The following is a 284,456-nucleotide window of genomic DNA, read 5'->3' as shown; positions in this document are numbered from 1 at the left end:
ACTCTCTTAAAGGTGTCTATAACTAGTGATTTCACCTTAAGCTAGTTTCTTGCTACAGCACAGAAACTAGCTTCAAGGAAATCACGGCCACGGAAATCACGGTCACGGAAATCACGGCCACGGAAATCAAAGTCATGGAAAATTTTCTGTCCGAAAATTCCATGACTCTGATTTCCTTGGGAAAAAGTCAAGGAACATTTTTACTTGGGTAAGGATCCTTTTTGGAGGGTTATATACAGTTGGGTGTCAGCGAGTTCCAAATCGAATGTTGCTCTACTGTTTTTATTTTGCACGCTACCGATTATTATTTACTGAATCGAACAGTTTTGAGAAATAAATGATTGGCTTTCATTTCAGAAGCAACAACAATTTTGACACGTATCCAGCGAAACATATCATGAAAGGACCATTTTTAAGGAATGTTTCAGAAAATGTGTTATCCTTGATTTCAAGACCTCCGAAATCTAGTTTACATTACCTCACTGGAATGCGCCCTGTGCTCTTTTCCAACTTTTAATAACAAAATTCAATTTTTCCACCATTTTTCGTTAGGTGCCGATGTTTGGTTTCAAATAAAGTACCAACACAATGTACATGTATATTTTTTAATAACGCTTTATTTATTCCAAAAAGCGCTCAAGTGTCCGAAATTTTCTTTTGTGGTAACGCTTTGCTCTAGCTTTCTACTGGGCTGATTTTCATGATTTTTGCGGATATCAACAGGTAATTTTTTTAAATGAGCCCGCTTACACAGCCTGATTTATGGGGGGGGGGGGGGCATGGTGTTATGCCATCGGGCGACAAATTTCGGGGAATTTTTTGGGGGTTTTTTATGGAAGGGGAGTTTATGTTTCATTTTCGCCTTTTACGTGTCACAAATCCTCGTTCCTTAAGATAAATCATTTCCCCTTTCCTAAATAATTGTTTGCAACACTTTCCTGCACAAATGCGCATCCTTCTCACTATCGCAGAATACGATTGCGCTTTTGATGTTTTTGAAACTTATATTTCGTGCGCATCGGCATCGCGTGAATCTATAAGATATATAATTGATCAAGAGTAAGATATTATAATATTGACCCGAAAAAAATCCCTAGCCGGGAAGAAAAAAAATCCCTAGATTTCGCTAAAAATCCCTGAATCGCCAGATTTGCTCAAATATCCCCCCAAAAGCCCTAGAATTTACACAAATTGCCATTTTCAACGTAGAAATATGACATCGTTTGATGTATCAGTTTGGAATATTTTAATCTGATTGGCTTGTTTGAATTTTGCCGTCCTATGAAAGCATTGAACAGACCAATAAAATGAAGGAATTGGTATTAGTTGTGTTTAGTTGTGTTTTAACTGTCAAGCACATCGAGTGACGCTATCGTTTTATGTTCCGGCTTATTACAACACTGTGATTGTGCAGGTTCCTGTTTGCTAAATGCGATCCTATTGATCTTGCTATGCCGCAGAATCACGTATTTTCTTTGTTTTGACCACCGATTTGCTCGAAATTTTACCGCGAATTTGAAAATATTGACTAAAAAAACTTATTTTGAAAAAATAAAAAAGTTGCACTCGCGAGCTGTCCAATCCTCGGTTGAAATTTCGAGGGTCAGATTCAGGTAAGCGCGAGACAATGGGGCAGCGATGTCGAGCGTGCCGAGTAGCGGTCTAGAGGATTGCTGTGTTGCCAATTACGAGATTATGGTATTTACTCATTCGATTTTCCAAACATCGTAGCAAGCCCCCGGTACTTAAATTGAGCAACAAAGGCCTGCGAAGCGGGCCCTTTAGGGGTTGGACTGCAAAGCGGCCAGTAATTAAAAATGGCCCATCATGAAGAACAAAAGCAATAGCATTTCTGGTTCCGTGATCGACCAGCAGGGGTATATAGGGTGATGCAAGACGATGCAAAAATTTTCAGGTTGCTAGGGTCGCTCCGAAATAGAACAGAATAAAATTTCTTTTGCGAATTTTTTTGGTCTTACTCCCTGAAATCAATTCATTTGAACAAAAAGACTCTGCCAAGTTTCAGACAAATTGAATAATATTAACCCATGCCGACTGAGCCGTCTTTTTTATATGGGATTTTACATTGAAGAACACTTTTTTTTTAGAAAATGCAATTTTCCGGAAAATCGGTAATTTCTAGAAAAAATCTGAGACCGTATTCGGAATGAGCCGAAAAAATTGAGAGGGAAGAGTCCCATCAGACACTTCAAAAACAATAAATTCACCTCTCGTTTTAGCGGTGAAACATGGGAAAGTGCTTTTATGAAGGGTAAATGACTGTATAAAAAACGGACGGTCTGCGTCCGAAAACAAAGCTTAACATACGATGGTTGTTATTGATGTGTTTTTTACGCTGTGTCCGATAATACTATCCCTATTTCTTCATCTCATCAGCATTTCCTGGATAATATACATATTTTCTCGTAAGAAGGGGGGTTTACCATTGATCGACGTTAAAGATATAGTTATTCATACCTTGTCTAGAGGCCCAATGTGCAGTAGTTTTCCTCAGAACCATGAATACCACACCAAGATTTAGAGAGTATTTGTGTGGGCACTTTATTTGAAACCAAACATCGGCACCTAACGAAAAATGGTGGAAAAATTGAATTTTGTTATTAAAAGTTGGAAAAGAGCACAGGGCGCATTCCAGTGAGGTAATGTAAACTAGATTTCGGAGGTCTTGAAATCAAGGATAACACATTTTCTGAAACATTCCTTAAAAATGGTCCTTTCATGATATGTTTCGCTGGATACGTGTCAAAATTGTTGTTGCTTCTGAAATGAAAGCCAATCATTTATTTCTCAAAACTGTTCGATTCAGTAAATAATAATCGGTAGCGTGCAAAATAAAAACAGTAGAGCAACATTCGATTTGGAACTCGCTGACACCCAACTGTATATAACCCTCCAAAAAGGATCCTTAATGATTATAGGATAAATCTCTCTGGTTAAATATCCCGTGCAAAGAGCGCCGCGCCGGATCTCCCGCCCGGATCTTTCTTAAGTTGCCACGGTGCTTGGCCCTTTCCGTCCGTTTCCATGGGCAGAAGTCAAAGCGGAGAGAGATGTGACCACGCTGCGCTGGCAAAGGTTCCGGCTACCTGCGAGCCTGCGACTCCGGAGCGGAAGATTCGGGTTCCGCCGGAGCGCTAACTTGTTTTACAGTCCCCGCCCCTCCCATTTCAAGTGGTATTTAATCCCCCTAATTTTGGAGCACAAAATTTTCTTTTTGCGGCACAAAATAGCACAAAATTAGCACAAAATTATGACGTACTTTTTTTCTCGAAATTCGAAAGTGGGGGGCTATCGTTTCTACAGCCCCCCCAATTTGAAATGGTATTTAACCCCCTTAATTTTGGAGCACAAAATTTTCTTTTTGCGGCACAAAATAGCACAAAATTAGCACAAAATTATGACGTGCTTTTTTTCTCGAAATTCGAAAGTGGGGGGCTGCCGCACCTGCGACCTCCCCCTTAAATTTGGGGTGGTATTTAAGACCCCTAATTTTGGAGCACAAAATTTTCTTTTTGCGGCACAAAATAGCACAAAATTATGAGAGTATTACGGCATACTTTTTTTTCCAGAAATCAAAAAGGGGAGCAAACATTTCCACAGCCCCCCCAAAATTTGATGTGCCCGTTTACCCCCCTAAATTTACAAAAATGAATAATATCTCTACGGCACAAAATAGCACAAAATTAAAGCAGAAGCATGGCATACTCCACTTTTAAGAAATCGAAGAGGGGGGCAAACATTTCCACAGCCCCCCCAATTTTGAAATACCAATTTTTCCCCCTTAAATTTGAAAAAATTGAAAGTCTTGCTACGGCACAAAATAGCACAAAATTAGTACAAAATTATGGCATACTCCTTTTCCGATAAATCGAAACAGGGGGCAAACATTTCTACAGCCCCCCCAATTTGGAATGCTGCTACCCCCCTTAATTTTGCGGCACAAAATTTTTTTCTTGCGGCACAAAATAGCACAAAATTAGCACAAAATTATGGCATTCTTTTTTTTCGAAAATTCGAAAGTGGGGGGGCTACCGTTTCTACAGCCCCCCCAATTTTGAGGAGCGTTTCCCCCCTTAATTTTGCAGCACAAAATTTTTCATTTGCGGCACAAAATAGCACAAAATTAGCACAAAATTATGATATAATTTTTGGTTTAAGATTCGAATGTGGGGGGGCTGTGGAAATGGACCCGTTCCAACAGGTAAAATGAATGAAAAAAGACATCCCAAGGCAACAGTATTCATCAAGCTATTCGCGTCTGCAAGTAATTAGCACCACATTTTCCTTATTGATGTTTCTATTCGCAACGACGCACTGACTATTCGCAATTCAAGATCAATGAAACAGCCATTGGTATGTTATCGAATGAGCTTTGACGATCAGCATCGCGGTGGATAGACAAGCTTTTTCGAGATAAGATCGGTAACGATTCGATGATCAGGACGTCGTCGCTACGTCAACGATCGGTAGCAAAATGTTTTCCTATTTCCCGTGTGAAAAATGCCTATTTTCTAGATGGACTGCTTTTCCGGGTGCTGAACCATCATTGACACGTCTATGAAAGCACCCATCTGTAAAAGGAAATTAGTGGAGGACATGTTGTTTCTTAGATGAACCAACAAATTGGGTTCCTTCCTGCTAAAATTTGTCCATCTTATACGGATCCGAAACTGATTGTGAGCCGATACTAGACCAAAGCGCAAGCTGCCGATATAAAACCTCAGATTTCTGGTATTTCAGAAATCACAGAGCTTCTCATATTTCACTTTTACGGTGCAGTGTCACGAATCACTAATTTGTGGTACACCTATCGTGCTTTCAGGTATGTTTTTTTTTTCTCGCCTCTTGGCGAAATAATAATCTGCGTTTGGATGCACTAGAAAATCTGCGCGGCGCAAGCGCCGTCATGTGGGACGAATACTTTCACTACTATTGTAAGAAAAATACTGTCAAGTTTACAAAATCATAAAATTTGATCGGAATTTTGATTGACCGAAAACAGTTATGAAATTTTGGATGCACTAAAAGTTCAATATCTTAATCAATCCAGAGAAGGGAGAGCTTTAATGAGTATCGGTGCAAGACTGAGAGATGATGTTCAGCTCAGCTAGATGCATTGGAATACCTAGGTGGGGTTACGCCGAGAGATCTGTAATGTTTTGGTCTTTTAAGTAAAAACTTGGTGGTTCCTAGAGAACCCATAAATATCCTCCCAGAGCCCATGAAAAAAGGAATAATAGTTGCTTTAAATCCACTAAAAAATCTCTCCATGAAGTTGGTTTCTCGACCCTATTTACTATTAAAGCTCTCATTCATTTTTCCTCAGAATTGCCGGCGGTCTAGAAAACAGGCAAAATCAGGAACATTCAGGGAATTTGCCACTACCGGGAGAGTTAGGGAATTCGTGGAAAAAGTTAGGGAATTTTTGACACATCTACGAATCACTAAAACATAGGTATCACTGACTCTCCAACTGCCTATCCTTTCTGGTCATTTTTAGGGCTTGTCATCTTTTAATCAGTTACTAAATACCTGTTTTCGTATTTTAGTCTCAAAACAAGGAAATGTTGCCCAAAGTTTAGCGAATTACAGCGTAGTAAAAAAAAAAAATAAATTTAAAAAAAAAAAAACATGAAAAAAAATAAGCAGCAATTTTCTTGTTTAAAGGTCGGGAAAAGTCAGGGAATTAGAAGATAAAGAAACACGGAAAAAAAATGACTGTGCGCGGATAACCATCTTGGTTTTGTTAATTAAAAGTTGGTGCCGTATACATGAAAAAATTGATAGAATAACCAACGACATTGTATTGTCCACGTCTTTAGGGAAATCAATCATTTTCAATTAGTTGCTATTAGCTTTTACAAATCTGTTCACCGAGACAAAATTGATGGTAAACTGCTCCATCAAGTTGACTCATTGCACCAAAGAGTGCGCTTGCGCCTCACCTATCTTGTTTCTGGTTGATGCTACTCGGTTAAGTGGGCTCATTGAACTACAGAATGCGTTTGTGCAAATTGTAAACTTATTGATTATAAAGGTCACCATCTCAGATAACTCAATTAAAGTATTTTGTTAGTAGTCTGCCCCGTCAATTTTTTACGCTTTACCAACATTGAGTCACCGAAGAAAGCAATCAGATATGGGCTGATTAGGGAAAGTATGTTGATAAATTTTCAAGAATTCATATTCAACCCACCTTGTGTGACTGATAAGCGTGTAATAATATGTTCGTGGAGCGTACTCCTTTTCCCGTCCCTGGCTCGGGCGACGGTAAAGTCGCCGCAAAACTATATGACTTCGCGCAATTAATTATTCTTGACTCTGCTCGGTTTTAATGATAATTAAAGGGCATTTATTACAACAATTCAGAAACTCGGACGATGTTAAATTTTTCACTGATTTAAAAAAAAAAACGGATTAAAACGAACTAAAATATTCATCAAAACCAAAAATTATTTCATTATAAAAGTAGAGTATGCCTCATATCGTAATTTTTGAGGGGAAAAATAAAACTTACACTGATAGGAGGTAAAAATAGGGCCGCGAAGCGGCCCATTGATGGCGCGGAGCGCCTTCAGGGGGTTGGACCGCGTAGCGGTCAGGGGGCATAGCCCCCTAGTATTTGACTATTTGCCTAGGCATTTGACAAAATGTCTAATTTTACTATTTGCCTGCGACATATCGATTGCAGTGTTTGAAAATTTCTTTCCTCCCCCCCTCCCCTTGGCACCAAGTTTTACAAAAATCCGACGAGCAGGAACCGAGATAGCGTTTTAGGACACGCCCGCCACCTTGGTTTTTCGAATTTTCGAAATTAGACTAAACATTCGAATTTAATCGATGGAATGGGAGCCGATGTATCAATTTAGGCTACGTCCGCCGTCTTAAATTTTCAAATTCAGAAAATTCAACTTGAAACGCATCATACCCAAAATCTAAGCTCAGATTCGGCTTCCTCGTGAAAAATCGATGCTATTTCATGTATCATATTTTACCATAGCATAAAGAAAAGAGGGTAATCGTAGGCGTAAAGATTCTATCAAAGCCGGCCGGTATGCGGAAGTAGGCACAGAATCCAAACGTTTGAGCTACGCCGCCAGGCGCCGGCGTCAAGCATTTGGTTCGTCCGTTTCCGAGAAAACAAACTTCTTCTTACTCATCAGCTGACCCACTCCGAATCACCCATGTTGCCTCGTCGGACTAATATGTTAGAATCTACACGCCTACGTTAATCTCCTTCCTTCATGATATGGTGACATATGATACATGCAATTGCATCGATTTTTCACGAGGAAGCCGAATCTGAGCTTAGATTTTGGATATTATGCGTTTTAAGTCAAATTTTCTTTTATCTATTTTAAATCACTCAGGAAAATTTGCGGAAACTCATTAGAATAACAGTGTGTATTCTTTTAAAAACATTGATCAAAAATAAAACATTGACGGTGTTTGAATACGACGTTGTTCTACGACTTTTTACGTATGTTGTTTTCTTCCGCATTGGTTGTCGGCAGCGTAGCGGCCAAAGGCCCCTGGTAATAATAATAGTTTTCAAAATCAATTTTTTTCTACATTCAAAATTCCAAGGAAATGACAGAAATTTATCAATTGTTACTAATGTTTTAACAATGTTTCTTGTCAATTGTATGCTGTCGTGAAGCTAAACATCCCAGGTTTACCAGTAGGCTAGGCATGCACTATATTTAACACCATGTCAAGGCTTTAGTACTTTAGAGGGGTAATTTTTTTATTTTCTATTCTACATAATCTCACTTGTTCAAGTAAGTAGCCTGGGCTTATTTGTCCAATGCTAGAAGCACTTTAGCCAATCATAAAAATAATCCTAGTTTGAAAATTTTGAATTGATTCTCGACATGAAATAAGAAAAAAAGAAAAAATAGATAAATAAAATGCAGTTATATATAACAACGAAGAGATATTTAATGAAGTATAAAAATTAAAATGAAGTGACTGAATTAAAGTAAAAAAATAAAAAATTGCAAGAAATAAAATAAAGTTAGTAACGGTGAAATACAGGGAAAAAATAAAGAATAAATAATCAAAGAAAAATTATATTACGTAAAGGAAAAAAATAAAGTAAAAAATTTAAAATGAAGTGACGAAATAAAATAAAGTAAAAACTGAAATAACGTTAAAAAATAAAATGAAATACAAAAATAAGAAAAATGAATGAACCAATCTAAGTATGTAGATTGAATATCCTGGTTTTCCGTTCAAATCGAAGCTATGTGCAGGTTTTTCGGTCAAGATTGTCATCATACTGGTATAGCTCAATCGTTTGGGTCTTTGGCTGGGGTTAGATAGGTCCCGCAGGTTCAATCCCCGCGGCAGGCAAAAAAATTTGATAGGTTGGATACAACTACAGCACCTCACAATAAGTACTGAAGTCTCATTTTACTCGATTTCGAAATTTATTTACGCGATTAACCCTTTTCCACCATCCCCTAGCTGCGAACCCCGACATTGCACACCTTTGTATTCAATTTTTTTAGCTGTACGTTTCACAAGAAAATACTCCTCTTTATGGCTAAAAACACAAAATATTAGGTTCTCCTTGCTTTCATGATTGATACACTAAACATCCGGATGGGTCAGTTTACCATCTTTGAAGGTCTATCTCAGAAACGTTGTGCGGGACGTCTACGGAGGACGGCGCGCCCGCCCAGCAGTGTTGGTGCGAATTACCATCTTTGTTGTCAACGCCTACCTGATCGCGGTTTGAGGTTTCTAACCATCATACATTTGTGCTCGTAGCAAAATTGTTCTCCGGGGTCGAATCTGGGAATCCAAGATGGTAAATGTCACCTACTATCTGGCTATAAGCACCGAAGATTTTTTTCCGTGAATCATGGCAACGCTGTCTTTGAAATAAAGCAAAGCATATCACACCCATACAGTCGAAATTCACTACTTAAAATTAATTATTTTCAGATATTTTCATCAACATCGGAACTATGAACCTATATATCCCTACAGCACTGGTGTTAGCAGTGTTAGCGTCAGCAGAAGCAGGATTTCCTAACTACGGGACAAGACAGCAGTTCACAGATGGTAACAATCCCGATGAATTCCTGTCAACTGGGAACTTCTATACTCACGCTGACCATATTGATCCTGAAACCGGAGAGAAGACCCCCGTGGAAATTTACTTCTCGGCCATCGACGGCGTAATCAACCGTAAAGTCACCGTAAGGAACTTAAAGGACTCACGCCCGCTCTCCGGAACGTTTTACAACGACGTCTTTCTCGTCGACCCCAAAACAGAGGCTCTGTTGACCCGGAAAGATGAAATGGGAGTTTATTTCGAAATCGATAGTGAGGGATTTCTGATGGATAGACAAACCATAGATTGGGGTGCCATTGGGGCATCTTCGTGGCGATGGCAGGACGGAGCATGGCGATGGTCCCATGGAGGTCCCCGAAAACGCTCACAGACTGCGAGGGTTGCCTTCTGGGCACAGCGCCTCGACGATGTAATCGGGAACATTCGTGTGAACATTCATTACAACATCGTGAACGGCATGGTGGACCCCAAACAGAGGGCAAAAATATACCGTAGGAACCTCCGTTTGCTCGAGCTGGACCCTTGAAAATTTTCCCGCATATTATAATGGTTTAGGAATCATTGTCCATTGAGGTTATATTGGCACCTACCGGCCAGAGTATCACAAGCGCCATGCGAAGTTTCAAAATTTCCGCCGCGTTTTTATTTTTTTACAGAGAAATCGTTGGTGAATCTGTTTGAAAATTTCACTGAATTTTATCGGTAGCACAAAGAAAATTCAGTTAAATTTTCGGACAGCTTTTGAAAAAATGACCCATCAAATCTTGAAACTCTCCTCGTTCCTTATTCCTCTGCAAATGCTCCTCATAATTTAAATGTTAAAATTTTAAAAATTCTGTGTTTTATAATATGCGGTTCGGCATAAACGTTCGTTTAAGAACTAAGATCCTATTCCATGATGCAAGTCTTCACAGAGGTTTCAAGAGCAATGAATTATCTTGTCTAAAATTAGTAAAATATAATAAGGTAACTAAAGAAACAATCTAAGTAAGCATGTTTGATTGTTCACCTAGACTTTTAATAAAATGTCTATTTTCTTGCGACGTATGTATGGAGAGCTCGAAGAAAACATGTACTTTCAGAGAGAATTATTTCTCTCATTGAAATCTAATAATACTCGTACCTCCTTCAACTGTTTTAAACCCTCTTATCTGTTGCTTTAAACTAGGATTTTCTTTTCAAAAATGTGTTTTATCCTGGAAGGACATCATATTTTTTTCTTAATTATGTATGATTGAACATTTTTTTCTGCAGTTTACTCTCAGTTTGTCTATTTTTTAAACATGTTTAAACATGGCTGTATTCCATTTTTATACTTGTGACCTTGTGAAAAGTGACGTTATTTTCCGGAGAATTTTTTTTTTTTTTTTTTTTTTTTTTTTTTTTTTTTTTACTATTTGCAAATGCATGGAGGAACATCTAGAATCGGTACAAGTTTGACCGTAAAATCTGAAAAATTGAAGGTAATGTTAGCCCTTAAGTTACAAGACAAAAATTCCTAGGTTGTAGAAAAAACATGCTCCAGCACTCTCTCTCTATAATGAGAACTCAAGGGACTGACTGATTTCCTTATTATAGAGATTCTTGTTTTGACGATTGTATGTATTTACCTTAAAGGTAGCTCACAGGAACGACAGATTTCCTCGTTATGGAGAGAGAGTACTGTATAAGTTAGTGTTTGCAAGGAGTTAAGGAAGATTCTTTCCCAGAACGCAAGGTTCTTTTCCACAGAGTCGGTCTTAATCGTTGTAATTTATATGGACATTATCAAACGTGAAAGTCGAAGAAAGACGCGCAAAGAGTGAAAAAGTAGACGAATTATACCAAAATATTCAGGAAACTGGTTTTTTCATTCGACACAACGTGTTTCCTTCTATTAAGCGAGCAGCTATTGGTTTGAAAGAAGGCAACAGCGTTTGACTTGTTGTATCAGTCAGCCTCTGAAGGCGCTCACTCCGGGTACAGATTTACAGGAAATAGGTTGCTTCTTTTAACGCGTTTGGCTTATTGCATCCGTTACCCCTAGAAGGCGCTCGCTCCGTTAACTTATATTCGTCCTTTTCCGGACGGAGGGACTTAACTCCATTCCAAGGTTGCAACATTGACTCAATTCATTTATTTATTTTCACGAATGTATGGGTGCAATTTTCGTTCAACATTTTTCTTATTATTTCATGAGATCAGAGAAAAAATCGGTAAAACTTTCAGTTCAAAGACGCCCAAGATTCTTTTGGTAAAAATTCAATTTTAGTAGAGAAATTTGGCAAAATTGCAATTTAATTACATTCTTGCGTTAGAGAAACGACGTATTGAGGAAACTGGTTTCTTCACTCAAGCACGCGTTGGCTCCTTTGAGAAAAAAGTTTACAGTCTTTTTCAAAATCATGATTTTTTTTTTTTTTGTTTCAAGGGAGTTCTCTTGTCTTTTCTCGAGAAACCCGATGGTTTGTTCTAGACTGACCCCGTCTTGAGTTTAGTCTAAAATTCAAGTTGTCTCATTTACTAAAATTGAGAGAACACTTTTTTCAATGTAATGATCCTGAAGAATATACTTTTAGAATTATTTTTTTTTTTTTAGGAAATGAGTAGAATTGCAATTACGTATCGTCCGGTTCTCAACCGGTTATCCTGATTTGAGGACTTGAATTTTACCCCATAAAGACAGGTTACATTTCATGCTTCGAACTACGCTCATTCTCGAACATTCGAAAAATCCAAACAATATCCGCTCGCCTCCGACGGGGCAAAAATCGAAAAACATAACCGGAGTGAGTAGTTTGAGCTAGCGAGGCTGCTTTTGTTCGCTCCAAAAGCGGAGGTCGTGGTAGTTCGTAATTGAATTTCATTGATATTGACCATACAAATAAATACTCGGCCGATTGAAAAAAAAATCACGGAGGAGAATACAGAATAATTCAATTTATCGAATCTAATTATTTATTTTCTGAACGAAAAATGAGTTACAAAAGAACTTTCAGATGAATCAGCGGAGCTGCTGACCGAGTATGGGAGGGGGTGGGAGCGAGAGGGGGGGACCAATTGCAGAGCCAAAATATAGGCAACCAGCGCTGCAGGGTTACAAAGAGTGAGATATGGGCATAGATTCATAGGCAGAGGCGGGCTCAAGCTAAATACCGCACGTTTCGGATTCATGGCTAAATGGGTGTATTGAAAGATAAATGGTCCATGATTCCAATTAGAAGAATGAAACGAACGAAAACAATAGTTTACAGAATCAATTTTTTAAGCCTGATACATTTGTTTTTAATATTCTATTCATTTCGGATGCGTATTATCTTTTTTTTTCTCATTATTAATCGCGCCTCGGAGCAGATGGGTATTTTTTGTTCTCCGCGCGGGTGTGGTGGTGCCCGCTCCGGTGTGTGCGTGTGGCTTTCGTGCGTGAACGGGGGTGGGGGGGTGAAATGCGAGACCGGGGCGCTTTTCCAGGAGGACGTGCGATCGTCGGGGGTGAATTTTACAGGGGAGGGGCGCGCTCAGAACCGGGATATCAATATAAATGTCTGTCAAAATCGAACAACCTTGCAACCCCACAGCCGCGTTCTCACGAATTCCGAATAATAAATTCATCAAACATGCTCCGGCTAAATAAATAAAAAAAATGGGGGCGAAACGAAAAAATAAAAGCCCGAGTCCCATTTTTAGCGCTCTCATCCCTGGTAGAGGGGGGGGGGTGGAAAAAATGGGAGCGGGGGAAAGTAGGAGAAAACATTGAAAAATTATTATGATGATGATTATAAAGCACACACACACACGGACGCTGGCGGGGCGAGTTGTATGTTTGTGTGAATAAATATGAGGAACGGGTTGTTCTCATCGTTCATAACTCTCCAATGACGCGTACATTTATCCAGTTGGTCGGAAAACCACCGCCGCCGCCGCGCCGCGCTAAAACGCCCGTGCGGTGACGCGGTGGATGACCATCGGAGGCTCGGAACCTCCTCACACATCCATATTCCGCCATGGTATACAGAGTGTGCCATAATTGCCCTATCCGATATACTCGATTACCTGCATAAGCTACTTGTCAAATTCACACAGTAAGAAAAGGTAACCGATATTTTATGTTAGAGTAGAGCACGAAGGGTCCAAAACGTGCGGTTAACATTTTTTGGTTGGATTTTTTTTTTGGGGGGGGAGGGGGGAGGGAATCACGGAGAAAAATAAAATCAACTATGCTGTACCTTACGCCGGATGTGGTGGAGTGCAGAAAAAACATGTCGCCTGGTACAAAAGAATGTAGTGAGGCCAGTACCCGGCTATGTCCTGGTGCGGACCGGAATAGAGGAAAACCACCATTCGCCGCATGTGCTGGGGTGCAAATGCTGGTGCTCAGCGCTATCTTATTTTATAATCTCAGTGATGATATATTAATCAAATCTTTAGGTTCCATTGTTCTGATCTTTTGGTTACCCTGCCTGATCTTTGGGTTACATTGAACAAATCTTCGAGATGGAAATTCATAACCTTGTTAAAAATTCGGCGCAAACCGCCAGCGATCGAACCTGGATCACATAGGCGAGAGTCCAATGCCAGCCGCTCGCAAGACGCAACCTCGAAATGACAGCGACACGTACTTACTTAAGGTTAGCGGACGCTTTCTTCATCCCCAAGTGTCTCAGAGTGACCTACAGTTTAGGTCGATTAAACCAAAACTTTGATCGATCCACCAAGTTTTGTTGGTTGATGTGGCCGAAAAAAAGTATCCACAAGAAGCCATTAACACTCGGAAAGTTTTAACTGTGATGTAGCAAAGTGTTTCTAATGCTCAATACACCTGCCAGAGCTGAAAACTCTTAGCCCTCAGTTTTGCACTGACATATCACAAGGTTTCAGCATGACATTCTAGGTTGACCTCTGTTCTTATTTGGACTACATTTTGTAATGGAGAATTTGAAAAAAAATAAAAATCCATCATTTCATCTGAGAGTGCTCAATGAGCTGAGTTCGCAATATTTTTCATAATTTTTTTCTGAAATGGGAAATTTTGGTAGAAAAAGAGGTTTAAAATTGGACGTATTTATGCTAAAAGGAACTATGTGCGTTAGGTTTGCATGTAGCATAGTTCCTTTTAGCATAAATACGTCCAATTGAGAAAATGTACCGCCTTCTGACATCGTGTGGCAGCATTTCCCCTTTAAACACATGTATTTCAGTAGATTAGATTATTTTGTCACATTTATTCCAATACTTGTTCCATATAGAAACCAAGGATACCCTTCTACTCAGTTCTCTTGGTAGTTTCATTTTAAACATAGCATTCGCCAGATATCGGACACCTGCAAATTCTTCATTAGGAACTACAATTTCTAGGTCGTTTTAGAAACAGCATATGTGCCATTGTATTCCCTATGCAGGTAGGTGTTTTTATGTATGAGCCAAGTACTTTAGTTCCTCGTTAAATTTTTCAATGTAGGGGAGCTGAGTCCGCTCCGACGCGTTGGGACACATTGTACAGCGCAGATGAACCCACACAATAATAAATACGAACAAGTATTTCTTCCTGTTTTGTTTTTTCGCCACCGCCACGGGCCGCATTAAATATTGTATTTTTGCGAAACCGCAAAAACACGGCCATCGTCAACCTCAACGCCATGAGCCATTGCCCATTCTTGCGCGGGGCCGCGGATGCAGCGAGCGTTTAACGGCCCCCGAATGTCCGCCGCCCGCCACACATCCGCCCCAGTTTTGACGCAATAACCAATTTGTTAACTTTTCCCCTCGAGCTCAATCCATCCCCCGCCCCGACGCGACGCGACACCACCGCGAGACCGCCGTTTCGACCCATCGAATTTGTTTTTACGAGAAAGGACCTTCCACGGGACAAGAGACTTTAGCAGTGTTCGAAACTCACCTTTGAGTTTTAGGAGCCATGTGGCGCATCAAGCCCGATTCTTAGGTGCCATTGAAGATTTTTTAGGGGCCAAAATGACGGTTTGCCTTTATATTACGGCGCATTTAGTGAAAAGTTAGGAGGCAGTAAGGCAGTAAGGCAGAAAAGTAAGGAGGCTTATGTTTGGTAACCATTCATAACGAAATTGACTCGACTGGATATTACTTGCTTTTATCTTTCAAACATTTTTGAGGGGAAGCCTTTCCTGGGCTCCCCTTCCACTCACCTCCCCGTTTGAAGTGTCTTTCAGGGGAATAATGATAGACTGACCATTGTCCTTGAAAAGGCCCTGGAAAAACGAAATTTTTCACGAGAAATTTCACGTGAAATTTACGGAGCACTTTTTTAAGGCATAAAATGAACATCTTAGCTAATGTAAGATAGGTAGAGCGATTGATATTGATCAAGTTGTGATCACTTTTGAGGTTTTGAATGTTTTTCCGAAAAAATAAACATTTGGTTAACAAAAAAGCATGCCAGAAGTCTGGAACTTGGTAGCAACACCCCTGAACGTTAGTGGATGCTAAAAATGCTTTATTCCTAAAAATGACGGAAGTTCGAAATCCGCTGTTTTTACAGATACAGCTTCGACTACTTTGCTTGGATTATCAGTGTTAGGTCTCGTATCTTCATAATGTATCGTCTATGGTCTTAAAAAGATTTGCCTTCGTGCGCTCTCAAGCCGGTTTTATGTGACACATTTCTCAGATGAATCTTTTGCTCACCGCACATGGCGATTATTAACGAATTATTAAACGAGGAAGTATAAACTGCTTGGCAGAGATCCGGTATGAAAACAGAATTCGAGGATGCAACTATTCGACCTTATATGTGATGTTGGGAGGCATATTTCGTATTTGAAGGCGTTTCATGCGCCTACACTTTTTTTCAAACAAGACCCATTGATGATCTATTCAATCCATTCTTAATCGGATCTCGACTATACTTAAGGTATGCACTCATATCCTGAATTTCTCTGTGTTGTTCATATAAGTCAACCATATTGTTTGAGTATCCTGATTTGTGGCGGCGAAGAAGGAAATTAAAATCAAGTTGGAAGGATTTATTTGATAAGAAACAGGCCGTTTGAAATAAATCGTGTCTGAAGTTTGCAAATGTTCCAGCCACACGTTTGATCGAATCGAATAACTTTCAAAAAAAATAAAAGAAAATTGAAATGTTTTTCCTCAAAATTTTACGTAGAAAACGATTTACACAACGAAAATTTTAAAAATTAACTCTTAAATGACATAATGACGGAAGTCAGATTATCCAAATGACGTCATTTGTGTGCTTGTCATTTCACCAATGTCAATTGTAAACACCTATATTTCGTTTAGGAGTTGATTTTCAAACTTTGCATTCCGTGCTATTCATTTTTCATGTAAAATTTTTACGAGGAAAGCTGTTGCGCAGCGCTTTACCTCATACCTTGTCTAGTGATCCATAATCTTAGCTAACTTAAAGGTATTTAAAATTTCCCTACTGAATTTTTTTTTTTTTTTACAAATTTCAAACAGCTGTCGACGTATCCTTTGAACACTGGAAGAAATGTTTGTTCATCTCACTTTACAAGAAATTCACTTTTTTGCTTTCCCTATAAAATTTGATCTCTTGGATTTACACCCGTCTACCAGAAACCGATTGATTTGCGATTTTTCTCATCGTTTCTGCAATTTGCCGCATCGTACTGTCCAGGGATGGAGGGATAATGCAAATGATAATTAAAGCGGCAGAGACTTAAACAAAATTAACTGCTGAGGGAGGAATTCCAGTGGGTCCAAAAGGGGATGCGGGAACCGTGCACCCTGTGGCAGAGGTGTTGTCGAGAGGTCGAGTTCGAGACAAGGGTGTTGAACGCGCCGAGGAAAGAGAGGGGACCTCGGGAAAAACGCCGTACGAACCCTCAGACGCTGCCAAATTTCCTGTGACAAATCACGAATTCCCGGAAAATTGAAAATATTTATTTTCCATTTTTCAGAGAAAAAGCTCACGGATCGATGGAAGGTTTCTCGACATTCCAAGGGAAAGTATTCATAACTTTCCTCAAAAATAAAAATTTTCTGAATGGGAATTTGGCAACATTCGAACCATTCTGCCATGCTAAGGCAAGACGTCGTATGAACCTTCAGACGGTGCCAAATTTCCTTTAAAAATCATAAATGCCCGGAAAAATTTAAATTATTCATCTTTCACTTTGTCAGAGAATTCCGTTCGTAAATCGATCCACTCGATCAAAAACTCTCTTGGAAATAAAAATTCTAGTGTGCGCCAAAGAGCAGGCCGAAAAATGAACACAATTTATATTCATAGTAGGAACGCTGGAGAGTTTTAAAGTTTTTCTAAAAATTCCTGGGGAAGTGGAAATAAACTTTTGTTTCTCATCAGGGAATCAGCTCCTGAAAATCAGGAAACGAGGAGCATAGTCAAGAATTCAAGACACCACACCAACGGCCAAAGTGCAAAACCACGTAACTCCATTAATGAGTTTCAACATCTTCGCTACTATTTTACTTTTTGAGGAGAAACAAGCCAAGATTGAAACTTTTACAGAATATTCTGTCAACAGAGGAGAAAAATCGATGAAGTTTTCAAGAAATTACGTTGCCTGGTTTTCCAAAGAAAAGCATGGGCAGCACTAGGAATTTTTTTGTGGGGGGGGGGGAACACAGAAGGATATATGACTTGGGCTAAGGGGGCCTGGGGGGACTCCCCCAGCTGCAGAGGGGGGTTCGGGGAAGAAACGTCTTGGAAGAAATTTAAAGCCATTCTCAATGACAAATGAAATGGAATTAAATATTACAGATGACAGAAATTTTGCTGACTTATTTTTAAAAATATCATATCTTACTGTGGGTTTTAATTGAATTTATCTGAATTTAACTCTCATGAAAACAATTATTGCGCTAAAATGCGCGAAAAACCACAACCGGATACAGTCAAACTGCATTCCATGTTCCTTACTCGGAGGAAGCTACTCTCTCCGCGAGTAATTTTCATTTTTCTGACATCTTTGATCGGTTACATTAGGATTTAAGCCCATATTTATTTCATTCCATATGCCTTTTACCTCAAAGTTAATTAGTAGCTTGGGTCCTTGACATTTTTGGAAGAGACCGAGCAGCATTGTGGGGGAACCGGGCCCCCCCGCCCTCCCCCCGTATTTCCGGTCATGAAGAAAAGATAAAGAATGAGAAAAAGTTTGCAACGTCGCAAACAGAGATACATAGTTTTGCACTTTGGCAATTGATATGTATTTCTTTCAACGGAGTTTCTCGGTTACATCCAGCCCGAGGGACCATTTACTTACATGAGAATTTCGCATTTTGGTCGCGGATACTTCGTTTTGCGGTCCGATTATCGGAGAAAATTTGGCAACCCCCACGAGCTCGTAGGGGGTTTTTGAAAGGAAAGGCGAGCCGGTGCGACGGCGACGACAAAAGCGGACAAGAGCCGGCAACATTTGTTTGTCGTCTGTCAAGAGGTCACATCCTAATGACATACAAATATACATGCGCGAGGGGTTCCGGCCCGAAGTGCGACTCGAGAGGCCTTTTCAGCGCGGCTCAAATCTTGAGTTGCGAGCAAGACAATGGCTCACCTTTGCCGCAAGCTGTGTAATTCTTATTAAGGTTTCCTCTCAATTATTATGACAATTCTTTGTTCCGTCTGCCTAATCCTTCAACCTCCTATTGTCCCGCGCGCGCCCCCCTTGCACCCCCTTGCACCCCCTTGCACCCCCTCGTGCCCCCCTCGCGGCGCCCTCGAATTAAGCATTTTTCCCGGTCGCGTTTTGGCGGCGCACCGGCGCGGCGTGAGAACCCCGAGCCCTTGAGCCTTACAGTCGCGCTAACGAAGAACCGCGTATGTGCATCAAATTGTTGCCGAATTTTTCAGTGAAATCCTTACGTTTTACAAATTTTATAATTCATACAATTGTACATTCGTACAATTTTTGGTCATTATTATCGTAATCGGGAACATCCAATAATGACGTCATCGGTGACGTCTATCCGTGTGATATCATCAGAAACGGCAATCGATGACGTCGTCGAAAACGTCCATTGATGAGTGATGCATCGCTGATGCATCGACATTGATAGACAAAGCGATAGACAAAGAAAACAAAGAAAAAATGGAAGGACCCCATATTGGTGGCAGCGGGTGGTTACAATGGACTGATGAACGGCAACCCACAGTTAACGAAACCCTACAGTTAGTCCATCAGTATCCCTCTCAGTGTACAACAATCACCCGTTTCAATCAATAGGATCGCTTCATTTCTCCTTTCTCTTTTTTTCCTGTTGCTTTGTCTATCAATTTATGCTGGCATCAAATCTGCCTGGACAATCCGTTAGGAAATAGACATACATTCAATAATCCTCGCAGCATTCTCTAACGAAGAAATTGACGAGTTTTCCAGAGAATTCAAATATATTCTAGGAGATCAAATTTGGCAACAGCCGCGTGTTTATAGGGCGTTTTTTCTTAGTACACAGCCGCGGCCTCCCTTTCAGTCGTGATTTCAGCTTCCTCCCCCCACTCCTCCTCCCTTCAGGGCGCTCATTTACTCACTACTTACTTACCTACTTTTTTGTTTTAATTACTCCTAAGGGATTCAACGTATACGAGTGACGAATCATTTATTCTCATGAGGCCGGCTCAATGCCTGTAGCCGCTGTTGAGACAATACGTCACTTCTCCGACCTAAGGGCGTATCCCAATTTCCTCATGAGCCACGGAATGCGTAGCGTTATACTGAGGACAGGGCTCATGTGGAAATTGAGATACCTCGTCACGTCTGAGGAGCGAAGAAGAGTCCGCAACAAGCTGGCTCTTGGAACCGAGTTTCACTGCAGTTTCGTATGACTTTCGCCCTCCCTTATTTGTGATTACGCGGATAAAAAGAATGTTGGTGGTTACTAGGTATTCCTGATTTGGCTAGATTTCTGCCACTGATAAGGGCAGGGGCGTGGCAAACTTTGCGATATATCGATTGATCTGCCATTTAAACCCATAGAAAAGGATTGATGAACAGGATGTTCGCAACCAAAAAAAAAAAAAAAAAAAAAAAAAAAAAAAAAAAAAAAAAAAAAAAAAAAAAAAAAAAAAAAAAAAAAAAAAAAAAAAAAAAAAAAAAAAAAAAAAAAAAAAAAAAAAAAAAAAAAAAAAAAAAAAAAAAAAAAAAAAAAAAAAAAAAAAAAAAAAAAAAAAAAAAAAAAAAAAAAAAAAAAAAAAAAAAAAAAAAAAAAAAAAAAAAAAAAAAAAAAAAAAAAAAAAAAAAAAAAAAAAAAAAAAAAATAAAAAAAAAAAAAAAAAAAAAAAAAAAAAAAAAAAAAAAAAAAAAAAAAAAAAAAAAAAAAAAAAAAAAAAAAAAAAAAAAAAAAAAAAAAAAAAAAAAAAAAAAAAAAAAAAAAAAAAAAAAAAAAAAAAAAAAAAAAAAAAAAAAAAAAAAAAAAAAAAAAAAAAAAAAAAAAAAAAAAAAAAAAAAAAAAAAAAAAAAAAAAAAAAAAAAAAAAAAAAAAAAAAAAAAAAAAAAAAAAAAAAAAAAAAAAAAAAAAAAAAAAAAAAAAAAAAAAAAAAAAAAAAAAAAAAAAAAAAAAAAAAAAAAAAAAAAAAAAAAAAAAAAAAAAAAAAAAAAAAAAAAAAAAAAAAAAAAAAAAAAAAAAAAAAAAAAAAAAAAAAAAAAAAAAAAAAAAAAAAAAAAAAAAAAAAAAAAAAAAAAAAAAAAAAAAAAAAAAAAAAAAAAAAAAAAAAAAAAAAAAAAAAAAAAAAAAAAAAAAAAAAAAAAAATAAAAAAAAAAAAAAAAAAAAAAAAAAAAAAAAAAAAAAAAAAAAAAAAAAAAAAAAAAAAAAAAAAAAAAAAAAAAAAAAAAAAAAAAAAAAAAAAAAAAAAAAAAAAAAAAAAAAAAAAAAAAAAAAAAAAAAAAAAAAAAAAAAAAAAAAAAAAAAAAAAAAAAAAAAAAAAAAAAAAAAAAAAAAAAAAAAAAAAAAAAAAAAAAAAAAAAAAAAAAAAAAAAAAAAAAAAAAAAAAAAAAAAAAAAAAAAAAAAAAAAAAAAAAAAAAAAAAAAAAAAAAAAAAAAAAAAAAAAAAAAAAAAAAAAAAAAAAAAAAAAAAAAAAAAAAAAAAAAAAAAAAAAAAAAAAAAAAAAAAAAAAAAAAAAAAAAAAAAAAAAAAAAAAAAAAAAAAAAAAAAAAAAAAAAAAAAAAAAAAAAAAAAAAAAAAAAAAAAAAAAAAAAAAAAAAAAAAAAAAAAAAAAAAAAAAAAAAAAAAAAAAAAAAAAAAAAAAAAAAAAAAAAAAAAAAAAAAAAAAAAAAAAAAAAAAATAAAAAAAAAAAAAAAAAAAAAAAAAAAAAAAAAAAAAAAAAAAAAAAAAAAAAAAAAAAAAAAAAAAAAAAAAAAAAAAAAAAAAAAAAAAAAAAAAAAAAAAAAAAAAAAAAAAAAAAAAAAAAAAAAAAAAAAAAAAGACCTCACTAATCGATTATTTTCCGCAGCTTCAAATGGGGATACATCGATAAGCGATCATTCACGCCTTGCCATTGATAGATAATTGTGCATGCGGTCACATTTCCCAGCCGCGTGATAAGCACTGTTAGAAATATGGTACTGGCTGCAAGGTTTCCGGGGGATTATATCGATGGCCAAAGTGGGAAACCACCTATCTCCGTTTGAGACGTTGCAGACTCCCTGTCATACTTCAAATTTTCTTCGGCAAACTGGTCAACGTAAATTCATGAAAACTTCCTGTTTTTCCTCCTGGTTAGCAGAATATTCAGTGTAAATTTCAAGGTAGGTATCGAGTTTGCCTGTTTCTCTTCAAAAAAATAGAAAGTGGAAATAGTAGTGGAACTTTTGAAACACCGCAACGGAGATAAAAAGTTTCGCACTTTTGCCACCGATATAAATGGATTTAACCGGAGTCAACCTGACAACATCATTCCCATCGAAATTTTGCGGTAATCCAGGATCACGCGAAAGGTCTGAGAAAATATATGAGGATTGCGTAAAAAAGGCACAAGGATTGCTCGAATATGGAAACCTTAACATCTGCGAATGCGCGAATTTAAAATGAAGTTAATTTAAGGTAGAAGTTTGGCAAAACAGGAAACAGTTGGAAAACGCACATTTATGTTATCGCTAGTTTAGGTTAGTTTGTTGACAAATCATCGATGTCTTACCTTCTGATAATAAATGACGTGACATGATTGAGTAATGGTCGTGGGTATAAAGAACTTTCCTAACTTTTCTCGGAAATAATATTTTAAAAAAAATCGGAAGAAACGAGGCAACGTTGGAATGCTCATACGGCATCGGAACACAACATAGGGCTCTTAAGCTATATTATTCGATGCCGCGATTATTCCAACGCAAGTTCGAATAATCGCGCCAAATACAGCGCGGCCGGTGTTGAACGTATTGTAGCGCCTGCAAGACTTTCGGAATACTTCACGCATTGCGCCAAGCAGTGCGGGCGGCGCACAGCCTATATCAGCGCCTACAAGACTGCATGAATACTTCTCGCATTGCACCAAACGCAGCGCAGTCGGTCGGTTGGCGTGGAACGCATATTAGCGCCTACAAGACTGTAGGAATACCGAAGGACCGCGTCTCATCATTCTTGGCTTTCTGCTCCAGTTTTTACCACAATTGAAGGGAAAACGTCTATCTTCATTGTAACGATTCAGAAGCGCGAATGATATTTACTTTTTTTTATTTCATCAAAAGAAAATAAAACGAACGAAAATATCGCGTCGAAATTTTCGATTCTTTTAATTAAAATCATTTAAGTAGATTCTTTTTTTCAGTTTTTTTTTTTTTTTTTTTTTTTTTTTTTTTTTTTTTTTTAAAAAAAAATAAATCCTTGCTAGGTTAGTTCTAATTTTTTTGCCAGCATTTATTCTACGTCCCCCCCAGCTCATTTTTATAGCTCCATCACCCTCTCCCATCTACTCATTTTTCTATCGATTTTATCATTTTTTTTTTTCTTTATGGCATGTCTTGCTCCCCTACCACAATTTTTTCGGGGTTATAGATGACCACAGATGGGGTTATAGATGTCGCGTAGTGACCACAGGCCCCTAGTTTACTTTTTAAATGTTTATGAAAGCTCTCTGAGCCATTCGTACTGCGAGGGCTATCCATCGAAGAGAGATATGCCTGTAAGTTAGGTAAAGGTCCTGAAACAGTTTTTCCTTAAGAAGCCCCAGTTGTTTACATTGTAATTAAGGAAGGTTTACGGAAGCGTTCAAAATAGCATGTCACAGAAAGGATTATTTTTGCCATTATCAAGTAAAATTCAGCAATGCAACTGTGAAATTTGATCTTTGCATGGAATCGCAAGGAGTAACGGCTATAAAAAATACAGAATATGCAAGAAAGAATTATATGATTTTGACGAACTCTATATGTGCCTACCTTAAATTCTGCACAAGTCATGGTATGTTTTTTTTTCATCGCAAAGGTCAATTTCCAAAGTTACCGCCGAAGTTTACCCGAGGTTTGCAAAACTGCTCCGTTTTATAATCCTACTTTCATAGGGCTTCCTTAACCTGCCTTAATCACAGTGTAAACGAAGAGGGGCCTTCGTAGGAAAGGAGCTGTTGCTGTATAAGGAACAACGAATACGACCCTGGTCGATCGAAAAACAAAAACCTCAATCGATCGCCTTGACAAATGATTAAAAAACCGGTGTCAATTTAATCGACATAAATCGATCGAAAAATAAAAACGTGAACCAATCGACTTGATTCGATTGATAGCGATTCGATTGACAACTGTGATTCGACCGACAAACCCGCGAATCGATCGACAAACCCGTGAATCGATCGACAAACCCGTGAATCGATCGACAAACCCGTGAATCGATCGAGAAACCCGTGAATCATAATCAAACTTTATCGATATAATCGGTGTCAGTCAAATCACGTCAATCGGATCACGTGTTTACTTTTCGATCGATTCATGTCGATCGAATCGTCACCGTGTTTTTAATCATTTGCCGTTTCGATCGGTTCACGTCGATCGATTCACGTTCACATTTTCCGACCGGTTCGTGTCGATTGAATCCAAACCCTCCCTCGTGCTTCCTTTTTGATACGATTTTTCGAGGGCCGGGTGCCCACGATATATCCCTTCCCATTCTGCCCATTCTGCCCATTTCTGCGTGTCGATAAAATTTGGCCGACGGAAGTTCTTTCTCGGCTTGGAATGTTCCCTCGGGATGGTGGACGAAGACGCAATGCTGCGGGCGAAGTATGGTAAGGGATGGGGGGGGTTTCAAGTCGGTTGCACCCAGATTGAGGGATGAAGACGAAGGGACGTGGAGGCAGGCCGGCGCGCCGCACAGTGGATCGAGTCAATTGGAGCGGTCGGACAAAATTAGGAAATTTTAAACGCGTATAACTCAGTTTATAGAAGCTTTGAGGTTCTGAAGTTGGTTTCATTGGTTTCCTCGTGAAATTTTCTTCCATATGAGCCCCTTGAAATTTAAAATGTGACGGAACAAACATTAAAATTTGCAATTTTAGTCGAAAATTTCACGTCCGACCTTCCAAATTGACTTGATCCACTGTGCGTCGCGGCGCTGCGCTCGCTCGGATCAGGACAGAGCGAGATCCGAAACGCTTCTAGGATGTTTATTCTGCTTCCCTAAGCTACAACCGCGCAAGTCCCTTCAGCGGTGACTCTCACAAGTTGGCAACATCGAATTCCGTCCGTTGAAAAGCAGGTGATGATCGATTGCTATCGAAGCCTCTGAATCGACCGTTCTTCATAGATTGAGAAGGAGGAAAACCAGTTTGAGCCAGGGGGCGTCCATTTGACTGCATGTGAAACAATCGATATCTATCGAAGTAGGCTGCACTCGGAGCCGATTGCTTAGGATTGATTTCTATGGAGTAAAAACGCCTAAGTAACACAGATTTCAACTCAATGGTCAAATTATTGCTCATGTGCCAATGTGTTGTTCATGTTGTCTATCCACTGATCGAGGGGACTCCTCATATTGAAAATTGCCATGGAACTGAAATGAGATGGAGTTTTCTTTGCATTGTAAATTGCCTACTTTCCCCACCTATGGAACGCATTTTATTAATTTCTTAAAATCGGCACTTATCGACCAAATTATGTAAAAATACCGCAATTTCACGGTAAAAAAATTGCATTTGCACCACAGTAAATTGCAAATTTATTTCAATACTTTAGCTGTAAGTACGGTACTTCTTGGGCAGTTATAACAACTTACCAAGATGTAAGGATCACCATAAGCTGTGAAAACATCGTCAAATTATTGCAATTTTGTGGGAAGATGTACGGATTGCCTATCCTCCTATTCGAAAGAACGAAATTATGGAGATTTACTGCAAAATTATCACAATTATGAATACACGGGCATTAATTTTCAATTTTTCGTTGTGACGAAGGTTGCTTACCTCCTCAATGCAAGGAACCCTCAATTACTTGGTATAAACTTGCCGAAAGTCGTGGAAATCTGTCCGTTAGTCGTCCGAAAGTTGCAATTTTATCGCATCATCATGTCGATGTGTTGAAATGTTATTGCGATTCTAGCTGTATAAAATGCAATAGAGAATTTGCACGATAAAGTCGTATTGCCTCATCTGAAAGTGTTTCTTAAGCTTGACTCTGCAGTACTTTTCATACATGTTTTCTGATGTGCGAAATAAAGCAAAGATTGATTTAAAAGTGAAAAAAATGCTCCGCCTTGTGCCATCTTTTGGCAGCATTTCCAATTTAAACACGTGTATTTTAGCAGATTGAGTTATTTTTTCATATTCCCTCGAATAATTGTTCAATCTTGAAACCAAGTATATTCTCGAGCTCAGTTTTCTAAGAATTTTCATCATAACCACGGAACGAAAAATGTGCACCAAGAAAATGTATTGCTTGTATTGCTGTAAGCGAGGTTGCCAATTCGAGAGAATCGCGGTCGATACGCGGTCCTTGGTAAGGGCGGCGGTTTGGTATTCTGCCGTGCTGAGGAAGAACGCCGTATGAGCCTTCAGACGTTGCCAAGTTTCCTCCGAAAAAACCAAAATTACTGGAAAAATTGCGTACCTTATTTTCCAAAGTTTTCAGACAATTTTGTACGCAATTTAATCTAAAATATCTGAAAATCTCGAGGAAAAATATGCATAAATGTTGTCAAAAATGCATGTTTTATCAAGGGAAATTTGGCGACTCTCGAATGTTCATACGGCGTTCTTCCTTAGCACGGCAGTACTGCCGTGCTCAGGAAAAACGCCGTATGAACATTCGAGAGTTGCCAAATTGCCTCCGATAAAATGTATATTTTTGAGAAAAGTTATCAATATTTTTCCTTGAAATTTTTAGACTATTTAGATCAAATTACGAACGAAATTCCTTGAAAAATCGAGAGAAAAATGTTTTTAATTATTCCCGAAAATTTGTGATTTATCAAAGGAAATTTGGCAACGCCTAAAGGCTCATACGGCGTTTTTCCTTAGCATGGCAGAGTATTGTGCTCGGAGGCGGGGATCGGGGGCCGGGAGCCAGACCCGGGCCGGGCCGGGAGCGTCTCCCCAAAAACCTGGCCAAGAAAGCTCATGCATATGAATGAGCCTTTTCATTAGCGCGAAAGCCTCAGCTCGACACTCGGAGGCCGTGCGTAATTCAACTGCTTCGCGTCTTGCTCTAGCTCCCGAGTCCGGATCGATGCTGCATACATTATTTCGCTAATTAATTTGACACAGTTGTAAAATTATAATTTCACCGAGGCAACCTCGAGATGTCGCGAATCAGCGTGCATTCTAATAATATTAGCGGGCCGGACAAGGGGTGCGCAGGGGGTTGAGGAGCGAAGTTGTCGGGTGGTGGCGCCGCGTGTGTAGGCAACCGCTGCGACTCCGCAGTGCCGCATGCTGGCTACCAGGCGCCGTTTTGCGGCCCTTGCTCAATACTGCCAAGCTAAGGAAAAACGCCGTACGGGCCCTCAGACGTTGCTAACTTTCCTTTGATAAAATAAGAATTTTCCGGGAAACTTATGAACGGTTTCATTCAAATTTTTTACAGAATATTGTTCGCAATTTCACCAACTGTTGACATTATGCAAATTGAATTTTTTTCCAAAACCGATTATAATTGACTGACTTTTATTTTTTACATGATGACCATTCGGGCGAACCGCCGACGCGGCCACCCTCACGTCGAACTTCTAATTCCCGTACCCGTTCCAGTCACCTGAAGATGGGCCCGAAATGGCCATCGTGTAAAAAATAAAAGTAAGATGTTTATGATCGGTTTTGGAAAAAAACTTCATTTTGAATCAAGTCATGTGTTCATAGTGCCGATAAAGTTTTAAAAAATAGTGCGTTATGTTACACCATAGTTCATAAACTGTGTCTGAAAATGAGTCATCAAACCTTGCGTTTCATATTTGATATTCTGAAAGTACTATAAGGTGAGTTATCCAAACATGTCTGCTATGAGCAAGGTAAATTATAAATAAAATAAAATAACTGATTTGAAGAGCCATAACTTTGCAAATTATATAAATATTAGTATATTATCAGTAGATTATTAATAGATTATAAGGTGATATACTGCATATTTTGGGAGCCGAAATTCCGGGCAAAGCCCGCTTTCAAAAAGTTTAAAGACCCACAAGGTTTTCAAACGCACCGGAATGGCAGAAAAACGATGGAAAAGATGTACCACATTTCCTGTCATTTTCCACTGATGTTTGTTTTAAGAAAAAAAGTATTTCAAAATGGAATTGCTGCTTGTTTACCACAGATAACGTAAATGAGATCTGATTATTTGATTCTGAAGATATAGTTTCGAATTTCTTATAGATTTCATTTACGAGGAGTATAAAGATATTTGACGAAAGTAGGAGGAACTCGTGCTCGCTTCTGGTTGGTTCCGAATGACGTCAGTCAGCTCGGCGCGAAAGCGAATAATAAAATATTTTAGTATTGTTCGATATCAACTGTGTTCGATATCGGTATTTACTGTGTCACAATACCATCCGGGTGGTGGCGAGGGAGGGGGGGAGGGCACTGGTTGGGTTCCCCTCATCACGTATTCTCCGAACGAAATACGATTGATTTGGAGCCGGTAGGGATACCAGGGAAGAGCACTCAGATAAGTATAAATTAATAAATAACGCCAATACGAAAAAAAGGGAGGGGACAGGGAGATTCATGCTCGGATGGATAAAACATGAAAAAAATTATGATGCCAAAGTATCAAGATAAACTCTAAAATGATGAGAGAGGGTAGGACAAGCTTCCCCGATATGTTTGCAGATCAGAGTGTGACCAGGATACGTAATGACCGAGGGAGGGTGAGTTTAAACAAAAGAGGGGGGGGGGGGTTGAGTGAGCACACGTTTAAATAACTGCAAAGTCGCATTAGTAGTGAAGTATTTTAACTTTTTTTATTTTACCATCGGATTTATTCTTATATTATTTCGAAGTGACTTAAAACTTTATTTATAGGCCACAATAAGAAGCTTCTTATGACCTTCCTTGACTTGAAACCTGCGGACTGATTATTGAAATTGATAGACAAAGCGATAGACAAAGAAGACATAGAGAGTAAGAAGCGACCCTATTGGTGGAAACGGGTGGCTCTTATAGACTAAGGGAGAAAATGATGGACCAATATCGGGTCTCTCGTGGGTTGCCGTTAGTTAGTCTATCACCTACGTCCTTTGATCATTGGAACCACCCGTTTCCACCAATAGGATCCCTCCATAGGTATCCCTTTTGTCTTCTTTGTCTTTAGCTTCGTCTACAAATTTCAACAATCAGCCTGCTGAGGAGGTTTCAAGTCGAGGAAGCGCTTTAATAGATTTCAATGAATACAAGGAGCATCCAACCAGATTTCAGAGAGAGTATTAACATTTTGGCCATTGGGTCCTGAAATGGCTTATATCCTTTGGAATATAAGGCTCAGGCTATATGACCCCTGACCCCATCACTAATACTGCTCATCAAGATCCTCGATACAATCTAACATTACGAAAAAAATTTGACGGGTCCATTTTTTAGCATTCGAAAGTTGCTGCTCATTTTGTCAGAATAAAACTTGACTCAACATCCTTCCGATTCCGTGAGGCGATGCAATCACAAACAAAATATTCATTCTCGGCTCCTTGGAAAGTTTAGCTCGACTTGTGAGGGCCGCAAAAAAGCCATTTACACTCTATTAGCAGTTAACCACAGCTGGAGGCTTGCATTTGATAGACATTTCATTATTCTAACCTGCCGTAATTCAGATTAGAAAGTGTCACCGAACAAAGCTCACATACATGTAAGGTAGTTCAATGAATAGAGAATTGCTTCAAAAATAACTGTTTTGCACTTCAATCTGCGAGGAATGAAAGTGAGACTACGCATTGAAGTGAAGGAAATTGAATACCAATTATGATTCTCGAGTTGGCACCTTTGAGTCTTTCCATTTGAATATATTTAACACAATCGATATCTATTGAGGAGGCTGCTGTCCGTAGGATCGATTGTTTACAATAGATTTGAATGGGAGAAAAACAGTGTCGCCAACTGGTGAAAATCGCCGAAGTGTATTTATTTCTTTCTTTGTCCACGAGTATTTTGCCTCCTCCTTTAATCAGTGATTTCTGAATAGATTTTTATTTTTTTTAAATTTTTAAAAATGTTCCAAAGAGTCAAATAACTATCTTCCTAATCACGAATTTTCAATTTTTAATCACAGTTACGCTAAGAAAGCTATGTGCGGTCAATTATCATAAGTGTAAGGGTATCAGCAAGTAATGATTTATAGGAGAAGCCCTTTTCTCTAAATTTTCGAAATAGTACCCTCGCAAAAACGGCTTGTAACGATCTCCAGGGCAAACCTTCGCTCTCTTAAATATTTGTATGATTATGCCTAAAATTTTATCCACAGGTAAAGCTCAACAGGGAAAAATCAGGGAAAGTAAAGTGCAGATTTTACTAATCAAACAATATTAATTAAAAAGGTAAAACATTTGCAAGGCCTCGCACAAAATACATCGGTTATTTGATATTTTACCATCTAGAATTTTTCACTCGTCATAATAATAATAATACTGTAAAAGGAACAGCTGCATTCTGCATTTGAAATCCTTGAAAACTGACCAATCGTATAATATAACTTAAATGCAATATGATCCCGATCCCAAGTTGAGCTTGTTGCATCGCGCTTTTTTGAAGGAAATTAAGGCCGTATATTCATAGCCGCTCATTTGCCTCGACAACCCACTTGAAAATACATCGATTCCTCACCCCGAAAACCAAGTCTATTGGTTGTGGCATCGCGATCTTTCTCTTATACCTTACCATTTAACGAATTATTCGAAAAATTTTCTGAGTATGAATTACAATAAAGTTTTTGCGTTTCCGTCCTGATGAAAAGGTAGAAATTTGAGATTTTGATAACCGCATTCGAGCTACGTCCTTCATAAACTTACATGCCGACGGTGAAACTACCAAACCACGTATCTCGGTTTGCGACGTCGCAGATTTCCTGTCATACTTTATTTTTTAAATGAAAAACTACTTAACATCCAGTCTTGAAAATTTCTGTGATTTTTCCTCTTTGTGCGGAGAAAATTCCGTGAAAATTTCAAGGTGAATGATATTGATTTGGTCTACTTCAAAAAAATAAAATGTGAGCGTAGATTTTTAAACACCGCAAACGAGATACGTGGTTTGGTAGTTTCACCGTCGATACGCTGTTTAGTAACTATTTTAGAAGAATGAAATATATTTCAAAGACGATTCATTATTTACCAGGATCATATGAGGGCAACTAGTTTTGAGAATAATGAGGGGAGACGGGAGGACCCTCGAAAGTTCATCCTACTCGTTGTACCTCCACGAAAGAACGTAACTTTATTTCAATGTTGCCAAATTTCCCCTCGCTTATTGTATTTTTACCAGGAAAATCATGGACTTTTCTAACAAAAAATGCGATTGCTTTCTCACCGTGTCCTGTATATCGTCGCAAGAGGTCAATGAATTCATGTTCTTAATTTTGTTCTGCGGCTCAGGGGTCTTATTTGACATGGACGACCAATATGAGCATACAGTAGGTTCTGGGCACAGAGTAAATCCACAAGTAGCACCATGTAACTCAAATCTCGTTGGCAACCAGTTTATCAATTTAGCCGAACTGCCATTAATAAACGGCTCGAGGAGAACAAACTCGAATTATTATTAGTTGTTATAAGCCGGATAAAATTTCACTCCGACATCCTTCGTTCAACAGAGCCTCCCCATGGCCAATTGATAGGATACAGATTACTTTTTCCCCTTAATTAAAATCCTGGCTCTTCGTATGCATTCAACTAACGTCAAATAAATAATAAAATTCCTAATGATAATAACACTAAAAGAAATAAACACTCGCGATGTACTTACGGCGTTACGTACTTAATGAGTAAGTTGGTTAATTGCTCGATAAATATGATAAGGAAATCACTCGTCTCCAAGAGTTATGAACCTAAAAGAGCCAAGTAGGATAATTATATTCATCAGCTTTCTGATGGTGGCCTCAGTTCTCGCAGAATCCGCTGGTTTGATTAACTGGTGAATATTATTTGTAGCCGCTGCATATTCTCGTTTTGCATGAAAATAGCTGATGGCAATAAGTTGGTGCTCGGTGAGCGAATGTTGCAGGACACTCGACATTTGTTTCATTTTTACACGCCTCGTTGTATCATTCAATACGCAAGGAGCGAGCGTGTTTTAATTAATATCGTCTTTAATTATTACAGGGTTTGATCGAAAATTCAACATTCATCGGTGATTCCATTGGTTAAAAGTCTTCGATTTTGTGTTATTTCCCTCAAAGAAAATTAATCTACAACTTTTTTTTGTGATTTTGCGTGATCCTCTAGAGTGAATAAAGAAAATTCAAAGTAAGAAATTCTGTAGAAAATCCTGGTTGATTTTCCTTTAGAATAAAACATGAGCAGACTCTTGCGATGCGTTTTTTGAGGTACGCATTTTTCGACTTTGGCTGTCGCTATGTTGCCGTTCTAAGCAAAATGGGCCCTACTCCATGACGGTTATTCTTCAGGAGAATGATTTCTGCTAATTGTTTTTAATGGAGTCAAAATTGAAATGAGTTATTCTTTGAAAATTATGGGACAAAGGAACGTAACCTTCACAATTCCCCTCGGTAAAGTACGAATTTTCCCGGTAATTTGCAAATCCCGCCCCCCCCCCCCAATTTTTTAGACAATTTTGTTCGCAGTCCGATCTAACGAATCTGAAAATTTTAGAGAGAGATATCCATGATTTTCCTAGGAAAAAGTCAATATTTTATGAATGGAACTTTAGCAACATTCAATGTTTATACATCGGCGCGGCGTTTTTCGCAACACGGAAGGCCTGCTGTCACCCTCATTCCACATTTGAGGCGCCTGCACACAGTGGGGAAAACGACCAATCTAGCCGCTCAAAAGTCGTAATTTCAAGTGTTTGGTAGAAAGCTACCAGAGGCTGCATTTCATTCTCAGGTATCCACCAACACCAAATCAGTGATTAAATTCACCAGAATCTTGTTTGTTATCAAAAAATTGATGATGAACCGTGAGCGTAAATAGGTAAGACTGGAAGCCCAGATGGAAGACGCAACAAATGCGTTCCGTACTGATGGTGTTCCCGCGTTAGGTTATGCAATTGATGGTTTTCCAGCATGGCAGAGCCCCTAAGAAGTAAGTCAAATCATTTATTTTATTTCCTCATCATTTTTTCTTATAGTTTCTATTTCTTTAACACCTGCTCTGAAAAATCTGTGTTTTTAAACTTCAGAGGATTGGAATGTATCAAATACCGGTGAATACCAATATCAGACTTGTACTAGGTGACGCAGAATTTCATGTAGTTTCATAATCTGGAGAGATATCTTGCGGTTTTTTGCGGTTCAGAGAGATAAACGAAGATTAATGGCCCGGCGTCGAGGCGTTCTTGATGCACTAGGTGCGGCGTACATTGATTCCAGAGCCAGATCTAGGCGGCATTAATTAGAGTATCACCTTTATTGGCATGCAATACATGTTTTTATATGTTTTTTGGGTCGCTGATCACGATTCTGAAATCAGTTTTACTCCATCGTTAACTAAAACATGGTAAATTTGCGAAAAATAGCAAATTCACGCTCAAATACCGGAATAATTATTTGACAATTTGAGCTATAATACATTTGACTAATTTAATGATTAATCATCCAAAACGACCAACGATTTTACTATTCTTCATTTTTGGATGGTTATTTGAGAAGGGAGGGAGGGGGTTGCCACGTTGAATAACTGAACGAGGTATACCTGCATGCAATTAACACGATCAGTTTTCGGAATCTACTTCCATAATTTTGAGGTATAAGAAATGGCAGGATGAAAATAAAGTAAAAAGCGTCCTAATAATACTATTGGACACGGAGAAAAGGCATTGAACGTGTCGGACACTGGTCCGTTGTTTTTTTAAATTAAAGAGGTTGTAATGTATTTTGTATTTTTTTTTTTTTTTTTTTTTTTTTTTTTTTTTTTTTTTTTTTTTTTTTTTTTTTTTTTTTTTAAGTACCTACGAATAATCAAGAAGAGCAAGAGTCAGTTTTCGTCCGAAATTCAAGAAATATATTCAAATTCAAAATTCATGTATATTAAAATGTACAACAACTAAATCTCGTATAAATTTGATGAATAATTAACATCATGAACACATTTAGCAAGCAAAATAATTCACAAAAAATTACATTGAAAGAAAAATTTCACTGGCTACGAGAGGAGGTGAATATTCTTGCGGGTAATTATCACATTTTATAGATTCAGACAATGATATATGCCCAAAAAAGTAGGTAAAAGTCGCAGCTTTTGTGATTTAGTCGCAGCTTTGTTGCATTTATATTTTTTCTTTTTTTCCTTTTCATTGTTATAATTATTGTTTAAGTTATTCTTAAATTATTCTTATTTGTCGTTTATTGTTATTTGTTGTTTACAAAATTATTTAGTTATAATGCTATAATTTCTATCTTTTCTTTCTTTTCTCTCCATTAATTTTTCGATTCTTCTTTCTTTCTTTTTCCCTCTTCTTTTCTCATGCTGTTTCAGTGTTTGATTTCATTGTCTTTTCACAATTCAATAAGTATCTTAGTATTAAAAAAACGCCTGTATCGATGAAAATAAATGTTATTGTCTTGTAAACTGAATAGATCTACTAATTTTTAATTTCACATTTTTACTGTACGTAACATTCAATTTTTTAGTGTGCAATGCCATTAAGTGATGTTATAATTGATGAGATTGTTTTGAAAGAAGTGTAACGCAACGCAGCTAATCAGATAATTAAGAAAAATTCACGTAAAGTGAACCAAAAGTAGGTGTAAAAAGATTGTCCACCAAGCTCTTTGGATTGAGCCATTGTGCGGCGAAAATATAGCCCGAGGGGGGTTGACAAAATATTTTCTTGCCTCAATTTGGGTCCCCCTATCCTTTGGCTACATTTTTAACCCACGAAACACGAATAAAAATCAAGAGCGTTGACACAGGGACTTTTGAGCGGCTAGATTGGCGTTTTTCCCCACTGTGCTGCATGGTTCCAAAAGCGGCGATCTTCATTGCCCTGTCAAAAAATTGTGCGATCATTATAATTTTAAAAGTGAAAGAACTGGAAAACCTACATGTTTATGTTTCCTCGTGAAGTTTCGGTTATTAAGCGAGAAAATTTGGAAAATTGTAAAAACAGCTGGGCGTTTTGATTGTTCCTGACAGAAAATCAATATGATTGCACAATTTTTAGACAGGGTAATAATGGAGGTAGCCGGGTTTAGAACTAGGGGCTTCATTTCACAGAGCGAAATAAACTTGCTATCAAAGCAAAACAAAGAAAAAACAGATCCTTGAAAAAAAAATCCCTGGCCGAGAAAATCCCTAAATATTTCCTCCAAATAAAAAACCTCATCTTCCTATAAATGCAGTCAGGTTCGAGTGAGTTCGTGTCATTTCAAAATGCTACTGCTGAGCATAGGTTCCGGGTGGAAACTTTTGGCTCGGATGAAATTAGGGTGGAGTCGTTGTCAGATGTTGTAGGGCGGAATTATGAGGTCCGGGATAATGAGAAAAGCGCTGCACAGGCTAAGTTATAGTGGGCAAGTCACGCCTATGGTTGATTGGAAGTATGAATTAGCTACTCTGGACATATTCGCAGCTCTCCCCCTTCCCCGCGCCAGCCGCCTTTCTGCTTGGACCTCAGACACGAGACGCGTCAGGCGAAACAGACGCAAGCGAAATATGTAGCTAATTGTGAGGCGCATCGTCCAGTCTTCAACTTTTCAAGGTTTAAATCAAAATCTGCCGCTTATTACGAACTAATAAACTCCTGTGTTGCCATACTTTGTTGAAAAATCGATCAAAGAAATCACTATTTGTCGCTCAAAAATTGTCATCGTACCAAACTCAGGGTTGTCACGGTCAAGGAATGCCGGGAAATGTCAGGGAATTTTAAAAAGTTAGGGAATTTTAAAAAGACAAGGAAAACCTGGAAATGTCAGGGAAAATGACGAAAATGTCAGGGAAAAATTGTCAAGTCGCCTTAATTCGGTGGGCTTGACATTTCAAACAACTTTTGCCTGAAAACTATCTCTAACTTAACAATCCGGCATTTGTTTAATTGTCAAGGAATTTCATCGAAATGTGTCAGGGAAATCAGGGAACTGTCAGAGACTTTAATTTTCCAAATTCTCTGGAAAGTCTGCAAACTACACGTAGAATGATATAATGCTGAATAGCTGCAACGCCAATTCGAATCACACAAAAATAGCTTTTTACCGGACAAGAAGACGTTATCTTAACGCCATGTCAGTTTGCCTTCAATTTTTAGTGTAGGCAACACGGGCTCTCACGTGGTCGAATAGTGGTATCAACGTAAATGTCACGCTCATTCTGCAGAATTCACTCAAGAACTATACTATCACCGAACGTGGAGAGGTGATTCTTACGCATTGGCAGTTCACCTGCAATTTTTGGTGTAGGCAACTCGAGCTCTCACGTGGTCGAAAAGTGATATCATATCGTGAGACTCCACGCTCATTGAAACACACACCAAAATTCGCTATTTACCGAACGAAAAGAGGTTACTCTAACGCCATGTTACGTGCTCTTCACGTTCGTTTATCGATTGTGACTTGCGAATAGCTACCTCATTGGAACGTCTACTGCGAAATCCAAATATTTTCGTAGCCGACTGTGCTTAGTTTTTACGGATTTGGAGTTATTCAACCAAAATATTTAGTTACCTTACCGCGTGAAAACGGTCTCATGGGGGCCCATTAGGTTCTAATGAGTCCTCATGGGGAATTCATGGGAAAGTCCCTAGGGGGAAAGAAGTTACCAATAAGAGGAAGGCATGGAGCAACCAAAATGACCGAAAGGAACTTTCAGGGCTTCAAAGTGGTTCCCTTAGGGTTCCCATGGGAAGCTGGGCCACTTTCCAATGAATTCATATCGAAATCCGTGCAATATTCCCATGGATCCGTTTTAACAGGGTGACTAAACGATTTCATCATTTAACAGAAAGGAAATCGAACCGAGAGAAATTAGCCGGAGATGTGTGTTCTGTGTTACTTAGTGTACTACTCCCGGTGTGAACACAACACGTTGGTTTCTTGTTCTTACTTAGCGGAACAAAATTGCGTTTTTTAGTAACTTTGCGGATGATTTAAAAATTTTAATGAATGGACCATTAGACAATATAAGAATTCAAGCATCAAGATGCATGTTTTTCTCATCAAAATTTTACCTGCAGGCCTCTCTTTCTGAGTCAAATCAATTTAAAATATTCCTCGAATTATAATATAAGCATGACCTAAAATTAGTCTTAATTTTTTTAATTAGAATATTAAATTATTTATCAGATACTTCATGATTATTTCATTGATTTCTTCTTCAGGGAATTCAAAGATTACGTGGAGTCGCTATCTTGCTTATTATCTTACGGCCGTAAGCGCACCGTATCTGTCTATTTTTTCGACCAATGAAAAACCGGCATATAAATTGCAATACTCTGTCCATATAGGCATACTCTAGCGCAAATGGTGTAAGAATAGCTGTTATATAGTAACGCTAAAACTGATGTAATAACAGGGTGTGTACTAGTCCGGAATTTCCGAAAAGTCCGCATATGTAGCATACTGATTTTTTAAGAGCGGTCCGGTAATACTGAAAAAGTGCGGAAAGTCCGGATTTCTCTCCTTCATACCCCGCGTTTTTAAAAAAAAAACCTGGAAAGTATGCAATCCCCTGCGCATTGATTCTTAGAGTAGTACTTTCCTGCAAGATCGCGATTGTGCAGTCAGCTAATCTTCAATCCACGAATGAAATTTTGCGGCTGCGTGATTTTTGTTGCAATTCTAGCAAGAATTTCAAATTTTCGAATTTTGTCAAATTTCGTCGAATTAAAGGTGCTAAAAAAGTACTGAATTTCTTGCAGGAATGTAGTGAAAAAGTACTGTACAAGTGCTTATTTTTGCCCAGCCTGTTTTAGTAGACACCCTGTACTATTTTGTGTGTTTATTAACTGCGATTAGCGCACCGCCTATCAGCCTATTTTTCGCGACCAATGAAAAACCGGCACGCAAATGGTCATACTTTGTCCATCTGCAAGTACTCTCGCGCAGCACTGAAAAAAAATCTCGGTGTATTTACTAAGAAAAGGGCAAAATTAATAAGAATTCAGGGTTCTATTTGATCCCAGTTTTTTCTTGGTAAAATTACCAATTATGGAATGTGATTTTACCGAGAAATCTCGGTAATATTATTAACTTTCTCGGTAATTTTACTGGACCCCGGTAAAAACGCCAATATTTTTTATCGACTGTGGTAAAATTACCGAGATAAAATGGCAAAGTTACCGGGAATTGATTACCAATAAAAGTGGTATTCTTACCTAAAAAAACCAGTAAAAATACTGGTTTTTAGGTAAGCTTACCGGTCCGTCTTGGTAAAATTACCAATAATTGGTAAAAAAGTGAAATGGTAAAGGTACCAACGGACCTTGGTAAAAACGCCGAGAATTTTTTTTCAGTGAGATGGTGTAGAAATCGTTGTTAAATCGTAAAACTAAAACTGACGCAATAAGGAACTTTTTCCTCGCTTCGTGCAAGCTTGAAATGCATGCAACTCATCCCTCGTGGATTGATTTAGAAGTTGGGTCTGGGAGACGTAGGCCACGCAAGGAGTTACGATGATTCGCTGCCCGGGCCGGAGGGGGCGCATCCCCGAAGGCGTGGTTTCCGCGCGGTCGGCCAGAGCGAGGCCCTCTTTACACTGTGTAACACGTGAGACCCGGGAGCCCGGCGCACATTGAAACGAGCCTCCCACGGAGATAGGATCCGAAATTTTTGTCTACAATTACAAAGTTTAATGTTTATTCTGTCACATTATACAGGGTCCTCCAAAAGTCCCACCCTCGCGGAAAAAGGGAGAGGGATTGTTGGATGATACGGGCATTTTGAATTATCTTGGTACTACCCCTAATAAATTAGACTACTCGCCCAAAATTTTGTGGTACCCCAACTACCAAAATTGATTGGAAATGGCCATATCACCTGAAAAATTGGGGTAGTACCTTAATTTTGGGGGATGACCCCTAACACTTTTTTTCCGTGCCCTTATTAACTTTGGATCCGCTCGAGATAAAAAAAAAATTGGGGTTCTTTCCATCTCAAGGGGACCATCTTTTAGGATCAATAGGATCCCTCCATATCCTTTTTGTCTTCTTTGCTTAATGCTTTGTCTGTCAATTTCAATAATCAGCCCGCTGCGGCCATAATCTCCCTATAAAGGTACTCTACATACTCCCTACGTCCGCTTTATCTATAGCTTTGTCTATAAATTTTAAGACTGAGGCCACTGTGCGGCGTGGTGGCGGCTACCGCTGGAAGCGAGGAAACGCAATGAGATGGGGCTCGGGCGTTGCGTTCGGTGACGGTGGTTGGCGGATGGCGGCGAATTGGAGTCGGGAGCGAACAATGTAATGCGACTCGCGGTACAGCCGAGTCATAAAGCCGTCAGCCGGACACATAGCCGATCTGAGCAAGGAGCAAGAGCAACACGGCGTTATTTGCATATTTTAATGAGCTCCATCCTCCGTCCTGCTCCTGCTCCATTCAACTTCGCGCTCTCGCGTGCCACCACTCACGGCTCTTCGTCTTCCCCGGGCTGTTGCCGCCAGAGATGGAAAATGTCATGCAATTCATCTCCGCGAACGGAGAGGTATCCGCAAGGACCTCGTTTTTGGGCCCACCTTGAATTCCGATAACGTTGCGTGGTGTCAACAAACCCGAAATCTGATCGTGGATCAAATGGTAACGTTGCATGGTGTGAACGACCATGGTGTCAATGATCATAGTGTCAACGATCATTATGTCAACGATCATGGTGTCAACAAACCCAAAATCTGATCGTGGATCAAATGGTAACGTTACATGGTGTGAACGATCATGGTGTCAACGATCATAGTGACAACGATCATTGTGTCAACGATCATTGTGTCAACGATCATTATGTCAACGATCATGGTGTCAACGATCATGGTGTCAACAAACCTAAAATTTGATCCTGGATCAAACGGTATCGTTGCATGGTGTCAACAAACCCAAAATCTGATCCTGGATCAAACGGTATCGTTGCATGGTGTCAACGATCATGGTGTCAAGAAACCCAAAATCTGATCGTGGAGTCAACAATCGTTGACGTAGTGGTCCGGCAGTAAAAAGTCAAAATAGGTCCTGAGCATGGTGTCATCGTCAACCATCACAGAGATTTATTTAAGGCTTTTGAAATTTCACTTTCCATCTTTGGTTGCTGCCAATACCGCGCGCAGAAAATTTCCCCCTCGGGTCAATACGTAAATATAATCCGGACTGAAATTGAGGCACTTTTTGGTGAGAACTGATATCATTAAAACGCATGGATGCGACTATTCAGAAGGCACGAATGTTGCATACCCGCGGAGGTGAAGGTGTTTTAACTCTCCATCCAGCGGCGGCGGCAGACGCAGACCGCACTGTGAAGATCCGAAATGACAGAACGCCTTCAATATTTCGTTTATACTACTAGGGCATATCTGAGTAACGAATGGTCGCAGACAGGCGTAGGATGTGAGTATATTTTGTGCTTCAGTTTGGATATCGCCATGTGCTGAGCATGATTTGTACAGCAACTTTTCTTACCTAAGTGATCTCTTTGTATTTGAAACGAAGAATTGAAGGAGCTCTGTCCTTTTGGATCTTCGCAATACTGCCCACCGCGCGTGAAGCAGTGAGTCCTTGGAGATCCAAAACGCCTTCGATTCCGTACGTATGCAATGCGGCCATCGGAGCCCGAATAGTTGTATCCTTGGGTTTACAATGAAATTCGTCTGGTGCTCGATATATTTGCGATACTAGATGAGGCACCTCAACTTAATGACAGATTTGCCCTCTATTCTGGTGAAGTGAACTATTACTGTGTTTTATCGTGACATTGCTCATCTCCCGAAAAATGAATCGATTGCTTAGATGTATTACAATGTTGCAAGTCCTGGAAATTACAAAATAATTTAGGTAACTGACGATGATTTGTAGAGTTTCCTTCAACCTACTTGGACGAGTTGTCCTCTGCTTTGATTTTTCTCTCCTCTCGGAAAATAAAATTACTTTTGATGTTCAAAAATGAACTTTTGAGAGAACAATCTTGATAAATCGCTCGGAATTTAGAACAAAAACGACGACTGCATATCCTTCGAAATAATGAAAATCTGTAACATTACAAGATCACAATTCTTGTTTATGGTTTACTTGTTGCACATGTGAAACTGTAGCACAATAATTCTATGGATAAAAATCGTATTTCAGTTTCTTTTCAAGTTTTTCTTTTTGGTTTAGGAATTTGCGAGTTTAAGTATCTTTGTTTTGAGCCTCGACACTCTACCCTTGCACTTTTGAGCTATAAATTTTTCATTTTTGGGGTTTGCGCTTTTATAAAATTGCGCCTCAGGGTACCATCCAATGAAAGTTTCCGTGCAAATTATGGCTGAAAAACTACATGATTTATTGTAAATAGGGAAAAGTTAACCATATTTTAATTAATTTATTGTATTTCTCGCAGGTGGTCAAGCTGAAGTGAGTGGTTCCGACAAGTAGTTTTCGTTGCCATCGTAATACAATAAACCTCTTGTAAAGGTAAGAAATTACCCGTCCATGTATGTTTTGGTTTAAAATTTTCCGTTAAATTCGGCAGTGACATCAAAATTCTCCAAATGCAAGCCACTAATGAAAAATTAGCGTCAAAGCGTTGCCGTTTTTCGTCAATTCTAACCAGGCCCGCCACAAGGGGGGGGGGGGATACTGGGTCCCTGGTGCCGGGGCCCGTGTTACCCGTGGAAAACCACTACGAATTCACATGCAACTCTTGTTTCGTAAGGAAAAGTGAAACATTTACCCTAAAAATTTCGGAAAAGGTGAGTAGATTTTCAGAAACACGCTGGGGCTCTGTAGAATTCTTCTTAAATTTTCAAAGAAGTATGCTTCGTGGAAAATTTCTATCTATTTTCAAGATTTTCAGTACAGAGGGATATTTTTAGTAACTGCGTTTCATTTTCTTCCGTCGTCAGATGCTAAGAGTCTCCAGTCTGGGCATCCTCGACTTCAACGGCTCATGGCTCAACTCCCTTGCCATAGACAAACGAAGGGGGAGTCCAGGGGGGCCTGGCCCTCTTAGAACTGAAAATGGTATCATATGCCCCCCCCCCAAAAAAAAAAAAAAATAAAAATTTTCCAGATGTTTTGAATGCAACAATTCGCAAGTATTTTGTGCTGAAAGTATATAAAAAAAGAAAGAAAAAACAATATTATTCCGTAGAAATTGATGGAAAAATTCCTTATGGAAGCTTCAAAATGCGTCCGATTAGTAGTATAAATTCTAAAAATTTTCGGGGGATGCCCCTCGGACCCCCCCCCCCCTCCGTGCTTGGGGCCCGGACCTTGAAACTGGTACCAGGGCCCGAGATGGGATGTGGCGAGCCTGCATGAAGGCTATTTCCATTTAATTCTTCCGTCACATTCACACGGCGCAATGAAACAACTATTTAAACTCTCCGGAATGCGTGAGGTATCACACCGCATTTGAAGGCGTTTTCAAAACATCTTAGTTCCGATACCCGGATTATCGTTTTGCATAGTTCATATTCTTTTGTTATATTCCGTACCACTCGATTATTTTTAATCCTCGTAGAAAAACCACCCATTTGTAAATACAATTCTAGCTGAAGTGCACTTAAGCGCATTCATGACTGCAAAAATGTCAACGGATATCGAAATGGCCAGCGTGCATGAAGGCTATTTCAATTGTGATCTTCCGTCGCATTTCTAAGGCGCAATGATACAACTATTTGAACTCTCCGGAATGTGTGAGATATCACGCCGCATTTGAAGGCGTTTTCAAACGCATCATCTCAGTGCTTTTTACATTGCAATAATATCTCGGAGTGCTGTATTCATTTTATTTTTATGTCATTATTTTTTTTTCACAAATACAAAATTTTAAATTATGAAGAAAATTTTTGTGAAATTCAACATCAATTCTTTGTCGAATGATACATTTGCTTTCGAGCACTAATTTGGTATAAGTTAATTCCGGTACTATCCTGAGCGGAAAGTATGATTCACTGATGTTACTGTAGACTGTAAACACTAATTTCCCACTCCAACCTTAATGCACTCTGCGTAAAATTTTGATGAGAAGACATTTTGAACAGTGTTGAGGGGTGAATGATCGATTATTATCGATATTTCCTCAGTTGAAACGATGGTGAAGAATCGAGTATTAAGACGTTCGTTGTTCGTTTGAACACCCTTTGAACACTTTATCGAGCCTATTCCACAGGTGCAAATGATACGAGGGGCCGTAAAGTAAGTTAATATTTGTCATATCTTCTAATTAAATATTAATAAATTAGATAATTTAAATCTGTAAAGAGTTTGTGAATTTTCATACTCTCAGCTTTCTAAAAAGCTTCAGTTTTTTAAATTTGGTCTTTTGAGTGCCGAGTGACATCAGTTTTCCCACACCCGTCTCTCACCACCGCGTGTCCAAAATTGACGCGCGCTGGGGAGGTCACAGGACGGTAGCATGCGACTTCATCCTGCAAATTGTCAAAATGGAATTTTTTGTTTAAAATTTAAAATTTCCATGTTTGTGAAGATCTGGCTTTACTTTTCCACGTAATCCCCATCTCGTTGGACACATTTTACATACCATGACAAGAGCTTTTTTATTCCATCAGCGTAAAACTGGCGATTCCGTTTTTGCAACCACTTTTGTACAGCTTCTTTCACCTCATCGTCGTCCACGGAACTTTTTTCGCCAAAACTCCTCTCTAGTTCAGGTAATAAGTGATAAATCACGTGGGGTGAGATCCTGAGAATAAGAAGGACGTGGGAAAGGTCTCATTTTAAGGAGGTCAACAACTGATTGGACACATGAGCTGTATGGGGCTTAGCGTTGCCATGAAGCAGCATCACTTGACGAGACAAAAGGACAAAGTATTTTCTTTTGAATGCTGATTTTTGAGCCTTTAATGACATCACATTTTCTTTTTGCATCAATATATGTGCTGCTTTCTAAGAAATAAATGAGTAACACTCATCGAGCACCCCCAAAGACGCGCGTCAATTTTGGACACGCGGTGGTGAGAGACGGGTGTGGGAAAACTGACGTCACTCGGCACTCAAAAAACCAAATTTGAAAAACTGAAACTTTTTAGAAAACTGAGAGTATGAAAATTCACAAACTCTTTACAGATTTAAATTATCTTTATTAGTTTAGAAGATATGACAAATATTAACTTACTTTGCGGATACCCCTCGTAGATCAATCGAAAAATCGCAAAACACGCGACGCCACTGATCTTGAAGTGCTTTAGTGCTCACCCTTGTGAAATTACTCAAGCTTACCGTGCATGCCAGTGCCCTGTGCTCTGATGAGCATATAGATGTGTAATATTGTGATATTCTTAAAAAATTGAGTTGTCCTTGTCAGTTGGCTCCGCACTGAAAACCATTAACGAACGCGTAAAAATCCCCTTCAGAATGACGAGGACGCAACCAGCGGTGATTCTTTGAAGCTGGTAGCACTGGTAGCATTGTTTTTTAAAAGTGGGCTTACCTATCTGGGATTTTGACTAAAAAAAAATAGGCAATAAATTACAACGTGATCTCCGCAGCTGGTGCAGGGTACTTTCAGAATATTAAAAAAGAAACACAACGTTAAGTGACCCATTCTCAAGGTCAGGAGCTGTAGCAGAAAGAGCGAGCTTCCAATCGTTCAACCCCGCCCCTTCCCCATTTCAACTCCCCTCTCTGAAACCGCTTTTCACGCAAGCTGATTTTTTTTTCGGGACTTGTGACACCATAGGCCTCAATTTGGTGCATAGGTCCCGTTGGCCGAATCGGTGGCCTAAAGCGGAAGCTCTTTCAAGAAAATAGTTCGGTTCGTTCTCTTTTTATAACGGAATCCAAGATTTTCAAACTTTGCAAAAGAATCACACGTTTTCTGGCTGCAGCCATCAATGTATCAATTGGACTACATTTTGCAATTCAGGAACTACGATACTAGCCCATTCGTATGAACGCACTCATGTACATAGGGAAACTAATGGTACATACGTCGTTTCTAAACTGAGCCAGATATTACAGTCATTCCAAATTGCAAAATGCGGTCCAGTTGAGGGGCTTTCGGAAGCTCACACTCACACGCACAATGAGGTTCGCAAAATAATAAATAAAATGAAACAATAGGCAACGTCGGACAGGCCCTGGAATGGCTCCAAATTACCGGCAACTCTCCTAGTTTCACCACCCATCAATCGGCAACATTAATTCGTGCCGCGGAAGACGGACATCCCATTCTTCGACTCCGTAATTAACAATTTTTTTTTATAAATCTGTGTTAATGTTAATTATATTGATTAAATGTGCCGCACACTCCTACTCGCTACACTGTCGATTCCCGACCGGTCTTAATCTTCATTGAAACGCAGTTGCCATTGTTGTCACGCAGTCAATGCAAGGATGATCCGACTCTGTACTGCCACGCCGCACGGTGGATCGAGTCAATGGGAGAGGTCGGACAAACTTTCAAAACTTTTAAAGCGCTCATAACTCTGTGTATACAAAACTTCGAGGTTCTAAAAGTGGTTCCATTGGTTTTCTCGAGAAATTTTCTTCAAAGGCCACCCCTTAAAGTTTAAAATGTGACGAAATGAACGTAAAAATTTGCAATTTTAGTCAAAAATGCCATTTCGGACCTCTCTAATCGACTCGATCCACTGTGCGCCGTGTTCATAAAAAAAACGCCATGCGAGCCTCCAGACTTTGCAAAATTTACTCTGGTAAACTATAGATTATCTTTGAAACTCAAGGATATTTCCCCTCAGATTTTTTTATTTGCAATTTTATTTAAACATCCCAAGGTAATATAATTAGTAATAACTATCCTCTAAAATTCTCATTTTATCGAGGGGTATTTGGCGACATTCGACCGTTCATGCGGTGTTTCTCCTGAGCACAGAAGCGTAAGCATGTTCATTAACGTGATTTTGGTACCGCTCCACGAGGTGGTCTTAAAAAGTTTCGATCTATCGAAAACCAACGGGTCTGATTGGTCCAATTTATTGGCAACGGTTTCCATATGTGTTGATGATTGATGAGACAAAACCGGGCAGAACTTCCCAAAGAGGTTCGTAACTTTAAGTAAAATTCGCTTGGTTTGAGGGTTGTTTGAAATCTCAAGTACCTAAATAAAGAGAAACTGTAGAAGATACATTTGCTTGATTTTTGTGAACGCCTTGCCTAGGACTTTATGCGAGAACTTTAGTCAGGTTCCCTCTAAATACTTCATCATTGATTCGTTTTTTTATGAACTCACGATTAGCACTAGCACTTCGATTCGATGAACTGAAGCAGTCAGAATGTATCTTTATGCCCTGCTTCACTTGGCTCTGAATTAACCGTGCGTTGATTTTAATTTCTCACTGGATTTTTTTTCTAACTCTTCAGCGAAAAATTCAAAAATGTTAAGATTCGCGGTCGAATTTTTCCTGACGTAACCATGAAACGCCTTTGTCGTTCTTTGGTTGGAGAGGGTAGGGCCGCAGTCCACTTTTAAGTTCGGCACCATTGTTCAATATTTAAACAATCGAAGCATCAATCGAAAAATTCATCGGCACGAAAGGCAACGCTGGAATTAAGTTACGGTGCGATAGAAACATGCAAATCGACTTTAGTGTTGAATGCAACGGATACAACGAATTTCATTTCAACTCCTGCATGCAACTATTCGGGCTCTATGGATGTCCGTGTTGCATACGCACGGGATTGAAGGCGTTTTGACCGTCCAGGCACTCACACTTCACCCGTGGCGCGGTGTCAACGACGGGATTTACTGAGAGGATCCAAAACGGTGGAACGTTTTCAATTCTTCGTTTATAGTACAAAGATTTCTCCTAGGCATAGGATGGGAGTATCTTTTATGCTTCAGTTTTGATATCGCGATGTGAAGAGCATGATTTGCGGAACAACTATTAAAGTCGAAGTTTAGATGATGAGTTGAAGGCACTCAGTCACTTTAGATCCTAGCAGTAAAGCCCGCCGTACAATGAAACGATTCTTCCAGAGAGGTTAGATATGAAATTTTTGACTGTAACAACAAATGTTAATGTTAATTTCCTCACATTATAAATTTTATTGAGTGCTTTTTGAAGGAAAGACAAGAAAATCAATGAAACCACCTCTACACTCTAAAACCTCTACGTTCCGTAATATTATCGATATGAGCCTTTAATACTTCCACAACTCTTTTCATTGACTCCTCTCATTGACTCGCTCCACTGATGAGGCGACTTGTGTCTGAAGTCAAAACGCCTTCAAATTCGCGCGTATGCAACGCAGACATCCATGAAGCCCGAATAGTTGCATCCAGGCGTTATAATGAGATTCGCTTAGTATCCGTCGCAAGCGACAATAACTGGAGGTTTGGTTGTCTCTGTTGCATCTTAACTTTATTCCAGCGTTGCCTATTGTGCCAGTCAAGTTAAACCATTACTGATTTGTATCGCCTGACTATCATTTATTCTGTCCGAAAAATGCTAGCTTTGCTGGCCCTTGAAAAAGAAAATAGGCATTTGAACATGATATGTAGAGTTTTCTGTCACCTCCTTTAATGGGTCGTCCTATTTTTAAATTTTATCGGTTTTTCTCCTTTGGGAGAATAATTCTGACTTTCAAGAACGAATTTTCCAAAGAAAAATCCTGATGAATTGGCCGTAATTGGGAACAAAAACAACGACCATTCGTCTTTCGACAAAATGAAATGCGACAGGAAATCTGCAACATCACAAACCCAAATAGTGTATGATTTCCGAGGCACAATGGCAGAACTAGCCCAATATCCTGATAAATATATATTGATTAGTGAAAATCATAACTCCGTTATTTTCCTCCTGTATAATGTGGGCTGTGTCTAGTAATGCTCTAATTTTGATATTTACTTGGCTCACATGCGGAGAATAATCTCTTATTATTTCCTTCCTTCAGAACGAAATAAATGTATCGGAGCAATAAAAGAGATTGAGCAATTCATCGATCGATATGCACTTTGGGATATTAAACGTACCAAGCCACCTTTTCTAATCTCCTCACTTGCTTTGCATAAGTTCTTTTGATTTTAGTTTGTTGTTTGGCGTCATTATTAGGTGTGAACTTTTGACGTCGTTAATCGATTTTTTCTGATTCATGCCGGCGAATGGTGACACCTATTCCCAGTAGCTAGAAGAAACATCACAATTTGAAATGTCTCGAATACTTACCCGAGCCATGTTGGGTTTCGCAGCTGAGTGTGCGGTTCATTTACTGTGTTGATCTTCTTTAATGTGTCTCTCTGTCATACTTTTTTAGTGCGGGTTGAGTAGTATGGCGGCTCTACCACGCGTTATAGTGATAGACGCTTTAATTTTCTTGGTTCCCACAAGAAAATTGTAAAATATAAAATAACTTTGAGTCACACAATAGAGAAATACCTAGTAGGAGACAGTCATGATAGTGAAGAAAAGTTCGTCTCAAAATTTTCTAGGATTCGTTTATTACTTCGGCAAAATGTTTAGTTTACTACCAGTCAGAATGAAAATTGTGAAAATGCCACGGAGAAAAACTTGTTTTCATGTCATTGGAAGTCACCCAACAGTAGAACCAAGTACCTATAATCCTATTTTTATAAGAATTAGTTAAACTTTTGCGGAAAATAAAAATTTCTCCAGAAAAAACCCCCTTCTGGGACTTTTAAAGACAGGATATGGCCTCTGGAATATCAATTGGACTACATTTTGCAATTAGGATAGATAAATGATCCGAGTTGACGTCAACCCAGTGGCGTATGGCGTGCTTTGCGATATCGATTGATCTGCATTAACCTATGGAAGATCATTAACAGGTGTCGCAGCGACACTAAATCGACTACACGAATTCAATGGGAAATATCGATAATCGATCATTCACGCACGCCAATTCTACCGTCGATGAAAACGTGTATTATGTGAGGAAAGGCTGATGCGTATCTTTTCCTAACTTTTCAGAATCTTCAGGTGAAATTGCGAACAGAATTATCTAAAAAATTGGGAGGAAAATATTCATAACTTCACCTCAAAATTCTTGTTTTATGAAAGGGAAATGATGGCAACGCTTGAAGGTTCATACGTGCGTTTTAGTCCTTAGCACGTGCAGAACACCGTGCCAGCAAGGGTTGGATGGAACGACTTCTCTATCTATGCGAAATGTCATATCACCACTGTGCCGTACTATCGTTTTTGAAGCGGGAAGCCTAAAAAACGCATATTCCTTACGCAGATTGATACAGGCAGTAGTGTGTATCAGACTATCCTGTTGCGCTCATCGTGATTCTTGGACGATTTTCCGTGATAAACAACTCCTCATTTTGTTCTAGAGTACCTGTATGGCGAGAGTTTGGACAGCTCTCTTCATGGAGAGCTGAGGACCCAATAAGGCAGTCAGCCCTCTAGCATGAAAGAATCTCCCTGCCAATCTCCAGATTTCAATTCAAACTAAGATGGCCAAGAATGTTTGTAAATTAGCGTTCTTCCGCAAAAAAGAATAAAATAAAAAACTAAGTCAAATATTTGCTTTAAAAAAGGTGTCCTAACAATTACAATAATAAATCACTCTGGATATTTTAAATTCATAGGTAGGCTGCCCTTTTGGGCTCTAGTTTCATTCGCAGGGGCATCGGTGAAGGCTTGACGGATTTTCGGAGTTTCACAGCTGAGCATACTTTCGCCGTACAGCTACTCTATTTATTGCTTTATAGCTGAAGTTCGCAGCAGGCCCATTACTATTAAAAGATTTACCAATAGGTGGAGAAGTGGTACTTGGTCCACACTGGAAATAAAAACACGTTGGATCTAGAGTCCAGACTCCTAAAAACATCGACAAGGAAAAATACTCTTCATTCAATCAGATTTAAGCTTAAATCAAGAACCAAGCCTCTTAATTTGAGCGGATTTCCTTTTGATTTTAGCTTAAATCTGCTTGAATCAAGAGTCCTTTTTCTTGTCAATGTTTTCAAGAGTCTGGATTCTAGATCCAATGTGCTTTTTTCCAGTGCACATTATCTCGCGGGGAAATCCGAAAAATTCAAAAAATTACAATTAGAGTAAAAAAAAAATTGAACTCTAATGAGTACCAGTACAAAACTGAGGGGGGAGAGTGTTCAGCTCAGGCAGCTTGCATTGGAATATTAAGTAAAGGTCACACCGAGAGATCTATAACGTTTTGGGTCTTTTTAGACCTTATCAATAGATCAATCACACTCGTCGGTGAACCCAACTTAGCATCCCGCAAATTCCAAGACGGCATTGAAACACCGTCATGAATCGGCCCCCCCCCCCCCCCCCCCCCCCGTGTTTTCTCTCGTTATTACGATATTGCAGTGTTCGTTGATTTGAGGTGTGGTCATCTTATCTAATGGACGACTAGACAAGGTACGAATTTCAGCATTCTGGTACAGGTTTCTTAACCGAAATTTCACGTAGAACACGATGCGCACAACAAAAACTACCGAAATCAACTCCTTAAGAAGAAATTAAATGATTCTTGATGCGTGAATTCAAACCACCCGCTCATGAAAACTCAATGCTATACGTGATTCACATCGCGCGCTGAACGTCATCATGACAGTCTCTGCAATATAAAAAGCTGGCAACCTCAATTTTGACGCTTTGACTCAGTTATACCAAATTGCTTATAGTTTGAACAACACATGGTGGGAAATGAACGTTTGCTCGATTGAGAGGCTCGCTGAAACCGTTATAGTGCGCGAATTGACTTACGTAGAGCTTTGAGTTTCTTGTGAGCGGGCAGTTCAAATTCCTCGTAACCAATGTAAAATAAAAACGGTAATATCTTCGTTAGGAGTGCATTTCAGTAATTTTCGTTGTGTGAATCATGTTCTACGTAAAATTCTGATTAAGAAACATGTATCAGATTGCTCAAATTCGTACCTTGTCTAGTGGTCCATTAGTTGTTTAATGGTGTTTGATTTACACGTAGACACCAGGTTCGAACCTTCGAACATCCTGATGCCTATCTACAGCCTGGCGGTGCTGGTCGTGCTGGCGCTGGCCGTCACGGTGAGCTTCCACCGGTTCAACTACCCGTGCTCCAAGTTGAGCGAGTGCATCTTGTGGGTCCTCTCCTGGTACCACGTCATCCACTCCATGTTCCTCGTCGTCATCGCGACGTACCATCGGCGACGTCTCACCGCGCTCGCCCTCACCAAGGGCGCCGCCCTCGCCACCGGCCCCGGCGCCCCTTTCGTGAGACCCTTCGTCTACTTCGCGGTCGTCTTCCTGGCCAGGAGCGCTGTCGTCCACGCGTCCCGGGTTCGCGGCCCAGAGAGCGCTGCTGTCGTCGCCCTCTACTGCCTCGCTGTGTCCGTACCTGTCGTCCTTGAGGCTCTTGTCGTTATGTTCTTCTCCGTCGCCGAAAATGCCTTTCAGGTGAGTTGAGCACACTTAAAATTGAATCTGTCATTCTCAAAGAGACTTAAGCGCCAAAAAAACGACTTGTGACGCGTCTTTAACTTCCAGTCATTACACGGAGAGGCAGAGTCCCTTCTGGTCCCTGTCAAGGATGTATTCTTATGAATCTCAGGGCTCATGTCGGATTGATATGGTTCCTTTTGATTTGAGCACTTCCCTTGTCATCAATTACAGCTAAAGATATGTGAAATTGTATTAGACAAAAAACTGGAAACACATTCCCTTGACCAAAAATGACTCGTGGCACGTGTTTAACTTGCAGTCATTACACGAAGAGGCGGATTCCCTTCTGGTCCCTGTCAAGTATGTATTCTTATGAATCTCAGGGCTCATGTCAGGATTGATATGGTTCCTTTTGATTTAAGCACTTCCGCTTGTCATCAATTACAACTAAATATATTTTGTTGAGCAAAAAACAGGACACATATTTCCTCGACGAAAAATGACTCGTGGCACGTGTTTAACTTGCAGTCATTACACGAGGAGGCTGAGTCCCTTCTGGTCTCGCGAGTGCAGGAGAAGGCGATCGAGAAGCGGGACTTGGAGCGTCTGGCGGAGGCGCATTGGTCGGCGTGCGACTACGTGGACACGGTGAACGCGACGTTCGGCCTGGACATGATCGTCTGCATGACGTTCAACATGGCCCGCTTCGTCGTCTTCGTCTACTTGGCCTTCGTCAATCTCTACGCGCTCAAACTCGCCTTCCTCCACACCCTCGAGAGCGGCGTCGCCCTCGTCCTCGAGCTCCTCGACGTCACCTTCCGCGTCTTCTACACCTGCTACAAAGCCACCAAAATCCAAACCCCGGTAAGGACCAGACTCGCAAAGGTCTCCTGCAGGCCGATTATTAAAATGCATAGACATAGCTATAGACAAAGAAGACAAAAGGGATGTGGAGGGATCCTATTGGTGGAAGCGGGTGGTTGCAACGGACAAAGGAGGTAGGTAATGGACTAGCTAAAGGCAACTCACGAGAGACTTTATGGTTGATCTCTCTTTTCTCCTCCTATCAAAGCTGACGAATGATCATCATAGAAAATATGAGAGCAATGTTTATATCCCCTTGACACTTATCTATTTTCAAACTTCATTCCAGGCCAAGAAGACTCTCAAAACTTTGAGGGAATTCTGCAACGTGGGCTGTCGGAGCAAACATTATTCTGATATGGTACGTTTGGTTGCGGTAATTTTCTTTGTAATTTTTGCACTTCAAACTTTCCCAATGCGTTTTTCAACCGAAAGAGAAAATCAACAAGTTGAATGTCTTCTTTGGAATTTTTCCCCCGCATTTTCTTCTCGGTATAGTGTATCGATGTCAGATTCAATTTTTTTTTAACTAGAATAAATGGGAGTATCATGAGATTCACTTTTCAAGTAATTTAATTTCCAAGGGAAATTTTTGATTTCCATTGAGTTTTACGTTGTTTGTTGTTGTTTGTTTGTTTGTTAACAGTTTTGTCAAGATCTCCTCTTCCTTTAGGCAGGTCGTGAGAACAATTATGTTTAGTGATGGAGCTGGAATTTGAACTCGGCTAAAACGACATTTTCATAATTTGTACTAACTTAATGACCCTACTTACGTGAACCTGAATACTCATTTACAAAAATGTATTTTGCTCACTGCAGGTAGTTCAGCTTCTGGATCAATTAAAAGAAAGGAAAATTAAAATTGTTGCTTGCAATTTTCTGGAAATAAACCTTTCGTTTATTGAAGGCGTAAGTATTGATATTGAAAAATAATTTTAAAACTGGCTAGTAAAACAATGGAAACCATAATCTGATAACACAATTATTCTTGAAAGATGTTCTTAAAATATCTTTAAAAACAATAAAATGTTTCGCAAATATTTCTGTCAGACGTGGAAAAACTGAAATATTTCAAAAAAATTTGCGACGTTTAAGGAGATATACTATGGTGTCAGATATTTGCATTTAATGAAAGCAACACGCTGCTGCGTGCATTGCTTTATGGACTAGCGTGACCGGAGGCGCCTTCTATTTTTTCGTATGCAACACGCGTGTCACACAGAGTACGAATAGTTGTATCAATGCAAGGCGTACAACATCATCGAGTGCGGTGTTTGTATTGACCTGATGTTAGTATAAGGTGCCCCGCCCCGTATCATTCTACGTGGGTGTTGTTTAACAAATTGAAAAAGCTTATACTACTTTGAAGTTCTTCAATTACAAAAACAACTGTATTTGAATTTTACTTTATTACATGGGGTTCAATTTCTTCAGTTGATGTTTCTCAGGGACTTAGACTGTTGTTGACACTACGAACGGTCAATCAGTCGCGATACAACGTTGCAATCTTTTTGAAAGGTGTCCCAGACCACCTGTGCCAGGTTTTTTCTATAAGTACGTTATTTTAGGTCGGATGATGCTCGGGATGGGTTGAATAGAGAATGGACCTTAGAATTCGAATTGTCATGGATTAAAAGTCTCTCAGCGCCCCTCAGAGCCACTTTCTAATTGGACCGAGTTTAACAGAAAGGAACCAAGCCACATCAGCTATTGCTAAGTCTTAGTGGGAAATTAAATTTTTTACGAGAGAACGTTTGTTCGGATTTCTTTGGAAATTTTAAGGAATTTGCTTCGTACCATGGAGAATTTTCACTGAAATTTGCACGAAAATCCGCACAACCGTTTTCATGTAGAAAATTAAATTGCCCAATTAAATTTGGCAATGGCTGATGTGGCTTGGTTCCTTTCTGTTTAACGCGGTCCAATTAATCCCTCGATCTCAGACATCAGCTGACCTAAAATAACCGAGAAAAAAAGGCTAGCTCAAACGGTCTGGGATTAGTGGCACATTTTACTAACAATAAGCGTTGGCCCGCCCGCAGACTATATTTCTTGGCCTCTCATTAACCCTCCTGCCCCCCCTCTCCGGCTCAATGAATGAATTACATTTCAAAAAAACGTTAAAAATTCCAGCTGGTAACTGGGCCCCTCAGAACCGTGGGCCCGCCCGCATTGCGGATCCTATATTCACGCCACTGTCCGGGACAGGGGACCCAGCAACGTTCTATCACAACTGGTCGCTAGATCGTAGGGTCGACAACAGTTTCAATCCCTGAGTAACATCATTTGATGACATTGTGCCCCAGAAAAAAAGAAAAGAATCTTTCATAATTGCGTTTTTTCTTAAAACTTCAAATAGTGAGAAATGTAAACTTTGCAATGCTCTGCTGCCAAACTGAGCCATGAACTCAAGCTATAACTTTCACTGCGGACCGATCATTGAAATTGTTAAACAAAGGTATAGACAAAGAATATAAAAGGGGTATGGAGGGATCGCGTATTGGTAGAAACGGGTCGGTGCAATGGACAAAGGAGATAGGTAATTAACTGACTAATGGCAACCCAACGAGAGATCCTATAGTTAGTTCATCATTTTCTCCCTTAGTCTAAAGGAACCAATCACTTCAACCAATAGGAGCGCTCCATACTCTGTCTTTTTTGGCGATCGCTATATCTATTAATTTCAATAATAAGCCCGCCGAGGGGCTGTCTTATAGTAAGATTTCGTTTGGAACAGATTTAAACAAAATCACTGCTTATCAAAAGAAAAAAAAAGGGGGGGGGGGGAGCTCAGAAAACCCCCATTTTGACAGGCTCTTTCAACGTCGAATGTTGTCGGAAAACACGGCGTATGAAATCATCCATGGCGATAATGCACACCGTGATTTCTTCCACCTTGATTTCATCTGTGTTTTAGCAACCGGTGTCAATGTGTGTACCGCGATTGATGAGACCAAGGTGAAAGAGACCATGGGTGGTACGCATTATGGAGCTGGATGACGTCATGCAATTCAATGAGCGGTATACCGTTATTATTGGACATAGAACGAGTGGCGAAGCGTGAATGATGTTTTTTAATGAGCGGTATCCCCGTTAATATTGGACATAGAAACCGATTGAATCAGTCGCTCTGGATGTTTGAGAAATTGAAATATTGTCCACTCATCAAAACGAAAGAATATACTTCAAAAAGAAAAAGATGAACTCTGTCTATTTCTTTTCTCTCTCTTTTGTTACAGCTTGTCGCAACGGCTTTCACCTATTTACTCATTTTTGTCCAGTACAACTCAAAAATTAAAGCTCGAATCATATCTGATTCAAGAAATGCCTCCGTTGAAAGTGCGGGGAATAGAACATCAACCTAAAAAAGGACGTTGGCGCAAACTACGGTTTGGATCACGTATTAAAGCTCCACACATATTTTCTCCATGACACAAACGTTTGTTCCAATGTGCCGAACCTATACAATTTTTCCTTGTTGCTCGCAAAATGGAGAATTGCGTATACCGATTTTCCTCATTTTTCATTTGAACAATGTTAGTCCAGTCAATCTGGCATTTTATTTTGCGAAAATCTGAGGAGAAAAAAGTAAGACGGATTCCTATGTAATTTGGGTCGCTGAATCCGAATCTGATGTTTGCCAACAAAAATTTTGACCGGAAATGGCCGCCATCTTGAAAAAATGGCGGAAAATCACGTTTTTTCCCCAAAATCCCCCAAAATCTCACTTATTTTGGGGTTTTCGACAAAATAAGTTATCTTCACTTTTAAAGTACGTAAAATTTCCTATCAAACGGCTTTTAGATTTTTGAAATCGAACAATTAGGGTAAAAGTTATGGGCGATCGCGTTAGGGGTGGTTTTAGGGGTTGATGAATTTTTCACCAAAATTGCTGCGTAAAAACGCTGTAACGCCGTTGGAAGTGAAACAAAAATTCCGAAAATGGTTTGCATATGTCCCCCTGGGTACCAGTGACTCTCCGCCATGAAGAAATCCCCCACCCCCGCCCCTCCCCCCGCGCCCCTCATTCAATGTGCACTTTTTTCAATTAAATCACACCAATTACAGATGCCGAAAATGTATGCAAAACCCTCATGGATCACTTGGTTTTCCAACTCCCATCACCCCCCTTAATCCCGTTATGACCCCCCTCACCTACCCCTCCCCCGTCAACCCCCTCCCCGCCCCTCCATCCCTCCACCCCAAACCCTTATTAGCCATGTAAGAGCCACCGAACCGATTCTGAAAGCAAGATTTTTTTTTTTTTTATTTTTTTTTTTTTCACAGGCGGCGAAAATCTTTTAAAGACTTCATCTTAGGCAGCTAGGAACTCAAGATGGATGTGTGGGATTTCCACCCACTAAAAACCCCTCCGCTTTGAGTGAGCGAATTGAAAAAAAGAGCACCGAATGAATGTTGTCTTGAATCCCTGGTAAAAATTGGCAGTAGGATCTGTGTTCCAAAATACTATAGACCTACAGACGGCTGTCGGTTTTCCTATAGCTTCTGTGGCTGACTATGCAATTTCTTATAGCCTTTTATAGACCGTGGCAAAAAAGCTACAGCAAGGCTATATACTGTATAGCCTGGCGATAGGAACCATAGCCCGGCTTTATATTTTTTTATCGCTTCGTGTAGCCCGGCTGTATAATTTTTTATCGCTTCGTGTAGCCCGGCTGTGTGAAATTCTTCGCTCTCTACAGCCAGTTAAATAATTTTCTATCGTCTTCTATATCCAGCTATAAGAATTCCTAAGGTATTTTGAATAACGCAGCTCCTATTGATAATTTTTACCAGGGATAGCTTTTTCTCTATGACATTTTCCATAAATCCGCTCAGACTCGGTAAATTCGGTATTTTAATCAAATGTCCATAAATCCACAAAAAATCCAGCGTTAAGATCTCATAACGATCAGGCAATTTATTAACAGTCTGCAAATCAAGAATTTTGACGTCTTTCATTCCATCGTAGCGTTTCTTTTCAAAAATTTCAACGGGTGTTACTCCAGAGGCCCGAGCTATTTTACCGGCGGATTTTGAGATAAATTACGAGGTATTACTTAATCAGGGTAAACTGATGATTGTGGTGTGATACACCTTACGCCGCCCATAGCATGGAAGGTGTTCATTCCATCAAGCGTCTTGACAATTTAAATCCGCATTATCGAATATGAACTGAAAGAAAGCGTCGAAATTGATTTTTACAGGTCCATGCAGAATAGCAGCGGTTTCAAATTTCAAAATTTCATGGTACGGTGCAACGTAGGCGAGAGATTCAATACACCAATCAGTTTTTTCGATCTGAATTTTTAGCACACATACAATGAAACTCCGATTTGGATGGGCGAATTATATGACCGAGGTCTGACTGCTGAAATTGCAGAGTGAGAAATCGCGTTGACTTTTTTTTGGAACTTCGGTTTACTCTTAACTTTTTTGTTATTTAGAATAATAGTATCAAGTAGGAGCTTCAGAGACTCAGGAATGTCTGATTCCCCGTTCTTAAAAAAATAACCAAATCAAACCAATGAGTGATATCTTTTCCCGTTTTTGGTGATAAGATTCTCAACGAAGCTTGGTAAAATCAGGTTTTAAGCAATAAAAACGCTGAAAGGCTACGTATCGTGGAAACTGCTGCAAAAATGATTCTCGAGGATATCAGAACGAAGGGTTACGACACAGACAACTATCCTGCATCTCATGATTTTTTTAAGAACGCAGAATCAGACATTCCAAATTCTCTGAAGCTCCTACTTCATACTATCATTCTAAATAACAAAAAAGTTGAGAGCAAACCGAAGTGCCAAAAAAAAGGCAACGCGATTTCTCACTCTGTAATTTCAGCAGTCAGTATAATACCGAATTTACCGGGTTGGAGCGGATTTATGGAAAATGTTACAGAGAAACAGCTATTCAAGACAACATTCATTCGGTGCTCTTTTTTTTCAATTTGCTCACTCAAAGCGGAGGGGTTTTTAGTGGGTGGAAATCCCACACATCCATCTTGAGTTCCTAGCTGCCTAAGATGAAGTCTTTAAAAGATTTTCGCCGCCTGTAAAAAAAAAAAAAATAAAAAAAAAAAAATCTTGCTTTCAGAATCGGTTCGGTGGCTCTTACATGGCTAATAAGGGTTTGGGGTGGAGGGATGGAGGGGCGGGGAGGGGGTTGACGGGGGAGGGGTAGGTGAGGGGGGTCATAACGGGATTAAGGGGGGTGATGGGAGTTGGAAAACCAAGTGATCCATGAGGGTTTTGCATACATTTTCGGCATCTGTAATTGGTGTGATTTAATTGAAAAAAGTGCACATTGAATGAGGGGCGCGGGGGGAGGGGCGGGGGTGGGGGATTTCTTCATGGCGGAGAGTCACTGGTACCCAGGGGGACATATGCAAACCATTTTCGGAATTTTTGTTTCACTTCCAACGGCGTTACAGCGTTTTTACGCAGCAATTTTGGTGAAAAATTCATCAACCCCTAAAACCACCCCTAACGCGATCGCCCATAACTTTTACCCTAATTGTTCGATTTCAAAAATCTAAAAGCCGTTTGATAGGAAATTTTACGTACTTTAAAAGTGAAGATAACTTATTTTGTCGAAAACCCCAAAATAAGTGAGATTTTGGGGGATTTTGGGGAAAAAACGTGATTTTCCGCCATTTTTTCAAGATGGCGGCCATTTCCGGTCAAAATTTTTGTTGGCAAACATCAGATTCGGATTCAGCGACCCAAATTACATAGGAATCCGTCTTACTTTTTTCTCCTCAGATTTTCGCAAAGTAGACCCCTTTTTTGGGCCAGATTGACTGGACTATGTTCGATCGCTTTTAAAAAACAACGATGTTCATTTTTTTTTATTGTTTCTTTCCTATTACTTGCTTTCTCTTTCAATAATAGTCACGAAAAAAGTGGATTTGCAATCGATGATGCTTTTGACGCAGGGATGTACGATTTAGACTTTTTCTTCGAATGGGACAATCATCATGAAATGATTTTATCGATGGCTAGATTTCATTAGGTAACAGTATTCAGCATCTTCTGAATAGAATTACTCTTTGAACTCCTCATGATTTTTCTTTACTGTGTCAAGGATCAAACGTTATATATATACACCTCAAACATTAACAGTCATCATAATTTTGCTAATTTTAAGAAAATTAAAGAGTAGCGAAGACTTTGAAACCTCATAATCGACGAACATATTTTTGCGCTTTCATATGTGAGAAGTGGCCACGGTCCGTTTTTGGCTGAAGTAGGTATTTCGAATCGAGGTATGCGAGTTTGAGGTTGCCAAGTTGCACGAGTCCAAACAGCAGAGAGAGGGTCAACTGGCATGTTTGGGCTCAAAAAGAATGCGTAGAATATACAGGGTCTTAGCAAATTCTTCCCTCCCCTCTACCTAATTGATGTAAAATTTTTGAACTTGAAGGCGTTTCTAGGAAAAATAGCCAATCGATGACCTTCTAATACTTTTTGAGGGCAACGTACCAAACTTTTTTCCAAATTATTGACCCCCCAATTTGTTGAAAGAACTTAAAAAAAATTCAATTTTTCGCGTAAACCTGAGGTTAATATCTCCTGCCGTTTTAAAATAGCGGCCGGTTAAAATGAAATTTTAACCGGCCGGTTGGAATTGGTCGAAAATTGGCACCTCGGTTTTTTGCCGATGGGTTTGCCTGGAACTCAGTAACTGGAGTTATTTTGGCACGAGAGAAATGAGCTTGACGTTGGAATTTAAAAATAAGCAAAATACATTTTTGGCCATTTTGGACTTAAACCACTGTCCGTTTGGAAAACGTTGATTTTTCTTTTTAAAAATCATCGTCAAATTCGTTCTTCTCGCTAGATTACCCATAAATACCGAGTTTCAGGTAAATCCGTCGACAAGTAACCGCCGTGTCAATTTTCAGCCATTTTTATTTAAGCCGGCCGCCAATTTGAAAACTATTAAAATTACCTAATGGATTCAGGTGCCCGGGAAATTGTCTCCCATGTATGTTCTTCCGAACGAAGAACAACGAAGGGGGAGGGGTTTCTAATTTAAAAAAGCAAATTTGGAGTCCGTCGCCCCTCCCCTTCAAGGAGCCCCTTGAAAATTTCAGGGAGACTAAAATTCAGCTCCCTCCCTCATATGAATGTCCTTTAAATTTCAAATCTTCACTTCAATTAGATAAAAAGTCAGGTTCTCAATATGTTATTAGTTGCATTTAAAGAATAAATGATAAAAATTAATTATAGAATAACAAAGTATTAAATAAAAGCGCAGGTTAAGACGTACTTCACGTCTTTAAAGAGATTTTTTCCCATATAACGTTCACTCGTCAAGATTTAGCTTCAAAATAAACAGTTAAAACGCTGGTCTAATTTGTCGCTCAAATATTTCAAGTCCGCAAATTCGAAAACTCGCGCCATAAATTGAATCTTCTTCTACTGTTTGGCGCGCCCGCCAAGAGCATGAACCAATAACATCTCAGTACCTTCCCGCCAGTTTATACTCTCGCTAACCTCAAAGTTGTCCGACATGAACGTAAAATTTAAAGTCAATTGTTATGTTCGTTCTCTTCGTTATCTTGTGTGCGGCTGAATCCAAATCGGTTCCTCACCTGCAACGTTCAAGAAACTCTCAATTTTCATTAGTATAGATTGAATCTGTATGCATTTTAAATTCTAATCACATTTTATTTACGCTACTTACTGATTGTCACTGGAGCTGTAGTGCAGCCTCTACGGGGAATCAGGTGCAAGTAAGTGCCTAAGTTGAAAGTTATTTCTTTCTAACAGTACCTCTTTATACTGAAGCGCAATGATTCAAACGATACCACCAATTCAACGGTATTATGGATAGGTTGCATCCAAGAAACACAAGGCAAGATTCATACTCCCAGGAAAATACCTGATTTACCTATGCTACAGTTTAGCATGGTTGCAAAATACGGTTGGAACCAAGTGCTTTGAGTTATGCAGTAAGTCTTTTTTTTCACTGATTCTTTTGTGTGGCCCTAATTTAAAGCAATAGTTGTGATACAAGGCTGTTTTATCCAAATGTCAAGCTTTACTTGACTAGGATGAACGCATTGTAGCATGCTGCATTGGTCAGCATTGTCTTTGAGTTTTCTGGTTGCGATTAGCGGTTTCTAGGCCTAATCGACAAAGAAAAGACTATACCATCAATTGTTTCTGATGAATTAGTCACTCCTCACATCTCTTAAGTCCGATGGTGCTCTATTTGAGCTCTACTAACGTATCTACCTTGTGTCACTTTCATTACCCATTCCTGTTTGATTCTCCAATCATTCATTGTCTTGTATCCTATCACTAAATATCATCAAGATGAACAAATTAGCATTTGTGGACCCACACTTTGGTACATATCAAAACTTGCGAAAGATGTCGGAACTCTCAGTAGGTAAGTGGTAGTTGTCACATTTAGCTGTCATGCGCAGTAGATAGACTGCAGACTGCTTTAGTGCAAATATCTGTCCACAATAGCGGTGTTGGCCCTCAGTTAATTCTTCATCACCCATGGATAACTGCAGATTATCTGCTTGCAAACAGAAAGTATACAACTGCCAACCTATCTATGTGCAAGTTCTAGTATGTATCAATAGATACCTACTTGTGCCCGGAACCGGAATGCCCGTTTGCCCGTGGTTTTGCTCGTTTGATAACCGGAATGGTTTTGTTGCCTTGACAGACAATACATTTTTCAATCATATTCTTAGTAGTAATGATGATCACTCGAATTTTTTCGCATTAATCTGGACAGGGTTACGTTTTATAAGGCGTTTCAAAGATTTATCGCTCTACTTTTCACTTCTAATATATATAAGTAAATGACCGAAAGTGTGCTGTCTGTTACGCTGACTTTTTATCGCGTAACAGACAGCACATTTTCGGAATTTACATAATATTAATTGAGAAGTAGAGCAATAAATCATTAGAAAGTGTCATGTTACGTAACCTTTTGATGATTAATGCGAAAAAATTCGAGTGATTATCATTTCTACTAAAAATAAGACCGAAAAATGTGTTGTCCGTTACGGCAATAAAACTATTCCAGTTATTGTGAAACCAACATTAGGTACAGGTAACTAGTCTAGTACAAGACAGAAAGCCATGCATAGTTTCCTGCCGTTTTGCATCCCTGATAAAAGTGAACGACCTGATGTGCGTACATTGAAATAGAAATAACCTTCTGATGAGGTCAGTGTGTTGTCACTTATGAGTAGTTTAATCTCTATCATTATCTTGAGGACTGATCCCTCAGATCAGAGTTGCCGCATGTTCTGTTATTTACTGCCTAACTTGGGAAGGAAGCTTAACATATCACTTTTGACAAATTAGCATCTGTCTGACGGATCGCAGAACTGTGATAAACCTCAGTCTGATGTGAACTGAAATGTTCTGACATCAATCTTGAAATTTGCTGTGATTGATGATGGTGCTTTCAACCACTTCTTTGAGATTAAATATCATTGTGTACTTTGCACTGATACAGATGCAACAGCTACACCAAGGTGATTCCCCCCCCCCCCCCCCCCCAAAAAAAAAAGTAAGTAAGTACCAACAATAAGCCAAAAACTAGAATTATCTTGTTTTATTTTAGTCAATAAAACACTACAACTTTGAGGCTGCAAACTAGAAGAAAAGACTGAGAAAACTTGATCCAGCACTAATTCATTAGTTCACATCACCACTATAAGTATAACTCATTAGTCGAATACTGTCACCATCAATGATTATTCTTGTTGTAACAAATCAATGAAAATATTCGTCCTAATAATTGCTCACACCCATTATGTAAAGGTCTATATTGTTTTAACATTAATACACAAAATAGAAATTGGAAATTAGAAGTTGAGACTTGAACTTTTATTTTTGACAAGCTCATGACACCGCTTACGGCTTAACATGGTTTCTGTCCTGCGAAATAAACTAATTTTTTTCGATTCCTAGGTGCCAAAGAATTCCGAGAATGCTCATTTTAACCTCAGGAAAATTGTCTGGTACTCTGGGCGCCGCCATTTTGAATTTTTCAAAATTGAGAAAACCCACAATTACATTTTTGCCAATATTTCCTGAACGTTTAATCCAACGAAAAAAAAAAAAAAAAAAAAAAAAAAAAAAAACAGCTAAAAGAACATAACATTTCCTACCAAAATCATCCTCCCTTGTTTTTTCTAGCTTAATATTTTGGTCGTAAAATTAACGTTTTCTTCAAAAATTAGCTAAAAAGGCTTTAGGAAAAACTTTGCTTCATATCTCCAGCCACAATTATCTGGAAAAAAAAAAAAAAAAAAAAAAAAAAAAAAACCTACTGTTATGCTCATTGAAAAGAGCGCAAAATTTACTGCTGGAAAACATTGGTCAGTAGTTCCCAAACTCGATTTAATCCTGTGAAACAGCAGTTTATTAGCTCCGCCCTTAAATTGTGATTTTGTCGACCATCTTCCTTAGGTACAATCAAGAGAAAGAGAGGAAAAAACCTAAGAACGTGGCTGAAACTGTGCGTAACAAGGTTCAAAGCCAAAAAGTTCAAAAATTTTCAGAGTAAAAAATTGTGAGCTCTAATGAGAATCAGTACAAAACTGAGGGGGTTCAGTGTTCAGCGCAGGCAGTTTGCATTGGAATATTCAGCTGAGTTCACGTCGAGAGATCTATAATTTGGGGTCTTTTTATACCTCATCAGTAGATCACACTCGTCAGTGAGATCAAAAAGCAAAAAAGTTCAACAATTTTCAATCAAAGATTGTGTCAAAAATTTTGAGCTCTAATGAGTATTAGCACGAAACTTGCCGTCTTGCAGTACAAAACTTGTAAGTACGTTGAACTTGTGCTTTGATGCCGTCTTGGATTTTGCGAAATTTTCAGTTGGATTCACTGACGGGTGTGATCTACTAATGAGGTATAAAAAGACCCAAAATTATAGGTCTCTCGACGTGAACTCAACTTAATATTCCAATGCAAACTGCCTGAGCTGAACACTCCCCCCTCAGTTTTTTACTGATACTCATTAGAGAGCAACATTTTTGACACAATCTCTGATTGAAAATTGTTGAACTTTTTTGCTTTTTGATCTCACTGACGAGTGTGATCTAAGTACTGATGAGATATATGTAAAAAGACCCCAAATTATAGATCTCTCGATGTGAACTCAACATTATATTCCAATGCAAACTGCCTGCGCTGAACACTCCACTCCCTCCGTTTTCAGTGAGCATAACAGTTTTTTTTCTCAGATAATCGTGGCTGGAGATATGAAGCAATTTTTTTCCTAAAATCAGCAAAAATGTGCCTTTTTAGCTAATTTTTAAAGAAAACGACCAATATATTAAGCTAGAAAAAACAAGGGAGGGTTATTTCGGTAGGAAATTTTATGTACTTTTTGCTGACTTTTTTCCCCCCGTGGGATAAACCGTCGAGGAGATACTCGCAAAAATGTAATCGTGGGTTTTCTCAATTTTGGAAAATTCAAAATATGGCGGCGCCCTGAGCACCATACAATTTTCCTGACAGTGTTGCATACGCAAAAAATGAAGGCGCGATGGACTTGATGAATTTAGTATGCATCGTAGGAATGAATGAACGGCAGAATAAATCGAGAACCATTTAAGAATAACGGCGAGATAATCTTTTCGATTAGATTTGTAGAATTTAGAAGAAAAAAGCAAAAAAAAAAAAAAATTGTTTTTAAACGAAAAAATTCACTAATTTTGCGGCTATGCTTAGTACATAATTATATGTATTTTCAAAAGTTTTGTACCGTCCGTTTCTGCGTTGTTCCGAGTGTCATCGATATGGGCCCAATAAAAGAGGTCTCAATTTCCGCGCGAGTCCTGTGCTGCGTATAACTCTGTGCTTTCCGCGACTCATAGAAATAAAGATGGGTACGCTTTACGTCAGTAGAGAGACGATTTGGTCCATAGGAGACAGGTCATCGCTCTCCAGAAGAAGATCGAACGAATGGAGGGAATTGAGACAGGCGCAAAAGTTGGAAGTCCCGGTTTCGGTCGTCGTCATGCGCAGCTAATGGAGTTTTGGCAATTAAAATTAGCTGAATAATTTTTCATGTGAAAAAGACGGAAGTTCAATAACCAATGAGACATGCGATGGCCGTATCAACAACGGACGCCAGGGCTCATAAGTCATTAAAAATAAGTTTTTTCGCCGTACAATATGAGACACAAATGAAATGCCGTTCGTTGAGTGTATATCGTCATAGGTACCAGCCAAAACTCATAAACCTTTTTCTTTAACCTTGACGGATTTTATGCGCAACCGGGGGCCCCTTGAGAGAGGGACAACCTCTCCCCCCCCCCCCCCCCACCGCTAAGCCTCGTTAAGTACATGAGGGCTCACTTTTTATGACCATCCCATTTTCATGGGTATTTTTCGCCCTACCATCACGAACGTCGTGTTGAGCAATTCATCTCAGTGCGACCAAACATCCAGACGCGATGCTTCCTTACGCGCAGTCAGCCTTCAGGTCTCGTTCAGCTCGGAAATCAATAGTGCGACAATCATCAAATGCCATTGCATTCAACGATCAGCATCATAATTGAGGGTAGCTATTGAACTAGTTTTTGTTCATTGTAAGTGCGTCATTATTTGTAACTGGCATCGTATTATTAGTTTTTGTACGTATTGCCATTTGGGGTGAGTGCATTGTATCTTGCGATTGTGTCTAGTTCTTGGCAAAGGCTCCATTGTTCTAGTATTTCATTAAATACGAGAAAGCTCGGAATTGAATTTACGTCAAGTGGGGATGTTGAATTTCAAACTCCTCTCTCTAAAGTCAACTTCCAAGCTCACATAGTTAGAGGTTTAAGTAATGGAGAATGGAGACAGCAGCCTTACGCCTCAAAGAGACTCCATTTCTACATTCAGTCAAACTCCTCGTGCATGAGATATAGCCAAAGAGGTATATATTAGCAGGGCTGCAATCTACTCATGTGTGGTGACTTTCAGGCTTCAAGAAATTTTGTAAGGTTATAAAAAATTTGTCAAATAACAGGATTTATCTTTTTTTTTTTTTTTTTTTTTTTTTTTTTTTTTTAAATCAAATTAAAGTAGGGGTAGACACTGTAAATTCGAAGACCGTTGCCGTTTGCCAATCCGGCCCTTTCTCCTCATGGCCGTTCCCAGTTTTTTCATACTTATTTAGTTATTTAAGTACTTTTTCCTCTTAATTTTTTTTAAAAAGAAAGTTTGAAAAACATTCCAAGAAAGGTGGCAAAATCTTTAATCTTTGAGGAAACTGGTAAAGTCAATCAGAAGTTCACTCGAGTTTCCGTGATGCGTGCATACGAGGCGGTATGGTAGCCACTGTCGATTTCGTCAAGATGGAAATGGTCTTAAAAACAGTGACGGAGAAACTTACGTTGTGGACCATTCTTTCTTAATAAGTCTTCGAAATGTAAAAAACGCTACCTCTAAAAAATGTTCTCCCAGAAGTAAAAATACACAATGTTTTTTTGAAAAATTTGACAGTTTACTCTCGTAAAGGGTGTAAAAGGTACCAACGCAAATAATGCCAACATTTCAAGGTTCTATTCCCGAGGTTGAAAAATGATTTTCAGGGCGTAGGGAAGCCTATAACTGTCGCGAGGCGTGAATGATCGATTACACCGCGCTCAACATGCGTTCTGTCCCTCGAACCAAACCAATTTTTTTCGATTCCTAGGTGCTAAAGAAGTCCGAAAATGTCCACAACCTTTTATTGTACGCTGATTCCATATGGCAAAATTCGGTGTTTTCTTTTTTCTAAAATCAGGTGTAGGTAGATGATTTTCTGATGTGTTTGGTGATGCCGATCGGCATCGGTACAGCGGTCATGCATAGTTTTTCCCCCACTCCCAATTCAGGGCTGCAAACTTGAAAAGAAACGCTTATTTGTCGGGTTGGTCGGTTTGGGGGTCACCGGTGTCGTCACCACTTTCGCTGGTCGGTGGTTGGCTGCCCTGTGGTGCTGATGGGCTGGAAAAATTCATGCTGTTAGGTTTATTCCTGTAGTTTTTCGATAGCCAATCATAATGATTACTTCATTATTACGCAGTTTTATGGAGATCAAAAAGTAAATGTTGCCAGTGTGATTTACTAATGAGGTATAAAAAGACCCAAAATTATAGAACTCTCGATGTGACCTCAACTTAATATTCCAATGCAAACTGCCTAAGCTGAACACTCTGCCTCATCAGTTTTGTACTGATTCTCATTAGAACTCAACATTTTTGGCTCTGATTGAAAATTTTTGAACTTTCTATCTTTGCCCCCCCCCCCTCCCAAACAGCGTGGGCCCAGCACTATTTTACCACGTTGTCACTTAGTTTGGGCCACGTTTTTAGGTTTTTTTCTTATTTTCCTTAACGTTAAAGGAGATGGTCGACAAAATCACAATTAAAGGGCGGATCTAATAAACTGGTGTTTCACAGGATTACCTAAATCAAGTTTAGGAACATATTGACATGTGTTTTCTAGAAGTAAATTTTACGTTCTTTTCAATGAGCATAACAGTTTTTCCTCAGATAATCGTGGCTGAAAATATGAAGCAAAGTTTCTCCTAAAATCAGCAAGAATGCGCCTCCTTTTAGCTAATTTTTGAAGAAAACGTTAATTTTGCGACCAAAAAATTAAGCTAGAAAAAGCAAATGAGGGTGATTTTGGTAGGAAATTGTATGCTCTTTCTGCTGGATTCTTTTGTTTTTTTCGTGAAATGAACCGTTGATGAGATATTTGCAAAAATCTAATCGTGGGTTTTCTCAATTTTGAAAAATTCAAAATGGCGGCGCCCTGAGCACCAGCCAATTTCCCTGAAGTTAATATGGGCATTTTCGGACTTCTTTAGCACCTAGGAATCGAAAAAAATTAGTTTATTTCGAAGGACAAACTAAAACCGGAAATTTGTTTTGCTGTGTTATCGACATTTCCCCATTTGAAGCTATGGTAAAGAATGATTATTAAGGTGTTCGTTGCAAACACCCTGTCAATGACATCCTGTCAGGCGATACGTCGCAAAGCACGCCATACCACTATTCGCTACGAGTATGTGCTTTAAGAACACGCGTATCAAATCACTATGTGACATCGAATACACTGCAGTGCTAAGGAAAGACGCCATATGATCGTTCAGACGTTGCCATATTTTCCGTAATTGACTAATAAATTAATTCTCTGGGGAAATTCTGAATACTTTTGTGTACTCCAATTTTTCCAAAAATTTGGCTCACAATTTTATCCAAAACATCCGAAAATTTCACAGGAAATTTTGCATAACTGCCTGCAAAATTAAGCACTTTATCGAAGAAAATTTGGCAACTCCCGAATGCTCATACAGCGTTTTTTCCTAGCACGTCAGTACACTGCCGTGCTAAAGAAGAACGCCGTATGAACCTTCGAGAGTTGCCAAATTGCCCTCGATAAAACATGTATTTCCACATTCATGCAAATTTTTCCTTGAAATTTTTAGATATTTAAGATTAAATGTGTACAAAATTGTCTGAAAATTTTGGAAAATAATATTCGCAATTTTCCCAGTAAATTCGGTTTTTATCGGAGGAAACTTGGCAACGTCTGAAGGCTCACACGGCATTTTTCCTCAGCACGTCAGCACAGGGCTCAGAAGTATCGCATTTGGACGTCGCGTCGGTTTGAAAAATTTTGTACACTTCCTTTTTTTCCTATTTTTTTCTCTCTCACTGTCCGTTTCCTTTTCCAGGGCCTTTGCATTATTTCTGACCATGGTTGTGGTTCCTGTTTCAGAGTTACTTACATGTACGTTGTGATTCTTTGGATGGAAACTGTTTCCACAGTGCCGCTTGCTTTTGAATTCAACTAAATAAGGATCCCTTGATGTACCTATCAACTTTCAATTCAAGCCCCATTGCAGGCAAGTAAGTACAAACTCCATCGATTCCATCTCCTTGCCTTCGCTTTTTATTAATCTCATTCTCTCTTAAAACTGCTCATTAATTAAAGTTCTGATCTAACTCAGTTTTAAGATTTTATGAGAATCAGGATGCTAGAAATGAAATCTGTATTTTTTGACTTGGGGGAATTTGAAAAGCTTAAAGGAACACTATTGCTGCTGATGGCATGTAACTTGATTTCAGTGTTTTGAATATTACATCATGCAGCATTTTTATTTTTTTTCCTGGATAATTTTTGGAATATTTCACCTGAAAAATAGCCAAAGAAGATTTAAAAAAGGTGAGTTAATGGTTTTTAAGGGTATTTGAAAATAATTTGAGCCCTTTCCTGTTCTTAAAAATAGTTAAATTCTGAAAAGTAAAAGACATTTACTTGAATTTACTCGAAATTTTTGTTCAAGAACATGCCTTTCAGGGTATTTAGAAGAATTATGTAAGTCTCAAAGTTAGCAGCATTTTCGCAATTACCTCAAGCCCAAGGCCAAATCTACCGAGACACCAAGAAGTGTTGTAGGGTGTCCCTTAAGTTTTGAAATTTTCAGATTTCAAGTAGGTGGCCGTGTTAAGAGTTTCCACGCAGCATACAGAAACACATGTTTTTTGATCAGTGGAGCAGCATAGCACAATCTCCCTATAGTTACTCTATTTTAAATTAACCAGTAGTAATTAGTTAAATTCGCATTATCGAGATGTATTTTTCATTACCATACTCGGAAAAAGAATAATATTTTATTTTGAAAATCTTATGCCTTTGGGAAAAATTTGATTTTCTGGAAAATCGGTGCATGAGTGTGTTTAAGATAATAACATATATGAGTATGACAATACTGAGATTTTTCCCTGCTATTTCTGAGGTTTCCTCGTCCAAGGGGACCTGCTCATGTACCACCATGTAAAACTGATTAGTTTATAAGAATTTTAAAGAACAGGGAAAATTTTTTCCCGGGTGTCTATGAAGTTACTCCCTCCTACATTCTCACTGCTGAAGCTATCAATGATCATAGTTTTATACCTGCTTTTAACAAGCTTTTTCTCTAGAGGCAGTGCTTTTCCAGCTGGAAAAAACCTCTTTTCTTTTAAATTGCAATTTTTCAAAAACAGAAATATAAAACGGCAGGTTTTTGTGAAATAAAACAAAGACCCTCTTCTACTTTGGCTTTAGCGTCCAAAAATAGGTGGTGTCAGTCACATGAGACCATTGGAAAAATTCTTTTCCCGTCTTTTCAGGCACATAAAAATTGACTGCTCACAGTCAGATTAGTACCCAAATAAGCCAAGTACGTGTAGATGTGGTGTCGGTGCCACGGCCGGGCTGTGCTGTGTTGCCAATTGTTGGAGGATAGGTGTCTTGCCCGGATGTGGCTACCCCCACTCATGATGTGAGTGAATCATTTCATGGGGAAGGCCTGTCATCAGAAACTGGAGGGAAGATGCCCAAGCATACCGCACACCCAATGCCTATGTATGTTTTCCGTAATATTTTTGACTGATAAATTCAAATATGACCTTCCTATTTTCCCCCGATTTTTTGGCAGGTGACTGAAGGAAAACAGAAGTCACCAACGGAATCAGTGCTAAAAATTCACCAAGAAACAAGGATTCTTTTATGGCAAATCCGCAAAAATTTTTACTGACGTTGTTTTTGGGGTGCCAATGAATACCTGACAAGAAAGAAATGGAGGGAATGTTAGCATAGGTTGACTTAAAAAGACTCGAATATGAAAAAAAAGATTCATCAGTAGACGAATTTTCTTTGCTCTCTTTTCCTTTTGTAGAAGATGGAGACTCTCTGTAAAGACTGGAACTGCAAAATCTCTTTCTCAATTTAAATGACAAGTATGGAGAATTTCGACAGCTTTCTACCTGCGATCTGGCTCGTTTTTGGCGGGTCTTTTTTGTACCACTATAATGCTCCTAAGAATACGCCGGATCGCCGAGAAAAGGTATTGCTTCATTTACTATCTTCTTATCTGCACCATGAATTGACAAACTCTTCTATGGGACAGCAGTACGATACACCGACACACAATCATTTATGTAATATTCTCGAATTGTTATCACTATGGTCTGAAGATTTAAACTGCATCTACAAAATAAGAGAAGGTCAGGGGAATGATTTACAAGTTAGACGATTGGCGCAGCGGCTCTTGAAACGGGTTGAAACTTTTAAAAACGTCACAGTAATCCCCAATGGTCTAGTCTCAGCTCTGCACACAGGGCCTAGCCATCCTGAAAATGTCTGTCTTGGCGTTTTGAACAAACAGGGGGGTCGAATCAACTGGACTCAAGTAAATCCAGGCAGTACTTACCATCAACACTGTAGTTATGAAGCAGGTGAAAAGTGCAATTCCTATTTGGAAATTACAGAAATTGATCCTGCCAATATAACTGAAGATTGGTTGTACTTGCTTGTAGGTTTGAAAGCTGTTCGTGAGAAATCTTATTATTACAAGGAAGTATCCTTGTATGAATGTTTACTGTCTCATCTTAATGGTAAAACCACTTTTCAGTCATCACAGCCTGATGAAGGATTTGTCTGGCTTTCTAACGAATCGCCTGTTCACACCTGGCAAGTGATCGACAAGTCATTTCGCTGTATGTTACGGAACCTCTTAGGTGACTCAGCATTTCAGGTGGTCTATGGTCAGTTAATTACAAATTTCAAATTATTTTTAATGGAAAAAACGTTGACTGCTTATGATAGTCGGTGTAGTAAGCAACCAGAACAATGCCAGTTTCTTCTCCAAGAAATGTGCCGTGACTTAGCCCAACAGGCGTTCGATCACGGAAATGAGGAACAGAAAGCACATTCCTTTCAGCTCATAAAAAAGGTGAAAGCAGCCATCAAAAATCGTTGCAGCTTACAGGATCAGACTAATCACCACCAATCTCTAATCAGCATACCTCATGTATTATCACTCCGTTTTCCTCCGCCCAACTTGATCGATCACAGTCCCTCTGCTAGTGATGTTGCACGGCCTAATTTGCAAGTTTATCCAATCTATGTAAAACCAAGCGTCGACGATGATGTTTTCGATTACCTTAAAAAATTCTACCACAACTTCATTCTTAAATTAAGATATACCACTGACCTCAACGGAATATCATTACTCAGCTACGGTATTGAGAATTACTTCATCGAGTCTCTGGCACAAACGGATATTCTAGACCGATCAGCTGATTTACCACTTTCAAAGAATGATACGGAACTGGCAGAAACGCTTAAAAATATGGCGGAAATTTACTATGGTTGTCAAAGTAGGCTGGTAAATCATTTTTTATCTGACACAACCTATCAGCCCCAGTTTTATGCAAAAAACGTGACTATTCAGTTTTTTATTTACGCTGCTATCGCTGCCTTAAACTTGCGTGATTCAATTATTGGACCATTGCTGAAAAATTATAATCTCAGTATCAATACACTAGATAAGATTATCCCTCACCTTGTGATGGATGATTCTCGTTGGATGGATCTCCTATCAAGCGTCAAATCTTTTTTCAAGCCAACTAAGGCGAGACAAACACTCTTTACTTCCACTCAATTTTCGTTTCAGGTTAGTCCTGACGGTCACAAAACTAGTACTGACATTGGGTTTGCTCGTCTTTTGGTACAAAATTACCCCAGTAAAAACGAACAATTCACGGATGAGGTTCATCATTGTGAAACTGAATTACTCAATCAAAAGTGGTCAACTCTCACTTACACTAGCGCATACCTACCATCACTATACTGTACATTATCTAAGATGGCATATTTGGCCAAAGTGTCCCTCAATGGTTTTCCATTCTGCCAGCTCTCATATATCCTTAGAGCTGATTGGTCAGTTTCTCATAAAAAGAACGTCACAGAAGTACATTTTCAAATTAACAAGAGTACTGCTGACAGTAAGCCCTCTCAAAATGTATTAACTAGCTTTTTGTTAAAGTCTGACCCTCTCTATCAAAGATTTATTGCCCGCACAGAAAGAGAGACCGCTGACATTCACTTCCTCGAAAACGAAATCATCGCGAGCCAAGATCAAAAACCAGAAACTATGGGTAGCAACCGTTACATGGAGCTGGGATTTTTGCAAAGTGAACCTTGGCTAAAACTTGAACGTTTGTATATTGCACTGAAAGAAAAACAGCTTGACTGTAGTCAGGAGAAAGAAAGTGTTTTAATTATGCAAACACTTTTTGAAGTCAGCCTAGTCATGGAAAATGAGGACAAAATTTGCAGTATATTGGGCTGGACTGCCCATCATAACGCGGAATTAATTCATGCATTTGGTTTATTGTGCATTGAGAAAGTTTGTGCAATGCAACATTGCTTGACCCAACATAGTGCTATTGGTGACTTACTACTAGTAACTCTTGGGCTGTCAACCTTTTACCCAGCAGTTTATAAAGATTCCTTCATTGAGGGCATGATGAGTATCTACCACATGCTGAAAGAGATTTTAGCCAAGCCTCCAGACTATGTTAGTAATGATATATTGCTCCACCTGAATGCATATTTGCTCATCGCAGCTCAAGTGTTAGGGCAGCAATTGCTAGAAACTGACTTGCTAACAATATTAAAAGCCCTTGTGGCTATCGAGAATTTTAAAGTAAAGGAGGCAAAATTAAATAATTGTTGGTTATTGAGAGTACGTGTTGCTAGTTATAACTGGTGTACCACAGTTGAATGTCAATTGCAGAAGAACCCAGCCATACTCAACGGTCTAATGTTGAGCGTTGTTCCAGAGTGGGATCAAACACGTACCTGGGTGAGAAACCCGTCTGGTTTACTATTTACTTGCAACAATTACACTGTGAAACCCATGCTGGGATGCATTTACTTTGAAAACCAGCCAATAGTGGGATTGCCGAAAACAATCACCGGACATGAAATCTTTACAGACTGTTTAGGTGACGTTAATTTCCCTGTAATACCCTCATCTAGAGACATAAATACTCAGCAAGTTCCATGTTTCATATCAATCGACCGGGAACTTCAATTGAGATTTACTTTGATTGGCAGTGCTTTGTTAATGGAGGAACGAGTTGGCTCTGACTTTGAGCTTTACCTTCCTATACAAGAACTCTTAGGTCAGTGTAGTGATTATCCCCATTTTATAAAGTTCCACAACCAAGAAAAATTGCAGCACTGGCTGTTACATAATAAAGAGAGAGTTCTCATTAAGGATGCACAGAGACAGATTGTGTTCGAGTGGGATTTGAATAAAGATTGCTTGTGGTCCTCACAACACAAAGGCTTTGTTGCACCCTGGAAAGAGATTGAAGATTCATCTTTCAAGACATGGCTGGAAAAAATAGAGTTACCTACCTGGATAGAGCTTATTGGTGCACCAAAATCTAATAACTCTGGAATTCTTATAAAATCCTTGAATTTTCCTCGTCTAGGTTTAAATTTTGTTCTCAAGAAAGGCCAATTTTTCTCCCAGCAAGTGCATGGCTATGTTCTCTCTGAACATCAGCACATTCATACCCTAGACGGTTTTTCAAGTTACATAGTCTTAGAAAAGAAAGATACGGTGGAAAAGCGAGTGAAAGTTGTAATTCCCAATCGAAAAGTAGCATCAGTTGGAGCCTTTTATCTAAAAACAATGAGTGTCAATTGCCAAGAAATTCAATCTCCTACTTACTACGTTTACGATTATGATCTGAAGATTGGGTTATTGAGAGGCCATAATATCCAGGATTACTTTTACTTAGCTTTGCTCTATTTTCGTTCAGCATCATTTGATGAAGATATGTTTTCCCACTGTAATGCATACCATTTAGCCCGAGAAAACTTGGAACTGTGCTGGAAGGATGAACCTTATAATGAGATAGAGTTAAATGTCATTGAGGAACTGCTCAAAGTCTCAGGAATGCGATGTCATCACAGCCACTTAGCAGCAATCTACTTAAAAGTTGTATCATTATTGAGTGAAAGCCTACAACGTGCGTTCCTATTCATGGATGAGATTACTCAGCAAAATAAGATAAGGAGTGAAGCACTCCTGAAATACTGTGCAGGTCAAGCCCCACACATTCTTCAGAGTTATTTAAAGAATGAATCAAACATTTTTACACGCATAAAACTTACGCACGAAGAAAAGGAAGCTGCTATGAAGCATTGTTCCGCATCAGAGTCCTCCAAGGCCTGTAAATTTTCGTACAATAATCACTACAAGAAATTCTTCGCAAAAGAAGAGTTACTTAATACTGCTTTCATGCGTATTTTTGAACAGTACCGTTCATCTCATTTTGAGAAATACGGATATAATATGAATCAAATAAATTTTACTGCTGGTTTCAATTTGATCCTAACTGAACGATTTAGATTTGTACAGTTCATTGTTTTGTATAAAATTGCCAGATCATCATATTCTGTTACCCCATCAAAGTTTCAATATCTCCTGCATCATCTGATGATCAGGGCTGAAATCAAGTCGCAATATTTTCCTGCACAGTTGGCAAACATGTTAGCCCGCGCACTTCTTCTGGTGGCTGAACATCGAGCGTCTTTTCCCGAAGCCCCAAGTTGGTTTAAAGACGGGGTACCTCTTGACTTAACCAATAGAACATTAGATAGACGGTCATTTGATCGGGCTTTTCCCACATACTCCTGGCAAAGCGATGCAGAGGTAAAAGAAACTCAAAAAATTTGGGCTCTCTTAAGTGTGCATCATCTGGACGAGACTGGAGTGCCTAATTCTCTACCAGACAACCCAGAGAATTGCACTCTTAAATATGAAAATTACATGTCTTTTATTAACTCTGGAAAGCGAGACTTCATCAGAAGGGAATATTTAAAAGCTGCATATAATGACGCATCATTTCAATTTTTTGTTTCTGTTTTTCAACAATGCGATAGACTCAAATATCGATCTTCAATGGGTAAGACGGTTGCCCCTTTTATATACAACACAATTGAGGTAGCTTCACCATGGGTGAAAGTACGTACACCCTTTCCAGAATCAGTAGTGAGCTCGATACAAGTGGTAACTCCTGAAGAATTTTCCATTAACTGGATGACTTTTTTCAGGAAGAGTTCACAACCAGCGGGAAACAATACCTTTCCACTTGAGTCACAATTGGGAGATTCAGAAAAAGGATACGAGGAGCAGTTTTTCAAGGAGCTGAAGAACAGTTGGTCTGCCTACTTGAATGAAAAGACGTTTACCTATTCTTGGCAAAATTCTCGGTCAGCAATAAAATTGGAAACCTTGCTAAGAAAAAATTTTGATGATATTCGCAATCGAGCTGAGCAGGTTTGGAATAAAATTGAAGGTCAGTTAACTCACCTATCAAGTAATGAACAGAATAACTATTTCGCTCTGCGTTGGTACAGTGGTCAATTGCGCCATTTTAACAAGTGCGATGTTTTAAGATTATTAATTGAGCCACATAAGTTACCAAGCTTTAACCCGGACTGCTGCATCTCTGATATCACCCAAGAAATAGTGCTGTACACATATCTTGAAATTAATTCATCCAAGATAGTTAGAGTGCTTGCTTTAATTGAAGAATACAAACAAATTACAGAGAAATCTGAAAAGTTTTCCATATTACAGAGTTTGGTGAGTTTTTTGCAAGAAAACATAGATCCAGAATCATACAGTCATCCTAATTGGCTGTTATTCCAGTTTGAAAATGAGATCATTGTAAGAGATAAACAGCGCGAGCTTATCATCGCTATGTTAAATCAATCTGAAAAAGCAATGTATCAACTCAATATGGGAGAAGGAAAGTCCTCAGTTATAGTACCACTTTTGAGTTACAGTCTTGCTGATGGTAAACAACTATTGCGTATAAATGTTCTGTCTGCACTATCGACAACTATGAAAGAGTTTTTGCGCCGAAGTTTCTCAGGATTAATTCACAAACATGTTTCTACACTACCTTTCACACGTGATACGGATATTTCAATCAAGCATCTTGAAGCCATACTAACATCTCTCGAAACATGTAGAAATTTCAGACACATTCTCCTCGTCACCCCCGAACATCGTTTGAGTATGCAATTGAAAATTAGAGAGTTGGTGCTTGAAAATCAGCAGCAAATACATGCAACAAATATTTTCAACTGGAAAACCTATCGACAAAGAGTGCATGGCAAGATGGAAGTATATAATGGATTATCTGATTCCGAAACGGAAGAGCTTCTAAGAGCGCAAGATCAGCGGCTGAGATCATGTCTACAAAATGCAGGGTACATCAATGCAAATGATAGCATTCTTAAAGTACCTCCTCGTGGACAAGGGCGTAAACATTTCGCTCAATTCAAAGACATAATCAATGATTCTAAATTCAGAGAGTGGAGCTGTTTGAAAGCGGCACATCGTGAACTGTTATACAATTCTACCATTGCGTTTGAAGACTGCCGTGAAAAGCTCTCATTGCTCTATAAGATTAATGAATTAGCAGTCATCGATTTACTAGATGAATCAGATGAAATTTTAAAGCACGGCACCGAATTAAATTACACCATGGGTGACAAGCACATGTTTGCAGGTGGCGAATTCCGTTGGAAAATACCACAATTTTTTATCAAAAGTATTTTCTGTGATTCAGACATAAGAGATGTAATTGATGCTGGAAAAGCAGATGGTTTCACAGAAATAAATTTGCAATTCAGTTTGCGCGGCGGCGTTCCCTTCATACAACTCCTTGATAAAACTTACTACAATGATCAAATTAAACCATTGCTCATTGATAAATTCTTGCAAGAAAACCTATCAACCTTCAGAAAATATTATTGCTGCCCTGATAAGCCTTTAGTCGAAGGCGAAAATAGCTCATTAAAAGAGTATATCAATGGCCAGCTCCAGATGAACATAGAGAAAAAGGTGATTGATTTCTTAGCGGACAAAGACTCATTGAAAGAAAAGCTGTTAATTGCCAAAGGGTGGCTTTCTCACGGCATTCTATTCCATGTTTTCAATGCTAAATACCGAGTCCGATATGGACTAAATCTACCCAAGATAATTGCAATCCCTTTCCTCGGTAAAGATACTCCATCACTGCGATCGGAATTCAGTCATCCAGATGTAATGCTTGGGTTCACTATTATTAGCTATTTATATGAAGGTCTCAATCCAGCCCAGATGCAGGAAACACTGAACAAATTACGCAGTAAATTCAGCCTCCCGGTGGCAGATGCACATCTTCAGTCTTGGTCAGACGCTGGTCGCGCTTGGATTGAAACCCAAACAGATGAGTTTCCACCCTTGTTACTCACTTCACTTCAGTATGTTTATCTGGAAAATAAACAGTGCCTGGAGCAAGTTCATAAATTTTTATCAGGAAATTCTATGGCAATATTTTTCTATCTTGATGAATTTGTTTTCCTTGAAGAAGCTATGCAATACCTCAAAAAAATCAGCGCAAATGCCCATTCATTGGTAGGATACAATGCAGCACTGGGTTTTTCAGGAACAGATGATCGAAAAATAACCATGCCTTTTGAAATAAAATCTTTGTGCTCAAGTACCCAGAAAGGCACTAATGGCAAATTATTGTCTGTTCTTACACAAGAACGGAACAAAAATTATCACTCAATAGAGGCAAAAGACACTGAAAATTTATTAGGACAGCTATGCGAGTATGCATCCAACCACCAACAATGTCATGCGTTGATCGACTCTGGAGCGCTAGTTACCGGATTAAGTAATTACAATGTTGCTAAGTTCTTACTAAAAAACTTACCATCCCATTTGCAAGGAATCCTATACTTTAGTGATAAAAGCAATAGATTAACCGTCTTGCAGAGGGATGAGAAGACAGTTGCCTTCCAGGATTGTTACCTTGATAAGAAACATTTATTTGCTTATCTGGACGATATCCATACCCGTGGGACCGATATTAAGCTTCCTCTGAACTCTCATGCCATTTTAACAATTGGCATAGGAATGTCGAAAGATAGTTTAATGCAGGCAGCTATGCGGTTAAGACAGTTAGCACAGAAGCAATCCGTATCGCTTTGGGGCACGCTCGCTGTAACGATTGCCATTACTCGAGATAATAATTTATCCAGTGCAGACGAAATCGATAGTCTTGAGGTTATAAAGTGGGTAACTCAAAACACTCTTGATCACATACACTCAGATTTGTTCTCTGTAGCAGTCAGAAAAATTAATTTTCAATTTCTAAAAAATGCGGAGAATTGGTGGAAAGTTTTGTCCCAACACGTGGATTCCTTGAAACAACATTTTCAGGAGATAGAACTGTTTGAGCTTGAAGATTTTTACGGATTATCTTCACAGTATGAAGATTTGAATGAGCGGCTGAGCAAAGTTGTTAGTGCCCGTTTAAAGACATTTTGGAAAGATTTTGAAAGGATACAATGGCCAGCAGAAAGTATATCTTATGAGAAATTTTTGGAACACAAAGATAATTTCGAATGTCTTCTGAATAATGTAATGAAAGAGCTACAGCCTTACCTTCGGTCAGGCTATGTACATCATTCACTTGATACCAATGATGAGAATGAAATAGAAGCTGAAGAAGAAATTATTCAAGAACAAGAAGTCGTAATTAAAATAGGAAAGCAAAAAGTACGTTCTGAGATCCCGTGGGATGCTCGGTTAATTTTACAAGACGATTTCATAACAATTGCGGAACAAAAAGACATAATCATGCCCCTTCAAGAGATTACAGATTTCATTGAGGTGCCTGAGCTTCTGGAGAACATCACTTGGCATGAGAATATTTTCATGACAACAAATTATATTTTAAGTGTTGAATGCTCACAGAATCAAGCTCTGGACAATTACTTGCGTCTAGTTGACGTCATACTAATTCATAATTTCAATGGTAAAAGCATTGTTGTTTTACTATCTGGTCGAGAAGCCTCACGGATTAAATCAAGCTGTTATAATGAGCTTGATCATAATCTTTTGATACATATAAAAGATATAAATGGCCCTACACAGTTACCGCTGGGTAAATCTGCGTCTAAAGAAGTGTGTAAATTATTGACAGTCGTTAAATTATTTTCAGGTGAATGTCAGTACATTTCAACAAAAGAAGTACACCGCATAGCAAAGCGCCTCGGGCGCATTTATCCATTGTATTTTACTTGCTCATATATTTCCGAGGACTGCTCTGAAAAACTGTTTGGAATCTTAGTTGAGGAAAGTTATTTAGACTATTCTGGTGTTATGACTAAAAAATTGTTGGACATATTATGTCAAGCTAACCTAGATAAATTTTTATCGCAAAAATGCCAATCATTGCTCTTAACCAAGTGGGATAAATTGTGTCGAATTTTTTCAAACCTTATCATATCCCCCAGAAAATCCCTAAAGGAAAGTCATAAGATTTTGAAACAGTGGATTGAAACACGAGGTAGACTAAAAGAGTACTCGGGCTCAGCGCTGGAATCAGTCCTCAATCCGGAATATGAACCGAAGCGTTCTCAGTTAAGTTAGCCTGTTGGAGTTCGTGAAATCTCAAGTTGGGTCGAGCTATTGACACAAACTGGAACTTGGATTCAAAACGAGAATCAGCTCAAAGCAACGCCTAGGGCTCAATACAATAGTTCAACAGGTTCTCAACCCTATAATCTTCCCTGTTTTCGATTCACTGATACAATATACACAGAATATACATTGTACATCGCAAAAGATTTGATGCCTGCATTTCCATACCATGACATAACAGATCCGTACCCGACCAAAAATTAAATTCTGCTATCATTTGTTGACCTTTCACTCATGGACCTATGAGCAAAAATTTTCTTGAGTAAATCATGATCAGAGACAAAAGTTTTGTCTCTTTAGTGATCTTATCTTAATTTTTCTGACAATTTTTCTTACTTTTGCCTTCAAATTTTTATCTCTTTTTAAGTATTTTATATTTGAATCAAGTATTGTGCTAGTTAAGTCTTTTATATTTTAATCAAGCATTGTGTTAGTTCTAAGTCAATGTCTGTTTCATCAGACGATAATTTGTAAAGTTTTGAATTTGACTTTTTCTATGTGGTGTTTTTGTATTTAAAATATTAGCTTCACATAACTTAACTGCTGCTAATACGTCGTGCTCTTCCAATTGAATCAACCCTTGTGGAAATTAAATCAACCTAACACCTGGGCTCAATAGAATTGAGGCTTGCAACCTGTTGATTAGTTCATTGATCTAATAAGAACAAAGAACATTATAGAATGATTGAAAAGGACAATACCAGTGTACATAACAAAACAGACACGTAAAGCATCAAAAATCAAATATAATTATCCGTCTACCTTTCACTCATGAACCTTTGAATACCTATCTCCCTTGAGCAAATGATACTCAATTACAATTTTCTCAAAATATGTCCATAAAATCCTGATTTTTTTAAATACAATTCTCTTACCTTTGCCTTTAACTTTTCCTTCTTTTCTTTCTTTTTTTAACATTTTTATCTCTTTTTAAGTCATATATATTTTTTTAAGTACCCAGTATCAGTTAATGTCTTGTTTCATCAGACAAAAATTTGTAAAGTTTTGAAGTTGACTTTTTTTATGTGGTGTTATTGTTACTTAAAATATTAGCTGCTGTCAAATGATTTCAACTACAACTAGTATACTGTGCTCTTTAAGTTGAGTCAACTCTTAAAACCAGGCACCTTGTGGAATAAGAGTATAACATTTATTGTAATTCTTTGAAATTCCAGTTGAGATTTCATTCTCCTTCTCCACACCTATCGTAAGACCATTCACGTTTCTCTGATTTTCCCTTGAGGAAAATTCATTAAATATTCCGGCATATTTTTAACCATGTTTAGTCTGAAAAAAAAAAAATCTCTGAAATTTGAAATCACATTTACGAGTGATGTCAATTTTTTTTGCTTTGGACTCTGACTATTCATGCTTTGCACAGCAATTGGGACAACCCATAAATGAATCAGTGAGAACGAAAACACACCAACTCGATAACTCAAAAATACTCAATTTCCATTAAAGACAGTTAATGTACATAAAGGTCATTGAAGTTAGCGCGTCCGTTCCAACTTGGACCTTTAAAGCGGCCATAACTACTTGTCTTTTGGCAGCAAAAATCTTTTTCTGAAACTAACTTCTTCACCTACTGTGCAGTTTTGTGTGTGTCATAATTATTTTCATTTTTCTGAGTTGGTGTGTTTTCGTTCTCACAGATTCAAATAACTCCAAGAGTAGAAATGATACTTGAGAAAGCATCTTTTAATTTTTAATTTTTAATTTCCTAAGAAGTCCTATGCAATTTTCATTGGTTTAGGAAGGGCTCCTTAAAATCAAAATCAGAGAATGTAAGTTAAGTGATTGGTGCATTATAATGTGTCGCTCTGTGTCATCATATATTTTGTTTTGACTTTTAATCATCTTTATTTTTTTATGAATTGTTCTCATTAATGTTATAGGATGTTTTTCCTCCCTATCTTTTTGACTCATTATTCGTTTTTTATGTTCGTTCGTTTGTTTTTCTAAAAAACCATTCATTTATTTTCATAGTTCTCGATCTTTTATATCAAATTTGTTATCATCACATCATAAGAAGAATGGTCAGTTGCATTTTCCCCCAAGTTACTCTTTAAGTATTTTAATTTTATTCCACGGTAAAATATAAGTAAAAAGTCAAGTAATTGGCTAATATATATTTGTAATATATTTAATTTAAGAGAGGAAATCAAATAAATATGTATCTAGATTGAAGTCTCAGGAAAGTAATCTCACCACCAGCTAAGAGCTAGGTATTTTAAGTACTGCAACTTTAGTTTTTTTTCTCTTTTTATTCTTTCTTTTTTCCCTCTCTCAATTATGAGTAATTAAGTCACCTTAAAATTTTATCAATGGCATTTCATTTTTTTCTATTTTGCGCAACCCACTTTGATTTTTCAAATTTTGTTTTTTCGTGGAAAGTACTGCTTCTCTGAAAAATGAAAAAACATAACTACTTTCGTTTCTCAGGGGTTGAGTCAGTATATTAACTAGTGCTCTAATAAATTGTTTGTTTTAAAATTACCGTACAGTTTAAAAAAATTCACCTTCCATTATTAATTTGATCTATACAGCAAGTACTAGTTAGCAAGTTCACTTTTGAGGAGTGTTGGAGTTACACCTGTGTATCATCTCAAGTCAAAAGAAATGTAAAAATAGCTTTGGTTGTAAAATGTTACATTTCTTTCAAATTTTTCACATGCAAGAAGTCTTTAAATTTTTTGACTTTCTCCTTTTGATATATAATTGATCACAATTTTTTTTTTTTACCTAATTTTGAAAGTGCGTTCGATTTTTTTTTTTTTTTTCTTTTCAATGGAAACCAACAACATAAACTCATCAAAATGTTTTCCTTAACTCCTGAGTTGCATGTTAGTGCCTCAGATAGCCTTAATTCATCGCTCCTCTGGTGTAAGAACGTATCTCTACTTTCACATGAGCCCCAGAATACACATTGAGTTTTACGGAGAACAGGGTACACATGGGAAATAAGGTATGCCCTTACGGCAGAGGAGCGACGAATTGTGATCAGTTGTATACTGATCTATTGTGCTATTGTTGTATGTTCTTACTTTCTATGAGAATTTTTGTAATTTTCTATTCTGAGCGCCTTGATTACAATAAACTTTTCCTTTATTTCTAATTTATGGAGTTTTTTTCTTCTTTCTTTATTTTGCCTCTTCTCCATGGGAATTGCTGGTTGAAATGTTTTATCTTAATTTGTCATGCACTCACCATTTCTTCCATAACTAAGCCGAATTCACACTATCAAACTTTTCGTCCAACATAATTGAACGAAAAGTTGAATGGAAAGTTGAACGCAAAAAAATTCGATTCACCTACTTTCCATTCAACTTTCCGATTGGCGGCGCCAATTTGATGGGAAGTTGAAATCATTTGGATTAGCTCGTGACCACCTAATTGACGTATTAATTTTTAAATTTCAGCTGATTCGACTGGTCTAGATCTCATCACTTTAAATAATGGATAGACTCTTGGCAACCTCCAGCATTTGCCAGCATTCCGAAGAAATTAGAGCCAGCAGTTATCAGTACAAAGTTTCATGGCATGAGAACCAAGATTTGAGGAGAGTTAATTACTATCTTTGTACCTCTGAGACAGATTTGAGTTGGATGCTTCTTTGATGCAAAGAACATATACGTAGGTATCTGCATTGGGAGTGAAAAAAAAGGACAAGTACAGCAGGTGTTCATAGGTCAGGACTGGTTATATACGTAATTTATGTGTACAAAAATTGTGACCAAAGTGCAAGGGAGAGGCTGAAAAAAAGGAATTGATCAAAACATCCCGGAGCAACTCTATCAGCATTGATCATTAAAACTTAAGATAAAACCTGCTAACTGCTGCAGAAAAAGTCACATCTTTTTATCATTTAGTCATCTTCTTAGGTACGGCTAAGCTTGAGCACCAAATTTAACCCAGATCATTTTATTTCTGATTCTGCGGTCCCATCCATCCCTGTGACAGATATTTTCTTCTAAGAATTTCTCCTGAAAGATAAACTCGTTTTGTGTAAATGCATCCACTTGGATGATGTTTCTGGCTTCCCTCTCGAATGTGATATGGGAAGAGAAAAAAAATTGAATGATCTGAACCAAAACAAAATGTATTTCATGGAGGAAACGGGTACAAAAATAAGAATTTAAAGCATAAACAATCGCTTGCAGGTAACGAAAGCTCTATGAGTTTTTAAAACTGTGTCTGAGAATTCTGCAGTAGCCAAAACACTGGTTGTACTGATGTTCATAACTAAGCTGGGGATATTATTAACAACATGAGTAAGATACTTTGAAAACAATGCCAAGTCGCAGATTTACATGAATAAAATGATGATTAAAAGGTGGAAAATTGAGAGAAAAATTTGAATTGCTTTGAACAGCCTTTAAGAGACCATTTTTCTGATTTCTCAGGAGAGTAAACAAACAATTTCAAATCATAAACTTGGATGAAATTAGGGGGGAAATTTCTTCTTGTGAAATTACAGGATAGTTAACAAGTGATAGACAAAAGTTTGACTCTTCACTCTCAAAAAGGGCTCGAGTTACAATGAGAGAGAAATACAGAATACATGAGTTCAAAATCTAGGCTCAACTTCGTTCTTCAGACTTATTGCTTAAGGTAAGTCCTTGTTAAGGTGATTCGATGGACGCCATATTTTGTGTCAGAACGGCATGCGATATATCGCATCAATTGGTTCCATTTTTTCAGCTACTTATCAATTTTCTCCAATTTTGAGATCGCAATTCTGTTGTCAGGAGACTAAAGCACTCACTTACCAATTTTAACAAAGAAATTCAACGCAATAAAGGCGTGGTTTTTTCAGAGAGAAAACATCGCATTCGAATGCAGTTTCAATATCAGTATCGAATGGGATGTTTTTTCTCTGAAAAAACCACGCCTTTATTGCGTTGAATTTCTTCATTAAAATAGGCAAAAGAGTGCTTTAGTCTCCTGACAACAGAATTGCGATCTCAAAATTGGAGAAAAATGACGAGTAGCTGAAAAAATGGAACCAATTGATCCGATATATCACGTGCCTCTCTGACACAAAATATGGCGTCCATCGAATCACCTCAAGTTATGATTAACATAGGTACTTGTCACATTATTTCGGTGATCAAAGTGAGAGGTATAGCTGTAAGTCTTGAAAGTCAATTCTCTTTCCAATATGGAACACCAAAACTGTTTGTCAAATAATCAAATTTTCTGAAATTGCACATGTAACAGTTTGGAAACTGCACCAGAACAGTAGAAAGGGGAGGGATTTAAGAAATAATATGTTCGTTTCAATTGGAAAGAGAGTTTTGTCTTTTTTCAAGTAGTATTAAGAATTAAAGGGGGGCGGGGGGAGCTACTCAATCACGAGAATTTTTTAAAGTTTTGAAAGTGTCAACATTTTTTGTTACGATTTTTGCAGAAAATCGAAATCCTTAACAAGCTTGCGAAAAAAACTCTACTAAATTTGGGAAAAAAGATGGAATCACATATTATTTTGGCACTTACCTATCAAAGATAGATAGGTTGTTGAGAAAAATAATTTTGTACAGTATTTAAATTCAGAGATGCAATGAAGTGCTCCAATTTTCATTTACGCCACATGTCAATGAACCCCTCCCCCCCCCCCCCCCCCCCCCAAAGACCCATCATCTTTTGGAAGGCTCTTTGAATGGATAGAAAAATGTAATTGAATGGGTATAGGGAAAATGAGTGGGATATACGATCTGCATATTTCCAAACATGTATGTAAAATTTAAAAATTTAAGACATTTTCCTAAATGTTTAAATTTTTCATACTAGACAACCTGTGTAGTGATTTAAACTCCTGTAACGTTCTCATCTTTCCAAACATGATTGTGATCAATATTGCCCTGATTTCCTGATTCCATTTCCATGAAAATTGTTACTCTTAAAGTTTCATCAGTCTTTCTTCTAAGCCTATAAGGTAACTGACTTAGGTAGGTAATATAAATTATTTGGTGAAAGTTCATGTTTGACGAGGAATAAAATTATTTCCTTTGATGGCTTTTAACTTAAATACAAGCTGGACAAAATTTAAATGAATTCAAGAGGGGGGGCTTAGGGATCAAAGACGGAACTGTCTTATTTCCAGGAAATTTTCAAGGAGAAGTAATATCTGTATAACATTATCTTGCTGGTGATAATCACTCATATGTAGTTCAAAAAGCATTCCTGGGATACCTTTCCATGTCTCTGCACATAATTTTTCTAAAAACTTTGATCCCTTAGGTAGGGGTGTTCAAACGAATTCTTGCCGGAACACTATCGACATCGTCTCTTATTGAAACTGGCGGCAGTACCGACAGTGGCCATGATATCGACAACAGCCAGCCTTATCGGAGTTTTGAGAGCTCGCACTCAATACATTGTTGCCCCGTGTGTCGGTTTATCAGATTGCCTGGCGCGGTGGCGCGTAAAATAGATGTACAATTGGCAACAGCTTATTTTCGCCAGCTCCGAAAACTCTGATCGCTATCGGTAAGAGCGCTCTTATCGTAACTTTTTCTTAACGGAACTGTTTCGGTGGCTTACCGACAACCGATTGAACAGCCCTACTCTTGGGTAGTTATAATTTTTTGTTTTGTAAGAATGCACAGAAAAGCTTGGGACGTAAAATTTTATTTCATAAATGGCTCATCTCGATTTTGGACCAATTTTCACCTTCTGAATGCCCAATACCCTTCTTCTTGTTTCTCAAAAGTCCTTCATTTAATTTGGCCAAAATTTTTCACTGACTGTTGTACTATCATGTACTTTGCCTTGAGCTACATTTGGTCCAAATCCACAATATTCATTTTGGGAGGTGTTTTCTTGACAAGGCTCTTTCATTTTAAAATATTTCCATGGACAGCCCTTTGAATGATTTGGCAAATAAATTACAAATCTGACGATCCTCTTGGAATAGGAACTCTAAAAATTTAGAGGATTCTTCCCATTCCTACGGTTAATATACTCAAAAATTTCTCCTTAAAAAGGGTTTCCTATCGGTCTATTATGTATTGTAAATACAGCTGCCAAAGGACAAACAACCTTGACGACCAGTATTTCGGAAAAGTGGTTGTAAAAAAATCCCTCTGACATGGGAGCATATCAGTTTGGGAAAAAACTGAGCATGATTTCTTATTGAAAGAGGATTCACTGGATTACTTTTGCTGAATCAATATCAAATTTATGGTGTTTACGAGGATCTTCTAGAAATCAACAGTCTCATTTCACTGTACTTTTAAAACCGACGTGGGATAAAACAACACAAAACAGGTGATGAATATGAATATATGAGGATCATTTTGATTGTGTTAAAAAATTGTCTATGAGATGGCTGAATGAGTATTTAACAAATAATAGAAAGGTAATAATTATTGAAGTGAGACAATAGAATATAAATTATGAAAAACACTAAATAAATATAAAAAAAAGAAAAACTGACTTTTCAGTTCTGAAAAGTTCATGGTTTAAAACATCACATCAAAAGAAAAATAAAACCTTCGACTATAAAGGTATTTCAGTGCTATCACACACTTGCTATCTTACACTGGCACACTAATCCATAACCTATTATGACGTTGTATCTCAAACCATGGTTATTCTTAATAGATGATATGCTTGTGTTTCGGCTCATTCTCTCTTCAAAAATTAAGGCGATCATCTTGGGGTCCAATTGTGGTTAAACATAATATGATACATTGCATCAATTTGATAAAAAAAAATGTAGTTAGAATTTTAGTGGTGCGTCTAAAAAAGATTAAATCCCTCGAGCACAAGTCTAAAAGAATCACGTATATATGGTGAAAAAAATTACGAGGTGATAAAAATTAAAAGCAGCCTTTGTCTACAGAAAACATTAAACAATGGAAGTCAATACTAAATTCAGTGTTAAATGCTAGATTTTCCAATGTTAATTTCTGTTTTGATTTCTTTCAATTTTGTTACCTATTTTAGTGTGCATAATTTTTTGAACCCTTGTGCAGGGATTATCAACTTAGCTTGGGAGTAAAAGTCAGAGATTGCTCAAAATTTTGACCTACCTGATATGATTCGTAGGAAACCAGTTTAACCACAATCGGACCTAAGCTCGTATGATATGAGAGGACTCGGATCAGTAGGTGTCTGTAAGTTTAAGGAAAGACCTGGAATTTATATGAATAGATGAGTAAATGTACAAAGTAGCCGAACAAATTGATGAGAGAAAAAACACAGACTGGATGATAGCTTAATCAATACACATTTACAGACCAAGTACAAAACAGAGAAAGACAAAAAAAAGAACCCCTAACTTTGTGTGTATAGTATCAGGATCACTCAGGATTTTTACTGAAAGAAAAGCTAAATTTATTGCATGTCTTTTACCACCCATGAATCTTTGACGCTTTGGATCTTCCATACATGAGCTTTTCAATTTTAACCGCATGAAACTTGGTCTAACACTTAAAATGTCTTAATTTTGATGATAAGTGACTCATTTGAAAATAAAATAACTTGTGAGCATTAGAATGTAAATGCACCGAGGCCACTTTTAAATTATTCCTTTCCTTTAATTTACATTTGGTTATTCAGGTTTCTTTCTAAACTAGCAACTAGTACATGTTGCAAAACTGAGAAAGCAAAACTCGTACAGGATGTTAACAATTGATTCTTAAATGCGTAGCTTTTCTAACGATCCATGAGTTTAATGAAGCATAAGGATTTTGGACGATTCGATCAAGACTAGATGACTTGAGTTTAGCGGCTGCTTGATGTACAAAATATTTTCTCTTTTTTCACCTGCAAGTTAGGTATGCTCCAAACAAAACTTGACGATTCTTCGCTCTTTCAAACATAACAATTTCTGGGAAATTTTTTGAGTTTTTAATCAACAATCTGTCTACAAAATCAAGAAAATATTGGGCTCTTTAAAAATCTCATCGAATGATAAAGAAAAATATGCAATGGGACGAATACTGGAAGTCTCACCCGAACAAATGGGAGATGTTCCAATACGTTCATTGCACAAATGCACATACATTGTTTTCACAAAAAAGGCTTTAATTACTGATCATGTACTATTCGTTTTTCAACAGGATAGAAAAAGACAAAATCAAGGAAGACTTTAGTGTGATTAATGAACAATAAGCCAACTTCAAAAGATTTGAGAATGGTTAAATGATGAAACAACAGAAGTCCTTGAACTTAGAACTATTCCAGGCGAGGAAGAAGAATACATTTAACTAAGCATGAGCTTCAATATTCTATGTTGCGTTTCAGGGGCCTTTACACTTTGGAAGGGCTGCTGGACGTCATAAAGCAAAAAGAATCTGTCTACAAAAAGAATTCAGAAAAGACAAAAACCTATCGAAACGATTTCTTTGGCTACATGTTGTTTTTGAAATGCCCTCTGCATATTCATTCCTTCTGCAATTCTTCATCAAATTTTCTGTTTCCTTGTTTGCAAGACCTTTTGATTATTGTTCGAAGTACATGAAATTCAGTAGAGATCCAAAGTCATCTTATAGAATTACAAGCGAAGCACACAGTCTTCGCTCGACTGACAGAATTACAATCAGCACTTTTTTTTACAAATAAAATATACACACAATTAAATGGAAACTTAGCTTAAATTAACAAAGAGTCTCTGGAGATACTAATCATTAAAAAATTATTAATTACAATCACAGCAAAAAATATTTACAGTTTGATCCAAAGTTGCCAGTAACGATAACAAAAAGACAGGTGCCCAAGTAAGAATTTCATAAATTATTTAAGCAAAATTAGGCTGGCAGTCGTCACATATTTGCACTGAACAAGATTTGGCAGTATTCCCCTGGGCTAGAGATTACTCAGTCAAAACTTCAACTATGACGATCAGTCTTTACCCATGTCTACCTGCGATGACAAAAAAATAGTGATACCATCCAAAATTAGATGAATACAAGTTTACAATGTCAGATTCATTTAGCAGACTGAGAGTTCAACATGCAAATCTTGAAGAATGCGAGGAATTTCAATGAGACTCTAGACAATAGTATTTCACTGAAAGTATTCATTTTTCACCTCCTTGCGCAAATATCAAACCAAATACCTGCCAGTAGCTTTAAGATTGCTCAATTACATGGTTATCATCATTGGTTCCAATCGAAATTCCTCATTACACTTTGCAAATTGTAAAATTTTGATCACATACCAACATTGTTTGGACCACGGATTATGCTTCAGACCCTACCGTTACAGTCTCGAGCAGATGCTGACTGGCATCGTATGTCATCACTTTGGGTGCCACGTATCCGCCGGAGTTCTGGCATCCTCTGTGATAAATTCCGACGCCAACTAGAGGAGTGGCAGGACTCGGTGCTACCGACTGAATATCAATGAACGGAACCGTTGTCTGTGCAGCATCAGCATCAATATCCGAATTCACAAACTTTATGAACATATTCGAGGTCGAACGTACCGCCGGACACCCGGGCAGAGCAGCCATTGGATCATCAGGTTTCTTCAATATTAGCTCCTCTCTGAAAACAAAAGTTTAGACTCATGATAAACTATAGGAGACAGACAGTGGCTCCTCAAAGTTCTTTACAGTCTGGTTACTAAGCCATGTTTTTATTTTAAAACGTTTTATAAGACCAACTACAAAGAAAAGACATAAAATTCATTAAGTGATTTAGATGCTTGTTTCTTCAGTCTTACCGTTGAAATTCTCTCCAAAAAAAAGAATGAATCAACAAGCCAGCAAGAAAAATAAAATTGAAGAGTAAATACCTAACCCATATGGGGCAAAAAATAGGGACAACTGGGTAAAATTTGTCTCTATCAAAATGGGATGGCAAATCCTAGGACTTACCTCCCTGAGGTTGTTTCAAAATAACTAAGTTAATATTTAGTGAGAACATGAATTACCTTGGAAATGCAACAGATCCATCAGTATTGTCGTTACCAAGCCATATTTTCCTCGTTGCAGGTTTCACCAATTTTCCTGTGGTTACATTGAAAAGAGAGCATTCTGCTTCTAAGTTGAGATGGTCACCAAGTTTCCGCAGCCTAACACCTGGAAATAAATAGGGTAATTATCACCTTCCTTAGAAACAGAAAAAAAATATTTCAGTAGACTAATAACTCAAGCAACGAAGTTTAAAGTTGAGAAAACACAGTTGAAATTTCCTGTTTACAATGCAAATAGATAAAAAAATAAGACTGGAGCTATTCTTTTAAAATTTTTTTACTTTTTATTCCCGTTGCTGTTTATTCCCTTGACAGAAAAGAAAATCTGATGAATTATTCCATGATCTTTCTTTTTTTTCTTTTTTTCCAAGTAAAAAAAACTCTCTGATAATTTCTGTTTTTATCTTTTCTCTGTTTATTGCTTCTTTGGATAATGATGCTTAACTTTTTCTAGGAAAAGAGTAACTGGTGGAAAAACTAAACTAAATAATTCTGGAGTGAAACTATTGTCAAGTTCAGCCGAAAAATCTAAATTTGAATTTTTGACAGAGAACACTCAAATATTAAACCAAATATCGGGATAGGACAAGGACAACAACCTTCAAGGGATCGGCCTAATTTGGTCGTTATTTCGATTATTGTTATGAATGATGCATGAATACATTGAATCAATGGGATTTTAGCCACGGGACCAACTAGATTGCACGTCATTATGACTGATATATTGTTACGGGCGGTATCGTAATATGCAATTTCCACTGCAAGTTGAAAGCAGTTTAGATTACAGTATCATGCAAGATCATAAAAATGTATTTAACTTAAATCATTTTGAGGTTAAAACTACGGATTGCTTTTAGAACTCCTATGCTCCTCTCCATTTCAGGTTGTCACACTTCCATTTGCATTTGGCATTCTCAACTACTTTTTGTGCTGGAATTTTTGTAATTCACTCGTCAAAGTATTGATATTTAAATCTTACTTTTGGGTTTGTCAAGGCATTGTTGCCAGTTTATGCTGAATATCAACACCTTTCTCCATTTGAACCTATGTAAAATACCCACTTTATATTCCACAACCTGGCAACCTTGTCTTTGCTGCTACATCGTGCTGAAAAATCAGCACTTTTCCCCATTTAAAATATCCACATTTTATTTCATAAACTGGCAAGCTTGCATACAAAGTTTATACCTGTCAGAAGGCATTTAGGCGGTAATTTCACATCGTCTAGATCAAGAGCTCGTGACTCCCAGGATAGTGTGTGGTAATCGACTCCATCTTTGACATCAGGGTCATCGATTCTGAAATCAGGGACTGGTCGCCATGAGACGGAGTTTTGATTGATGCCACCATGAGGAAGAAGCTCTCCTTCTTGGATCTGGAGATGAATCATGCGATTCCGCTTTGCAAAACGCACACCGGTAACGACTCTGCCAAAAAAAGAAAATTACATTAAAAGGGATCTAAAATCTCCGGCTCGATGAACTCAATTCCTTGACCCTCATGAAACCATCAATATTTAGCTCACACTAAATTACATAGCACTTATTACAGTGCCACTAGTATGAAAAATAACACTTGTTAATTGAAACTTTTGCTGATTTTCGTCTGCTATGTCAGTATTTAAATATGAGCAGCAGGGGTGCAAAAAATATCTAATTTTCGCGCCGCAAAACGTGAGGTTAACTTGGGGCTATGGTTCAATACTCAGAGGAGTTTCATTTTTCTTTTTCCTTAAGGCTTGTTACTTTGAAAGAGTACGGCAAGTTGAACATTTTGCCGTGATGAGCACTTTGCCAAGAAAACAAACAGAATTCTAAGAGACAGACTGGGCATACAACTGCTAGTTGAAAACACTGAATCGCTAGGAACATTCAGTACATTAACGCTTTCTGTGCCTCTTACATGCGTTGCAGCAATCTTCATGGTGAGGGCTAAAACCTTTAGCTACAACTGAGTTTGGATAAAAAAAAAAAAAAAAAAATGCTGTTTGTGTTGAGAATAATTAATAGCAATTTTTTTCCATACCATAAAGTAAGAGAAAAAGACTAGCAGACATACTTATTGAATGTGGTGTTTGAGGAAGAGGGTCGAAGACTGAAGTAGCGATCAGAGTGGCGGCCAGGCTCATCACAGAGACAAAAGCAGTAGGAGCAATGAAGAACAAGCCATCTCCACCAACTATCCACAACATTGTACTTGCTGCAAGTACCACGCTTGCCCAAAGTTCGGCCATTTTCATACTGAATCCAATTGTACCGTCTCGTGCTTCCAATGTCCTACAAGTTTAACACAAAGAAAGAAAGTTATTATACACAAACCAGGTTAACTACATGGAAGGATCGATGAGATAATGTGAAAAGTAAACAGTTGGATATGTTAAAAATTTACTCTGAATCAATATTTCATATGTTCACCAACTACAGAAAGAAATTCTCAGACTTTACAAGATTCCCCTCACTGAACAGAAAAAGTTTCTGAGTTTTTTATCTAAAATTTACTGAAATGTTATTAAAGAAAAAAGAAGAGTTTTTACCAATAATTTAACATTGATCCGAAATTCTCAGTTCTCCTTCAGACTGTTGTATTAAAGTCAAACAAGAAACCTACTATGAGAGTATTTTTAAATTTTATTTTCCAAAATCTTCACTCCTTCAATAAATACTTATACTTCATGCAGAAAAATTAGAGTGAAAAGAAAATAATCCATTTGCTATTGAAAAATTCATCATTGACTGTCAATTTTCATCTTGAACTTTCAGAAGCAGCTGAGGAGGTTAAGCAATTTTTTGAGCCAAACCATGCTGGCAAATACAACAAAATTTTAACACAATGATGGAAAATGGCAACTTGCGTTCTCTTTGTAAATATGTAAAAAAAAAAACTCATCCAACTACAGTACCTTTGCACATCTTGTTGGCAATCTTTTCCAGATTTGATTGGATCACTTTCATACTATAATTAGACACGTTTGAGATTCAATTCGAATTTGAAAAAAATCCTTCTGTACTTACTGATAAGCATACACCCATGTCAGCATCAACGAACTGACAATTTAGAATTCGACCTGTGCAAGAGGGTTGTCTAGCACAGAATCCGTTCTTGAAGCAACCATGCTGTTTGGCATACGAATAATAGGCGCAATTTTCAGAGCAAGACTCGTCTCCGTTCATGTCGACTTCATTTTGAATGTATCCCTGTTACAAAAATTAATTCAAAAGGGTAAATAAAAATCAACTGAAAAAATAAAACTGGCAAATTTTACAGCTTCCAATAATCAAAAGGGATGAGATTGATTTCCACAACTTTTTATACTAAACAATTCTGAATAGTACCATCATAAGCGCACCTAGGTCATTTTGATAGGGGGACCGGGGGCCTGGACCCTCTACCGCGGGGGGGGGGGGGGGGGTCCAGGAGGCTTCCCACGGAAAATATTAAATCCATGCAGACAGATTTTAAGGCTTTGGTGACGCAGATTTTCCATCAAAGTCTGCAGAAAAATTAGGTTTCTTTCCTTACTTTCAGCATAAAATACTTTCGAATTGTTGCATTCAACAGATTCGAAACACTTCTGAAATTTGAACTCTATTTGGATGCATTTTGACGGAAATCGAAAAATTTGAAATTATCGCTCGAATTACGACAAAAATTTTCATTGATGACTTGAAGATTAACTGACTGCACAATAGCGATCTTGCATGCAATTACTACTCTGAGAATCATCGCCCAGAGACTGGGTCTGTTGCACGCAAGAGATACAGCCAACTGAATACACATAGTAGGATGAATTCTCTTGAAGATCACGCTGGACACATCAAAAAAGTTTAAAATCTGCTCCGTATGAAGGAAAATATTCCGGACCTTCTTCTAGAATTTCTGCACTTTTAAGTACTTAACGGGACTTGAAAAATCAGTATTACTTATTCCAGACTTTCCTGAAATTCCGGACTAGTAGACACCCTGCTGGTATTTATCTACGCGCCCTGCAAGTTTATTTTCATCGTCAAGGGGCTGAAGTAATTACCTGTAGAAGTCTTGTAATTTGAGCATAGGTTTCTCCCTCTATGTTTTTGGGCGGATCGCACCTTCTCATTTCATTGCTTGTTGTCTCTAATACTTGACGAGCCATTTCCATCTGCTTGTCAAAACGCTTGTAGAATTTGTTTTTTTCATTCATGGACTCGGTAACAAAATTTCCTGTAATTAGTAGGACAAGTATTTAAAAGAATTATACCATTTCCTTTTTAAGTAATCTGGGTAAGAAATAAGTAGGAATATGTTGCAACAAATGAAAGACTCAGGGGTAAGGGCTGATAGTCGGCCGAAGTTTAACAAAAACCCGAGACAATTAAACATTCTATACCTCCAAAAGGAGCGTAATCGACATTTATATGGAAATTGTGAAAAAAAAAAACTCATGATGTAGAGAGAAAAACAACCATCGCATTTCTAAGAGGAATAGGTAATGATAATCAGCTCTCTCCAATACAAAGAAATTTTTATGAAATAAAATTTAAGTCATACCTATCCACTTAAAATGCACGATTTCTGCTCACATAATCCTGTTTTAACTTTCCGCTCTGTTAGGATGTTTTCACTTTTTCGAGCATTGGAGGAATTAAAACACGACAAACGAAAATTAAATATAACATATTCCGCATTTCGACGGTAGAACTACCAGACCACGCATCTCGGTTTGCGACGTTGCAGAATTCGTGCCATACTTTATTATTTAAATGGAAAATTACTCGACTCAATTTTTGAAATCTTTCGAGCTTTTTCTTCCACGTGCAAAACTCTGTGAAAACTTCAAGGGATGGTATTGCTTGGTTCTCCTTCAAAAATATAAAATGGGAGATTTTTAAGCACCGTAAACGAGATACGTGGTTTGGTAGTTTCACCGTCGATTATACTGCCGTGCTAAGGAAGAACGCATAGAGTACATAGAGTCGTAATGTAATTGGGAGAGCTGGCGCCACTTTTAAGCATTTTCCATGTCCCGAATTCCGAGACTCCTGTGTGACGCCGGGTCAATTTTTCGATACATAATCGATTGTTTGCGATACACGGGTACCCGGCCATCCGATGACAACAACAACAACAACAAAGGAGATAGGGATTACCACGTATTCCACACCGCCATTTTGGATCGAAAATGTATCGAAAAAGCGACCCAAACTCGGCGCACACCGGGCTCGGAACTCGTCGAGCAGAACATGGCGCCAGCTCTCCCAATTACATTACGACTCTATGTACTCTACGGAAGAACGCCGTATGAACATTCGAGAGTTGCCAAATTTCCTCTGAAGAAATGCTTATTTTGAGGAAAGTTATGAATTCTTTTCCTTGAAATTTTCAGGAAATCCAGGGCATATTCTGAACATAATTATCTGAGAAATTGGAATAAAAATATTCACAAACTTTCCTGAAAATTAGTGATTTGTCACAAGGAGTTTGGTAATGCCTGAGGGCTCATACGGCGTTCTTCCTAAGCATGGCAGTATAGTGCATTGCACAATGTATTCTATTACTACTGTCTACCAACACCAACTGCTGTTATAGAATTGACACACTTATAAGACTTTTCACTTGTATTCCCAAAAACTAGGAATCTCTTAGCAAGAACAGGGCACAATTCTACCAAAAACTATCAATCAAGGCTCAGCAGAGGAATAGGAGGAAGAAAAAATTTCATATTCCGTTCAAAATTATTTGTAAAAGAGCACACACCAAAAAGTTCAGAAAAAAAACGAAATCATTGCAACTAAAATACATTAAAAAACAACATGTCCTAAGTGAGATGATACGAGCAGATATTTCAATTTTTTTTCGAGTTACTGCGAGCAAAAAGGGTTTTTATTTCCTCAATTTTTTCGAGGGTTGTTTCTAAAAATTTCTAGAGCATGCATGTTTCTTAAAGAAAATTTTGAAGAAAAATCTGAGAGAAAAAGATCCGATTCGGGGCTCTTATGTAATGCTGGTCCATAGAGGAGTACGAAATTAAGCTACTAGCACTCACCTCTAATTTTCATTTCATATTCCTCTTTGGAAATCATGGAAATAAAAGAAACCACATCCTGGTTAAAATCTGGTAATTTTTTTTTCCTGAGATCAGTTAGGCATGAGCATTAGGTATACGCTTTGCTGATTTTGGTCGTTTCAAGCATGGGTCAAAGGCAACTAATTCAGCTCATCATTCAAGAACAGTTTAGTTGTGGGTGCCTGTACATTTTCAAAATAAGCACCAAGAGCAGTGTAAGTGGTAAAGTTGCTTTCTGCTGATGTCTATTCAAATAAAACGTATTTCAACGTGGGATTGTTGCTTCTGAGCTACAGATAACATAAATCAGATTCAGTTCTTTGATTTTAAAGACATAGTTTCGACTTTCCGATTGTTTTCATATATGAGGAGTAGAAAAAGTCATTTGACGGAAGTTGTAGAAAACTTGTTTGCTTCTGATTGGTGCCGGATGACATCATTCGGTTCGGCGCGAAACCGGAGCGTTTTATATTTGCGGAAAAGTTGCGCGTTTTGAACTGCGTATTTCTCGGTTTCTGAGTTACTTTTTCGCGCGCATCGTGCTTCACGCGTAATTTGCGTTCAGAAAAATATATGTGCAAGTCAAAATTAGTTTATAGTTTAGTGATCCATGAAGTTCAGTTTAAATTATATGAGATCAGAATCTGAGCTTCTATGATCATGGATAATATTTGAATTATTGATACTTGAACAGCCCCTAAATAGCTTTTCCTCATCAATACGTTTTTTGAACGATGCATTTTAAACAGCCACAACTCCGTTATTAGTTTTGACATTTTCAGTCGTTATTTTTGCTCAAAAATAACGACTGAGCACCCCTTAATGTGGGGATATCAATATTAATTTTGAGTTTTTCAGAGCTGAGATTTCTTGCCCCTTCACGATGATCACACTCATTCATTTTGCCGCGAAACAAACCTACCTTTGCCATAAAGCCGCAGCAACATCCAAGAAAATTGGAGCATGACATATCCTTTCAACTGAACCATGTGTAGGTACGTGTACAAGTTGAAAATCAGCTGCTGAAGCGATTGACCTCCCTGGCACATGACAGCATCTCCGTCCTGGAACAGCAAAGAGCGGACTGATTATTGAATCAATGTTTTCAAAAATATAAATATTTACTTCGAGTGAAGAGTTCAGTGCCCAGAAGAACGACAATGTGTGTGAAGGTTTTTGATCACTGCGAGTGGATACAATAACTACTTAACGCTCATAACGTAACTCTACAGAGAGATCGAAGGGGGATCGAATAGATCGTTACGTCATTTTGTTTTTACGTATTTTACGTTTTGTTGCTACGCTGTTTTTACGTTTGTGGCATATGCCATAGCGTAAATGTCAGATTTCATTGCTGCTTCTCATTCAACCTCCCCAAATTTAGAAGCTGTGTGTGAACGGGTCAGTAGACTACTGAGGAAACTAAAAAATGTTGTGTTGAGGAAGAACACCCCATGAACAATTCAAACGTAGCCGAACTATCCCTATTTACCATTAATTTAAGAGAGGAATTGAGAATAAAGTTAATTGAAATTTTCAGACACACGAGCGTGAATCGCATTCCACTTGCGTGGCGAGAGAGAGTGCGACCGGGCATAGCCCCTTTGCTGGCCGTGACGGGTGTGCAAAGTGCCCACAGAACGGCTAGTAAATTCTATCCATCGAGCAAGTCCTGTCACAACGTTCTCGTGAGGTTCAAATGGGTTCCCATGAGGATTTCATGGGCAAAAATTGGAAAATTCGCGCAAGACTCATTTCTGAAAGTATGTTTTATGGAAGTACACGCCATAGAATTGCGATGTTTCTGGGCTGCGATCTTTTCGATACGTTTTAGAATCAGTAGCTCCGCCGGGAAACCAACGGAGAAAGATCGCGGATAATCCGAATTGTGGATCATCGAAGCGCGGATAATCGAGACTCTACTGTATTATCGAACGAAGTTGATAACTTAGTAGCATCTGAAATAGGGATTTATCGATCGAGGTCATTCGATAGTGCAGTGGAGTCTAGATTATCCGCGGTATAGAGGACCGCTACCGCAGATAATCCCAAACTAGGCTACTCGCAGGCCAAGAAAAGTGATGCATAAGACTGAGTTCTAAAAGACTCTAGTAAAAAAAAAGCTGTCAATTATTAGACAAAAATCTAATTATTAATTAAAAATGAATAAACTATACACGCTGTTAAAAATCCCGGCGCGAAGTTGACGCTTACTCAGTTGCTATTTTGACCATAGAGTACATAGAGTCGTAATGTAACTGGGAGAGCTGGCGCCACTTTTAAGCATTTTCCATGTCCCGAATTCCGAGACTCCTGTGTGACGCGGGTCACTTTTTCGATACATAATCGATTGTTTGCGATACACGGGTACCCGGCCATCCGATGACAACAACAACAACAACAACAACAACAACAACAAAGGAGATAGGGATTACCATGTACTCCACACCGCCATTTTGGATCGAAAATGTATCGAAAAAGCGACCCGAACTCGGCGCACACCGGGCTCGGAATTCGTCGAGCAGAACATGGCGCCAGCTCTCCCAGTTACATTACGACTCTATGTACTCTATGTTTTGACCACCTGTTATACTCTGAGTGCATGGATCCGGCTCGAAATAAGCTCGGCGCGAGTCTCGCGCTCTGGCGGGAGTGAAATTCTGACAGGCAATCGTAAAACGGAACTGCCGCAGCATGGATTTGAGCTCGAGTCGCGGCGGTGGTAGACGAGTGCACTACCACTTAGCCATTCGGCGCTCTTTCCAAATGGCTCTGAATTCACGCTACTTAAGGTACCTCAACTAATTCGTCCGTCGTTGGTGATATTTACGCTCTGATCTATTCACTCAAAGTACGGCGCGAAATTCGCGCTGGATTTTTTTTTTTTTTTTTCACGCCAGCTATTCACTCAGAGTAAATAATTGATTTTTAACAGTGCACTTAAAGAAATTATTTGAGCAAGAATCATTTTTGAAAGTGCATTTTATCGAAGTTAGCACCACAGAATCGCAGTGTTTCTGGGCTGCGATCCCATCTGTGCGTTTCAGAATCAGCAGTTCCGTCGGGAAACCACAGAAAAAGAGCCGCGTATAATGCGAATCGCGGATAACCGAGATTCTTCTGACTTGTCGAATGACGTTGATAAACGCATAGCATCTAAAATTGGATTTATCGAACGCTCTAGGTATAGACGGCTAAAACTATGACGTCAGAGTGGTTTGCGTCTAAAATACCTAAAGCACAGAGCCATGCGCTGAATTCCACACCGCGCTTCATATTTTTCCTCACAACATGAAATTAACGTGGTCAATATGGACGACGATGAAGGGGAGAGGGGAGGAATCCGGAATATTTCAGCTGCATGCCGCGCGACTTATGATGGGACGAGATAGAGGTCCTCCTGGTTCTCGTTTCCGCGCGCCGCGCCACCGCACGGTGAATCGAGTCAATTAAAGAGATCGGACATGAAATTTTTGACAAAAACTGCAAATTTTGATGTTTATTTCGTCACATTTCAAATTTCAAGGGGTACTCTGGAAAGAAAATTTCACAAGGAAACCAATGGAACCACTTTAAGAACCTCAAAATTTTGTAAAACGGAGTTATAAGCTATCAAAGTTTCCAAATTTTTTCCGACCTCTCCATCGCCTCGATCCACTGTGCGCCACATGGAAAAATTGGACACATCCATGCTCTAAACAAAAAGAAACTACGTGCAATTTAATCAAATTGAAAGGAAAGTATATACAAAGGATTTGCGAGCTTCATAGTTCATTTTTATAAAATTCATTTGTACTTAGTTCATTCTAGCATGAACACGTCTGATTAATGAGGAGGCGGAGAAATACTTATGTCAACTTCAGTAGCGGCAATTTTTGCAAGATGGCCACACTCGATGTTTCCTGAATTTAAATGTATATAAACAATCGATTCGCGGTGAGACGGGCTGCCAGATCGAGAATCTATATTCATACCTAAAAAATTGAAGTGTAGGAAAAACATATTTTTCCTTCGGGAAATTTCAAAAATTGCTACCAATATTTCCTGCACGTTCAGTAGAGGAGTACCGTTTTTCAAATGTTTGAAAGTGAATCATTAATATTTTCACATTGAATTATTTAAAATGGAGGCTTGAACGTCGAGAGGCCACTGAAAACAGAGCTAGGCCATTGAAAGACACTCTTGCACCATTATTTGCCAATTTTGAGCCCTTACAGGGTGTCTAGTATTTTTTAATTTTGAAAAATCCTGATATTTTCCTGATTATTTCTGATACTTTATAAAAAATTCCTGATTTTTTCGTTTTGAAAATTCCTGATATTTTCCTGATTTTTCTCGACTCCTGGCACGGTAGGCAAATAGCAGTAAGACTTCCTCCGCTGAGGAGATTTGCGTAAGAAAAATTCCTGATAAAACGTCCGATCCTCCGATTTTCCTGATTATTTCCTGATCGGCCAAAATTCCTGATATTTTCCGGTTTTTCCTGATGCTAGACACCCTGTGACATTCAAGAATGAAACTTCTAGAAACCTATTCTTAAACTAAGCTTTTTGACTTCACAGCGTCTTAACGCTGGGTTAGTTTAACATTTTTAGTGTGTTCAGCGCCAATTTTTTCGCGGAGACCGCCTCATGGGGTCTTCACTCAACGGACGTTTCAAATAGTTAATGAGTTCCAGGACAGAATGAAGCAATAGTGTGCAAGACGGAGCATTATGCACTAACGGTTTAGCTTATAAATGAAGCCTCACCCTACTTTGCAGACTTGGCGGAGATACTTAAGTTAAATTTCGAGGTGTGCCGACTTGAAACTTCTTCTCTACTCAGAGATGGCACTCGCTCTCTTTGCTAATTATTTTATTGGTGTTTGTTTGTTTGACAGTTTCGGTGAACTTGTGAAATTCTTAAAATTCGTCGTTCTGCGTAACAGCCTTAGACTAATTTAGTGACGGCGCACACTGGAACGAGCCAATGGGAGAAGTTGAACAAAATGTGGAAACCAGAGCCGGATTTAGCCACTTGCCGCCCTTAGGCCGCCTGTACTTTGCCGCCCCCTTCTCATTCGTTTTGAAACATCGATATAAACCATCAAGTGAACGTTCCTGAGGAGGAGGGGTGCATAACACACATTTACTCGTGTTGGGCACATTTTTTGTGAAAGCCCTGTCAACACTAGCAAAAGTTCCCGGAACTTTGCGCAAAAGTTAAGTTCCGTAAACCTATCTCTGTGTGGACAAGGCATTTCGTTTATGAGAAACGAACGAAAAAATTTTGAAAGAATAAACATGAATGTGGTTTAATAATTTTAATTTCCGCCACCGCGCCAACCGCTCTGTTTTTGGCGCAATGCGTGAAGTATCCCTACAGTCTTTGTAGGCGCTATGCGTTTCACACCGACCGCTACTGACCGCACTGTTTTTGACGCAATGCGTGAAGTATTCATGCGGTCTTGTAGGCACTGTGAGTTTCACGCCAACCGCTGCTGACCGCACTACGTTTGACGCAATGCGTGAAGTATTCATGGAGTCTTGCAGGCGCTAATATGTTTCATGCTGACTGGCGCGCTGAGGGCTTCTCCTTTTCATCTGAAGTCCTCCTCGTCATTGCTCTCTGCGCCACGCCGCTCCAGGCCAAAGTGCGTGTTTGGTCTCTCTCTCTCTCTCAACTAGACAAATGAAAGGCGCTGTCTCTTGTATCACCGAAAGACGAACAAATTAGAAAATACTATACTTTAACTTTCAGAAAATGAGATTTTGTCGTCATTTCTCGTTTGTAATTTTTTTCCTGAATCCGATTTTTTTTGTTGATACCTACATCTGAAAAAATTGCAACATTTGCTGCCCCCTAAATTTGCCGCCATGGGCCGCGGCCCAAGTGGCTACCCCCTAAATCCGGCCCTTAAAATGTCATACTTCTGTTAATACAAAATGCCGAGGTTTCAAAGGTGGCTAAATTATTTTTCTTGTAAAATTTTCTAGAACAAAGTACCCTTTAAAATAGAAAATTTGATTAAATAAAAGTCAAAAATCGTAGAAAATTCAGGTTAGACCTCTCCCCTCGACTTGATCCACTATGCGGCGTCATTCAGTGTTCAACAAAATTTGAAGGTTCCTATAAGGGAATAAGAGTCGTATTTTGTTCGCCGCAACAATTGTTTCCTGTTACCGATTTTGTGTTATTTGCGTCACTTTTTCACAACCAATGAGAGCAAAGCAGCTAGAAGTGAGGTTAGAAATCTTGTTAACAAATGTACACAACAGTCGTAACAATCCCCTGAGGACGTTCCGATTGTTTCATGATTGTATCGAAACAATGTCGCAAAACGTTGCCAAATTGTGCAAAATAATTAAACGAATAAAAATAGGCCACGCCCCTTAACATAAATAACATTCGAACAAAATACGACTGTTACGAGATGTTCCGAGTTGTTTCGTCGAACAAAATACGACTAAGGTTTAAGGTTTCGATGGCTCTACAAGGTAAAGTTATAAGAATCATACACAGGGCCGGATTTACCTACTTGCCGCCCATGGGCCACCTGTATTTTGCCGCCCCCTTCTCATTCGTTTTGAAACATCAATAAAAACCATCGAGTGAACGTGCCGGACGGTGAGGGGTGCATAAGACGTGTTTACTCCTGGTGTTGGATACATTTTTTGCGAAGCCCTGTCAACAATACTGGCAAAATTTCACGGAAATTGACGCGAAAGTTAAGTTCCGTAAGCCTATCTCTGGGTGGACAAGGTCCTCCGTTTATAAGAAATGAAACAAAAAATTATGAGAGAGCAAACATAAATGTGGTTTAATAATTTTAACTTCCGCCGCTGCGCTGCGCTGATCGCACTGTGTTTGGCGCAATGCGTGAAGCATTCCTGCAGTCTTGTAGGCGCTATGCGTTTCAAGCCAACCGCTCCTGACCGCACGGTAATGGGCGCAATGGGTGAAGTATTCATGCAGTCTTGTAGGCGCTAATATGTGTTCCATGCCGACCGCCGCGCCGAGGGCTTGTCCTTTTCATCTCAAGTCCTCGTCATCATTCCTTTCTGCGCTGAGCTCCAGGCCAAATTGCGTGTTTAGTTCCTCTCTTAGCTCGACTAATTAAATATGCTGTCTCTTGTATCACCGAAAAACGACAAAATTAGAAATTACTATATTCTCAGGAAAAATAGATTTTGTTCCCTTTTCTCATTGATAGTTTTTTTTTCTGAATCCGATTTTTTTTATACCTACATTTAAAAAAATTGCAAAAATTGCCGCCATGGGCCGCGGCCCATGTGGCCACCCCCTTAATTCGGCCCTGGTCATACAGGTAACGCACAGTGACGCGAAGCGCTTCGGGGAGTTAGAACGAGAAGCGGCCAGAAGGCGTAACCCCCGGTTATAATAGGACTGCGAAAACTGCCACTGCCCAAAACTTTCACCCGCAACCTTTTGCGTTTTTCCTGCCGTTCACCAGGCTGCAACCCAAACTATTCAAAACTCCTTGACGAAAATGTAACTTTGAAAATAGTGTTCGGAATTTTTCATTAATTTTTTAGCCTTAAGAATCGATTAAATCGCATCGTTTATACTGGATTCGATTGATCGTATAAATCGATTCTTTCCCTCAAAACTGAAAATTCCGATTTTTGCTACCCGACTATATTAAACCGGCACGTGAGCCGATTTTTACACCAAAATATTAGTAAATTCCCAAAAACTTCATTCCCGATCTTTTCAGGAGTGCAAATTTTGAGCCTTCGTAATTTCTGATTTTTTAAATCGATTTTTTTGTCACGATTTAAATCGATTAAATCGGATTCTCGAAGAAAATCGATTCGATTAATCGATATTTCCGGTAAAAATCCCCAACATTATGAAGAATCCTGGATCGAGGGATACAAAGTCACTAAACCACGCAAAGAAGGAACTAGAGTATACTTGACTTTTTACTCTTGAATAGTGTCATGGCGACAGAATTTCCCACGCTGGTCCGTATTTGTAGGCCTCTTTATAAGATTAGCGTATGCTTAAGCCTGCATGGTGGTTAGGTGCCGTTGCGGACTCTTAATCCGTATCAAATGACCTGTTAAATGCCAACAGTCAACAGTCTAGATAGTCGCAAATATTAGGGTGTCAATAGAGCAGTAGGTGAGTGAGAGGGATTCTCCGAACTTTTCCTGGTGTTTTCGCTCCTATCATGCTCTGATGAAAAACTTGACTGGGAGAGAAGACGATACCATTTCTCATGAAAACATGCAAAACGTATCGAACGTATGGCAAAGTTTCTTGTTTCAACTCGTAGTGGGAAAAATGCATTTTTAGTTGACGTCAGCAAAGTCAATTTAAACTCATTGCAAGTGGCAATGAATATCGATTACCTCAGATCAAATCAGCCACTGAAAAAAAAAATCCGATTACATTCTAATTCCCTTTAACGCACACACAACATAAAAGAGCACGGGGTTGTTGGATGATAAGGAGATTTCCAGTGGTACCCCGATAAATTAGGTTACTAACCCAAATGTTGCAGTTAGTATTGCCCCAATTAATTGGAAATTGACAAATCATCAAACAAATTGGGGAGGTATCACAATTTTAACCCCTAACACTTTTTTTCCATGTAACGAATACATAGAAAATCTGCATTATGATACATGGCATCTACAAATTTTGCAAGAAAAATTCAGCTCACAATTGGACCTTGTCCATAAAAAAAGCATATTTTAGAGTCCATTTTTATGAACAAAACATTAAAAGGTAAGGGGAGGAGAGGGGGGATTAAATGTCTCTCTGACCATAAAAAAAATATACTATCGTAATACAGAATGATTTTTTACTATTTCAAAGTTGGGCACTAGTTTACTTATTATTTCTCTTCCGTCGCGGAGGAAGAAACTAATGTTCACGTATGAAAAACCAAAATTTTCGGTCCGGGACTCGAGTTTTTGGTCCAGATAACCTATATTTTGGTTACGTTGAAAGGTACAATAACGCAGACATTTGGTTGATATGGGAAGGGGAACAGAAAGTAACTCAGACCTTCAACTGATTCTAGGACTTTCCAAGTTTTCTATTTTTTCCTGCACTGGATTCAACTCTTCACCGTGCCGAGATCAACACAAAACAGTTGATTTCGGATACTAACAAAAAATAACGCAAAAACACAAATATTTTTCTCAGTGTAGCTGTAGCCACTCGTATTCCTTTCTTTGTAAAAATGAGTTGATTAAAACAGAAATATTTGTAATTTTACCACCAGGAAGCCATTTTTCTTGGATCAAGCCGAAAATTTGCTTTCACCAATAAAAAATCAGCTTGCACCGAGCAGAAAGCCACCTTTTTCATAAAATTTTGTTCTTGATTCAAAAGGAAATTATTTTGATGGCAAATAATCCCAGTCATTCTTATTTTGGTGTACAGAACCGAAGACTATGCTCATCTGATCCGTAAGACTTGGAGGTCCACATGTACCGAAATTATATTTCAGTAACCGAAATCGTTCCCTCTTTTCTGAGCAGTTTCCCAAAGAAAATAGAGACTGAAGACTGCAGTAAAATCAAGAAGTCTTTAAGGCCGTGGAGGATAGGCATCCCCACGTACAGCCTGCCTTATTGAGGAGAAAACTCCCGAGAAACCGATAAACCGACCTACTGTGACGCATGTTTAACGAGTCTCGGGCTCAGGGCGCGGTGCCAGATCAATTCGACTAGAACCATTGCCTTATTCCGGAGGGTTCGTTTCACGAGATCTTTCCGCGCTACAACGTTGCTACGATACCGTTCAGTTGCGCTCGAGAGGACAACGCTCTTAAGGTGCTTAAGGAACTGGAAAAGTCGGGGTTGAGCCCGGGACGAGAAATATCCGGGAAATGCAGAGATTTACTAACGGAGTTGGTGATGATAACCAGGATTTTTTTTTTTTTTCAATTTTTTTTTTTTTTACACTGCGAGATCAAACCGACGGCCAAAGTGCAAGAAAACGTATCTATAGGGCAGTGTTTCAAAATGTCTGCTCCTAGATTATTTTTTTGAGGGGAAACAACCCAACGGTATAGCTTGAAATTTATGTCGAATATTCTGCAAACATTGAAGAAAAATCAAGGAAGTTTTCAAGAAATTACGTCGTCTACTTTTCCAGAGAAGGATCAAAGAGAGTATGACAGGAAGTCTGCAACGTCACAAATGGAGATTTGTCATTCCTCACTATGGACATTGATATTAACCCTTTGATGATACATTCCCTTCTGGATTACGTATGCTGAGCAGTTTCTTGTGCAACTTTCAGATCATGTGCATGTGCAACAGTATTCAATTTCAAAGCGCAAGAGTGGAAAAAGAGAAACTGTGTAACACTGTGAGTGAAAAATTACAGTGTTACAGTTTCACTCACAGTGTTTCGAAACGTCTGCTTCTGTTTTTATGTTTTCGAGGAGAAACAACCCAACGGTATAGCTTGAAATTTATACAGAATTCTGAATATTCTTCTAAAACAGAAGAAAAATGAAGGAAGTTTTCATGAAATTGCGTTAATTGCTCTCCAGAGACCAAAACCGTATGACAGGAAGGCTACAACGTCGTAAACGGAGATACATGCGGTTTCGCACTTTGGCCATCGATATTATTTTTGGTGATTTAATCTTCCTCACCTTTCCTGGAGGAATTCAGGAAGTTCTTAGCCTTCCTTTGCTCTATGAGTACAATTTGCCCGGATTAATTATCACGGCGAGTTTGCCCTGAATGCACAATTTGTCGTTTCTCGGACAAAGGGATGTAACTTTATTCCAAGGTTACAGTATTGGCTCGAATAATTCAATTTTTTGCTCGAATGTATACCTAAGGTAGTTTTGTCCGACATTTCTCTGATTTTGATTAGAATAAAAATCAGTATTTTCCTAATGGAAAATAAAACTCGAGGGAATTTTCAAAGAATCATATTGACCAGAGCTCCGAAGAAAAAGTGAAGTAATACAGAAAGTTTGCAACGTTGCACACGGAGATACGTAGTTTCGCACTTCGGCCGTTGATGTATTTCAGTCATCAGTAAAAAGGTAGCATATCGACGGTGTAAGTCTGCATCACATAGCTCGGTTTGCGACGTCGTCGCAGACTTCCTGTCATTCCTCATTTTTTAAACGGAAAACTACTCAACGGTAATTCCTTCAAAACTGCCGAGATTTTTTTTCTCGGTGCAAAGAAAATTCTGCAAAAAAACAAGATAGGGTGTCAATTTGTTCTCCTTTAAAAAAATAAGATAGAGGCGGAGATTTTCAGACACGGCAAACGAGATATGCGATTGCAGACTTACGCCGTGGATATGCATAGTAGTACGAATCAATTGGAAAAAAGTTAGAATCAGAGAATGAAAAGAATTGACAACCATGATGGATTGAGGCGCGAAATTACAGCAGATAAAACACCGCGGAAAAGTTACGGGCCTGCCGCTAATGAGAAAACTGCAAGTGCGTATACGGACGCTCTTACGGTTGCCGCAGTTAGCGCTCAAGATTTTGTTGAATTGGCACCAAAGGCAAGTATGATGGTCTTTGCATAGGATCAGTGTGAAGCAAGCACAAAGCTTTCCTCTAAAATTGTGACAATGTTGGACGTCTTAATTTTCGTTACCCTCCCATGGGAACAATTTAAATCAAGGGTACCTGAAGTTACAATACGATCGCGATTTCAACGATCACCAAAAAAAAATAAAAATAAAAAAATAAAAATAAAAAAAAAAACAAAACCCGAATCCTCAACAGTGTACCTATACTGAGGGAAGCGTTCCATAATATATTTCGATTGTATGAAGTCAGAATTGACTAATTTTAACATGAATAATTAACGCTAGTACCTAATGTTCACTAATACATTCTGGAAATTTTCAATATTATAAACCGGTTTGCATCAGTTTCTGGTGAGAAATAATGTATCGTCATGGTTTAATGGACCTTCATACCCGATGAGAGTTTAAACACTAGAGGACATGGCCGTTTCTCATAAAAAAAGTTGAAACTGGCAACAAGCTAACTGCTAAAGAAGAAATTAGCTTTTACAGTATTCACATTAAAATCAATGAATTTAAAACTTTCCACTCACCAAAAAACCATCGTCAACGTAAGTTAAATCGACCCTGGAAGACCAGGGTGGTGTCTACCAGTTATAAAAAACCAAAATTGGGGAATTTTGGGGACTTTTAGGGGCGTTTTTTCAAGAAAATCGGGGACTTTTCCCCCGAAATAGTACGAGAACGGGGGTTAGTCAGAGCGTTAAAAGGCGTATTTTATACGACTAATTTTACAAGTCACGTTGAACCGATGAAAACATACGAAAAACCAAGCAACACTTCAGTTTTTTATTCCTGGCTATGACGCGCCGCAGCGGCCGGCGGGAAAATTTGAAAATGCCGGTGTTTAGGACAATTTTTGTTAATTTTTGGCGACCTGTGCAAGAAAATTGGGGACTTTCGGGGATATCGGGGTCACCCTTTCAAAATCGGGGAAAATCAAGGATGTTGGGGACTTTTGGGAACCGGTAGACACCCTGAAGACACACGAACCTCCGACAAATAACTAGAGTTTGATTTCACACAATTTTTCTCTTTCATTCGGTAACCTGGATTTTCAATGTGTTCACTAGTTTCTCTAACGGGCTACATTATTTTGCAATTAGGAACTAAAATTTATGGTTCAGTTTAAAAACACCGTTCGTGCCATTATTTTCTCCAAAGACATACATTTTTTGACGGAAGAGCTATAAATTTTAGTACTAATTACAAATTTCGATGAGGGAACTGCAAAGTGGTGGTCCATTTTCCCAGCTTCCGCGGAACTTCCGTTTTGCCAGTTAGCTTTTCCCAGCTTCCAGCGGCTCAATTTAATTATCGCGGATCCGCGACGGTGGCCAAAATTTTGCAACGATGGGACATGGAAAAGCGAGTCGTTTCTACCGACACTTGAATACGAAATGGAATATGTCGAACGTGTCTCGCGTAGCTGCACAGGTGTTGACAATGTCCGCGTCTATCTTTTATTCCCGTCTCTCCTTCTCAGTCGATTCGCTTCACGTGCATCGTCCTCGGCTCCCGAGCTTTCCAACTTTCCATCTTTAAACGAACATTCTTCGTACATGCATTTGAATATTTGAATACTCTAGATTTGTCCCCCGACTTTTCTTTCTTGTACATGAAAATACTTCAATTCTGATGGCCGTTTTCACTGTTATTCAGCAGACACCTCGTTTCTGTAGGATGACCTACATCGACGATAAAACACCCGGACCACGTACATCGTTTGCAAAATCTTTGCTCCTGTTTTACTTTTTTGGAGGAGAACGGATCCACACCAATCCTTGAAATTTTCTTAGAATTTCCTTCCTGCAGAGCTGAAAACTCACGGAAGTTTTTAAGAACTAACGTTCCGTTGTTCTTCATTTAAAAAAAAAAAAAAAAAAAAAACAAACAAACAAAAAACAACAACTTTGTTTTGGCACGTATGTCATTTTCACCTATGAAATATGTCCACATTTCGAAACGCGTTGTCTGAAACTCTTTCATATCTTATTCTTTTAGCTACCTAAGTGTTTATCTTGTTGTGATTTGCATGCCAGGTGGTGAAGTAATTGCTTGATTTTAAACTAACATGTACCTACATATTTTGTGTACTGGTTTAGCAAATAAAAATTAGTTAATTCATTCATTCATTTAAAAAATACAGTACTTATGATAGGAAGTCTCCAACGTCGCAAACCAAGATACGTGGTTTAAGAGTTTCATAATGGACCACTAGACAAGGTTCGAATTTAAGCCTTGTGATACATGTTTCTTTACCAAAATTTCACGTAAGACACGATGCGCACAGCGAAAATTACCGAAATCAACTTCTTACGCAGATATTTAATGATTCTTGATGCGTGAATTCAAACCTCTCGCCTTTAAAACTCAATGCTCTACGTGACTCACATCGCGCGCTAAACGTTATCATGACAGTCTCTGCGATATAAAAATCTGGCAACCTCAATCTTGACGCTTTGGCTCAGCTGTAGCAAATTGCTTATAGTTTGAACAACTCATGGTGGAAAATGAACATTGCTCGATTGAGAAGCTTGCTGAAACCGTTGCAGTGCACGATTTGACTCACGTAGAGCTTTGAGTTTTTTGTGAGCGGGCAGTTCAAATTCCTCGTAGCCTATGTGAAATAAAAACGTTAATATCTCCGTTAGGAGTTGATTTCAGTAATTTTCGTTGTGCGCGTCGTGCTTCACGTGAAATTTTGGTGAAGAAACATGAATGAGGATGCTGAAATTCGTACCTTGTCTAGTGGTCCATTGTTATAGTTAACCTTGTGTAAGGTGACCTAGGGAGATCCATAACCTAGCATCATGAAAAAGAACAATTTTATGGAATCTTGAGCGAAATTTAACAATAACTTGAAATAAATCGTTACAAGGAATTACCAACAATGATCTGCCTCTACAAAATTACTGGATAGAAAATGCTCACACCCTCGAAGTTGAAACACCTCCTCTACAGGATTTTTCTTTTTTCTTTCTTTCTTTCTTTCTTCCTTCCTTCCTTTAAAGCACCGCTTTAAAATAAAATTATTTTACTACTACTACTACTTTCTTTCTTTCTTTCTTTCTTATCACGTTCTTATAAGTTGCCCACTTTGTAAAGAAATCCGAAAACGTTTTTTTCCCTACCCCTTACCCTCTCTTAAAAATTTACCTTTGAATACTCTACCTGTAAAACTTTTTGAATTTATGCGCCCCACTAATCTCAAAATTTAACCTTTCCCCTCAACCCTTTTGTATTTTTACTGATGTAACCTTAATTTCCATGTAAATTTATTACTATTACTGCCTTCTTTAGAGGTTTAAATGGTCTTAGATGCTAAAGCACCGCTTTAAAATAAACTTATCTTACTACGACTACAACTACTTTCTTTCTTTCTTTCTTTCTTTCTTTCTTTTGACTCTTTTTCCGGGAATACTTTTAAGGGCTCAAATAGAGAGTCGAACTTTCCCCTAAGTACCGATTCTTGAATCTTGATATATTGATGATCAATATAATTTGATTATTGATCAAAAGATCATACTTATCACAATTAATATCATCAAATATTGGTCATAATTGCTCAGCCTGATCTCTTAAATACCTCTGGAGTCGATAGAGAATCTCTTGTATGAAATGCCCTACATTTATGAAATCGGATAATTCGGATCGAGTGCCTCCGATTCTTGTATTCTTTCAGATCTACTGCATTACTCAAACGAAGAGCTCTCGTCGGTATTTAATAACAATTGGGAGCAAGTTATTTCGCAACTCGTTCATTTTAGCAATTACTCAACGTACATAACGCTATTCTTATATTATGATTATTCAGAGCTATGTAATCAAGGGTGCCTTACCGCCGTTTGTGACTGTTAGCTCCGACTACTAGCAACTATATTAGCTCCCCGGAGATCAAATTGCATAAGCAGCGATTTGAAGGAGTTTCAGTGAGTCCACTACTTCGTGACGGAGCAGTCAAAATACTTGTGTGTGCTACGCTGCTGCTGGCTGGTCACTTCAACCGTGAGGAACTATTTCCATTTTCAGGAATCAAATTTCATACCCACAGTGGAAAGAAGGAATCGAGAATGGAGCAGGTGATTTGCGGCATAATTGTCCAATCGAAGCGCGACAAACACCACGCATGTACTCAATAATTCCTACATTTTGGTGGATATCGACGATAAAATTGCAAAGAATGCGTATCTTGGTTGCTAGTGTTTCAAAATCTCCGCTCGTGATTTATTTTTTTAATAAAAATCTGTGATCCGAAAGGAATTCATGCACTACTAGAGGGTTTAAAGAATTGTGTCTAGAATTCTTGACCATGCTCAAATGCTCAATGCTCATTCCCTGATTTTTACCTGATCTTCAGGAGCTCATACCCTCACGAGAAACCGAAGTTTTTCCACACTTCCTCAGGATTTTCTCGGGGAAAAAAGTGAAAAACTATAAAATCCTCCGGAGTTCCAGCTTTAAATATCCATTTTATTCATCTTTCAACCGAGTTTTCGGCGCACATTAGGATTTTAAATTCCAGACCCGTTTGTGATGTTTATACTGTCTGGTCAATATCAAGGCTCTTCTATTATTTTAACAACTGGATTTTTATGTAATTTGCTTGTTACTACGCAGAAAATTCACTGAAATTTGCACATAAATCCGCACAACCGTTTTTTATGTTAAAAAATAAAATTGCCCAATTAGATTTGGCAATAGCTGATGTGGCTTGGTCCTTTTCTGCTTAACGCGGTCGAATTTGAGGATTGGAGGATAATAACTCATGCAGGAGAAATAACATAAACCTTAAAATAACCTCAAAGCGGTAGAAGAAGTTTCTCGGTTTCTAGAACAGATTCCCTGACTTTCCCTTCATTATCCCTTAAATTTTTCATTCCCTGACGAATCCCGGTTTTACTGGTTTTTCCCGGTGCTAGACACCACGAAAAAATGTAATAAAATCGTCAGGGTATAATCCGACGTAATGCTCGGTCTCCGCTGCTAGCTCTCGGCAACAGGCGACACCCCCGCCGGAACCGAGAAACGAGGGCTCGACACCCAGCCCACCTCTCCGGCTTCCACACCGTAGACGCGCGTATTCGAGGCTTTCATTCTATTCTGTGCAAGTTTTCACAACTCGAGAGTGAATATCATCCCTTTTGTGGCTCCGGAGCTTTTGTAGTGGCTCCAGCCCCCCGCGACCCCGACCGCCGCGCCGCGCGTCAAAAAGAAACCCCCATTTAATCCCCCCCCACCCCACAGCCGCCGCCCTCTCCTTTGAATACTCGAAATTGATAACCGTCTTGGAGCGCACTTCTCGGCTCCCGCGTTGGGGAAACGTTAATAAAATATTGAAAGAGCGCCGCGCCGAGTCGAGCGCTAAGTCGAGAGGAAGGATTTAGCCTCGCCGGATTCGCAGCTCGAGTTTTTGTCATCGCACCCCCCCCCCCCCTCCCCCCCTCCCCCCGTTATACAGGGTGTCTCGGGATTAAGTACGAATACTGGAGGAGTCGCTTCTTTGGGTCAAGAAAAAGACGTTTTTGTGGTCTAACTTTTTTTCAAAAACGCTTTTCCTGGGGGCAACGGTCCCGGCCCCACAAAAAGGAGTAAAAAAATCGTCTTTTTGACACTGTGACAATGTTTATGAACCAATATTAATGAAAATTAGTAACCAAGGGTAATTTTGAGCATTATTTTCATTTTTGACCTACACAAAACGGAAAACTCATTTTAAGGGGGGTTTAGGTGGGGCATCGAACCTAAAAGTGGCTAAAATGAATTTTTCCAGCGACAAAAATTGATTTTTGACGGCACCACATTTATTGAACGTTGAAAAATATCGAGGAAATGTGTCTTGCATTTTCTACTCATCGTTCTCGAGACAATAGGGACTGAATTGAGCGCGGGTGGGGGGTGGCCCCCAAGGAAAGCGTTTTCGGAAAAAAGTTATACCACAAAAACGTCTTTTTTGACCCAAAGAATCGACTCCTTCAATATTCGTACTTAATCCTGGGACACCCTATATACTGCCGTCCTAAAGAAGAACGTCGTATGAGCCACATTTTTTTCGACAAAAAACGGATCTACACTGAAAGTTGAACCGCGATTAGCAGAAAGGAACCAAGTCAACCAAGCCACATCAACTATTGCCAGATATAACTGGGCAATTTAATACTTAACAAGAGAAGTTTGCGTTTTCTTTGGAATTCGCTTCGAACTATGCAGAAAATTCACTGTCAGTAATTTGCACAAAAATCCACACGACCGTATTCGATAAATTGTTCAATAAAAGTTGGCAATAGCTGATGTGGCTTGGTTCCTTTCTCCTGAAAGTGGTCGAATGTCCAATGGACATACACAATATTTGAGTATATACGTAAAAAAACCGACTATGAATTGACTCACCACAATACCATGTTATTTTGAAAATTGTTGTATCCTTACCTGGAACAGAAAAAAACACACACAAATAAGTAAATTTGTAGATTGAAGGAAAAATGAAGGGCATCAAAGATAGAGGGTAACTGTTTCAGAAAATAGTACGTAAGTTACAAATCATTTCAAACCAACGAAAATTCAACACGGTGCATTTTGAGTGCGGGTCAATGATAAGTCAAATGCAAACCTTAGTAATCTTTAGAAACTTAACTACGATGCAAACATATTAGTACTTAAACTCATGACAATTTAGTTCCGCCAAGTTATCAGGACATTGATTCGATTTGAGATTTTCGGGTCGGTTACCTAAACTCCTTCAATTTTTCTGGATAGACAACAATTCAATCGAGGATAACGATCAGCGCGACAATTATTTTAATAGTTTGATGCTGTAATTACAGCAGTTTGCGATGGGATGATTAATTTTTACAATTCGACCAAAACCCTAAAGCTCGCCTTCAATTTAGCGACAAAGGCAACAAATCAACCGGTGATCACGCATAGTCATCTCATCGAGAAACATTTATCTTGCTTTCTGCTCTGATAAACTCTACAAGTCGATAATGTAGAATTCATTTTCCAATAGGGCGCCACTATTTCTGACTCATTTATACAAGTACCTTTTTTCTACACACAGATTTTTAGAATGGACCAAAAAGAGTGGTTCCTTATTGCAAAAATGATCTATTTGTAACACTTCTCCAAAAAAGCCGTTCATTAAATAAGTAACAATAAACGGACTTTTTGTCATTCTAACCCCCCCCCCCCCCCTCTCCCACCGTGGGTCGCGATAGCGTCACTATCACATGTGGGTCTGGAGGGACTGTTTAAGAATCTCAAAATACTGGGTAAAGTCATGAAATTTTGCCAAGGAGACACGGGAAAAAGTGTATCAGGGAAAGCTGGGATAGGTCAAGGAATACGAGGAGTAGTCAGGCGTAAAATTTGTCCGGAAAACTCGAAGAAATTTACAAAAAGGTGCTTAAGGAAAAAAGGCACACACAATAATTAAGTGGTTACTCCTGCCGTATAGATTAACTTCGTTGATAAAACGCGCGGTTTTTCTAACTTGTCAAAATCGTTCCTGGTCTTAAATTGAGATGGGAATGTTTCACAGTTCCACCATTGGTCTCGAGCGTGCAAAGGGAGGAAGACGAAAAAGTCAACGAAACATCTAGTCTGCCATGCTAATGAAAAACATCGTATAAACCTTTAAGCGTTGCCAAATTTCCTTCGATATAGTGCTGATTTGCTGATTTTTCTGTCAATTTTTTTTACTGAGTTTTGTCCGCAATGGACCACTAGACAAGGTACAAATTTAAGCATTCTGATACATGTATTCCTTGACCAAAATTTTACGTAGAACACGATTCGCGCAATGAAAATTACCGAAATCAACTCCTAACTAAGATATTAACGTTTTTATTTCACATTGATTACGAGGAATTTGAACTGCCCGCTCATAAGAAACTTAAAGCTCTACGTGAGTCAAATCGTGCACTACAACGGTTTCAGCTAGCTTCTCAATCGAGCAATGTTCATTTCTCACCATATGTTGTTCAAACTTTGAACAACTTGCTATAGCTGAGCCAAAGGGTCGAGTTGAGGTTGCCAGATTTTCATATCGCAGAGACTGTCATGATAACGTTTAGCGCGCAATGTGAGTCACGTAGAGCATTGAGTTTTCATAAGCGCGTGGTTTGAATTCACGCATCAAGAATCATTAAATATCTTCGTAAAAAGTTGATTTCGGTAATTTCCGTTGTGCGCATTGTGTTCTACGTGAAATTTTGGTTATGCATAGTGTATCAGAATGCTGAAATTCGTGCCTTGTCTACCGGTCCATTTGATCTGCGGTATCTAATATTTTCAAGGAAAAATATTCATTACCGTCTCCTAAAAATTAACATTTTTCCGGAGGAATGAGGCAACACTCGAGAGTTCGTACGTTGTTCTTTCTTAGTGCGGCAGTAATGAACATTGCATCGGCGCGCGGCGGGAAACGCGTATCAGATTCCGACGTAGCATTTGCAGCCAGCTGCGCAGCGAGCAATAATAGATCCGTTTACTCACGGAACCGCGTAAGCGCCACCCATCACAAGCCTCAAGAGTCGAGGAAACGGCGGAAACAAGGCTCACGAATTTTCGCAGCCTGAGTCTTTTCAGAAATTATCAGTTCAATTATTGAGCACTCTCCTCTTCTTTGATGATCGTCACGCGACGGACAACGACGACCCCCGCGACATTCCATTCTTATCATCACCAACAACGCAGAACGCAGCGAAAAAAAATTCTGGAGGGGGGCTTGGTACCCCTCTTGAGAAAGTTTAATGGTTCACTGAGAAAAATGTTCCTTTCAAATAGCCGCTACAGGCATTACTGTTGGACCAACAGGAAATCTCTTCACAATTGGACTACATTTTGCGATGAGGAACTGCAATTTTTGGCTCTAGAGTCCCTGTATAGAGAGAGTTGGATATCGCGGCTTCGGGATGTCACAAACGGGAATGAAGATTACACAAATCGGACGTTTTTTGTAATCTTTGATTCTATACTTTTATATCTTTTTAAATTAAAGACTATGAATTTTATTTAGATATATTTGGTATTTTGATTTATCTTACTTTAACACTTAACTTTTGAAGTTTTTTATTGTTTAATCAACCCATTCCCGAATTCTTGTAACTGTCCCCTCTCTCATTCCATATGTTCCTTGTCTATCCCCGATTCCCCGGTCCATTCCAGTTTATAATCTATGCAATTGGTGAAAATGTAATTTCTATTCCAGTTTGTGACACTGTGAAAGCTTAAAATACGGGAACCAATCAGACATGGATTAGCATTGTTTTACTCTCAGTATAAAGAACTCTACTTGGCTCTATCTAGAAACAACTTGTGTGCCAATAGTTTCTCAGGCGTTTTTTACGGATGGGTCAGAAATTTTAGTTCCTTATTGCAAAATGATGTCCAATTGCAAAACGGCTCTTCATAAACAAAATTGTTACAGCGTGAAACTAGGGCAATGCTCATCACGGGTTTTGAATCGAACGGGTACCGATCGCCCACAACTCGTCGTTTCTCGGACGAAGGAACGTAACTCCATTCCACGGTTGCAAAATCGACTCGGTTAATCCAATTCTTTACAAGAATGTACCTAAGTAATTTTTGTTCAAATTTTCTTCTGATTTTTCCATGAGCGCAGAGGAAAAATCAGTGTCATTTGCAGTTGGAAACGCTCAAGATTCTCCTAGCGAAAACGCTGCTTGCGAGGGGAAATTTGGCAACATCGGAATGGAGTTACGCTCTTTCGTGAGCGAGGGGAACGTCGAACTGCGTCGTCACTCATGAGCTTCGATAACGCCGCCAGGCAATGCAATGCCATGAACCGGAAGCTTTCCTGATAATTATTGCTTTTTATTTTATTTTATTGTTATTTCGTATGCAATCTTCTGTTTTCATTTTTCCCTCGCAGATTGTACGATGCGCAACGGGATCGCACGACGGAGAGGGCTGGGGGGGGGGGGGGGGGGGGGTTGAGTTCAGAGTATGGTTTTCCGCGAAAACAGATTTCGCTCACCGACGAGCAGTCGAATTAATTACGTGCCGTGTCGCGGTAAGGTTGCCAGATCGCACGATAAAATTTGACTATTTCACGTGGTTTTAAGTGCTGATTTTTCAGCACAATCTGACAACCTGCGGCGCACAATGAAACAAGCCTTTCGGCGAGGTCGGACGTGTAATTCGTACCTAATGATGCAAATTCTGATATTTATTTCGCCCCTCTGTATATTTTAAGGGGATGTGCGAGTTTTGTTAGAGGGTCAGAGAAAGTCGGAAAATTTCGGCATGTTGGCGTCATGAAAAGTCAAGGAATTTTGCAAGTTCGGAGTCAGGGAAAGTCAGGAAATTCTGAAATTTCGGAGCCCGAAAAAGTAATGGCAAAACCAGTGGAAATCAGGGAATTTCAAAATGAGGGGTTTACGGACACTCTGCTTGTGAGAACTAAATCCGTTAGAATTCACCATTACTACACTACACATTTATACGCAGAAATGCAAAATTTTATTAAACTTGACAGGTTGAAATTACAAGATGAAATTTCATGAAATTTATTAACACTTCTGAAATTGACTCGACAGGTCACGAGGCGCATAGAAAAATCAATATCTTAATTACGTGGCCACATCAATTTTGTCGTGATTCGCAGAATCCCAAATTTTCAGAATTTTCCTACCAAGAAATGATTGAATTTTCTTGATGAGAAGGCACTAAATTCCTTAGGATTGAGATGAAAAATTACCGAAAAAAAGTGTTGATTTTTTGCCAGTCAATCTCTACAGACACTTTTTTCCGGGGATGCAGGGGCAGGGTCGCCACTTCTGTAAACTCATAAGGAATAGAAGTGCCCTGAAAAACCGTTTCCCCTCTAAAAATGGAAAAACCATTACCATGCGTATTACTCATGACTTCCGATACAAGTTTTCTGATAGAAAAAGTTGGCGGTTTTCTTCTTTTTCGGTGTTTTCTCTTCGATTTTTTTTGCGGAAAATTTTTCGTTTAAATGTGAATAGCGTGCCTATTTTTTGCAAATTGCGGAAGCTCGTACAAAAAGAAAACTAGAGGAGCGAGAAAGTAAAAAAAAAAGCAGGACTTTGATAAATTTTAGCAAAAAGAGATGTTCAAAACGGGAGGATCAAATTTTGGAATAAGAAGGCTAAGAACTTCTCGCATCCATATCTTGAAGCTCCTCGGAAGCTCGGTTCTCTCGAGAGATGGCGCCGGGCTTAAAATTGAATCCCGCTGCCGTCCCTGAAAACCCAAGATCCGGCCCTGAAGGCGCCGCGCCGGAGGGAACGAACAATGTCGGACTCAGGGAGATTTGTGTGGCCACCGTGAGTCAGGACTGAGGCGCCAGGAGCCGGATTTAACTTTTTGGCGCTATGCAAATGTACGAGGGCGCGGCTCAGCTCGCCGAAGACGTCCCGCTCCCGTTGTCACTGACCTCTCCCGCGCTCACCAAGAACCGCGTATCTGCATAGTAAGCCCTCGGTGAGATGCGCGGTTTCGACTCAGCGCGACTCGTGGCCTCTGAGTCGGCTCCAGGCTGGCTTATTACTCCGCGGTTACATGCTAATCCTGAGCTTAGCCTCCGCTCCGTCTTAATTATTTCACGCCCGACCGCACTGCACGCGCCTCCCCGAGAACGGGTCAGTTGCGCGCGTCGCTCGGTCAGAGATGCAAAATGAAATTTCAGCTTCCTTGAAAGTGAAATTTCATTTTTCAACGATTTTTCACGGGCTGCTTATAACCCACAACAATGCTGCCGCGCTAAGGAAGAACGCCGTATGAACATTCGAGAGTTGACAAATTTCCCTTGATGAAACATGTATTTTTTGCCACATTTATGCATATTTTTCCTTGTAATTTTCAGATATTTCAGGTTAAATTGCGTTCAAAATTGTCTGAAAATTTGGGAAAAGTATATTCACGATTTTCCCAGTAATTTTGGCTTTGATCGGAAGAAATTTGGCAACGCCTAAAGGCTCATACGGCGCTCTTCCTTAGCACGGCAGTATAGTCGTGGAGTATAGTGTAGAGACTGACTGGCAAAAAATCAATACTTTCTTACGGTAATTCTTCATCTCAATCCCAGAAAATTCAGTGCTTCCTCTTGAAGAAAATTCGGTAGTTTTTCGGTAGAACAATTCCGAATTTTCGGAATTCTGCGAATCACGACAAATGACGTGGCCACGAAAGTCAAAGCTCATTGTTGGCATGAGCGCCGGTCCCACGCACAAAATAGAGGCTCATCGACGGAACTCGATCTTTGAAGGATGTATTTGGGACACATCACGGATCAGATTTTGAGATTTTCAAGGGATTTCGTGCTGAAATGGCCGAGAAATTAAAGAATTAGTGCCAACTTGAGAGCTCCAGTTTGTGCGTAGGACGGGCGCTACAGAGATCAATAGACTGCCAAATCGCAACCTACAGTGAGTAAATACTGCACTGAGAATCAATGCGCAAGCGACTGCATAATGCCTAAGCTGTCTCAAAAACATGCGTGGCAGTGGCATGTAGCGAAAATCTCCGGACCTTCTCCGGAATATTCGTACTTCTTCAGTGCTTCCAGACCGCCCTCAGAAAACAGCACTGCGTGAGTATTTCCGGACTTTCCAGACCAAGAGACACCCTGTGGTAACTCTGCATTCCCGAAGCGAGTAGATCTGGAGTATCTATATGCGGAAGAGTATTGTCATCTCTGTGCCGCTCTCTGATTGGCTCATCAGTTTTAGGCTATCATGGAGCTCCAAAATTGGCCCAATGTAAACAAACCCGACCCAGAGGATTGAGGAACACGTAATATCGACTGAAAATGAATGATAGTCACACTCAAAGGTTAATTTCCGTCAAAAATATCTATCAAAGTTCGACCTGAACTCAATTCAGAAGTTGGATATAGACAAATTTCTATCACATCCGAAATCACGCCTAGAACTTTGTCGCCATCTTGTTTGTTTACACTGGGCCACAATAGGAGCGGGGGGGGGGGGGTTGGGGTTTGTTTACATTGTGCCAACTTTGGGGCTCCGTGATAGCCGACCAATCAGAGAGGGGCACACTTCTGTTATGAAGGGATTCAGATGGCAATACTCTCCCGTATAAAGGCACTCTAAGAAGGTTCCGACTGGAAGAGGAAGTTGGGAAGGAGCATTACCTGGAGGACATGTCGGTAGAAGCTCTCGTCGGGGGCCTTGGCGACGATCTGGTGGACCCGCTCGAGGGCGGCGCGGACGGAGGGCGGCGTGGTCTGGAGGGCGGCTTCGGCGAAGTTGCGCCAGTCGCGCTGCCAGACGGCCACGTCGTTGCGCCCCTGGAACGTGCGGAAGGTCTCGAAGAACCCCTCGAGGGCCTTCACCTCCTCGTCGAGCTGGGCCAGCTCCAGCGAGGCGTCCCCCAGACCCGGCGGCACCGCGCTCTCCAGCCCCTCCAGCGCCTCCGCTATCTTCCTGAAGAGCTTCACCAGTTTGATGTCGATGCCGCCCACTTTCCCCAGGTTCACCCAATTCGGGTCGGTCACCTTGGCCCAGGCCGCCTCCACCTGGGGCAGCACCACCGCGTCCAACCGCACCAGTCTATCCACATCCCCCGCCCCCGATTCCAATGTTGATTGCACCAGGAGGATTGTCACCAACAACGCGCACTCTTTCACTCCCATTGTTATCCTCACTTTACTCGGGCACTTTCACTTTCATCGTCTGGATCCACCACGTCGGACGGCGACACTGACGTCACACTTGATCGTTTCCGCACTTTACGTTCGAACGCGCACTCTGTTAAAGGAGACGATTCCACTGACCTGGTGCCGTTGTTTATTACCTTCTGAGAAAAAAAGGGAGTATTAGGGTTTTATTCATGGTCGCTCCTCAAACGGCTACATTCCTAAGTAAGTCTTATATACGGTCCAAATTGTAATTAAGGGAGATTTAGTCGTTCGTCATCCTCACGATGAAACGTAACTGAAATTCAATGATGCCAAATTTCTTCCCGCAAATTGCATTGTTACCGGGAGCATCTTGGACATTTATGACTGGAAATTTTACTCATTTTTCCTCTGATTGCATGCAAGACTCAGAGAACTTGGACAAAAATTGCACAGGTGTATTCGTGTAAAAATTTGAATTTTTTAAAATAATTTGGCAACATTGGAATAAAGTGACATTCCTTCGTTCGGGGGACGACGATTTGTGGAGATTCCATGTTTAAGGTGACTCTTCCCGGATTCTGGCGTGGACGACCTGGCGTGCGATATATCGCACCGATTACGTAAAAAATCTTGGCAGATTTTGACTTCACGAGAAAAAAAGAAGAACGACAGCCTTAGTGCATTAGCCTGAATCATTTTCAACCAAAAAGTTTTTTCCGACTTTTTCAATTTGTTTGGTTGAGAATGATTCTTTAGGCTCATGCGCAGGGGCTTTTGCCTTTTTTTTGCCTAATAAGTCAAGATCCACCGAGATTTATTACTTAATCGAAGCGCACTCACTTGTTGCACGCCAGTTCGACCACGCCAGAACCTGGTACGAATCACCTTGAGAAAGATGCTGCTAACTGGACCGTGTTGAGCAAAAGGAACCAAGGCACATTACCTACTGCCAAATTTAATAGAGTAATTTAATTATTTACGAAAGAACGTTTGTGCGGATTTGTTTGAACATTTGAAGGAATTTGCTTCGTAATATGCAGAAAATTCACTGAAATTTGCGCACACACACACACACACAAACCCTTACACACTCACCCTCACACACACACCCTCACCCCCCCCCCTCACACACACCCTCGTACACACACCCAAAAAAAAAAAAAAATCCGCACAATCGTTTTTATTGCCCCATAAAAATTGGCAATAGCCGATGTGGCTTGGTTCTTTTCTACTTATTAACGTGGTCTATTTGAGGATCGACTATGTATACGGCCCTTCAGGTCAAGTCGACAGGTCGTCCGAATCAATACTGAATCAAAACGGAGCAAATCCAGTGCTTTACGATACATCGATTGATCTGCCATTTAAACCTACGGAAAAGGATCAATGAACAGGGTGTTCGCAACGAACACCGTAATAATCGATTCTCTACCACAGTTTCACGTGGAAATATATCGATAGTCGATCAGTCGTGCCTTGCCACTGAGCGATTCCTTTAAGGTCTGAGTCTTCAAGTGCTTAAAAATATTAGGATACTGATGTTGTCCGAAAATGGACTAACCCCTTTCGAAAACAACTGATTTTATCGGAGCTGATAGGGTTGTTATTTGAGCGGAGACGCTACATTAGCGCCAAAATCGGAGGAAGACAGAAACCTCACCAAAAACGAGCCTAAACTGATCAGAACAAGAAGATATAAGTCGATGAAAAGAGAGACAATCTCCGAGTACTTAAGTTTTACCTAACCACAAAGTATCTTAATAAAGCAATAAAAGTCTGACCGAAATAGTGACTTGCAAAACTAAGAAATCGAAGAAACCGTGACAAGACGAATAAAGAATTAAAGGCTAGCTGATGATTGTCGATTGCCGGGTCAGGAGTTTACCTATGCGCAGGTTGGCAATACTGATTTACCTTCATTAAAATCCATTAAACAGCGATTTTAGGCGAGGCAAGCTGCCTGAACAGAAATCGATTATTTTACATGTATTTAAGGGGAGAAAAAACGGTGTTGCCAACTTTCATGAATTGCTACTGCTTGTACAGAGAGAGTATGACTGTATCATTTGATGGAGGCTCTGGGGACCGGATAGGTATAGAGTACCTGTACAGCGAGAGTAAAGGAAGCTCGCCTCATGGAAGGTTTACGGCCAAAAAAGGTATAGCCAACCTTCTAGCCCACAAAATTTCACTACAAATCTTCAGATTCCGATATTAGACCAAGATAGCCAAGAATATTCATACATGAGCGTTCTTCCGCAAAATGGAGTAAGTAAAATGCAAAAACTAAATATACGAGCTTCATAAACGATGTAATTTTACTGATAAAAATCGTTCTGGATAATTTGAATTTAAGGGTTAGCTGCCTATTGGGACCATAACTTTTTTGGGAGTTTCACACTACTTGCCCATACTCTCGCTAGCTCCAAAAAGGCAGTCGATCTTCCCGAAGTTCTTCCTCTAGAACTTAGGAGAGAAATACAAATAACGATACAGAGGCGAACGTAATAGAAAATACGTATCTTCAGGGTAATAAACATCGTTCGAATCCGTCGAAATAATACTCCTTTTTTCCGCCGATCGATAATGCACATGACGGCAAAAGTTAAAACTTCCTTCGCTTTTCCCTGAAGTGTTGACGGGAGGTGGGAGGGAGTTCATTTTATTCTCTCTAAACTTTTGGGCAACTTGGAAGTGTGCACGTGCACGGATACAAGTTTGACAACTTCCTAAAATCGCGGCTTTCCATACGCTGCGTTCCCCGGCCGATATACTTCTTTATCCTTCCGACGTGATGTATGAAAAGCTCGAGGCGAAAAGAGTTTCGTTGCGCTGAGCTGTAAAGAGAGGACGGGTATCCGCGAGGTAAAAATTACCCGCACTGGAGTTTTACGATCAGTTTTCAAAATTTGATTAATCGAATTTTTTGATAATCGAAAATTCAGTGATGGGTTGATAATCAAATCGAATCATTATTGAATCTGTTGCTGTTAGACGGGCTTAAGTAAAAAAAATCACGATCCCTTTCGCTCATCACGCAGGACGCTAAGGCTCCTGAGTTTTTGGACCTACGCCCGGATAATAGAAACCTATTCAATTTACGGATTGAACGATTGTTTAAACGATCAATGTGCGTAATTTTGAATCCGTAAATCTGAAAAGCGCGAATCACAAAAATAGGAAATGAACAGCCTAATGGTACTAAAACCTAAATAAAGGAAAACTTTGGAGGAAACAACTAAGTACATGATTTTTAACAACGCCTCGCCTAGGATTTCATGCAAGGAACTGAAGGCCGGCTTCCTTCAAATTCTTCGTCATCGATTCGTTTTTTTTTTTTTAAATTTTTTTATTATTTGTTTATTTTTTATTTTTTCTTATGGAGCCGGCCTGCTGGTGCTCTTATTTGATGACTATGAAACATCCTGTAAAGTAATAAATGTTTTCTCTAATATTTGAGTCCTGCCTTATAAGGACCGAATGTTGATACGCGTTTCTAACTGGGGTTTATTTAGTCTTCCGCGAAACCAAACATAGACAACGTCGTCATGATAAAACATGGTAATAGTTTATTTTATCGCCACGGTAAGCAACGCTGGAATAAAGGTAAGATGCAACAGAAACAACCAAATCTTCAGTTAGTGTCGCATGCGACAAATACTAAACGAATCTCATTAGAACGCCTGGATGCAACTATTCGGGCTCTACGGATGTCCGTGTTGCATACGCGCGTAAGTGAAGGCGTTTTGAGTGTCCACGCGCTTACCGTTTCACCCGCGGCGGCGCGCGGCGCGGCGGGGCGAAGCAGGAGCCAATACTACGAGGCAAGTTACTACTTAGCAATACTACGAGGGTCAAAGAAGACAGGGCGCCTTCCATTCTTCCTATTAACTCGTACTACTAAGACATCTCTGAGGTATGAATAGTGGTATGAAATGCCACCTGATGACGTCACAAGGCGGGAGATTTTCTCACTTTTAAATTTATTTGCCGACAATTTCCCAAATCGGAAACAATCATGAAAATTACTGCGAGCGCAGCTCAAGAAGCATCTCTGAATGTAGCAATAAAAATTTTTCGGGCAAATTCTCCATTTGCTTCGAGCCGCAGGCAAAATACACTAAAATTATCGAGGGAATGGATACAACCTTCTCATTTTGAAAAAATAAACTGTCCGAAGGAAGACAACATCCGATGTCCCTTGATTCCGTTTCGAGGAACACTGTCCAACTAATTGCAAGCCTGCCCGACAAAGTTAAAGCAATTTCGCGGGTTTGAAAACGCAATTGCCGTTACTTGCGCATGCAGGATGCAAGACACTCAAGATTCCGCATTAGTAATGCATCGGGCATTCAGCGAATTCTTCCCCTAAGACTCAATGCACTGGATCCGAGACTCAATTAGTCGCAACATTAGGATCGCTCCAACTTCTGGGAAACTTGCGCAAATCGGTGATAACAAGATAACGGCAGCTGGAGGCTGGCACGAAGTGCGCTTTGTTATTGACCAGTGACCACTGCATCGCTCCTCGGGCGCAAGGGCGTACCTCGATTTCCGTATGAGCCATGGACACCATTGATTTATACGTAAAGCAGGGCTCACGGGGAAATTGAGAAACGCTCTTAAGTCGAAGGGGCGTCTTAATCAGGTGGTGGCGCTCAGGGGGCCTAACCTCAAAGCATTCGAGACACGGGGGCTCATTGAAAAGGAAATCTTCAACTTTATGGGAGGTTTAGGAGATTTCGAATCTTCAGTGCCCAAAATTAATGCCCGTAAAATGTAAGCTCTCGCCCCCCCCCCCCCCCCCTGAAACAACCCCTTTACAAAATGCGGTCCTTCCTTTTACAGTTCAAAAATTGCAGAATACCGCGTTGTCACTAGAGTATCATTTTGAATTTTCCTGATTTTATCCTAATTTTTCCTGATATTTCAAAAGGTATTTTCTGTTTTTCAAGCTAGTAAGTTGATTTTATGTAATATTATTTCGATTATTAGTATCTTTTAACTGAAAGAGAACATGTTTTTTTTTTTTAAAGGCGGATTTTAATAAATTATTATCCACGGTATTTCACTCGCCGAGATTTTCCTTTTCCGGGGAAAAGGGGCGCCGGGAGACCTAGGCCCCCCCTCGAGAGCGCCCATTTTCAGGGCGCCTGAGTTCAGCCTGAGGCACATAGAATGTAAATCTGGCCCTGTTTTTGTGGATCAACTTCAATACGTAAGATACGGAGAAAATTCTGAAACACTTTTTGGGATCTTCCGGTACGAGCCAATTTAATTGAATCCGATTACAAGATTTGACCACGAACATCAAAGGATAGCTCACGTTCTCGTCACCTTGAGAAGAGCAAAAAGACGACAAAGGAGATCAGAAAGACCGCAGAACAAAAGATAGCAGATCGACATGAGCACTGCGCTGCCGTGCTAGGGAAAAACGCCGTATGAACACGCGAAAGTTGCCAAATTTCCTCAAATGAAATGTTTATTTTTGAGGAAAGGTTTCAATATTTTCTCTTAAAATTTTCAGATAACTTGGATCTAATTATGAAGAAGCTTCTCTGAAGAAGTGAAAGAAAAATATTCACAAGTTTCCCTGAAAATTCGTATTTAATTGAAGGAAATTAGGCAACTAACAAAAGTTCATTTGACGTTTTTCCTTGGCACGGCAGTGCGGGAAAATGGGACGACCGTCGACCGCACTTGAAGGAAGAAAACGATCACGAAGATAGCCGATTCCACGACAGCCATTAATGAGGTGGCTTCAAGGATCGCAGCTGGTGGATAATTACGCGGCTAATGCCACTCGCACAACACTTGCAAAACTCTCGCAACACTCACTGAACGCACACCGTGTATCCAGAAACTTGGCACTCACCGAGGGAAAACAAAACGAGTGGGAAACCCCGAAACTGCGAATCGAACGCGCCAGCGCGGACTAGACAGCTTGACTGGGTACTGACTACGGTGTCGGGCCCCAACCAACTTCAGAGCCAACCGACCAAAACAAAAAGCTTGACGACAGCGACTTGGTGGAGGGGGAGAGGTTGAGAGAGGGGGCGATCAGGGACGGGGGGAAACAGTCGGTGACAGTTACAAGAGCAAGAGCAACAGCACGAGCCAGCAGATGACGTAGTTGGATGGGGAGCGCGGCGGCGCGGCGCGCGGGATAATAAACCCGCGGTGAGTAACCAACGTTCAGCTGATTGCGCCGTCGCACAGTGGGATTCGAGGATTCGACGCGAGGTTCCGTCGACGAGAGGTGACGTGGTTCTTTTGACAAGGGTGGCCCTAGGGTACCTTTAGAGACGGAGCATGCCCATTCGTATCTTTTGGCTACAGGAGAACTGCGCCGCTTTTTGATTGGTCGACGAGTTTTTAGGCTCCGCGATGCTCTTACGGCCGTGAATAAACAAACAAGATGGCGGCTCACCATAACATTGATGAGAAGCTAAAATTTGAGAAAAATTTCAATTATACGGCAGTAACGTTTTAAACTAGCACATATCTACGAATAACGCATGAAAACGCACATGAAAACACTGTTAAGTCGCCTTTCGCCTTCATCACAGGAGGACGTAAGATGTGCATAACCTTAAACTTGCTTGTTGATAACAGCCATTTTGTTTGTTTATATACGGCCGTAAGAACATTGCGTGAGCTTATTTTCTCGCGACCAATGAAAAACCGGCACAGAAATGGCCATACTCTGTCTATAAAGGTACTCTATAGGTGGCCCCGGACAGACAGAGAGAGGCTAACGAGGAGACTTCCCGACCGCATGCACATTTGGACCACGTTAATAGCAGAAAGGAACCGAGCCACATCCGCTATTGCCAAATTTAACCGGGAAATTAAATGTTTTACAAGAAAACGTTTGTGCGGATTTCTTTGAAAATTTTAAGGAATTTGCTTCGTGATATGCAGAAAATTCACTGGAATTGGCACACAAATCTGCACGACTGTTTTCATGTAAAAAATTTAATTGCCCGGTTAAATTTGGCTACAGCTGATGTGGCTTGGTTCCTTTCTGCTTAACGCGGTCCATTTCTCGATTTGACTTTTTGCCGCTCGGTAATGGTTTCAGCGGGAAAAATGGGTCACTAAAACATTGACGAATTTTGACTTGCGAATGCGTTTGCCTGGGTAAATGACGCGTAGAACAGGATACGCACATTACAAATGCGAAGAAGTAACTCAGAAACCCAGAATCACGCAGTGCAAAAAGCGCAACTATGGTGTGCCGACATAATCCCACGGCAAAAATCCCCCGCGACAAAATCCCGTGGTCAGAATCCTACGGTTCAGTGATACCGTGCCTCAAAATCGCACAACGTTGAAATCCCTCGCTATCCGTTGAAGGCTAGCGCAACGCTATCGCCGCTCTTATCACTGGTTGAACACCCCTCAGTATGGAAGTTGATGAAGGCTTTCAAAAAAGAGGAGGGACCGGTGCCGGAAGAAAATTGAAGACTTCATTGCTGAGCAGCCAGTCTGCCCCCCTGCCCTACAGCAGGAAAAGGACCGCAAAGTGACAAGAGCTCTAGAAACAATCTTTACTGATTGCTACTTTGCGTCTACTACTACAACTTTTGTCCTCACGACGAGGGCTCGGTACACCCGCTTTTTTAACGTTTGGACGAAGATTTGGTCCGATTACTCTGATTGGAGCAATTTTTTAAGGTACCTATGTTCCAATTCTATTTTGGGGCCGTTCAAGTATGATGAAACACACTTGGGACCCGGGGGGGGGGGGGTTGACCCAGCGTTATGGTGCGTTGCAAGGGGGGAGGGGAGGGGTAGCGTTATGTAACAAATCCGAGCTAGGGGGGGGGGGGGCGCTTTGAAAAGAACCTGCAAAAAATTGAAAATCCCGCCCTTCCCGAATGGAGAGAGGGGGGATCAGGCCGGCGTTACGTGATTCAAAGGGGAGTGTAGGGTTGCGTTACAAGGGGGAGGGGGAGGGGGGGGGGTAAACACCGGGAAAAGTTCGTTACGTAATACTTGAACGGGCCCCTTTCCATCTTTTTCGTGCCACGCACGATTTGACTTTTATTGGACACGGGATTTTTATCCAAACACTTAGACGGGATTTTGTCTTGCGAGATTTTTCCCAACGGAATTTTGTCGGTAAACCCGCAATTTTCCCGCAAATTGAAAACGCCCCGGCTTGGGTTTCGCGCTAAACTAAATGATCTCACTCGGGACCAATCAGAAGCTACCAAGGGTTTCTACGACTTCCGTCAAATACCTTTATGCTCCTCGTATATGATAACAATAGGGGAGTCGAAATGATATCTTCAGAATCAATGAATCGAATCTCATTTATGTTATTTGTGGTTAATACGCAACAATCCCACATTGTAAGTACAACACCACGTATCTCCATTGCGGAGATTCAAAACCTCCGCTCCTAGTCTACTTTTTTTAAGATGAATGAGTCAAATTTTATGGCTTGAAATGTATGCAGAATGTTCTAATAACACAGAAGAAAAATCAAGGAAGTTTTCAAGAAATTACGCTGATTAGTTTTCCAAGGAAAAAATGAAGTATGACTGGAAGTCTACAACATCGCAACTCGCAAATGGAGGTGCGTGGTCTCGCACTTCAGCCATCAGATAGAAGGAAGATAATGGTGTGAGTATCTCTCGTGCGAACTCTTCTGCAAATAATTTTAAGTTAGAGGAATGAGACTGTTGATGTAGCTAATGATTTTTGAAGTGCGGGGATTTGAAAGCGTGCCATACTCTCCGGAGCGACTTGGCAACCGAAATCCGATATTGCTAATTAGCAATAAATACTAATTACTAATTTATACCTCGTACTGCCTTTTCCTGTTAATTGCTCTTTTTAATAAAATTATACTTTGACAGTCCAAGCCCTAGAAACCTCTAAAAATTCGCCGAATTCCGAAGTTTGGAAAGCGAGCGACTTACCTGCTATATTATATTTATTTCGAGTTCCTTATAAGCTTTACAAAAATCGTGAACACGAAAGGTATTAAAAATTAAACATAAATAGGTACAATAAGAATAAGGTGTAACAGCGAAAGGAAAGGTAAAGGGATAGAGAGAACCGGAACTGCAATTCAGCATGACATCAGCTCCTCTACCCACCTTCTATAAGAAGGATTTTACATGGAAAAATGGGCTAATAGTAATGAGAACATCGAGAAATAGTAATTTCAAAAAGGGGGTCGCTTAGCTTCAAGACCCTTGAAGATGCGGGACTTAAGGGTTAGAACATCCCTAGCGAATCGCTTAATCCTAAACCAAGCCGCTGGGGAACTTAAGGCTACTTGTTGGAAGTTCTCGACGCTTAGGTCCTCCTCAAGGTCTGCATAAGCCTCGAGCCTTAGTCTAGTGAAGCGGTCACACACAAAAAAGGTATGCCGCGCGTCGTCAATGACGTATAAGATTCGAGTGCACGCACCCAGTATGGATTACATTTTGCAATGAGGAACCACTATCTCTGACTCTTCCACATAAGCACCTTTCTGCATAGGGAAACCGAGGGCACATATGTTGTTTCTATAAATTGAGCCAGAAATATAGTAGTTCCTTAAGGCAAAATGTGGTCCAGTTAGAGAACAGAAGTTAACTTTCCAAGAAAAAGGGGAATCCGAGACGAGATTTCATTTAACCGGAATACGTGCTTATACGTAAGGTCAATAGATAAACTAAAAAACTTTGTTAAAAAATACCTTACCAGAGACATATTTTATGAAGCTAGTCTGGCTTGAGATTGGCATAACACTATACGTCACGTCACAGAAGGAACATTATTTTTGTTGCGTCTCTTCTTGACTTTTTACGAGCAGAGTCGCGAGGTACTGCTGAGCTAGCTCAACGTGAAAGCTATAAACCGAACCGAGGAGTAAGTTAAGTTGCTCCTTCAATTCCCCTGGATGCATGTGGCTACTCTTGCGGCAGAGAATAAAGAGACAGAGACGGACTACCTTCAAAAAACGCCCACGGACCGGTAGTCTGGCCAGCCCCGGGTGGGGTGGAAAATAACCATTACCTAGACTGAATAAGACACATAAAAAATAGCTTCTTTTTTTTGTCTTTCTCAAGGTATGTATAAAGAAATACCTTTCATAAAAATGAGTTTGCGTTGATCAGCAAAAGCGGGTCAATCTTTAAATACGCGGACGGACGTAGCGATTTTGCAAGTTGGCAACATCGTTTTCCTCCATTTAAATCCATTAAAAATATCGATTTGATCGAAGCAGGCTCCCTCACCAAGAATCGAATATTTTACATACATTCAAATGGGAAGAAATCAGTGTTGACATACGCGCGCGGTGCATCGATGCTGATGCTGAAACAGTCAAATCACGTTCCTCCGTTTGCGACAAAACAAATCTTCTGCCTCCCCTCCCCACACTTCAAGAACTGCTATTCAAAATTAATTGTCAACGTTTTTTCAAAGTTTTGTACCAGAATGTATGCCGAAAAGAAAAAACATTTGCACCGGTGAAACCGTCATCAGGGTGAGAAGCTAGAAAAATATGTTTGAAAATTTGTAAGTGGGTGTTGAAAGGCTGTCGATCGGACGATAATGTACTTCATTTAATCCTGAGACTTATATGGGAGAAAAATAAACCATATTTTTCTAGAGAGGGCTTATTTTCTCTCAGGACAGTGTGAAAACTTTTTCTTACCGATTTTTCTGGGTTTGTTCTAGGTTTTCCGATTTTTTTACCGGAAGAAAAATCTGTAAGAAAAGGTTTTCATATTATCCTGAAACAGTTTTCACACTATCCTAATAAATATGACCGATATAAATTAAACCAAAAAAGCGATGATTTTCCTTCGTTCGTTCTACAATATTCCCTGAGAATTTCGTGCTAAAAAGCCGAGAAGCATTTTCTCAAAGGAAACAATCTGGGCCAAAAGAGCATTGGGAAAAATTACGACGTTTCGGGTTGAAATCGTATTACGCGTCGTAATAAGCTCTCTGGTGAACTAAGCAACTAAACTATAACTGCAAGATGGAGCGGAGAGTAACACCGAAGTGCGGAGGCGCACGCTCCTACTCGAAATTGTGCTCATAAAGGCCTCTACATTCTACAAATGAAACATTCATGGCACATTCCTTATCATAGAACATTTGTAAGTTAATTTACGTCTGTAACTGTTCATCGGTTGGAACCTTAAACCACAGCATCCGTTAAATCTTGGTGTTAGGTATACCACTAAATTTGTTTGTCAGTAATTGCGCTTTGCCGTCCGTTCTTTCACCATGAAAGGGCTCAAATTCAGGATGATTCGCAATAAAGATGCTGCAAAGGCTGCATATTTTTCCAAAATATGCCCCGAGTAGTAATGAGCGTTGAGGGGACAATTGTGCACGACATCATGACCAAGCAATTGGTATGGTATGGGCATGTGCAGAGAATGGCTGATACCAGGTTGCCGAAGAAGGTGTTGGAGTGGGTCTCTCCTGGTAGGCGACGGAGAGGGCGTCCAGCCACACGGTGGGCAGAGGGCATCCGTGAAGAGATCGAGAGATGCCAGCCTCTGGAGGATCTCTACCATGACAGATTCCTGTGGCGGGTAGGCGTCGCAGAGCGCCCTAGCGCGCCGTAAGAGCGGCTCATACATACACATCATACGTGCCCCAAGTGGAGGTGAAACATTGTGACATCACTCTAATGGCATAATGAAATCTACTGCATGTTTCATAAAGCAGTGCGACGTCACTGAGATGTCCGCTGAACACTCTGCCATCTTGATGACATCATATTGATGTCTGAATGTTCAGAGTGACATTATAATGATTTGTCCCATAAAGCACTGTGATGTCACAAAGACGAGATCATTATGTTCCACTTTTACCACGGGCATCTTGGGCGGAATTTCTTCGCGAGCGGGTGGGATGATGTGACGGATTATGAATGATTCAGTCAGGAAGCAAGAGATAACGCTGATGATATGATTGACTTCTGTTCCGATGCAACTGCTATTACAGTGAACATGATGTATCCTTCTACTTTGGAGTTGATAAATGCCCTTCCTTATGTTTTGGAATGAAATTCAACCACCTCTAATTATACTTTTGTGTAGTCGAATTTCCCCTCGCGAATGGGCCTGTTGTAAACTTTTGCTAGAGCAAAAATAAGAGTTGTTTCTTATAGATAATGCCTCAAAAATCACGATGAGCGCATCGGCAAAGTCTGAAATGCACTCATAACTTCACAGTCGGCGTAAGAAATTTGCGGTTTTTTGAGCTTCCCGCTTCAAAAACGATACTACGGCACAGGCGAACACTTTGTAAGAGGAGTCGTTCCATCGTCGGCAATACTCATCATGGCCGACGCCAATCCGCCAAAATACGCGTGATGGGACGATAAAACACCTGAACTGGATTAGACCAGATAACAATCAGCGTGTTAACGATCATATTTTCCACGCCCGAATTGATTGACCTTGAACTCTCCTCGAATTACGCGCGGAACTGCGCGCAAGCGTCGGCCTTGATGAATATCGCCGACGATGGAGCGACGACTCCTCTAACAAAATGTTCACCTGTGCCGTAGTATCATTTTTGAAGCGGGAAGCTCAAAAAAACGCAAATTTCTTACGCAGATTGTGAAGTTATGAGTGCATTTCAGACTTTGCCGATGCGTTCATCGTGATTTTTGAGGCATTATCCATAAGAGACAACTCTTATTTTTGCTCTAGCAAAAGTTTGCAACAGGCCCATTGTATTTCAACCAGGACAGGGTGTCTACTCAAACAGGTGGGCCAAACATCAGTGCTTTTACAGTACTTTTTCAGTGCATTCCCAAAAAATTCAGTACCTCCTCAATAGAAAAATTGAGTACTTTTTCAGTACCTCCATTCGACGAAATTCGAAAAATTTCAAACAAGAATGAAACAAATTCCGGACCTATTGCGGAATTTCCGCACTTTTTCACTACTTCCGGACCCCCCTTAAAAAATCGGAATTTCCGGAAATTCCGGACTTGTAGACACCCTGCAGGAGAATCTTGAGAATTTGCTTCGTACTATGTAGAAAATTCATCGAAATTTGCACACAAATCCGCAAGACCGTTTTCGAGTGAGACGTTTTAACTTATTTAAACGTGATTCAATTTGGCAATGGTTGGTGTAGATTGGTTCTGCTTGTCGCGGTCCAGTTTAGGGCTTAAACGGAGGCAAAGTCATTACCGACTTACGATAAGCGGCAGTGGGCAAGTCGGAGGAACCTGAGAAAACTTCAGAGGATACTGTCGGGGAATTCGGTTGGGTCATGAGCGACGCGGCGCGGCGCCCGCGCCCGCGGGAACAGGCGCTAAAACAAGTGCAAACATTTACTTCATCAACTTCAAGACATGAAGATCGTTCAAGATCCGTCTACGGTGCACCTTCCGATCCGGAAACTTAAACGTGCGCGGCATAAACACCCCGACGACGCCCAAATCAACGCGCTTTCAACCGGCGGAACCGCAGAATCAAAGCTCTTCCAGTCTTTAAGGGCCGATTTTATCTCCCCGTGTCAAGACGGTGTCAGAGCCGTATCAGCGTCTGACACCGGTGTTGGCTCAATGACCTCGATTTTATGTCGATTCTCGCTGCGTGTCAAACCCGTGTTTGGGGGTGCGCGTCGGTGTTTGGCTGACACGCCTCCGGAGCTGTGTTCCAGGCCTTGACACCGGTGTTTAGCTGATCCCGGGTGGGTTCACGACAAAGAATTGCATCGCGGCTCTGCTCGGTGCTAGACAAGTCTGATCTGAACGTGTTCCAGCCAAGTTTCAGAGTGAAGATTTAAAGATTTTTGGAATTGTTTTGTAATGAGCTGATAGGAATTTGTACGCTCTTATAAAAAGGTCGTATAAAATTTTCCCCTAAAGTCAAGGGTTTAAAAGAAAAATGAGTAAAAAGGTCACTGATCATACGAATTTTTGTCTCCACCCTTTTTACCTAAAACCCTTATTTTTGGTCTCAAAAATTATTTTTTCGAAAATTTTGTGTAATCAACCGATAGGAAATTTTACGGCCTTCATAAAAGGTCCTATAACATTTTCCTCTAAGATTGAAATGTTTAAAGGAAAATGAGGAAAATGGTCGCTGATCGTGAGAATTTTAGCCGCGGCTTTTTTTAAACCCATCTTTTTTGTCACAAGAATTTTTTGTTTTGTAATTTTTTTGAAATGAACCGATAGAAAATTTTACGGCCTTTGCAAAAGGTCCCATTTTCCTCTAATATTGAAAGGTTTCAAGGAAAATGAGAAACTACGCAAAACTAACATCACGCCCAAGCAAGGCATAAGGAAGTATACGTGATTAACCTCAAACCCAACAATAGTAAACACGGTTGATAATGACACGAACTAACCTCAAACCTCAACAAACCCAGCAGAAACTATGTGAACAGACACGATTTTCCAACGAAACCTCGAATTTACGCAGGAAGGTCTTTAGCGAGAGCGTGTCCTGTGAAACAGGCTGAATTCGGGGAGTTAAAATCGGTCTTGGTGTCAGCGGCCGTGTCAAGCTAAAACGGGTGTTACCTGACACCGGTGTTAGCGCCGTCCTGACACTGAGAGATAAAATCGGCCCTTAAGCCCGTCTGCACTCTCAGAATGAGAGTTCTCCGCGGTGATTTGCTGTTTTCGCGGGACTCCAAAGACAGCCACAGATTCGCGCTGCAATCAATAGATCGTTTTCGATAGTGGTTCGATGTATCCTTTGGTCCAAAACGATACAACATAACCTCAATCAAAACTTTCAGGATTTCAGTCGGAAAAGCTGAACATGAGAAAATTCCTAACTATTTCACCTTGCGATGTCATTTAGTACTCATATAGAATCAAAAATCTATCAGAAAAACCCCGTTTCCGCAGATTACTTGATTGACTTTTGAGGCTATGTTTACATGTTGAACCAATCGATATCGATACAATCTCACCTATTTGATGTATCGAAAACGATCTATGTGTCCGGAGTGAAATACTGACGAAGCGAATGATCAGTCGAACCGAAATGGGTGGATCACGCGCTTTTTTATTTTGATTTGACGCGATCATACTTTCTCGGAACCAAATCGACACTCACCAGACGGATAGAAGGTGGAATTATTGTAAACGTTGGAGCCAAAAATAAACCATACAAAAAGTATGGATCGTATTCGATAGTGATTCGATATATCGTTTGGTTCAAAACAATAGAATAAAACCTTAAACCAAAATTTGAAGATATTGGTCAGGAAAACTGAGAATGAGGAATTTCGTAGCGATTTCACTACTCTAGGCCAATTAATACTCGTACGAATCAAAAATCTATCACAAAAAACCCGTTCCGTCAGATTACTCAATTGACTTTTGAGGCTAGGTTTATGTTTTGAACCAATCGATATCGATACAATCCCACTCGTTTGATGTATCGAATACAATCTACCGGATTAAGAAATGACCTGATGTGGATGATGGCATCCGATTAGCATCAATTTCGAAAGTCTAACCTCAAATGTTTATCAACCCGATTATGCTCGCCGCCATTCGACCGCGGTATTTTAGCTCGACTGCGATCATCAACGAGAATACGCTTATGGCCTAATAAAAAGGATAGTAAGCGGAGATTCTAATTTTTGAACAGACTATGGGACAGTATGGATCGATTAAGAAGTCCTCCAAAACCGTTCTAGTGCGCGATTTGACTCAAGAGGACTTGTTTCTTTTTTGTGACCGGGCAATAAGAGCTTTACTAGTTTTCCGAAACGTCGCACGGTGGATCGAAACCTGCAAAAAGTCGGACATGGACGATTCTCACAAATAGTCATTTCATTGATGTAAATGTCTTCCCAAAGAGTTATATTTTATGATACAGGTATTGGTTTTCAATTTTTTAACCCCAGTTTAACGCATACAGCCTCCTAAAGTGGCTCAGGCGGCACTCGAAAAATGTTGCCTCACTCGGGACAAACCGTTCGCCTGTTGGTATTTCCCTCCGATAGATTTTTGACAATTTCTGACTAAAGTAGCTTGTCCTCCTCCTTAAGTAGAATATATTTCACTAATAACAAGTTAAAATATCGCTATTTTTATAAGCGGTATTCTTGCTTAAAAGTACCCTCCTCAATACCGTAAAAATAATAATATAGCTAGACTTTTAACTACCTACTTCAGCGTATTTCAGGGAAACCTTTGTATAGCAGTGTTAACTAATCCCTGAAGATTCATTATCAAGAAAAATTGGCTGCCCCAAAGTGCCCTTTTAGGAATAAAGCTTAAATGATTTTGAAAAAGTGAAGTTCATAAAATGGTGGCTCGAGAGAATTCGAATTTCACAGGTCTGTGGCGAATAAACACCGGACATTTGATAGGTGATCTGTATGTAATTTTTAGCGCTGAGTCCGAAAATGACCTTGGTTTTTCTCCAACACCCACCGATTTTCCACTTAAAATGGACTTTTCGGGAAATGTGATTTTCCGGAAAACTGGTGCATAGTAAAGAGAAACCAAGGTCATTTTCGAATCCAGGAGACAAAAATACATGAGAAAACATGCCTTGCGTGGTTAAAAAAATGTCCACGTTGTTTCAGATAACGGGGTTTTCCTCTCAAATGTCCTAATCGACGCATATGATACTGATCCGTTTGTTTTGCGTCTGAAAAGACGGGAAAATTATATCAAGTTGGTGTCTAATGGAGCATATTTCATCCACTACTTGATGCTAAAGTCAAAAATGGCCTAAATTCTTTTTTATCTTCTAACTATTTCCCAAAAACTCGCGTTTTTTGACATCGGATTTTTTTTTTTTTTTTTATGTTTAATTTCTTCGGAAAATTAGAAGTTAATAGAAAAAATTGAGGTAATTTGAGCTTCAGCAGCAATCATTAAGCCGAAGAAGCTCCATTAGATACCTAAGTATAAATAAAGGCAGTGTACAATGGTGACTCGCGGGGCCCTTAATTAGGAAGGCTCGGATAATACATGATTTGTGTTGATTGATGTGTATTTGATTTGTATTTTTCTCTCATATTTTTCCCCCTTGTCATTTTCTTTTGTTAGAAAGCTAAAAAGGTGCCCCAGGAATGAAGGGGAAAGGAGATCCTCTGTTTTCCTCTCAACATTTTCGGATTTCTATTAATTCATTTTTAGGGGGAGAGGAGGGGGAATGGTAAAAGAAATGAGTAATATACGTTTTATATACGATATTTAAACATTTTACCGGAGAAAGAAGTCCATTGAACACTTAAAACTCCGATTGAAATGAGTGTAGAAAGTTTAAACTTATCTGTTGTTAAACAATATCTCTTTATTCATCTGAAATTGTGCCAAAATACATATCTAAACCCAATAATCAGGAAAATAGTCATCAAAAATGAAATCTGCGACGAAAAATACATAAGAATCATGTATCCTGATTTGTTTTATGAGCGCAAACACTACGTAAATGAGCAAACCAAGTCGCGTGATGTGCCATGTCCGGCCTGCCCTATGACTCGATCCACCGTGCGTCGTATTGAATTGGAGAAAAATTTGCAAGGTTCGAGTATTTATAGGTACGGCTTTGCTCATTTACACTTCAGTATTGATATCCGAGCATTGAACGAAGATATCGGCATTAACGCTTTGATGCAAATATTCGTACTCTATGGACATCCGTTTGGCATACTAAAAATTGAAGGCGCTCCGGGTATTCTGGCCCATTAAGCAGTGCTCGCAGCGCTGTTGCTGCCAAAAGTCGGTTTGACGGTGGGATTTAATTTCCTGCAATGTGAAAATGATGAAACATCGTGTTCTGTGCTCTTGCTTTGGTTTTCATCAGAGAATTTCATCTTGCCACTTATTCGTGACGACGAATCACATGCTGCTGCGTGCACTGCTTCATACAGGGTGTACCAAAAGTCCGTCCCACCCCTGCTAACTTTTGAACGAATTGAGCTAGGGTAATGAAACTTTGGGAATGTTCCTATCTCAAAGGGGACCATCTTTCGGGGGGGGGGGGGGGGGTCAAAATGTTGGTCCCCCCTCAGGGGGGGCGCGCGGGGCCCCCAACTTTTTTTTTTAAATGGCAACCCCTATCTTGTGATACATCATTCGAAAGAGCATAAAAAACTAAGAATTTTGGCGCAAACCGCAGATCAATATCTTAATTTTTGACCGAGTTATGATAGGTCAAAGGTCAAATTTGACCTATTTTCAAAAAATCATAACTCCGGTTCAAATTATAGTAAAGAAAAAAATAAAACGGGAAAATTTACTAAATTGTGTCCGCTTTTAAGTAAAAATTGCAGAAATCACTTCGCTGTAATTTTAAGGGGGGGGGGCTCGGACCCCCAAATACGTCAATTCAAAGGTCATTCAATTTTCCCGCGAAAAAAGGCAATTTCCCCTAGATTTGCCTCCACATTATCTCAGTAAGGTCAAAATTAGTTCAATATTACGTTGGCAAGTCCCCAAATTTCCGGAAAAGTTAAAAAAAAACGAAATTTAAACGGTCAAATTTAATCACCTTAAATTTCGTTTTTTTTTTTAACTTTTCCGGAAATTTGGGGACTTGCCAACGTATTGTTGAACTAATTTTGACCTTACTGAGATAATGTGGAGGCAAATCTAGGGGAAATTGCCTTTTTTCGCGGGAAAATTGAATGACCTTTGAATTGACGTATTTGGGGGTCCGAGCCCCCCCTTAAAATTACAGCGAAGTAATTTCTGCAATTTTTACTTAAAAGCGGACACAATTTAGTAAATTTTCCCGTTTTATTTTTTTCTTTACTATAATTTGAACCGGAGTTATGATTTTTTGAAAATAGGTCAAATTTGACCTTTGACCTATCATAACTCGGTCAAAAATTAAGATATTGATCTGCGGTTTGCGCCAAAATTCTTAGTTTTTTATGTTCTTTCGAATGATGTATCACAAGATAGGGGTTGCCATTTGAAAAAAAAAGTTGGGGGCCCCGCGCGCCCCCCCTGAGGGGGGACCAAAATTTTGACCCCCCCCCCCCCCGAAAGATGGTCCCCTTTGAGATAGGAACATTCCCAAAGTTTCATTACCCTAGCTCAATTCGTTCAAAAGTTAGCAGGGGTGGGACGGACTTTTGGTACACCCTGTAGAGTATAGTGTGCTCAAAGCGCCTTCCATCTTTCTCTATGCAACACGCGTGTCCATGGAGTATGAATAGTTGTAGCATGGAGTTAGTATCAATATCACTGTATGCGTTGCTCAAACTGACTGAGATGTTAGCATACGAAGCCCGCCCCACCTTATTCCATCCTAGTGTCGTTTAAAAATTGAATAAAGAAATGCAAATATTTTTAAGTTCTTCAGGTTAAAAACAACTTTAATCGATTTGTCTTTACTTTAAGGGGCACAATTGCTCGGAGATTAAGATTGCCGTAAACACTACGATCTAGCGATCAGTAGTGATACAGTGTGGTAAAGTTTATACAGGGTGTCCCAGACCACCTTTTTTTCTCCGTTACTTAAAGTCGGGTGATGTAGGGACGGAGGAGTTACATAGTGAATAACCGCAGGAATTGGTAATTTCACGGATTGGAAACGAAGTCAATCTACAGAAGCAGTCAGAAGCGAGAAGCTTAAAAAAAGCTTATTTCTAACGCAGATTGTGAAGTTAAGATTGTGTCTAACATTCGCGATGAACTCATCGTGAATTTTGAGCCTTTTTACAGCAGAGATAACTGTTTTTCCGGCTCTAGTAGCTGACGTTTGCAACAGGCTGTTATAAAAAACCGTCGGAGTTACAAAAATCCAGGTCAGTTCCGATTTCGGCCCATAACGGCATCACATCCCTCCTTCCGCGCCGGGAATTAGAGTAAAATTTATGAAATTCTCCACCTCAGAGGAGAAATTATCTCAGATTAATGCGATTTGTTGGGGGAAATTAACGCTTATCCTATACGCGAACCCTGCTTCCGATCATCTCGAAAATAGGGGTTGGGCTGGCGCTGGCTTTGAAACAAAGTAATAGGGTCATAGCCATAGCGAGGCTTATCACATCGTCCGTTCCTGGAGCGTTTCAATAACGTTTCAGAAACAAAAGAGGCGGAGATTTTCCCGGCCCCGGCCTCGCGCGTTCGCGCCGAAACGAACTGACCTTTTCAAAGGCTTTAACAAGCTCACTAACTATGCGAAACATTTTTTAGAGCCGTGCAAAAGCGGATATTGATTTTTGAGGCTCATGTAACTGGATGAATTCCGTTAACCTGCAGGGCTCTTGGCCATCAGTACAAAACAACATCACACGAAATTCCAGTCCGTTGTTGCCGTAGTTCCTCGCCTTCCCCTTCCCCTCCCCACGGAGGAACGTAACTCCTTTCCAAGGATGCGAAATCGGCTCATACGATTCAATTTTTCGACAGACTTATTCCAATCTGAAACCCTCTAAAGATACGTAACCCAATAAACCCTTGATTATTCCTTATCTATCTTCATTTTTTTTACAGCTACCATACAAGGTTGTCGTGCTCCTGGGGTACCTAAAACAACTTAAAAAAAAAAAAAAATAAATAAATAATTCTTCTGAAAAAGTATCTACCAAGGCGATTTTCATAAGATCGGAGGAAAAATCGCGGAAATGTTCAGAAGGAAATGCCCAAGATTCTCCTGGTAAAAATGCTCGGCAACATTGAAATACGTGCGTTCGTTCGTTCGTTAAGGGAAACGACGATTTGAACCCTTCGTTGACTTGATGAGAGGCACAAGCGTTTACCACGGGGCGAAGACAAAAAAATTACCTGACTTTGTAACACGGAGGATGCCTGCGATGAAAGTTGAAATACACGTGCCTCGATTGAGATTTGTAGAGACCTCGACCGTTGTATTGGTTTTTGGAGAGGAAAAAACGAAATTCGAGTAAGTGTTCCCTGAGATGTTCAAAAAATATCCTGGACGCAATGAGGAAAATTCGTAAAAATGCCGAGAAAATGTTCATATAAATGGACCGCGTTAAACAGAGAAGAACAGCAATATCAGCTATCGTCAAATTTAATTTTTTACATGAAAACGGTCGTGCGGATTTTTGGGCAAATTTCAGTGAATTGTCTTCATAGTACGCAACTAGTTCCTTGAAAATTAAAAAAAAAAAACAACACAACCGTTCTTTAATAAAAAATTAAAGTGCTCAGTTAAAGAGTTTGATGCAAAAACGGCTTTTTTCGCCCCCCTCTGGAATTTCTTCGGACTTTGTCTATTGATTACTCATACTTGAGCGCTTCTTTTCCCAAATTTTCAGACCCCCGAAAAATTTTGGGGGGGAGCTAGGGGGGGGGGGGGTGGAAGTCAAAACCTGTGAACCTCGATATCTCTCGAACGAAGAAAGATATCGAGGTCCGGTTTGGACGAAAAATCGTCTAAAATTGCATACTTTAAGATTCTAAAGGTCAAAATCCCGATATCACATTTTTAAGTCAACATATGTGCTTTTTTTCCAGTTTTTAGGTCTAGAAAATTTCTTTTCAACGAAAAATTTACAAAGATCTCAATTTTTTATTTGAACCAAAACCAGTTTTTTAAATTGTTCGTCTTTTTCCGCATCCAACGAGTGGTCCATTAAGCTGGGGAACCAAACGGTTCCGGAGTTATGATCGATTGAAGTTTCCGCTCAACGCGCGCCGACCGATTTTCGCGCGCAAAAAAGTCGGATTTGACTGTTATTAAATCAGATTGAATGTTCAAACTGAGCAAAATACATTATTAGGGACTCTTGAGGGTCGCTGACCTCAGAAATTACAGATACTTCCAAATAATTCACGTTTTTAAAATTACAGCTCCGTAGCGCTATTTTAGAGGCCCACTGAGCGCTGACCGGCCGCTCAGTGGTCCTGTACGGAGCTGTAATTTTAAAAACGTGAATTATTTGGAAGTATCTGTAATTTCTGAAGTCAGCGACCCTCAAGAGTCCCTAATAATGTATTTTGCTCAGTTTGAACATTCAATCTGATTTAATAACAGTCAAATCCGACTTTTTTGCGCGCGAAAATCGGTCGGCGCGCGTTGAGCGGAAACTTCAATCGATCATAACTCCGGAACCGTTTGGTTCCCCAGCTTAATGGACCACTCGTTGGATGCGGAAAAAGACGAACAATTTAAAAAACTGGTTTTGGTTCAAATAAAAAATTGAGATCTTTGTAAATTTTTCGTTGAAAAGAAATTTTCTAGACCTAAAAACTGGAAAAAAGCACATATGTTGACTTAAAAATGTGATATCGGGATTTTGACCTTTAGAATCTTAAAGTATGCAATTTTAGACGATTTTTCGTCCAAACCGGACCTCGATATCTTTCTTCGTTCGAGAGATATCGAGGTTCACAGGTTTTGACTTCCACCCCCCCCCCCCTAGCTCCCCCCCAAAATTTTTCGGGGGTCTGAAAATTTGGGAAAAGAAGCGCTCAAGTATGAGTAATCAATAGACAAAGTCTGAAGAAATTCCAGAGGGGGGCGAAAAAAGCCGTTTTTGCATCAAGCTCTTTGGCAAAAGCTATTGTGGCTTGCGGTTCCTTTCTGCTAAACACGGTTCAAATATTTAAATTAAAAAAATGAGACGTGACAAAAAATCTGCAAATCACAGGACGTGTCTTTCGACTTCCACGGTTCACCATAGATATCTCTATGAAGCCAATGGATGTGGTTCTTAGACCAGGAGCGTTTTTTTCTGTGCACGTTGGGTCCGTGTTCCTGGTACATACGGAGACCGAAAGTTCTGGATTTAAGAACCATGCGAAACGAATGTCGCGAGACCAACAGCTTGAGTCACAGCTTGACTCACACCTACAACCGTACGGTCGAGGAAAAACATCGTATGAGCCTGCAGGCGTTGCCAAGTCTCCTTTGACAAACCACACATTTTCGTGAATTTTTGTAAGTATGTTTCGTAAATTTTTTCGGAGAGTTGTGTTCGTAATTTGATCTAAAGTGTCCGAAAATTTCAAGGAAATATATTCATAAAGTTCTTCGAAAATAAATATTTTTCGGGAGGCAATTTAGCAACATTCGAATGCATATAGGACGTTTTTCCTTAGCACGGCAGTATACAGGGTGATCCAAAAGTCCCGCAGCGCCGGGCAGCACCCCTATAACTTTTGAACAAATTGAGATAGTGACTCGCAATTATGAAAGAGCTACAGGGCAGAAGCGACGAATTTTGGAACCCCTCAACATTTTGATGGGATCATCATGAAATGAGGAAAAACCCCAGGGGGTTATAAAAATGGAGCGGACTTTTGGATCACCCTGTTTCTACTCTACTTGTGACAGCGCGACAATGTCAAAGTCGGCACGTGAGCTAATCGGTATCGCTTCCGTATTAAATGCTTCAGCGTGATGTAACGTTTAGCAACATAAATCTGAAATGCTACATCTCTTCGCTTAAAGGTCGATGTATGACAACGGCGGCGAGATGAAATAATTAGACATGATGAAACGCCTCAATTTATTCTAGGCCGATCAATGTACGCTCACTTGGTCGCCATCGCGATAATAAACGAGTGTTAATCGAAGCGGTGAACTGACAAGATTCGGGAATTGGGATTGTGAATTTAAAACGTCCTCGTTGTTGTAAAGAGAGACCGAAACTGAAAAAGGAGGGTTGAACGACGTTTTCATCGTATTTTTTATGGGTAGTAAGAGATTTTTAGACTTTTTTTTTTTTTTTTTTTTTTTTTTTTTTTTTTTTTTTTTTTTTTTTTTAATATGCTTGATTACTCGCTCAGTTTTTTTTTTACTCACAATCAGTTACTTAAAAAAAGATTTCTTTAAAATTTGCATGAAATTCAAGTTTCACTTTTTTCAGGCCTGAAAGAATATTCACCAAACATTTTATCAGTGTCAGCCACACCTGACGACGCTTGGGATGTATTAAGTATCAATGTTCCATTTAAGAAAAACAGATCTGGACGAATTGCGTTGGGGCGTCCGAACGTTTATAAACTTGATAAAACCTTTATGAAATAAAAACTTTGATAAACCTTTGACCTTTCTTTTGATAAAAGATTAATTTATTTAGAATCTTGTGACTATTTTTCTTCCAAATTGTCAGAGATTCTCATTCGGAATTCAATTTAAAGTATCTGAAAATGTCACACCTTCACATTCATACTTTCCCTCAAAAATGGACATCTTACTGGAGGACTGGGATACGTTTGCAACGTCTGAATGCTTACAGGGCGCTCTTGTTTAGCACGGCAGAATAACAAAAAAGAGGACGTTATAGTATCACCGAAGGCATTTTGGCAGACTTTCTGAATTCTCCCCTCCGTCACCCTTGTGAGACTGCCGAGATAAACCTCTTACTGTCCATTTTGAATTACGTAAGCTTGGCCTGATCGCCTGAACCCTTTCCCCTGTCAATTCACCCCAGAGAGGCTGCAAAAAATTATTTTTGTTGGAATTTTTTTTTTTTTAAAGTACGATGGCTTACATAAGTCTGGCCTGCCGCCGCCGCCCCCCCCCTCCCCCCCCCCCCGGCGAGCTCAGACCTCTGGGGGGTTGTATTTAAACGTCCCTGAGGGGTTGTATTTAAACGTCCCTGGGGGAGATTCTCACTCCGATAGACCAGTGACGAGGCGTGAATGATCGATTATCGATATTTCCCCATTTGAAGCTGTGGTACAGAATCGATTATTAGGGTATTCGTTGCGAGCACCCTGTTTATCGATCTTTTACAAAGGTTTAAATGGTTGATCGATCTATATATCGCAATACACATCACGCCGCTGCGACAGACCCCGATTTTCCACGGTTGCTCGCGAAAAACGGCAGCAGGGCGCAAAACGGCGGCATAATGTGGTTGGGCTTCGAGCTAACTCGTAGCCAGAAAGTGAGAGAGTGAAAAAGGATATTCATTTATATTTATGAGTTGACATTGTTTGGTGTGCGCGGCGCCGCGAGTGGATGCAATTAAACTCAAAGGAAATTTTTCAAAACAAACGATTGCTGACGATTTACCCGCCGCGCGGGGGTGGTGAATTGCAGCGATTACATTTCGCGCTTTTGCGCCTGGGCTGGGCCCGTCCAAGCGAGAGTCAGAGTTTCGCGTCCGAAATCTCGTTAGAGTGGGGTGGGTGCTCACTAAAAAGAAAAAAAAAAAAAAAAAACCTTGACTGGCACTACCGTGCTGTGGAAAAACGTCGTATGAACACTCGAGAGTTGCCAAATTTCCTCCAGTAAAATGATAAGTAATCTTGAAGAGAGTTATGAATATTTTTCCTTTGAATTTTCTGTTACTGTAGATAAAATTGCGAATGAAATTCTGAGAAAAATGTTCGCGAGTTTTCCAGGAAATTCACATTTCATAGAAGAAAATTTGGCAACGTCAAAGGCTTGTACAGCGTTCTCCCTCAGCACGGCAGAGCAACGCTGCAAAAAGTGCTGCAACGCCGCGACCTCTTCACGCGGTCCGGCGTTCTTGCCTCATGGCGAAATTACCGCTTCACTTCCTGGAAAAATTTCCGATTTCATGGCAAAATGCCCGATTTCACGGTAAAATGCATGTGACCCACCCTTCCATGATCATGGAAAAAAGAGAAAAACTCAACATTTGTGAAAATTGCCTCACGACTCCAGATCTGCCTCTGGTTTGCCGTTTGCTGCGACCTGTGGATTACAAGTTGGGGAATTTTTAAATCCCTAAATCAAAAACAAAATAAGAGCCCGCATTGGATAGGGAAGTGCGTGATCGCCTGATCTTCCCGCGATTGCTATTCAGTCAATCAAACACCCGACGACGGCCTTTGAATTCCTTGTGAAAAATAACATGGGAAATTGAAACTATTTTTTTTTCGAATGCAGCCGATTCCCCGGGAAAATGATGCCCACGACTGACCTCTGGAGGATTTGGCGTTTTGATTGATATTTAATGCATTCCATTTTCTCCAAAAAACACCAGATATCTTGATTTTAGAAATTTCAATTTTCTTCTTTGGGGTTGATATTTTTGACTGCCCCGCTGACCAAGTGGAAGAAAATTGAAATTTCAAAAATCAAGATCTTTGGTATTTTTTGGAGAAAGTGGAGTGTCTTACGCATCAATAAAATTGCCGAATCCTCCGGAAGTCATTAATGGACATCATTTCCCCCAAAATCGGCTGAATTCGAAAAAAAATATACAGTTTCGATTTCCCTTGTAATTTTTCATAAGGAATTCAGAAGTGGTCATCAAGGGGTCTAATTGGCTGAGAAGCAATGCCAGAAGATCAGACGTTCATGCACTTTCCCTATTCAATGCAGGCTCTTATTTTCTCTTTGCTCTAAATTGACAAGATAAGCTCTGAGTGATAGATTCTAGGAAGCTTCACACCTCTCTTCATTGGTGGCGACTAGAAAAGGAGGGGGGTTACTTAAAAAAAAAATTAGTGACGAAATGATATTAAATGATATTTTCCTTTTGCAGTATCTCCAAGTAATCTTGTCTGATTAAAGTGAACTGATAATTTTTTAATTACTTATTAAAGTTGATCGATTACAATGATTTATTATTTAGGTGAGATTTTTTTAGTTCTTTTCCATCTAGCTGGAAAAAGTGGCTCGGTGGGACGCATTAGTCCCAAGGGTCTAATGTGCGTGCCATCCGCAGATCCGTGCATTATAACAAAACAAAAAAAAATCCAAGATTAAGTACTCAAAAATTTTGAGCAAGCTCTTGGAGGACATCTGAGAACATTTTTGATGTGCTCAGAGCATTGAGCAATTTGTTTAGTAAATTTCAAGGTGCATTCATGAAGGCAAAACTGTTAGGTATGCTAGTAAAGTGTTGTTTTACAATTTAGCCGCCACCCAATGCAATAATACTGCAACAATGAAAGAACATTGGTTTGGAAGGTGGAAAAGGTTGTTTTGAAGAGGACAATTTGCATCTTATGGGGTAAAAGCAAGTAGGTAAGTAAACGAGGGCAGGCTGACCAGCTGCGGCATCCTCTATGGGCCAAAGTAATTCATATTTGCAAGAAAATAAGAAAAAGGAACCAAAAATATAACTACCAAAACAACCAAGACGCTTAGCAATGCTATGCTCAAGGTTGCAAAGTTGTGCCATTTAATTAAAATGGAAGTAATGGAATAACTATTTAAATGGAGAAAGTGCTGATTTTTTTGCATAATCTGGTGACAATGGTTCTGCTGTTTTTCTCTCTTATGTTGACCTACAGTCCTGAGTATGGCTACTCCTTTGCTGTGAAAAAATACTCTGTTGAGACTCCCAAAAAAACTCTGGTGAAATCCAAGAAATAATTGAAAATACTAGAGAGCAGCTTACCTGTAAAGTTGTAGATAGATATGACAGGAAGCCATCCTTTAGATGGAAACGGAATCCTTCCCTGTGTGGTACTAGTTGATGGGCAAGAGTGTGGAGCACCTGCATCACTGAATCACTGCTATGAGAAACAGTTGCATGAGCAAAACTTTCTAATGTGTATGGCTCGAAACTATCACTGAGTTTGCGTGCATGAGCCCGGGTAGGTTTCTTCTCAGACTCTTCCGAAAGATCGGAGACTACTCTAATGGGCGTGTTGCCTTCGACACCTTCTGCGTTGTAAGTGGCTTCAGTGATATTGCCGGGGTCCAGAGAAATGTGCTTGTGTCGAAGACGGATGTTGGTTCCTGGAGTCTCCTCGTTCACCAGATCCAGCTGATCTTTTATAGCTGAATAACTGTCACCAATATCAGTTCCATCCGGTAAATATGCTGAAACATAGTATAATAATTTCTTCTTGATTTTGGGCATAAAACACTATACATTTTTTGTACTTGAGGTTTTTTTTACACACACCATTTTTTGGGTTTCCATAATTTCTTCATTTTCAAATTCCCTGACTTTCTCTGACCCTTTAACAAAATTTTCACTTAGTTTTTTGTCTTTTTATTTGCGCTGACTTCTGGTAAAGGCTGCACGCAAAATTCTCGGACTTTTCCAGATTGCCATAAATTCCCCGACTTTCTAAGTTTTCCAGACTGCCGAAGACCCTGTGTTTTTTAAAGGAAGAGTTTACTTACTAATAACACTACTTTGACATTCAGACTTTAGGGACTTAAGATGAGAAAAACCTGAATTGGAATGCATGAATAACTTGCAATCAGTGTTCCAACTTCATCTCCAAGTTTTAGGAGCCGTTTGGCCCATCAAGTTCAATTTTTAGGGGCCATTGAAGATTTTTTAGGGGCCAAATTGAATTTTTGCCTATATATCACGGCGCATTTAGTGAAAAGTTATACGCAAGATACACAGTTACAGGACTTGCAAGTTGCAGCTCGCAGCCATTACTTGGGAAAGGGAAAGGCCAAAGGCATGATATTCCGATTTAAAACAAGGAGCTTTTAGTTTACTTAAAGTTTGTTCAATTAAATAATACTACTTTTTCTGACTTCCTATTATGAAAAGTAGTAGAACGATTCTATAGTATGTACGATAAGTAGTACGATTCTCGATCTGCTGAGCCGCTGCCGCGACGAAGTTCCGCGCGCAACTGCTTGCTATGCGCGTTCAGTCCAGGCTGACTGACAAAAATCTTGAAATCATCAAACCGTCATTTAGGATTGCGACAATTTTTTAGGAGCCACGTTTGGCGCAGGGTCTTTATTTTTTAGGGGCCATGGCCGATTTTTTAGGAGCATTTGGCGACATGGCGCTCGTGGGGTTGGAACACTGCTTGCAATTGAGGTTTAATAAAAACCTTCGGTTGTAACACTCACAAATTATGTCATAAAAAAATTCATGGGTTGATTCAGCTACTGTTTAGTAGCTGAAATTTTCTGCAAGACCATTAAATTACCTTACGTCTTCTATTACTTAAGAAAAAGTATCTAAATTGCTACTTGCTTGCAAAAAAAGAAATTATTCTATTTTAGAATTGGGATTTGTTAATTAAATTCAGTTGATAAGAATATTTTGAATCCACGTTTATATACATAAAAAACATGAAATACAAAAGGTCCTTTGCAAATTGAAACCCTTTCATAACTGCTTACTAAAAAACTAATCCGAGAATGTTACCTTGGTAGATGGTAGAACAGTATCCTGTCTACATTATAGATCGGTAAATCTCAAAAATAAAAATCAATTGCTTTACAACCACTTCTTGTAGAATTTTAAAGACCTTCCTCATTATTTTTTTCTAAATGCACAGTTTTCTCCCAATAGCAAGCATCCGAGTCCGCAATTTTGGGTTCTCTCTGAGGATAGATTAAGATTTTCTCTGGACATAGAATTCTTTTCCAAGCAATGTGTTGGAAGTAAAATATTATGTTAATTCTACACATCGAAACTTTATCGCTGTCAATTATTGGTACCTAAAAATTATCAGAGTGAAATTCAAGCACCTTCTAAAAAATCAATCTTATGCAAATTCCAAGGCCAGACCGACTGACTCACACAAACGAGAAGTAGAAATTATGTATATGATAGAGCAGCCTAACAACTACCAATTTTACAGCGAATCTTCAGTGAATCATGATACATGGTAACTTACCCACAAACCGAGCATAGGCATCTTCAATGATTCCGGTCAACCGATGAACTTCACCTACTCGCAGTTCGTAGTGAGCGATAGACTGAAAATCATTTCGCAAGCTTGAAACAGCACTGATGGTAACTGAATTGATTCTTCGGTCAACATTTTCTAGCATATGGGTGATGAGCTTCATCTTTGAAGTTAATTTCGCTCCCTTCTTCCTGAGGAATGGTGGTGTGATTTCACTTTGATCAACAGGTAAATGCTCGGACACGGTATCCCATGCTTTGAATACAGTGGATGCAATATCTTTGGATATAGAGAACACATCCTCAACTTCATCTATGAGCCCACTAACAGTTGTAAAGTAACTCAGATGGTATAAAATGCAAACGAAAAATAAGGCAGTGAACTTCATGTCGAGACTGAGGTGTGAGCAATAGAAACTAATTTCATCGACCGAAGATTTGGTAGTGCTGCTAAAACTGTTTCTCGATAGGATGATGAAGGTTTTACCGTGTGTAATCAAAATACCAATGCGTGCACAAAAAACAAATTATCCAGCGCCAATGGCCACAAAGAATAAGATGAGGATCTTGATAGAGCTTTGGGACTGAGACACTATTTGACTAGGAGAATGCCATCATCCGGATGCACCTGTTGTTGAATAGTCTGAAGCTAAACGCGAAAGGAACTCCCATCCTGCGAAAAACTCGAATCGAGCACCTGCAAACGAACTCCCGATCTCCCTACGCGAGGGAAGCTCGAATTGCTCGAAATGAAGATGACTTTGCGACGGTAAAGCGACAGGCGCGACCGAACTTTGAGCTTCGAATGATAAAGGATGAAAACAAACAAAGGGGTAGAGAATAAAGACAGGGACCAGTTCTATAGGACCCTGGACTCCCGTAAGAGTCAATGTAAAAATTCGTGAGCAGGTACTAGTGCTGCATTCTCGCGTAGGATCCTCGCAACTCACTGCTGTTATCAGTTGTTGGACTTCATTAAAATCCGTAGGATCGCGTATAACTGCAAAAAATCGAATTTTTCACCGTGTTACTACATGCGGCGGGCCCTTGCTTGTCGAAAGGGGTCGAAAAACGCCAAAAATATACTTATTTTTCAAGAATTCAGCCGCCTTATGCGTTATTTTTCAATCTCCGGCTTAACCTCACTTTTGGAGCGGGCGATGGATGAGTCGAGGTTCGGGGGGGAGGATCCTCTGAGTTGACTAGGATCCTACGCGAGAATGCGCTGCAATCACCCGCTCACAACAGAACGGCGTCCTATAGAACTCGTCCCTGATAAAGATTACAGCAAAAGAGGGGATGTCACTCGATCATATCAAAAACATTGGATCATATGTAATCTTTGGGTTTTGTGTATTTGTTTACTTTATTTTGAAGGTTATGGCTCCATTATCACTTCGCGATGAATTTTTTCTCGAAAATTGTAATTGTATCTCTTCCTCTTCATAAGTTTACCGTGCAAAATCCCCATCGTTAAAATGCGTTGCAATCATGCTTTGAATTCGTGCGTTGACAAAAAATTTGGATTTTATTCATTAGACCTACGAGATCACCTGACGACTTTCATCTTTTTCTACTAGTTGTCTGATGAAATAGTTTGCTTATTGTTCTCTCCCATTATATTCCTGCAGGTAATTTATTTTTAGTGACATCCCGTTCATCTACTCTTAAATTTGAGATCTTCTGACATGCATCTCTACACTTGTCTTGTGTCGGGAATTCCATAAATACCTAAATGTGAAGAAAAACTTTACGTGCATTGGTAGGAAAATCTACACTTGGCTGTTAGTGCAATGGGCAGCACTCAATTTATCTCTTTTAATCTCCGAGGAAGTCCTCCTCCACTATCATAGCCTAAGTAGTTCGCGTCCATAGAAGAGGAAGAAGATCTTCTTTTCAGCTGCATAATCTCGTCGCATCCATTAGAGTTTCCTTGCAATGCCTGTATATCCGATTATCAGCCTATTCTTACTGATGCGGTGCTAGGGGTGTGTGCAGATCAGCCTCTTTTTTGTCCATAGTTAAATACTGGGGGCGATTCCTGTCAAATCATTCAACTGGCGGTTGACTATTTTTTAAGGTTCAACCGGATGTTGTATAATAAGTCTTGTCTCTTTACGAAGACCACTGGTCGATATCGACCGACGACGGGTTGATTCTCAACAGGTACTTATTTTATAGTTTTATTTTCATATTAAGTTTCAATAGGGACTATAGACAAATGCTCGTTCTGGTTCTGCATGTTTCTCTGGTTAACAATGGGCCTCATTTGACTACCTGCGCTTGGTTTGCAAACTCCACAACCCCCACCCTACTCTTCGGAATGGTCGTTTGGTGACAACCATACTAAGGTCATCTTGTTCCACTGCCAATTGAAAGGTGCGTTGTCGAAGTAAATTTTCCATTTGCGTTGGGCTGCTTAACGCTAACGAATATCACGTGACCCATGACTTACCCGTTGGGAAACGCGTTATTGGTCGTCTCTGTTGACTAAAAACTGTTTTGTTTTGAGTGTGACACGCGTCACAATTACATTTTGAGGTTAGCTCAATGCTCTCAACTACCTCCTGAGATGACTTGTTGACTTCCGTTTGGTAAACAGTCCAGGACATCGGGCAATCCAAACGGAGTCGAACAACGCCAAGCGTTTGGAATCATGTAATTCCGTTGCCCAACGGTCCCAAACAGTTTACTTCGACAACGCAGCTGAATTTTTGGCATAAGGTACCTAGACAGCAGATGCAACCTTATGTAGGATGTGAGAAAACAAATCATGTTAATGCACTTGGTGGAGAATAGTCTTTTTTAATTAACCAGAGGTTGAAAAAAAGTGACAAGGCTTTCCTCGAGGTTGAACCGGAAGTTGCCTTTAACTTCCAGTTTGTTAACTAGCAGTCAAAACAGATATGACAGGGATCGCCCTAACGAACAATTCTAAGAAGGACATTTTCAAAGAAAGATGCATCAGGCTGACTACACAAAAGTTTGCATTTAGTGCTTTTTTGCTCAAAATTTTAAATAGCACGAGTTAGATGAAAGAAGCAGAAAGTGAAAGTACAGATAAAAAACTATTTGAACATAAAGGTTGCAGTCACCCATTACATCTCTTTTCATCAATAGACAAATTTATGCTAAAAAAAACTATGAGCATCGGGTTTGTGTGCAGCATAGCTCCTTTCTACATAAACACGTCTGAATGATTTTTGTTGGCATCCACTGATCAGTGTTCAGGTTTTTTTTAATAAAATGATGCACCATCTTTATCGATGATAATTATTTTCAGGTATGTTGCGATTGAATGGACGCTCTTTTATTTGGAATTTGCAATCTTCAGAAATCAATTGACAACCCACATGGTGAACAGGATAGAAGTTTCATCCTGTACAAAGAAGTTTCTATGCTCAAATCATGGATTCTTACATTTATGGCATCGGAAATGAGGTTTTATACCTCTTTGGAGGCGTTGCCCTCGTTTTTGCTCTCTTCATTCATTACTTCTTAGTCACAGCAAGGTATGAAATTATATTCTCCCTATTTTTCTGGCATGCATTGTTGATTTTTGAAAAATTGAGGGTTCATTAAGTACTTCATTACAAGTGTGTCTCCAGGTGTTAAAAACTTTTAAACTGTCATCAAACATTCTTTATTAAAATTTGGACTTAAGCTCCATCAAATCAGTTGTTGAATGTGAGGATTTTTGTATGGAGAAAAAAATCCCTTTCTGTTATAACTATGACAAGGATGAAGTACAAACTATATAGTCAAAAAATGCATACCAGCCAGAGTAAAAAATCAAAAATAAGTCAAACAAAGCTTAAATATTAAAACACTAAAGAGACAAGCCTTTTAAACCATAACAGGCCCATTTTTAGCTGCAAAAAACCAGGGTGTCTACCAGTCCGTAAAGTCCGGAAAGTACGGAAAAAGTACGCATTTTTTAAGGTCGGTCCGTCAGTACCTTAAAAGTTTGTAAATCTTGCAGAAGGTCCGTAATTTTTCTTATTTTGCGCTGCGCGTTCAGTTCGATTACCTGATAGTTATGCAATCCTCTGTGCGTTGGCTATCAGGTGTATTAGTACAATATCAGCCCGTAAGAGCGCGGTTGTTGTAGAGGAACGGAACAAGGCATTTCCCTCGATTTGACGGAAACAGCCGAACAGGCCACGGTAATAGCCGAAGTAAAGCGCACGGCAGTGCCAAAATCGAAGAATTTCGATACGTCGCGAAAAGGTACTTAAAAAGTACCTAATTTTTCCCCAGGCAGGTACTTAAATTTTTCCTTAAGTACCTAAAAAGTACTTGAAAAGTACTTGTTTTATTTTTGTGGACCTCAGTAGACACCCTGAACATAAAAAATAAGATTGAGAGGCGATCTGATTTCAGTTATTATGACGCAACCACTCTTGCCGATGCATTGGTTTTTTAGTGTTTTAATATTTTAGCATTGTTTTACCATTTTTCAATTTTTTATTTTGTCATTTAGGGACAACAACAATGACAGTGAAGTTAAAAATTTTGAGGAATCAGAGAACTGAATAAAAATTGGTGGATTACATGACCAATCTTTTGTCCAAAATTTGAACGTTTCCAGTCTCACCTTGGCATCGAAGGATGCTCCTCTACAGATCTCTAGATCCCTAACCTTTAGGTGTCAGAAGTCCAATTTTGAAGCGTTGTTAAACTAGGCAAGCCTTAAAATTGGAAATTGGATGATAACAATCCAAAAACCACTGAAACATAAGCATCCAGTTTTTATATCATGCTAACAAGTTGTCGACTGCATAAAAACTATAACATATCAAAACGGCCAGTGTTCTTTAGACCTTATTGGATTGAATAGCAGTTTCTTGGCACTTACTAGTCACCTCTTGTGGCTAGCAAGTTGCCCAGTAGTTTTATTACAATGGAACCACATTGCATATCAATAAGCAGTTCAGCAATGTATATTTTCTACCTTGTATCTGTAGGCTGAAAAATTGATCTCTCTTCCAACGTGATGAAAAGTGCTCCATCAAAGACAATTCCCCTGGAATTGAGATCTCTTTCTTAACAGATGGCCACAAGTGTATATACAGTTATACACACTAGAAATATAAGTGAAGATGCATGACGACATCCATTACTATTTTGTGAAGACTTCAGCCTCATTTTTTATGACTAATTTAGCTTTTCCTCTCTTCAGGAATCAAGAATCAACCCAAGCTGATGAAGCAACCCCTAGTGAGTATTTAGCTGTTTATTATGGTCGATTTTTTCTGCCTTCATCTGCTTTAGTTATGTACTTTTTACATTCCAAGTAGGCATTTTTGAACTACCAACAAAAGGGATCCATCTACAAAAGCAGTTTTGAAAAAAAAAAAAAAAAAAATGTTGCAAAATGTAATCCATATCATATACAGTGGAAATCGGATAATACGACATTGCTTATAACGACATATCGGTTATAACGACCTGCAATCTGGTTAGTCCTGTGGCTGACATCCCATTTATTCAATGTACTGGAGCATCGATTATAGCGACAATCGCATAAAACGACTAAATTTGGCCGGTCCCTAGAAGGTCGTTGTATCAGATTTCTACCGTAATGATAAGTCTTGCTCCCAGGAGCCAAATTTTTTTTTTTTTTTTATAAATATTATTATTTTATTACATCTGAACGAAATGCTTTTCATCAAGTTCATAAGATCATTGGGCTTACTTAACAAATTTTCTAGCATTTGAGGAAGCATTATGTGTAATAAGGGACTGGGATGTTGGCCAAATGATGGTCGTGAAATTTGCTATATCTCATATCACCAGTCATCATTTGAAGACAGATGATCTAATTTAATTTAATCATCGCAGAAAATATACATCAACAGTTTTAACTTTCGTCATTATCTTATGTCTTATCTTGTCTTGATGTTATCTTTTAGTGAACAGTGCTAATGGAAATTTGCTTACTCGGCAAATAATTCTAATCGTTTAATTTTTCAGGTCAATTTTACAATATCTTACCAACATTTAATCGTGCCTGCCCAGTATGTTTGGGGAACCCTGTCTTCAAGGTTGCCACTAACTGTGGCCATGCGTATTGTGGTATGTAGTCTTGTACTCTCCTCTAAATTTTTATTTTATTCATTTATTTATTTTTATTTTACAGTTGGTACATAATCTCCCTTTAAGGGATCATATAAGTCGTACAAATGAATCAGATACAGATTGTACAAATGATTTAAATTAGGCAATGTAAGAACAAAATAAGAAAATGACACAGCAAAATGAGAAAATGACTGAGAGCAAAATAAGAAAATGACTAAGAAGCTATGGATAAATGCTAAAGATTTGAGAGAAATTCCCTTGAAACCATTCTGATGCTTGCTAAATTCCAAAACCGTGTATGTATGTATTTCTATGACCATGTAGCAAGTCGTGTAATAAAAAAGATTTTGTGTTCTTATTCTACTGAAATATAGTTACAGGACTATGTAGCTATACAGCTAATTATTTATTCATCATTGAGCAGGAGGTTCTGCAGTTTTTGAATAATAAAAATAAAGAAAAATAAAAAATTGCAATGTTTCAAAAAATCTCAAACAAAAAACAATTAAAAACCACATTCTGTCATATTTATGAAAGGTTGATCAGGTAATCCAAATTACTTATGGTGATTGATTCGTGAGTACCATCACATGGAGTGTTTTAATTTGGTTCACTCTTTTTTCAGGATCATGTCTATTGCAATTGGTTCACCATTCTCGACCAAGAATTACAGTGCATTGCGCTGTTTGCAGAAGCACGGTAATTAAACTTATTTTATGCATGTACATATTTAATGGCTCAATTTGATTTTTGCACAAATTACTTTTATGTCCAAATTTCTTCCTCCCTCCTTCATCTTATACTTGATTCTGTCCCTTTATGCTTTATCTTCGTCGGGATACTGACTTTGAAGTTTGAAGTCCTAAAACAATGCAATAATCCCTACAAGACAATTTACATTGTTTTAAAGAGAACTTCCTCTTTAATCAGTGCTTTGCTTTTGAATGAAAGACACAAAAGCAATTCAAGATCTAGGATCATTTTTTGTGTTTTATTTTCATCTTCAAAAAGATGGAACCTTTTTCCCATATAAATCCACAAAAACATATATTTCTGTGTGCGGTGTTGCAGACCTGTTATACTTGGTTTTGTACATGGTAAACTATTAAACGTTGTTTCTTGAAAACTTTCCTGATTTTTCTTCTCTGTGTGAAGAACATTCTGTGAAAATTTCAAGCCATGATATTGTTTCGATCTCTTTTAAAAAAATAAAATAGGAACGTGAATTGTGAAACATAACAACTCAGATACTCATTTTTGCAGTTTCAATGTCGATGTAGGCATAAGAAGTGTCTTACAAGTAGTAGAATTAATAATAAAATGAAATAAGGAAGTTCTGAAGGTTTTATCTATTCCTTTTTTCATTACTCTTTTTTGTCTGGTCAGGTGACGTGGATCATTGAACAATTTTCTGATGAGGAAAGAGAAAATTGTTCAGAGCAAGCCTTAACTTTAAAAGCTTCTGTGACGCACTTGAAGAGGTGTCTGTCAGTCTACTCAAGAAGTGTAAGTATGAAACAAGTCATTTATTTTCTCATCGATACATAATGGAATGTTTGGCCAAAAGTTTTTAAAGATTACTGAAAATCGAGTGTGCTCTTCTTGTTTTCTTTTCTCCATTCAGGATATCGATGAATATAAGATCACGGTGAAGTTTATCACAAAACTTAGAAATAAATCATAAAGAATACTGCATGCCTCTGAAAGCATTACAGCTGCTGAAGGTCCGGAATGCGAAACATACGTGCGGCCCAATTTTTGAAACTATGTCGGCCCGACACGACGAGACAATAAAATAAGATAAAATAAGATAAATGTAAGTATGACTAAAGAAAAAATTACTTGAACTAAATAATATCCTATTGTTGATTCCCTGGTTCCATATCCCTTTCCTGACACACATACCCCGACAAACATCACAAGACATACTTCTATTAAGTATCAAATTATTAATCAATTATTAATAGTCCAACTCATAACCCTAAATCACCTAATAAAATAAATCAATATAATTTTTGTATACTTCAATAGATAAGAGATTTAAAATTATCTATAGTTGAAATATGAGTCCAATAGCTTTAATTAGCTTACATATCTCTAGAAGTAACTTCAAAGTTACATAAACTATTATATCATAATAGCCCTTTTATCAGGCATTCTAAAGTAACACTCAAGTATTAATAACTATATTACTTTATGTATATATTATTCTACCTCTCTTTCTCTATTGCTAATGATTAATATCTTTCTTTTATTTATAGATTTAATATATTTAAGTGCTGTTTTATGTCAGCACTTGAATATTAATAACTATATTACTTTATGTATATATTATTCTACCTCTCCTTCTCTATTATAAATATTACAATAAAGGAATCATCCCAATAAAGGAATAGTTTGAGTTTGACGATCATCTTATTATTATGATAGTTACTATCTTAACCATGCAATATAGGTATCACAATTCGATGTCTTATCAGGCTGCTTAAAACTTTCAATAATCCGCCCGCTAATCTCTTCTTACTATCCTTGCGATTTGCAACAAACTGGAGGTACAAGGTATAGTTTGAAGGAATTTCATGTCAGATTTTATAAGTAATGGTAGAATTTTCGAATTAGAATTTCAAGGTAGTCAGACAATTTTTTGAAAGTAGAGGAGCTCAGTTAAGAGGAAAAATTATGAGACCGCAACAAATGTTCAACATTTTACAGTTTTTTGTTCTCTTGACTGAGAAAGAGGTAAACTCTGCCTTTCAAGAGATTTGAAGATGATGCGAATAACAAAAAAAAAATGCCTGTTTGGTTGGCTGCTACGGAGGTGAAAATCTAAGTTTGCCTGCTGTTTCTCCTCTATTGTAGTATGATACACCCACACTTTCCTTTTTTTTATTCTTAAAAAAAAAAATTGGTCACAAATTCGAGGAGTCAAGTAACCTCAAAGCTTTTGACTTCAAGGACAAACTTTACGTTATCTCAATTAAAGTAAAAATGTCCAAATTTCCCAAAACTTAAAAATTACTACACTCCTTAGATAAGGAAATTTCATGCACTCTCTGGATTGTGACGAAAAATTTGAAGCAATATCCCTCTTCTGCGATTAACCAGCTCCTTTTCCTAGTGTTTTATGTCGTTTATCTCCTCTCTAATTCGCGATTTTTTATAAAAATACTACTGTTTTGTCGCAAAGATTAACTCATCAGAAAAGACAAAATTTGCAACCTACCTTATTTTATCGCAACATCTACATCTATCTACACCCTTCAATTAGGAAGGTAGGAAACTTGCTTATGTTGTCCATGAAATGTAATTCAGGCAGATGTAAATTTATTGGATCGTGATTCAATGGACGCTGCGATTCAACGGACCATTTTGTCAGTTCCATGGATCCTGATATATCAAGGTCTTCCTGTAATTTCATAATGTTACAAAATGGTGATTGCAAAGCATAGTATTTGGACTTAGAAGTTACATATGTTTGTTTAATTTTGTCTACAATGCAACATTCTTGATGTTTCAGTTTCGAGACCATCTACGAGATTTGCCAACGCTAGCTTATTTTATGATGGAGGAATTAACGAATCTCAATGGAATGCTATCATTCGGATCAAAATTGAAATTGTTCCTCATTCTATCTTTGGTTTTAATCTATGTGTTAATCCCTTATGATTTAGTACCTGAAATTGTATTTGGATATCTTGGCCTTCTAGATGATTTTCTAGCAACTGTTGTCCTAATTATCTATGCTTGTGAAATGTTTCGATATTTTATCACTGAGCGTCAGGGTTGATTTTCAATTTTTTCATCTTTTAATTCTAAGTTTTTAAAATGCTTGTTGTGAAGTGTCAATGACACTCTCCTCTATGTAAGAATAAAGAAGACTGAGTAAGTTAGGTAAACACCAAGAGACATTGATTAATCTCATGGTGGGTAAGATAAGAAAAAACAATTAAGTTAAAAACAAGGGTAACTGTAGAGAAAAAGCATTTTTATCCACAAATTCTAGATTTTCAGTTTTTACTAATTTTGGTTTGAAACCATTTCTTCATAACCATTCTAATAATTAATTATTACAATTCATTCTGCATAACATTTTTACTGTAAGTAGGAGTTCCCTTCAGACTTACTAGGGGTCCGTCGCAAACTTTTTTTAGAGTGCATGGAAGAATCGCATATTAAGGAAAATAATTTAAAATTCACCGTGAGCTTATCAGGAAAACTCCCCTAAAAATTCAGAAGTCTAAAATTCTTTCCCAACCTCATCAACTGCATAAAAAATGTGTGAATTTTTGAGTTTTCTATTCATAAAATTATACCGAGGCCTCGACACAATGTCGCCCCTCTGGCGTGAGGACATATCTTATTTTCCTTGTGAGCTCTGTTTTACATATCGGCGGTGAAATTACCAGACCACGTATTTTGTTTTCGGTGTTTAAAAATCCCCGTTCCCATTTTATTTTCGTGAAGGAGAACAAAACAATATCATTCCTCGAATTTTGCACACATTTACTTCACACGAAGGAGAAAATTCACGGAAGTTTTCAAGAATTGACGTTGAGTAGTTTTCCATCTAAAAAATAAAGTATGATAGGGAGTCTGCGACGTCGCAAACCAGATACGTAGTCTGGTAGTTTTGCTGTTGATATGAACGTATGCTTCCTGAAACTCATGCGGAAATCGAGGTACCTACGCTCTTGGGCCAAAGAAGAGATGATAATTTGAAAAGGATGAGTTACCCCCCCCCCCCCCCCCCATTTTATAACTCCAAACGAAACTAGAAGTGGCCCTCATTGTGCGACAGGGTTTCTCAAATATTAACAAACAACAAAAGTACTTCAATGACCAAAGTGCAAAACCACATACCCTCTTTGCTGTTCTTCAAAATTTCTACTCTAATATTTTTTTAAAAAGAAAAAAGCCAACTTTTTAGCTTGAAATTAATTCAGAATGATCTGCTCACAGAGAAGAAAAATCAAAGAAGTTTTCAAGAAATTACTCTGACTAGTTTTCCAAGGAGAAAATTTAGTTTGATATAGGACATTTGCAAAGTAGCAAACAGTGATGCATGGTTTTGCATTTTTGCCATTGCCCTCTACTTATTACACCTAGTTTGAAAAGCTAAGAGGAGTGGATTAATGTTGGTTGTTATGTTATTTGGTTTTAATTGAAGAACTGCGACACATGATAACAGCCATTTATAGTTTTGCATTAAGCACTGAGACTGGGATCAGATGTTTTTGGAGTGCTCATCAATTTTTTTGAGCCGAATTCCATGAGAAAGCAACTTCTTTTCACTCTAACAAAAGGTTGCAACACACTGACATTCAAACAAAATCCAACTTTCATTTGTAAGAAAAAAAAGTAAGATAAAAAAAAATTAAGTAACCCTAGTAGCAGAACCATAGAAGGAAAAGATAAATATTATGTACGAAAGTTAATTTTTTTTTTATATAATGCATGCATACAAAAGTGTTAAAAGTGAACATTTTCATGTAACCATTATATAAAAAAATATCATAATTTTCGTGAGCTTTTCGCAAACATACTAAAAATTCTTCTAATTCGCGAAAAGCTCACAAAAATGATGACCTATTTTTTTATATAATCGTTACATAAAAATGTTCACTTTTAACACTTTCGTATGCATGCGTTATATAAAAAAATAAAACATTTGTGTATAAAAAAAAAGGACCTTATCTAGCGTTTATCATTTTTCATATATTACGGTCAGGTCTGAACTTTGATTTTTTTTACATAAGCGTTACACGTTTTTTTATATAAAACGATCAATTAGATAGCAGGTATGTTTTTTTATACTTTTTTTAGAAAAACAAAAATTTGTTCTGCTCCTAGGGAAGACATGTATTATGGATGTAAAATAAGTTGTTAAAATATCTTAAAGAATCAGGAAAAACATTTAATGCAGTATTTGAATGTCCCCTTATTTCAAATGTCTCTACTTCTAAGAGTACGCTCTAAGAATTCATGGGTGCAAATTCAAAGGTTATGGGGCTCATACAGTTTCGGAATGTTTCACTACTTGCTCAAAATATTTTCTAGTTAAGTATTGACGTTATACCAATTTTGGAACTTGTAACTCTATGTTAAGTTGCAAATTTTTCTGTAATGGATGAAATTAAATCATTATTATTTATTAATGCTACTTTTTAAAAGTTAAATCCGAGAAAGTAAAAACACTTCATAATGAATGGAGCCGATCAGAGTGATTGAAAAAAAAATAATTCTTGCCCTATTCAATAATAAAACATGCCCCCTTGCCAGTTTCCTCAACTTAGAATCTAGAGTTGGGAATTTTCAGCAGTTTTCCAATAGTGTCGCCCTTGATTTTGATATCTAGCAATGCGGCTATCTAGCCTAGATTTTCCTTTATTTTTGCGTGATACATTGTCACATATACCTAGTCCGGAGTCCGATTACTTCTGCGCTTGATTCCGCATTTAATGTAGCGAGCAGAATCCCTACATTTATAATAAACGTCTCTAATTTTAGATAGGTGAAAAGCTTTTATTTTTCTTCATTTTCACAGGATACCACGTCATATACTTACTTTGAAGACTGAATACTTGCTAACTTTATTTCCACATTTTAACGAGGCGAGCGAAATCCTTACATTTGTAAACGTCAGTACTTTATTGAGGAAGGATTTTCTTTCATTTTTGCGTGGTACAATATCGTTATACCTATTCCGGAATTTGGATAAGTTTTTTAGGCTACGTAAGAATCTGGAGCTCGGAATTTTCATTAGTTCTTCCATTAATATTTTCGAGGCTACAAAATTATTTTATGCTCAATCCAAGAAAGTTGAAAAGGCATTATGAATAGTGGTTTCTGTAAAACTAGGTAGTTGGAAAACAAGGAGAAACCTAGGTATGCTCCCATGTCAGGTTTCTTGGTTGAGAATCTGGAGCCGGAATTTTCACTGGTTTTTCGGAGGATATTTTTGCACCAATGGATATCTAAAATGTTCCATCCGAGAAAGTTCAAAACGCACTATGTATAATGGAGTCAATGTAAGTGGTCGTAAAACAACGAAAAATCTATGCTCTCATACCAGTTTCTTAGCTGAAAATCTACTGCTCCAACTGTTGATGTTTTCATTAATTCGATCTGAGAAAGACAAAAAGAAGCTGTATTAAATCTATCTTGCTAAGGAAATGTGTCGTATGAGCCCTCAGGCGTTGCCACATTACCTTCGATTAAAAACTGTCACTGGAAAATTGTGACTATTATTCTTCTAATTTTGTAGACAATTTCAATGGCAATTTAATCTAAAATTTCAAGAAAAAATATGCATAACATTCCTCAGAAATACATGTTTCATGCGGAGGAATTTGGCGACTCTTGAATGTGCATACGTTCTTCCTTGGCACGATAGAAATGCGGTAGATGCAAGGTGGTCGAGAAACTACGACATTTTCATGCTTTAACGCCAGTTTCTCCAGCTGACAATCTGGAACTCGAATTTTCACTCATTTTTCCAAGATTGTTTTCGCGCGGATGGATATTTTTAAAAGTTATATCTGAAAAAGTTAAAAACTTGCTACAGATGATTAAGTGAGTGCAATTGGTCGGACAATTACAAAACTCCATGCTCCCACGCCAGAGTCTGCTTGGCTGAGATTCTGATGGAGCTCGGATTTTTGAGTTTTTTTCCATGGACGTTTTCGCGCCAATGTATATTTTTCAACATTCGATCTGAGAATGTTAATGTCCGTTGTAAATAATGGAGTCGGTGCAACTAATTAGTTGGAAAATAACAAATCTCTTTTTTGCCAATTATCGCGGCCGAATATTACGTGCTTAGTTTCTCATGCAACGATGCGAGTGTAACTATTACCCTAATACCTTTATTCGTGAATGTCAGTATTTTAAATTAGTCGAAAAGCTTAGATTTTCCTTCATTTTTGCGGGATACTACACGGTGTGGTCCATTCCATACCCTATTCCTGCTCATGAGTTCGGAATTCGGATGGTTGTGCGCTACGCTACAACAATGCGAGCATACATCCATAATTACGTCAGTTATTAGAACCACGTTAAAATCCAAGCTTTTCCTTCAATTTCGCGGGATACCACACCACATTTGACTCAAAAGTTGCAATAGTTGCGCGATTGATAGGTACAACATACGCGCGAATCCATGCTCCTTTGCCAGCTTCATCGGCCGAGAAACTGCACTTCGGAATTTTTTTTTAGTTTTTCCAGGATATTTTGGCTCGTACTTGCGGACAGTTTTGAAATGTCAATCTGAGTAAGTAAAAAATGCGCAATGGATATAATGGAGTAAACGCAACTGGTCGGAAAAAGACGAAAAATCAATGCGCTTTTTGTCCAGAATCACCGGCCGAGGAATTGCACCCGCAGGAATTTTCAGGAGTGTTTCCAATAGCAAGGGCTTCAGAAATTTTTGCAATTTCGATCGGAGTAAGTTAAGAACGCCCTATAATTAATGGATGCGAAGTATACCTTATAAGCGCATTCATTAACGTCAGTAAAATACAAGCGAAAAGCTTAGATTTCCTTCATATTCGCGGGATACCACACACCACACCGCATGATACCTCCACTTTCGCCCCGCATTCAGAGAGTGGTGACGGAGGGAGGGGGAAGGGATTGGTTAAACAGGGAATAGAAAAATCAGCTGTTGTTTGTTGTCATGAGTTGATTTGTTCAGTGTCATTTTGCATTATTTTATTTTTGTACATTAGGTATCTTCGTTATCACCGCATGAGCTGACGAGCTCACAGGTTTTGTCGTTGTTTTGTGAATAATAATCTTCATTTCGGTTTTAATTTCATGAGGAATGTAGCAATTATTTGATCATACAGGCTAATCCTTTAGTTTTCCTTGCGTTGATGCTCTGCTTTTTGCCATATGTATGTAATTGTTTGTGATAAAAGTTCCTCACGCGTTGTTTAATTAACATGTTTTATGTTAGTTTGGTATCAACTGATTTTCATTTACCTTTTTTTTATTTCTTAATTTCTACGTCTAAGCTCTGAATTGGAGAAAGGTCTTGATCAGTTTCTGTCTCACACATAACCTCAACAGTTGAACTTGAATTTATCAAGTGGATGGCAGGGCCTTATAAACCTTTGCCAATGGATGCAAGGAATTTTCGAAATCCGTAAGTCTTCTGTGTTCATGTACTTAAATATTAATAGTTTTCCAAATCATTTCCATAGAGCACAATAGAGTATAGCTATGTACTGGAATGCGGGCATTCCTAGCCTCATGTTTGCCGCTAGTGTGAACCAATTAATATTTTTAATACGGCAGCTTATGGAAGAATCGCAGGCTACAAGCGGTTTATGGAATTTATGAATTTAAATTCACCGTAATTTTTGTGAACTTTGGCAAATTATGATGACCTAAGTTCTAACAAATTAAAGAACGCACAAAACTCCCAGTTTTTATGAAATAAATTTGAAAACTTTACTCTCTGAACAAAGCCCAGTTCCCAGACCTTGCGTTTGGCATCTGCAAATACCGCACACTCTCAGAAGCACTGGATAACCGCAGAAAGTGACTTCACTGGCAGTCCAGCACTCGTCGTCTTTATTGTACTGTATGTAAATTTCAGAAAAATCATCCCATTCGAAAGTGTAGTGGAAAGATAATTGCCATTAAGGAACTTGCCGAGGTAAATATTTTACACCTCCATTCCATTTCTATCTGATACTTAATCGTTTGAACAAGGAAAAAAGCACTAAAGAATGGCCCGAACTGTTTGTAACAAGGTAGAGAAATGGTGCTGGGTTCACACCATTTTGCAGGGAGAACAAAGCCAAGAAATTCCAAAAAAATTTCAATTAAAGTCAAACAAATTCATAAAATGTTTTCCTTCCAAAAAATTGAAAAATGTTTGGAATTTTTTGGCTTTGTTTTCTCAAAATGGTGTGGGCCTAGCACCATTTCTCCACGCAATAAATTATTTAAGCAATTGTTAATATATTTTCATTGCAGGCATGCAATGCTCAACTACACGTCATCACTACCTAATGGAGGTGTGAATGGTTTGCCCGGAATGTCGACTGTCAGAACACAGAAGAACCCACCTCCGTTGCCACCAAGGCATAATCGCAGGATTATCCCCACATCCCAGAACAGAAGTTCAGTATACCCGGTTATGGGTAACTACTCCTATCCTGGTTACAATCAGTTCAGTCATCTTGGAATGGGATTTGCGCATAACTATGGTTCCTACGGAGGTTACAACAGACTGGGAAGCTATGGGTATGGCAATTCATACAATGGGTATCCAATGAACAATGTCGACAGTAGGTAAGGAAATGTTCTTTTTATCATGTCTCATTTAGTTTTGAAAACTATTTTAGAGGGTATTTCATGCGTTTTATGCATAGACTATATCGATGGTGCAAGTCGGCAATCACATAACTCGTTTGCGGTGTCTGAAAATCTCCGCAACTATGTTATTTTTTTAACGGAGAACAAATGGACGTGATTCCTTGAAGTTTTTGCAGAATTTTCCTCGCACATGGAAGAAAAATCACGGCAGTTTTAAAGAATTACCGTTGAGTAGTTTTCCGTTTAACAAATAAAGTATGACGGGAAGTCTGCGACGTCGCAAACCGAGTTATGTGATTGCCGACTTTCACCGTCGATATAGAGTCATAATGTAAATGGGAGAGCTGGCACCATGTTCTGCTTGACGAGTGCAGGTCACTTTTTCGATACTTATTCAATCCAAAATTGCAGTGTGGAATACGTAGTAATTCCATGGCCGGGCCCCTGTATATTGCAAACAATCGATTATGTATCGAAAAAGTGACATGGCCTCGCACAGGAGTCTCGGAATTCGGGACCTGGAAATTGCTTAAAAGTGGTGCCAGCTCTTCTATTTACATAATGACTCTATATACTCTATGGTTTTATGGTGTAGAGGCATTTTTCTCCTCCTTTAAATCTAATTCCCACCAAAAAATGTACCTGTATGTACTGGCCTGCAAAAGTATCTGATTTGTAAGAAGTTAATTTGAAGTTAGTTTTTTAAATTGAACCCAGTAAAGGAATGAAAATTCTAACCCACAACAATCAGTTCCCTTTCCCTGAACTATGTCTAAATGAACTCTGGAGGAGAAGATACATTTTCTCTGCTTAATAAAGCAGTTAAAGAAACATTTTTCACTCTAAAGGTATCATGGACGAAGGCATTAAGTGACAGTTTTGTGATCACATGAAAAATGTGCCGAAGTTGAAATGGCACAAATGATTTTACATTTGAACAATGCGGCAAAAAGAAGAAGAAATAGGCTTTTCTGTGACATTTTTAGCAAAGGTTGCTCTTTGTGCTGTGAAAGTGAAAGAGACAACTTTATTTTCTTCTGGTATAATGAATATGTCATGAAAGACAGAGCACTGCAGTGGTGACCGGAAGTTTACTTGATCATCTGCTGCTCATGCAGAATGTCAGGTATAATTTTTTTGCGTAACAAACATGAGATTTTTTTAAACTGTGCATCAGTTGGTTTTTTTTTTTTTTCTTACCTTCATGGTGACTCAGCTCTTCTGTCTGTGGCCCTCAAAGGACTGCTGGACATGGTAAAAATTAAGCAATCTCACATATTTTTCCTCTTCAGAACTTCTCATTGAACAGGACTCACAAAAATTACTGATTTCAACTTCTAATCAACGTATTTATGTCTTTATTTAGCACTGGTTACGTAAAATTTGAATCTCCCACTCACAAGAAAAACCAGAAACCTCAAGGATGAAATTGGGCACTACAACGGTTTTGACAGGCTCCTGAATGATCAGTGATTTTTCCCTGCTTATGTGTCTCCCCAAGTGTGAATAACACGCAGCAGCCTAGTCAAAATGCCGATGTGATAGTTGCCATTTTTTCATACAACAGAGACTTTACAATAAAGTTCTTTCTGACTTTTAACTCTAGTAAATGACGGGTTTTTTTAGGATGATTTTAAAATTCATGCATCGAAAAGCGTGTATATCTTGTTCAGGATTTACTTTCAATAATTTTCTTTGGTTCAGTATTTTGGTAATCTACATGAAATCTTGAAATTCGCATCTTATCTAGTTGCTGTTTTTGAGGTCCATTGTAGCTTTCCTGATTTTGCCGTTTAAATAGTTCCTGTTTGTCTAAACTGTAATGGGGACTTTTAATGTTAATCTTTTTAATTTTCATTTCGTCTGATTGCTTGTTTTTTATCAACAGATTTATTCAACTTGCAGAAGAGAGAGCGAGGCCTGCTTTCCAGTCCATAGAATCAGTTTTACAAACCTTCAGTGCAATTAGTTTAATGTTAGATTCAACGTTCATGGCAATGCATACATCATTCCACGCTGTGTTGGGTGTTGCAGAAAACTTTGCCAAACTGCGATCATTCCTCAGACAATTTCTGTCAACCATAGCCACCTTCAAACTCATCCGGTGGTTCTACAGACATATTTTATACTTTTTAGGTATGAACTCACTTTCCTAAAAAGCATCTTAACAAAAGCAATTTCAGCAGTTACATTCCTTTATTGATAATTCATCCGGGTAATGATCACTTTTTTGTAACAGTATTGTAAACAATGAAATAACATTCATAGTACTAGAAGAATATCACGAATCCACATATGATCACATTTTAGTCAAGCTTTCAGGAAGTAAAGCATGCGCTGCAGGCAGAAGAAGCAGTAACTATTGCAGTATTATTTAACTGAATGAACTTTTTTTTAAGAAGATAGAAATATATTATCAACCATCTAATTGGGCTGTCACACAATTTTTAATTCATGTTTGTAAAGTATGTGAACAAAGGGAAACCCTAAATTCTTTTATTTTTCTCTCTTGGCTCTCATCAAAAGTAATCCCCTACTTTTTAGTCGTGCGGCGAAGCCGTATAGACTCTAGGTTTCGCCGGAGGCTAAAAAGTGTCCACACTTTTAGGCTAAGTCCAAGAGGAGAATTTTCGAGGAACCAAGTAACATATGAGGTATTGATATCGGTGCATTTTGGCCCAATGGAGATGTTACTTGTGCGAGGAATTTGCAATTTGACTGTTGATTCTTGTATAAAAGTTCGCGAGGAACACAATGGTGCCACTGGTTTTCTCTGAAATCATCTTCCATGCTCAAAAAAACCTCTCAAGTTGAGGCCAAAATGGAGGGGGTATCCCACCCTACCCTGAGAGTCCACATCTACATGAAGACAAACTCTCCATGCAAAGATAGGGAGCAAATACATTAGCAGGGTTGCCATGTATTCAGTTTTGGAGTCCCCAGATAAATTGGTAGCCCTGTCAAAGTATTAGCTCCCTATCTTTGCATGGAGAATAGGTCTTGATCTAGGCTTTGACTCTCAGGGTAGGGTGGTATATTCCCTCCATTTTGGCCTTAACTTGAGTGCTTTTTTTGAGCTTGGGAGATGATTTCAGAGAAAACCAGTGGCACCATCGTGTTTCTCGTGACTTTTTACACAGTCAAATCGCAAATTCCTCACACATGCAACATCTCCATTATGCCAAATGGAATTTCTGATCATTTAGCCATGGTTTGGTAGCGTTTAGCAATCAACTGTGACCATAATGTAAAGAACCCACACAGGTGCCTTTCGGCGGAATGTCGCCCTATGGCATTCTTTATCATCAAGTCACCGTTGAACATTCGCTGTTAAATAGCGTTCAGCAACCAAGTATAGCCAAAATTTTCAGAACTCATACCTCAGATGTTCAAAGAGTGTTAAAATGTGTTGCCAAATGGAATTTCTGATCATTTAGCTATGGTTTGGTAGCGTTTCGCAATCAACTGTGACCATAATGTAAAGAACCCACACAGGTGCCTTTCGGCGGAATGTCGCCCTATGGCATTCTTTATCATCAAGTCACCGTTGAACATTCGCTGTTAAATAGCGTTCAGCAACCAAGTATAGCCAAAATTTTCAGAACTCATACCTCAGATGTTCAAAGAGTGTTAACATGTGTCGCCAAATGGAATTTCTGATCATTTAGCTATGGTTTGGTAGCGTTTAGCAATCAACTGTGACCATAATGTAAAGAACCCACACAGGTGCCTTTCGGCGGAATGTCGCCCTATGGCATTCTTTATCATCGAGTCACCGTTGAACATTCACTGTTAAGTAGCGTTCAGCAACCAAGTATAGCCAAAATTTCCAGAACTCATACCTCAGATGTTCAAAGAGTGTTAAAATGTGTCGCCAAATGGAATTTCTGATCATTTAGCCATGGTTTGGTAGCGTTTAGCAATCAACTGTGACCATAATGTAAAGAACCCACACAGGTGCCTTTCGGCGGAATGTCGCCCTATGGCATTCTTTATCATCGAGTCACCGTTGAACATTCACTGTTAAGTAGCGTTCAGCAACCAAGTATAGCCAAAATTTCCAGAACTCATACCTCAGATGTTCAAAGAGTGTTAAAATGTGTCGCCAAATGGAATTTCTGATCATTTAGCCATGGTTTGGTAGCGTTTAGCAATCAACTGTGACCATAATGTAAAGAACCCACACAGGTGCCTTTCGGCGGAATGTCGCCCTATGGCATTCTTTATCATCAAGTCACTGTTGAACATTTACTGTTAAGTAGCGTTTAGCAACCAAGTATAGCCAAAATTTTCAGAACTCATACCTCAGATGTTCAAAGAGTGTTAAAATGTGTCGCCAAATGGAATTTCTGATCATTTAGCTATGGTTTGGTAGCGTTTCGCAATCAACTGTGACCATAATGTAAAGAACCCACACAGGTGCCTTTCGGCGGAATGTCGCCCTATGGCATTCTTTATCATCAAGTCACCGTTGAACATTCGCTGTTAAATAGCGTTCAGCAACCAAGTATAGCCAAAATTTTCAGAACTCATACCTCAGATGTTCAAAGAGTGTTAAAATGTGTCGCCAAATGGAATTTCTGATCATTTAGCCATGGTTTGGTAGCGTTTAGCAATCAACTGTGACCATAATGTAAAGAACCCACACAGGTGCCTTTCGGCGGAATGTCGCCCTATGGCATTCTTTATCATGGAGTCACAGTTTAATAGCGTAAATAAGCAACCAATGGTGGCCAAAATGTCAAGACTCCAAACTGGTGCTTTTTGGCTGAATTTCGCCCAATAGGATCTTTGATGATTTATCAGTAATGGTTGATGTTTATGTTGATTAATTATTACTGTCTGAAAGTGAATCCTGTGGGAGAATATTATAGGGTTGGCTCAAACAAGTTTTAGAATTTTTTTCCTTAGCGCTAATGGACCCTAAGGGACAACTTCAATTCATCGAACTAAAAGTTTTCAATGTTCATAACCATTTTTTAACTGTCGGAACTCACTAGACCACATTATATTCATGATGAATTTAAAGAATATCGCTGTCAAAAGTTGAGTTCTCCTTCAATTTAGCACTTTTTGTCATTACCTTAAAGACCATACGGAAAGTGCTAAATCTACGGAAAACTCAACTTTTGACAGCGATATTCTTCAAATTTATCATGAATATAATGTGGTCTAGTGAGTTCTGACATTTAAAAATGGGTATGAACATTTAAGGCTTTATTTTCCTTGAATTTAAGTGGTTTTTCAGGGTCTACGGTAAGAAAAAAAGTCTAAAACACGTTAAAAGTTACTTGAACCTACCCTATAATGTTGAGCTATGACTTCAACTTTCATGAACCCTTACTTGTGCCTTTCAGCTTGATTTCGCTAAATGGAATTATTTATGATTGAAGTCATGGTTGAGTTTACTATGCTGATAAAATATCATTGGAAAATTTAGGTTTCACCATCATAGTCTTCTACGAGGGCTGTCCCAAAAGAAACCGGACTTTTGTCATAGAAGGCGAACAGAGCGTCGTAATGAAGTTTTCTTGGGCTTGTTTGAAAGCTGATAAGCTACTGAAGATGCTTGTTTTTACAGAATGCAAACATTGGTCTTGGTAAGGAAACTACACGCTTTGGAATAAAGGAAAGTCAAACTCGAGTTTGGATTTTTGTCTTTATTTCAAGAAAAATTTAGATACAACTTAAAAAAAAACCAGGTTTTAAGTTAAAAACTTCAATGCTCTCTTATTCAAATGCTTAAAAATAAGGAAATCAACATTTTAAGCAGCTTACCAAGTCATCACCTATCCCCTTCAAAATATTCGCCAGCTTTGTCGATGCATTTTTGCCACCGTTTCTTCAATCGGGAGAAACACTGTTGAAAATCCGCAGGTTTGAATGATCGCAATTCCTTCAAGGTGAAACTGTCAACCGAGAATATTACAATGGTGTTCTGAGACGATTACGCGAAAATGTCTGCAGAAAAAGGCCCGAGCTTTGGAGAGAGAATTCCTGGTTTCTGCATTACGATAATGCACCTGCCCAAGCATCCCTCCAAATTCGCGAATTTTGTGCAAAGAATGCCATGAGTGTCCTCCCTCATCCCCTCTATTCACCTGACCTGGCTCCGTGTGATTTTTTCTTCACGACTTAAATCTACCTTGAAAGGTCGACGTTTTCAAACCATTCCGGAAATTCAAGAGAACACCTTGAAGGAATTGCGATCATTCAAACCTGAGGATTTCCAACAGTGTTTCTCCCAATTGAAGAAACGGTGGCAAAAATGCATCGACAAAGCTGGCGAGTCGTATTTTGAAGGGGATAGGTGATGACTTGGTAAGCTGCTTAAAATGTTGATTTCCTTATTTTTAAGCATTTGTATAAGATTGCAACGAAGTTTTTAACTTAAAACCTGGGTTTTTTTTAAAGTTGTATCTAAATTTTTCTTGAAATAAAGACAAAAATCGCAACTCGTGTTTGACTTTCCTTTATTCCAAAGCGTGTAGTTTCCTTACCAAGACCAATGTTTGCATTCTGTAAAAACAAGCATCTTCAGTAGCTTATCAGCTTTCAAACAAGCCCAAGAAAACTTCATTACGACGCTCGGTTTGCCTTCTATGACAAAAGTCCGGTTTCATTTGGGACAGCTCTCGTAAAAATAACCATCAGCATTACTGCACCAACCAAAATCTAGCCCAAAAAAAAAAATAATTCGGCTGAAAAAGTGGGAGAAATTGGGATGTGCAGTCTCAAAATAAAAATACCTAGCTGTGATTGGACATAGCTTTGCTTTCATTGAGACTTTCAAATTTTATGAATAAAAAACAGTACGCGTTTAGCAAAAACAGTTAGTTTTGTCCTTACCTGTAGACCATACAAAAAGAGCTAAATTGAAGGAGAACTTAGCTTTTGACAGCGATGCTCTTCAAATTTTTCATATACCTGTACAATGTGTTCTAGTGAGTTTGGATGGTAAAAAATGGTCAGGAACATTTAAAGATTTATTTTCCATGAATGTAAGTTGTCGTTCAGGATAGATTCTGACGACTAGATCCTTACTAGAGTAAGGAAAGAAAGTCTAAAATTGTTAAAAGTCACAGAAAAACGCGAAAAAAGAAAAAAGTCGGAAAAGGAAGTCAAATTTACATAACAATTAAATTAACATAAAAATTTCGTAAAAAGTATTGGAAATTACGAACAAATGTATTTACGTAAAAACTGTATTAAAAAGAAAGTTAATTTTAATTAAGAAAAATAATCTTGGTAAATCAATTTCTCACGTAAATTTGACTCAAAATTCATTTAAAAAACAGGGCCGGATTTACCTACTTGCCGCCCATGGGCCGGATTTACCTACTTGCTGCCTATGGGCCACCTGTATTTTGCCGCCCCCTTCTCATTCGTTTCGAAACATCAATAAAAAACAACTTAATCGGCCCGAAACAGTAACAGAGAAACAACTTAAAACGGGACTAAGGACGCAAATAATAAAAAGAAACACATAAAATATAATAAGAAACCTGGGACGTTTCGCAGGGATCACACCCGCATTTTCAACCGGCAAAACAAGAAAAATTAAAAGAAAGGACACTATGCCCCTCACTACTAGCAAAAGTTCGCACGGAACTTTGCGCGAAAGTTAAGTTCCGTAAACCTATCTACATATGTGTGAACAAGGCCTTCCATTTGTAAGAAATGAAGGTAAAAATTATGCAAGAACAAACATAAATGTGGTTTAATAATTTTAACTTCCGCCGCCGCGCCGCGCTGACCGCACTGTGTTTGACGCAATGCGTGAAGTATTCCTACAGTCTTGTAGGCGCTATGCGTTTCACGCCGACCGCCGCACAGTGGATTGAGTCAATTAGAGGGGTCGGACATGAAATTTTTGACAAGAACTGCAAATGTTGATGTTTATTTCGTCACATTTTAAAGTTCAAGGGGTGATACGGGAAGAAAATATCACGCGAAAACCAGTGGAACAGCTTGCAGAACATTAGATTCTTGTATAAACGGAGTTATGAGCGTTTTAAGTTCCCAAATTTTTTCCGACCTCTCTCATTGACTCGATTCACCGTGCGCCGCGCTGAGGGCTTCTCCTTTCTATCTCAAGTCCTCATCATCACTGCTGCACCGCTCCATGCCAAATTGCGTGTTTAGTTTCTCTCTTAACTCCACTAATTAAAGGTGCTGTCTCTTGTGTCACCGAAAGACGCTTTCTCGTTTGTAATTTTTTTTTTCTGAATCCGATTTTTTTTAAACCTACATTTTAAAAAAATGCAAAATTTGCCGCCCCCTGCGTTAAGAAATGAGAGAGAGATGCTGTACTCGATTATCTAATGCATCTGACGAGTTTTTCAATTCAAAAAGGAACGTATTACACTCCACAAATAAATCACGTTTGAAGCGCAAACCGGAAAAAACACGATTTGTCAAAAGTATTCATTAAGTATTGCACTTTCCACAGAAGCATATTGCACAAAAATGTCACTGTAACGACTTCCGGATATGGTTGCGACCAACTTAAGGCTCAAAATTTTGATTTGTTCGCTCCCTAAAAAAAATGGTCCATCTCTGTCCATCTCTCTGGTCCAACTGACAAACATCCCAGGGTCACAGGCTGTCGTGGTCCCGGAGACATTTTTCAGGGTTGAAATCCTTCCTCTTATTTAATTGTTTTTTAAATAAACTTAGGCTAGGACACTATCCCTAAATAACAAACAGACCAATTTGGCTCCAATGCCTCGAGCTCTGCACGTGTAAACTTGAGTTTTTTGTTTTTATTACCCTCGCTTTTTATTACTTTCGTCGGTCTGCTCAGGGCCGAAGGGGGCCCTCCCTCCCCCCTTCCTCCTCTTACAGTCACGCTCCGGCGTGGCTGCAGCCGTTGCGCCGCGTCATTTTTGTGGGAACATTGATCAGCGTTTCGAGCCTTAAGGCTCAGTTCGGGTGCGATATTCTATCGTCTGCGCGCCCAACCCCCCCCCTCCCCCTCCCCTCCCAAAGACGCTCCGCGCCACCTGACTATCGATATTTTAGACCAAAATATTGTATCGATATTTCAACGTTGATATATCGTCCGTATCCATACATTTATCTCCAGAAATATCGAATCGATTTTTCTTTCTTTCTTCTGCTGAGTTGTGTATTTTACACCTCGGAAAATCGGAAATTATGGTCAATTTTTCATAGTTCGAATTTCGGATTTCGCTGGCCAGGTTGTACAGACCTACGTCACAGGGTAAACAAACCTCAAGATGCAAATACCTCCTTTTTTTTCTCTACCGGGTGTCCATAAAGTAACTGAAAAGTGAGTATAATTTTTGAACAAAAAAAGATAGAAGGTCGCGGTTTGTGGCATTCTTCATCATTCAAAAGGGGAAATTTTTCGATGGGGGGCTTTTCCCGGTGGACCCCCCTGGGGGGGGGGCCCAGGGGGGGCAACTTCAAAAATTTAAATGGCAACCCCCATTTTTTTAGACATGGTTAAAAAGAACTTAAAAGGACAAGAAAAATGGCGCGAATAAAATTAAAATCGGTTATTTCGTTCAAAAGTTACAGCCGGTCAAAGTTTTAAATTGACCACTTTTCAAAAAATCGCCGATGAGCTCCAAATTATCGGAAAAACAAAAACAAACCAGGAATGAAAAGTTTGAAAAGTGCTTTTTAGGAAGAGAAAAAACAACTGACGTTGTCACAAGTCTGGATGGCACTGTTTCAAAATAAAATTTCGGAAAATTCAACATGGCGGCAAATTTGAGGAAACGCAAAAAATGAAAATTCCAGAAACTGTTATCTTTCAAATACCCTCTAGTTTAAGGAAATCAAAGGTATCAACTTTTATTCCTTTATTTGGCCAAGTAAGAGCAATAATTTGCTGACTTAAAAGTTGTCGAGCGGGGCGCCTTCAATCGTTGGAGTATGCGACATCACAGGATTAAGTGTGCTGTCGAAAAATGAAGCCGATTTGAAAATGCGCTCCTCCTTTGGGATGCTTTAGAAATTTTTAAGGTCCTCCTCCTCGAATTTAACGAGAAAAAAGAAGAAAAGTAAAATTTAGCAATTTTTACCCACAAACTTGGCGAGCCAAAAAAACATGATCTATCCTGGTGGGGTAGGGGCGGTGGACATTTTTGACATTTCTCTCTCTGAAAATTAAAAATCCAAGAATAATTTTAATTCTCTAACTCCTGGCACTCCAATTTGGCAAGGAGGATAACTGCTACGCTTCACCGTGTCACCGATCAGATAGTGCATCAGATGTTACCGAAAAGATTGGTGTCTCAAATCGTAAGGTTGAGATTGTCAATAAGATAATCTCAATTCAGATAATAATCAAGAGTAGAACGGCGTCTTCGAAATTGGAAGCGTAGCAGATATCCTCCTTGCCAAATTGGAGTGCCAGGAGTTAGAGAATTAAAATTATTCTTGGATTTTTAATTTTCAGAGAGAGAAATGTCAAAAATGTCCACCGCCCCTACCCCACCAGGATAGATCATGTTTTTTTGGCTTGCCAAGTTTGTGGGTAAAAATTGCTAAATTTTACTTTTCTTCTTTTTTCTCGTTAAATTTGAGGAGGAGGACCTTAAAAATTTCTAAAGCATCCCAAAGGAGGAGCGCATTTTCAAATCGGCTTCATTTTTTGACAGCACACTTAATCCTGTGATGTCGCATACTCCAACGATTGAAGGCGCCCCGCTCGACAACTTTTAAGTCAGCAAATTATTGCTCTTACTTGGCCAAATAAAGGAATAAAAGTTGATACCTTTGATTTCCTTAAACTAGAGGGTATTTGAAAGATAACAGTTTCTGGAATTTTCATTTTTTGCGTTTCCTTAAATTTGCCGCCATGTTGAATTTTCCGAAATTTTATTTTGAAACAGTGCCATCCAGACTTGTGACAACGTCAGTTGTTTTTTCTCTTCCTAAAAAGCACTTTTCAAACTTTTCATTCCTTGTTTGTTTTTGTTTTTCCGATAATTTGGAGCTCATCGGCGATTTTTTGAAAAGTGGTCAATTTAAAACTTTGACCGGCTGTAACTTTTGAACGAAATAACCGATTTTAATTTTATTTGCGCCATTTTTCTTGTCCTTTTAAGTTCTTTTTAACCATGTCTAAAAAAATGGGGGTTGCCATTTAAATTTTTGAAGTTGCCCCCCCTGGGCCCCCCCCCAGGGGGGTCCACCGGGAAAAGCCCCCCATCGAAAAATTTCCCCTTTTGAATGATGAAGAATGCCACAAACCGCGACCTTCTATCTTTTTTTGTTCAAAAATTATACCCACTTTTCAGTTACTTTACGGACACCCGGTATGTAGGTATAGGACTTTTCGCGTGGCTGCTCGACGGTTTGTTAATCTGTGGAGGTTAAGCTACATTCACGCGTCGCAAGCAACCTGGCGCGTCTGCTTCTTGCTACTGCGAGCGCGCCTTCATTTCCTCCTGCACGCAACAAGGACAACCGCGATGATAAAGAATTCCATTCGGCGAAATCGAGCCGAGAGCAGGCACCACGAGTATATACATATCGACGGTGAAACTACCAAACCACGTATCTCGGACGTCGCAGACTTCCTGTCATACTTTATTTTTTAAATGAAAAACTACTTAACATCCAGTCTTGAAAATTTCTGTGATTTTTCCTCTTTGCGCGAAGAAAATCCCGTGTAAATTTCAAGGAATGATATTGATTTGGTCTACTTCAAAAAAATAAAATGTGAGCGTAGATTTTTAAACACCGCAAACGAGATACGTGGTTTGGTAGTTTCACCGTCGATATGGGTTATTTTAGTGATGGGTGGGATTTTATTTAAAATTCCTATGAATCCTAGGTATAGTATTTACTTTAGTAAACAATTATCATTTATTCCATCACTTCTTCGGATTATTTATTTTTAATCAATCTATATTCATGTGAAGTGTAGCTCATCTGCATTTTTCTTTCCCTTGGAACCTAAAAGTGTATATTATGAGTAGAATACGCCCACTCGCAGAAACTAAGTGCAGTCATAATCAATATGAACTACATACGAGTGGGAAAAACTATTTGTAATTTACGACAAATACCAATAAGTGATGAGGTTAAAGCAACCAAATACATGTGTCAGAAATGTTCCGATAATTACTAGGTAAGAGTCTTTTATCAGCTCATCTTCTGATCCAATAATTTAATTGTTGGCATTTCATTACGGCTGTCGCGCCGCTACGTGTTCTATGATAATCAAAGTCTCTACGATATATATAATTGATATGGGGGGGGGGTTGGGGCGGCGGCAGCCACCCCGCTCAGCAGTAGCTTTTGCTTGCTGTTTCTATTTTTCATTATCAGTAATTTTGCTAGTTTTATTATTTCTCATTTCCTTGTCTTTCTGCTGCAGGACTTGTATCGCAAAACGCGACAAAAGAAGAGTTATGGCAGGAAGCCTTACACCGCACGGCTTCTGATCCACTTCCCTCAACCCCTCAAAATAGACTGTCTATCCCAGTAATCATGTTCATGGGCCTAATGTTGACCGGGCCCTACATTATTTTCAAGTTGCTAAACTCTTTGTACTCATCAGAGCAAGAAGAGACGGGTAAGTTCAGGAGTCTACACTGACATTATCTAATATCATCATAATATTGCCATCAGTTCAAAATCTCTGAACATCATGGAAATGAGTAGAAAAAATAAAACTTTTCATGGATACTAAAGGTCAATGTCACCCACTCTGCTGTGGCAAGAAAAAAGGCTGTATGAGCCATCAGGCATTGCCAAATTTCCCTCGACAAATCAAAAATTCTCAGGAAAATTTAAGAATATTTCTCCTCCGATTTTTCATATGATTTTTTTCATAATTTGATCTACAAAGTCAGAAAATTTCAAGGAAAAATATTCATAACTTCCTTCTAAAATAGATATTTTCTGAGTGGAATTTTGGCAACATTGGAATACCCATAAGGCGATTTTTCTTAGCACGGCAGCTTTGCCCTTAATTGCTGGTACCTACTCAAGAAGTCTTAAGTAACAATATGAAGTCTGCACTGATATTTTGAAAGATCATTTAGAGCGCTATCTAAAACCTAAGACAAGGAAAAAACCACCAAAAATGTGGCCTGAACTGTAAGTAACAGGATGGTAGGATAGTGCTGGGCCAGCACTGTTTTGTGGGAAATCAAGGCCAACAGCCCAAAAATTTTCATTGGAGTTCAAGTTTTTGTATCTAATGAGAATTTTTTGAATTCTCCAGCCTTCATTTCCACTCAGAATAGTGTCGACCCAGCACTAATCCACCATTCTGTAATACCCAAGGAGCCTGAATTTAATCTTAGTATCTTAATAAACTCCTATGTCTCACAAAGAGGGGGTTCACAAGGTTGCTTCATTTAAGTACCTTTTTATTCCAATTTGAATATTGCGTACCGCTCAAAAACTTAATAGGAGCATTCCATCCAAGAAAATTCTAACTCTCTGAATTTAGACAAGTAGGTAGACTGAAAACAATGCTGCTTTTTGAATTTATCATGTAGTTTCCCCGAGTTTGAGAATAGAAGAAATAATTCAAATACCGCAACCTTTTTATTAGGGAGTTACTTTTATCCCAAAGGATCATTAAACTAGAAGTTACAGCAGTTCAAACTTTGAATGAATAAGAGAGGGCTCACTACACTAAGGAAATACTTGCATACACTACACCAGAGAAGGGCTATAGAGTTGTTGAAAGTATTATGAAGTATTTCATCATTCAAATGATTTTCTCTTTGCTTTTGCTTATTCTCGTAGATTAAACTTTTCATGAACCTCAAGGCTTAAAGGAATTTTTAAGTCTAAACTTATTTTTTGTGGAATCACATGAGAGGTGCAAATATTTTTTATGCTCAAGCAGATTCAGATGCAAGCTACTCGCTTCTGAATTTCTAACATCATGTGGTTTTTGTTCTCAGAAGCTTGGAACCCCTCAGTAGACCCCTATCAACTAGTGAGAGCTGTCTACGATTTTCAGGGTCAAGCAGAAGGCGAGCTTAGCTTTCAACAAGGGCAGACATTAAAAATGGCACCGCTCAAAGAGGCAGATCAAACCTCTGGTTGGGCTCTAGTTGCTGATCAATACAATAGAATAGGTTATGCACCAATTAATCGGTTATCTCTGGGCCCTTTGGTTCAGAACAACCACCAAAATAATCAATCGCAGCAGTCTCAACCTCTTACCGTTCCCAAGGACGTAAATCAAATGAATAGCCCCGAGACACCTACACCAAATCAAGAAGTGTAATTTTTACCAAGTTCGTCCTTGACCTTACTTGGTTTTGTTGATTTTTATTGTTAACTTTGTTTGATATAAATAGTTTTTCAACTGAATCTTGCCTAAGTATCTTAAGATTGGAATGAATTTTCATGTAAGTTGCAAGGTACACTCTACAACAGGTATGGACAAATGGAATTTTAGAAAGTCGTCAAAACGCGTAGATTTGACAGCATCGAGAGTACGACTGCGAAGACATACGCGGCAAATGGACGGTACGACTTCATACGTCACTCGATCGCCGATTTTCTCAGCGCTGCCACTTCGGCACCCCGTTTGTCCATACCTGTAGTAGAGTGTACCTTGGTAAGTTGGCTTTACGATGGTACCAGTGGGTGTTAAGACAAAGCTGCTTCATCAATACCCATGGGAATAAAAAAATAAAAACATATGATCAGAATTATTGGTGAACAGGAATTCTTCTCTACAGAATGCCTTTCGGTGATGGTAATCAGTTTTTACTGAACGGTGAAACTGCAAGAACACAATCCCTCTCTTATTGTGATGTCTTGAGGTTTCCACTTTCTTTATATTCATGTAAAGGAGAATATCTCACCAGACTTTTGGGGATGATATTTTCAATAAATATTCTTTTGAAAAATCTTTTGAATTTCAGTGTAAGCAAAATAAATTAATTTACTACTTTATGTTTTATGATAATAATTTTATTAGACACCACCAACATTATCCTACATAAATATTCCATGCATGCTCAACTAAAAAAAAAAAAAAAAGAAAAAAAAAAGTAACAAAGGTTAATTTGTGAGTCAAATGCTTATTTTAAATCGAATTGTAGATGTTCCTATGGCTATTTTTAGTTAAAATATGTGTCAAACTATTCTGATATTTCATGGGCTAATTTTATCTCTTAACAAAGTAAAAAAAACAATGGCAAGTATAGCGATACTTCTTTACAAAACTGAGCTTGAAGATGCTCATGGGCTCTACAATGTAAAATAAAATATTTACAAAATGTTATTCCTTCCACAGATCCTTCATCTTTAGCAATGGCACTTGTTTAATGAATGTATTAAAACTTTTACTTTCTGAAATTTTAAGGTAAATGCGCCATCACATGTAAATTATCTTAAAATTTTAAAAGAAAATATCCGTACCTCTCCTCAGAAATATGCATTCTATCGGAGGTTTGGCAACTCCCGAATGTTCATACAACGTTCTTTCTTAACACCGCAGCATGCACCTTCAGTGCACGGAGTCTTTTGACTCATTTAGAAATCTGAAGAAGGATCTGTTAGGCACTTGGTTCATTTCTGTGGTTTTATTTGGCGATCTAAATCAGCTGGAAGGAATCATCCTACTTTAATAATTAAACAAATTGTAATTTTTCTTTACCTGATTTAATTATTTTTATCAAGAATGTACAAATTAAAACCCTGTAATTTGTCAAAATTAGAATGTTGGCAAAGAAAGTGCGTTATTAAAACTCTAAGTGCAATTCTTCCAATCCTCTTTACAAGCAGACTCCTTCTCTGTCATATTAGTTTTAGTTTTACTCTTCTTAAATATTATAGTGTTTTGACAGATTGAGTTAAAATTTGAACTATGGGATGTAGAAAATTTTTAAAAAGTGTTTTTCCTTTCATTATGATTCTCAAAAACAATGTTGGCAGACTTGCACAGCAAGATGAACCATCATTTTGATTCTTGCCGTTTCTCTTTAAGGGCCATTCTGATATTACGTTAGGCATCTTGGCCGTTTTTATTAACCCTTCTTCCCCTCTTGTGGGGCACTTTTTCAACAATCTCTCACCCCTCCTTATGAATCACTTAAAATTGGCCTGACCGCTCTACTCCCTCAATTTCTTAGAAAATAACAGAGAAAGCCTGAAAAAAGCTAAACAAATTATTTTTCTTGGAAAATTTAATTTTTTGTCGCAAATGCGAGGCTTAAGTAAGACAGAGCTGACCTCTTCCCTCTTAAAATTGCCGCAGTAATACTTGAATAGTATAATTAAAAAAATTCTATAAATGTAAATGGTAGATCTTCAGTCCCCTAATCACTTTTCCGATTGATGGCCAATCTGTAAAATTACGTATCTCCGTTTGCGACAATGCAGACATCATGGGTTCCTTGGAAAACCGGTCAAACTAATTCATCGAAAACTTCCTTGATTCGTCTGCTCCATTAGCAGAATATTCTGTAAAAATTTCAAGCTATAAGGTTAGCTTGTTTCTCCTCGAAAAAATAAAAGAACCTAGAAGCACACATTTTGAAACACGACCTTAATGGAGGTACGTGGTTTCGCACTCTGGCCATCATCATACTTTAAATTGCTATGAGATTTCTATCTTTCTCTTGGACTGCTGAACTCGTGATTTAGTATGCAAATCGAAGTTTCTGTCATGAATGTGATTTTAAATACATTTTTACATTTTATGAAATAAATTTTGAGTTCTTTACTGATATTTCTTGTATTAGAAGTAGCTTTAAAACTACAGATATTTGTACCATCAGGAGATATTACAAATGTTGGCTCAAGGCATTTTTCAACAGGTAGGATCGCATTATTGATGGCCAAAGTGCGGAACCATGTATCTTCACTCGCGATGTTGCAGACTTCCTTCTTATACTTTATTTTTTCATTTGAAATCTAGTCAACTTAATTTCTTAATAACCTCATCAATTTTATTTCTCTATCTGCAGGATACTCCGCAGAAATGAACTACTTATATAGTTGACTAGTTCCTCTCCAAAAAAATAAAATAGGAGTGGAAATTTTTAACCCCATGATGGAGATATGGGATTTTGTACTTTAGGCATTGATTTGATTTATGTATTTACATTTTTATTTTTTATATATTAAGATATATGTTCGGACACACAGTAGTATGTTGTGACAAGAGTGAGGTCATGGAGGGTCCCACCTAGATTTTGAGCTGAGTTATGAGAATGACCAAATGATTCTTGATAAAAAACCATTAAAAAACCACCCAGGCACCGGATCCCTATTTCTACTTCACAGAGAATGGCCCTTGAGAACTCAAAAAATTTAAAGGGCAAAAAGGTTTGCTTGCTGAAGTAGCTCAATATTGCATCAGTGTTGCAATAATGTGTTGCCTCTGGTTGAGAGGTCCAATATTTGATTCCCAGTTTTTTTGCATTAATATCCATTCCCATATTAAGTATTACTAGCCGCTCTGGACGCGCTTTGCGCGTCCGTCACGACAAGCCAAGGGGCTGCGCCCCCTGGACCCCCGATCACTCGCTACGCGAGTGACATTCTGCTCGCTCCGCGAGCCATTTTTCTGAGTGATTGGACATTTGATCACTATAGGATGTATACATTTTGGAGACTCTGGAGGCAAACATGATTTCGTTACAGAACCTTGTCGCCGGAGCGTGCCATCATTTGCACATGAATATAGATATGTGGAGATGAAGTGATGATGGGGATCAACCAATTCTTCAAAAACGCATTTCACTGGGACGCCATCCCATCAGGCGGCGGAAAAAGACAATCCATGGATCTCTTCCCGCGATTTGACTTGCTGAAGTAGCAAAAGTTTATCTTTACCTCTTAAAAAGATTATTGGTGGCGTAGGGGTCTAAAAACTGCTCAACGATAGCATAGTTCGAGTTCCGAATCGCAATAAATGAGTCCACTCGTGTTTTTTTCTTATACTTTCATCGCATATAAATTTATCTGATGTTTTTGTTTTATTCTCTCTGATCGCATATTATCCTCATTTCATTTCCTTTCCCTTTCCTTTCTCCCTTTCTGTAGCATCTGTGTCCATTTAAAATTATTATTTTTAAATAGCTTTCTCCTAGTATACAATTGATGCTTCAAACGGAATCAATTGTTTTAATTACATTTCCAGCTAAATCAAGGGTTTTCTCAGGAAGGCAGCCTCTCATCCCTCCCGGACTCTATTGTTGCCAGATAAGTTGCCTTTTTAGCATTTTTCCCAATTCAAATCCATGTAAAATATTCACATTTATCGCACAATCTGGCAACCTCTCGAGTGAAATAGAAAAAGGTGGAATCGCTGAAAGTCTGAATCCTTCGAAGTTTATATTAATGATGCTTGATTCCTTCATACGTTTTCTTCCATCTCTGTGCACATCTTATACTACTAAATGATTATCAATTACAGTGATAATAATTATTGATCTAATAATGCTGTTTTCTTTCACATAGAAAGAAGAATATGAAGAATTCTATTGATGGAATTCCTTTTATTTGAGGCGATCAACAAGAGAGATTAGATAAACGGCGGAGGAATAGGAAGAGGGTTGTTCTTAATACTTGGGCAGCTAAAATGAGCTTATTTAATCAATAAGAGTCTGGATAGTAGATTACTGTTCTTTATTGTTTACATATTAAACATAGTTACATTCGTGGCTGGAAAAAAGAGAGGAAAAATCTAAACAGAACAATCACGAGAAAAAATGAAATCAACATTCAAACGATGAGGATCAAACTGAAGACCACCTGACCCCAGGTAACAGCGCTATGTAGTGGCTAAGAGCATTGCACTCCAGCGAGGTGATCCCTGGTTTGATTCTCATAGTTCTGCTGTTAGATTTATTGTTTCCTATGATTGTTTCGTTTTCCCTTTTTCTCTTCCAGCCTCGAATGTAATTATCTCGTAAACAGACATGTTAATAATGAAAAAAGGTAATCTATTGCAGATATAATAATAACTTGAGTTTCTTACTCAAGGAGAACTAAGATTGGGCCTTTTGCTAGCCAAGTTTTTGAGATTAGATAGTGAATCCCATAAATAATGGACAGCCTTTTTCGTTATGAAAATCGTCTCCCAGTTAATTTCAATCTCCTCAACATTCGTGCTTGGAAGAGTTCTAAAATGTTCACATGTCAAGACAAAACGCTTGAAGAGAGCAACTCTGATTTTTGGTTCAAATAATATCCATCAGCCATTTCCATCAAAATTTTTGCTGACCCATGATCAATTGAGGACTTCTTTGGTAGAGGGGCAATGGAGACTTCTAATGGTGCTAAGATTGTGCAATGCAAAACTTGGCTCTTTAATTACAAGTAATCCATTCGAAAGCTCTGCCATGAATTTTGCCCTGAATCTGCTCCAAATTTCTCCTCACCATTGTGTGGAAATGAGTCTACTGCGAATGAGATTAATTTACTGGAGCTGCTATGAAAAATTGCACTACCTTGGCAGCATTGCAGACCTCAAGGGTATGCTCTATTATCGAAAGTCCTCAATTTTGCAGATGCTTAGGGTGACTTCTTGGCCTGATGAAAACATGCACAAAGGTATATTGGCACAAAAAGAGTAGATGTGCTCTAGATTCGTTAAGAAGCACAAAAAACTAAAAGAACAATCGTATAAATTTTTTTTCAGTTTTTTTATTTTTATTTTTTTTTAAAACAGATGTTACAGTATAAAAACTTGATGGGGTGCAGTCACATATTAAACGTAATGTTCGTGGAACTCGAAGACAACGTCTCGTCCTGTGAGCTGTTTGTACACAGACTGGAAAGTGTCAATCTGAAAAAAGGACAAAAAGGTTAATTATTACTACAAATAATCAGGTTTGGCTTATTTTGACTTGGTGCACACTGCAGTGAGCTATTCTTAAAGTGCATTGTTTGTCATACGACTGCGCAGATTCTATAATGAATAGGTAGTAATGCTGCCAAACACTGGTTGCAGAAATGGGATGTTCTTTACCAGCTCATAAAATACAAGTTGCTTACAGTAAGGGCAGACACTTCACTCATTTATTCTGCTTCAAAGTTAAAAAAAAAAAAAAAAAAAAAAAAAAAAAAAAAAAAACCCTTCATGACAAACACAATCATTGCATTACTGATTGTTCATGATTTCATACACCCTCACTACATTATCTGGGAATTGCTCTAAACCTAAGTGTTCCGAAGAGAGGTGAACCCAAAAAAGAAAGGCCCCTTGGGTGTTCGAAAGAATGAGTAAGCACTATTTCTACATGTGAACTAATTTCCAACAGATTATAACTCACTCCTTGACAGAAAGTTCCACAGGTACACAAAAACTTTAAAAAATAAGAAAAGCAACTGTTTTTGCAGGTCATATCTTCTGGAGCTGGACCGTCAAATTACAAAATAAAACACTCCAATTTTTCAAGACGATTTCTCCACGAGTCCACGCACGCTCGCAAATCATGAATGGTTCTATGGTTTTGACTAAATATTACATCAGCAGCATTTTAATAATGTATACATTTTTCAATTCCTTGACTTTTTTGCTTTTCCCTGGATCAAAAATTTCCAAATTCCCTGTCTTTCCTTGATCATTGATGAAAAACCGTCCAATCAGATCATTGCCTTTCCATTGTGCTGACTTTTGGATAGTTGGAGATGAAATCTCCTAATTTCTGGATTTAAATTAAGTGATAGGCACTGAGAAATTGATGTGACTCTCTGAAATGACACCAGCTGAGGTTGCTAGGCTGACACATTACTCGTGAACCTGCCTTAACCAGGTAGCCTTAAATTCCCCGACTTACTAGGTTTCCCTGACCGCCGTTGAAATTTCACCACGGATTTCTCTACTAACCAAAGAGATAAATGAATCAGTGAGAACGAAAACACACTAACTCGAAAAAATGAAAATAATCATGACACACACACAGTAAGTGAAGGAGTAAACTAGTCAAAGGCAAAGATTTTTGGTGCCGAAAGACAAGTACTTAAGGACACTTCAAAGGTCCAACTTGGAACAGATGCGCTAACATCAATGACCTTCATGAAAATTGACTGTCTTCAATGAAACTTAAGCATTTTCGAGATACCGAGTTAGTGTGTTTGCATTCTCACTGATTCAAATTAGCTGGGTATGTCAGAACCAAAACTGTATTGATCGAACAAGCAATGAATACTCAAGTTTTTGAATTCTTATTACTATGGCACTAAAGAAGCCATTTTGAGCCAACTGGAATAAACTGCAAAATGAATTTGAATAGTGCGTTTTAACAGAAGGATTTAAATTATATATTACATTAGAAATTGAAATTTAATAGATGAGTGAAACTAAAAGCTAAAGAATGCTAATCAGGGAAAAAATCAAGAGTGGCGGTAGCCACCCCTGGTCGAGGAAAATGACGTCCTACTTAAGTCCCGATAACAAACGGGTGGCCGACACTCTTAGTCACAGGCAACTCCCTTAATCTGAAAATTGATTCGGTTGGAACTCGACTGCAGCCCAAACGACGGCTCGGATTCCTACGATCTTGGTGTCTACGGACGCATCTCAATTAGGACTACAAAGTGGAAGAGTTTCATTAAGATCCATTGAGTTTTCAAAAAGTTATAAGCACTTAATGACCCAAAACAAGGAAAATTTTACTTTTTACTTTGCCCGGAAATTTGAATTTCAAGAATCCAGGGTCCTGTGAAAGTCACTCAAACTCCGCGATAACGGTAAACCTTAGACCCATAAAAGTGGGTACCTAAAAAATCGCCATGTTACCATTTGTGCCGCTTCTGACTTCATTTTAACATTCCAAATGTTTTAGAAGAGAAATTACGTAAAAACGACTAAACTGACTGTCGACCTCCTTGTCAAGACCACCTTTCACAGCAGATTTCTCCCTTACACGGCCGCAGATCGTAATGGAGCCTATATAAAGGGCACTTCTTGAAGATATAAGGATTTCATTTCGCCACATAAAATAGGGCTTCATCGCACGGATAATCCAGCATCTTCAAAAATTTTAGCTATAATATTTGAATTTAGAAAAAAAACCAGTAGTGGTTCAATAGGTTCAATGCCATTGGTTCATTCTGTTCAGGTCCGTCCGAGTTTCCGGAACGAAATTCTCGTCGTCGATTATACCAACCTCCAGCTCCTGTATTTATTAGTGAATAATGTACAGATTTAATTTAAAAGTTCGATTCATTTTAGATAGACCCTAACTAATATTACACACTTATATTATTATGTCCACTTTTATCCCGATACATTACTTCATTAGTTTCTTAAAAATTTTCAAGTGATTTACTGATGAATGCAACTGTAAGTTTAAGTGAGGTTATGTCGTCATGTTTATGTCAGTACCTGACCTAAGCGATAGATGTAATTCAGGTAAATTACGTTAACAAAATTACACCGAAATTGTGCCAAACTCTCCAAAGGAAGCAGCATTTACATCACAGAATGTATTCTCACTACTAAAGTCTAAAAATTACTGGAATATGAGCCTTGGCCTTCACATGCGACTGTCACTGAACTTCGACCAAAATTTATTCGCTCGACCTCTGTCCATGGACGGAAGGAGAGGAGAGAAAAAGAGATGAATTCGTGCGGCTCGTCTATGAAAAGGTACAAGCGAGTCACGCTTGTTGCGGAGCTCATAATTAAAGGGGGAAAAATTTCAGTTGCCATCCTCGACCGATTTTGTGATTTCAAGTGCATTCGAGGGATTTATCTCAAAATCGGTTTTTTATTTATTTTTGGCAAGGGATTTATTTTTTTTTGGAACTTTTTGATGATTATTAGTCTTAGTGGACCTTGGGAATTCATCAAAGGTTTTTGCCTATCTTATACTTGATTAAAAGGAAGTGACACGTCAATTTCCTCGACCCGATTTTTTGCCCGAGAAATGTTTTTGAGGGTTTTTGTAGTTTAATAGGAATGTCAGAACTAAAACTGTATTGATCAAAGAAGCGATAAATACTCAGGTTTTGAGTCCTTGGTACTATGGCACTAATGAAGCCATTTTGCACCATTTGGAATAAACTGCAAAATGAATTTGAATAGTGCGTTCTAACAGAGAGATTTAAGCTCTTTACATTACATTAGAAATTCAAATTTAATAGAGCTTCACTAGTTAATGTGGGAACAAATGAAAGAATGTTCAGAACTTAAACTGATTGGTGGGGGGGGGGGGGGGAAGAATCATGATGATAATGGTGAGCCAAGTTGGAAATACCTTGTGTTCAAGATTTGTTTGTTGTAGCTTATCGAGATGAACTTTCATGAGCCTCTTGCCATCTAATTTCACCCTTATCCTTTTGCCAACAATTTCAGCAGGGAATACAAGATCTTCTAAAAGTGCATCATACACTACTGTCAAGGTTCGGCTAAACAGATAAATTGTTATTAATTAGTACATGAATACAGTAAAAATCATGCAAATAAATGCAGAAATCGTCATGCATACATTGGTGGTGTACAGTTATTAAATTTGAGCTCTATTAACAAAAACTTGCTTCAAGACTCATGCCTACCTGTATCAGTACCCCACAGCCAAAAGGTACCTCGGTACTTTATTTTAGTCGTTTCGAAATATCATGGGAAAACTGGACGTCGGGCCCATTGATTCCAATTTGAAACTCCATACCTCATAACCAGGCGTAAGATAAGGCTACAGTATTTTTCACACACACATGGAACCGTTCATGGAGATTTTGAAAACGCAACTAACTCGATTTTTCCAAAAATGTTGAACATAAAGATTTTAACAGAAAAAGAAGTAAGTAAGAGAGTTCGAAATTGAGTTTGCTAAAAGACTTTTGGATGGAAAATATTATCAAGGAGGTGAAGTGATTTCTTTGGAAAAATTCTTGAGCATGAGCCGAATGGGCTGTTGTCTTTGCTTTGCTACGCATAAAATGTTTGCAAAAATTCTAAGTAATCAGAGAAGAATAACTTCAATGAGAATTAGAGGCTGCTGTTTAATGTTAGTCTTTTTTGACCCTTAAGACTAACTAATAGACAATAAGGAACACAAAAGACTGAAATGAGTTTTCAGTATAAAGAGGGACCCAAAAAACCAAGGATTCTTCTTTAACTTAGCAACCATTTGAATTTCTCCATCCTTCGGAGGTGTAACAAGGAACTATGAAAATTTGCTGGACCAGATTAGAACTTTCCCTTTGGCAATACAGAATTCTTGATGAACACGTTCTTCTGACTACAAAAAACCCCAAAAAACTTTCAGATTCTAAGGGGTAAAGAATCCGGCCAAAGTCTTAAACTTGTTGAACCAAATTTTCTTATTACTCCTAAAAGAAAATTAAAAATTACCTATACTTTACTGAAAATCAAATGTGGGCCCCTTCATAAACGAGCGATACAACATTCACTGCATGTGTGTATGTGGACCTCTTGTAGGAGCCCAATCGGTTCGCTCTTTGCAACAAACGCTACATTCGTGATTTTGATTTGCCTTTTGATTTGACTCAGCTAAATTTTGAAGAATCACTGACGTGTCCGCAAAAATGCGTAAAAAAGACGGGTCACTGAAATTAATGCTTCATAGAGATATCTGAGGATCCATGTCAAAACCCTCTTACCTATTCTACTCTGCGTAAAAAATAAAAACGCTATTTTCAACCATGATTTTTGTTTTTTTAAATCTTCATTAATTTACTCTGAAAACAATTTTCAATATCTAGGTAATCTGGAGTCCTTTTCGTTCGAGTTCCTAATGATTACAGTAAGAGCATTTTTGCGGACACGTCAGTGATTCTTCAAAATTTAGCTGAGTCAAATCAAAAGGCAAATCAAAATCACGAATGTAGCGTTTGTTGCAAAGAGCGAACCGATTGGGCTCCTACAAGAGGTCCACATACACACATGCAGTGAATGTTGTATCGCTCGTTTATGAAGGGGCCCACATTCGATTTTCAGTAAAGTATAGGTAATTTTTAATTTTCTTTTAGGAGTAATAAGAAAATTTGGTTCAACAAGTTTAAGACTTTGGCCGGATTCTTTACCCCTTAGAATCTGAAAGTTTTTTGGGGTTTTTTGTAGTTTTTATATCAGGTCGTTTTTGGAATGATGTGAAGCTAATGAAACATTTGGCTGGAAAAAGAGAAACTGAGAATAATTTTTTCAATGAGCAGAACTGGAACTCCTTGTTTAATCAACTAAACATTAATAGGGGGTGATTCAGTTTGCAATCAATAAAAGTTACCTGATGTTTTGGTGAGTTTAAACTTCTCTCATCGAAATAGGGTACATAATGTTTTAAAAACTGATGGATTAGCAATTAATTGTCATAGTGTAGGGCTACTTAGAATGAACTTCTTTTGCCGCATAAATTATTCCTTACTCATAAAGTTTCAACATTAATTCTGCAATTTTTACTGCGTTTAACTCAACTGTTGGACATACTTACATTCAGCCACTAAAATTTTAAATTAAATAACAGTGAGACCACTAAGTGGAAAGTCCATTCAAAGAGTTAAAATTATTTTTTTTTTGGTTCACTCATTATAAAAAGTATTTCCTGTAAGAGGTAGGTATTTAATTTATCAATAAAAGTGTGCGTCAAGCCAAGCCCCTTCGGCCACAAAAGTATTTTTTCTTTTAACAGAGTATAACGTCTAGGAATGTGACTTGAAACATGAAGATAAGAAAATTGTACTTATACCTATTATGCACTCCGTTGAACTTGAGCGATTCAGGTAATAATCGACTGAATTTCAACCTCAAGTTACAATGGCCTCAGTCAGAAAATTAATTGAAAAAGAGAAAAACTTGCTGCAAATATTACACTGTAAGCTTACCCACCGGGGGGGCTACCGCCACTCTTGATACAGTATGCCTATATTGACGCTATAGCGGAGAATATTTTGATTTATTTTGCTTAGAGTCGCTTCACCACATAATTTGTCGAATTGTATAACTGGCATGTAAGCAAGCATTTAAATTTGAATGGCGTCTTTTGATTCATGAAAGATAATGAAGGCTACCTCTCAGTTACCTGGTAGTTCAAGAATTCCTAGTAATTTTGTTGTCTACTGTCGGACTAAAAACACCACCCCCAAACTTTTCATCAGAGCATGTTCCGCAGTTGGTGCCTAGGCGCAAACTTTTTGATCATAAACGCTATCGATTGGTCTAATCTTTTTTGGCTTTGATTCACCCGATTACATTTATTCCATTAAGAACTAGGTAGGCACGCGAACCATACATAGACCCAACGCTCAATTAATTTCAGAGTGCACTGTTTCACTGGAGTAATTATGCTAGAAACTCACTAGGTGAAGATGGAATACTTCTGTGACACAACAACCAACAACACCACAATATTTTCACATCAAGAGTGGCGTTAGCCACCCCCGTTCGAGGAAAATGACGACCTACTAAAGTCCCTATAACAAAGGGGTGGCCGACACTCTTAGTCACACCTTCAACTCACTTCATCTGAAAATTGATTCGATATAGAATGGAATTCAGAGCAAACGGTGGCACAGATTCCAACGATCTTGGTGTCTATGGACGTAGCTAAGTTAGCCGGATGGCATTTAAGGGTTTATTATCTAACAGTCGGTAGCTGCACCACCAGTGTAAGTCCATAACATAACCTCACTATTTGATGTGTTTACATCAAGTTTTCATATAGGGCTTTTTTTTTATCGCGGATCAGGGTGGATCTCGGTGGAATGCACTGGATCGGAATCCTGAGCGATTCGGACCAATCCAAGTGTTCCAAGCGATAAAAAAATCCAAACTTGGAATTTGGTTCGATTTGTTATTGTTTTGATTTTTTGGGGACGGCAACTTCCTCGCATTAGATTAGGATCACAGTGGATCGCGAGCTCCCCCCACCTCGGAAGAGCGATCCAGCGTTCCACCCTGATCCACCTGGAGCGCTTGGATCACGCTGAGGAACAGAATAAAAAAATACCGATGTTCATCGCGATCCACTGCGATCCGCATAAAAAAAAGCCCTTATGTTAAAATAGAGACGGAATGGGCGCTACGTAATTACTTGGCCCAGTGATTTATGCAGGAATGTAAATTCTTGATTTTATAGTAATCATCAAGCTGAGAAAATAGAACGAGTACATACCTTTCATGAAAGACTTTGTTACACATTGACTGGCCACATGGTGTTTCTAACAACTTCTGACGCAAAATCAAAGAGACTCGAAGAAAACCAAATTTGAGCTAATACTCATCGTCAAAGATCTCTGATTTAGGGACATAAAGTTGACTTAGTGATTGAATTATACCTCGCATCCCCGCATATGCCGATGATGTAAACCAGCAACGGTAAGAGGCGAAAGCTTTCCAAGATTAGTCATGAAGAACACAAGATCTTAATGTCAATAACATACACTTAGGAGAAGCACAAGCACTCCAGAGCACGTAGGTTGAAAGCAAAATTTAAAGCGAATAAATTTTGGTCAGAGCATTGTGACCGTGTCACAAGTAGTGTGATGGGGGAAGGCTCATATTACAGTAATTTTTAGATCTTTTCTTGAGACTGATAGGGTCCACTGAAAACAACTACATCTCATCAAGATATGGAAAGTAGCATTCGTGACTTGAGGAAAACAATAATGTAATTAAAAACTGAGAGTAATGGGCTCTCCCTTCGATCCATTGGTGTGCACGGTAGGGAAATATTTGGATGCTGTTAGTCACGGGCAAGACCAATCCACACAGGTCAGTCATTGCGCAGCTTTTTTGAAATCCACTCCCCCGCCCGGCCCTAACTCGCAGCACTCATTGTGACGTACTATTGAGTGCACCCATAAGAAATACATTGCAAGCACTCAATAGTACGTCACTGCGCAGTAGAGTACCAAAACTCGTCCACCGGAATGACTGACCTGTGTGGATTGGTCTTGGTCACGGGAATGCAAACTGTGGTGTAAATCCTGCTTCCTTTTGATAGTTTGGCACAACTTTGTTGTCCTATTATCGACGTAATTTACCTGAATTACTTTTATTGATGCTTGGGTCAGGCATACACACCGACTGATAACCTCACTTCTGAACAAAGACATCACTTGAACATTTTAAGAGAAACTAATGAAATAGTGTATCGGACTCTGGCAGAAGACGTGGGACGTAATAATATAAGTGTGTAAAAATATTAGTTAGCTTCTACAGAGAATTGAACTCTTATATTACATTAAATCATAAATCTGTTCGCAAGTAGTTAGAGTTGGAAGTTGGTATTGGTAACTTTGGTAACTAGGGAAATTTCGTTCCCGAGACTGGCTGAACTGAACGGAATCGACCAATGGCATTGAACCACTATACCGGATTTTTCTAAAATTCAAAAGATTGTAGCTAAAATTTTGAAAGTTATTTGCCGATGCTGAATTATCCGAGCATTGAAACCCTATTAAATGTGGTATAAATGAAATCCTTATATCCTCAAGCAGGGCCTTTGTAGGTTCCATTAGAATCTGTGGCCGTGTAAGAGAGAAATCTGTTGCGAAAGGTGATCGTGTCGGTTTCCCGCTACTGAACGGCCCATGTTACAAAAAATATTTGTCATTTTGGGCCTTTAAGTGCTTATAACTTTTTGAAAACTCAATGGATCTGGATGAAACTTTCCCACTTAGTAGGCCCAATTTAGGTGCGTCAGTAGACACCAAGATCGATGGAATCCGTGCCGTCGTTTGGGCTGCAGTCGAGTTCGAGTCGAATCAATTTTCAGAATAAGGGAGTTACGTGTGTCTATGGTTGGCTGCCACCTTTTTCGTTTGGAGGCTTTCCAGTGTTGTCGAGTTTAGACTTTGTCCGGAGGTGGCTACCGCCACCCATGATAAGCTACACTTTAAAGGTTAAAAGCAGTTGCCATTTTATTACTCAATAGAAATGAAACTGAAGCACTAAGTTTCACAAGAGAAAATGACCCATCTTAAAAGAAGACCAATTTGTCAAATAACCTCTAACAGTAAGTATTGCCAAATCGACACAGAACATGCTAATACGTTGCAATCTGGCCCAGTAATTTTCAGAGACAGCTTCTGTTAGATCTCATGACAATGAAACTCAAAAACTTGGACCGTTCCCAAGTTACAATAGAATTCTGTTTTTTATCTGAAGAAAAACCTAGGAGAAAAATTAATGTGGATCGACAAGTGAATAAGTCCATCTTGAAAAGGAGAAAGTTTCCGCAGCTTATGAATCTCAATTGGGATTAATTAACAAGTAGATAATGTCTACAAAAATGAGGAATGTTCAGAGAAAATTAACTTTTTGTTGACTCCGTGTTGACAAAAATGTCTGCAAAAATTCTAAATACTCAAAGAAGAATAACTTCAATGAGAATGAGATATTGCTGTTCGATGTTCGTCTTTTTTGACCCTTGAAGACCAATTAATAGATAATAAGGAACACAAAAGACTGAAACCAGCTTTAGGTAAAACGACAAAGTAGAAAAAATGACACTGATTGTCAAGTGAATTTGTGTCTTATAAAAAGAGGAAGTTCCATGAAGATTTTGAAACTGAATTCAAAGGAAGGACCCTGTGTACTGCTTATAGAGATGTGTACCACGATCGATTTTGGATTATTTTATTGTTTTTAATTTTTCTATGGATGCTGATCAAAAGTCATCATTGCGCCAACTTTCTACGAGCCACCGTTTTTGCAAATCCGCGAATGTAGTTTCACTATATTCCAGGACTGGTCAGATAAAATCTAAATGCAGCGTGTGTCTATCTGATAAGGATAATGGAGTGAAGAGAAAAGGAAAGGCATGTGGAATCCGAGATTTACACTCACTCAACTGGCCAGAACCATTCTCTAGCACTGCATTACCTTCATTCAGGCAAGGAGTAATCAAAGAATTTTCCGCGGATAGTGTGAAAACAGTGCCTCTTAAAAAGTTGGCGCAACAAAGACGAGTTTAAAACAATAAAAAATTAAAAATCAATTGTGGTATACATTTCCATAATGAGTAAGCGGGGTTCTTTCCCTAGGTAAGAACATGATCCATCAAAACTGTCTGCAAAATTTAGAAATATTCAGAGAAGAGGAACTTCCATGAGATTTCTAGATTGCAGTATTATGTTAGTCTTTTTTGACCCTTTAGACCAACCAGCTGGTAAAAAGGAACACAAAAGACTGGGATAAGCTTTGAAAGAGGGGGAACATTCAAACCTCACCCATTTCCTTAAATTCGACGACACAAAATAAGATGGAAATTGACCATGTGACTATGACACTTGTCAAAGCAGAGCTATCGGAATGAACAGAATTGATCCGGGAAAAATTACTATCTATCATCATCATTTCACTGTTAGTCATTTTATAATAGGTCCAATCCGAAGATACAGTGAGAAACGAGAAAAATTATACTGTGTAGTCTCATGCATTCAATACACATTATTTGGCAAAGGAATTTGACCTTTGGAAAGTCATCAGATTGCAAAATTTACTTAGATTTAGTATTTGAGAGTAGATAAGAAGTAAGAGTACCTCATGGGCCGCTTTTGTTTATTTGGTCTGCGGGAACCTTTCTTGGGCTTGGGGATAATTTTACGATCTCCTACAAATACTACATGGCGGCCGTTGAATTTCTTCTCTAATTCGCGCACTAAGATCATTTGCACTTTTTGGAAGAATCGCAATTGGGGCATAGGCACGTAAATGATGATTGACTGCAAACAAAAAAAATTGAAAATACTATTTAAAAGAGTACAACTTAAGTAGAATATGATTGAACAAGAAATTGCATTTCATTTGTGAGAGTTGGAACTTTCATGACCCACAAAAATGTACCACAAGTAAAAGAAGAGCGGTCCTAGGAAAAACTGTCTGGAAAAAAATTTCTTATTCTTCTTCGTAGAATCTGAATCTCTGGTAAAAACATACTCCTTAAAAGTGAAATTTGCAAAAACCAGATGATTCTATCACCACGAAAAGAAGTTTTAAGAAGCTGAAAATATTTTCATCTGATTCCTTGGGGTCACTTAATCCCATGAGAATGCAATCCTGAACCAGAGTTTTGAGCTGTTCTCTAGATCACCCCAATTATGAAAATTCACTAATTTTATACTGTGAGCAAGTTAGATCAATACAACTACGGATAAACTTCTTGGTGGCAATCATACTGCAAATTGATATTGGACCTACTTGACCTTATAGGCTAACTAATTCAGCTCATAAGAACACCGAAGACTGAATAAAAAACAAAAAATTCAGTAGATAGTTGAAAAGAGAGAAATTTACTTTGACTAGTTTTCAGTGAGGGAGACATAAAGCTTTAACTTCCACAAGAATCAATTCATGATGGTATGCAACTCCTCGCATTCAATGTTGCCTAGGTGCACATTGTTTCATGCTAGAGAAAGTGCTGAAGAATTTACTACAGTTTAGAGCTCAAAATTGATTGTAAACTGACTCTAATTAGCTCATCAACCTGGCAGGCAAAGAATGGACAACTAGAAAACAATCGATTTTAGTGAATACGATCTTTTAGACACGGATGAGAGAAAAAGATTCTACCTTTTTGCCTCCAACATCAATTTCTTTTGCTTTAGTAATGTAGAGTTCTCTTAACTGAGCCTTAAGATCACTTCCCATCTCCAACTCAAGGAGAGTCTTGGCAATCTGAGACTCGAAGGCGTCTGGCTCCCCATTCTTTTTGTTGATCTTTGATCCCGGGATGATCATCTGAAACAGAAAAAGATACTTGATAAAACTCGTTAAAAAAAAGTTTAATAACCATGACTAGCCGTAGTCAGAATAAAAGATTCATAGCGCTTGACGCATAACATCTACATCATAAGGCAATACTTGGAGAGAGCTGATTCTTGCATGTTACACAACTGGTCAGTTGTTTACAATAGAAATCCTTAGAGGAGTTTCAAAACACTTAACTAAAAATGAGTATTCGAAAATGGTAATTTAAGCTCAGATCAATTGTTTGACTTCATCGATTTCTAAAAGTAAACAAAACTTTCCTAACGTCTCGGCTGTAATGATACTGTTGACTTATCATTGCCTTAATCAGAGCAAAGATGCAGATTGATAAGATATTTGGACTAATAAGGGCTTCAATTTTACAGAAGCAGGAAGTTCCGTTTGAAAGCAAGTACATGCGAGTGATGACTGCAAAACGACACTTCAAAACTCAACTGCTTCAGTGCAGTTTCCGAGAGCTAACCTACACACATGCCTTACAATGAGGTGAAATTGGGAGGAAACAAGCGAATATAAAAATGTCTGTATCTGACTAGGCCATGAAAATCTACATGGATTAGTTTCTCAAAGTGGATAGATAGAAAACTGAGATATTGCAAACAGAAATGAACAGTAAAAACGTGGCAAGCCCATGGTTAACAGGAGCAAAATCATGCCTTAACCGGATAGATTCATCTTTTTATCCGAAAGCATCTTTCAATGAAATAGGTGTGAGAATGAAGTGTCATGAAATTTAAAGTATTCATAGATTTAAATTCTTACTGAAACTTACTGTGAATTCATAAGATGTGAAAAAAACGAGAAAACACGATAATTTTTCACTCACAAATGACTGACACCGCCAAACACAAACAGGCTTTTCATCAAGAGGAGGCCATGAAAGAACCATGGATGGACAAATATGATAGATACAGGAGAGCCCTCCTCCAACCTTTGCGGGGCCGTGTGTTGCAGGTTGCAGATTGTAATGTACCCAAAGGCAACTTTTTACGGTTATGTATACAATTTACAGAACATTTTATGGAACTAATTCTGAAAAAAAGAGACAAAAAAGCAAAATTCTATTCACTGTGAGGAAATTTCGAGTGCATGTGATTACAAGAAGGCAAAATTATGAAAATTATACAACTTTCATGTAACTTCTCTGAATCGAGGTGGTGGGTTCCGTCTGTGAAGTAAAGTACTCTTACTTCATTCTGTCGACAGCTGATTATTGGTGTTTGGGGCTTTTGGGGCCTTTAGTGATATTCCTGATAATCCAAATATTTGTAATTTATTGAAGATCATGGCTTTAACCTCAGCTTTAGTCAGATCAGTCGCGAGGGTATCTCGACGAAATGTTTACACTTCAGCAAAGTTATTCAGAAAAGAGGAAGAAGACTACCCAGGTAACCTTAAACACCTCATTCTCCCGAATACTCTTCATTTAATCATTACCTTGAGTCAATCAACAAATGCTTGAAGACGCAATTTATATAATGTATGCATACCTCAAATTAGATCTGTGCACTCTAAGTTATCTTTGCAAGATCACCACTCAAGTCCTAAAGATAATGTTCCAATAGCTTTGCACAAGTTGCACTGAAAGCTAGGCTGTGCGTTGCTGAAGCTGCACTCAAACCCTTCATACGCAGCACTTTCCAAAGCCGTTAGCTCTATTTCTTCTCCGATTGTATATGTGAACAGGCTATTCTACCTAATTCGTACGTCGATCGTCCCAACCAGCTCCACAATTGGTAGTTAACATCAGCATTTCCCCTTGCCCTACCCATGACCTTTCAATTTGAGGTTAGATTGTTTTTGCAGAGTTGTTCCCACAACCATAATAACCATGAAATCATACTTCAGCATTGATTATAATATTTATTCATCCATTGCTATTCTATTATATGATTTCAGAATCCTCTCAAAGAGTTCGTCGTCGAAATTATTACCTATTCTAACCTTCAACTTGAGACCTATCAGACATTACTTAGCGTTGACCTATCAAAAATCAGAAATTTTTTTTACAGACTCATATTATTTGTTCATAACCATTTAATATGCTTGAATTGCAACTCAAGACAATTGCGAAGCAATTTCTGCTATGCTGTGTGTGAGTGGATAAATTTATGGGCAATTTCACATCTACGTGGAACAGTTGAAAATGCCAAACTTTTCGCCCCCTGCTTGAAATTAAAATTTATCACAGACAGCACCCATCCAAAATTTTTGATGTCATTAGTAGTTGGGGGCAAATGTCTCTACTTATTGATAAAATTTTGATACCATCTATGGCCTTGTCTCCACGAGATGTTTTCATGGGATTTGTCCCAGGGTAGAATTGCAGGAATGAAACTTCTAGGATTTTTCCCAGTTCTCCACAAGACCGGGCACTCCCGATCTTTTGACAAGTTGGCCCGAGAAGATAAATTAAAAGTAAAATAGTAATTGATAGTAATTAAAAAAGTAATTAAAGTAAAAATGGAGTAGTTAACGGTCATGAAGATATAATGCAATGCGATCCAGAATTAAACATTATTTTAATTAAACAAACACGAAAAATTGAGCGAACAACAAAATATTGCACAGTTCGCTTTCACTTCTTCCTCTTTCAGTCAGTCTTAGGGGTACAAGAACCATACTTTGTACGGGGATAATTATTGATTAACTGAATATTTGTGTAAACTTCGTAAGTAGGATTTTTCCCTGGAACAAATCCTGTGAAATGGTCCATGGAGGCAAGGCCATATACTGTAGAAGGAGTGAGAATGGGTCACAACTGTCATCAAACAGGATAGAATTTGTCACAAGGACTAGATTCAAGGCCAAGGAAAATCAAAGCAACAAATGCATTGAAAGGAATTAGCTTTACTACATTTTGTGATAAGCACATTTAACTTACTTTCATGTAAATAGCTAATTTTGCAAGTGTTCCATATTTCTGAGCCATTTAGTGAGATAATGAAGATCTCCAAACTTTCAGATATTAAGGCTTGCTGCTCTCTGCTTCTCAAATGTGTTCTAGGAATTGAATTTGAAACGTTTTCACTATGTAGACATGAGAGTTCCAAAGATATGTAGAGGAGAGCTACTTCTCTAATTTTATAGAAATCGCTGAAAGAGTCCAGCACATACACTTTGAACATCTTATTATCACTTGTAGAAGTTCCTTTATCTGCAAAGAAATTTTTGGTTTCATTCGAATTGCTGTCCAAAAGATGAATATCAAATTCTCCTGCAATCTAAAGAGGGAAAGTGTGAATCCACTTCTCTTCCATTTATTCTCTTTGACATGACTCAATGTGATCTTTTGTTTTTGTTCAATTAATTTTTTGTTTTCCTATTCTCACAGATCTTCCCGACCCTCTTGAGTTCACAACAGGGTTACAGAAACGTATTATCCTTGCTGAGTTGGCTGGTAATCCGGTAAGTTTTCTTATTTTCATTTCTGTATAGCTTTTTTTTTTTTTTTTACAAATTTCAAATAGTGTATTGGCTAATCCCACCCTTATTACCCCAGCCCCAGGTGACCAGTGCCTGAGACCATCAAACTCAGATCACCTGGTCCGGAATGGAACCTGGGACCTCTTGGTCATAGGGCCAGCACTACAACCACTACACCACAGGAGGCCGACAGCTCATTGTCATTACATATTTTAACCCCAATCTAACTATGTGAGTTAATAAAGCCACAACTTAAATGCTTTGAGCCCATTTCACAAAAAAATCTCCTGTAAGTAGGATCTGTAAGGTGTCTTTGAGAGAAATTTTTGAAAATAAACTTCTTAAGGGGTGCATACTTGCTTCTGGTTCAATCTTTTTAATAAAAAATGCAATACCTTTTCATTCTACTGAAAAACCAAACGTCCTGGGTGAAGTGCAGGTTTTATTGTGGGTCATGACGAAAATACTCCACAAGAAGTAAGGAGATTGAATTTACATGAAGCAATAACTCACCTCAAGATTTGAACTGTGTTGTGCAAAAACCACTAAATAATGTCCATTTTTCCAATCTTGAGTTTTTTTGGGTTGATCATACTTTTCAAAGGTAGGTGGCGTTTTAGGTTACTTTTCTTAATGCCAAAACGAGTCCTTGCATCACTTCCATGGTTGTATCAACTCTGGAAAAATATTATTTAACCCAGTAAAACTTTGAGCTGGGAAAATGGACATCAGTGGTTTTTTCACGACACAATTCATTTGCCAAATGTGTGGTTTGAAAATCTTTAATCTTACCTGTATCCATTTTTAAATGGCACGCAAACGTTTTTTCCACGTTCTGTTGTCAGCATTTTCATATCCCCTCCCCCCCTTTTTTTTAAGGAAAATATATCAGAATGAAATTCAATAAATAAATTTTAATATGAATGACATTAGTTGTACTCATGTACGTGGTTTCAGGCATTGTAGGAAACGAAACCAAGTTTCAAGTGAGGCTGTTGCATGTTTCTTTTTTTTCTTTTTAATTTTGGCTGGTTCAAGTAGTAAATAGTCTGAACAATACCTCTTTAGAGGGTGGTATCGGTTTCTGATATCTCCGCACAATGGGGTTGCTATCACCTAGGGTCAATCCTTGCTCACCATTGGACTGCGGCAGCGCTTTCAAACAGAAAGTAAAGTATGAAATTGCCAACTCGTTTGACGCAAGTTGTACCTCATCACAGGAAAACTTCTTGGAAGTATCATCACAAATCATTACTCAAGCAAGAAGAGTATTACAAAACACTATCATTTGGGTGTGGCAGTAACTTTGCCAGTTTTATCTTATGCCCATACTCAGATGATAAATTTATGTAATGCAGGTGAATAATTAAGATCGGTAACATCATCATTAAGTTTGACTTTTCATTTTCAGGATCCTTTCAATGTTTTCGCTAGGAAACGTGGCCCTGGAACTAAAGAACAACCAAACGAAGTTCCCTCTGCTTATGAGGCAAGAATTATTGGATGTGTATGTGATGAAGACTCTTCACACATCAAATGGATGTGGGTATTCAAAGGGGCTCCCAAACGCTGCATGTGCGGAAACTGGTTCAAATTAGTCTATGCTCCACCAGTCTAAATTGTTTCTACCTTACTTAGTTCATAATAATTATTTGTCTGCGGAAAATAATTTCGTTGTTATCACATACTGCAATAGCAAGACCTCTTGATGGAAACCACTAGACCCCCTCTCAGTGTCAAATCGAATTTCCTGGAATGATTTATTTACCGTGGATATAGAAAACATCCATTGTTATTGCTGAATTGTTAAATCTTTGGCAACAATAATCCATTTTTTGTAACTCTCATTGTAAATAATGTCATGTAAGTAATTACAAATTTTGGATTAGTCAAACACTATGTTTTAATTGTTATCTTTACTAACCAATTTCCCTCTTAGAGGTTCCCTGCCTTCTCAGAAAAGGAGGCATTGACAAAAAAAAGTCAGTTAATCAGTAAACGATCCCAGAGGATCCTACCAAATCTTCTTTCAGGTAAAACAGCATATGTAGCTCTATTTTTATGATTCTAAAATACGAGTGTTGTAACTTAATGTGTAGCAACTTCCATTCGTGATCATTGATCAACGCGCTTACAAAAAGTAGCCTCAATTGATATCAGCTAAGGAATATTGTGCTCTTCAAGGGAAAACGCAGTGTGAATATTTGATTGTTGCCATAATGTTACAAAAAGTTATGATTAGTAGTCCTCGAAATTATAGATACCTACTTAAGATCAAATTACGAATTATATCAACCAAAAATGTCATATATATTTTCAAAATATTCACGATTTCTTAAAAACAATTTCTCATAATACAAAATTTGGCAACGCCTGAATGCTCCTGCTACGCTTTTCTTGAGTACAGTAGTCTTTAAATCCAAAAGCTGCCAGTTAGTTGCTGGCTAGAAATACAAAAGTGTCTTTTGAATGACGCAAGTATAGGTAAATGAGGTTATCACCTTAAATATTAAACTCAAGACTGCAATGTACTTGAAAGAAAATGTATTTGCATACAAATGAGTTAATAAAATATTCAGGGAAAAAACAAACAATTTCAATTTTTAAAAAATAGCACACAATGATAGGATCCAAGTATAACACTAAAAAATCTCCAACAAAAATATTTCCACTTTAGAAATGTTGAACTGAAAATGGTTGCAGAAAAGTAATTACAGTCATATCCTGTCATAACGTTTTTAAAGGGGAATTGAAAGTAGAACGATGTCTCCAGAAAAACTTAATTTTGAGTTGCACTTAATCAAGAAATGGTTGGCAGGGCCTTGAAACAATGAATTCTGTTTCTGGGAACATGTTGTCATGAGAAACGTTATGATGAGATAAAACTGGAATAGGAAAGAGAAAAAATGATAACTCCTTTCACAGCCATTAAAAAGGTTCCACTCTGAGCAATTTACTGTAGTAAATCTAAATACTTCCTGAGAAACTGCTCTTCTTGAATTAATGTTAGGTCTAAATGATCCTCAGCCTCAACATTCAAATCATCAGCAATTCTACTGATAGCCTCTTTCTCCTTCTCCAACTCTTCCGCATCGTTTTGACTGTCCCAGAATGCTACAAGAAGGTAGAAAATTGAATTAATGGTGCACAAAATTTATAATTGATGAGGCGAGACTGACAAGACACTCTTGAGGTGTCTAATACACTTGAATGAGCAAGCTGAGCAGACATTAGTTTCCTAGGCTCCTTATGAAGTTTAGATAACATGATGGAGTCTTTTTTATGTATCAGAATTTGGGTGTTATTATTGGCTGGAATCTTAATCAGAGCTGCCCTTCGATATTGGACGTTCCTTTTCAAAGTAAGTGAAACCACTTCCACAATCATCCACGATACTTGCGCGAGAGACTTCTTGGTGGGGGTAATACACCCTAGTAGGTACCTAGTAACCTAGTAATACATGGACATTAGAAAATTTTGCGGCGCAATTTTTAAAATGTGCTTATAGGAATCTGAAAACCATACAGAAGCACCGATCAGAACCCCCTGATCACGAAAATATAAAGTGAAATAACGCGAAATCGGCCATTTTCCGGATTTAACGCGGAATTCGCGAAAGCCGTACATTTTCCTAAAATTTACGTATGTATGCGTGTAAGACGAAATCTGCCGCGCTTTTTTCAAAATAAGAAATTACCGAGTTGTTTCTGAGCATTGGTCGTCATTGGCTACTAGCTATCAACGTTCGCCGATGGCATCAGAATACTGATGAAAGAAACGGCAGCAACCGGGGCATAAATTAATCCATTTAATTTAATTTCTGTAATAAAATCTTTTGGTTCGAAGTTAATTTACCTATTTCGTTCCTTTAATACCTTTTAATTTACCTTTTTGAGTATTAAGTTGCATCAGCATCTCACTAGAATGCATTTAATGTCACTTAAATAAATAAAAAAGCGAATACATATTGATAGAAAGTGCTTTTAAAAAGATAGCAAGAGATATTTTTTAATCAAGAATAAAGTGCTTCTTCTGTAAAATGTTTAGAGAGAGAGACTGAGCAATGGCTTGTTAGATAAAATTAAAAGCTTTATTTTAAGCTGTCAAACGCAAAAAGCGCTACGAAAATAACAGCAAAATCAGCAAAAATAACAGCGAAATTCGGGAAAAATAACCGCGAAATCGGGGAAAAATAAAAGCGAAATTTTTCAATGTCTAGAATATGCTTTAGTATTACCCTACGTGGTCGACAATGTGAAAAGGGACTCAAGTGTCAAAAAATTCCAAATTGCCTTTTCTTTCCTGTCCGTTTATTGGCTTGTATTACGTTAAGTACCAATAGCCATCGTTAGTTTTTATTTATTGTCATCAGACATTAGTGGATATAAGCACACTAATGTTTCTAAGCTTTCCTTTGATTCAGTGAATTTGTTCCTGCAGATTCCTATGTCATTTCTGTGAAAATCTGTCATAATCACCGGGATTTAATCCCAAGAACTTCTCAACCTAGAAGACGCACTGACCATTAGGCCCCAAGTACCCAAGTTGAATTATAGTTACCACTGCTGAACATTTCGGCACTGGAAATACGGAAATTAATTGGGCAAAATGGAAAAAATTATGTCTTGAAGTTCGTGGTGTGGAAATGAAGTTATAAGAGGAAGTAATTAAAAATTTCCTTCTGCCATATCAGGACCTAACAAGTATTGGAATAAAATGTAACTTCACCCCATCTATTGAAATAAAAATGGATTAAACTGCCAACAATTCTCATTCTCTGGGACAGGAATCTTCATCTATAGTGGATGCTTGCAAGGGATAGTAAACTTGTGAATACGGATGATACTTACAGCATGACCCATTCATTCCGGCTGACAAAAAAGTGTGTGCGTTTTGGAGAAGATCGTTAATGGCTTTCTGATAGTTGCCATTGTGTTTTTTTAGAGCTACTTTGACTGCAGTTTCATCCAGTCCAACAGATTTTACCTGCAAAAATGAAGCAGATCTCTGGTCAAATTATAGATTTTTGACAGCTACTTCAACTACCTTCCACTTCAAAGTTTGAACTATCTCATTCAAACAATTGAAGTAGGTCAAGAGGTGTAATTTCCATCTTCTTTTTACAAGTTTAATGCGCAGAATTTTTGGAAAGTTCAGTACATATTAAACTATACTGGATGAATGATTATAAAATAAGCATATACAAATTGGTGGAAAAGTAGGGCAACCCCTCATAAATCAAGAGTGACCAAAAATCTAAATAAGTGTGTAGTTGCGATGATTGTAATAGAAAAATAAGTTGATCAAATCTCCACAAAAATGAAGTGAAGGAACATTACCCATGAAAATAAAGTGCATTTTCCTGGTATTTTTTGTAGTTGGTTTCTGACATTTCTTCTTCATACAGAACTTTTCAGGAAAATTGAATTTTTCTGGAAAAGTATCATTTTTCAGGGCAAATTGAATTGATACAGAGCAATGGAGTGAATTTTTGGGTTGAGCATAGAAAATCAGCTACGAGGACCTGTTTCAAAATCAATGACAAATCCAGATTTTTTTTAAATATATAGATTGCTAAAGTGTTACACCACATTCATATATCTCTATTGCAGTGTTTAAAAATCTCTGCCCCTAGTTTATTTATTCGAAGAGGAACATGTCAACTTCATACCTTAAAGATGTATTTAGAATGTTCTACCAGCAGAGAAGAGAAATCAGGGAAGTTTTCAAGAAATCACATTGACTAGTTTTCCAAGGAAAAAGTAAATTATGACTGTAAGGTTAAAACGTCGCAAATGGAGGTACATCGTCTCACTTTTGGCTATCGGTATCTATATCTATACTATAAGCTCCAAGACCTCCTAATTTTGCGTAACTGGTAACGCTTAGTTCCAGCCTTCTACCGGGCCGATTTTCATGATTTTTGCGGCTATCGACAGGCAATTGTCTCTAAATTAGCCAACTCTTTTCAGATTTTCAAAATATGAACCAGGTTTTTTTATATTACGTAGTAAAGTTGCGAATTCTCCCATTTAAACAATGTAAATTTATACTTTTTGTCATAGTTCATTTGAGCGTTCTACCGGGCCGATTTCTATGATTTTTGCGTAAATCGACAGGTAATTGGCCCTAGATGAGCCCGCTCTAATTAGATTTTGGAATAGGACCCAGGTTTTTTTAAAATCACGTTACAAAAGTGAGTAAATTTACAGAATGCTCCGGGACTGCTACCGCTATGCGCGGGAGGATGCGCAGTGGTCGGAGAGGTTGCGCAGTGGATGTGTAGCCTGCGCATCAGCTCTATACTTATGTACACAAGATTCACCGGCTACCTCCCACTCTGGACAGTGGCCGAGTTGGTTGAGGCGGCAGATGAGCCAATTGATGTCGTGATGTGGGTTCGATTCCCGATCTGGGATTATTTTAAAATTACCTGTCCAACTCATTTCGATGTTGTACTGCAATGGAGCATCAATAAATCATTGAGAATCGCATCCTTTTGCCTTCTCATTTTTTTTCTTCTTTAGTTTTCTAAAAGAAAAATCATGTAATCAAGTAATAATTGATTATGATTACCACGTGGATCACGTCTAAGAATATTTGGTGATGACCTGAATTTATCTGATTGATTTTTGTAAAAATTGAGCGCATCATCAAACGTTTGCACATGACTTTGCATTTGAATAAGTCCATTGGGTTCTTACTACTTCCATCATAAAAGTTTTGCCGAGATTTGTTGAACAAATATTTAAAAATATGAATTTTATTAACTCTGCGGCTACAAAAATGGGCCGCGTAGCGGCCAGGGGGCGTAGCCCCCTAGTATACCTATAATTGGTGTTTCTGGTGAATTTCCCCAATTTCAATTTTAAATTCAACTGAGCCTGAAGCCCCTCCCTTAAAAGTTAGGTAAGAGTCAACCAAATAGGTAAGTTGCACTGGTCTCAGAATCGAGTTTTGATGCTTGACTCTTGCTGACCAACCAAAAATGTTAAGATACGTCCAAATAGCAACTTTCTACATTCAATATTAACCGAGATATTGCGCTTTGAAAAATTTGGTTAATGACGTCATCAACCCCAGTGGTGACACCCTTGGTTTCTTTCACCTTGCTTTCATCAGTCGGGGAAACATACATGTGCTCTGGTACCCAACATGTAACTCGGATAAAAACGAGGTGGGAGAAACCAAGGGTGTCCCTACCATGATGGATAACATCATGTAGCAAATTCTTCAAAGCGCATTATCTCTGTTTATATTGAGCGTAGAAAGTTGGCATTAGGACGTTTCTTTTTATTTTCAACTAATCTACAAGAATCAAGCATCAAAACACGATTCTGTGACCAGGACAGCTGAACCATGACCCTTTTACACTCAGTTACCTGCTGAATAATGTCCTCTCTGGAGGACAAAAAATTGGTTTCTGGGTGTTCCTGAATATATTGGATAGCATCGCTGACACTGTTATTTGCTTCTTGAAGAGCATGAATTGCAAGCATTTCACTGTATCCCATCTCTGTCAGTTGCTTCATAAACTTGGGCTCAACATACTGCCGTCCATCTGCGCACATGCCAAGCTTCTTCCTTAATCTGCAGAAAAAGTTAGAAAAATGCTTAGAATCTGATTTAAAAAGGAAAACTGCTGCTTGAAAAAACCAAATTGACTAGAAATAGGAAAAGGGACTGAAAGAATGGAGGGATGTTTTTCTGGGAGCAGGGGGAAAAGAATAATGTTTACAGAAGATATTTCTTTGACACTGAACCAGTAGACAAGATAAGACTTTGAGCTTTCTGATACACATTTCTTGACCGGGATTTCATGCAGAACAGGATTCGCTCAACGAAAATCACTAAAATTAACTCCGAACTAAGATACAGACGTTTTTATTTTACATTAGTACCGGTAAATTTAAATGGCTCAGTCACAAGAAAAACAATATGTACTTGACATGAGTCAAATCGAGCACTACAACGGTTTTGGCAGGCTCCTCAATCGAGCATTGCTCCTTTCACACCCAGTGTTGTTCAAAGTATAAACAACTTAACATAGCTGAACCAAAGCGTCAATATTGAAGTTGCCGTATTTTCAAAGACTGTCATTGTAATGTTTAGTATACAATGTAATTCAAGTAAAATTATTGTTTTTTTCTATGAGCAAGAAGTTTGAATCAATGCATCAACAATGTTGATATCTTGGTTAGGAATTAAGTTCAGTAATTAATGTTGCACAAATTATGTTCTACATGGAATTTTAATAAAGAAACATTCATCAGAATACTTAAATTCGTATTTTGTTTACTGGTCCATTGAGCAGTATTTAATATATGGCGAAGAAAAAGCTACACAATTTTCATCTGTTTGATTATTTTTACAGTTTCTGAGAAAAATATTAAAGTGTCTGAGAGCAACATTACCTTTCTTCTCTCTCCTTCTTTTTTGCTTCAAATTTTTCTTCTTTTTTTCGATTTATTAACTCCACAGCCAAATTGACATCTCCATGTGCACCTCTCAGGGCCAGTCTCGCTTCAGCTGCGGTGAATCCTGAAAAAAAGAATGATCAGGGTCTTGAATCAACGAAAACGATCGCCAGAAAACATCTTCTCATGGAGCTGATGATTAAAATTTACCGACAAAGTGATAGACAATGAAGACAAAGGAATAAAGCAATCCTATTGGTAGAAGCAGATGTTTGCGATGGACAACAGAGGAGAGGCATGGACTAAGGGCAATCCACAAGAGGCCCTATAATTAGTCCATCTTTTTACCTCTTGGTCTAGAGGAACCACCTGTTTCAACCAACTTGAATGCACCATTTTTCCTTTCACTGGAAAAAAAAAAAACACATTGGATCTAGAGTCCAGACTCTTAAAAACATCGAGAAGTAAAAATACTCTTGATTCAATCAGATTTAAGCTTAAATTAAGAACCAAGCCTCTTAATTTGAGCGGATTTCCTTTAGATTTAAGCTTAAATCTGATTGAATCAAGAGTCCTTTTTCTTGTCAATGTTTTCAAGAGTCTGGACTCTAGATCCAATGTGTTTTTTTTCCAGTGTTATCTATCAATTGCACTAATCAGTCGGCACATGAAATGGTAAAATATCAGGGTTTAAAGCCGATATGTAAGACCATTTTCACTTTAGACTCAATTTTTTTTAAAAAAGGGGTAACATACCTAATTCAAGAAGCAAGCTTAAACTTTCGTCATCCACCTTCAGGGCATTGAGTTCGCTCTCAGCTCGCTTGAGAATTTGCATGGCTTGATCTCTTTTGTTCTGATGGTACAAAATGATCCCTTGTAACAAGTGCAGTCGCATAAATAGTGCAGCCTCATTCCCTTAAAAATAAGAGAAGAGAGACAATGAATAAGGCCAAATTTTATGGTGACAGGTTCTCCATTTACAACAAAAAGGCTTATCTATGAAGGAAAATGGAAAAGGACATGCCTGCAGAGGCACTTTAATAAACTTTTTCTTATTGCCTAATTTTCCTTCATACCTCATTTTGTAAAACTGAGAACTAATCTACTCAATGCCTTCAACATTTTTGTGAATTCAGCTAAAATTATGAGAGATATACTCATAAAATTTTAAGTTTCGAGGTTCCAGTTAAAAAAAATAAAATATCAGAGAAAATTAGGCAATGTGAGTGCGTAAGACAAATAATGCAGGTAAACATTGTTGCCAGATGGTGATGAAAAATCAGCACTTCCCCCATTTAAACATATGTAACATATCAGCGTTTTATCACAGAACTTGGCAACCTTGGGTGATAGTGTGTAAATATTTTGAAAAAAAATAAGATCATGTTTACTTGTTACTTCTAGGTCGAAACTTTAAAAAACTCCTGAAAACCTCTTTCACTTGAAATCTTCAAGGTTTAAACTTTATACGCATTGTAATTTTCATGAATGTATGTATTTGAGGCACCCTGAAGGAGATTTGAGGTGAATGAAGTTGCAGGGAGCATCTTAAAATTTAGACCTAGAAATCCTTCTAAATGTCTGATGAAAAAAAAAACTCTTTGGTCTTGGATTAATGTCCTTTGACCGGGGCTTTTTTCAAATTCAGTTTTATAAATATCAGATGTTCATAAAAAGAAACCGTATTTGGACTTTTGGATTTCTTCGCTTCTCCCCAGTTTTTTAAAAATGCTACAACAGACATCGTTAAGGTAGCCAAGTGGGTCAGTGTTCCTAAACAGTGAGAAAAAGTGTCCTGGGTCACTGAAAAACAATAAATAGAGAACAGAATTCTACTGCAGATACTGGGGTTATTTCTCTTGTTAAAAATTATGTATGAACATTTTCTAAATAATGCTCTGTTTAACATTCTCTCACCCTCTTATGATTTTGCACAGCGATAGTTGAGGACACCTCCTCCGATGTTACATAATTTACGGACGGCCCTTGGTGAAATTTCATTTCAATCAAAAGATTTCATAAAAAAGGTCTGTTTTCTTAAAGTCTATTTAAGCCCTCTCAAGAATTGGGAGATGGTAAAAGAGCAAGTTAATGGGTAAATGAAGTGGAATAACTGCAGTAAATGTGAGTACAGAAAAAAAATAAAAAACTGATGTTAAACCTGAAGTTCCTTTTAATGCAACCAAGCGCTCTAGATTTGGGCCGTAACTGCGATGAAAATTCTCCTCGCAGGTTTTTAGTCTTGCATCAGCCTCTGGTAATTGTGTTACACTCTGCAAATTTAGATAACACCACGCTATGTCTAAATTCAGGACAGCGTAGTTGTCCACGGATTTCAGTAGTTCAGAGTTGCATGTCCTGAAATCAGAAGAAACGCTTGACTTGTTGCTATGCAGTCATAAAGAAGAAATGCATTTTTTTAACATTGTCACGTCAACTTCATTACTTAAAAGTATGCTGATGATATGGTTTGCATACGATGCTTCTGGATGACTTGTGAAATTTTGACATTTAAACAGCAGGAAATAATGAAATCATAAACTCTATAATCTCCACATGCTTGGGGGTACGTAAAAACAAGTGAACGACTGTGCCCAGTCAAAAGAGAGTTCTTATAATACTCCCATTTATTTATTTTTGGTGCAGGTAACAAAGTTAATTTCTCCGTTTCTTATGAGTACATAGTTTACATCAATATTGGAATTTCAGAAAAAAACAAATAAGATCCTTCTAAAAAGAGAGAAAATAATTTTGTGCAAAGAAATTGGGTAGCTAGTCTTCTTCTCATACAGTTTTGTAGGTAGCAGAATTAATTGTTGCTGTAAGTTGTACTGACAACAATTCCCTATTTAGAATCCTGAGAAAGAAATAAAAGAACATAGACAAATGAACAAGGCATAGGACATCCAAGAAGTGCAGCTTCATCTTGTCTTTGCTGTAAATAAGCTTGAGAGAGTTAGAGTCTATTGAAGTTAAGGTGCGCAATTCGTCTTGCATAAAACATAAAAGTGTCCTTTGGTGACAAGGCCCAATGCAATTTACTGATAAAGAAACTCCCTGGAAAAAGATTATTCAAACACAGTATTATCCAGGCTAATTGTCAAGTAGGTGCGGCCGAATCTCGAAACTGACCGACTGGGTAGGGTGGAACATCTGATAATGCAAAGGTCACTGTATATTTATATAGAATACTTGCCTTGTGTAAGTAATTACTGCTTACTTTCAACTGTTGTGACTGAGGGGTTGCCATTATTTCTTAATTTTCAAATTCCCGAACTTTTTTTGCTTTTCCCTGATTTCCCTGATCTTAGAACAAAATTTCCATCTATTTTTAAAAAAAAAAAAAAAAAAAAAAAAAAAAAAAATTGCCAACTTTTGCTAGACTTTGATAGGTAGATGCGTCAGAAATTCCCTGCTTTTTCCCATGAATTCTCTCACTTTTCCTGGTCGTTACGAGTTCCCTGACTTTCCTGCATTGTTTCGAATTCCCTGACTTTCCCGGTTTTTCAGACCGCCAGCAGCCCTGGGTTTGATAGAGTGTACAAAATTTTCAATTATCCGAAACCAGCCCAGCCCCAAGTAGTTTGAATGATCGGCTGTTTACTGTACTGCACATTCACATGACTAACTATAATCGCCATTTCCAGCGTAAAAATGATTTGCCACTTAATTTAAGATTTGGCAGAGTAAAGCAATCAGTTTCAAGACAAACCTGAATTCATGATCAGCTTCAAGAAGAAGAACAAGCGCTAAAGCGTAATCCTCCCTCTTCAGGGCTGCTCTTCCTTTTTCATGAAGAGTCATAGCCGTCACGAGAGCTTTTCTCTCCCAAGCAGGCAGTTGTAAGGTTTCACCTTTTTGATCAGTGACCTGGAGCAAAAAGTAATAACGTCACAATGAGTTCTGCTTTCATGGCGGGAAAAATTGCATTTTAACTGTCAATTTGTTGGATCAAAAACTCTTGACAGCAGTTCAATGAATAATGAGGACCCACTTTTGGGGGCTGGTAAATTTTAACTGGATCTGTTATCAATACTGCTGAGCTAAGGAATAGCGCATTGAGGTTCGAACGTTGCCAACTTAACCCCGATAAAATACTTATTTTTTAGGGATGTTATGAATATTTTTTATACAAATTTTCAGAAACTTTAAATTAAACTTCTGACAAAATTATCTGAACAATCTAGGGAAAAATATTCATGTGTTCACCAGAAAATTCATGATTTATCACAGGAAATCATGTAACGTTTGAAGGCTTATACAGCGTTTTTCTTTGGCACAGCAGAATAAATCTACAGAATTATGAAAGAGGGAATTGCAGGACCCTTCCTCAGATTCGCTCATTTTCCTCAATACCTAATGTTTGTTTCTCCCATACTTTTACTCACTGATGCTCATAAATGTTTGTTAACAATTCATTGAAAACTTTGAGAATCAAACGAAAAGAAACTTACCAAAAGAGAGAAACTTTTAATGAGAGTCCAGGGGGGGAGAGGTGGACTTTAACTTTTGACCCTTTAAAATACCACATTTCGAAGATGTGGCCAAAAATTATTGAATTGTTATTACTCAAACTTCCAGCTAAAGTCAATAACCGACTTAAATTGTTAACAATTCAATGAATGATTTACATGCAGACCTGAAGATAGAGATCTCTGTTCTCGTTGCTCCTCCCAGCTAACAGACTGACATCAGCTTTGGTGTCTTCAACAATTTTCCTTCTCTTTTCAAAATCCTGAGAGAAAAAAAAGATTCTTTTAGAAAATACGGATTTAGATAAATCACTCCTTGATGCATAATCTCCAACTCTTATGATTCAAACTCAAGAACACATTCAAAGACTGCCATAGAACTCTCAGCAGGTTTGATTTTTGTGAAGTTTTTCAGAGGTTTTTCCAAATTTTTCTACCGTTTCTTGTGAACATTATCATACCCTAACATTTACTTGACCTATGACCTGTTCTATCGCTCTTTCCTCACAGATAAATTGGATTGCATTTTGCACAAAAGAACCAAGAGCAATCCAATGTTGCTAGGATTGTGTAACTTACATTCTTTGCTATAAAATTACAGAAATCATGCGAAAAATTAAATTCACAATGGTAATTTTTGTCTTGAATTTATAGTTTTTTGGGAGTCAAGATAAAACTTGCTAATTCAGTTTATATTTGCAAGGAGAAAAAAGTTGCACAATCTTAGCGACATTGGAATGCTCTTGGTTCCTTTTTGCTAGATGCAATCTAATTGGGTTGGCAACTTTTAAGATGCATTTTAGAATTGTTCTACAATACTAGAATAGATCGTAATAATAAGTTCTGATGTAAAACAGCAAAGATCAAAAATCAGCAAAGCAGTATTTGATTTGGTGAACATGGGTACTTATGCAATAAGATGCAGGAAAAGGCAATATACTTACAGAAACTTCAGATGAGTTTCCATACAAAATTACTGCCATTACATGAGAGCCGTTTTGGATTTTTTGGGAGGTGAGAGTTTCATCGTCGCTTAAAACAAGACCTTTAGCGATTAATTTGATCCTGAAAGCAAAAAAGATACATCTAAATACAATCTACAGTTTGATACATATTGTAAAAGCTATTAGTTACCTGAGTTCAATTTAGATCAGAGTTGATGGGAAAAGGGAGAGCTCGGAAAAGATTAAGGACACAAATTAAGGGGAACTGATAACTCCAGGGAACAAGAGATTTATCTGCATAAGGGGTGTCCTTGTGGTATTAGAAATGTCCTGATTGACCATTAGAGTTTGGACAATTTAATTAAAGGCACGGACTTCCTGTCAAAATTTTGAGGAGGTTTCATCACGTTCCGGTCAAAGTATCACAAGCGCGAATTGAGCATCAATCTTGGTGACACTGATGTGTACTTGGTAAGAACCATGAACTGTCTTAAGTGAAATGCAATTCTGTTAACTGCATCCTACAATACGCCTTCTGAAGCATAAAATCAGTACCTATCCTTGAATAGATCTTCCTGTGCAAAGGTTAGTGTAAGGAAGATAATTGGATTTTGATTTTTTGACACAACTCCTGAGATTTTAAAACATTTTTGGCGGAACATCTGTCATTATTGGCGGTAGCAGGAATAGTTATACCAAATTTCAGCAATGAGGAATCTTACTTGAAACACCTTTTCCTCAAACATACATGACTTGCATGAAGACCAGTTCCTGTTGTACTCGTTTAGATGACTGAAAGTCACTGAATCATGAGTGCTCACCTGTCAGCTGGCACCTCTGTAATTTCTGATATCTGATTTCTTATGCTTGAAACAAAATCACTAAGTCTTGCCGATACTGAGAATGTATTCTTGACTGTCTCAATTCCAGATACTTTCACGTGAATCGTTGCATTCCCAGTCTCCTCAAAGCACTTCCTTTCTTTTAATTTTGAGAGGGCATTGTTCTGAAGCTTCAGTAATGCTTCCTTGCAAATCTTTTCATCCAAAGCTAGCTCTTCACTATATTTTCTGGCTAATTTCTGAAAGCAAAATCATTCAATTGTGCTTAATCCATTCATAACAATCTTTAAAAAAACATAGATTTAACAGTTGTGTTGATTAAAGAATATATTGAGCTCGAATCAACACACTCCTAATAGGAAGGTAAAAGTGGGTAATTTGGATGGAAGGGACGGAAGAGTTATACTGACCGACTGACTACCTATTCGCAACAAGAATCCGCAAGCTGTAGAGATTGAATACCAAATCCTGACCTCTCGTTCTGTGTCATTAGCGCCCCTTCTTCAATGAAGAATGAGGAGCCTTCAATAATTTTCTACACCACCTCTTAAAATACCATCATATTGCCTCAGCAAAGGAGAGGGGCAGGTGAGTTGGGTCCGCTATATTTTTTCACTATTTTTTCCAGTTGCAAAAATGAAGGAGAGAAATACAATAGAAATAACAGAATGCACCAGTTCAACAGGTATTACACAAAAATACTTTCCATTATTAAAAGTGTGTTTTGACAGACCATATCTTTCTGATATACTCAAGTACTTCCTTTAATGTACTTGTAAGATTTGAACATTGAGGATAACTTTGTTAGCTTGCTTAATTTGGCAGCTTTGGTTTTTAAAGTTTAAATTTGTTGAAAATTAGACATTCAAGTTATATAGTAAACCCAGTACTTACTTATATCTATGAAAAACACTACTTTCATCAATAAGACTATCACCTCAAATATGTTTCATTGTCAACTCACTAAAAACATTTCATATAATCTCTTCAACTTGTAAAACAAACCTATAAATGAGTAAGTAGAACTTTCAGATTATTCTGATGCTGTGACCTGGTATTATATCGGCAGTACTTAACTATAAACTTGGAAAACAATAACTTGGACAGCACTGATGGCTGATCAGAATTGGAAATTAGCTCGATGTAATCACAGTGTATTTGTTTTGAAAAGTAACTCCGATATGCACAGCAGATAATTAACTACTTTTCTTTTGAAACTGCAGTTATAAGTATGTACAACATAAAGAGATTAAGGCCATGCTTTGGGTTCAATCATACTTTTTTGACATAGTTGGCCATTGCATCACATTTGATCAAGTCAGTTCTAACGATTTGAGACAAAGACATGTTTCAGGGGATGTGCGATTCATTTAAGAGGTGGAAAAATTTCTTACGTTAAATGCTTCATCGCTTATTTTACTATCAGTCACTTCATGGTACGGTTCGAGCCAAAGCTTTACATGATCATGATTCAGTTTTTCGTGCACCCGAAGAACATAGTCTTCAAGTTTCAGAGAGTTCTCATCCATTTTGGAACACTTAAACAAGAATCAACAACACGTTTACTGATAAGGTTCAAGAATCGTTGCAAAAAATGGGAAAAGCACAGCGAAGTTCACTAGGTTTGACGTAAATAGTACTTTAACAACGATCTAAAATAACACAAACTCAGATAAATCCAACGTGACTTTCGAAAAGGAATGATTCCCGAATCTTAACTTTTTTGAAGTACTATAATCGGTTAATTTCTTTCTAGAGCTCGAATTCTATTCTATTAGTTCACTTTCCTCCATCCTCCATTCAATGACTCACTATCAGACGGTTCTTTGTTTATGTTTACATCTTGCAAAAATTGCGATTGGTTGCGAAAGAGGGTGACAGATGTTTACTTTTTGCAGGCAAAGACCCCCTACGATGTGCAGGCAAGATGGCTGCGTCGCGCGACGGGAACTCAGGGCAGTTCGAGCACTCTCTAACCAATACCTACTCTAACCCATCCTATCGTCTGCCGTCTCCCCACCTTATCCATCCACATAATCATGTTTCCAATAATGTAAAATGAATCAGTGAGTTCGGAAACACTCCAACACGGGTTTTTTTCGATTTTCACTTTTTTACGGTTTAGTAACACTTATGGATAAGTAGAAGCATCTGCACGCAAAAGGATATTTCGAAATTGCAATCGGAAGTGCTCGAAACGGCGACGGGAAAAGGGAAGAATCGAAGAATTTCATTCATGGAAATACCAATTTTTGGCCGATCAAGGGAAACGGGCGACTATCCGATGCGGTTTTATTTTTTCGGTTCAGTATACCTTGTGCCAACAAGTTATATAAATATTCAAGCGTTATTCAGGTCAAAAAATATAAATTTTTCAGGGCAGACTATGAAAAATCAGTATCTGAAACTTGGTGCGTTAAAGTCTCTAGAGTACTTCTTGCGTCCTTTGGCACCAAAAAAGTTTTTATTAAACTAACTTCTTCGCCCGCTGCGAAGTTTTAGGTGTTTCCTGAAAATTTTTTTTTCCGAGTTGGTGTATTTTCGAACTCACTGATTCAAATGTCATCTTAGGTACCTAATGCTATATTTATGCTCCCATATTTCACCCCTTGATGCCTGACTGGTAAAATTCACCACTTTTTGGATCGTTATGTACTTTTGTAGGTATAAGTTATCAAAAGCAGAAATGTGCAAAGATATTTTTTTAGCAAATTTTTCAAGAAATATGCTAAGTGCCTCGTTACCTTTAACAGGATGTTTCCCAGAAGTTGTACCATTGTGCCACAAAAAAAATTTATAAATTTGTGCGAATGCTGAGTTAAATTTTTAGCTTGATGGTTCATCTTCACATGGAAATATTTTTGGTAGAATTACAAATTCCACAATGAAAGTCTAGCAACACAGCTAACTTAGCAAAAGCCCTCATATTTCTTGAAGTCAGGAGAGGGTAATATTTCTCCCCCTCCTCCTAACTAGTTCCCCCAATGCTCCTGAAAACATCTCTGCTGAGCGCAAAAATCCTCAAACTCATCCCTCATCATCTGGCATCCCCATGGCTCAGATATAAATGAAGCCCCTCCCCCCCTTATTTTCCATCAAAATTCAAAATGTAAGTAGGTACGTTTAGAATTTGATTTCAATGCCTCAGAACGCTGCGGGGCCCCCACACAAGCTTGTGATTTCTCCAGATATGCTAAAGATTTTCCCTCCTTAGGTAATCCTTAAATTATATCAGAAAAATGTCTTGCCAAAGAATTTTGAGAATTGCCCTGGTTAGTACTTGGTTTGAACTCTTTTAGAAATTTAATCCCGATCAAAAAGGTCAATTCCCTGAGCTGAGCAGTTTAATTTTTCTCCGAGAGTGAAATTTGTGCTTGGCGCCATTATGTGATGTGCAAAGAGTAGAGGAGAGGAGAGAGCAACAGAGTGTAATCATGGAGTCCGAGCGAGCTGCACGCACGCTCCACCAGCTACTCCCGCTCTGTGATCGCCTGCACATCGTAGGGGGTCTTTGCCTGCAAAAACGCTCAATCGAGGGTGACATCAGGGACGAGTTCTATAGGACGCAACGAACGCCGTTCTGTTGTGAGCGGGTGATTGCAGCGCATTCTCGCGTAGGATCCTAGTCAACTCAGAGGATCCTCCCCCCGAACCTCGACTCATCCATCGCCCGCTCCAAAAGTGAGGTTAAGCCGGAGATTGAAAAATAACACATAAGGCGGCTGAATTCTTGAAAAATAAGTATATTTTTGGCGTTTTTCGACCCCTTTCGTCAAGGAACGGCCCGCTCCATGTAGTAAATCGGTGAAAAATTCGATTTTTTGCAGTTATACGCGATCCTACGGATTTTAATGAAGTCCAACAACTGATAACAGCAGTGAGTTGCGAAGATCCTACGCGAGAATGCAGCACTAGTACCTGCTCACGAATTTTTACATTGACTCTTACGGGAGTCCAGGGTCCTATAGAACTGGTCCCTGGTGACATATAAAGTGACATATCAGGGATGGGTACTCTCGTATCATTCTTCTAATGAGCGGTTGGTCGTCCAATCAGCATTGTTAAAAGATGAGATCCATTGAAGGCGGCAATTTCGAAAATGAATGAGGCAATGATGTAAGAGTACTTGTGATTATTATGAATTGAATCATTTAGAATGGAGATTTTGCATGTGTGAGGAATTTGCGATTTGACTGATGATTCTTATGTAAAAGTTCCCGAGAAACAAGATGGTGCACTGGCAGAGTTAAGAAATTTCATGAAAGATTATAAAAAGAAATTTCATAATGAAATTTCATGAAATTTCATGAAATTTCGTGAAATTTCATTTAACACGCAGAATTCAGGATTAAACCCTTGAAACTTATGAATCTCCTTAAGTTCATTTGTATGCACGTGGTAAACTGTGAAAGGGAACTTTAGAAATGCCCAGAAAGTTGAGTAAAACAGCAAAAACATAATTTTGAATTTTTTTTCTTAAATTTTGGTTGAACACACAGCGCACAGCCGTACCAGTTGAACACCAAAATAAATTTTACGGATAAAGTAAGACGTTAGCTTTCATATTTGGAGCAAAACAAATTTCTTGACTATAAAGAATCCTAGTACCCCCTAATAGTATATCGTTCTATTTTGGTACAAAAGAGAGGGATCTTGAACTATCTTTGAAACAATTTAAATGATTTTTTCATTTGTCTCTGATTTTTTTCAGAAATTAACAGTTTGAAATTTGAAGTTAGGGTCCCCGGTTCCCCTCCCCTTGATAAGCCAGAACTGCCAGAAGAGAAAGAGTAAGAGAAGACCAGAAGAGAAAAGCTGAGAGAAGACCGCGCTCCAACTGGTCTAATTGACGAATATTATTCTCTTTAAAAATAAAAACAAATTCTGTTAGAAAAAATAAGCATTTTTGACATTTTGTCGGTCGAAAGAAATTTCATTGGGAAAAAAGAAATTTCATGAAATTTCATTCGATGAAATTTCTTTTAGCAACTCTGTGCACTGGTTTTCTCTGAAATCAACTCCCAAGCTCAAAAAGAGCTCTCAAGTTGAGGCCAAAATGGAAGGGACATCCCACGCTGTCCTGAGAGTCCACGTTTACATCAAGACAAACTCTCCATGCAAAGATAAGGAGCAAATACATCAGAAGGGTTGCCGTGTTTTGAGTTTTAGAGCAGAGCCCAAATAAGTGGCAGTCCGTCAATGTATTTGCACCTTATCTTTGCATGGAGAGTTTGTCTTGATGTTAGTGGACTCTCAGGATAGCGTGGGATATCCCCTCCATTTTGGCTTCAACTTGAGAGCTTTTTTGAGCTTGGGAGTTGATTTCGGAGAAAACCAGTGGCACCATCTTATTTCTCGCGAACTTTTACTTAAGAATCAATAGTCAAATCGCAAATTCCTCACACGTGCAACATCTCCATTTTAGAGGAAGATCTACAAATGGACCGCATCGCATTAAGCAAAAAGGAACCAGAGCGATTACAATGTTGTAAAAATGTTGCTTCTTCATAATTACCTATCTGAAAAATCTCCCAGAATAGCAAATAGCGTTTGCTTTTCACCAAATAATTGTTAATTTGAAGGAAAATAATTTGGTAGATTTTAATCAGTGCCGGAATTACCTATTTGCCGCTCATGGTCCGCCTGTATTTTGCCGCCGCCTTCTCATTCGTTCTGTAACATCAATAAAAACCATCAAGTGAACGCAGGGGAAAGGGTGCATTAGACGCGTTTACTCGTGTTGGACACATTTTTTGCGAGAGCCCTGTCAACACTACCAGCAAAAGTTCACGGAACTTTGCGCGAAAGTCAAGTTTCGTAAACCTCTCTCTGAGAGTACAATGCCTTCCATTGATAAGAAATAAACAAAAAAATTATGAAAGAACAAACATAAATGTGGTTTAATAATTTTAACTTCCGCCGCCGCGCCGCGCAGACCGCACTGTGTTTGGCGCAATGCGTGAAGTATTCATCCAGTCTTGTGGGCGCTATGCGTTTCACGTCGACCGCTGCTGACCACACTGTATTTGACACAATACGTGAAGTATTCATGCTGTCTTGTAGGCGCTAATATGTGTTACATGCCGAGAAGCCCTCGCGTTGCGAGGCGCGAGGGCCTCCTATTCATCTCAAGTCCTCATCATCATTGCTCTCTGCGCCGCGTCACTCCAGACCAAATTGCGTGTTTGGTTTTCTCTCTTAACTCAACTTATTGAAGGTGCTCTGTCTCTTGTATCACCGAAAGATGACAAAATTATAAATTACTATACCTACTCTCAGGAAATGAAATATTTTGTCGCCTTATTTTCTCGTTTGTAATGTTTTTTCTGAATCCGATTTTTGTTTATGCCTACATTTAGGAAAAAATGCAAAGTTTGCCGCCCCCTAAATTTGCCGCCATGGGCCGCGGCCCATGTGGCCATCCCCTAAATCCGGCCCTGATTTTAATACTGTACATATGTTTATTTTTAGAAAATAAGATACTGCACGATTTTGAAAACCCTGTAATAGTGCTGGTTCCTTTTTGCTAAATGCGATCCAAATATACCTTTATGTAATAAATACATGTAAATGGGTGTTTTTTTCTTCTTTAAATCTCAGGAGTTTTTCTTTCCAAAAAATGAATTTTCAGTATGGCTCTTGCCTTTCATTGATATTTTTTCTTTATGTCAAACACTGTCTCTACTGTCACTAAATTGATGTTTGAGGCGAGGGAGGAAAATTAATGGGGGCCAATTTATTGGATAGGACTCTTCTGGCGCATCGTTGCTCGCCTTCTCTCCGAACACGAGCAAATATTTTAACTCCCCGGAGATCAAATTGCATAAGCAATGGATTGAAGGAACTTTTAGGTAATTTGAAACCATTTACTCGCTGCTATGCCGTTGCATGCGGGCCGTTTTTTTTTTTTTTTTTTTTTTTTTTTTTTTTTTTTTTTTTTTTGACCTAGAGCAATTATTTAAGCTCTCCGCAGAGAAAAGTTGCATCAGGAAGGAATTGGTGAAACTTTTATAGGTTTGCATATTCGAGTAATAGTAGGCAAGGTAGTCTAATAGGCAACCACACAGAGCACCGTAGCGAGTTCGAATCGTTTAGTAGAAATCGGCGTTTTCTGTGCTTGTCGGTTCTAACTTTTCGTCGGTCAAATAACCCCCCCCCCCCCCCCCCAAAAGGGGGGGAAAAACAATGGGGAAAAAAAAAATACTTTCTAAATGAATATGACAATGATTTCAGTTTTTCTGATCACTAAATATTTCTTCGGTGATCTGAAATATCGCCAAGTTTAAAATACTTACCTACTGAGCATTAGAATGGGGAGGAAATTTATAAAAAATTCAATATTAGTTGCTTTTCTTCCAGCATGGGAGTTTGTTTAAACTCGGGCTCATTGGAAGCTTGTATTTTTGTATGGGTGCCATTTTCCATTCAATGTTCCCCCAATCTTTGGCTTCATACGTACAATACCTAGGTCACTGAACACCTTTGAAGACCGATTTTTTTTTTTCAAACTGAAACAAATTTTCTCGGGAGGAGGAAGGGGTGGCATGGGACCTTTTTTTAAAATTGTATTCTTATTATTTTTTTATTAATGATGACCCCTAGAGTAAATCTGGCAAAACTGATACAAATAGTGTAGTATTGTGTCCATATAAGCATCATAAAGAGGCACTGTTCCCGTCTCCCTGCCTGGAGGAGGGGGGGGGGGTGATTCGATAATCAATTGTCTACGTTCTAATCGTTTGATGGATAGCACATATGCAGATAGGAGCTGAGTGAAATTTTTTAAAATTTGACACTTACCTACTGAATCGCCTATTCCGTAAGTCTGGGAGAATACCTTGCACATGAAAAATGAAGTATTGGGGTTCATTTTTGCTCCTCAGAGTGTTAAGTTAATTGGTGACACGAGCTTCTGGGAATTTTTTGACCTCCAACCACATGTTTTTTCAGAGATTAGAGACATCACATAAATTTTTCATTTTAAATACCCTTCACCAATAAATTATGTCATCCAAAAAAGCAGGAAGGGCTTTTTGAAAGAATAAGGCTGTAAAATTTTTGCTGGTGGAATTTCCAAAAAATCCTAACCTTGCTCACGCTCACTACCTCGCTTAAATTTTCGGTATTGCCACGTCCCGGAATCCATTACTTGTTTTCACACACCAATTTTTTAATTGAATATGAGACATTTTCCTTCATCAGGAACATTTCGCAGAAGGAAGGGGGAAGGAGAAGGGTTTTAGGGCCAAATATTTCTCTTAGGGGGATCCAAATAAGTAAAAAATTCCTGAAAATCTCGAACAGTTAAATTACGGTTTTCTGGAAAAAAGTTAGGTGTTCATATCGACATACTTGAGTAGGGACGGTAAATTTTTTGCACGAGGCATGGAAGACGAGATGCATTGATCATTGACGAAGAGTTTTAAAAAACATACTTTTTTACACAATGAATATTGGTGGCTGAAGTGCAAAATCACGTACCTCCATTGCAGAATTTCAAGATTTCCGCTCTTATTTTATTTCTTAAGAAAGGAGGAAGTCAATTGTATAGCTTAAAAGTCACATAGAATATCCTGCTGACTAAGAGGAAAAATCAAGCGCGTTTTAAAGAAGTTACGTTGACTAGTTTTCCAAAGAATAAATGAAGTGTAGCAGGAGGTCTGCAACGAGATACGTGGTTTCGCACTTTGGTCACCGATATCAATAATTACTTTGCCTTCCTTGCCTGGAGAGTGAGGTAGAACGGGCGCAACTCTAGCGCATCATGTCGCAGTTGTGAGAGTAAGAAAATCAGAACCCCTTCACTGTTTTGACTATGCAACATATGCGACTTAGAAGTAGGAATAGTCGCATCCTATCGCGGCGCGACATTGGTATAAACAGAGATGCGTTTTTGCGTCCGTTGCTTCGTCGCAAGATTTTCGCTTAAATTTTTCCGGCCTTCGAGAAAGGAAAAGGAGATCCTTATTTGTTTAACATCTGAGAAGGGCGTACATTTCTGAAAACAAAACTCCAATTGTTCTCGTTGAAAAAAGAATAAAATGAGAATAATTCTCTATTGACAAAGCGCGCGATGATTCCAGGATTCCTCCGTGCGTAAGTTTACTGTGGAATATTCTCGAAATGGTCTTAACTCGTACTTTTTCCACTCTTGACTGATTTCACGGAGGAGATTCACAGTAGTTTATCTATAAAATTGCTTTAAGCAAGCGATTTTTTTAATCAAATTCCTCGCGTCATCTCATCATGCTGCTGTAAAGAACATATTTAGTTTCTATCCTTTAAACTACTTTAATTTCTATTGCTCTTAAAGCCAAAAGTTATACTTTTCAAAATTTTTTCCCCTCCAAAAATTTTGCAATATTTTTTTGGGAGAATCAAAGATTTTAAAGGCCCTTACTGTGGGCTCTGGAAGTTTTACTCTCTCAGAGTTACATAATAAAAGTGCCATTTCCTCCAGGTTTTTTCAATCACGAATATCGAAGTGACGATCAGCAGATTTGCTTTTTTAATCGTTATTCAAGAACAGAGGTTGAGCGAATTAAGTTTTTCTCGTACCTACTTATCAGAGTGTCGATTTTCAAATCGATGTGTACGTCGAAAGTTCTTTATACCCATCAAATTTTCAAACTTATTCAATTTTAAACCTTGATTCATTAAGTAAATGATACTATTCATCAGCTTTGCGTCGAGAGACAAAATTTTAATGTGCTCCTTGAAACTTTCTTGATTTGAAAATTCCATAATTAGGTAAATCGAAATCATTACATTCAAGGTACATTCAGGGATGTTGAACGGGTATGTTACACGATACCCAAAGTCACTATAGATGCATATATACTAATTTTACAACACGAAACTAGTATTTAGGACCCTGTTCAAGAACAGGACATGTGCCCTCAAAATCTACATGCAGATAGATGCTTTTTTATTGCACCTAAAGTACTATTTTCTCATTGCAAGATTTAGTCTAATAGTTTCTTGTTGCGCCACATTGATAACTCGTTGCGGCAGGGAAGCTAACTCATCACTACGGGAAGTAAAATTTTATGGTGAAAACGATTTACCTGACGTGATGTAATTGGAAAATAATCCAACAGGTAAAAGATTGGTTGTCCAATGTAAATTTTGCAATAAATGAGTCGCTTTTTGAACGCAACTATGTACCTAGTTTTTTAATATCTGCAACGAGAAACTGCTAGGGAACTGGGTTGCTTTCATTTTTTTTTTCGATAAATTCAATTTCTCTCAGTGTAGATAGGAAAATACGGTCCAGGCCCACTACTGGTGACTGAGCTCGATGAGCAAATTTAGGAAAATATCTGTGATTTCAGTCGCCGGGATGTGTAAATATCGTGAGAGATCCATCTCTCACCGGGCTTTATTTGTGAAATCTGGTGCTCCGTCCTTTCTATGCTTATGCAACGAGGGCTACCTAGGAGCTGAAATAGTTGTATCTGCGTTCACGCTTTTGTATCGTAAGGCAGCACTTTCCTATGCTCCGAAGTAGGTTTTGACGACAGGTGTCATCATTTTGACAAATTTGTACCGAAAACAATTCGTCAATCATTGCCAAGACATTGCAAATATTCGCTGAAATGGGTAAATGCTAGTCCTAAATTTTACTCATATAAACTTATGTGACTATTCTATGAGAATGGGATGACTTGCATTTGCCATCAATAATATTTTTTCTTGACTCGAGAATAAAGCTACTTGAATCAAGCAGACTCTCGATTTTTTTTTTTTTTTTTTTATATGTATATATGAATATTATCTTTTTGAGTGATTCAAGAAAAAAATTTCTTTAAATTGAAGGGCATTCCCGCTGAAATTAAGTACAATCATTCCCCAATGTCGCACTGGTTATCATTTCAACTTTAACATGGCAATAGTTAATCGATTATTTTTGTTTGGGGACGTGCGAAAGCGTGTGTCACGGTCACCATCGTGATAAGGATATTTATGAATGGAAAATTTTGTGTCACTTCATTCAATAAGTACACAAGCACATAAGTATGGTAACTTACAATTTAAATTGATAGATACAGTGTGTCAAAGGATAGATTAAAGGACTGGATACAACTACTGGAATATATCCTAGGTATAAATAACCAGAATCTGAGGAAAAACATTTATTATGTACATACTTATTGTCTCTTACCAGCATATCGAATTTTTACATTCGTGAAAATCAATAGAAATATATACAGAGGTTTTTGAGGAACCAAAAAAAGTATAATAATAATAATAATAATAATTATTACATAAGGAAATAGTGTTAAATAACAAAAGAAAATTCTAAAAATTATGACTAATCAACGGTGAAACGGCCAAAAGTGTGTATCTCAGTTGCGGTGTTTCAAAATCTCCGCTCTTATTTTATTTTTCAAAAGGGGACCGTGCCAACATCATAACTTGTTTTCTCGGAATATTCTTCACACGAAGAAGAAAAATCCTCAAGATTTTCCAGAAATGACGTTCAGTAGTTTTCCATGTGGAAAATGAAATATTTCAGGGCGTCTGAAGCACCGCAAATCGAGATACGCATATCTGCAGTTTCACCATCGGAACGTGGTACATCTTTGCAGTTACGTACCTACACGTTCACAAATTACATAGGTACAAGCTACTTATCCACCACCAGGATATGTTTGTAAGGTTAAATCCGTACATGTTACTGGTATAAACCCAGTTTTCCGGATGAGCTTAGACGCCCAAGCAGACCTTTGTTTTTCTAAACCGTGTGGAGCAAGGTATATCCGAGCTTATCTAGATATTTACCTACCCAACTCCGTCTTCCGGGCGGAACGATCAAAATTTGGCTTGGCATTCTGTCTTGAAAGTCTCCAAAATATAGTGATCGAAAGTCAAACTACCAGGAAAAACGGCTTTCGGAACAAGCGGGGGTCCGAGAAGCTCATTGGCGGATCCAGAAAAGGCAACATTTTCTTTTCTCCATTTAAACCTATGGAAATGTATCGATTCTCGGAAGGGCCAGGTGCTCCGACAAGAATAGATTATTTAGCATTGGTTTCACTGCGGAGGAGACCCGGTGTTGTCCAATTGCTGGATCCGCCTCTGGAGGCTAAGCCCCTGGCTACTTCGCAGAGCGGACGAAATGCGTATAGAACAGCTAGCACAAATTTTACGGAAGAATACCTACCTACTCTGCCGAAATTGCACTAGTTCTTCCGCAACTGAAGTTTTCAGTCAGGTACACGAGTAAAAATTGTTTTTGGCATGAACAATTTATTTCCATTTGTACGATAAAATCAACAAGGTGTAGCATTATTCGTTACTAGGGGGCCTGCCTCCTGACCGCTACGCGGCCCAACCCCGTGGAGGGCGCTTCGCGCCCTCAGGCCCGCTTCGCGGTCCCTATACGCATATGTATAGGCAAAAATGTTCTTCCATTTTAATACACCATTTTGTGTTCGAGCTGCAACGATTTCAAAATTTTTAACGTAACACTCAGATTTGTAAATGACGAGGAATAGCTGGATGTACATAATTTCACAGTCCACTTACTGGAGAAATTTCCATGTATTATGTTATTTTTATAAATTAATACTTGATTTAAAAAAAAAAAAAAAAAAAAAATCGGATTTCGACCGTTAAGAGTTAATAATATTTGGTCCGTCCCGACGCGATGCAGCGCCTGCCTTCTCACTATGTATCTGCTGTTTATCTGCTGTAAATATTAATAGAAATTCAGCAATCAAGTAAATTGACCCACAAATCGAAGCCGGAAGAATGCAGGAAAAATTGAGTTAAACCTTATACCGTGAACCTTGAACCCTGAGCGATGCACCGTTCCTCAACTCTTCGAATGAGGAGCCCTTCACGAGCTTTTCCATTGTTTTATTGTTTATTCGAGTCACTCAGGTAGAATCCCACACCTTGACGTTTCTAGCGGAAACGACATATCTCTCACGCTTTTAACATTGGACTTAAGTGACATGAGCTTTAAAAGCTCTACAACATTAAAAGTTCGGGGTTTCATAATTTTTTGTACATCTATCTACTGCAGATGACATACCTACATGTAAAGATCATCCTTATCGGTCCGGCAGTTCGTCAGAAATAGTGCTTCCAAGATTTTGCTTGTAGCTGTATAATATAGATTCTCTCAGTAATATCAAAACATCTAAGGTTGTGTAGAGTATACAGGAGCATTTTAATAAGAGACGTTTATTCTAATTGAAAATTCAAAGGACTTTCTGATCAAATAGGTACCTATGCAGCTTTGATTTGAACGTCCTGTGGATCTGTATCTGTCCTGTGTATCTTATATTTCAATATTATGAATTTTTAAACTTTCGATTCGAAATTCATCATAATCATTCAGGTATTATATTTTATCTTTGCAAGTTTAATTATTGATAAGTTGTGGGCTCTGAATGAAACGAGCATCTTTGACTCCCCGCGTTACAAATAGAAATAAAATTAATTTAACATATTATACATAAATACAGGATTTTGTATTACCTATACGAAGTCCTTAATCCTAGAACTTTAAAAAAATAAATAAATAGGTACAAAATAATACATAATTGAAACCTCAATAAAGGTTTATGATACGATAAATTAAGGCTGTGAATCTGTAATTGGCAAAGAAATTAGAAGGATGCATTAGAATAAATGTGCGCGGATTGATTTGGGAACAAATAAGTGAATGGCTGGAAAATATTTAACCTGGAAAAGTTTGCAACAAATGTGAAAAAATATAAGAAAAAAAAACCGCAAGGACAACCTCTTCAAACTTCACTTTGATTTTCTTTAAGACGTAACCTGCGAAAGTATACGTACTCAATAGAATTACCTAACATGATAGAACTCATAGGGTTCTATTTAAAAGCAAACTTAAGCATTTTCGATAGACTTAAGTCGTAAAATAATATTTGTTTATTTTACTTGATAACATATCTAGTTTTGACTAAGAACAAAAAAGAGGGTTATTCAAAATCGGCGATTTTACCCTACGCTTGGATTTTTCCCGGAGTTGGATATGTTGTTCCCTATCACAAGACACGCCTTTTTCCGGCATTGGCAAGTTCACCCGAAATTTTTCCCGCGCGCTACAGCGCTGCCAAGTTGAAAACAGGCAAATTCCGTAAGTGGCATTAAAATTGAGCTATGAAGTTGCGGTTTTAACGAAAATTCTCTAAAAATTACGCCTTTTTAGGAAATGACCATGTTTTTAATGTTGTATTAATTTTAACATGCATTATTGCCAAATTTCCGATTTTTAAATTCGACAAATGTTACATATCCGCAAATACCCAAAAAGGCTATCTTCAAATTTGAATATAAAGTTGTCTTATCGATAGTTCGTTTGATTCCGCATCCATCGATATATTATAGCTCGCTGGGAAACTTTTGGTTCGCGAGATATCATCATTTTTGTGAACAGCTTTATGGAGCGACGACGCTTTTTGAGTCCGGGCGGATAGAAATTTTAGCCTCCAAAAACACCGGGTAGCATTAATTCCATGGTTTCCTCTGTAATTTTTGGCGCTGAATCCGAATTTGACCATTTCATAAAAAAATTGTCACCAAGATGTTGCCAAATTTGGCAAAAATTGCTTAAAATCGGCCTTTTTGGCGGATTATAGCCTGTGACTTGCCAGGAGTTGATCAGACGACAAAATTGGTTATTTCCACAGTTTAAACTCGTTAAACTATCTACAAGCTGAGTCAAATTCTTTCTGCTCACGGTAAAATTAAACGCGCGACAAGCAGCAAACTGAAAAAAAGACACCAAAATTGGCGCTTTTTGCGGTTTTTGTCGTAAGTTTCTTGTTTTCCGATTAAGAGAATGTTTCTTGACTATACTAATGAACAACATGAGCAGAATTTAATAAAATTGAACAATAAAATAAAATCGAACATATTCCAATGTTGCCAAGCTTAAACAAAATACTTTAATTTTCGCTGGTTTTTTCGATATTATTGTCCTATATTCTTTGTTCACCTCTTATTTTTAAATTTTATAAATGTATCCCTCTTGCAAAATAATACACTTCTGTAGAATAATTTAATTTTCAACTTAGATATATTCTAATAACTAGGGTATTTAGTTCAGAGAGGAAAAACTCATAAAATAGTGAGTTTTATCGAATCGTGTCAATAAACCACATTTTGAAACAACAATGGAAAATTTTCTGCTAAAAATGAATGAATAAAATGTACTCCTCAGACTGACTTCATTAAAACAAGACCAGACGCATTGCAATATTGCCAAAATTACGTACAATCGTTGAATTTTGGCGGTATTTGACCGTTATTATTCATTACCCTATATTTAGTATACAATTTTATTTTATAATTCTGCGATAATGGAGTTTAATAGAAAAAAGTAACGACACCAAACTGAAGAAGACGCCCAGGAAAGGACAATAAAGGGCTTAAAAAGGAACAAGGGCGCTCCAAATTACTGAGGACCTGTGGGTGGACAAGGGACTATGGCGGTTAGGCGTCGCGGGGCCCGAGAGACCGCTGTAAAAGCGGCTCTTTATCTATATATGTAACAATACAATAGTTTGTCGTTACACTCGGCGTAATTCAGATTTTCCTAAGAAACATGCTCTTAATCGGAAAACAAGAAACTTACGACAAAAACCGCAAAAAGCGCCAATTTTGGTGTCTTTTTTTCAGTTTGCTGCTTGTCGCGCGTTTAATTTTACCGTGAGCAGAAAGAATTTGACTCAGCTTGTAGATAGTTTAACGAGTTTAAACTGTGGAAATAACCAATTTTGTCGTCTGATCAACTCCTGGCAAGTCACAGGCTATAATCCGCCAAAAAGGCCGATTTTAAGCAATTTTTGCCAAATTTGGCAACATCTTGGTGACAATTTTTTTATGAAATGGTCAAATTCGGATTCAGCGCCAAAAATTACAGAGGAAACCATGGAATTAATGCTACCCGGTGTTTTTGGAGGCTAAAATTTCTATCCGCCCGGACTCAAAAAGCGTCGTCGCTCCATAAAGCTGTTCACAAAAATGATGATATCTCGCGAACCAAAAGTTTCCCAGCGAGCTATAATATATCGATGGATGCGGAATCAAACGAACTATCGATAAGACAACTTTATATTCAAATTTGAAGATAGCCTTTTTGGGTATTTGCGGATATGTAACATTTGTCGAATTTAAAAATCGGAAATTTGGCAATAATGCATGTTAAAATTAATACAACATTAAAAACATGGTCATTTCCTAAAAAGGCGTAATTTTTAGAGAATTTTCGTTAAAACCGCAACTTCATAGCTCAATTTTAATGCCACTTACGGAATTTGCCTGTTTTCAACTTGGCAGCGCTGTAGCGCGCGGGAAAAATTTCGGGTGAACTTGCCAATGCCGGAAAAAGGCGTGTCTTGTGATAGGGAACAACATATCCAACTCCGGGAAAAATCCAAGCGTAGGGTAAAATCGCCGATTTTGAATAACCCTCTTTGTCGAACAACATTCATATCAATTTTTTTTAACTAAGTAATATACTTTTTTTAACGGCCACAAAGCTTGGTCGAAACTTACTCTCCAATTTTTCTCTTTTCCTTTTAGAGGGAAATGACAACACATCAACAGCAGTGGCGTGGCGTGCTTTGCGATGTATCGATTGATCTGCCATTTTAACCAAATGAAAATGATCGATGAACAGGGTGTCTGCAACGAGCACCTTAATCGATTCTTTACCATAGTTTCTAATGGGGAAATACCGATAATCGAACATTTACACCTTGCCACTGATCAACTGAGTTCGACAGAGCATTTCCTCACCAGTTATTCTCTTTAAAACTTCAGGTTCTTTGCCAAAACTTATTTCAGATTCACTGCCTACACTGGAAGACATGATTGTGTTCTACAAAGCTTTTTCAAGCATGTAGAAAAAAAAAGGTAACTAATTATCTTTAAATGGCGACTTAAAGACGACGAGAAAATAAGTGTAAGTATCTACGAATATTATGTCGATGGTGAAAGTGCAAAAATGCGTACCCCCGTTTGCAGCGTTGAAAACTTCCTGTCATACTTTATTATTTTCTACTTGGAAAACTAATCACTGATAGCGTCATTTTTTGAAAATTTCAGTGTATCTTTTTCTTATGAAGAATAATCTGTGAAAACTTCGAGCCATGATGTTGGCTCGATCTTCTTTTGAAAAAGATAATAGTATCGGAGATTTCGAAACACCGCAACCGAGATATCTACGCATTTTTGCAGTTTCACCATACAGTGTGTTACAAGGTGTGTGTTTGTGTGTGTACTATATGTGCACCGTTAGTAATTGTATGTACATATTGTGAATTTTACTGCAAAAACGCGAACTTCAGTTTGCGACGCTGCAGGCCTCCTGTTCCCAAGTAACACGGCGCAATGAAAATAATGAGTTAAAACTGCGATTGAATGCAATAATATTGACATTTTTTTTACCATGAACTTGCAATAATTTTACATAATTTTGTCGCTTCTCGGACGCGAGGGCATATCTTGATTGCCGCATGAGCCCCAGAAATCATGAATTTATATGTAAAATAGAGTTCACGAGGGAACTCAGTCACACTCTCACGTCAGGGGAGCGACGATTTGATCAATAAATGCCAATTCAAAACGATCAACAAGACAAGTTCCATGCCTCAAATAAATAGGTAGGCAATAGGCAATGCAATGAAAAATTGCAACTTATTCCAATTTTACTGCAATGAAAAATCAGAGAAGCCCCTTCAATTAGTCAACGTCATTTCTTGAAAATTTTTCTGAATTCTTCCTCGGAGTGAAGAATGTTCTTTGAATATTTCAAGCAATAGTTTCGGATTTTTTTCATTAGATAAAATAAAACGGAAGCGGAAAGTTTGAAACACGTTTCACAAACGAGTCGTACGGTTTTCCAGTGACTGACAGTCTCGCCGTCGATCTATATCGATAACCTAAGTGCGAAACCACGTATCTCCATTACGGTGTTTCAAAATTTCCGCTCCTAATGTCCTTTTTTGAAGAAGATATCAAGCCATTTCTAAGTATAGCTTGAAATTTATACAAAAAACTTTGCAAACAGAGAAGAAAAATCTAGGAAGTTTTCGAGGAATTACGTTGACTGGCTTCCAAAAGAAAAAATTAGTTATGACTCGAAGTCTGCAACGTCGCAAACTTAGATAAGTACGTGGTTTCGCAGTTCAGCCATCGATGTATCACGAGCAGGGATCTTCCGACCAATTATTTACCTACATGAAAGAGCAGGTCAAAACATTGCTAAGTAATTTCTACTTTTCAGGTGAGGAAACAGTCTAGGTATCTAAAAAAATATAAAATATCGATAGCCAAAGTTCGAAACCGCACGTATCTTCGTTTGCAACGTTGCAGAATTCCTACTATACTTTATTTTTCATTGGAGAATTATGAGTGCACAAACGCGCCGATGTTTGCCCCCTTGTCAGAAGAGCCTATGCATCAAATGAGATAAAATACAAGGCATTGTTATGTCCAAACTTGTGCCTTTGCAAAACAACACATTGGTGTTACAACATGTAAAACTTTACAATGATCTATTAAAAGTATGAATTTACAAAATTTACATTTATATTGCACGTTAAGCCTCTCAAGACCACAGTCTTACTAAGAATGAGTGAAGATATAAATAAATTAATTCTGGAGAGAAAAAAAAAAAAAAAAAAAAAAAAAAAAAACAGGACCATCACATTTAGGTACCTATTATTCAGATCTCAAAATCATCGAAAATAATGGTAGGTGCGAGCCTTAGAATAATCAGTTGCTTTTTCTTACTTTTATGAATAGCTTTGATGAAATTTCGGAAACGCATACAATGCGAATTCCATTTCAAGCAGAAATGCGTTGACTACTAATGGTACCTAATACTTTACTTTTGATTAAACTGCTGCCCCAACTGTTTTAAGTTCAGCAGATAAACACGTCGTCCTGAGGAGATTTTTGTAAATATGAAGTAAAAATTTAATGTTCCAGCATATATTCAATAGACTTGATGTTTCATTGATATTAGAACATTGTTTTATAAAGTACTTGTTACAACAATCTTGCCAAGAAAAAATGAAGTGGAAAGTCTTATTTAACCAAGATCCGAATTCCGAGGTAGATAATACACATACACAAAGTGACATTAGCATTAGCTTGAATTTATTTTTTGCCATCCCATAACAATAAAACAACGGTTGGCGTTATTTTGGTACAAAATCCTGGCTCAGCATCATTTAGTTTATGGCTCAGAAAGTGTAAGATCTCTTAATTGGCACTTTCTCAAGGGCACCTACTCAATTCTTTGCTTAAAGGGCAGTAGATTACCATAACAGGCGAAAACCGATCACTCCGCCTCGAATCAAAATTTTGTGGTACTTAAAATTGGAACGCCCGAGTCCCTTTTTTCTGAATTAGCACATTATTTTGAACGCATGACTTACATATCTATCTATTTTATCTTCTCTTTTTACCCTAATCACAGCCTTTTGCAATAATATTATACATTAAAATACGAGGTACACAATGGCGCCTCATTCTACAAATGAGGAGCTTTTAGGGCAAGGCGTAAAGGTAAGTGCAGTTTTTTAAAAAATTGAGGTATTCATAAACCCAATTAAAACTAGTTTGAAAGTACCTATATTCTGCAAAAAATTCACAAGTAAAATCCAGCTTTCATGCATCAACATGTGAGTTTTAACTTCCTTTTCACCATAAGGCTCCATATAATGTTGAAACTTTGAACACGTATATCTTGAAGTAGCAAAAACTGCACTTAAGCGCCTTGTCTTTCAAGCCCCACAAAATAACATATCTCAGGGCATAAGACGCTTATTAATCATTACATAAATTAGACAGGAATTTTCAGTGCGACTTGAAGCAGTTTGGAAGAGGAGGCCAGTTTTGTGTAGTTGAGTGTCGAACCAGACAAATATGTATAATTTCTTTTTATGGTGGGGGGGGGGGGGGGTTGTGGGGTCCAATTTCGCGAGAGAACGAAAGAGAGTGGGGGAGGGTCCAGGTCTACCACCTAGTGTCAAGAGCCTCATTTTAGAATGGAGAGTCTGAAATAGCGTTACAGGAGCATTGCGAAGACACAGAGGACACAAATTGTAAAACTACATAATTTACACAGCGATCAGGGATAAGTGCACCAGAGATGCATTTAAAAGTAGGTAGGTAATCTAGCATGGACCTTTGCCCTCCTTCTTACCTCTAATCTACGAATCATCCGTTGGGGCATCTCCTATGAACGCAAGGACTAAGGCATTTCATTCAGATATCGGCCAACGTGCAAAATCAAGTATCTCTATTGAGATATTTATAAGCTGTCGCAGCTATTTTATTTTTTCCAAGAGAAACAAGTCAACGACATTGCTTGATATTAAATATTCTGCCGACAAAAAAAAAAAAGTCAAGGAGGTTTTCCTGGAATCACGTTGACTAGCTTTCCAAAGAGAAAACGAAGTATATCAGGAAGATGCGACGTCGCAAATGGAAAACCGTGGTTTCACACAAGGTCATCGATATCTTGATTTGCGACGTTGCAGATTTTTTGTTACATCTTATTTTCTCAGAGGAACAGAGCGAAAATCACTTTCTGGAATTTTCTGTAATTTCTCATTATTCTGGACAGAAACAAAACAAGTAACACAAGTAACCCAAGTAGCAGTGATCGCGATAAATTGCGATTTAATTGGAGAATGTATCGCGATTTTATCGACGTCGCGATTTATTGCAATATTATCGGGAGAAAAATCGCGATAAATTGCAACAAAATCGCGATATTATCGAACGCGATTTTATAGAGATAAAATTGCAATAAATTGCAATTTTTCATTAACGCATGAATGACGCATATGAAAGATGTTTCTATTCCGCCGCCGCCGTTTTTACCGAGATCCGTTGGTAACTTAACCATCTCATTTTTTTTTATCAATTATTAGTATAATGTTACAGAGACAGACTGGTAAGCTTACCTGAAAACCGGTATTTTTACTGATTTTTTCAGGTAAGAATGCCACTTTTATTGGTAATCAATCCCCGGTAACTTTACCATTTTATCTCGGTAATTCTACCACAGTCGATAAAAACTATTGGCGTTTTTCCCAAGGTCCATCGGTAACTTTGCCATCTCACTATTATTGGTAATTTTACAGAGACAGAATGATGAGATTACCAATAGAACCTTATTTTACCAACCGTATTTCAAGGTATGAAATAAAATACAGAGGAGGGAAAATTAAAAAAAAAAAAAAAAAAAAAAAAAAAAAAAAAAATCCGGTGAAAAATCGGTGTCAGTCAACGCAAAGACATAAGTTGTGAGGTTGCGAAGCGCCGATCCATGTATAAGAGGCTTCAATTCGCACACGCAAGTCATATAGCGGTCATAGCATAGTGACAATGTGCTGGCCTTCCACCGTAGCGATTGGGGTTCGAATCCCCGCGGAGGCTCCGGGGATTTTACGCTCGTCTTCGTCAAAGGACCTGACGGCTGAACCTAACGGCAATCGGCTGACAACTTTAACCCTTTTTTTTGGCGATTTTATCAATCGCTAGGATCATCAACATCTGAGCGATCATCCTCGATCTTATCGCGATAAAATCGCAATTTTTTCGGGCCGATGAAATCGCAATTAAATCGCGAAAAGATCGAGGATAATCGCTCAAATGTTGATGATCCTAGCGATTTTATCGCCGATAAAATCGAGGATAATCGCGACTTTATCGGCGATAAAATCGCGATTTTTCCGTTGAAAAATGCTACTTGGGAACTGGTAAACAAAAATTTCAGACAGGAAGTTGATCGGTTTCTCTTCAAAGAATAAAACAACAGCGGAAACTTTTAAACGCAGCAATCGTGCCATACTGCCGTGCTAAGGAAGAAAGTCATATGAGCCTTCAGACATTGCCAAATTTTCTTGGATAAAATATGAATTTTTATGGAAATCTGTAAATATTTTTCCTAAACAATACGATTTTACAGGAGGAAATTTTGCAATTCCTGGATATCCAAACGGCGCTTTTCCATATAGCACGGAGGAATGTGTTTTGAGACTTTCAGTACACTTTCATCATCGACATCTCCTTTTTTCCGGGAGTCTTTTCTCTATTACGGATTGAGGTATCGTTTCAGCATTCGAGGATTTTCATAGCGTGTTGATAACATCTATTAGATTTGCCGTCGTTCATGGTCCATATTCGATTTATATCTCCACCAGCGAGCCGATTGTTGAAATTGATAGACAAACCTATAGACGAAGCAGATAAAAGGGATCCTACAGGTAGAAGCGGGTGGTTGCAATGAGCAAAGAAGGTAAGTAATAGACTAACTAACGGCAACCAACAAGGGAGCCGACAGTTGGTCTATCATTTCCCCCCTCAGTCTGTCAGAACCACCAGTTGCAACCTATAGGATCGCTCCATACTCCATAAGTCTTCTTTGTCTATAACTTTGTCTATCAATTTCAATGATCAATCCGCAGATGTGATGTGTTGATTGAATTCAGTGGGCGAAGAATGGCGATATTAGCTCCGTGTGACAAAGTGAATCATCGAACAAAATAACGGAATTGAGTTGGTAAGTTTGGTTCCGTAGTTCATCACCTCGAAGGAATCCATTACACACGCGTCGAACACCTCCATTGAAGAATATAGCTGGCACAGATAGGTACACTGGGAAACGTAAACATGTAGATTTTACGGTCACCAGATCACCATAGACAGGACCACTAGAAATCGATGGAATCATGAGTTGCACCCTCATTTTGACGAAAAAAGGACGAGGAGGCTTCACTGTAGGGACTTCCACTAGCCCATCGAATAGGGGCTTCATCTCAGCCAAGTACTACGATGGCTAGAAGTTGTTGAGAGGCAATCGCCCCCCCCCCCCCCGCACTCGTCTATCAGCGCCCCAAAAGTCAAAAGAGGTTATATTCACCACCGCTACGTCTTCATTGTAGTAGCTCACTTCTTGAAGTATAGTTCACTGAGGCAAACATTGCTTCTAAGAGGAGGAAAACTTTAAAAAATCACAGAAAAGTCACCTTACAGTTACAATTTCTACCAAAGGCCAAATTTCAATTCGAGAGAGGCAATTGACCCCCCTCCCCCTTCCTCCCGCACTTCTCCATCGGCACCGCCACAGCCGAAAGAGGTTATATTCACCAGAGCCAGGTGATGAAACGCGAATGAACCGGTTCACAGCGGCAAAAATTTCTTTTGAGAGATAGATGGCATAACTTAAAAAAATCATGAAAAACGCCTCACTTCGACGAACATTTCCACTGAGAGTAATTGAATTTCACATTTAGATAGGAGGAGGGGGGGGGGTGTCTTCAATGAACGCCCCCGCGACCAAACTAGGTTAGGATTCACGAATGCGGAGAAATGGAAATAGTTCACCGGCATTGATTCGGCAATCGATGGATTTCATCACGGATCCGAGGCGGGGGTGTCGCGATCGTGGAGGCGGGGGGGCCCGAGAGGACGCGGGAGTCCGAGTGAGAGGGGGCGATGGGGGCGCGAAGGCGTACACGCGGGGGTGCGAGTGCCGGAGCGGCGCACAGCGAGACAACTGAGCGTGGACGCCCGACGACTGTCTCGCTCTTGGGGCTCCGGTTCCCATGACGACCGGAGCGAGGTGGAGCTTTCCCTTCGGCCCTCGCCCAGGCGAGGAACTTTCTGCCTACCCCGGAGCTTTAATCCGCCCATTCGGCCCCAGCTCGCAGAGCGTCACGCCATCTGGTGACCCGAGCGAGCTCCGAGACCGGAGACATTGACGTAGGTCCAAATTTATTTTCCTCTTCTTTTTTCCCAGCCCCTCCACCGTGCTAAGGAAAAACGCCGTATGAGCATTCGAATGTTGCCGAATTGCCTCTTGGAAAATAATTACTTTTGAGAGAAGCTATGCATATGTTTTGTTGAAATTTTCTAATGTTTTAGGCCTTGTCTCCATGGGACGTTTCGTGAGATTTGTTCCAGGGAAAAATCTCACTTGCGAAGTTGGGAAAAATAGTGAGTTAGTCAATGCTAATCAAAGTGCCAAGTAAGAGTCCTTGTAGAGTCCCTAGAACGACTTAAAAAGAAGAAGAAGAAAGTTTGGTGTGTTGTTACACGGGGAAAAGCCCAGAAGTTTCATTCCTGCGATTCGAACTTGGGAAAAATCCTACGAAACGTCCCGTGGAGACAAGGCGTTAGATTCAATTGCGAAAAAAATTGTCTAACACATTGAAGGACGAATATTCACAACTCTTCCAATAGGAAGGAGCCGTATGCAAAAACGACATTTTTCGCCCCCCCCCCCCCCACTAAAACTTATTCAAACTTCGTCTATCAGTTACTAATACCGAAGCGCTTCTTTCCCCAAATTTTCAGACCCCCAAAACATTTTTTGGGGGGGGGGGCGCTAGGGGGAGGGGGGATGGAAGTCAAAACCTGTGAACCTCGATATCTTTCGAACGAAACAAGATATTGAGGCCCGGATTATCAGAATTATTAGTGATTATCAGAATATTATCAGAAAAAATATATTAAAAAACCCCGTAAATTTGAGATTTGTCGAGGGAGATTTGGCATCGCCTGAAGGCTCATACGGCGTTCTGCCTTAGCTCGGCAGAATATTAGTAATAAGTAAGGCATTTTGGTAGACTTTTTGACCCCTCACTGACATGAATTTCATGAAACTTTACAGAATGAAAGGACGGGAATCGAGATGGGCCGTTTTTGGGCTCATCCTAGCTGAATTTCCTCAACTCTACGATTGTTTGCTCGTTATACGGTCTATATTTTACGAGCTGCATTATGATTTTGGTAATTTTTGGTCTCTTTTTGGGTCCATGCATTTCTGGCCTAAACATGGGTCTGACCGCAGATTTTGGCGAAAAATGCGGAATTTTTTCCATTCGAGACCCTTAAAACTCGCATTTCTCGCAAATATTGGTCCTCAGACCCATGTTTAGGTCAGTTTTAGAATGAGAGGTATCCGAAAATGACCAAATTATGGTGCATTTTGTAAAATGCAGGCTTTCAGTGCGCAAAAGATCGTAGAGTTTTGGAAATGCAGGGTGGGCCCAAAATAGTCCTTGTCGATACCCTTCTTTTGACGAGGATTGTTAGATTCAACTAAAGATTTTAATCCATTTTTGAACACCTGCTCTTATCTACGCTCTTACCTTTTATGTATACGAACTTATTTATTTAAAACTAGCAGGAAACCCGTGCTACGCACAGGAAAACCCCCACCATCAGCAATCACTGTGATTAGTGATCAGTTACTAATTGTGTTTCTGAATTATTTTTTACTATTTCAAAATTGGCGAGACGCACTGGTTTGATAAAAATGCAGAGATTAGTAGTATGCTGATTAAAGCTGCTACTTTGGTCTGTTCTGCAGTAAGCTCATATGATCATTATAATAATCAACAATACCCAATCAAAAGTTGGTTATTTTCATAAAGATTTGTTACTTTTGTCAGTCCAATGTTTAATTGAAGTTATAGCTGGTGAGTTTCAGCCGCGAAAATTACGGTATTTAACCAGCGGTTTCGTTTAATTCTCAGCAATGGCGGGTTTGTCAGCGACATCGCGGAGAAAACGTGATTTTTCCAGGGATTTTGTAAAACAAATTAGAAATTACACGATAATCACCACGATATCACGGCAAATACGTCGTGTTCCTAGCGAATTTCTAAGAGTATTATAATTGCGCGTTATTCAAATCAATATCTTGGCATACACGCGAATTTCTTACTCAATTAAGACTACGTAAATGTGCGCATAAAACTCATAAACATCTGTTACTTGGGATGGGCGAAAACGTATGATTTTCCTTCAATTTTTTATGATACCACATACCCACTCCGGAGTTCAAATAGTTGCTCGCTTCATTTCTGCTTGTTAAAAGTGACGAATTGCAAGAATCCAATCTTGATTTTACGAGAACTATGGGATGTAACCTTGTATAAGATTTAATGGTATAAGGTTTCCTTTTATAAGATTTAATGCTTTGAAATTAAGAAAAAAAAAAGGGAAAAAAAATTAGCGATGATCCAAAATTTTGCAAGTAAGGTGAGGTTGGGTAACTGGGCAGGAGTTCGGAGAAAAATGTCAAAATTTCAACTTCATGATTTTTTCCCCATCATTATATTGATTGTGGAGGCTACTTTTAAATTTTTTTTAGTAAGTACAACACCTTGTCTAAATGTAGGAAGAGTCAAAAGTCGAATTTCATCTTTCATTTTTTTCCCACAAATTTTCAAAAATTTCCCGTTTTTTCACCCAGTTACCCAACGTCGTGGGGTAACTGGACTACCCCCCCTTAATTTTTGAGGGGGGCATTATTTTTAATTCTCATTGGCCAGAAGGTGATGTCCTGCTCATGAAGGTTTAAGAAAATGTCATTTGAATGTATATAAACATGTTTAAGTGGTTAAGAATGATGTCGTAACAGTTAGCGGCAAAAAAACCCTCAAATCTGAGAATTGAATAACGGTAAAAAAAAATTGTTTCCTTGTAGATAAATGCTTAGAACTTTTTGTATTACTACTTATAAAGTAGTATTGTATACCAGGACACTGTTTGGCCACTTTTAGTGAGATTAAGCATGATACATTTTTAAAAAATGAAAAAAAAAGTAAGCCGCAAGGCTGATCTGGGATAGAGTCAGGCGCCAAAAAGTTCCCTTAATTTTTGAGGGGGGCATTATTTGTAATTCTCATTGGCCAGAAAAGAATGTCCTTCTCATGAGGGTTTCAGAGAATTTCATTTGAATTTATATAACCATGTTTAAGTCGTTAAAAGTGATGTCGTAACAGTTAGCGGCAAAAATGAAATTAAGTAATGCTTACTTAATAATTGACTTAAGTTAGAAGTTTAGTGTGCTGGGAACCCTGATTATTGGTCTTTGTCACTTAAAAGTCCACAATAGTCAATTAGTTTTGAAATTTTCAGAAGTTAACAAACACCGAAACAGCAACCTTGCAATGGGTAACTGGGCAGGTGCCACCACTGCCACCGGCCCAGTCACCTTGGGGTGGGTGCCCAGTTACCCCACAAAGGGAAAATTTTCAAGGTAACTGGGCATCAACCCTTTGCAGCCAGTATTTTCATCCAATTACGTTGTAATTACTCACGCATTACACAAATACATCATACATGAAGAAGAATTGTCAAAGTTGAATAAAATACTTGCTGGGAGTGAGATATGAGGCTCTTTTCGGGACCACCTCTGGCGTTGTTTTGAAAAAAAAGCTGTACAATTTTCGGCACTCCACCATTCACCATAAAATTTTTTTTTGAAGTTATGTTTACATGTTCTAGATGGTTTACGTCATAATGAAGGTATGCCAACAGTGAAAACAATTTTTGCACTAATCTGGTAGAAATACAGAGGGTACTGCCCAGTTACCCCTCCGCCCAGTTACCCAACCTCACCTTATGACTCATGTGTTTCGGTAAACTATGATAGAAACAGAAAGCAGGCGGAGAATGTCGAAACGATGTTCTAGTTTTGCTCTGCTGTCAGCACCGCGTCTGCAGGCGCTGTTTGACCGAGCCGTCATCACAGTACAGAACGCCTTCAATATAGCGAGCGGCAATGTGGACATCCCCCGTGGTGAAATAGTTGTATCAAGAGCGCCTTCCACGATCGGAGTCAAATATTGATGAAATGCGCGCAAAAACCCCGCTTCTCCTCCGATTGCAACGTTGCACACCGTCTTTATGTTCCATTTTTGTTTATTTATTTTATTTTTGAAGCCAAACAACAGCTTCTCTCAAAATTTTTCGAGAATTTGCCTAAATCATTTCAAAACAGAACCAATGCACAGACAGATTTTCCAGATTTTCACATCCCTGAGAGAGTAGCCCGGCAACGGATGCACAAGTCGGAGCTCGCAAAAATCATGGCGCGGAGTTTCCAACAGCGCGACGCCGAACTCGTTCCATCCTCCTCGCACTCATTGGACGCCGAACTCCTTCCATCTTCTTCGCACCCGTTGCGCGTACCAGAACATACGTAAAATTTATCAGCTGTCTTTCAGCGCGAAACGCGGAAATCGCTCCATCTCGCTCGCACTCTCTATCGCACCCGTTGTCCTTACGGAAAAATCGACCCACGCGGACCACGATATCCCGCGAACCGGCGGGCGGATCGCGAAATCCTCCCTTATCCGGCGCCTCGCGGTAGAGAGGGATCCCAGTGCGGAATCTCAGGGTCATACGGCCTCCCGTTCACGAGATCCGCTGATACGTGAGTGAGTCAGTCAGTCAGTGAGTGAGTCAATCAACGTGAAGTCTGCTTTATTAGTATAGATGCCATTAAAATTTACTACACATTCAATGATAATTTGATCAGAATTTTGTATCAGAAGATTCGACACTGTCACCATCAAAATCCAAATAAAATGTGCTGCAAAAAGACCTTACGAACTGTTGTCTCGGTCATATTTTCTAATGCTGTACAAACTGCTTTCATTATTGATATGGGTCTTTGCACGGTATCCAAAATAGTCTGTTCCTGTTACAGCTAGTGATTAAAAGTAGAGGTAGGTATAGAGTCACCACTCCTTGTGTGCGAGTCCTAATTCCTGTCGATAATGTGCATACAACTATTGTGGCTCGTGCGTATCCGCATTTGCCTATCTTATCAATTGAAGGAACGCTAATCTCTCTGCCTTCTGAGCAACCAGAAGCGCTCGGTCATCTATGCGATCTACTGAACTTTACTTTAAAATATACGGGATTTAACGTAACACTTGCTACGTCATTTTACTAAGAAAAGTCATGTTGGCATCTTCTCAATAATAATAATAATAATAATAATAATCGACGTGTCAATCCCAGCGGATAGGAACATATCATTGAAGGAAGCCGAAAAAAGACTCAAGTATAAAGACTTAGAAATCGAGATAAGTAGAATGTGGAAAACGGACACGAAAGTCATACCCTTCGTAATCGGCGCGACGGGAGCAGTCTCGAAAGAATGGAAGAAATTTAAGGAAGAAATCCCTGGGAAGCACTCTCTTGTCACAGCTCAGAAAGCAGCAATCCTCGGAACTGCTAGGATACTGAGGAAAGTCTTAAGTTGAAAACCTTAACCAAAGAATCCATACTCATTTGTTCCCCCACAACCTAAACCCCTACCCCACCATCATCGACGAGAAGCAACCTCTGGATGGGCGTCTTAAGACACAGTTCTCACCCCGGTTACTGCAAACCTTATCGTCGGCTGTAAATTGGCCATTCATAGCCAAGTTAACACCGGCCTCAACCCACTCTACTCTCTCTACCAATGAGCATTGTTTGCTCACGTGAAGAGAGCCCAACTACCCAGCAAAGCTGGAGATAACTTCACATATAAATAATAATAATAATAATAATAAAAAACTTTAGCACCAAAAGCTAGATTGTTTTTGAACGGTAAAAAGCTCTAAAAAAATCTTCTAGAGGACATAATTTCGAAATTATAATTAAATCCATTCCAAAATAATCGAAACGTAGGTATTTAAAGTAAAAAACAGGGAAGAAAAAACACTATGAAATTAACGCCTGGCTTTTGAATGGATCAATATAACCTATATGCTTTAAGAATCAAACAATGAAATATCCTCGTATTGAAAATGTAATTAAAATTAATGACACAGAGTAAACAATCTCGCAATTGCGATGAAACAGAGAACCGAGATTTTCAAAATTATGGCTTCCTTCCTTAGAGATTCTTCTTTCCGTGATAGAAATATTGGTGTCGTTTCAAAAATTCATTACATAAGCTCGATCGATAGCTTTACGTAACGTTCAGTTGGATGGGAGTGAAACGTGGTCTCTCATGAATACGAATTCGGTCAGAGATTATTTTTCTCCGTTAAAATCGAAAAGAGAGCGGAACCCTGACCTAAAATACAGTGCTTTTAGGTAGAGAATGCCGAAAATAATATACCTAGAGGTTCTCACGAGGATTTATTCTCATCTAGTACTTGTTAAAATTCTGCGTGGAGGTGGCCGTTAACCTGACGATCGCAAAATACTCAACTTAAATTTATTATGTTAACCACGGCTGCCCCAGTTCAAATTTGGATCGATGTAGCTCACAATCAGTGTGGTGCGATTTAAAATAAACCATTTCGATTACTAAAGTGCAAAACCACGCATCTTCGTTTGCGACGCTGCAGACTTCCTGTCACGCTTTATATTTTATTTAGAAAAATGGTCAACTAAATTTCTTGAAAACTTCCTTGATTTTTCCTCTCTATTAGGGGAATATTCTGTGTAAAAATCCGTACTTAACGTTGACTTGTTTCTCTTCGAAATAATATGAGATGAGCAGCAGAGATTTTGAAACACCGCAGTAGAGATACGTGATTTCGCATTTTAGCGAACGATTTTTTTTTTCATTACCTAATATATTCTTACAAAGTTTAGCCTGCGGTAGTTATGCTGATTAAAAATTTTACTGGGTTGCTTAATACCTATAACTTCGTTCTACCATGAAACATTTCTTGATCAGTTAACTCAAGTGATAGTTCAAATTGCCACTGCATCAAGTTGACGGTCCTTTCCTATGTGTTCTGCTCCTACCACAGATGTCTCTTACTCAAAATATCCTCCTGGGAATTGAACTACTCGCAGCGGCTTTTTTAATCTGTGTGGATGCAATCATAGTGCACTCATCTCTCAATGAAACGGAAATATCTCAGTTAGAAAAATACAACATCATACCTAATTACATGTCCATGCCACCGGATGCTAGGCTTGAGGTAATGGGGATTTCCTTCTTTATTTTTTTTTAAACGGTGTGAATTAATTACAATTGTAGACCCTGCCCCCTCGTTATACGCACATCACTTAACTTTCTAAAAAAAGCACCAAACCCTGCTTGACCTTTTTCCCTTCTTATCGGCGTAGCTAGATCATTTTTCGTGGATCATAATCCCTAACCCTAACCTTGCACACGGAGGAGGGATATGAGGGACATGAAAATTCACCCTAAAGGGGTGTGAGAAGCCCTCCCAGAAAATCTTGAAAGATTGACTACATTTTAGGTGCAACTTGAGGCTACTCCAACGCTATTTCTCATTTAAAATTTTGTTAATTTTATGATTCATTAGAGTGTTCTTTTCTTTCCTTTTCATCTTGCAATGCGTGAAAAGGGAATGTAAGGTTATATTTAAAGTCAAAAGTTTTTTTTTTTTTTTTTTTTGGGGGGGGGGGGGGGGTGGATATAACTTTTTTTTAAAATCTTTGGAGGGGGGCCTCTTGGCCCTGTAATTGCTACCGTCCATACCCTCTCACGAAAAAAATCGGAGTTTTTGCCAACATTTTTATCAAAACTATCGAACATTTTTCGAATCATTAATGCTTTACATATAATTTTCATGCAGAGTTAAAACCCCTCCACCTCTTCTTTTCACCCCTTTTCTTATGCATGCTGGATCAGATGCCTTCTGATCCACAGGGACGCATTTTATAAACTATCCCCAGAGTCAACATTGAAGATCTCTAATGTATCCGTACCCCGTACTTTGGGAATTTATATGAGGCATTTCCTACGGGATTACACTTTTTTTGGACCAGCGGTGTGATGGACCTTTATCAATCTACTATGTGCATTTTCCTCCTTTAATGGTGCTAACCAATTTGGCGAAACAAGTCGAGGCAAGATGAATGACTAACACTTTTCTATACATTCAAATATTTTCTAGGTAACGTATCCGGGGACTTATCTGAACAAAGCATCTGTGCGTTTCGGGAATTTAATAAAGGAACAGCGAATGAAGGACATTCCGACACTGAACTGGGCAGCAGAGCCGGAGAACGAATATTTCACGTTGATCATGATCAGTAAGTAGGTACCGTGTATACATATCGACGGTGAAACTACCAAACCGCGTATCTCGGTTTGCGACGTCGCAGACTTCCTGTCATACATTATTTTTTAAATGAAAAACTACTTAACGTCTAGTCTTGAAAATTTCTGTGATTTTTCCTCTTTGTGCGGAGAAAATTCTGTGAAAATTTCAAGGAATGATATTGATTTGGTCGACTTCAAAAAAATAAAATGCGAGCGTAGATTTTTAAACACCGCAAACGAGATACGTGGTTTGGTAGTTTCACCGTCGATATCTTGAAACATTCATTCAGTGGCGATTCTTAAAAGTTGGCAACACTGTTTTCTCTTTTTAAATCAATTAAAAATATCTAATTTAGGTGAGGCGAGCTGTCTCACCTAGAATTGATTGTTTTACATACATTTAAACGGAGGAAAAACAGTGTTGCCAACTTCCAAGAATCGCCACTGCATTTATTGACATTTTCAAGAGTGGTCTTAAGAGTTATGAATAGTATGAAATATGAAAGTTTTTTATTCTTGTTTCTTATATACTGTTTCCAAGAAAGCTGCAAACTTTTAAATGATCATAATATAGCTCCTTGTATATAAATTTGCTTATATTATTAATTTATCTTGAAAATTGCCAGAGCTTAATAAGAAAAAAGAGCGAGAAAAACAATTTTAGGAAAAAATCAAGAGGCTGAGAGAATTCGTCGTTTCCCTAGAATGTAACTACATTTCATTGTTGCAGATTTTTCCGCGAAAATTGCATTTATACCAGGAGAGTTTTGAGAATTTCTAATCTAATATTTCACTAATTTTTCCTCTGCTCTCATCCAAAAATAAAAATAAAAATAAGAATTCGATGAAAATTATACAGGTTAACTTTCTTAAAACTTGATTTCTTTGAGTCAATTGTGCAACCTTGGAATGAGGTTAAGTTGCTTGGTGCGGGAAACGGTGAATTGAAGAGCCTCTATCACATCAGTTTTTTGCCAGATCTAATTCTGTTCCAAAGGGTATATTTAAATGAATCCAGAGTAAATTGCTCCATATACAGGGGACACTTCGATATATTTATTCAATTTAAACCAGTTTTATTTAAAAACATCGTAATTACTACAAGAAATATGTGAGTCGTATTCCTCTACGTCAATTAAGTGTATAAAGGTATTAAAGGACGAAGTAGCATTGGATAATCCAGCAGATTATTTAAAACAACAGGAATTTTGCAATTTTAACTTCCGTTATAAGAAACCTTGATATATAACACTAATTATGACATTCACTTGGGTTATTTTAAAAAAAAAAAATTGTTCCGTCACGAGATAAACTTATGACTCAAGGGTGTATAATTTAATTTTAAATAAAAAAAATGCAATGGGTAGATTACAATAAAGTGGATTGGTTAAATTTTTTCGACAGTACTTCTGCCTTTATTTTTGGGCTAATTATAACTTCAAAATTTAATCATAAACGCTATAGACACAGATTCACCTCCTGTCAATCCGATTTTTGAGGAAACCCCAAGTGAATCGGACAATGAGTGATACATCTAAGTTATATCGATACTATTCGATACACGAAACTTTTTACCCTGGACTCTTTTCAGCCTGAAAATTCAGATTAAAACTCGAAATTTAGGTGTAGACGAATACTGTAGTAGCCTCATCAGCTATCCTCTTGAATGGTCAAAGTTTATGTTATTCGCGTTAAACTAAGAATTTGGTTCAGTTTGAGATTTTTTTTCATGAATAATTATGATGGCGAAATTAAAGCTGGTAAAATATCATAAGAATCCGTCAATAAACAAAATATTACGGACTCAAAGGCCTGCGATAGTTAAGAGATTGAATTTAGGGACCCATTCACATCAAGCCTGGCTGGTCTGGTGGTAAAGTACTGGACTTCGGATTGCAACTCCATCCCGAGGTGTGGGTTCTAATCCCGACTAGGACGGCGCGGATTTAAGGTAAGTCACAACTCTACGATGATCCACCACCTGGTAGTAACGCATATGAAAACTTGCACACTTCATAACTAGAGTGCGCTACCAGCCAGGAAGAATAATGAAAATTCATTTTATACACTATTTGAATTTGGTTATATAACTTTTATACTAAGGGTTACATAATAAAATAAGTTTTTTAGTAAACTTTTAACTAAAAAACTTTACATCCATTACATAAACAATGAATATTCTTTAGCTTGTGGTTATTTACGGTTTATACTTTTAAAAACAAATTTTTTATATAACTCTGCTACTAGGGTACTCTCCTCGCCTTCTGCTTTGCCCCACCCTTCCTCCCTCTCCACCCAATCTTGGCAATTTTACTTTATTAATACCCTATCAAGTAAAATGAAGATTACCAGGATTTAATTATAAAATATCGCATTTTTGAAAGAGCAATACGGAATAGGATTTTAGATGCTAGTGAAGTCATGCGTATGATTGAGTAATTTTTTTAGCATCACCAGGCTCTTATAATCGTCCATTGAAAATTTTTGTTGACTCCGGCTTTCGCTCTGCGACAGTCCGTGTCAATTTTCTCTGCACTGCTAATAACTTCGATATTGACACCTCGACGAATCTATGCCATGATTTTACTCTTTTGCATTGGAGGTTTTTTTTCCTCTCATGCTTCATAATTTCTAGATCTTTCTTTCTTTCTCAGCTTATCATACTCATGTATTTCTTCTATACTTCCAAAGAGAGGGAATTTTGCACGTAGATAGGTCATACGCCGCGTCAGGAAAAAAGTAAGTACCACCATCATTAAACATCTTCGATAATTAAATTTTATCTTAAAATTATCTTCATTCAAAGATGTCAGTAATTTTTATAAAATAGTTTTACTTAGGTAATTTTTTACTTATTTGATAAAAAAAAACCACGCAAAACACGCGCGAAATCAATGAAAACAATGAGGGAGAAAATTGTAGACTAAAATTGGACTAAATTTTGCAATTAGGAACTACAACATTCGACATTTTTGTAAACGACTATTTTCTATGACCAGATATAACTTTGTGATCCAAAATGATATGGTAGCAAATTTTTTTCGGTGTATAATGAACAGAGTCGATTTTAGTTCGGTTTGGTTAGGTTAAGCAACTAAACTAACTCCACGGCAATGCGTAGGGTATCACCAAAATTGAAGGCGCGTTCGATTGAAAATCGCGCTTATGAATTCTCACGGCGGCGGCGCGGTTGAAAATTATCTCGTGTTTCTGAAACTTTTCTCAATCCTGGAATAGTGTTGACAATTAGGTAACAGTTTGCATGTAGGAACCACTCTTCCCCACTTATTTTCAAAACCCATACATTTAAACGATTCAACATTTGAAAGTGTTTATTAAGAGGGAAGGCTTTGATTTTGAGTCAATCGATGTATTGACAGTTAAAAGATGCTCTGACACGTGCTGTAATATTTTTCTTGTTTCTTCGCAGAAAAGAGCAAATTAGGGTCGCTTTTAGGGTCAATAAATTTGTTATCCAGCATAATTTGCGTGAGCCGTATGCAGTTAATTTCTGTCGAGTGAAGAACCCTAAAAATAAAGGAGACTTCATTCTCGGATTTTGAAAAAGAAAAAAAAAATACGAGGTTCCTCAAAAGCTGTGCTGCTCTCCAAACATCAAAGGTATTCCTTTACTACACTACATTTAAAATGATCTCTCCTAGGTATTATATCGATTTTTATTCTCTTCTCAGCAAGGACTGTCTTTGAAATAAAAAATGTTTAATACACCTCAAAATCTTGTTCTTGTCGAGTTTATTAGATCGGAGAGAGTAAACTCGATTAGTTCAATGAGGAACTTCTCACGACTGACCTTTGCTAAAAATTAGGATGTATTTGGATAAAAAAAATTGCAACTGCTGCGAGAAAGAAGGTAGTCAGTGGAGCGGTTATATGAACTGCACACTATGATATATGTATTATTGAATTGAACATGGTATTGATCACCAAAGTTACGGTCTACATGACCAAACATTTTTCTAAATGTGTATAGTTAGCCATGTTCGGTAAAAAAAAAAAACTGAGTGATGCAAATTCTTAAGTTCCTGAAAAGCTGGATTTCAGTATTAGAACCCTTGCGAAAAGTTTTAGACGTCAATACTCATCAATATATGTGTGTTTTTCTTATTTTTCACAGTTCTCGGGAAACATTTCACTCTCTCTCTCTACTTTGCTCATCACTCAGGAGAATCAATTGATACCATTTTCATCAGAATATTGATGGCTGAAGTTGAAAAATGCGTATTTCAGACTGCAAAGATGTCAGTCTCCGCACTAATGTTTCATTTTTCACAGGATAGTTAACCAATAGTTCCTATGAAAATATTCCCTGAATTTTCTACCCTCATTCTTAAAAAATCGCATCTAATGGAGAGGAAAAATGTACCTTAATTTTCCTTAAAGAAAATAAAAAAACCGGAGATTTTCTTACGTTGCATTTGAGATACAAGTTATTCGCACGTTTTTATCGATTTATGAAGTCCAGTCCAATACAACTTTGGGAAAGTACAGTGCTACTTTGATTGTTTGGCGAACAAAAGACATAAGAATCTTTATTAATACAACAATTTTTGATAGAAATAAATTCCTCTCTTAATTTTTAAGGAAAACAAATCAAAATCATTCCTTGAAGTTTTCACAGAGTTTTCTCCGCTTGAGGAGAAAACCCACGGAAGTTTTCAAGAATAGACAATGAGTGGTATTCTATTTAAAAGTGAAGTATGATACGAAGTCTGCAACGTTGTACACCGAGATACGTGGTCTGGTAGTTCCGCCGTCGATTTGCTATTTGACATAATTCCGCTGCTACTATGACGTACGGACGTATGTCCACTTCCGAATGAGCCCCGTAAAGCATGGATTTATACGAACAGCAGGGCTCACGTGGAAACTGAGATACGCTCCTACGTCAGGCGACGATTTACGAGCAACGGGTTCGCCACACCTTCCATAAAATCCGCGCCGCGGGGGCACGCGATGACGTCAAAAGGACGGTTGGGATAATAGCCACCGTCTTTTCCTCTGTTCCTTTATGGATTTTCCTTTCGTTGTCTCTTCTGCATGCAATGGCAGTGCCCGCCTTCATTGAGTAGGGCCGAACCGTCAGCCACCAGCACATGCGCTTATGGCATATCATCAGACGCTTTAGGACTTTCTCTGCGACTCGGAATAGTCTAAAACTTCGCGAAATCAAATCAAAAAGTATTGGAAAAACCCCGAAAAATCTTTTGCCCCTGGAGCCAGCTATTGGTTCTGGGATGAGTCCAAGAAATGTTCTCATGTGTCATACTCCACGAGGAAGTAGGTAAGCCTGCATGAAGTCCCAAACGACTCGAAACTGAGCTATTGATACCAGTGGCGAAAAGTGAATGATCTATTCCCGATATATCCCCATTTGAAACTATGGTAAAGAATCGTATTAAAGTGTTTGTTGCGAACACCCTGTTTATCGATCCTTTCTCGTGGGCTTAAACGGCAGGTCAATCGGTGTATCGCAAAGTACGCCACGCCACTGATCGAAACTAAAACACAGGAGAGAATTTTGAAGATTTTTGGACAGGAAACGCCCTAAAATTTTACGAGAACCGGAATGACAGTGCTTTGTAGTTTGTAGTTCAAAAATGTACTTTCGAGAAAAAGCTACTTAAACTGCTAGCTACTGTGTTTGGGGCGCAAACTGGACGGATTTTCATATGATTCCTTGCCTTTTACCGGCGCAAAAATTGACTGGTAAATAATTTTCCAGGACACCAGAGAGAGTCTCCCGTCGAGGTCTGGAAATCCGATTTTTCGACACCTTTCGACGAAAATCGCTCTCCTGGAAATTTAGCCTCCGTGGGCCGAAGTCCTGCTTTTTTCCCTATGAGATCGCACGCGCTAGAAAATCAACTTTGCATCTTCAACAAAGCTAGGCGACGAAAAATTGGACCACGTTTAGCAGAAAGGAACCAACAACTATTGCCAAATTCAATTGGACATTTTAATTTTTTATAAGGGAATGTTTGTGCGGATTCCTATAGAAATATTAAGGAATTTGCTTTGTACTGTGTAAAAAATTCACTGAAAAATGCACAAAAATCCGCACGATCGTTTTCATGTAAAAATAAATTGGCTAATTCAATTTGACAATAGCAGATGTGTCTAGGTTTCTTTCTGTTTTTCCATGTTTAATTCAGCACCCCCACCAGTTTTGTGAAATGAAAATTACGCTCACGCAACAGACAAATTTAACGGAAGCAGTAGGTTGCAGAAGTGCATGGTGAAGCCGATGCATAGCGGCAACTTGACTACATTTAGGAACTACAATTAGGAACTACGATCTCTGGCTCATCTGTGGAAACACTAATGTGCAAACAGGAACTAATGACACGTATACCTCTAACTGCTGAATGTCGTCCAATTAACGCGCTACGCAAGTCTTGCGCGCCTTATATTTTGGCAATGGACCAGTAGACAAGGTATAGGAATGTAAGAATTTTTATTCTCTTACGTAGTGAATATTTCAACTCGCGTAGACTTTTGTTTATTTATGGGTGAGATTAAAAATTTACGCGTCATTATAGCTTGCGGTTAGGAATTAATTTCAGTAATTTTCGTTGCGCGAATCTTGTTCTCGTGCTTAGGAGACCAGAGGCGAATCCAGCAATTTGGCAACATCGGATTTCCTCCATTTAAACCGATGCTAAATAATCGATTCTTGTAGGAGCACCTCAGTGGCGTAACGGACTTCCGCTGGGCCCCCCGCAAAATTTTTTCTAGGGGCCCCCATGTCGATATAATTCCAAAATTATCCCCCCCTCTCCCTCCCTCACCCCTTCCCGTTTTTTCTTTTATGGTCTAGGCCCGCAGCACGAAAATTTTTGAGAAAATCAGCCTTAACCACCAAAAAATCAAAATGGCAGTATAGCTTATATCTTTTTACCTTTAGGTAGGTATTGTATGTGAAGGATTTAGCCTACTTTTACATTATGTTCTGGGGTGGAATTTGATTCACTTGCATGTTTGCGCAAATAAATAAATTTAAAAAAAAAAAATAAAAACGTAAAAGTACCCGATTAAATGGAGCTCCTAAAGGATCAAGGATCTAAAGGAAGTCGGAGGCTCAGCCCAGGCCCAAGAATCAAAGGGCCCCCAAAGCTTTTAGATTCTTGGGCCTCCCAAAATCCGAAATATGAAAAGAAACAAAAGAAGAGAAAATTATTTAGGAATCATTGAGTGGACATGGGAAGGCAGGGGCCCTCCAGCAAACAAAGTTAGGAACAGCCCAAGAAGAAGTATGAAAAACCCCGAGCTATAACAATAAAAATCAGAGGAAGAAGCCCCATCTCGGCAAGTAAAGGCCCAAAGTTTGAAACCACAGCTGAGCATCAAAGAGAGAGAGAGAAAAAATTCGGGCGGCCGAGGGCCCCCTAGGCGCCTGGGCCCCCCTGCATAGCTGCATAGCAGGGTCTGCGAGGGCGCCCGTTACGCCACTGGAGCTGGAGCACCTGACCCCTCCAATAATCGATACATTTCCATAGGTTTAAACAGAGAAAATACAATGTTTCCAATTTGCCGGATCCGCCAATGCAGGAGACAAGTACCACAATGCTCCCGTTCGCACCCTGTCTACTGGTTCTTTCCATTACCTGAACCGGAAACATTTTGTGTTCCACCCAATCCGAAGTTTGATCTTTGTAACCGCAATTTTACTCTCCATGTTGTACCGTGTCCGGGGATGGTGTCGCGGCGAGTGACGTCAGTCGGCAAACATGAGCGCCAAAGTGAGGAGGGTTGGTTCAAACTTCGAAAATTTATTTCCATCTATGATTTAAATCGTATCGGCAGAGCGGAAGTTTTCTTTCTCTGATAGGGGCCATTGACGACGGAACTTTCAAGGGAACTTCTTAAACGTCGTCTCTGACGTCAAACGTGAGGCGAAAAACGCTCCAGCTGGGTGGGGGTGGGGGGTGGGATGCTACCGGGGGGGAGGGGGTGGAGTGGGGGCAAGGTGCTTGAATTGATGAATTGCGACCCAATGGGGGCGCCACGTTCTGCGCAAGTACGCGATTAGGGCGTGTCTGCCTGAAATTGCGCTTTTGACTCCTCGCCTCGGCAGAAATAACCCGGTAAATTTCAGCGGCGTGTCGCGCTTCGCGGTGGATCGATTGTTCCGCCACTTAAACCTATAGAAAAGGGTCGATTATCGATGTGTTACCTTCATAATCGATTCTTCATTTCTTCATTTTAAGTGGAGAAATATCGATAATCGATTGTTTACGCTTCGCCTTTGGTAAATTTCAGCGTTTCGGAACGGAAGCGCCCTGGCGAATTGCGGATGGACGGTGCGGGGGGCAGCATGGAGTTTCTACTATTGATTTTCTCGGCTTCGCAGAGGCTCAAAGTACCCCGGGTGGATTTTTCGGACGGTTTTGAAGTTTTTTCCCCGTCCGATGAATCGAAACATTGCGCGATATGACCCCTTTTCTATTTTTTCACATAGTAAGTAAGTACAGTAACTTTAAAGCTGAGGAAAGGTACCCTAGCAGCAGAACAAATTTTTGTTTTTCTAAAAAAAGTATAAAAAAACATACCTATCTGTTATCTAAATGGGAGTTTTATATAAAAAACGTGTAGCGCTTTTATGAAAAAAAAAATCAAAGTTCAGACCTGACCATAATATATGAAAAATGATAAAAGCTAGATAAGGTAATTTTTTTTATTAACAATTTTTTTATTTTTTTATATAACGCATGCATACGAAAGTGTTAAGACTGAACATTTTTATGTAACTATTTTATGAAAAAAGGTCATCATTTACGTAAGCTTTTCGCGAATTAGAAGATTTTTTAGTATGTTTGCGAAAAGCTCACGAAAATTATGCCTTTTTTGCATATGATGGTTACATAAAAATGCTCACTTTCAACACTTTCGTGTGCATGCATTATATAAAAAAAATTAACTTTCTTACATAATCTTTATCTAATCTACAAGAATCAAGCATCAAAACACGATTTTGTGACAAGCGCAACCGGCCCATTCAAATAGGAGATGATGGCTGCAGGGGTGCAGGGGGATTAGTGGTTTCAGAGGCTCCAAATCCTCTTATAGGAACTTTAAAACCGTAGAGTCTTCGCTAAATTAGTTCACGCATCTCTAACGGTTTACGCATGTTTCAGGAACAGCCTCCGATTACTGAAATAGGAACTCGGTTTTTTGTGTTTTCAGACGATTGAATATGGCGACATCGGCTTTTTGGGGAGGCTCTGAATACAAAAACTTTTGTACAGGAACGATTTGACCACCTACGTACATTTTTTGCCAAAGAAGTTCAATTCTGGTGTAAGACGAGTCACCCTTTTTAAACCATTTAAAATAATGATGAAAACAGGAAAATTCTAAAAAAGAAAAAAAATAACACTTTTAAACAATGAGCGCAACGTTTGATGTCAACGAGAATTGGCCAAAGTAACCCTCTTACATACCCCTGATGAACATACTTAATGGACTTTTTGCTCCTCCGATGGGATCATTATGAAACAGCGCGTCAAATGCCCCGACATTTAAGTCGAGCGATGGTCGAGTGGTGGTTGGACTATAAAATGCTGAAATCGTTGATTTTTGCATTTTGAGAGCTTAGAACGAGGGAGTTCTGAGCCTCGTCGGTCCAAACTGTTATTTTTCTCTTAAAATATTGTATCAAAAGTCTCATTATCCGCACTTGCGACTTTCTAGCTCGATTGCATTTTCCACAAAAAAAAAAAAAAAAAAAAAAAAAAAAAAAAAAAAAAAAAAAAAAAAAAAAAAAAAAAAAAAATCTGCGAAATTGCTAAGATCGCCGAGATGAGAAATCCCAAGTGCCTTGCGGGACCACTTAACCTTTAGCTAATACTCTGAGATTTTTTTGTGCTTTTTTTCTAACCATGAGACAACTTTTTGGCAAGTATCTTTGTTGGATTTTGCAATTTTTTTTTTCAACGTCCAAAATAGGACACCCTAGTGTTCTCCCTCTGGAAAATATCATAGATCTCAGAAAATGAATAATATTATGTGTGTTACAGGAGAGGAAAACTTGGCGGAACCAAACCTTAATCAACTGTTTTTCAAACACATGAGAAATGTAAGAAGACTGATCCGACCTATTTTGATCTTGCTTTGTTCACAAATAGGAAGAGTATATTGACTGATTTGCTCTCTATATTATGGACTGATTTTGGAAGTTATTAGTGTGTTTTACGTTTTTTTTTTTTTTCTTGGTGACCGTGGCTAATTTGCGCGCAAATATGACAATTTAAGCCACAAATGCACATCAGCCCATTTCGGCCACACCCACGCAGGGGTTTAGTGGTGTGTTTTACGCGTTTTGTGTGAAATTTTAAAAATATGACTCAAGAAAACTCCAGTCCTATCCTCTCGTGTCGTTCATTGTTCGAACAATTTTCGGCACATTAAATGAACTAGGACGAATAGAAAAGATCATTGCGCTCCATTTAAAAACGGAACAAAACTCGGCTCAAATCATCGCATCAACGGTAGTAACGCCTTTGATACAAATATTCGAACTCTGCGGATGTGCGTGTTGCGGAGAGACAATTGAAGGCGCTCGGGCAGTTCTTCGTTCCACAGTGCTGTGCCATGTGCTACCGCCACGGTCGGCCGGGTGCCTTCACAACAGTAGCAATTCTTGAAAGTTTGCAAAACTGTTTTTCCTCAATTTAAATGTATTCAAAACAATCGATTCTTGGCGAGGCAGCTTCCCTCACCTAAAATTGATATTTTCAATGGATTTAAATGGTGGAAAAACAATGTTGCCAACTTTTGATCGCCACTGCTTTACAACTTGCTAGCGAGATGTTGCTTCAATGTAGAGCAGAGAAGGCGTAAAAACAGAGGGGACGGGCGGAAAAAAGGCTGTCTTATTTGCCCTATTTGCCCTTGCACGATGCCCTTCGAAACATCATAGCTTGAACTATACCCGTACCCTTTCAACTCGCTGAGCAAAAAACCTCCTGATCCAGGAGCCTAAATTTTTGAAAGAGCGATTGGTGGTAGTTTTTCTCCATTTGGTGCCCCCCTTTCGGTATGATGTACCTAGCTCAAGCAAAATCCTTACAGGAAGGGAATTCAGACGATTACCACAAACCTGAATTCTTCTTAAAAAGTTTACAAGGTCCATCTTGATGATAAATAGATAGGAAATGTTTTTCAAGCTAAACGCAAACTTTTTGTCCGACGAATAAGATTGTTTTCAATGGTTGTTAGGACGCAGTTTTAATTTTTGCTGCAGGAAATAATTCAGAATCAACTTTACAACCGAACTGAGTATGAAGTATAATCGTCCATTTTTTATTTTGAGTTTATTTTGGAATTTTTCGATGTTTTAAACGCGCTATGCATGCACGCAGTTTTTAATAGGTTACTGCGTACTATAGCGGGTATTTTAGGCCTTTCTTTGTTTGAACCGAGAAAAAGTAACATTCGAATCAAGAACAATTTCATATTTTTAAATCAACCGGAATTTCATTTAAACACAACAATTGCAGTTTCGCTCGTCATAGAATCTCATAGAATAGCAAACATCAATAATAGACCCATCCAAGTGTAACTGTATATATCATCCACCGTGGGAGCGTCTACTGTAATTTTATCCAACTTCATCCGTGTTTCATACTGAAAATTCATGAATCACCGATCGATGAAAACTATGTGGAAGAAACCATGATTGGTATGCAGTATGCACCACCTTGACGTGTGACGTCTTATCCCGTGGTGAATGATATCCCCGTTAATATTGGGTGTAGGAACTTAGCGTTTGAACTGATTTTCCGATTTAGGTGCTTAAAACCATCAAAACACGATTCTGTGACCAGAGAAACAGACCCATCCTTAAGCGGAAAATATCAGTTGGCGAGGAGTGATCGATTATCGAAATTTCCCCATTTGAAGCTATCGTAAAGAATCGCTCATTAATGTGTTGGTGGCGAAAAACCTGTTTATTGATCCTTTTTCATGGGCTTAAATGACGGATAAATCGATAAATCTCACAGCACGCTACGCCACCGAATATTCAGTGAAATCCCCTCTCGATTGAAGTGGGAATTTCGTTGAGTTTAAGGAGTCTAATTGCTCTATCGCGAGGTGACAAGTTTCGTCATCGATATCTTTGGGACGGAATAAAAATTAATTATCCGCGGCACATGACATGCTTGGGGTCGGATCAGAGTAGCAAAGCAGCGACAAAGTACGGAAACAGGAGCAAAACGGAGGAAAATGATTCAGCACAAGTCGTCACTTATCGCCGATATGAAGGCGTGGCTTTGCTTTGAGATGATACTCGTTGACCATATACTTCTATGATGTCCATAGGGTCAATGTGGAAAATGAGTTACGCTCTTTTGTTAAAAAGCGACCAAGTGACCCAACGTGGAGGGGGGGGGGGGGCAGTGGTCACTTGCAGGCCTCACCGGTGATTAATCGTCTGCCCCCAGCTATTGGCACCGCTCTCAGATTTCCCCATTCTGCTGTGCTAAGGAAAAACGCCGTATGAACACACACGCGTTGCCGAGTATACTCCGATTAAATAATTATTTTTGAGAAAATGTATCAATATTTTTCCTCGGAATCCCCACGCACTTTAATTTGTATTGTGAATAAAATTTTCTGAGAAATTAGAGGTAAAGTATCCAGAGATTTTTAGGGTAATTCGTACTTTATAAAATGAAATTTGACAACGCTCGAAAGCTTATACGGTGTTTCCCCTCAGCACAGCTGTAATTAATGCGTCGACGGAGCCTCAGTCCTGATTTTTTTCGCTTAATTTGGCAACGCTGGGCCATTTTGTGTCGTATATCTACATGAATACGGCTTTTGTCGTGTGTCCAAATCCCACCCTTCACTCTCTGCCCGCTAATCCCGTTTTGTGGCCGGTCGTGGAAGGTCCTTGAAAATTTACACATCGCCGACGTTCGATCTTTCCCCTGCACCTGACCTACGATCTTGTTGACTCCACAGAGCTTTATGTCAACTAAACTTTTTTTCCTGTGTGAAATATACAATACATTTTCCATGTGATCAAGTCTCTGCATTCGACGGGAAGAATTTGAAGAATTGAAGAAACGGCCGAATTGAGGTATTTTTGACGTTTTCGAAGTGATTGCGGGCACCGCACAACGAGGAATGTAAGACATAGGAACCAAGTAGATTTTTTTATCCCTTGCGGAGGGTATGAACTTACTTTGCACAAATTCTCGGACCTCCACTGCCACTACAAGGTGTTCCAAAAAATTATCAAAAAACGGCCAATTTGAGGTATTTTTGACGTTTTCGCTGCCATTTCGGATATCGCAGGACGAAGAATATAAGACGTATGAACCACGTAAAATTTTTTATTTCATACAGATGGTATGAACTTACTTTCCACAAATTTTCGGACCTTCATTGTCATTACAGGGTGTCCAATAAATTTTCGAACGCGAAAAAACGGTCAAAATTGAGCTATTTTTGACAAGTTTTCCACCATTATGGGCATAGCTTGGCAGAAAATAAAAGACGTAGGAGTTTTCTGACATTTGCCCTTCCATACTGATGGTATGGACTTGCTTTCCACAAATTTCCGGATTTTTACTACCATTATAGGTTGCTCAAAAAATTCATTATACGTTAAAAAACGGCGAAATTTCGATTTTTAGAGCTGCCGAGCGGAGAGTTTCGGCATTACCAAGCGGACTGAGAGTGACTTATTAGAAAAACAAAAATTTTCCCTTCATCTGCAAGGTAAGTATGCGCTAGGTTTGTACCAATTTTTGGACATCTAGCGTCAAATCCGTGTTGCTGGCAAAAATATCAAAAATATACGGCGAAAATGCCAAAAAACCCGGAAAAATCTCGATGTTTAGGCTCTGTGCGCGCCGGGTTAAAAAATTTTTTTCTCAAAATCCTCTCGGCTACCGTGTCTTTTTATCACATAGAACCATTTAAGACCGTGCAACATTTGGTTTTGTCGATTTAAAAAAATAAGTCCCACCCTAACTTACACCTTCCCGAAACAAAAAGATTCAACAAAGGATTAATGCGATAAAAATTGGACTGAATCAGCCGGCTTTGACTCTGCCGCCCCCCCCCCCCCCCCCCCCGGCTTACATCCAAGAAAAAGTGGGTCGTTGATTGAATTTGGCGAGACCATTATTGTTTTCGATCTACAAAGTGGCATCATGCTCTACTTTACATCTGATGACCCATTTTTTGGTAAGGTCTGAATTTATTCGAAGCTGGTCCTCCCGTCCCTCATAAAAAGCCCGTGCAACGTTGCCTTGCTTGGACGTATTTAAATAAGAATGAACTATATTTATTCTGACATGAGCCTTAAGATCCATAAGACTGCATGATGGGTGGCAGGTCTCATGTCAAAGTGGATATAGTTCCTTTCGATTTGAATGTGTCCACTAAAGGTCGAGATGAGGTTACTATGTTCCTTAGATTAGAGATAATGTGCGGTACGCACAAGAGATCAATTTTTTCAGCGACCCCGCACTACGGATATATTTGGAGCTGCGTCAAGGAAGATTATCATTAATTCTGACAAAATTTGATTTATTTTCATTGCTAACTCCGAAGTGGTTCATTATGTTGCAATTTTTTTTGAAAACGGTTCGATACAACCTATGCTAACGGCAAATTTCCGTAAAGTTATATTACCTACGTCTGATGAAGTGTATGGATCAATGCCGATGCCTGATTGCATATTGCATAATTATTTGAATACACGCTAATGGATCACTAGAGACTAGACATAGTGAAAAATTAAGAAACACAATATGTCAACGGTCTATGTCTGCAACCACGTATCTCGTTTTCGGTACTTGGAATGACGTTCGTATTTTACTTTTTTAAAGGAGAACAAATCGACATAATTCCCCGAAGTTTTTGCAGAATTTTCTTCGCATAGAGAAAACGTGCTCCACGCGTTTTGGGCTGCCCTGGAGCCCATGATCCCCTGGCCCCCATGGCCCTGGAGCCCTTGCTATTGTGGGAGGAGTTATTTATTGATTTCCATTAATCTTGGGCTTAACTTTAAATAATTATAGCTTGGTGTCTCAATTTTATATCATGTTCATTGGAGTAAATTTAACTTTTTTCCCTCAGCATTTTCTTGGTTTGGGGGGAATGCCTCGCCGATATTCAGATTATGCTGATTGTTATCTAGTATGAAACAAAATTTCTTCTGCGGGAAGGATTTTGAGTATTATTTCTGTTATTTATTTTTTATTTATTGTTTTAGAATTTTTCCTTCTTCTGCGTTTAGTAAGATTTAAGCTTGGCGATTGGGTCAGTTCGCGCCTGGCTCCATGACGGCCCGAAACGCCCTTTGAATTCAATTTTTCAAGTTTTACTAGAAGCGAGTAAGTTTGTCAGAACAATTGATTTAAATTTTATAAATAGACCGTTTCTTTTTTTTAAAAAAAAAAAAGTTCCGAGCATGCCATTAGTATCACCTTGTCACGGTCAGAGGCGGATCCAGACCTTTCGATTGGATGAGGATCCAAATTTTCTCTGGAAACTTGTCGAAATTTGGAGCATCTAATGTGCTTCAATCTAATGTTTTTGAGAATTTTACTGAATTCTCCTTTCCTCCGTTCCTCCCTCTTCATTCATTCCCTTTTCCCCCCTTCTTTTTTTCGGGCAAACGAGAGGGGGGGGGGGGGGTAGGTATGCCCCCTTGGATCCGCCTATACACACTGTATTTTCCCCTGGCCATCGATTCCCAGCCTGTGGCCCATGGTGCGGCGGTCGAGGGCCTAAGCTACGAGGGTAGAATAGAATTTACAAGCGCGAGTAAACAAAAGTCAGGAATCGGAACGCATTCCGCTCGTGTAGCGATTAGGGATGAAGTAGTGAGACATGTGCGAGGAATGTGGGGCATTTGCTAGGGGACGGAGAGAGCGCACCCTCCGCGGCATTAACCGCGCAACGACCAACGCGGACCGCCCGGAGATTGGTTGTTTTCCGCCTAGAATGGTAGAGCATGCCATCACTCGCGGCCCCGGACCCATGAAACGCAGGTCGTGCCTATAAAATACGCCCCGCGCAAATCCCGCTCACCGGTTACGGGTCACCCGACCGGAGGATTCGAAGAGAAGCAGTTTTAAGGCGAATTTAATACAGATTTTTTAGGCGATTTCTGGATCTCCTGTCAGCCCTGTTTTCGCTTTGAATTTGATACGATTGTAAAAATTGGTAAGTAGATTCAATAAAAAGCGTATGTTTGGCGAATATCTCTACTAACTTGCAGGCTGATCATTAAAATCGATAGACAAAGAGGACAAAGACAAAATAAAGACATTCTATTGGTGGAGACTTGCGATATGGATAAGGGAAGTGAGTAATAGAAAAATTAACGACAAACCACGAGAGACCCTATTGCTATAGTCAATCATTTTTCCTCTTAGTCTATAACAACCACACATTTCAAACCAATAGGATCGCTCCATTTTTTCCTTGCTTCCTTTGTATATAGCTTTGCCTATCAATTTCAATAATCAGCTTCTGTATAGTGACTCATTGAAATGTGAGATTTCGACAAATTATTCTTTCCACCGGCTTATTTATTGCTATTTTTGCGTTTAAATTTGATAGATTTTTGAATCAGTAAATCATGGTGATGCCGATGTTCGCAGTGAATATTTCAACCAGCCTACGGGCTGATTATTAAAATCAATAGACAAAGAAAACGAAGAGAAAAGTGAGCGATTCTATTGGTGGAAGAGGACGGTTGCAATGGACCAAGGAGCTAAGTGGTAAACTAACCAAAGCCAATCGATGGGAAATCCTATAGTTAGCCCATCATTTTCCCCTTTAGTTTATAACGCCAATCCTCTCAACCAAGATCGCCAATATGCGATTCTGCGCTTCCGTTTTCGGTTGCCCCTATGTTCTACATGCCCGCACTTTAAGTGCTTAGTGGAGCGTACTGGGTTCAGTACTTTTATGGCTAAAAGTTCTTTAGTTAGCTCTGGATGGGTGCTTAGATGAAGATTCGATGAGGCAACGTAGGACCGCACCATAGCGGTAATAAGGCCCATGACGCAAAACCGCCGGAGAGCGGTTCTACGTTACCTCTTCGGATCTTCATATAAACACCCATCCAGAGCTACCTGTTAAAGGGAAAAAACTGTAATCATCATCTGAGTGTCAAATATCACGTAAGAATCAACTTTCAAAACGTTTGTGTTTTGTTGTATGTGCAGACCTGTGCTATTCATTTTCCCCACATTCCAATTATTCTCCTCATTTTTTTGCTACATTATTTGTTAGCGTTTTGTTTACATAATTTGTGACGTAATTGTAATAAACCTGCTACCACGCCTCACGAAAATCGTCAAACAAAAGCCGCATATCGTAGTATCAGTAGGATTCTACACCTCTCTTAATTGTAAATGATACCAGACGATTTACGCAAGGCAGTGCGCCTTCATTTTCGTCTGATACTGTGCAACACTTCCGAGGCCGAATAGTTGCTCAGAGCGCCTTCCACGGTATCGCTTCGACCTGATGGTGGAAGATGACGATTACCGCTAAAATTACACTTCAGCGCGTGGGGCGTTGTACATTCTCTCATCACCGTTGGTGAGGAAAAATCATCCATACCTCAATTTTCGACGTTGCAAGTACACTACTGCCAATTTTATACGAGTAACCCATTGTGAACAGTTTAAATCAGCCGTGATCTTCTCGAGATGAGATGAGAAATATTATTTTAAAGTTTCATTCAAGTCTGTTTGTAGGTATGAGTTCGTTGAAAATGGAGAAAAGAAGAAGGAGTGAGAACCTTCAAACGAGCAAAAGCGGATCCGAAAATATCCCTAAGCTCCAAGAATCGAGTTGCCATCTCTGCGCATCTGAATTGAACAGAAAATGGAGATTTGCCCCCAAATAATTTGCATCTCATGTTGCTTAATTTTCTCCCATATTTTATTTTATTCGGCAGAAACATAAATATTGCAGACAAATCAAAGCATAGATACCTAATGTAAAAAATTGACGGCGACACTCCCAAATCACGCATCTCGTTTGTGGGTGTTTTGAACGGTAATCCAGGATTGCGCGAAAGGTCTAAGAAAATGTATGAAGATTGCGCGAAAAAGGCACAAGGATTGCGCGAATATAACCTTAACATCTGCTACAGGAGCGTTCGAATTTAAAATGAAGACAATTTAAGGTAGCAGTTTGGCAAAATAGGAAACAGTCGGAAAATAAACGCAGTTTTATGTTAACGCTAGTTTAGGTTAGTTTGTTGACAAGTCATCGATGTCTTACCTTCTGATGATGAATGAAGTGAAAAGATTTAATAACGTTCGTGAGTATAAAGAAATTTCCTAACTTTTCTCCAAGAAAAATATTTAATCGGGAGAAAGGAGGCACGTACCGTTGGAATGCTCATACGGCGTCGGAACCCAACAGAGGCTTTCTATGTTCTCTTAAGTTTAAGCTTTTTAAGCTCTATTATTCGATGCCGCGATTATCCTAACGTGAGTTCGAATAATCGCGCCGAGCATAGTGCGGTCGGCGTTAAACGTACATTAGCGCCTGCAGGACTTTCGGAATACTTCACGCATAGCGCCAAACAGTGCGGTCGGCACGCGGCGCGGCGGAGTGAAGCAAAGCCCACACTAGCGCCTTCAAGACTGCGTGAATACCTCTCGCATTGCACCAAACGCAGCGCAGTCGATCATTTGATGTGAGACGCATATTAGCGCTTACGAGACTGAAGGAATGATGCGTAGGACTGCGTGCCATCATTCTTGCCTTTCTGCTCCAGAGTTTACCATAACTAAATGACAATATGTATACTCATTACTATAACTATTCAGAAATTTGGATGATATTTAATTCTTTCTTGCTGTTACATTCAAAGAAAATAGAACGAACGAAAATATCGCGTCGAAATTTTCGATACCAAGTATAAGTAAATTCGCAGAAACTTTTCGAAAAAAACTGTGTGTAGCTTTTTAAAAACATTTATTCAAAATGAAACATAAAAGTGGTGCATGACGCTGCAATCAGAGATAAATATACGCTTTTTTTCGGGTGCACCCGTCGGGTTTTGAATCCATTCATCTCTTAACATGATTAAACTTGAACATGGTTGTTCCACGAATTTTTACGTGTCGCTTTTCTCAATGGTTGGCGGCCGCGTAGCGACCACAGGCCCCTGGTTCACTTTTTAAATAACTATGAAAGCTCTCTAGGCCATTTGTGCTGCGAGGGCTATCCATCTAGAAAAGGCATGCCCGTAAGTAAGGAGGGAATGATCGGTCGTCCGCGATGTAGTTATGTACCAAAAGCTACCAATGTTGTCAAATTATCTCTTCCTCGTTGATTATTGAATATATATTCGCGCTAACATGTGAGTTTTCAGTACCAGGAAAATTCGTCCATTCATTTGCATCTCCAAAACGTAAAAAAGGGGGCATTCGCGCAATCCTATCGCAGCCATTTTGGAATCCTCGCTCCCATTTTATTTCTTGGGAGGAGAACAAATCAACATCATTCTTTGACATTTTCACATTATTGTCCTCGCATGAAAAAGAATAATTATGGAGGTTTTAAAGAGTTGACGTTCTGTAGTTTTCTATGTAAAAAATAAAGCAGACAAAAGGTCTGAAATAATGTCGCAAAACCGAAAGTTTTACTGTCGAAATGCCTTGGGGCAGTTCGTCATCTATATTATACAGCTACAAGCAAAATCTTGGAAGCACTATTTCTGACGGACTGCCTGACCGATAAGGATGATCTTTACATGTATGTCAACTGTAGTAGACGTAGGTGTGCAAAAAATTATGAACCCCGAACTTTTAATGTTGTACAGCTTTTAAAGCTCATGTCACTTAAGTCCAGTGTTAATAGCGTGACAGATATGTCGTTTCCGCTAGAAACGTCAAGGTGTGGGATTCTACCTGAGTGACTCGAATAAACAATAAAACAATGGAAAAGCTCGTGAAGGGCTCCTCATTCGAAGAGTTGAGGAACAGTGCATCGCTCAGGGTTCAAGGTTCAAGGTCCAAGGTATAAGGTTTTTACTCACTTTTTCCTCATTCTTCCGGCTTCGATTTGTGGCATTGGTCAATTTACTTGATTGCTGAATTTCTATTAATATTTACAGCAGATAAACAGCAGATATAAAGTGAAAAGGCAGGCGCTGCGTCGCGTCGGGACGGATCAAATATTATTAACTCTTAACGGTCGAAATCCGATTTTTTTTTTTTTTTTTTTTTTTTTTTTTTTTTTTTTTTAAATAAAGTATTTCAAAATAACATAATAAATGGAAATTTCTCCAGTGAGTGGACTTTGAAATTATGTACATCCAGCTATTCCACATCATTTAAAAATCTGAGTGTTACGTCAAAAATTTTGAAATCGATGCAGCTCGAACACAAAATGGTGTATTAAAATGGAAGAACATTTTTGCCTATACATATGCGTGTAGGGCCCGCGAAGCGGGCCTGAGGGCGCGAGGCGCTCTTCCGGGGGTTGGGCCGCGTAGCGGTCAGGGGGCAGGGCCCCCTAGTATTTTGCATATTTGCGTAGTTTTTTACGTAGGCCTCTTGATTTTTTAATGATGAAACGTAAACCTCATCCTAACTGCTAATTTTCATGGAATATTTTTATTCCATGGGCTCTTTAGAAATTTTCTATGTTCAGATTGCATCTTTTGCTTTTTTCGTGAATCATTGTAAAATATCGCCACGAATGTTTTTTCGAAAATTTTTGGAACTGCCTGAAAACGGTGCAAAACTTCAACAAAGAGTCTATTCTAATCAATGTTTTCATACCACGAAAACGTTCAAATTAAGGGGAAGATCCTTAGTTTCAATATGAGTGAGATTATTTGACTATTTGCCTAGGCATTTTATAAAATGCCTGATTCCACAAGTGATCTGCAAATAAACTGATATAAACATCATAAAGCTTCGAAACTTCGTGTGGATTTTCCATATCTCAAATGCCATTGATGGCGATTCGATCGACAACCGTGAGTGGATGTCAATCCAACCCGTGCATCGATAGACGAAATCCGTGATTCAATCGACATTAGGTATCCGTGAATCCATCAACAAACCCTTGAATCGATCGAAAAACATAAAACGATTGGAAAGTCCATGATTCGATCGACAAACCCGTTATTCGATCGACAAGTCCCTGAATCGATCGACAAACCCGTGGTTGATCGACGCAAAGCCGCGAATCGATCGAATCGGCCGGATGTTGATCGAATCACGTCGGTCAGTTCACGTTTTTATTTTTCGATCGAGTCCATACTTTCCGGAAAGGATGAGCAGATCCTTCATTATTCTTCTCCTGCCAAAAAAGTGGCCATTACATCGCCTCTTGTACCCACTTTTTCAAAGCAATAAATAGCATTAAGCATTTTTTTTAGCAGAAAAATAAGTATCGCAGGAAAGCATCTCTACTGGCGAACGGATCGAATCAAGGCTGGAGAAGACACCAAAGGTCAGACGGCGGCGGATCTTTTATCAGTGGCGTGGCGTGCTTGGCGATACATCGATTGATCTGTCATTTAAACCTATGGAAAAGGATATACGTATAAACAGGGTGTTCGCAAGGAACACCATAATAATCGATTCTTTACCATAGCTTCAAGTGGGGGAATATCGATAATCGATCGTTCACGCCTCCCCACTGTCTATGTGCGGGTGAGAATGCCGCGGCAGGATGCGCCCTAGTGAGATGGGCGTCATGGACTCGACGAAGCGTCGATACTGCCCTGGGTGGAGCTCATTTCCCCGTAATGAGTGGAAAATAGTTTTTAAACGCGCGGGGGAATTTCAGGGGCCGGGGCTGGGGGCGGGCTGACGGCGACAATGGTGGTGGCCTAGTTTCCAGGCGCAGCCTCCCCGTCCCCGAGTGGGAGGAACCTCCTCGTCCTTGCCCGGGCTGTCTCCGTCCCTGAATCCCTGCTTCCCAGTCGCTCCGAGCTCCATCTCATCCCGTCCAGCGTACCTCTAGACGGTAAGTGCTCTATTTTCAGTTCATTTTTCAACCTATTTTAATCATTTTTCCTTCCACTACAGCTGATTTGACTTCTGTTCCTTGTCTACATCGATGGGAAAACTGCAGAAATGCGAATCTCGGTTTGCAGCGTTGCAGATTTCCTGTCATACTTTATTTTAGGAGGAAAACTACTGGACGTCATTTTTTGATGATATCAGTGATTTTTTTATTCTCTATGAAGAATATTCTGTGAAGACTTCAAGCCATGATGTTGGTTCGGTCCACTTATAAAAATTAAAATAGTAGCGGAGATTTTGAAACACCGCAACCGAGGTACGCAGTTTTGCAGTTTCATCGTCGATTCTCCTTGTATTTCTTGGCTTTTGACGGAATCCCCAGCCATTTATAGACATGGGATGTTATTACATGATATACATAGGTAGGGGTATTACATGAGGAGGTGGGGATTTGTTGGCTCATTCTCCTGGATTTTTAGGGTAGTTAAATCGTTTTTTTTCAAATAGTTTATAGATTGTGTTACGTCAGTGCTGTTGATTGCGCATACGCTGAGGGAGCAATGGCTCCTAAAAAAAGAGACTCGGGGTGAATCATTATTTTTACATTTCATTGTTATTATCAAAAGACAAGCACAAGGACAATAGACATGGTGCAAATTTAAGCATTACGAGAAATGTTTTCTCCTCAAATCATCACTCACGATTAGCGCAGCAAAATTTGCTAAAAGTAACTCCAGACCAAGATATTAACGTTTTTCGATGTTCGACTTCCCGCTCATCGTAAAAGCAATTATCTACTTGAGTTTATTGCACACTAAACGTTATAGTGACTTATATGCATTATGAAAATATATGAACCTCAATAACGAAGCTTCGCCTCAGCTTCTGTATGTTATTTACTTTTTTGAATGAGATAGGGTGGGGAGGGAACATTTCTCATTAAATGCAATTTCATTCAAGTAGTTTTTCTCTTGAGTGGGAAATTCAAATTATTCGTACCCAATGCTGAATAAAAAAGATTCCATCTTGGGTTGAAGTGAATTTCAGTGTTTCGTCGCGCAAATTGTGTCATTTATGAGATTTTGAAAAGGAAACATCAGAATGTTTGAATTCATACCTTGTCAAATGGTCCTCTATCAATTACAGAGGTTTGAATAAAAAAAACAGTGCCTAGTGTCGCCACATCGTCAAGTTGAGTTGGATGTATTTTACTGCTTGGCGAGATTCCTTAATAAGTTAAAAAAAATTCCCGACTCGTCATTTTAAAATACCTGGCTCCCTAACTTTTTATTTCTTGTCACTGTTCGTTCAATTGTCTGTGCACTCTACCACCAGCACTCTCCTTATGAACGTGCTTGTATTAATTACGTGGAAGCACTTCAATGAGATTTAGTGTTGATTATTTTTTGTGTGATGAGTTGGATTTAAATTTATTTCAAGAAAATTCCACCGTCGTCATGATCCATAGATCGTCCATCACTGCGATATGTAGTCAGGGCGAAAAACATAAGTGAAAATTGATATATTCTAAAAGCTTACATGAAATTAACAATGTCTCATTTTTTCAAAAACTGCACTTATGCACCCTGCTCTCCAAGCCTCTCAATTCTCCTCCGCGATTTTTTGGCGTGAATGATGTGATCATCATTAATGCTATTTCCCGATTTGATGCTATGACGCAGAATCGATTAATAAGGTACTCGTCGCAGACACCACGTTTATGGATCCTTTTCTGTAAGTTTAAATAGTTGATCAATCGATGATTCGAAAAACACGCCACGCCACTACATACTGCAACTTAATGTATTGTAAAACTAGCTGCTTCGGCTCGCTTCACTCGCCTCGCTCCGCCCCTTTGACGTCCCGATCACTTCTTATGACTCGCTTCGCGAGCCAAGAGGTCACTTCGCGACCTCATCCAAAAATGGTGTTGAACTGAAAAAAAAATCTCGGTGTATTTACCAAGGAAAGGGTAAAATTACCAAGAATTCAGGGTCCTATTTGATCCCAGTTTTTTCTTGGTAAAATTACCATTTATGGAATTGGTAATTTTACCGAGAAATCGCTCGGTAAGATTCTTGAGCTTTCTCGGTAATTTTACTGGACCTTCGCAAAAACGCCAATATTTTTTATCAACTGTGGTAGAATTACCGAGATGAATGGCAAAGTTACCGGGAATTGATTACCAATAAAAGTGGTAGTCTTGCCTGAAAAAAACGGTAAAAATACAGGTTTTTAGGTAAGCTCACCAGTCTGTTTTGGTAAAATTACCAATAATTGGTAAAAAAAGTGAAATGGTAAAGGTACCAACGAACCTTGGTAAAAACGCCGATAATTTTTTTTCAGTGTGGAAAGTCAGGAAGGATGAAGGGGGGGGGGGGGGGGGGCTCCTACCTATTGGCATCGGTCACTGCCTCCATCAAGGAAAAACACATAAACCAAAAATCAGGGATAGGATTTTCATTGTTCTCGTACAGACGGATGTTATAGATTCTATCGGAAGGTTGTAAGGGAGGGGGCGGGGAGGGCTTCCCATCATAATGAGTCCGTCCCAGATTATTTTGACGAAAAAGTCGGGGAAAGACATACCGACAGAGTGGAGGCGTAGAATAGGGTTAGCCAATCAGCTTTTAGCGCTGGTTCAGAGTGAGTGGTGTGTACCTACCGACGTCCTGTTCAGCGCATGGACGCTTCCCTGATGAGGAGTGAGGAGAGATGAGCCAATCAGCAAGTAGCTTGCGTAGAATGACCTTTACACGTAGAGGTCATTATCATGGCAAAAATTAGGGCATAAACGTTTGAAAAGCCCCGGGAAAAGTTCCAAGGCGGATATTGAAAGTCTCGGATTTTTTGTATGACCTGGACATCAACAGCTTTCGTGTGCAACAAAAATGAAGGAAATTGGCGCGGCGGTTCCTCATAATTAGGGATCACAAGGTTTCGATCCTTACAATTTTATTTAAATAGAATTCCCACACACCCGGGCACATTCCAAAAAATAACAGCCAAAACTTGAGTCAAATAAGATATCAGAGCTTAAAAACATATGAGCAACGCAAATCAAGATACTATTAAGTTACGACTTCAATTTCCTTTTACTAACAATAAGTCTATCCGTATCTTTATTTTGCGCAACATAGAGTCTACATTAACTCAGCTAATTACATAAAAATGTTTTGTATGTTTCCATATATGGGAAAAAAGGCCTTACTGCTGATGAACTCAAATCAATATGATAACAGTGCCCCTGATCAGGAGAGCACATTGGTTTAGAGAAATCCCAAAATTGTCAACTTTATAGCCAAAGAATAATGATGTTTTGAAGTTTTCACTTCAGGAACTATAGTGGTTTTGAGAGGAAGCTATATTTACAATTTTAATGTAGGTAGCAATTCCGAGGATAATAATATTGTCGAATTTTCAATATAGCACTATCCCCACTACATAATCAGCGCAAAAGTAATCCAGTCATCCAAATTATATTCATCCTTTTCATTGTAAAATTGCCGTTTTCTCGACTCAAATTGACAAAACTTTAACTCCCTCAAAAATTTGCTCTCCTGCGCCAAGGTCCTAAACCAGTGAATGGTCACTTATTATGTACCTACACCTCCTTTAATCCATCTAAAGTAATAATGTGGGGTGCTTTGCGATGTATCATTTGATCTGCTACTTAAATCTATGGAAAACGATCGATAAACAGGGTATTTGCAACGAACCCCCTCACAATCGATTCTTTACCATCGCTTCAAATCAGGAAATATCGATAATCGACCGTTCACGCCTCGCCACTAATGAAACGACGCTCAGTCTCAAAAATCAAAAGAGCTTGATGCAAAAACGGCTTTTTTCGCCCCCCCTCTGGAAGTTCTTCAGACTTTGTCTATTGATTACTCATACTTGAGCGCTTCTTTTCCCAAATTTTCAGACCCCCAAAAAATTTTGGGGGGGAGCTAGGGGGGGTGGAAGTCAAAACCTATGAACCTCGATATCTCTTGAACAAAGAAAGATATCGAAGTCCGGTTTGGACGAAAAATCGTCTAAAATTGCATACTTTAAGATTCTAAAGGTCAAAATCCCGATATCACATTTTTAAGTCAACATATGTGCTTTTTTCCAGTTTTTAGGTCTAGAAAATTTCTTTTAAACGAAAAATTTACAAAGATTTCAATTTTTTATTTGAACCAAAACCAGTTTTTTAAATTGTTCGTCTTTTTCCGCATCCAACGAGTGGTCCATTAAGCTGGGGAACCAAACGGTTCCGGAGTTATGATCGATTGAAGTTTCCGCTCAACGCGCGCCGACCGATTTTCGCGCGCAAAAAAGTCGGATTTGACTGTTATTAGATCAGATTGAATGTTCAAACTGAGCAAAATGCTTTATTAGGGGCTCTTGAGGGTCGCTGAGTTCAGAAATTACCGATACTTCCAAAAAATTCACGTTTTTAAAATTGCAGCTCCGCAGCGCTATTTTAGAGGCCCACTGAGCGCCGACCGGCCGCTCAGTGGTCCTGTCCGAAGCTGCAATTTTAAAAACGTGAATTTCTTGGAAGTATCGGTAATTTCTGAACTCAGCGACCCTCAAGAGCCCCTAATAAAGCATTTTGCTCAGTTTGAACATTCAATCATCTGATCATTGATTCATCTGATCTAATAACAGTTAAATCCGACTTTTATGCGCGCGAAAATCGGTCGGCGCGCGTTGAGCGGAAACTTCAATCGATCATAACTCCGGAACCGTTTGGTTCCCCAGCTTAATGGACCACTCGTTGGATGCGGAAAAAGACGAACAATTTAAAAAACTGGTTTTGGTTCAAATAAAAAATTGAAATCTTTGTAAATTTTTCGTTTAAAAGAAATTTTCTAGACCTAAAAACTGGAAAAAAGCACATATGTTGACTTAAGAATGTGATATCGGGATTTTGACCTTTAGAATCTTAAAGTATGCAATTTTAGACGATTTTTCGTCCAAACCGGACTTCGATATCTTTCTTTGTTCAAGAGATATCGAGATTCATAGGTTTTGACTTCCACCCCCCCTAGCTCCCCCCCAAAATTTTTTGGGGGTCTGAAAATTTGGGAAAAGAAGCGCTCAAGTATGAGTAATCAATAGACAAAGTCTGAAGAACTTCCAGAGGGGGGGCGAAAAAAGCCGTTTTTGCATCAAGCTCTTTTCAATCTTCTTGCTTCCTTTTCATTGCTTCTTGCTTAATTGCTTTCATTTGCTTCATTCCTTCTTGCCTCCTTTTCTTCCTTAACTTCGTTTTAAGGTTTTCACGTCTTTGTAATCAATATATTATTGTGTCGTTTTACAGTCATCCATCCTATCTTCCTCCAAGATGAGCGCGTCAGGTAGCAAGTACAAACTCAGCAAGGACACTGCAGACCTCAAATACACAGGTAACGACTAGAGCAAAGTACCTAACATGACAGTATATTGAGGGACCATTTAGGAAAATGGCACTGGCCCTCTAGAGTTGCTAAGATCGTGCAACTTCGCCGTTCTTTCACTTCAATTGAAATTTACTTGAACCTTGCACAGAATATCGAGGAAAATCACCTCATAAAATTATTGGAACTTGTGTTTTACACGGGAAAAAGAGCACGAGGTTGTTGGATGATATGGACGTTTCAAATTAATTGTGGTATTACCTACCTCAATGAATTAGGTCACTAACCCAGACCTTGCGGCACTACCGCACTTAATTGGAATTGTACGTATCATCCAACAAATTAGGACGGTACCACAATTTTAGGGGATACCCTTGACACTTTTTACGTGCAATTAAAAACGCAGAAAGTAAACGAGCTCGTGTAAGGTAACAATCGCTGCTTCCTGCTCTCTATGATGAGGATCTCTATCAGTGCGGCGTGGCATGAATGGGCCTGTTGCAAACTTTTGCTAGAGCAAAACTAAGAGTTGTTTCTTACAGATAATGCCTCATAAATCACGATGAGCGCATCGGCAAAGTCTGAAATTCACTCATAACTTCACAATCTGCGTAAGAAATTTGCGGTTTTTTGAGCTTCCCGCTTCGAAGACGATACTACGGTACAGGTGAACATTTTGTTAGAGGAGTCGTTCCATTGGCGGCAATACTCATCATGGCCGACGCCAGTCCGCCAAAACACGTGTGATGGGACAAGATAACACCTGAACAGGATTAAACCAGATAACAATCGGCGTGTTTACGTTCATATTTTCCTCGCCCGCCTTAATTGACCTTGAACTCTCCTCGAATTACGCGAGGAACTGCGCAAGCGTCGGCCATGATGAATATTGCCGACGATGGAGCGACTCCTCTAACAAAATGTTCACCTGTGCAGTAGTATCGTTTTTGAAGCGGGAAGCTCAAAATAACGCAAATTTCTTACGCAGATTGTGAATTTATGAGTGCATTTCAGACTTTGCCGATGCGCTCATCATGATTTTTGAGGCATTATCTACAGGAAACAACTCTCCATTCTGCTCTAGCAAAAGTTTGCAACAGGCCCATTGCGATATATCGATTGTTATGCCATTTGAACCTATGGAAAAGGATTGATAAAGAGGGTGTTCTCAGCGAACACCTTAATAATCGATTCTTTACCATAGGTTTAAATGGCATAACAATCGATACATCGCAATTCTCGCCACGCCTTTGATCTCTGTAGGCTTGACAGGGTCCTGTAATATTGACGCTCCCTGTAATATTCTAAAACTACCAGGTGAGTAGATTACATGGTATTTCATTGCGTATTTTTGGAGCCAATGGAGCCATGATTCGACTGTATCCGAAAAAATCACTTTGTTCACCTGCAAAGTGTACTGGGGAAGTACACTTCAAAACCGCCAACGATTCCTCTTTCGATGATCAGTGGAAGACATGCTGTAGACTAATTTTCATGCCGATTTTCCACCGTAAAAAAAAAACATAAAGAAGAAAAAAAGAAAGCCCGAAAACTTAGGAATGCTGCACCGGAAATCTTAAGAATATAAATGCTTTCAAAAATAGACGGGTAGGAAAAAGCGGACGCAATGAGTAAGGAGGGTTTACTTCGAGGGTCGGAGGTTGGGGGTGGGGAGTCGAGAGCCAGGGCATTAATCGAAGAAAGTATGTCTATAAAAGAGTCGAGTTGAGAGCCCTAAGATAAATGCACAATTATCCGCGGCCGGGAGCCGGGAGCAGACAACCGAAAGTGATACAAATTGACGAAAAACTGCGCGAGAATGTGTTTTCTATTACTTAGGGAGTCCAAATCCCTGTCAGCCGACGGTAAATACAGGGAATGAAGGGGATTTGCGAAGGCGCGTGGTCGCGGATTATGCTCCAAGCACCGGAGGGACCGGAGGGGATGCCCCGTCCTCTTCCTATAAACAGATGCGGAATTTGATTAAATAGGGTTCACCGCACACCGCACACTGCACGCAGCGCCGCGACGCCCTCGTCGCGTCGCGTCGGGACGCCAGCGCCGCCGCCGCCGCCGGTGCGCGCACTCTTGCAGAAGTCGTCATTCCCCAAACGAAGGGACCAGTGCTCCCGGAACTACTTCCAAATTCTGGATCTTGTAAGGTTTTATTGATTTTTTCCGGAAATTTTGAAATTCTATTGATTTTTTCCGGAACTTTTGGGATTATCGAAATTTTCCGGAACATTTTCGAAACTTTTGTAAATATTTAAAAGGAATCCGGAACTATTGACAGTCATGGAGTTGGAAAAATTGGAATAAAAAAAAAATCCGAATCCCGGTACTTTTGAGGATCCAATGGGAGCACTGGGAGGGGCGTAACTCCATTCCGAGGATGCGAATCGGTTAAAAACAAATTCCATTTTTTACAAGAAACGTACCTACATGCGCACTTTGCAAGAAAAAATTCTGTTTTTCGCCGCGAGATCGGAAGAAAAATCAGTGAAATTTCCACGGTATAAATTCCTAGCATTCTCCTGGTAAGAATTGCAAAATGGAATATGCAAAATATGGAACAATAATGCAATATGAGAAAATTTGGCAACATCGAAATGTAGCTGTGCTGTTTTGTGAGGGGAACGACGAGGTTTGGACCTTGTTTTGTCGTGTCGGATCTTTGCGATTTCAAGACCAATTTTCCGAGCGAGCACTTTTAAAGTGAGCCAATACCGAAACAGATGGCCAAACTCGTGCTGCCTTTATGCTACGTCTCAAAATCTCTACAGCGAGTTGGTTATTGAAATTTGTGGAAGAAATTATTTACAAAGAAGACGAAAAGGGAGAGAAGCTCGTGTATTTGACTTAAGAATATTACAAAAAAAAATAAATCGGTATGTTCGTATAACAGCAGTATTAAGGGGAGTATGAAACCAGACATTTGCATAGGCTGGAAGGCTAAAACGGAAAGTGCAAACTTTTCCCGATGTAACATTTAATCGAAGACTTAAATTAAAATGAGTCGTGAGCCGAAAGAAAAAAAGCAAAGGAGAAAACAATATGACAAGTGTCGAGAATAACATGCAACAATAGGGGGCGGAGCCGGGAGAGGATATTGTGAAGTACATCAAACAGCTATGAAAAGGGAAACTAGAGGAGGTGCGTGTGAGGGTGGGTGTGTGTGAGGGAGGGTGTGTGTGTGTGTGTGGTGGTATCAAGATTGAAAAGCCGAGCGCTGATGAGTTTCGGATGCTGCCAAAGCCTCGCGTGGATGTTGCCCAATTTTTTTCAATAGGCAAAATTACCGATAGCCACGTCATTCGACATTCGATATATCTGATAGTTCAACCAAAAGCAGATGAAAGGACACAAATTTTTCATCGGAAAAATCGCGATATTTTGAAATTAAGATACGGTTTTTCGCAGGAGATAAAATCGCTAGGATCAATATCTAAGCGAGTACCTATCCTGATTCTGATGGCAATTTTGTTTATAAAATCGAAATATTATCTCGATTTATCACGATTTCTTGTTCGATAATATTACAATAAATCGCCGTCGATAAAATCTCGATTTTATTGCAAATTCATTCTATAAAATCGCAATTGTTTATTCGATAATATTGCAATAAATCGGCGTCGATGTAATTGCAACTTAACGCGATCACTGCTACTTGGATATGAGTATCGATAAGGCCCGTTTTGGGGCTCTACCTGAGTTTCCACAACTATACGATTTTTTTCTCATTGAAGGTCTACATTTGGATTGCATTTTGCAAAAAGGAACCACTAGCATTGCAATGATGCTAAGATTGTGCAACTTCATCTTTTGCAATAAAATTGCAGAAATCGTGAAAAACTATGAAATTTAGGAGGTATTTTTGTCTTAAATTTACAGTTTTCAGCGAGTAAAATACAAACTATTGATGGATAATCGGGTTTTTCCTCCAAGACAAAAGAAGTTGCACAATCTTAGCAACATTGCAATGCTAGTGGTTCCTTTTTGCAAAATGCAATCCATTTTACGGAATGCATCATGATTTGGTAAATTTCTGTCTCTTTTCAGCCATAATATTGACCTCAACATGGGTCTGAAGGCCAATTTTTGCCAAAAATGGGAGTTTTGCGGGTCTGCCGTCGAATGCCAAAAAATTTGCATTTTACACGACAAAATCGGCTTTCAGACCCATGCTTGGGTCAGTAATTAGGCTAAATGAGACAGAAATTCACCAAATCATTATGCATTCCGTCAAATATAGACCCTCAATGAGCAAAAAATTGTAGAGTTTGTGAAATTCAGGACAGGTCAAAAAATGACCCATCTCGACACCCCTTCTGTTTTTGGGCGCTCTATATGAGATTGATAAAATTGAATCGATTCGCATTAGGGCGTTAGTCATGTTTAGAAGTTGCTGCGGACTGGTGATTTTTGCACGGACTGACCATTGAAAAAATTTATCTTGAACATCAGTTGAATTTGGTTTGTCTTAGGTACGTAGAAAGAAAGTTCTGCAGGTTTTCCCCCAAGAAATTTTCTGAAATGGACGTCATACTTTTTGCAAGGTGCCCTTGGCAATTCTGGAACGTTGCAATTTACTCAGGCCCTTGGAGAAATTGCAATTGACTCAATTCAAAAGCTATGTACAGCAAGACACAGGTACTAAATTGGTCAATTTCAACAGTATGAAATGTAGAGAACACCCAAAGATTGCATCAAACAGTCATACGGTGGTTTTTTTTGGAGCCTGTGAGCGCTATAAATATTACGCGATGCAATCTCTCTCCGTGTAACGCACTCTTCTTTCTTTTCCTTGGCAATGCATTCCCCCTTGTGAAGCACTTTCTCTCCTGTTGATGTATTAACCCAAGTGGCAGTGTTATTTCTGGATAAAGGTCCGTTTTCCCGTTGGAGTTCACAGGAGCCTATTTCAAGGAGTCAAAAAGAGGCCAAAACGTCCGATAAGATTAATTACAAGTACACGCGTCTATTTTCCAGTATTACAATTTTCACCATAGAAAAAAATTATATGAAACTAATGAGGCTGAGTAAAAATTTTTTCTTTGGATAGGTTTTAACTATGTGAAGAAAACTTGACGATGCGGTCTATGAACCGTTCAATAATCATTTGAACCTACACCCAAGTATAGTAGTGATGGCGATAAGTAGCGCTTTGATCGGAGACTTTATTGCGATTTTATCGACGTTGATTTATTGCAATATTACCAGATGAAAAATTGCGATTATTTTGACGGCTATTTATCGCAATATTATCGAACACAAAATCGTGATAAAATCAGATAAAATTTCGATTTTATCGAACACAATTTTATACGAATAATATTGCGACAAAATCGAGGAAAATCGCTCAGATGTTGATGATCCTAGCAATTTCATCGAAAAAAAATCGAAAAAAATAAAAACGCAACTTAATTTCAAAACATCGTGATATGTCTGTTCTAAAATACAAATCGGGACTGCGTCGTCATCCCTTGCTCAAATCAAAAAGATCAGCGAGCTCCCGCTTGCTGTCCAATTGTAAAATCTACGCCGACACGACAATTCGTGAAACCATGCTGTAACAATGCAATAATCGCATTCCAATTGCGTTGTTCAATAATCGGACCACAGGGGTAGTAAACAAGTAAGTTATAGTTATGTCAAAGATTTAATTGAAGTTTCCAATTGGAAACTACATTTTCTAGCTCAGTTTAGGAACATCGTATGCAATATTGGTTTCCCTATGCACAGAAGTATTTTTATAGAAGAGCCAGAAATTGTAGTCAGGCCCGCCACAAGGGGGGGATACTGGGTCCCTAGTATCGGGGCCCGGGCCCCGGAGGAGGCCCGTGTTACCCGTGAAAAACCACTACGAATTCACATGCAACCCTTGTTTCGTAAGAAAAAGTGACAAATTTACCCTAAAAAGAGCGACGCCAAGAATGGCACAATTTGGGCCAGAAGGGATTTTTCTGAAACCGGGCCCAAACGATACCTTATGATACCCTAAAACTCTGGTAAAAATTTTAGCTTGAGTATACGCACCGTTTTTGAGAAATGGGGGGGGGGGCAAAGTTGCCAAATCGCCATCATTCTGGACAGCATTTTTACAGCAAAAAGACGGGAAAAATGGACGAAAAAGTTACACTATTGATGGGTTTGGGCTGTAAATGTTCTTATTGAGCCCCCGTGCATGTAACTGTGTTCAGTTTCAAAAATTTTGGACGTACAGTGGTCCGAAATGGGGAGAAATCGTGGACAGATAAGGATTCTTTGTCAAACTTTTTAAAAATGGAAGTAAAATTGTTGGTCTATTGCAGAGATCATGTGAAACAATGTTCTTATCGGTCTTCAATGCATTCAATTGAGTTCAGTTTATCAAATTTTCATCGCACAATGGTCCAAAATGGGAAATCAGTGGACAAATTAAGATCTTCTGCCTAACTTTTTAAAAATGATGTACGACCATTGGTCCCCTGCAGAGATCATGGCGAACAATGTTCTTTTCAATGCATTCAATTGGGTTCAGTTTATCAAATTTTCATCGCACAATGGTCCAAAATGGGAAATCAGTGGACAAATTAAGATCTTCTGTTGAAATCTAACCTAACCTAACCTAACCTAACCTAACCTTTCCTAAATCCTTAGAAAGGATTTATTGTAAAGTATCATTCTAACTACAATTTTTCCCTGACAACTAACTAGGACAAAAACCACACAGTTTGCCGGATTTTAAGGATCCAAAAGCTAAGTTCCTCCTGAATTACCGTTTCCAGACCTCATCTGTTCAGTTCAAAACAGTGAACATGGATAGCTTTTATTGGCTACTAACTTATTTTGAATTTACACCTTTCGAATCTAGTGAAAAACCTCATAGTTTCATGTTATTTTTCAAAAATTTCAAAAGAAGATCTTTGTTTGTCCACTAATTTTCCATTTTGGACCATTGTGTGATGAACATTTGATAAACTGAGCTCAATTGAATGCATTGATAAGAACATTGTTCGCCATGATCTCTGCAGGGGACCAATGGTCGTACATCATTTTTAAAAAGTTAGGCAGAAGATCTTAATTTGTCCACTGATTTCCCATTTTGGACCATTGTGCGATGAAAATTTGATAAACTAAACTCAATTGAATGCATTGAAGACCGATAAGAACATTGTT

The 284,456-nt window shown here is 38.7% G+C and overlaps 11 protein-coding genes and 2 long non-coding RNA genes across 32 annotated transcripts in view; 10 read left to right on the top strand and 3 right to left on the bottom strand.

The window, feature by feature from the left end:
* Positions 1-4,265: 4,265 nt before the first annotated feature.
* On the top strand, positions 4,266-10,361 carry LOC109039995 (uncharacterized). The gene is made up of 2 exons (XM_019055743.2): positions 4,266-4,843; positions 8,974-10,361. Exon 2 carries the CDS (start codon positions 8,997-8,999, stop codon positions 9,630-9,632), a length of 636 nt encoding a protein of 211 aa, XP_018911288.2. The 5' UTR covers positions 4,266-4,843; positions 8,974-8,996; the 3' UTR covers positions 9,633-10,361.
* A 39,661-nt stretch (positions 10,362-50,022) lies between these two features.
* On the top strand, positions 50,023-52,110 carry LOC140223948 (uncharacterized). The gene is made up of 2 exons (XM_072296472.1): positions 50,023-51,110; positions 51,624-52,110. The coding sequence occupies exons 1-2, from the start codon at positions 50,640-50,642 to the stop codon at positions 52,095-52,097; spliced, it is 945 nt and encodes a 314-aa protein (XP_072152573.1). The 5' UTR covers positions 50,023-50,639; the 3' UTR covers positions 52,098-52,110.
* Positions 52,111-59,039: 6,929 nt separating this feature from the next.
* On the top strand, positions 59,040-85,911 carry LOC109040090 (uncharacterized). 3 transcript variants are annotated; one of them, XM_019055888.2, is made up of 3 exons: positions 59,040-60,699; positions 68,714-68,844; positions 70,656-85,911. In XM_019055888.2, exon 3 carries the CDS (start codon positions 70,710-70,712, stop codon positions 80,280-80,282), a length of 9,573 nt encoding a protein of 3,190 aa, XP_018911433.2. In that variant the 5' UTR covers positions 59,040-60,699; positions 68,714-68,844; positions 70,656-70,709; the 3' UTR covers positions 80,283-85,911. The 3 variants fall into 3 exon arrangements, with proteins under 3 accessions (XP_018911433.2, XP_018911434.2, XP_018911435.2); XM_019055889.2 differs by having other exon boundaries at positions 59,040-60,918; XM_019055890.2 differs by lacking the exon at positions 59,040-60,699 and adding an exon at positions 65,283-65,519.
* Positions 84,415-152,703, bottom strand: LOC109040038 (uncharacterized). 7 transcript variants are annotated; one of them, XM_019055802.2, is made up of 9 exons: positions 151,901-152,703; positions 149,692-150,119; positions 98,225-98,366; positions 95,287-95,459; positions 94,274-94,456; positions 93,321-93,538; positions 92,451-92,689; positions 91,221-91,368; positions 84,415-90,832 (listed from the first exon to the last, which is right to left on the bottom strand). In XM_019055802.2, exons 1-9 carry the CDS (start codon positions 152,298-152,300, stop codon positions 90,526-90,528), a joined length of 2,238 nt encoding a protein of 745 aa, XP_018911347.1. In that variant the 5' UTR covers positions 152,301-152,703; the 3' UTR covers positions 84,415-90,525. The 7 variants fall into 7 exon arrangements, with proteins under 7 accessions (XP_018911347.1, XP_018911349.1, XP_018911348.1 ...); XM_019055804.2 differs by lacking the exons at positions 149,692-150,119; positions 151,901-152,703 and adding exons at positions 121,981-122,645; positions 128,345-128,498; XM_019055803.2 differs by lacking the exons at positions 149,692-150,119; positions 151,901-152,703 and adding exons at positions 121,981-122,645; positions 128,308-128,463.
* Positions 152,704-153,268: 565 nt separating this feature from the next.
* Positions 153,269-164,498, top strand: LOC109040018 (E3 ubiquitin-protein ligase RNF170). Of its 3 annotated transcripts, none has more exons than XM_072297332.1 (7): positions 153,269-153,542; positions 155,195-155,423; positions 157,094-157,131; positions 157,888-157,989; positions 158,618-158,691; positions 159,379-159,498; positions 159,617-159,784. In XM_072297332.1, exons 2-7 carry the CDS (start codon positions 155,320-155,322, stop codon positions 159,674-159,676), a joined length of 498 nt encoding a protein of 165 aa, XP_072153433.1. In that variant the 5' UTR covers positions 153,269-153,542; positions 155,195-155,319; the 3' UTR covers positions 159,677-159,784. The 3 variants fall into 3 exon arrangements, with proteins under 3 accessions (XP_072153433.1, XP_018911315.1, XP_018911316.1); XM_019055770.2 differs by lacking the exon at positions 159,617-159,784 and adding an exon at positions 161,510-164,498 and having other exon boundaries at positions 153,270-153,542; XM_019055771.2 differs by lacking the exons at positions 153,269-153,542; positions 159,617-159,784 and adding exons at positions 153,628-154,077; positions 161,510-164,498.
* A 2,146-nt stretch (positions 164,499-166,644) lies between these two features.
* On the top strand, positions 166,645-184,028 carry Pex13 (peroxisomal biogenesis factor 13). Of its 2 annotated transcripts, none has more exons than XM_019055769.2 (5): positions 166,645-167,137; positions 167,977-168,294; positions 170,207-170,454; positions 180,680-180,877; positions 182,229-184,028. In XM_019055769.2, the coding sequence occupies exons 1-5, from the start codon at positions 167,085-167,087 to the stop codon at positions 182,552-182,554; spliced, it is 1,143 nt and encodes a 380-aa protein (XP_018911314.1). In that variant the 5' UTR covers positions 166,645-167,084; the 3' UTR covers positions 182,555-184,028. The 2 variants fall into 2 exon arrangements, with proteins under 2 accessions (XP_018911314.1, XP_018911313.1); XM_019055768.2 differs by having other exon boundaries at positions 166,648-167,137; positions 182,226-183,231.
* A 3,887-nt stretch (positions 184,029-187,915) lies between these two features.
* RpS7 (ribosomal protein S7) lies at positions 187,916-200,900 on the bottom strand. The gene is made up of 5 exons (XM_019055767.2): positions 200,742-200,900; positions 199,772-199,939; positions 198,743-198,924; positions 191,496-191,646; positions 187,916-188,077 (listed from the first exon to the last, which is right to left on the bottom strand). Exons 1-5 carry the CDS (start codon positions 200,856-200,858, stop codon positions 188,000-188,002), a joined length of 696 nt encoding a protein of 231 aa, XP_018911312.2. The 5' UTR covers positions 200,859-200,900; the 3' UTR covers positions 187,916-187,999.
* Positions 200,901-201,144: 244 nt separating this feature from the next.
* On the top strand, positions 201,145-205,294 carry LOC109040015 (cytochrome c oxidase subunit 5B, mitochondrial). Its single transcript, XM_019055766.2, has 3 exons — positions 201,145-201,357; positions 203,304-203,377; positions 204,807-205,294. The coding sequence occupies exons 1-3, from the start codon at positions 201,255-201,257 to the stop codon at positions 205,011-205,013; spliced, it is 384 nt and encodes a 127-aa protein (XP_018911311.1). The 5' UTR covers positions 201,145-201,254; the 3' UTR covers positions 205,014-205,294.
* A 630-nt stretch (positions 205,295-205,924) lies between these two features.
* LOC109040014 (NEDD8 ultimate buster 1) lies at positions 205,925-219,908 on the bottom strand. Its single transcript, XM_019055764.2, has 11 exons — positions 219,468-219,908; positions 218,053-218,312; positions 217,232-217,352; positions 216,455-216,550; positions 215,528-215,685; positions 213,977-214,173; positions 212,569-212,730; positions 211,810-211,936; positions 210,778-210,985; positions 208,246-208,381; positions 205,925-206,509 (listed from the first exon to the last, which is right to left on the bottom strand). Exons 1-11 carry the CDS (start codon positions 219,600-219,602, stop codon positions 206,349-206,351), a joined length of 1,761 nt encoding a protein of 586 aa, XP_018911309.1. The 5' UTR covers positions 219,603-219,908; the 3' UTR covers positions 205,925-206,348.
* Positions 219,909-247,763: 27,855 nt separating this feature from the next.
* LOC109040085 (uncharacterized) lies at positions 247,764-249,932 on the top strand. 8 transcript variants are annotated; one of them, XM_072297334.1, is made up of 3 exons: positions 247,764-247,900; positions 248,640-248,813; positions 249,759-249,932. In XM_072297334.1, exons 1-3 carry the CDS (start codon positions 247,886-247,888, stop codon positions 249,903-249,905), a joined length of 336 nt encoding a protein of 111 aa, XP_072153435.1. In that variant the 5' UTR covers positions 247,764-247,885; the 3' UTR covers positions 249,906-249,932. The 8 variants fall into 8 exon arrangements, 3 of the variants coding, with proteins under 3 accessions (XP_072153435.1, XP_072153434.1, XP_072153437.1); XR_011899368.1 differs by having other exon boundaries at positions 247,834-247,971; positions 248,479-248,813; XR_011899367.1 differs by having other exon boundaries at positions 247,865-248,002; positions 248,479-248,813.
* A 2,558-nt stretch (positions 249,933-252,490) lies between these two features.
* Positions 252,491-254,335, top strand: LOC140224098 (uncharacterized). The gene is made up of 3 exons (XR_011899372.1): positions 252,491-252,646; positions 253,338-253,528; positions 254,043-254,335. It is a non-coding gene; the product is annotated as an uncharacterized lncRNA (long non-coding RNA).
* A 3,567-nt stretch (positions 254,336-257,902) lies between these two features.
* On the top strand, positions 257,903-265,200 carry LOC140224099 (uncharacterized). 2 transcript variants are annotated; one of them, XR_011899374.1, is made up of 3 exons: positions 257,903-258,389; positions 259,112-259,225; positions 259,945-265,200. It is a non-coding gene; the product is annotated as an uncharacterized lncRNA (long non-coding RNA). The 2 variants fall into 2 exon arrangements; XR_011899373.1 differs by having other exon boundaries at positions 257,906-258,385.
* A 6,582-nt stretch (positions 265,201-271,782) lies between these two features.
* Positions 271,783-284,456, top strand: part of Gad1 (glutamate decarboxylase) — an 87,128-nt gene continuing 74,454 nt past the window's right edge. Inside the window, exons 1-2 of the mRNA XM_019055834.2 lie at positions 271,783-271,909; positions 277,223-277,307. Of these exons, the coding sequence (XP_018911379.1) occupies positions 277,247-277,307 (61 nt within the window). The 5' untranslated portion in view covers positions 271,783-271,909; positions 277,223-277,246. The remainder of the gene's footprint in view (positions 271,910-277,222; positions 277,308-284,456) is intronic.

The sequence above is a fragment of the Bemisia tabaci genome, chromosome 2 (assembly GCF_918797505.1).
Source record: "Bemisia tabaci chromosome 2, PGI_BMITA_v3".
Classification (NCBI taxonomy): domain Eukaryota; kingdom Metazoa; phylum Arthropoda; class Insecta; order Hemiptera; family Aleyrodidae; genus Bemisia; species Bemisia tabaci.
This window is presented reverse-complemented; position numbering and strand designations above follow the sequence as displayed.

Excerpts from the sequence above, each read along its gene's own strand:
- RpS7 (XM_019055767.2), bottom strand. The coding sequence starts at position 200,858 with ATGGTTCTTTCATGGCCTCCTCTTGATGAAAAGCCTGTTTGTGTTTGG. Across the intron at positions 199,940-200,741 it reads TCACATCTTATGAATTCACA|ATGATCATCCCGGGATCAAA; the intron begins GTAAGTTTCAGT and ends TTTCTGTTTCAG. Across the intron at positions 188,078-191,495 it reads AAACAAATCTTGAACACAAG|ATTGACACTTTCCAGTCTGT; the intron begins GTATTTCCAACT and ends TCCTTTTTTCAG.
- LOC109040018 (XM_019055770.2), top strand. The coding sequence starts at position 155,320 with ATGGATTCTTACATTTATGGCATCGGAAATGAGGTTTTATACCTCTTT. Across the intron at positions 155,424-157,093 it reads TACTTCTTAGTCACAGCAAG|GAATCAAGAATCAACCCAAG; the intron begins GTATGAAATTAT and ends TCCTCTCTTCAG. Across the intron at positions 158,692-159,378 it reads GCGCTGTTTGCAGAAGCACG|GTGACGTGGATCATTGAACA; the intron begins GTAATTAAACTT and ends TTGTCTGGTCAG.
- LOC140223948 (XM_072296472.1), top strand. The coding sequence starts at position 50,640 with ATGGTGTTTGATTTACACGTAGACACCAGGTTCGAACCTTCGAACATC. Across the intron at positions 51,111-51,623 it reads TCGCCGAAAATGCCTTTCAG|TCATTACACGAGGAGGCTGA; the intron begins GTGAGTTGAGCA and ends TTTAACTTGCAG.
- LOC109040038 (XM_019055802.2), bottom strand. The coding sequence starts at position 152,300 with ATGAAGTTCACTGCCTTATTTTTCGTTTGCATTTTATACCATCTGAGT. Across the intron at positions 95,460-98,224 it reads GCTGCGGCTTTATGGCAAAG|GAAATTTTGTTACCGAGTCC; the intron begins GTAGGTTTGTTT and ends TACTAATTACAG. Across the intron at positions 94,457-95,286 it reads AAATTACAAGACTTCTACAG|GGATACATTCAAAATGAAGT; the intron begins GTAATTACTTCA and ends TTTTTGTAACAG.
- LOC109040015 (XM_019055766.2), top strand. The coding sequence starts at position 201,255 with ATGGCTTTAACCTCAGCTTTAGTCAGATCAGTCGCGAGGGTATCTCGA. Across the intron at positions 201,358-203,303 it reads AGAGGAAGAAGACTACCCAG|ATCTTCCCGACCCTCTTGAG; the intron begins GTAACCTTAAAC and ends CTATTCTCACAG. Across the intron at positions 203,378-204,806 it reads CTGAGTTGGCTGGTAATCCG|GATCCTTTCAATGTTTTCGC; the intron begins GTAAGTTTTCTT and ends TTTCATTTTCAG.
- Pex13 (XM_019055768.2), top strand. The coding sequence starts at position 167,085 with ATGGCAGGGCCTTATAAACCTTTGCCAATGGATGCAAGGAATTTTCGA. Across the intron at positions 168,295-170,206 it reads ATGAACAATGTCGACAGTAG|ATTTATTCAACTTGCAGAAG; the intron begins GTAAGGAAATGT and ends TTTTATCAACAG. Across the intron at positions 180,878-182,225 it reads ATCAGAGCAAGAAGAGACGG|AAGCTTGGAACCCCTCAGTA; the intron begins GTAAGTTCAGGA and ends TTTTGTTCTCAG.
- LOC109039995 (XM_019055743.2), top strand. The coding sequence starts at position 8,997 with ATGAACCTATATATCCCTACAGCACTGGTGTTAGCAGTGTTAGCGTCA.
- LOC109040090 (XM_019055888.2), top strand. The coding sequence starts at position 70,710 with ATGACAAGTATGGAGAATTTCGACAGCTTTCTACCTGCGATCTGGCTC.
- LOC109040085 (XM_072297333.1), top strand. The coding sequence starts at position 247,979 with ATGCCGAAAATAATATACCTAGAG. Across the intron at positions 248,003-248,639 it reads CGAAAATAATATACCTAGAG|ATGTCTCTTACTCAAAATAT; the intron begins GTTCTCACGAGG and ends CTCCTACCACAG. Across the intron at positions 248,814-249,758 it reads CACCGGATGCTAGGCTTGAG|GTAACGTATCCGGGGACTTA; the intron begins GTAATGGGGATT and ends AATATTTTCTAG.
- LOC109040014 (XM_019055764.2), bottom strand. The coding sequence starts at position 219,602 with ATGGATGAGAACTCTCTGAAACTTGAAGACTATGTTCTTCGGGTGCAC. Across the intron at positions 216,551-217,231 it reads GAAACTCATCTGAAGTTTCT|GATTTTGAAAAGAGAAGGAA; the intron begins GTAAGTATATTG and ends TTTTTCTCTCAG. Across the intron at positions 208,382-210,777 it reads GAGAGGACATTATTCAGCAG|GTAAAATCTGTTGGACTGGA; the intron begins GTAACTGAGTGT and ends TCATTTTTGCAG.